This window comes from Mytilus galloprovincialis, chromosome 5 (assembly GCF_965363235.1).
Source record: "Mytilus galloprovincialis chromosome 5, xbMytGall1.hap1.1, whole genome shotgun sequence".
In the NCBI taxonomy this organism is placed as follows: domain Eukaryota; kingdom Metazoa; phylum Mollusca; class Bivalvia; order Mytilida; family Mytilidae; genus Mytilus; species Mytilus galloprovincialis.
In genome coordinates, this window is record NC_134842.1 from 99,618,319 (window position 1) to 99,838,017 (window position 219,699).

The 219,699-nt window shown below is 31.9% G+C and overlaps 4 protein-coding genes and 4 long non-coding RNA genes across 8 annotated transcripts; all 8 read left to right on the forward strand.

The window, feature by feature from the left end:
- Positions 1-23,974: 23,974 nt before the first annotated feature.
- On the forward strand, positions 23,975-60,180 carry LOC143074228 (uncharacterized). Its single transcript, XM_076249777.1, has 30 exons — positions 23,975-24,062; positions 24,811-24,831; positions 25,985-26,086; positions 26,508-26,519; positions 29,755-29,847; positions 30,477-30,497; positions 32,031-32,129; positions 32,622-32,633; positions 34,108-34,200; positions 34,833-34,853; positions 36,199-36,291; positions 36,923-36,943; positions 38,309-38,401; positions 39,031-39,051; positions 40,397-40,489; positions 41,121-41,141; positions 44,964-45,062; positions 46,232-46,264; positions 46,817-46,909; positions 49,482-49,502; positions 51,492-51,584; positions 52,444-52,455; positions 52,982-53,074; positions 54,064-54,090; positions 54,765-54,863; positions 56,448-56,480; positions 57,430-57,528; positions 58,088-58,120; positions 58,867-58,949; positions 60,062-60,180. Exons 1-30 carry the CDS (start codon positions 24,020-24,022, stop codon positions 60,065-60,067), a joined length of 1,683 nt encoding a protein of 560 aa, XP_076105892.1. The 5' UTR covers positions 23,975-24,019; the 3' UTR covers positions 60,068-60,180.
- Positions 60,181-91,569: 31,389 nt separating this feature from the next.
- Positions 91,570-96,665, forward strand: LOC143074893 (metalloproteinase inhibitor 4-like). Its single transcript, XM_076250110.1, has 5 exons — positions 91,570-91,701; positions 92,753-92,865; positions 94,022-94,127; positions 95,178-95,326; positions 96,472-96,665. Exons 1-5 carry the CDS (start codon positions 91,581-91,583, stop codon positions 96,637-96,639), a joined length of 657 nt encoding a protein of 218 aa, XP_076106225.1. The 5' UTR covers positions 91,570-91,580; the 3' UTR covers positions 96,640-96,665.
- A 4,958-nt stretch (positions 96,666-101,623) lies between these two features.
- On the forward strand, positions 101,624-105,508 carry LOC143074894 (uncharacterized). The gene is made up of 5 exons (XM_076250111.1): positions 101,624-101,808; positions 102,970-103,079; positions 103,372-103,477; positions 103,666-103,814; positions 105,242-105,508. Exons 1-5 carry the CDS (start codon positions 101,685-101,687, stop codon positions 105,380-105,382), a joined length of 630 nt encoding a protein of 209 aa, XP_076106226.1. The 5' UTR covers positions 101,624-101,684; the 3' UTR covers positions 105,383-105,508.
- Positions 105,509-111,432: 5,924 nt separating this feature from the next.
- Positions 111,433-117,125, forward strand: LOC143074895 (uncharacterized). The gene is made up of 3 exons (XR_012978150.1): positions 111,433-111,524; positions 112,754-112,863; positions 117,041-117,125. It is a non-coding gene; the product is annotated as an uncharacterized LOC143074895 (long non-coding RNA).
- A 24,508-nt stretch (positions 117,126-141,633) lies between these two features.
- Positions 141,634-145,192, forward strand: LOC143074896 (uncharacterized). The gene is made up of 3 exons (XR_012978151.1): positions 141,634-141,762; positions 142,310-142,367; positions 143,827-145,192. It is a non-coding gene; the product is annotated as an uncharacterized LOC143074896 (long non-coding RNA).
- An 18,485-nt stretch (positions 145,193-163,677) lies between these two features.
- On the forward strand, positions 163,678-168,685 carry LOC143074897 (uncharacterized). Its single transcript, XR_012978152.1, has 2 exons — positions 163,678-164,121; positions 168,321-168,685. It is a non-coding gene; the product is annotated as an uncharacterized LOC143074897 (long non-coding RNA).
- Positions 168,686-175,474: 6,789 nt separating this feature from the next.
- On the forward strand, positions 175,475-181,089 carry LOC143074229 (uncharacterized). Its single transcript, XM_076249778.1, has 4 exons — positions 175,475-175,582; positions 176,693-176,795; positions 177,697-177,836; positions 180,889-181,089. Exons 1-4 carry the CDS (start codon positions 175,559-175,561, stop codon positions 181,087-181,089), a joined length of 468 nt encoding a protein of 155 aa, XP_076105893.1. The 5' UTR covers positions 175,475-175,558.
- Positions 181,090-186,802: 5,713 nt separating this feature from the next.
- LOC143076877 (uncharacterized) lies at positions 186,803-191,848 on the forward strand. Its single transcript, XR_012978820.1, has 3 exons — positions 186,803-186,926; positions 190,080-190,142; positions 191,203-191,848. It is a non-coding gene; the product is annotated as an uncharacterized LOC143076877 (long non-coding RNA).
- The last annotated feature ends 27,851 nt before the right edge of the window (positions 191,849-219,699 follow it).

Consider the following 219,699-nt stretch of genomic DNA (forward strand, 5'->3'; position numbering starts at 1 on the left):
GTATCATTCCCTACGACAAACTACTTGACGTATTTACGTTGGCCATTTTTTTTTATGAAACATAACAGGACCAAGTCTTTTAATTTGTCTATGAGGAATACTGGTGTTAAATTTAGAAAAGTCAAATGTTTTAATACTAATGCAAGATGCAAAAGTCTTTAGAATAAGTTTTTCTGTAACAGATCTTCAGAAATTTTATCCACATCTGATGCCCGCCGCATCTAGAATAAGTAGTAACTTTGAAGCCCGGCTTTGATTGCTGATAAAATTAATGTTAATACTTTAGAAAGATGTTTCTCGGAGCACTTGGGGCAATCGCATTCAAATTGTTTAGGTGTAATACCACCAAATCATGGTACGTCACATCCGGTTGTATACGAAAGTAGGTCTAAAAAAATATATATTCCCTTGAATTTGACCGTTGTAGGTAATTAATCCTGCATTTTATTGCAGTAAAACTATTTCTGTGTCATAAACATATGTCTTGGGTATTTCAAAACACCTTTATTTTTTATTTGTGATTTCTATACAATTTTTTGTAATCTTGAGGTTACATGGTGACTAAACCTTGTACACAGATAGAATAAGGGGAGAAATTTTATTGGTTAACTTTCAATGATGGTTACTTTATTATATGCAATGAAATGTTATGTGAATTTTTTTCTATAGAACTGGACAGGATAAAACTTTACTCATGTCAAGTATTTCTTCATCTGAAACAAAGATAAATTCTGCACAATTTTTTGAAAAGTGCAAATTTAACAAAGACTAATAGGGGAAAATCAATGGTGGTATTACACCTTTACTACAGTAGTGTTAGATTAATAACCTTTTATAATAAGTGTATTCAAAGAATCAATAAGTTACTGTAATCCAACTAATTTTAGCGACTTTCGCAAGTGGAAAAATAACGCGTTGATAAAAATGTTTAGTGATGAATAATGAATAATGAAATAGTTTATGTTTCAGTATTCAAGTTGAAATAATGCAATAGAAACCTAAAGGGCAAAATACGCGTGAAAATTAAGAAATAGCCAAAATGCAATATCTATTTTTGAATGTTCACGCGTATTTCGATTTTCAGGTCCTTCATTACTCCTCTAATATGCGTTGTGGAACATATTGACTATATACCTTTTGTTCCTCTATTAATAGGGTTTCGAATGAGGTATAAGGTATATATGTAATTAGGGGCTGAAGGGTCGCAGCAATCCATTCCATTATTCAAAATATCCATTCCATTATTCAAAATTGGCTATTTCTTAATTCTCATGCGTATTTTGGCATTTAGGTCCTCCATAACCCCTCTAATGGTCATTGTGGCACATATATTGTTATAACTATTTGTTCCTCTATTAAAAAGCTTTCAAATGGTGTATATAGTGTTCCTTAGTTATGGGCTGACGGGTCGCATAAGTTCATATTTCATTATTCAAAATAATATATATTTCATAATGTTCACCCGTATTTCGATTTTTATGTCATTCGTTACTCCTCTAATATGCGTTGCGGAACATATTGACTATACAACTTTTGTTCCTCTATTAATAAGCTTTCGAATGAGGTGTAAGGTATATCTGTAAGTAGGGGCTGAAGGGTCGCCGCAGTCCATTTCATTATTCCAAATATCCATTCCATTATTCAAAATTGGCTATTTCTTAATGTTCACGCGTATTTTGGCATTTAGGTCCTCCGTTACCCATGTAATGGTCATTGCGGCACAATTAATGGTCATGTTATATCTATAAAAATGGGACGAAGAACAGCAAAGGTAACGTGACAACAACAAAAGACAACGTTGAGTATTTTAATATTTATATATACGTTTTGGTATTCAAGTCGTCCATACATTGAACCAAGGAATTTCTGTTAAAAATAGTTAAGGAAATCCACTAGTTTATACTCCGAAACAAAATAAATGAATGCATTACGTTATTTATTTTAAAAAATGTTTTGAATTTGTAATGTTTTTCTGATATTAATTTGAATATTAAATTTTGTTAGGTAACATTAAAATGACGACTTCAGAAATACGGAATATAGTGTCACAGTAAAAAATATATTTTTATCTCTTTATTCACTTTTCAACTTGAATACTGAAACAGAAACTATTCATTATTCATTATTCATAACTTAACATTGAATTGTGAATAATGAACTATTTAATTATTCATTATTGAATTTTGAATAATGAAAAATGAATAATGGACGCACAATAGAAAATCGTTCAGTGGAAAAACTTGCAAGACCAAATTTGGAATTGTTTAAAAACGATGTCGTTTTGACTTCGCAAATAATCAGCAAGTATGTATAACTGTTTTGTAGTGCAATTCGGAAAAGCACTATTTTGAATGCAATAAATCGAAACTTTTAATAAATGACGTTGCAACTGAAATTCGACATTGAACATTCTCAGTGCAAGATGTTTGCCAAGTAGCCGTTGCATTTTTTTTATATGTACGAGGGTCTGGGTGGGGGAGGGGTTCCTTCGTTACATATGTTTTTTTACATTTTTTTAATTCTTTATTTTTTGCACACTATTGTGCACTTTTTGGCCATTATGCTCTATTTTGTAAATCCGATCCAGGGGTTATTATTCTAATTGAAATTGATCGTATTACTAAATTGACCTGAAATGATATGACCTGCGAGTGTTTTGCTCTTAAGTTTGGTTGTTTTGTGAATAGAGTTGCAGACCCTCATGTACGACATATTTCAAACATTGCATCAACACAAATACCTCAAATATTAACTGTTATTTTTTTTACATCGAAAGAAACACCATAATGTTACACACATATATTCAGTTTTATAGCGCAATATTTGTAAACTATATAAAAATAGGCATATATGTTTGCCAGTGAGACAACTATCCAACAGCATGATAGATCAAATGACGAAGTCATTAGATATAGCAATTATAGATGACTATACGACCCTCAACAATGTGATAGTCCACATTGAAATTGACCATTGTCAAGCTTAAGTCAGTATGAAGTGTCAAGAAAAATATGTGCAATTTTCATTATAGAAGGGGCCAGTCTGTATATCCCGTCTAGATTCATTTCAAATTTCACATTATGAGACAGAGAAACACTTTCAAAAGACACTGAGATTGCAGACTATAGCCTTCAACAAAACAAATGATTAAACACGACAAAGTGAACACAAATAAACGTCTTGAAGAGGGACGATCTTTCATTTCTTTATTCTGTAATTTTCTGTATAATGTGTTCTCTATTCATTATCTATTTTGCCCATTATTGTCCTTTTTTTTGTGCCTATTTCACTATTCTTTGGGTTTCTTTTTTCTTTAATTCTGCAGCTTTTGCCCATTTTCTCTGTTAAACCCAATCCAAATAATCTTATATAAGAGTTGATATTTCTACATAAGAAAATGCCTGTACCAAGTCAGGAATAAGATAAGATGAGATATATTTATTTCCAATTAAGGACCAACAAGAGGCATATATAGAATACAAGTATAAGGAAAAAGAATATGACACATGTTATCCATTCGTTTGATGTGCTTGAGGTTTTGATTTTGCCATTTCATTAGGGACTTTCCCTTTTGATTTTTCACTGGAGTTCGGTATTCTTGTTATTTTACTTTTTGCCACTGATTAACCTATTCACCATAGACCAATCGACAAGGACATACATTTTATCAACTATGAATGCATGGAAACTGCAACCGTATTGTAAGACCTTAAAAATGGCCGAAACCCATACTTAAGGCGGCTTTACCCAACCGATAACCTGCGACAGTATTACCGGTTTAACGGCATTCTATAAAGTGGAGTGACAAATCGGGAAAAGTCGCTTAGTTAAGGAGTTTAATCGACCGAAATACCTCACGGCTGACATTTCAGATGAAAATAGAATAAACATCATACTTTCATTTTAGCCCTGTCGTAGTGTTTTCCCACGATGCAGTTTTTTTTTTTTTTTTTTTGTAAAATCGCTTTCAAACACGGAAACGTTTATAATAAATTCCCGAAAAAAAGATATCATAAAAAAATATGAAAAGACAGTATATTCGGTTGAAAAGGACTTTACTCATCAGATCGTTTGAAATTTATTGATGGAATCTTTTTTATTCGTATTACTACTATATTACGTCTATATACCATTGAAATAATCTTTATATTTATACAAGATTTACACTTCGAGGATATACAAAACTTTTCTCTCGGGAACTTCTTTAGACAAACACACCTATTAAAACGTGAACCTAACTGCAAGCATTTAAATTTGGTATTTTATAAACAATAAGAGAAAACCAGGTGATTTGAACAGTACATCAGAGAAAGATTTACAATTTCCACGAGTTGAAATACGTTGACCACATCTAATTTTATTCATGTTATATTATCCATATACTAATATACTGAGTGAAAAACGGATAAGCAACATATATTTTTTATTTCTGATTTACAGAAATTAACTTTACTTTAAAACAATAACAATGCAAACACTACTGAAACAAAGAAAATAAACCATGAGCAGATGGGGATCCAGGGTTTGAAAAAAAAACACTAGTCAACACTTTTAAAGGAACACGTTTAACGTGTAAACTATATGCAATGTATGCATATATGTTGCTCCATATGGGAGCTGGGCACCCTGTACACCCCTAAACCTGCCTCTGATATGGTTACAAATTTACTAGACAAAAATTAAGATATACAAATATTTACACAATTTCAAAATTATTATTTTTTTTTATTTGAAATATATGTTGGAATTCAAAACATTTTTACGCAGTATATTTATCTATTGCAATTACAATTTTATTCTAATATTTAAATCTTGACATGACAGTTATTGCAATCTTTTCGGTGATTATATTAATTAAACTTTCGTAGTGTTTAATCAGATGGTTCACTTATATCAACATCGTCCTTTAAATCTGTTATAGTCGCGTAGTCCGTATAAAAAGGTCTGTGGGAAATTTGCACTTCTCAAACATTCCAAGAACGCCTTGTCGCAGTTGCAGTTTTTGTAGTCGCAAGAACCTGGATTATCTGCAAATGAATAAAAAGAAAAGAAAAAAAGAAACCAAACATATCATAGTCTTCTTATTGTATTTTCATATGTGTTTTTAAAAATTAGAAAATCAAATGAAGAGCTTCGACCTTCCCAAAATGATTATTTCTCAACAAAAGCATTTTTGCCGGAAATTGATAATTGTTGGATGGTTCTAGGGTAAAACATTTATTAAGATGATTATCAATAAAATAAGTAACCCTATATCTCCTTTTGCTCATCTATAAATTGTTTAATTTATTCAATTATAATAAAGAGGGTGGAATGAGACTACTTACTTGTACATTTGATTGACAAGCTGGTCCATTCGTAGCTGTAATCGTCCAGATGAATACCACTGCATCCATCCACATTATTCTGGTCATAGCATCGATCATGTATCATACAACATCTACAAATGAAGAAGATAAAAATATGTACCTAACATCACTGAGTTTTGCTGCATTTCGATTATGTAAAATATAAAGATTCTGTTGAATTTGGGCAGCGAACGAGTTCAAAAAATGCATCATAGTGTCGAGCAATTTATATTTTACAAAATCATATGATGAAAATATGATAATTTTATGATGGTGATCGGTTTGCATTTTTGTGCGTTTTCGTCATAGAAATGATATTGTTCTTTGTCTCACCAGCAAACCGGAAGAGGACTTGATATTATCTAGGTAAAACTTATCACTTTCGTTTTAAATATTATGACGTTGGTAATAAGTCCGGGTCTGTTTGTTTAAGGCCGGGTAAACGTATTTTCCGTCACAAAATCGTGATATGAATTTTACGAAAAGAATGAAGCAAGCGGAGGTAAGACCGATTTTAGTAAGTTTATTGCTTCCAGCAGTTTCCAGTTTGTGACAGGTCAGTTATGTAATCATACTTTTTTTTTCCGTTTCCGAATCTTTAAGAATATACCGAGTGCCAAAAGGATAAGCACACTGAAAATTTCTATATTTTGGATTTGGAAATTTTCCCAAATTCCACATTTGTAACAAAAAAAAGTCAGTTATGAATGTCCCTATTGGTATCTTCCATCTTTTTGTTTACTTGTGCGTACCAAAATATGTTCCGAAATCTCCTCTTAAATTTAAAAGGGCGGCTCACCTGTCAATGTTGTCTTGTGGTGTACCGCTTCCGCCTACTCCACACCAGCATCCATAGTCTCGAAGATAATTCGCAAAAGTATAACCCAAGTCAAACAAATGACCGATCTGATTGAACATATTCAGGAATGATCTTTTGGTTCTATCAGCACGCCCTTCAAAATGAAATGTACAGATATTAATAAACAGACATGGTCCGAAAACTAACAGTTGTTATATAAATAAATCTTACGGTGTAAAGCATTCAAAATCTCGCAAAATTGTTAGAACAATAAACACGATTAACGTGTAAAACAATGTAAGAAAGAAAGCATTTTTTTTTAATGATATGATGTCCCCGCTCAGACTTTGATATCGAAACACATGATAGTATTTTCGTGCGCACATCACGTGTCTCTTGATCAGGTATGACCATAAGCAAAAGTTAAGAAAGACAACATACAAAAATATGAAGAGGGCCTATAAATAGATCAGACTAAATCATCATACACGAAGGCTTGTGCGTTTTGGAACTGTAACCATAGCTTTTATAGAATAATTTACTGGCAATTATCAATCAAAATGTATCATTTTAATCATACCAATCCCTATAAAGACATGAGCTTTTATATATTTAATCCTGTTTGGCTGTTTTGTGACATTTTGTGAGCTGTATGCTTCCACACTCGTCTGGAATAATCCGAGGACTGCCGATGGCATTGTTCAATGGTAAACCAATAGATATCCATTTGATTTTTATTTTATTTTTGAAATACCACTATTAAAATCATATGACGCAATAGAGACAAAGATAAAAGTTTTTTTTTAAATATGCATAATTTAATTCCTTGCGACAGTCAATATTCAATGCTGTAGCTATTTTGCGAATATGTATATAAATAGATAAAAAGTAAAATATGTTTTGTTGTTATCGAATGCGTTACTGTGTAACTTAAGGGATATCAGCAAAAAATAAGTCTAGTTTTGTATATACGCATTGAATGAAAATATCGCCGAACGTTTTAATAGATATATGATGTGTAAAATACACCTAAAATATTCACAGGACTTATAGATTAATTGCGTACATTCATTGCGTAGAAACAAACTATCAATGTATGTTTTTCATTCCTGAATTGAAAGTTTCTAATCAAATCATGAAAAAAAAAAGAATAGAAAAGACCAAACAGTATATTTAAACGCATTGTGTTTGTGAAACAAATTACCGTTTGTCTATTTAGATCAGATATGAGGATCTGGAATGGGGTCCTCCATTTCTGTATTTTCTAATTTGTATGTCATTTTTCTGTATTCCTTATATTTCTGGTCATTTTACTCTATCGTTTATATGGTAGCATCCCATTATTCTATATTCTTTATTAGTATCATAGTATGCCTATTTTACTCTATCCTCTTTTTTTTGGGGGGGGGGCATTTTTCAGCAGTATTGACCCATTATTCTCTATTCTGGTAACCCAACCTAGTAGACCCTCAGTTTTGACAACATTAGTCATACATACCTACTGAAGCGATCAGTACCAAAACGCATAGTGAAACTCTGAAAACTAACCCTCCTCGAACATTCTGAAAAAAAATCTTGACAATTGTAAACTTTCATCTGATTTCAACACTATAATTCCTATAGTTCTATCGAATTAATTACTCCATTAATATCTTTAAATAAGTTTTAATAATAATATTATATTTCCGCATAATAGATTGCCTTTATTTCTTACTCCTTCCCCTAATCATCGACAAAGAATAAAGAAAGTAAATAATGCACACCAAACAAGGATTCTCAACGCAGTATGATTTGTTTCGTAATAAGGAAAAGAGGAAATGTTGAAAAGGGCAGGCTTTTAGCCTTTACACGACCTCCTAAAATACATCCCTTCAGATAAGTTTTTGCAATGAAAGACAGCATGAATGACCCCAAATAAAATATGTCATATTCCCTTTTTCGACAATCACCAGACGTGGTTGTGTATTTAACATCCTATATAATGCAACATACATTTAAATGCCAGACATGATTCCATTTCAAGTTTCCATATGTGTATAATTCATAACAGTCAAACTAATTTTCAAAAATTTTTACTGACTATCTATATTAATTTAATAATACTTACAAATTAAAATGTAGTTTTCAAACAACTACAATGACTATATTTTAGAAATAAGTTTATATTACTTACCATTGTGAAAATTTCAAATAAGCTGCGTTCGTGAAATCATATGTTTAAATCAGCAGTTCGTTTGTTACTTTATACAATACATCCAGGACATTCCTGCTTCCTGAATTTGTAATTTTTTTTCTACAATATATTTAATGTATTAATTTTTCTGTAGTGGATCCGTTTATGCACAAGTGGTATCCGTACATGTATATACATGTATGTTTTCCGTGTGATAAAGACATTTTAGTGTTTTCCTCCTGAGGAGATTTTCTAATTAACTGAAATAAGAAAATATAAATAATACCACTTACTCCTTCGATTTGAAATCGATGATTTATCATATTTTATTTTCTTATTTTCAAACTTGTTCAAGATTTTGATATTACTCTTAAATTGTATGTGTAGATTTTTTTTTAAATGTAACAAAAAAAACCTACTATTTTGAATCCGTTTAATTTATTATACATCTATATATTAATGTGGTATGTTTACTAATGAGACAAGTATCCACCAAAGTTCAAATGAAGTGAATTTAAGGAATTATAGACAACCGTACGGTCTTCGACAATAAGAAAAACCCATAATTTAAATTCTGCCATGAAAGGCCCCGATGTCTTTAATCTTTGCTACAATTCCCAGTGTCTAAGCTTCGTTAATGGTATTGGGATGGTGTATTTTTAAAACAGTGTTAAAATTATGAACGTCAAACTGCAATTTTGATGGGTTAAGACAAACTAGTTTTCTTAGTCAAACTTGTCTAAATTTGTTCTATCGGTAATGAAACTACATACTGTTAGTGTTCAGATATAATTTCTTACATATACAAATTAACGAGGTCTATCGCGGCAAAAATTGTACAGAAATATTTAACATTTGCCTTTTTTTATACACTGGATAATTATTTGAGGTTATGAATACATTATAAAGTCATTGAAGGATCTTTCAAGTATAATTTATTTAGGTTTTTAATGTTCAATAAGGTTTCAAACACTACTTTGGTTGATCCCATGAATGAAGCAAGTACATGGGAAATGGTTCCTGCCTCTTTACTCATTGAAAGAACATGCATCAAAAACTTTAACGATATGGCCATGTTCTGTGAAGTCTTCTTTTCTATGGTTTCTATGCAAACTCTTATTTTCATTTTTTCATTTTTTTTGTTGTAGTTATCGAAGCTTTCTTTGCCGCAAGACAGCTAGGCTAGTGACATTATTATTTCCCTTTTTATCTAATTAGGGAGTATCTCTTTGTGCTGTTATACGTTTCTAAGTGTTTGTTATGATTTTGCAATGAATTCTCCCCATTTGTTTCTAAATTTAAGATACTATTAAAATATTTCTTTTTATAAAGGTATTGATGAGGAGGCATTCATTTCAGTCTGTATTTCTGGAGTTTGTAATGTTTTTTCGTACATGTTTCACTCGTTATATAAACACAATTTTCAGCAACACTGTGCTATTTCGTGGCGATCAATTGTTATTTGCGGAGGAAGCTGGAGTGCCCAGAGAGAATCATCGACCTGCGACTGGATAACTAACAATCCGTAGTCAATTAATATTGGAATTGATATCACCTGCCATGTGTTGCAGTTGTTAATAAGGATTTTCCATCCATGGCGGATTGTTTGGTTATAACATCATGTAACAGTCATATATATAAATCCTACAAACTAGTGGAAGATGCTAGGGCAACCAATAACTTTATAATTTAAAAATAACAGACAACACAGAAATTACAGACGGCCCCAAGCCCCAAAAAAGATTAAATAGCGGTTATTAAGGTAGATAGGGTGCCTTCCTCCATCTTGGATTTTGAAATACCAGAAAACAATCGGTCTATATCTTTAATGAATTAAGTTTAAACATATTTTATTGTCTAAATATACAATAGGATTGGATACAAGTTATAACAACTTAAGAAAATCCTCTCCATATAAGTACAATATACAAATTTTCAAGATGACAGCAATTAAATATTTCAGTACAATATGAAAAATATATACAATTTTATATTATGTTTAAACAGTATAACAGTTGGATACGAGTACATTTTAAGATACAGCAATATTAATCAAAGAATCTTTTTGTATGGCGTATATAACTATGTACATTTCTGAAAAGGATTGTGTTTTGTTCGACAGTAATTTCGTCTGTTCCAAATAAAATATGTTCTATAGATATATCAGCTAAGTGTTGAATGTTTTTAAAGAGCTGATTTCTAAAGTTTATGTAGAGTGGACATTCTAAGAAAAAATGAATCGAATCTTCTAATGGACACCCACATTCACAACTGGGGTTGTGCAAATTTTGAGAGTAGTAGTTAATTCATGTGTAAGAATTTTCATTTCAATACAGAAAATGACATGTTTTATATAATTGTGGTTGTATTTTCCAAAAAAACAGAATACTTTTGTTTGATTTAATTTTTTCCAACTTTGCCACATAAGGGGAGGCAACTCAAATGTAAGGGCAGATAATTCAGATAAAGTTACTTTTACAATACAATGTGTTAGAAAATTACCTATTTTATTATGTAGTAAGAAAACGGGTCCCGTGACCCCATTTTTTCTTTTTCTTAATTGAAAGCATAATTTAAGAGCTATCTTCTCATATTTTATCTCAAAATTTTATGGTGTAGTTTTCGTTTTATGGCAGAAAATTGGGGTTTCCGTGCATAATCTATACAAAATCTGTCAATTTTGCACAACCTGTAGCGTAAAAATAAGCCCCGTGACCCATGCATTCTTTTATTTATTATTTTTTAAAAGGCATGATATAAACTACGTTTTGGCAAATTACTAAAAAAATCTATGGATTATAATTTAGACACCCCATCTACTTTTATTAACTAGTGGCATGTGTCGTGATAACGAATTTTATGTTAGCATGGGGTTATATAATTCTTTGTATAATTAGCGATTTCATGAAAGTTTAAACGATTTTGTCAGTGTACAAAATTCGGATCATCAGGGATCTTTTCAAAATAGTTTATTAGAAAAATAAAATTGGGAATGGAAATGGGAAATGTGTCATAGAGAGACATAAATTTAGGTATTGAGCTTTGCGTTAAATATAGACACATTTTGTTAAAATAAATTTGATTAACGGTATCCAAATCAAACTCTGAAAACCAGATAAATGACGAAGTTGAAAAGAATTTGACACTCAATTTTGTTGTTGTTGTTGTTATAATCATTGAATTCATGAAAACTGTCAGAATGCGTAATGTTCAAATACAGATTGAAGAAGTCTGATAAGTATTTTATTTTCTACATAATTATATTGATTAAAAAAGATTCTTAACGGCAATCGCAAGTATTACTGAGTTGCATTCAGGATTACAAATTAAATTGCAATAAAAATGTTAATCGTTTATATTTTTTCATAAATAATTATCCTTTTTTTATAAAGTTATATTAAAGTAAATAAAAATGCAGCAGATGATGCTTTAATTAATTCAACAAACGCTGATGACCTAGGGATGTATATTTGATTAAAAGTTGTAATGCATATTTTTCTCCCAGGCATGTAACAGCTGACGGTAGACATTTCAGCGAATATTGAACTATCGGCCACAAAGAACATAACTTGATATTTTAACTATGAACTGACTTTGACTAAAAAATATTTAATTTTAATGTTATAAAAAACAAAGGATATAGGCTATCCATCCATGACATAAAATCAGTAAACGCATAGGTAGGTGCGTAGCTACGTTTACGTCAAAACGCCCGGGCGTACACTTTGATAAAAAGATATTTTAATATAAAGAATATAAACAGAACTGGTAAAAGCAAATCCACAATGCAATTCTTTCTTCAATGGCTTGTAGTTTTGACTGAAAGTAACGAAAATTCCCCATTTCAACCAAATAGTATCAAATTATGTATTAAATTTTGTTCAATTTCTGTCAAAGTCTGAAATATGTGAATTCTAATCACTTTGCTTTTCTTTAAAGCAATTCATTATCTGCTGAAATTCGATGTGGTTTGCATTATTTTTCGAGCGTGTGACATTCGTGTCGCAAAAGCGAGACATAACGATTCTAAACGTCGGCTTCGTCAATGATACTAAAGTTCAGTATGGGGTAAAAAACATTACGGAAGTTGCACCGAAACTAATTGTGATCAAATGAGTATCCAGAGCATAATGGTGAAATAATGTGTATTCATAGATTGTCTTGAAACTTGACCAGTTCAAAAAAAAATATCGAAAGATTTTTTTTTTAAATCCTTTAAAGGACTGCGAGAGGTCGGATTCGGCTTTGGCGGAAAGTCAGTAATCTCAGGCGTGAACCAAGGTTTCACAGAACTAATAGTGCATTTTATCATTTCTGTTAAAATTGAGAACACATTTTAAAGTAACTGCTTTGGACATTTTCTCTAAAATCAATGACCATTAGATTCCAAATTAACTGACAATGAACGAATTAAACATAAAAAAGTTTTTTTTAAGAATGTTACTATTGATAGCAATAGTATCTCATTCTAAATACCCCCCCCCCTTCCCTTTTCGAACCTACAACCAGAAGGTGCTATGAAATGGACCCGCTAAGAATCCTCATAATTCTTCGCCAAGGTCCGGGCGTACACGTAAAAATGACCTAGCTACGCAGGCGCGGATCCAGAGGGGGGGGGGGGGTTCGGGGGGTTGGAACCCCCCCTTTTTTTTGGACGATCAATGCATTTGAATGGGGACATGTAATTGGAACCCCCCTTTGTCCTGGGTTAGGAACCCCCCCTTTTTAAAATGGCTGGATCCGCCCCTGCTACGCCACTGATAGCAACAACAAAAACAGACAAAAAACAAAGGAACAGCGTTTTTATTGCTGTTCGTCATTTTAAAATCACAGCGGGGCCTTCAACACAGAGCTTTAAAACTGTCACCTCACTTCAAGTGTTAGACGGCCCCCTGCACCGGTTTGAACGGAATTCTTCGCAAAAATAACTTGGATAGACTTTGTAAAACCTAACAACACCTAATCGGGCCCAGTCAAAAAAGAAAATACTCGAAAGTAGTACAATGTCATATTTAAATAAAAAATGTTCCTACGCATAGTTGTAAATCTTAAACTAGGTAGCATATTTTAGTCATTAATCAGATGATAGGTAAGTAACCCCCCCCCCCCCCTCAAAAAAAAAAAAAACCCAAAAAAACAAAAAAACAAAAAAACAAAAAAAAAACATCAAGTGTAGTACAATGTATAACGTGAATTTGAAATGTTTGAATAAGAGAAAACCCTCATACTTTTAAAAAACTTAAAAGTTTTAATCCCATTTTCGTGAAAATTTTCATTCCTTTGGTATTTAGGATAAAGCCTTACAGTGTAAAATTATAAACAAAATAAAGTCTAATATTCATATATCTTCTCCGTTTAATTTATGTTGAAATACAGCAAACAAGCTTGACAATGTGCTTTGTTTCAAGGTTTTGCCTTTTTTTTATGTTGATACAGGTATTTACATCCATATAAATTTATTATAAAATCAATCAACCCCCTACATACGCATATAGGAGATATTTGTAAAAATTACAGCTCGACATATACTATTGTACAACACACCTTTCTTTTATGAGAGATCGGATGTTGAAACATACATGTAGATTTGTATTCGTTTCTATTAATGTTTAGTTGCTGTCTCACAGATGTTTACCCATCATCTTTATTTGTTCAAAAGAATACTAGGAATCAATTAAAAACTAGACAAAGTGATGCTCCTAACTCAACTCTGAAGTTACTGTATTATAACAAAGTCTATGTGAGACTTTCTTTAAGATATGTTTGTGTCTAGGTGACACAAATGATGCCCTCGCATATGTAAAATTTTATTTTAAAAAAGCTTAAAGTTGAGCATGGGAGCACTTAGATTTATGGTTCACTGTAGGAAGACCTCTTATGCAAGTTTATACTCCAAAAATGACAAAGTTCAAGTATCTCTCAAAAAACAAAAACTAATAAAAATCAAAACCGTGACCACATACACACCTTCAATATATTTACAAACAGCCAACTAAGTGAAAACTTCTTAGCATTCAAACTGTAGGTTGGGTTATGCAGAAACATTATGCACCCCTTTTGCATGTACACAACCATGTATATACTTAAAAAATGACACAGTTCAACTATTTTCAAAAGAGCAAAAATTAATAATTATCAAAACCCTGACCACATACACATCTTCAATATATGGCAAACAGCCAGCAAAATGAATACTTCTTAGCATTCAAACTGTGGGCGGAGTTATCCAGAAACATAATGCAACCCTTTTGCATGTATATACTCCAAAAATGACAAAGTTAAACTATTCCCAAAAAATGCAAAAAATAATAAATATGAAAACCCTGACCACATGCACACCTTCGATATAACAATGTACAAACAACCAGCAAAGTGAAAATTTCCTTGTATTCGAAACTGTAGGAGAAGTTATGCGGAATAACTATTTACACATAATGGAACGGACGGACGGACAGGGGTAAAACAATATGCCCCGACTTTTAATTGCGGGTGCATAACAACAATAATTGGTACTTTATCTGTTTAATATTATATAACTATGGCAGGTAACCAGTTTTAGTTGCAAATAATGTCAAGTGATTAAAGGCGATCTTCTTATCAAGTTCTGGTGCTGAAAACCTTTGCCTCTGAGACGGTCGTTTACATGTTGATATAATGAGACATTTGAAAAAGGATCATATGTCGTAACCATTAGTTGAATGGTACATCAGATAAAATTCATTCTGTAATCCCTCTTATGAAACCTCCAGAGCCATGGGCTGTACAGCTATTTTCATAAGGAGGTTCCCAACCCAGGATAAAGGAGGGGGCAATAATATGTCCCCTTGCAAATGCATTGATGGTAATAAAAAGGGGTTTCCAACCCCAGTTACCCTCCCCGTGATCCGCCACTGCCTTCCCCAATCACTTCCACCACACAATACAATGAAATATTACTCGTACATTGACCAAACGACTTTCGTTAACCTTGAAACAACTACTGTAACATTTGCCTAGGATTATGACAACTGTTTAAATTTCTATTTTGGAAATAGAAAAAGGAAATGAAATAAACTGATAAGCTTTTTTTTTAATAGCTTAAAAGCATATTGAATAAATTACATACGAATAAATCATTTAAGGCGAGAAATTATGATTGTAGTAAAAGCTTCAGGAAATTTGTTATTCTAATTACGTTTTCCTCTGGTAATATGTTGCGATATGCTTAAACTGAATGTTCTGGTATAAAAGTATTGAAATTAAATCAGAAAATTACTCTAGAATTTTTCATTATCTGGAAAAGATGTCACGTGTTCTGTTTGCAGTAGCATTGGTCGTCCTCGTGTCTCAGGTAGGAAGTTTAATTTCAGGGAAAATGCATTCTTGGTATATTTTTCCCCAAAAAAACTTTACATAAAATCATGACTAGATATGATATAAAATTCATATACAAATCTTCCTAATTTTTTTATCATATGTTTTTGTTTAAACTGGGTATTTAATTCAAATACTGAAATGTATTTATATATGGGTTGGAAAACTTTCAAAGATAAAAAAAAAAAGAAGTCTACAGGAAAATTCATAATCAAGGCAAATTTTGTCATTTGTTTGGTTGTCGGGTTCATTACGTTTATTTTTAAATGGAATGTTTGTTTTCGTTTCTAAGAACACAACGAACTTCAATTAAAATAATCATTAAAACAAGAAAATTGTCGTTGCAATACATTTTCATTGACAGTTGTATAATTTTAAAAGCTTACTATTAGCCAGCCGTATGTCTACAAGTCTTGAGAAAACAATACATGTAGCTAAAGCCATAACTGAAGAAAAAATATATTGAGATCTTATGTATTAAAGTAATATATTCACACGTACACGTGTTACTGTTGTGCCTATAATTATCCTAACTTACAGGTGCTTGGGAAAAGTGCACTGGATTCAAGGTAAGACAATTTATTTATAATATCTTATTATATAGAAAACTATTATTTATCCTCAAATCAGCCAACAATTGCAGAAATAAATTTTTGCTTTATTTGTACTTGTATAATAAATTCATGTTACTATATGTGGATATTTCTTTTTGTGTAGTAGTTCATTTTGGAGTCCTCTTCGCGGTCTGCGTTTAAACTTTGTCGACTTCTTTGCAAAATTAGAAACAATAAATTCGATTTTAACAACTAAAGTTTCAAATGTCGGATAGAAATTGCAGGCTGTAAACAATACTCACTACGAAATAGGAGAAAAACTCGGCAAGCCTTGCTTTTCATCCTGATTCTAAAGCTCATACAAATAAATTTTATATTTTCCGACAATGTTCATAATTTTTATATTGTATACATATATTTAAAAAAAAAGTCACAACATTTTAAGAAACCGTTTCAGATAAGTTCACTCTAAAATCGCAATTAATGCTCGAATGTGTACCTACCATGAACAGCTAACTTATGCCGCTGGTGGAGCACCGAAGATAACCCAAATATTTAGGTGGAGTTCGTGTGACTCAGTTATAAGTGTTCTATGTAGTGTTTTAAAAACTTGTTTGTCTTCTTTCTTAGCCATGGCAATAATAGTTTCTTGTATTGGCTGAACACTTATGAATTTTAAATGCGTCTCTTTTTGAATAAAAAACAGAGAAAATCAACCTCATGTAAAATTTAGTGTTGATGGCAGATTACAATAACGGACAAGAAAAAAAAATGTTAACCTGGTGAAAAAAATCGCCATTGCAAAAAGTTATTTAAGAACTGATTTCATTTTGTGCCAAAGTGATACTGCAGTGATAATTTAAATTAAGATTTGAAAAGACAATTTATAAAATGTGAATTATTTAACATTATATCATCTCCTTTTCCAAAACTGGAAATATTTGCGATAAAATAAGACATCGATAACGTAAAGTTTTTTTTCCTAATAAAAAAGGTGGTGGCAACATGTTAACAACTCTTTTCTATTGTAACATACAACACAGTACATTTGCAACAAATGCAAAGTATCAATATATTTTATTTTATTACAAAACACATTGTGAGGACATTGTAGTTGGAAACAAATTAAACAGATGTGAATCGAAATTTTCAATCTCAATTAACAAAATATTTTATTTTTGATCAGAAATCGGATATAAAGATTGTGTTGACCATATATTTTAGGGTTGGAGTTCTCCCTTTTTGTGTCTACAAGTTTTTATAGCATGTTTCTACATTGTTTTGTTTTTGCCCATTATTCTCTATTCTATATTTTTTGTCCTAGTTTTCATTTTTCTTTTGCTTTGTGAATAGTTCTGCAGATTTGTTCCATTATTCTCCATTCTACAAATAGAAACCCCATCCAGATTTAATTACCACTCTTAGTCCAAAAGGTCATTACACTTGTCTACCGGTAACACCGCTTCCTTGTTTATCGTGATGCTGTCATATCTCGTTAAAACTTCTGTGTGTTCTCCCTTTATGCTGACTTCGTCAAAATTGTCTGGTCCCAAGTGTTGCTGGGGAATTAAAATATGCATGGTCTCTCTTGGTTTTCTTTCTGCCGTAGGTAAAATCCTTGCCAAAGTAGGCGTCCGTTTTGCTGTGTGAGATGTATAAGAACGCAGCCACGTCCGGTCTTAATGTACACTTTGTATTATAATGGAGTCTTTTGAAGAGAGAAAAAAGAGAATGTCGCGCTCTCTGCAAAAACGCTTTGAGGGGTCCGTAGGTGGCCTATTGCGACAATTTTGTCCCTATCCAATAAACCCTTATTTTCCAGTGGCAGTCCATATTTCATGAACTTCTTCAGGGACGAACACTATTACAAGACATCCTTATCATGCGTGAAATAATTTTGGTAAACAACAAGATTTCATCTTTTTAAAAGAAACTGTACAATTCCAATTCCTCAAAAAGTAACTAATTATAACTGTGAATCGAACGTTAAGTTTGCACCATGATAGCTTTTATGTGTAATTTATATACAAACTGTAGTTTATTTTTCAAAATTATATGTACATAGTTCAGGCCGTCGACTCTCTCGTTTGAATTTTAGAATCGTCATTTTATAGTTTCTCATCTGCGGAATCATGGTAATGGGTATTTCTCATTATTGACGGCCGCGCGGTGACCTATAGTTGTTAACTTCTACGTCATTTGGTCTCAAATTCTATACTGAGCGGAAAAGTGTGAAATAAAATTTTCCAATTTGTTGTGAAAAATTTATTTTTGTCCTAGAAATGAAATACACTGTAATATAAAAAAAGAAGATGTGGTATGATTGCCAATGAGACAACTATCAACAAAAGACCAAAATGACAGAGACATTAACAACTATAGGTCACCGTACGGCCTTCAATAATGAGCCAAGCCCATACCGCATAGTCAGCTATAAAAGGCCCCGATAAGACAATGTAAAACAATTCAAACGAGAAAACTAACGGCCTTATTTATGTAAAAAAAAATGAACGAAAATCAAATATGTAACACATAAGCAAACGACAACCACTGTAAGCTGGTTTACTGAAGTATATCTCCAATTTAGTGTTTGTGGTTACTTCATTATACATAAACTTACACCGGACTTATATTTTATAGCAACGGTCACTTCTATATTAATTATGTTTTTGTATTCTTTCAGCATAGAGAAGCGGGATGGTAAGATAGACTATATTAAGTTTACAAATAAAAAACAAACAAAAATGTAACAGAGGAAAACTAAATAAACATATCCTATTGAATAAAAAGCAAAGTGCAGGCTATTTGCCGAAGGATTAAGTAATCCCCCCCCCCAAAAAAAAAGACAAAAAAGAAATTGAAGATAAAAATGAAATTAAAAAGGTCACTCTTAAACATAGTCTCATTAGATCAACAGTATATGATGTTCAACAATATACAAGAGTAAACGTCAGTTCTAAATCGCTTGTAAACGAGTGAAGACAAGTTATTAAAATTCACATTTGAGCGAGATAAACATGACGAAGTTTAACTTTTTTAAAAGAATTTACTTGTTAAATGTTTATGTGCTGTAACAAGTGAGGAATCTCATCGGTCTTCGTCTTCATATACATCTGAATATGTTTCGTCATTAATGCACTTCATTGATGCTTCTAACATAGCCGTTGTTTGTTTTCCCTATACAATGCTAGACTAATTACACCTTTAGTATGAGCCTTTTAGTTGGTTATATTTTTGGGTGACCGTCTCAATTTAGAGCAACCATATTTAACCAATGAACTCCTCGTACATATACATCAACTTTATATTAACAAACCAAAATTAAAAGAAAAACTGAGGGAATCGTGTAAGGTAAAGCAAAGCAAGGGCGACTTGGTCGACAGCTAGGATAAGCTTATCCTGCTTTCACGCGGTGTGTGTTTTAGACACATAAAAATAAGTCTCTCATACATGTAACGTGTGATATAGACACTGTAATTGGTCAACTAATTTGTGATGGGGACAGAAAACTGGTGTAGTGTTGACTGACCCGTGTAATTTAAGATGGTGACAGGAAGAGCTAGATTTTCCTGCTGCGTTGAAGACTCATTAGTGGCCTACTTTACTGCTCTTTGGTAGTTTTGTTTTCTCTATGACACATCCCCGTTTCTATTCTCAATTCTTTTGTGTAGTGTCGATTTATGAAGCATTTCTTTATGGCCTTTCTGGATACGCCTTTTAAATATAGGAACTATTTCTTGTTTAGGTGGAATGGCTTGTGGTTTATGTGCTAGTAAATGCCCAGGAGGATATACAAAACCTGTGGATGAAATGGGATGTCTAAAGTGTGATGTTTGTATAAAAGATGGTTTGTACAACACTTTTGTTATAAACCCATCTAGTGACATTGTGTAATCACATATTATTTAAAAAAAAATCTTAAACCAAAACTTCACAGTAGATTTCATTTTTCGCTAATACCATAGCCCTCCCCCACCCCCCCACCCCCCCCCCCCCGCAACAACAAAAAAGGGAAGAGACAATAAAAAAGAACAACAAATGAATCACATAGCCTGTATTTATAAAAATCATAAAAATATGATGGTTTACTTGGCAATCAGTTTAATATGCATATTTCATCAAACTAAAACACACAATAAAAAGACGTGCACAGTCATTTCAACTACAAAAGGATATTAGCAACAAAAAGGATATATAATGGTATCATTTCTACAGGAATCTACTTATAGTTGTCACTTGATTCAATATATTTTATCGGACACCAGTTTGTTTTGTAACACGACTCCGATAGAAATATCAAATACAGTGAGTTATATCCCATTGACTTTTATTTCTATGGTTGTCGTAACAGTTTTAGGAATGATTTATGTTACGACTTTTAAAGATGGAACTAATTAATCAATATTAAAAAGTATTGAGTTAGAATTCAACAATAACATGATAGCCATGCAGATTTCTCCTGGTGCCATTTTTAAAAATTTTGTACCTTAACAGTAATCCATTTCGATAGTAAAATATCAAGGCTGCGTTTTTTTTTATATAAAATAAAGAGATAATTCCGATTATACGGTATATGAAACAGGACATCTATAGTTGTATCAATTCAATGATTGCTTATCTATTTATCTATCTAGTGAATTTACTCATAATTAAAATGACATTCATTGAAGAGAGGTAAGGTAATTTTCCCCAGGAAATTTACAGTGCCATTTTCCTGGTATTTCAAACAAGGGTATTTTCCCCATTGCATTTCACAAAAGTGTCAGTGTTTAAAATATGTGCCAGTGTTTGCTTAAATTAACACCATGAAATTTTTGGTATATTTTGTGTATCTTACTTAAATGAATTGAAGGATATTCATAACAAAAATCAAAATGATATTGGAAGTATGCTCCGAATTATATTTCAAAATCAACGGGTGTCCTTTAATTCAAAAGTAGATTCTGTTGCACTCTTTGATATTAAAATTACAGGATAATGTTTAACCAAAGGAGTAGGTCCGGTAAGGACCGTTTTTGGCCTCAAATTTCAGGTTCATCTGACGAAAGATTTTGACCACTTTTTAAACACTTAAGTGTCTATTTCATTTGAATCAATTAGTTTATGTGAGAAATTTTACTGATTCAGTTATTAAAAACGATCCGATTCAAGCTGTAATATGAAAAATCTACCAAATATGACGTACAATGTCACTTTTCAGATGGTTTATGTCAAAAATGAAAGTGGCCACATCCGTGTTCATCCTCAACCTTTATATATGTTATGTTTTATCATCAAATACAACTTATTTCAATATTAAGGAAGAACACGAATGCGGCCACTTTCGTTTTACACGAAAACCGTCTAAAAGTTATCTAAAATGCTTGAATTGTGAATATTTCATTAATTTAGCATGACTTAATGGTGCTAGTACCCGATATATGTGCATTGTATTGTCAAAATCAGCCCATATTATGTAGCAGAAGCATTCTACTGTTCAATAAATAACTAAAAGTTTACATTTCAACAAATTTGTAAAACTGCTATATTTTGGGGCCCAAAAGGGGTCTTACCGGACCTACTCCTTTGGTTTGTAACCTACATGAAGTGACTAAACTTCAGTAGAAATTTAATATAAATACTTGTAAATCCTATATATCTGAATTTGTTAGGTACAGAAGGGCACTATTCGTCTTGCCTGAACATCATGTCATGGTTATAATCTTTTAATACGGTTTATATGTTTTTATTTCAGTTAAAAGAGATGGTAAGTTAACGTTTCTTGTTTATAAATTAGCAAACACAGAACATGCTGTCTACTTTGACAAATGTTATAAGTTGCATAGTGTAATAGTGACCTAATACGATATATTTGGGGTCTGTAACTTCTATATAGGATGAGAGCGAAGCTCGAGTCCCCATATGGACTATACTGACCTCATATATATCGTATTAGGTCACTATAACATTTTATAACGAATTTATCTTACCGACTATTTTAACATGATAATTTCGACTAATGGCATATCAATGTGACCAAGTCTTCAGTTTCGTTAATATTAAGAACATACTTCCATTGGTCTATACAAAAACAAATGCCAACATTAACAACTTGTTAGTTTTAAATGTGTTTTATGAATTTATTTCAATCGTTCATCACCAATTTCTTCGTCTGTTGAAACCTTTACGAATTTCCTCAACAGCGTGTTGTTTTTATAAAGGGACGTAAAACACTACTAACCGTGTATTGAAATAATCCCTGCATACTAACCTAATATGGAACCCTACTAACCTAATATGGAATATACACGGTCTCCACGCGGTTGCTTTTAACCAATCATATTCCTAGAAATATATAAAAGGTAAGATAAATTAATATATATGTTATGCATATCATATGAGTCTGAATGGGGAGGATGTTATGTAGTTAATAAAAATTGAAATGAACCATTTCAAAGTGTATATTTTCCAGACCGTATGAGTATTTGGACCGTACGCGTACTTTTTCAAAATACTCATACGGTCGGACCGTACGCGTACGGTCTGACTTATATTAAGAAGGTGGTCAAGTTTATTAGATACAAATGCATATAACTGATCAACAGAACTTAACTCTCAAATTAATATCAAATAGTTCAATTTAAATGAAATAAAAACGTATATTTTAACTTTTTAAAAAATTCACACTAATTGTAATTTAAAATCTGTTAATCTCTTGTATTTAGCATGTCGATCTGTACTACAGTAATTTTGATCACTGAAATTGAAGATATCAAAGTAAACATAATGTGGGAGGACAATTTTTTTTAGAATATTTAGCAACTTTACAAAAAAAAAAAATGCAAATGCAAAGGAACATGCATGAACTGCAAACATGATTAAGTAAAAAAAAATACGTAACTTGTGTCACCTTGGGCGAGAGTACCAACATAGGATTCATATATACAATGAAATAAATATTTAATTTCATATGTTTGTTTGTTCGTTTTATCCATCTAACTGTAATCATAACAGTTTGTAAAACTTAAAATAAAGATTGTGATAAATGTTTGTTTATATTTAACCCATATGACCCAATAACATGTATAATCAGCTCGTACTGGACCATACGCGTATACTCATACGGTCCGACCGTACGCGTATGGTCGGACCATATGAGTATACGTATACGGTCCGGACCGTACGCGTACGGTCCAAATACTCATATGGTCTGGAACATATATATTCAAAACTATTAAAAAAACTGTTCACAACATATAATTCATACTCGGTTAACGTATCTACCAAAAATGAATCAAAATCCCTGTCAGTAAAGCGTGGAGACAAAAAAATCTATTTTAATCAGATTTAATATTAACAATTCATTACGCTTACCGGTTCTATCAGAAAATTTGTCCAAGTAGAACATCATTTAAAATATAAACCTGAAATGAATTTGAATAGATTGCACACCAATTCAGTAATTATGTTCAGTATCCGAAGTTTGCCGACTGAAGAAAATAAAATTATAGATGTCGTACCAACACCATGTTCTTTGATGCGACCAGTTGGTAAAGTATGTTGTGGATTCCTAAAATATGTTAAAACAGTCACATTTCCTTTATATCTAAACTCATATACTAGCACCTGTGTTTCGATCAGTAAACCACAATATGTTTTCTTGGTCAAGATGAAATTTATTTTAAATAAGAAAACAGTATGTGAAGTTTGCAGTAGTTATCAAGCAGATGAATGTAGAATCACTTCGTATTATATTATTGTAGTAGGATGTCCTGATTGTTATCTTGATTGTGGGGCGGGAGCTTCTCCCAAAATGGAAGGTGGATGTCCAAGTTGCACAGAATGCGTCAAAGATGGTAAGTCTTTGTGGAATATAATAATAAAAAACATTTCAAACACGATATCACATGAGGGCTATTGCACACAAGGGTCACTAAAAATGATTGCCAGATTTTGCTCAAATACTTGTATATTAAAGCTTCATTTGCGTCAAAGATGGTAAGTCTTTGCGAAGTATAATAAAAAAACAGAAGAATTTCAAGCATTTCCACCGGGGTTATCTTTTCCTGGTCATTTCAAACAAGGACATTTGTGAAACGGTATTCAATGTTAGTTTAAATTAACAGCATATGGCAACTTAATTTTGGTTATTTTGTAAAAATTTAAATTAAACTTCTCATAAAATGTATTTTTTTCGTGAGGAGAAATAGTATTCATTTGGTAGTAATATTACTATTATATTTCAATGAAGATAGAAATATCATTCGAACCAAAAGTTGCAAAAATATGTACAATTTGTAATATTGTAATTGATATTGATAGCGCTGACCAATTTTATACTCTATGGATATGTGAATGATTATTGTAAATTCGTTAATGTATGTCAGATATACTCTTTCGTGTTGATATTCCTGAATGGTGGTAAATTATTTTATAGAAAATATGGAGTGTGGGTGTAATGTATTTTATATTTTATATGTTTGCATATAGTCCATGATATCTGAATTTGTAAACTGAAGGAAAATGTAGGAATTGACCTGGCTGCACACAATTTCAAGATTAGAATTTGCCAAATTAATGTGGTATACATTTTTATTTTTGCAGCGAAAAGAAATTCTCCTCCTGGTAAGCATAATTAATTATTCAAGTATTTAATAAATTACTAAGCATAGCAAATGATGTCTTTGAAATATACTATGATAACTAAATTTCTTATATATAGATTATATCACTGCATCGAGTGTGATACGATATTTGTCCACTCGAGACAGTTAAATTTAAAACGCGAGGCTCGCCGAGCGTTTTAAATATTTCGAATTAAACTGTCGAGAGTGGATAAGTATCGTATTACACGAGATTAGGTGGCGAAATCTCTAATGATTTTCAAACAATATACAGGTAAACTTATTCCTTCTTTTCTGTAAATAGATGTGTTCTTTTTATGTGACGTAATCAGGCATGGTCGCATTTTTTCATGCCGTCACAATAGGAACTTCAGAGGAAAGCAAGAAACATTCGACGTCATAATAGGATTAAGAACTGAGATCAAACGAACCACGCGTTGATTAAATGTTTTTATACAATAGGTGCAGAAAGAGATAAATTGACGAAGAAGTAGAGAAACATGTATATATATAAAGGCTGTTATATGTACATCTTCCTCGTGTTGTCGCATATAATGGTTGAGTCTACAAATATTCACCAACTTAATAGTACAAACGGAGACGTGCTTTAACTGCATCCAGTGTTGGACCACTACAATATTCTTTCTTTTGAAATACTACAAAGTTACTTGTCCTTTTTGTCTTAGAAATACACATACAATTCTTTCAAATATTACAAGTTTGTTGAATGTTTGTATCAAACCAAGGAAACAATTAGTGAAAAATAATTACCACAAAATTTTAACAGTTAAAACCTTTATCATGTTTATTTGGAATCAGGTGTAAGAAACGAATAAATTTAACATGCTATTTAATGATTTAAATAATACAAACTGTGCATTTTTAGGGGCCAGCTGATGACCACCTCCCTGTGCGGGATTTTCTCGCTGCGTTGAAGACCCAGTGGTGGCCTTCGGCTGATGTCTGATTTTTTGGGTCGGGTTGTTGTCTCTTTCATATACTCCCCACTTCGATTCTCAATTTTATATTTTAACAATAGTGGTAAGTGATGTATGTGCCGGTCTGTTGAGGAATAAAGCTTAGTTTACGTCTACATATATAAGTAAGTCTCATATCCTTTAATTTATACCTGTTTAACCATACTTTATATTTAGCACCAATTTGTGCAAAATGCAGAAAGGGATGTCCAGCCGGCCAGAGAATCCGTGATTGTACACCTGCAGACGGTACAAATGTGGTTTGTGACTGCGTACCAGGTAAGTGACATTCACGGGGTTCATTCACATGCAGTCAGATTTATAAACTAGAACAGAAACTCTGTACTGAAACAAACATACAAGTAATATTATGTTTGTCCACAACAAATTCGACTTTGAAAAATTAACACAAAAAATTGCAGCAACATTCAAGGAAGGCACATGGCGCGAGACACTTAGAATGGTCATTTGTCGTCATCGAATATGGGAGTTTTTAATTGCTTTTTCTGTTGATTGATAGCGTTTGATTTTGTAGGTTTTCATGAACTGTCCCTTATATGAGTTTGCAATGAAGTTCAGACCCTGTTAAAAGTCATTTTCGCACATCATATAATAATTTGTAAGCTCGTAAAAATGAAGAATTGTCTGTAATTTAAAAACAAGAATCTGTGAATGCAGCTAAACTATTTTGTTTTTGCAGCAAAGAGAGCAGGTAAGCCTAAATTTATTATTCATGTCTTAAAGATTCTGGTTTGATTTACAAATTGCAATGTACAATAAGCTGCAAAAAAAAATCTTTGCAGTATGCGATTTTTACCTTGATTGATGCACGCCCGTGATGGAATATATTAGTTTAACGTAATATTGCGCCAATATATATCAAATATACATAACAACTAATGTTATAATTATATAATAGTTCTTGAAAAACTGGTCATTATCGTGATATATGGACTGCCCACAGGACAGTGGTATTGACTAAGATAGTGATAATGACTGAGCCGAAGGCGAGGTCATTATCGTTGTTGCAGTCAATACCACTGTCCTACGGGTAGTCCATATATCACGATAATGACCAGTTTTTGAAGAACTATTATGTTTATTACATTGAGAAATCATGTTTTCGAAAATTCGCATAATTTCGAAATGCCTAAAGCAAACTCGATTTGTTCTATTATTTTTATGGCAAAGAGTGAAGACAAGTCGTAGTAATACTGCCATTCATTTTAGTGCAATTTTTCAGTATATAAATACTTAATCAAGTTCTCTATAATTTTATAATTAACGAAAACATATAGTAAACAATTCAACAACTGAAATATAATATTGAAAACAGGAAAATGTTTTATTAAAGGAACATCTCTCTACTAAACAGAGAAACTACGCTCCACCGGTCATTAACAGAGAAACAACGCCCCAACGATCATTATCAGACGGAAACCACGCCCCAACGGTCATTATCAGACGAAAACCACGCCCCACCGGTCATTATCATGCAAAAGTTTGTTAACGACCGGTTTTCTGGTCCGTTTTTATTCTGTTAATGACCGATTGAATTTATTACTGAAGAATAATGAAAGTCATGTGGCCCCTTTTTATCCAATAATAGAAGTTTATTCTTAACAGATATAAAATTACACTTAATTTTGTGTTAAAGTTATATTCGTAGGCATTCATTTACTTATATTTAGTATCTGCATCAGTTAATTTTCAAACTGATCCACGCCTAGATAGATTGAATGTTGATTGTGGCTATTTTTAGACACTATATATAATATATTTGATTATGAGGGTCTGGATATGGAGCGCCGAAGGGTGACTTGAGGATAGAATTATGCTTATGCACGTATTCTTCTTACAAAAATTAGGCGTCCGTTTTGCTGTGCGGGTTGTACAAGTTCACAGCCATGTCCGATCAGAATGGGGACGTTTAATCCGTTTTCCCTGGCAGAGAGAGAGTGTTAAGCTCTCTGCACTACATAAACCCTTCTAACAACTATTTGAGTGGTCCGTAGGTTGCCTTTTGCAACGCAAACTGTCTATCCATTAAACCCTCATTGTCCAGTGACAATGTAAATTTCACCGACATTACTGCCGGACAGTCTCTATAAGATGACCTAAGTATTGTAATTATTGTTCATTATTCTAGTCCATAACATGCATGAAATATTTGCCACTGAATTTTTAGCAGCAAACAATCGAAAATCAATCTGGATAAGGATAAACTGATAAAAGATACACTGATTAAGATTTAACAAAGTATGACCCATGTTTCGTCTTCAAAAGACTTATAATTGGCTATCAATTAAAAGAGGGACGAAAGATACCAAAGGGACAGTCAAACTCATAAATCTAAAACAAACTGACAACGCCATGGCTAAAAATAAAAAAGACAAACAGAAAAACAATAGTACACACGACAAAACATAGAAAACTAAAGAATAAACAACACGAACCCCACCAAAAACTAGGGGTGATCTCAGGTGCTCCGGAAGGGTAAGCAGATCCTGCTCCACATGTGGCACCCGTCGTGTTGCTTAAGTGATTACAAATCCGGTAAATAGTCTAATTCGGTAGGTCATATTCATGAAAGGGGATTGTAGTTACGACGTAAGGAACATATCCGATATCATTTGTGAAACGGTTATTCCATAACGGTCAACCAACTCGTGATGGCGTCCGTAAAATTTACGAAGGGATGATTTCAACTTCACCATTTGGAACTCTTGGTTTAATAGCTTCCTTGTGAGCAGCAAACCTCTATCAAGAAAATCATGATAGGAAATGCAAGCACGGGAATATCGTATCAATTGGGAGATATATACCCCGTATGCAGGTGCTGCTGGAATGTTGCTACTTAGAAATGGAAAGTTCACAATTGGAAAGCTGAAATCATCTCTTTTGTCGTAAAGTTTTGTTTTCAACCGACCCTCATTGTCAATTTCTAGATGTAAGTCAAGATATGAAGCCGACTTAACTGTATCTGTAGTATCCTTTATCTCTAGTTCGATTGGATAGATGCGTTCCACATAGTCACCAAATTTTGAATTGTTTAGTGAAAGAACATCATCTATATAGCGGAAAGTAGAGTTAAAGGATATTGCTAACTTCTTATCTTTCTTCCTAAGAAGTTCCTGCATGAAGTCAGCCTCATAATAATAAAGAAACAAGTCGGCGAGTAGAGGGGCACAGTTTGTTCCCATTGGAATGCCGACAGTCTGTTGAAAAACACGTCCTCCGAACGTAACAAATATGTTGTCAATCAAGAAATCAAGCATCTTGATAATATCAGTTTCAGAGAATTTTTTGTTTGAATCAGAGTGATTCTTTACAAAGTAGGATTTATCCCTCCCTAAGACAAGATACTTGTATCTACGTTGGCCATTCTTTTTTATGAAGCAAAGTAATATCAACTCTTTCAATTTGTCTTTTAGTTTGGAATGTGGAATACTTGTGTACAGGGTAGAAAAGTCAAATGTTTTAATACTGTTAAATTAAAGTACGAATTTGAAGAGTATAGATTATCCAAAATTCCGAGAGATTTTGTGAAAGTTTGTAAGGCACTGGTAATATTAAAAATTTTATCAAAGTAGGACATCATTAAGATAAGAAATTTAAATGCATAAGAAATCAATTTTACCACCTCGTTGTTTTCAGGTTCGTTATCCGAAGTGTGCCAATAAAACAGCCTTATAGATTGTACACAAACCTCTATATCTTTTAAATGATTATTTGGTTCTGTAAATTATTTCATGGATTCCTTGAAATTGAGAACAGCAGACATATGTATTTGCTCTAAAGTAAACTCTTTATCTAGTAGGAAAACTTGCGGGAAACATTTTTCATTATCAATGAACAATTTGTTTCATGTTAACCACAGTATGTTAAAGTGTATAGTATTTAGCAAGGGAATGAATGCAGTATCCACTGTGTAATTTATGTTTTAGTTGCATGTGCTATGTGTCATCTGGATTGTGGGGAGGGATCCTCACCAAAAATGGTAAATGGATGTCCTAGTTGTACAGAATGCGTCAAAGATGGTAAGTCTTTTGCGAAGTATAATAATAAACAGAACCTTTTCAAGCATTTCCACCGGGGTTATCTTTTCTTTTAATTTCAAACAAGGTCATTTGTGAAAAAGAATTCAATGTTAGTTTAAATTAACAGCATATGACAATTACATTTGCGTAGGTACGATATTTTCAAAATTGACAACTTAAATTTTGGTAATTTTTGTAAAAATTAAAATCGAACTTCGAATAAAATTAATTTTTTGTTAGACGATAATAAATTTCATTTAGTAGTTATACTTCGAAATGTATTTCGGGAAAATGCAAATATCCTTCGAACCAAAATATATATATTTTTTGTTATATTGTAATTGATATTGAAAGCGCTGACCAATTTTGTATTCTATGGATAAAGGAATAATTATTGTGAATTCGTTAATGTTTCTCATTTATACGCCTTTGTGTTAAGATTCCTGAGTGGTTGTAAACCATTATATAGTAAATATAGGATTTGGGTGAAATGTATTTAATATGTTTGCATATAGTCCATGATATCAGAATTTGTAAACCGAAGGAAAAGGTAGGAATTGACATGGATTCACACAATTTTCAGATACGAATTTGACAAATTAATGTTGTTTACATTTTTATTTTTGCAGCCAAAAGAACTTCACCTCCTGGTAAGCATAATTAATAATTCATGTACATTTGTATTTAATAATTTATAACTGAGCACAGAAAATGATGGCTTTGAAAATGTACCATGATGATAATCAAATCGGTATACATGATTGGGAGGCTGTTGAATGTTTATCTACTGAGTATTGCGCATATTATGATTGAAAGTACACACTTATTAGTATCAAACCGAGACATCCTTTTACTGCCATATAGCTCTGGAACACTATAATATAATATCATTTCGTTTTAAATACTCCAAAGTTACGTGTCCTTTTTGTCTTATTAAAACACACATGTGCAAGTTTGTATCAAACCAATTGAGTTTATTTGTAAACAAATCACTATCAAAAGATTTTAAAACTTAAACCCTTCATTATGTTTATTTGTAAACAAGTGTAAGAAATAAATTAAGTTATTTAATGATAAAAATAATCAAAACTGTACAACATTATAACGCCTCACTATATTGTAAATACAGATACAAATGCATGCAAACATTATCCCTATGAAAATCATAATGAACATAATGAAAGTAAGATACGGGTTACGGATTAAAATGAGACATTATATACGATATGTAGGATACCGTTCAAATATGAAGCTGTATATTTAGACAATTTATAAAATTGCAGACAAAAAACATATAGATTGTATAGTAATAATAAAGGCTTTGTACTGATCATTTTGAAGTTATGTCATAGATCTGTTAAATGTAAGAACAGATGAGTTTTATTAAAAAAGGAAAGGTAAAACTTATTAGAGAAACAGATTTCACCACTATAACTCTCATGTTGTGATATTTTTCTACGCCGAACAGTTAAATTATAATCATTTAAAAAGCTCGACCAGACTCGCTCTTTAATATTAAAATTGAAATTCTCAATAAAAAAAATATCAAAACACAATTGATGTGATAACAAACCTCTATATACTCTTAAGTATTTCTCTTTTTTATAAATTATTTTAACAAAGGTGGTAATAGTGATCAACAGTACCAGGCTTATAATTCAAAACGCCAGACGCGCGTTTCTTCTAAATTAATGTAAGACTCATCAGTGACGCTCAGTTCAAAATATTATTAAAGCCAAACAAGTTTAAAGTTGAAGAGCAATGACCCAAAAATCAAAAAAGTTGTGTCGATTTCGACTAAGTTAATATATATAAAAAAGAAGAAGTGGTATGATTGCCAATGAGACAACTATCCACGAAAGATTAAAATGACACAGACATGCCTGGGATAATGAAATCCGTACTATTTGGAATATTTAATACTTTTGCAAACACAGTTAAGTGATGCATGTGAGTTTCGATCAATTTGTAAATTAAAGTTTATTTAACGTAAAAGATTACGGCTCATATCCATTAATTTATCAATAATTTTACAAAACTTTTTATATTTACCACATACATACAGACGTATGTATGATCTATATACGGCCTTTAAAATCACGGTTATGAGGCTCATATCTCGATTTTGATTTACTCTCATTTAAATATGCATATCAATCATTTTTATCAAACTCTATTTTAAGCACCATGTAGAAAATGCAGAAAGGGATGTCCGGCTGGACAGAAAATTCGGGATTGTACACCCGCAGACGGTACAAATGTGGTTTGTGACTGCGTACCAGGTAGGCGTACATTTATTGTGTTCATTCACACGTAGTCAGAATCCTTACCTAGAGCAGTCACTTTGGACTGTAGCAAGCAAACAGGAAATGTAATGTTTGTCTTCAACAATTTCGAATTTGAAAAATTAACACAAAAAAAGGCAGCAACATCAAAGAAGGGCAGATGGCGAAAAAACGATCATTTAATCGTTTATAGCATGTGTCTTTATCCGTCTATGCGTCCTAAATATATTAATTCTCAGAAACAGCTTGACATTAACCTCTCTCTCCTAGAATGATCTTTTGTCCTCTTCGAATATAGGAGTTGTTTATAGCTTTTTCTGTTGATTGATAGCATTTGATTTTGTAGGTTTTCATGGACTACACATTTATGAATTTGCTGTTTTGAATATGAAAATTTGCTCAAGCTCGTAAAAATCGAGAGTGACTTGTCCGTGATTTAGAAATAATAATGTGTTAAGGAAGCTATTTTTTTTTTTTTTTTTTTTGCAGCAAAAAGAGATGGTAAGCCAAAATATTTTATTGATGTCTTAAAAAAGTTTGCAAAAAAATTAATTGTTGCATATCTTGCTAAACAATAAATGTGTATTTGTTTTTTAAACACACATACTAGTATCATATATCAATATAAACACTCAAGATTCTGGTTTTGATTTACAAATCGCATTGTACAATAAGCTGAAAAAAAATCTTGACAGCATCTGATACTAACATTGATTGCTGCACGGTGTGATGAATTTCATTAGTTTAGCGAAATATTGCGCCAATATATATCAAATATTCAAAACAACTGCTTTTATACTACATTGTGTTGTGTTAGAGTTATATTTTTAGGCATTTATTTGATTAAATCTAGTAACTGCATCAGTTAATTTTCAAACTGATCTTCCCTTAGATCAGTAGAGTAAATGTTAATTGTTACTATTTTTAGACAATATATATAATATTATACAATTATAGTCTTTGTATGAGGTCGATACAAGGATATATTGTCCTGAAAGAAAGAATACTGAGAACGAAGTCCGAGGTCAATATACTTATTTGGGTCGATATATCCTGTATTAACCTAATACAAAGGCTATAATTATTAATTTCTGACCATATTTGTATCAAAATACTAGTAGTCATTTGATTTTGTTGGAATTTTATAGATATCATATTGTCTCCTAGACAATAACACCATATTAGTTGTTAATTCATTTCTTTTTTTTTTTGTTTTTTTTTTTTTTGTTATTTGTTTACATCCTATGTATATGAAGATTTTTGTTCTTCAAATAATCGATCAAAGATATTTTTTATATAACTTTTAACATTATCGCGAAATTCATTACATGAAGTCACAAAGCAGATCGGTAATTAGATATTCTAAAAGTAACCGTGCAATATGCTTTTTGCTGTCTGCCGTTTATTTTGTCTACCTTCGAAAATACAGTTTAACATGTGAATATCTTTGAACGTATCAAATAAGTTAAAATATACGACTTGATAATATATTTAATTGTGAGGGTCAAAGGGTGACTCGGGGATAGAGTTATGGTCTTCTTCCTACCGGCAAAAGAGGGACGTTCGTTCGGCTGTGCGGGTTTTTAACAAGTTCACAGCCGTGTTCGACCAGAATTGGGACGTTTAATCCCTTTTTTTCCTGGTACATGCGGGAGAGAAAATCATTTTACGAGCTCGTTGTTTTTTTTATGTTCGTTATCTGAAGTTTGCAAATGAAAACATCGTTATAGATTGTGTACAAACCTCTAGATCTTTTAAGCGATTACTTTGTAAATTATATGGAATCCTTTAATTTGAGAACTGCAGACATATGTATTTGCTTTATAAGTTAACTCTTAATCTAGTAGGACAACTTGCGGGAAATCTTTTTTCTTATTCGATGAGCAATTTGTTTCATGCAAAACACAGTATGTTAAAGTATGCAGTATTCAGAAAGGGAACAAATGCAGTATCCACTGTCTAATTTATGTTTTAGTTGCATGTGCTCTGTGCCATCTGGATTGTGGGGAGGGATCATCACCAAAAATGGTAAATGGATGTCCAAGTTGTACAGAATGCGTCAAAGATGGTAAGTCATTGCGAGGTATAATTATAAATAGAATGATTACAAGCATTTCCACCGGGTTTATCTTTTCCTGTTTATTCAAATAAGGGAATTTTGAAAAGGTATTTAATGTTAGTCAAATTAACAGCATATGACATTCGTCATTTTCGTATTACGATATTTGCTAAATTGACAACTCAAATTTTTGTAGTTTTTGTAAAAAGTTTAATTTAACTACACATAAAATGTACGTTTTTTTTTAGGAGAAATCAAATCTATGTGGTAGATAAATTACATATTGTATTTCGGGAAGATACACATATCATTTGAACCAAAATTTTACCAACATATATACAATTTAAGATATTGTAATTGTTATTGATAGCGCTAACCAATTTGTATTTTTTCGACATTGGAATAATTATGTTGAATTGAATAATGTATTTCTTTTATACTTCTTTGTATTTAAATTCCAAAATACTGGTAAACCATTGTTAGAATATACGAAATTTGTTTGGAATGCTTTTTATATATTTGCACACTGTCCATGATATCAGAATTCTTAAACGGACGGAAAAGGTAGGAATTCAGCGGGGTGTACATAATTTTAACTTTAGAATATGCCAAATAAATGTGGTTTAATTTTTATTTTGCAGCGAAAAGAACTTCACCACCTGGTAAGCTTTACTAACTATTCATATATATATACAGGAAATTACTAAGAATACCAGATTCAGCCTTTGAAAATAAACCATCATGATTAAGTTTGTTATACATTAACATGTATGCATATTATGAGGGTCAAGATTGGGAGGCTGTTATATGTACATATATCTCTTGTTGTCGCATACATGGTTGAGACTACAAAAAACACAAACTTTTTAGTACCAAACGAGCACGTGCATCGACTGCCTCAAGCTCTGGACCACTACAATATTCTATTTTTTGAAATACTCCAAAGTTACGTATCTTTTTTGTCATAGAACTACACATGCACACCTTTCAAATATTACCAATTTGATGTATGCTTGTATTACACCAAGGAAACAATTGATGAACACTACTTTTTTAAAGTTAAAACCTTTATCGTGTTTATATAGAATCGGGTGTAAACAACGAATATATTTAATAAGCCGTTTAACGCTGTTAGTAACCCACTCTATGAATACTTTTACATTAGTGGTAAATAATTAAATAAATGGGGACGTTTAATCCCTTTTTTCCTGGTACATGCGGTAGAGAGAAAGTGTAACGCTATCTAAAATCCAGAAACCCTTGTAACAATTATTTGAGTGGTCATTATGTGGCCTTTTGCAACGCAGACTGTCTATAATTTAAATTCTCATTTTCTAGTGATAGTATTCATTTCACCGACCTTGAAGTCGGACGGTCTTCATTACAGGACCTACGTATTGTAAACTGAACGTTTAGCAGCAAAAAAAGAATCAATCAATCTGGAAAAAGATTACCTAATTACAGAGAAAAAGATTACCTAATTAAAATTACCTAGATTAATTGTTTTAAAGTAAATTTTAAAATCTTCAAAACACTTATAATTGGTTAAAATGGTCAATTAAACTACGATTTTAAAGAATATGGATGATCCCAGATTCCGAGAGAATTTGTAAAAGTTTGTAAGGCATTGGTTATATCAGAAAATGTTTTCAAAGTAGCACAGTATTCAGATAAGACATTTAAATGCATAAGAAATAATTTTACGAACTCGCGGTTTTTTTATTTTCGTTATCTGAAGTTTGCAAATGAAAACATCGTTATAGATTGTGTACAAACCTCTAGATCTTTTAGGCGATTACTTTGTAAATTATATAGAATCCTTTAATTTGAGAACTGCAGACATATGTATTTGCTTTATAAGTTAACTCTTAATCTAGTAGGACAACTTGCGGGAAACCTTTTTCTTATTCGATGAGCAATTTGTTTCATGCAAAACACAGTATGTTAAAGTATTTAGTATTCAGAAAGGGAAAAAATGCAGTATCCACTGTGTAATTTATGTTTTAGTTGCATGTGCTCTGTGCCATCTGGATTGTGGGGAGGGATCATCACCAAAAATGGTAAATGGATGTCCAAGTTGTACAGAATGCGTCAAAGATGGTAAGTCGTTGCGAGGTGTAATTATAAATAGAATGATTACAAGCATTTTCACCGGGTTTATCTTTTCCTGTTTATTCAAATAAGGGAATTTTGAAAAGGTATTTAATGTTAGTCAAATTAACAGCATATGACATTCGTCATTTTCGTATTACGATATTTGCAAAATTGACAACTCAAATTTTGGTAGTTTTTGTAAAAATTTTAATTTAACTACACATAAAATGTAGGTTTTCTTTTTGGAGAAATCAAATCTTTGTGGTAGATAAATTACGTATTGTATTTCGGGAAGATACAAATATAATTTGAACCAAACTTTTACCAACATATATACAATTTAAGATATTGTAATTGTTATTGATAGCGCTAACCAATTTGTATTTTATGGACATTGGAATAATAATGTTGAATTGAATAATGTATTTCTTTTACACTTCTTTGTATTTAAATTCCAAAATACTGGTAAACCATTTTTAGAATATACGAAATTTGTTTGGAATGCTTTTTATATGTTTGCACACCGTCCATGATATCAGAATTCTTAAACGGAAGGAAAAGGTAGTAATTCAGTGGGGTGTACACAATTTTAACTTTAGAATATGCCAAATAAATGTGGTTTAATTCTTATTTGCAGCGAAAAGAACTTCACCACCTGGTAAGTTTTACTACCTATTCATATATGTATATATATATATATATATATATATATATATATATATATATATATACAGGAAATTACTAAGATTACCAAATTCAGCCTTTGAAAATATACCATCATGAGTAAATTTGTTATACATGTACATGTATACATATTATGAGGGTCAAGATTGGGAGGCTGTTATATGTACATATATCTCTTGTTGTCGCATACATGGTTGAGACTACAAAAAACACAAACTTTTTAGTACCAAACGAGGACGTGCGTCGACTGCCTCCAGCTCTGGACCACTACAATATTCTCTTTTTTGAAATACTCCAAAGTTATGTATCCTTTTTGTCATAGAACTACACATGCACACCTTTCAAATATTACCAATTTGATGTATGCTTGTATTACACCAAGGAAACAATTGATGAACACTACTTTTTAAAAGTTAAAACCTTTATCGTGTTTATATAGAATCGGGTGTAAACAACGAATAAATTCAATAAGCCGTTTAACGATTTTAGTAACCCAAACTATGAATACTTTTACATTAGTGGTAAATAATTAAATAAATGGGGACGTTTAATCCCTTTTTCCTGGTACATGCGGTAGAGAGAAAGTGTAACGCCATCTAAAATCCAGAAACCCTTGTAACAACAATTTGAGTGGTCATTATGTGGCCTTTTGCAACGCAGACTGTCTATAATTTAAATCCTCATTTTCTAGTGATAGTATGCATTTCACTGACATTGAAGTCGGACGGTCTTCATTATAGGACCTACGTATTGTAAACTGAACGTTTAGCAGCAAAACATCAATCAATCTGGAAAAAGATGACCTAATTAAAGATACCTAGATTATTTGTTTTAAAATAAGACCCGTGTTTCATCTTCAAAACACTTATAATTTGTTAAAATGGTCAATTAAACTACGATTTTAAAGAATATGGATGATTCCAGATTCCGAGAGAATTTGTGAAAGTTTGTAAGGCATTGGTTATATCAGGAAATGTTTTCAAAGTAGGACAGTATTCAGATTAGACATTTAAATGCATAACAAATCATTTTACGAACTCGTTGTTTTTTTTTATTTTCGTTATCTGAAGTTTGCAAATGAAAACATCGTTATAGATTGTGTACAAACCTCTAGATCTTTTAAGCGATTGCTTTGTAAATTACATGGAATCCTTTAATTTGAGAACTACAGACATATGTATTTGCTTTATAAGTTAACTCTTAATCTAGTAGGACAACTTGCGGGAAACCTTTTTCTTATTCGATGAGCAATTTGTTTCATGCAAAACACAGTATGTTAAAGTATTTAGTATTCAGAAAGGAAAAAAATGCAGTATCCACTGTGTATTTTATGTTTTAGTTGCATGTGCTCTGTGCTATCTGGATTGTGGGGAGGGATCATCACCAAAAATGGTAAATGGATGTCCAAGTTGTACAGAATGCGTCAAAGATGGTAAGTCATTGCGAGGTATAATTATAAATAGAATGATTACAAGCATTTTCACCGGGTTTATTTTCCTGTTTATTCAAATAAGAAAATTTTGAAAAGGTATTTAATGTTAGTCAAATTAACAGCATATGACATTCGTCATTTTCGTATCACGATATTTGCAAAATTGACAACTCAAATTTTTGTAGTTTTTGTAAAAATTTAATTTAACTACACATAAAATGTACGTTTTCTTTTTGGAGAAATCAAATCTATGTGGTAGATAAATTACGTAATGCATTTCGGGAAGATACAAATATCATTTGAACCAAACTTTTACCAAAATATATACAATTTAAGATATTGTAATTGTTATTGATAGCGCTAACCAATTTGTATTTTATCAACATTGGAATAATAATGTTGAATTGAATAATGTATTTCTTTTATACTTCTTTATATTTAAATTCCAAAATACTGGTACACCATTTTTAGAATATACGAAATTTGTTTGGAATGCTTTTTATATGTTTGCACACCGTCCATGATATCAGAATTCTTAAACGGAAGGAAAAGATAGGAATTCAGCGGGGTGTACACAATTTTATCTTTAGAATATGCCAAATAAATGTGGTTTAATTTTTATTTTGCAGCAAAAAGAACTTCACCACCTGGTAAGTTTTACTAACTATTCATATATATATATACAGGATATTACTAAGAATACCAAATTCAGCCTTTGAAAATATACCATCATGATTAAATTTGTTATACATGTACATGTATACATATTATGAGGGTCAAGATTGGGAGGCTGTTATATGTACATATATCTCTTGTTGTCGCGCACATGGTTGAGACTACAAAAAAGACAAACTGTTTAATACCAAACGAGGACGTGTGTCGACTGACTCCAGCTCTGGACTACTACAATATTCTCTTTTTTGAAATACTCCAAAGTTACGTATCCATTTTGTCATAGAACTACACATGCACACCTTTCAAATATTACCAATTTGATGTATGCTTGTATTACACCAAGGAAACAATTGATGAACACTACTTTTTAAAAGTTAAAACCTTTATCCTGTTTATATAGAATCGGGTGTAAGCAACGAATAAATTTGATCAGCCGTTGAACGCTGTTAGTAACCCACTCTATGAATACTTTTACATTAGTGGTAAATAATACAATAAATGGGGACGTTTAATCCCTTTTTTCCTGGTACATGCGGTAGAGAGAAAGTGTAACGCTATCTAAAATACAGAAACCATTGTAACAACTATTTGAGTGGTCAGTATGTGGCCTTTTCCAACGCAGACTGTCTATAATTTAAATCCTCATTTTCTAGTGATAGTATGCATTTCAACGACCTTGAAGTCGGACGGTCTTCATTACAGGACCTACGTATTGTAAACTGAACGTTTAGCAGCAAAAAATCAATCAATCTGGAAAAAGATTACCTAATTAAAGAGAAAAAGATTACCTAATTAAAGATACCTAGATTATTTGTTTTTAAGTAAGACCCGTGTTTCCTTCAAAACACTTATAATTTGTTAAAATGGTCAATTAAACTACGATTTTAAAGAATATGGATAATCCCAGATTTCTAGAGAATTTATGAAAGTTTTTAAGGCATTGGTTATATCAGAAAATGTTATCAAAGTAGGAGAGTATTCAGATTAGACATTTAAATGCATAAGAAATCATTTAACGAGCTCGTTTTTTTTTTTAATTTCGTTATCTGAAGTTTGCAAATGAAAACATCGTTATAGATTGTGTACAAACCTCTAAATCTTTTAAGCGATAACTTTGTAAATTTTATGGAATCCTTTAATTTGAGAACTGCAGACATATGTATTTGCTTTATAAGTTAACTATTAGTCTATTAAGACAACTTGCGGGAAACCTTTTTCTTATTCGAAGAGCAATTTATTTCATGCAAAACACAGTATGTTAAAGTATGCAGTATTCAGAAAGGGAAAAATGCAGTATCCACTGTGTAATTTATGTTTTAGTTGCATGTGTTCTGTGCCATGTAGATTGTGGGGAGGGATCATCACCAAAAATGGTAAATGGATGTCCAAGTTGTACAGAATGCGTCAAAGATGGTAAGTCATTGCGAGGTATAATTATAAATAGAATGATTACAAGCATTTTCACCGGGTTTATATTTTCCTGTTTATTCAAATAAGAAAATTTTGAAAAGGTATTTAATGTTAGTCAAATTAACAGCATATGACATTCGTCATTTTCGTATTACGATATTTGCAAAATTGACAACTCAAATTTTGGTAGTTTTTGTAAAAATTTTAATTTAACTACACATAAAATGTACGTTTTCTTTTTGGTGAAATCTAATCTATGTGGTAGATAAATTACGTATTGTATTTCGGGAAGATACACATATCATTTGAACCAAACTTTTACCAAAATATATACAATTTAAGATATTGTAATAGTTATTAATAGCGCTAACCAATTTGTATTTTATGGACATTGGAATAATAATGTTGAATTGAATAATGTATTTCTTTTATACTTCTTTGTATTCAAATTCCAAAATACTGGTAAACCAATTTAGAATATACGAAATTTGTTTGGAATGTTTTTTATATGTTTGCACACCGTCCATGCTATCAGAATTCTTAAACGGAAGGAAAAGGTAGGAATTCAGCGGGGTGTACACAATTTTAACTTGAGAATATGCCAAATAAATGTGGTTTAATTTTTATTTTGCAGCGAAAAGAACTTCACCACCTGGTAAGTTTTACTAACTATTCATATATATATATACAGGAAATTACTAAGAATACCAAATGTAGCTTTTGAAAATATACCATCATGATTAAATTTGTTATACATGTACATGTATACATATTATGAGGGTCAAGATTGGGAGGCTGTTATATGTACATATATCTCTTGTTGTCGCATACATGGTTGAGACTACAAAAACACAAACCAATAAATACCAAACGAGGACGTGTGTCGACTGACTCCAGCTCTGGACCACTACAATATTCTCTTTTTTTTAAAATACTTCAAAGTAACGTATCCTTTTTGTCATAGAACTACACATGCACACCTTTCAAATATTACCAATTTGATGTATGCTTGTATTACACCAAGGAAACAATTGATGAACACTACTTTTTGAAAGTTAAAACCTTTATCGTGTTTATATAGAATCGGGTGTAAACAACGAATAAATTTAATAAGCCGTTTAACGATGTTGGTAACCAAACTATGAATACTTTTACATTAGTGGTAAATAATTAAATAAATGGGGACGTTTAATCCCTTTTTCCTGGTACATGCGGGAGAGAAAAAGTGTAACGCTATCTTAAATACAGAAACCCTTGTAACAACTATTTGAGTGGTCATTATGTGGCCTTTTGCAACGCAGACTGTCTATAATTTAAATCCTCATTTCACCGACCTTGAAGTCGGACGGTCTTCATTACAGGACCTACGTATTGTAAACTGAACGTTTAGCAGCAAAAAATCAATCAATCTGGAAAAAGATTACCTAAGAAAAGAGAAAAATATTAACTAATTAAAGATACCTAAATTATTTGTTTTAAAGTAAGACCCGTGTTTCATCTTCAAAACACTTATAATTTGTTAAAATGGTCAATTAACTACGATTTTAAAGAATATGGATGATCCCAGATTCCGAGAGAATTTGTGAAAGTTTGTAAGGCATTGGTTATATCAGAAAATGTTTTCAAAGTAGGACAGTATTCAGATTAGACATTTAAATGCATAAGAAATCATTTTACGAACTCGTTGTTTTTTTATTTTCGTTTTCCGAAGATTGCAAATGAAAACATCGTTATAGATTATGTACAAACCTCTAGATCTTTTAAGCGATTACCTTTTAAATTATATGGAATCTTTTAATTTGAGAACTGTAGACATATGTATTTGCTTTATAAGTTAACTCTTAATCTAGTAGGACAACTTGCGGGAAACCTTTTTCTTATTCGATGAGCAATTTGTTTCATGCAAAACACAGTATGTTTCATGTAAAGTATTCAGTATTCAGAAAGTGAAAAATACAGTATCCACTGTGTAATTTATGTTTTAGTTGCATGTGTTCTGTGCCATCTGGATTGTGGGGAGGGATCATCACCAAAAATGGTAAATGGATGTCCAAGTTGTACAGAATGCGTCAAAGATGGTAAGTCATTGCGAGGTATAATTATAAATAGAATGATTACAAGCATTTTCACCGGGTTTATCTTTTCCTGTTTATTCAAATAAGGGAATTTTGAAAAGGTATTTAATGTTAGTCAAATTAACAGCATATGACATTCGTCATTTTTGTATTACGATATTTGCAAAATTGACAACTCAAATTTTGGTAGTTTTTGTAAAAATGTTTAATTTAACTACACATAAAATGTACTTTTTTTAGGAGAAATCAAATCTATGTGGTAGATAAATTACGTATTGTATTTCGGAAAGATACACATATCATTTGAACCAAACTTTTACCAACATATATACAATTTAAGATATTGTAATTGTTATTGATAGCGCTAACCAATTTGTATTTTATCGACATTGGAATAATTATGTTGAATTGAATAATGTATTTCTTTTCTTTTATTTTATTATGGTTTAATTTTATTTTGCAGCAAAAAGAACATCACCACCTGGTAAGCTTAACTAACTATTCATATATATATATATACAGGAACGTACTAAGAATACCAAATTCAGCCTTTGAAAATATACCATCATGATTAAATTTATTATACATGTACATGTATACATATTATGAGGGTCAAGATTGGGAGGCTGTTATATGTACATATATATCTAGTTGTCGCATACATGGTTGAGACTACAAAAAACACAAACTTTTTAATACCAAACGAGGACGTGCGTCGACTGCCTCAAGCACTGGACCACTACAATATTCTATTTTTTGAAATGCGCCAAAGTTATGTATCCTTTTTGTCATAGAACTACACATGCACACCTTTCAAACATTACCAATTTGATGTATGCTTGTATTACACCAAGGAAACAATTGATGAACACTACTTTTTAAAAGTTAAAACCTTTATTGTGTTTTTATAGAATCGGGTGTAAGCAACGAATAAAGGAGTAGGTTCAGTAAGACCCCTTTTTGGCCCCAAAATATAGCAGTTTTACAAAATTGTTAAAATGTAAACCTTTAGTTATTTATTGGACAGTAGAATGCTTCTGCTACATAAATATGGGCTGTTTTTGACAATACAATGCACATATATCCGGTACTTGCACCATTACGTCATGCTAAATTACTGAAATCCTCATAATTTTAGCATTTTAGTTAAATTTTAGACGGTTTTCGTGTAAAACGAAAGTGTTCATTCATAATATTGAAATGTAAGTTGTATTTTATGATAATACATAACATATATAAAGGTTGAGGATGAACACGTTTGCGGCAACTTTCTTTTTTACCAAAAACCATCTGAAAAGTGACATTTTTCGGCATAGTAGGTAGATTTTTCATATTTGAGCTTGAATCGGATCGATTTTAATGACTAAATCTGCTAAAATCTTTCACATAAACTAATTAATTCAAATAAAATAGACACTTAAGTGTTTAAAAAGTGGTGAAAATCTTTCGTCAGATGAACCTGAAATTTGAGGCCAAAATCGGTCCTTACCGGACCTACTCCTTTAATAAGCTGTTAAACAATGTTAGTAACCCAAACTATGAATACTTTTGCATTAGTGGTAAATAATTACATTAGATGTATGTTTCATCATAATACGTAATTTTGATTGGTTAACAGCAATCTCGCATCATTCTAAAATTAACGAAATGAATTATAACTGTGATGATAACACACATTTCCAGAATAAAGTGCACAGAAAAAAAAATTAATAAAAAACCTTGCCAGTAATCAATTTTCATGATAATGGCGAAAAGTGTATCTATAAGTATTGAATGCTTCTTTCGGTTATTTCTTAGCGTTGTAAACGCGTTGACCGTGAGCACATTTTTAAAATGAAGCACTGCCGCGCTTTAATCAAAATGTACTTCGTTCAATGCTTTTACACCTGGTGGAGATTTATTTCCCCGAGGGTATCACCAACCCAGTAGTCATCACTTTTTGTGCTGACATGAATTATCATTGATATGGTTATATTTATAAATTAACTGTTTACAAAATTTAGAGTGTTTGAAAAGCTAAGGCTTTTCTACCTCAGGCATATATTACCTTAGCTGTATTTGGCAAAACATTTAGGAATTTTGGTCCTTAATGCTCTTCTTCATCGTACTTTATTTTGCCTTTTCAACATTTTTTGGGTTCGAGCGTCACTGATGAGTCTTTTGTAGACGAAACGCGCGTCTAGGGTGTACGTCAGTGCCGATCAATTTGAGAAATAAAGCACATTTTATGTCTTCATATAATTGAGGCTCATATCCTTTCATTTATAAATAATTTTACCATACTTTATAATTAGCACTAATATGCACAAAATAAAGAAAGGGATTGAAACCAGATTATTTCTCGTAATAATAAGGACACATATACATTTAAATATCAATATTTGTACCTCACTTACTTCTAGCACCATGTAGAAAATGCAGAAAAGGATGTCCAGCTGGACAGAGAATCAGGGATTGTACACCTGCAGACGGTTCAAATGTGGTGTGTGATTGCGTACCAGGTAAACGTCCATTCATGGGGTTTATTCACATGCAGTCAGATTTATTAACTAGAATAGTAATTTAGTACAGAAATTAACATACAAGTAATGCAATGTTTGTCCCCCACAAATTCGAATTTGTAAAAATGAGCACAAATATGACTACCACATTTAAGGAAGGCAGATGGCGCGAAATGACCCACGCCTCGTCTATGGCCATGGTATTTATCTGTCCACCCGTTCTAAAGATATAAATTCTCAGAAACAGTTGGATATAAATCTGTTATACTGAGAAGGATCAGTTGTTGTTATATTCTCTTTACCGTTCTGTATCGTCCATTTCATTCGACATTTAAACAATAGCATTATAATTTAAAACATTTTATTTATTATAAAATGACACCTAATGAAAGAAATTCATCTTTATCAACTTAACCAAAAATTTTTTTTGGGTAGTTGATTATATTGTGTATAGGGACCTTGAATGTCTTTTTGAGTATTGTGACAATAATATTTGCGATAATTTTACAAAAAGCTTTTTTGAATACGTGATGTTTATGTTAACTATCGTGTGTTGTTTTCATACAGTACCACTTTTTTTCGACAATTTTACGGGAGTTATATGACTTTTCCCATTTGCGAGAGTATTATAACAACAAACCCTTGTGAAAGCAACTTCTTTATGAGACTGTATAACAAAAACATATTTTGCTCATGTTTTATATACTAGTATAATTTGCAATTATGTTTTGTTGACCATATTATACCTATGCATTGATCTAACTTTTTTTAAGCGAGTGAAGAGGCTTTATTTTAGTTGTTATTATAGTTGTGTATCAATGTCACTCTGTAAACACAACTATTCTGAAAACATTTGAATAAACTTATTCGGACAATTGGTAATTATGGTGTATTTCAGAAACAAGCTTTTATTCTGGGTTTATATTGTAAATGTTCAATTATTTGCTAAATAGTTTCACAAACTTGATTTCAAGTTATAACTAAAACAGAAGAGTTCTAATTGACTGCCAGCAGCCATGACACTGTGTTCAAGGAGTACAGGAATTGACCACCCGCTTAATTACACACCCTTTTTATCGAATGATTGAATTTGTTTCAGCACATATTTTGTAATATTTGACAAAAGTTGTTTTCAATATTCAGATTTTTTAAATTCTTTTCTTTTCCAGATGAAGGCAAAAGAAACAACTTGGTTGAACGAGGTAAGGTTCAGAAACTAGGTTATATGTTTTGATTCACACTAGTTTTGTGTATCCTGCACATATCAACGTATAACTTGTTTGTCAACAGATTGATTGTTAGATTAAATGTTGGTGTTTATACGCCACTTTTGGGCCATCATGGCCGCCAGTTGTTATGGGTGCAGAGAGACAGAGTGTACAGAGAAAACCGCCGACCTTCAATATGAAAACTAACAATCCTAGTCAATTAAGAGTGGAGTCGAGTGCACACACACGGTCGGAGTTCAAACCCACAACCTCAGTGTTGACTACTGGCTTGTGATTACAGTAGTAGAACTACTTAGATAACTTGGCCACCGAGGCCCCTTTTTGTCAACGTAGGCAGGGATTTATATTAGAGGACAATATCCGAGAGAAGGCGAGAAGGAAACTTAGTGTTTCAAATTATGGTTTTAATAATAAAGCACAAAACCAAAAAGTCCTAAAAATACAAAAACACGAACCCCACAAAGAATATTCCAGTAGTCATTATGAAGATGACTGAAGTATCCATTTTGTGTTGTATGTTTGTAGATGTATGTGCTAATTGCCATCTGGATTGTGGGGAAGGATCCTCACCAAAAATAGTAAATGGATGTCCAAGTTGTACAAAATGCGTCAAAAATGGTAAGTCTTTGTGAAATATAATAATAAAAATAGTTCCAACCCAACTTTACACTAAGGTAAATTTTTCAGGTCTTTACACACAAGGAAAAACATAATTGTCAGAAGTTTCTGAAATAACTGCATATTACAGTTGCATGGACTTTGTTTGAGCTTTTCAAAATATTAAAGCGTATTTATCATGTTTATACATGTTATAGACATTTACCAAAAGAAATACTATTCCTACATTTATCGTAAAATTTGGCTTTTAATTTTTTGATATTTTCCAAGAACGAATTATTCTGGATGAAAACATGGAAAAGTGAATATTGATTGACAAAATGCTCAATAATACTGTATACTGTGTTATAGAAAAAAAGATTTCCTGCAACATATTCAACATGTTAAATTCAAACTTTTGACCCACAAAACAATTCAACTTGCAATATTGATTAGAACTGTTTGCGACGACTATGCATAGCTTATACTGTTTGATTCTATTTTGGATAGGCGTTTGAGTTATTGCTAGTAAAAAAAAATTTGTTTTTTTAAATTGTTGGATTGTTTTCTACATGTTCTAGTAACCGCAGTTCACAGGAAATTTATACTATGCATTCGAACAGGTATATGGCAGTTGTTTATCGCTTGTTCTGTTCATTGATGGCGTTTGCTTTTGCAGGTTTTCATAAATTTCCCCTTTATCAATTTACAATGGAGTTCAGTCCCTTTTAAATTCCTTTTTCGCACATGATATAAGAATTTGTTAAATCTAAAAAAAAATGATGAGTGACTTGTCTATAATTCAGAGAACAGCATAAAAGTATGTTAATGTTAAAAATGATTTATTTTTGCAGCAAAAAGAGCATATTTTATGTATGTCTTTAAAAAAGTTAACAAGTAAAGAACATTTGGTATACCTTGAAAAACAATATATATCTGTGCGTTTTTTAAGCACAAACATTATTTATAAATATAAACGCCTAGCATTCTGGTTTTAATTTAATATAGCAATGTACAATACGCTGCAAAACATTCTTTACAAATTCCGATTTTTACTTTGATTGCTGCCAGCGCGTGATGAAGCTTATAAGTTTAACTGTTGATTGTTTCTATTTTTTGAGACTATATATAATATATTTAATTATGATAGTCAAAGGGTGACTCGGAGATAGAATTATGGTCACTGTAGGTCTTCTTCCTACCGGCAAAAGTGGGGCGTTCGTTCGGCTGTGCGGGTTGAATAAGTTCACAGCCGTGTTCAACCAGAATGGGAACGTTAAATCCCTTTTTCCTGGTACATGTGGTAGAAAGAGAGTGTAACGCTTTATAAAATAGAGAAACCCTTGTAACACCTATTTGAATGGTCATTAGGCGGCCTTTTGCAACGCAGACTGTCTATCATTTAAACCCTCATTTTCCAGTGATAATATACATTTAACCGACCTCGAAGTCGAACGGTCTTTATTAAAGGACCTACGTATTGTAATGTATTGTTAATTATTGTCATTCCACACAAAAGCCATTTTTGAAAATTTGGTCAGTGTTGGATTTAAATAACAGTATATGCCAGTTTTATATTTATAATTTCCTTTTTATTAATATTTTTACAAATAGCTGGTGATGGCTCAAACTAAAAGTCATAAAAAATGCGTGGAAATTTTAATGTTATCGAAATTATTGAATCAATGCATGCATATATACTTAACTTTTTATATTGATCAAACATCTATAAAGTATAATCAACACATGCTATTTCATTCACTGGTTGATAATTGCAAGCTTATTAACTTTCGAGTTTGTTGCAAAAGTTTACCGGATCGTTATATTGATAAACAACAAAAACAGAGCACGTACAAAACGTGACAGATAAAAGAATTGAAAGAGCGTTGACATTTGTTGTAATATTTTTCATGCGTTTCAATTGAAAAATATGCTTTTCCATAACAGTTATTAAATGATTTGTTGTATTGAAATTGTTCTTTAAGAATCTATTTTTACTATTTACCTTCAAGAGCACGATTGCTTACATTCTTTAATCACGGTTTTTCCTTCGCACTTGCGCTGAGAGGTGTCCGAAGTTATAACGAGAGGTCTCGTAATAAAGGTCCTTGCATACGAAAAAATATCGGAGAATTTGTATTTTGGAAGTGAATTATTCTATATCAGTACATTAAGATGAAGATTTTGATAATGTAACGAATTTCTTTTTATACTCTTTTAACAGAGAAAAACCTAGCCATTCAAGTTTATAAATCCTATTCAACTTTTTTTTTTAATTTGAAATTTCATATTACTTAAAGTAATAGTGGGTTTGGTGAAAATGTCAGTATATACTAAGAATCAATTGAAGATTATTCCGGAGGAAAAGTAGATTGTTTTGGAATTTGATATTTAAGTTCCAGTATATTGTTCAACCATTTGAAGACTACAACCAAGTGACAGTAAATTAAGGGAAATATATGTTTTATATTTATTGCATGTAGTCACTGATATCAGATATGCCCTTAACGGTTGGAAAAGGTAGAAATAAACGTACCTTACACAATTTAAAGGTTGGAATATGTTGATGCAGTTACAATTTTTATTTTTGCAGCGAAAAGAATTCCTCCTCCTGGTAAGTATTTTAGTGTGTATTTAACATTTTTCATGAATTAGTAAGCAAAAAAAATCTTTTCTATCTTGTAAAATATATCATATATTTGTTATTTGTTTATAGATATCATGGTGATCTGGATTGTGAGGCTGTTATATTGTTATATGTACATCTACATCTATTATGTAGTCTCGCACATACTGATTGCGATTACAAATATACTTAATTTAGTAGTATTGAACCGCGACGTGCTTATTCGCCAGGAATATTCATACTTGGTTAATATAATAAGCCAACCAGTCTGGAATGTACTTATTCCATATTTGCCTATTAGATATCATAAAAAGTTTAATAGTTAAGTTTATTATTTTTTTATAGGTGTTATACAACCAAATCATAGTACGTTAAATCCGGTTGCATACGAACAGAGGGTCGAAAAAAAATATTCCGTTAAATTTGACAGCTGTAGGAAGTTAATTCTACATTTCATTGCAGTAAAAAATGTCTCAATCATAAACCTATATCTTTGGTGTTTCAAAGCACCATTCTTTTTTTATTTGGTGTTTCTTTAGAACATTTGTGTGAACTTGAGGTTACATGGTTACTCAAGCTTGTACACAGAAAAAAGGGATGCACATTTGATTGGTTAACTCCCAATGATGGTTATTATCTTATATGCAATGAAATGTTATGTGAAATTTTGTCTGTGGTATTGGACAGGATAAAACTTTACTCCTATCAAGTATTTCTTTATTTATGACAAAGATTAATTCTGCACATTTTTTGGAAAAGTGCTAATTTAAGAAAGACTAATCGGAAGGGGGGGGGGGGTTGTTTGTTGGTATTACACTTTAACTTACCTTTCAATTAATAAATGTTTTGAATCCTGCTTATATCGAACTAAGGATATCAATTTCGATCAATAACTACGGTATCAGCTGTTTATTGTCGTAATGATAGACACCTTCAAAACTAGGATAATGGAACAGCTGGTCTTAACAAAAGTCTTTTTGAAAAGGGTTCACCATAGTTTGTAGACAAGTTTACAGGTTTATGTTTATCATGCTCTTCCCTCAACTCACGGATAAGATAGTTCAAACCCCGTATTTTATCGTCGACAGATTTTCTTGGAGATCGGATATCTTCGTTATTTTCCGTTGTGTAAACCCTACGCCGATGTGACTGAAGGTTGGAGTGCCTAATAAAATAATAACCAAAACAAGAAAGTATAACGTGGTGTTGCCTGATCCTTGTAAGCACTGTGTACTTGCTATGTAGAAGATATCGTATAAATTTGCGGTTACATCACTTCAAGTTGGTCTTTTAATCTTTTAAGAGATCAGTTGATAATTTGTTATATAGATTTCGCAATTACAAAAAGTGCACACATATTCATCTTCCTTATCTGCAATCCGTCGAGTGAAGGACAGTTCGTGGTTCTGTTGTGCTGTTTTTGTGTGCTGGCCTATGTTGTTTTACGTGTTCGTTTTTATTCTGTGGTTAGCATATCGAAATGTACTATTGTATTGTTTATTTGTGTATTTCTCTGTCCTGAATATTCTTGCATTTATTTTTAGTGTACTCCTGTCATGGAATGTTGTCACTTTAATGTTAGCCACAACACCAGGTTCAACCCACCTAACCATTTGTTTATTAAAATGTCCTGTATCAAGTCAGGAAAATGGCAATTGCTATCTTATAATTCATTTCTGTATGTGTTGCATTGTCGATTGTTTTTTTTTTGCACTTCAGCGTTTCTGTTGTTTCGTTGATTTCCTCGTATAGTTGATGTGTTTACCTCAGTTTTAGTTTGTAACCCGAATTTGTTTTCTCTCAATCGATTTATAACTGTCGAACAGCGGTATACTAATGTTGCATTTATTTATAAACTTATAGCTTTGCTTTAATATGAAGTATACATAATTTATTCAATATATAATACAATATGTACAAATGTGTAACAGACACCACACAGATGAGTAGTATCAATTTTGTATTTTATTATTGTAGTACCATGTCTTCTGTGCCTTCTGCATTGTGAAGAAGGGTCGTCTCCACAAATAGTAAATGGATGTCCAAGCTGCTCAGTATGCGTGCCAGATGGTTAGTATTTGTGATACATGATTATAAACTATAACACATATTTTTCGAAGGAAGTGAGGTACAGATATTATGAAAAACAATTAGTACAGTGTTGGTTATATAAATCGCATACTTGTAATGCACGGATGGTCGTGATTTTTATTGTCGAGTTTTTCTGATTTCAAAATGTAGGTTAGCTATTTCACTTATTACGTAATGAAAGTTGCATAGTACTAAAGGATAAAGGCATTCTTTTCACACTAGAACCATTCCCCTATGGCATTTCACAAAACTTGATTTTTTTTAAAAGTTTGTCAGTTCTTTTTCTTAGCTAACAGTATATGCCAGCTTTGTATGCTAAGACTATTAACGATATTATGGCGTATTAACTCATATTCTACAACAATTTAAAACTCCTATAGCATTTGTATAGCCTGTGATATGGCCCGAAACAGATTTTATCTAAAAATTAAATTTATCATCTTATTCTATAAATTCGAAAATAGTGTCTGGTATCTGAATTTGTTTAACGGTAAGGGAAGGTAGAAATTGACCTGTCTGTACACAATTTATTTTGGGAACAGGATAATGCATTTTTATAATTTTTTGCAACGACAAGAACTTCTCCTCGTAAACATAAATGTTTTCTTTGTGTATATAGTGAATCAGTAAGCCAGGCAAATGTTATATATCTTGTCAAACAAACCATTATATTTGTTTTACATGTATATACATTTGCGGGTCTGACTGGAAAGATACCTGGTAGATACTTGTTTAAATGCTTAATTTAAAAATTTGTCAACGGTAGTGAAGGGTACGATGAGTTTGGAAATGATTTCATGGTAATAATCTGTTATGATGTATATTTTCATTTTTGCAGTTAAAAGAGATGGTAAGCATAAATATGTCATTTATGTATCTTAACACTAGCACAAAACGTAATGACACTGTTCGTTTCCCTAAGTTTGTCGAAGAATACCATAGATTTTGTAATGAAGTATTGGTCTTTGAAGCGACCAGGTGGTAAAAAGTGAAATGACAAAAATACTGAACTCCGCGGAAAATTCAAAACGGAAAGATCCTAATCAAATGGCAAAATCAAAAGCTCAAACACATCAAACAAAAGGATAACAACTGTCTTATTCCTGACTTGGAACCGGGATTTTGTATCAAAATATATCATGGATTCCTTAAATATGAGAACATAGGACATATTTATTTATGTATATTTTAACTCATAAACTACATTTAGTTCAGCATGTTCAGATTCTATCATTAATAATTTATGTAGGTATTTAAACACTGTTTTGATATTTTACATTTATATAATGATTCTGACTATGAATACTGTATGTACATTCTTACCATTGTCATCAGACTGATGACTGAAGTATTCATTTTGTATCTTGTAATTTTAGTAGGATGTGTTGCTTGTTTTCTGGAATGTGGAGCAGGATCTTCACCAAAAATGGAAGGTGGATGCCCTAGCTGCACAGAATGCGTAAAAGATGGTAAATTTGTAGAACTATTTTTATAAACTGAGGCACATATTCAAAATATAAATCGTTTCGGACTAATAAGTTTCAACATTATAGCGTTTTTCTGAAAGGTATTGAAAGTCAAAAGATGGCCTACAACTTCATTTTTAGAAGATTATTTATGTCAGATGCTAATACATATTTCCTTCTTGATTTCAAAAACTCTACAGTTCCATGAGTCGGGTTTTGTCTTTTTAAATAACATAATTAACACACTGCTGGATACTATTTTATTATATGGACATGCGTAAATATTTGGTACTTCGTGAAAATATTACAAATTTAAATATCTGTTTTCTAGTATTCTGTTTGTATGGCAATAATTGCAAGTATATATTGTTAGTACAATCATATATCCGATAAAATAGAGAATGGAAATGAGGAATATGTATAAAGAAGCAATCCGACCAAAGAGCAAAAACAGCCGAAGGCCACCAATGAGACTTTTGGTTTTCCGTAGTTCCATTTGAAAGGAACAAGTACTGGCGTTAAGGATATGAATCAGTATACAGAAATTGAACAAAGTAAAAAAGACAAAACATGTCAAACGCTATATATTCTTCAAGAACTCCACACATTACGTTAACTACAAAACCACAGGAGGACAAACACAAAATACAGGGTACATCAGGGTAGCGACTGACGCCAAGCCTTATAGTAGAACAGGGCAGAAATATGACATACGTTTCTGTGAAAACACTCTGTTTTAATTGACATGTTTGCAATTGTGTTCTCCAGAATATCTGAATTGTCAATGTATGCAGTGAAATATGTTTAGTTAATGAGTAAATTAATTAACTTAATGAGACACTTATTTATGTATTCACATATCCTATCTTCTTTCAAATGCATAGGAATGTTAATGTCTGTTCACAAAACTATGATATGTCACCATATTTAATTACAATGTATAGAATCAATATTTCTTTTTAAAATATAGATGGTTTTGTTTCTTTTTGCAGGTAAAAGAGACGGTCTCTTTGAACGAGGTAGGTATGAAGTCATGGTAGTGGGTTTCACAAATTCATGTTAATTACAAACTCAACGGTACCGACCCAATGTCATTAAAAGAAGGGAGTAGCAGCACAACCTCGCAAGGAAAAATGGCGTACATGTAATGAGATCAACAAACGCAAAACAAACAATATCGGAGATAGCCCAAACCGAAATATAAGTCGTATAGTTTGCTAAAGCACATCCGTATCTAAGTTATAGTAGACGATCCTGAATGTTAAATATAACCCTCATTAGCATTATAGATTCCTACCTGATAAAAAAAATAAAGTAAGAATGCAATCTTTAACAATTATACGCCTAAACTAAAAAATAACACGCAATAATAGAAACAAAACAGCAGTCTTCAAAAGACAAAAAAACATGAACTTCCAAACATAATGGTGATTATAGATATATGGAAGCGTGTGGAAGCGTATTCCACGGGGATAAGTTGCATTCCGAAATGTCTGAAGTGAAGAAAAGACGAGAGAATATTTTGAATTCAATTATCTATTCATTTGTCAAGTGTTATATCGCTTATAGGTATCACATACTCATGCATCATTGCTACCAAAATGTACAAAATAAGTTTCCTCATATTTCTCGTCTCAACTAAAGTCTCATTTAGATTTGCATATCAATAACATTTAACAAATTTGATTTTTAGCACCATGTAAAAAATGCAGAAGGGCATGCCCAGCTGGCCAGAGAATCCGTGATTGTACACCTGAAGACGGTTCAAATGTGGTTTGTGACTGCGTACCAAGTAAGTGCAGATTCATGGGGTTCATTCATAGGGCATACGATTTCTCAACCAGACTATGGACTTTCAAATGAAAACATGTGATGTAATGTATCCCCCCAAAATTCAAATCTGAAAAATGAGCACGAACACGGCTACCATATCCAAGGATGTCAGCAGGCGCACAAGGGTTCCATTTATTCTTAATGATAATGATCTTAATTCTTCAATCCGACCGAAACATATCAATTCGCAAAAACAGTCGTTCACTTATAGAAGAAATATATGTATTCATATTGTCTTAAACGTCCTAATCGTCCGCTTTATTCGAGAGAAAAAAATCGGAAGTAATAGAACTCTTTCTTACCATTTTGTTCTATTATTGAATTTGACATTTTATATAAGAAATTCCTCTTTAACTATTTTACCAAAAACACGCATGCAGTAAAGTTGCCTTTTTGGTTGATAGGACCTTAAATATCTGAAAATAACATTTAATTGACTGTTGATTGCTTGACACCTCGTGGGATATTCCCAACGAGAACAAACGAACAACAAATACGATAATTAGGTCCGATATTAGAAGACAACTTGATTTGAGGTCTAGAAAATGTCGACTGCCGCGACAATATTTGGGTATATTGGACAAGGAGAGACATTAAACCTTGCAACAGGCCACATAAAGACCTTTCAATGAGTTGTTGCAATGGTTCTTAACATGTAGAGAGCGTGACAATGTCTCAACAAAAGTCATGGGATTTAAAGTCAACATTCTGACCAGACATGGCTTCGTTTTTATTTCATCTCGCACAGCCGAAAGGACGACACACTTCGATCGGAAGAAGACCAGTAGTGACCATGTTTTTATTTTCAAGTCACCGTTTGGCATCAGAAATTATTGTTAACATATCTCATCTGCTATAGTTTTACATAAACTCTTCTTGAATACTTGATGCTTATATTTACCGAAGTGTTTGTTTTATATAAAATACCACTATTTTTAATCGACATTGGTACGAGAGTTTTGTGACCTTGACCATTTGCGGAAGGATTATATAAACAACCACTTGTTTAAAAAATCTTTTTTTGTGACTGTATACAAAAACGTTCTCGTCTTCTTGTATATTATATATTACGTTTTGCTAGCATGTGTTGATATGACTTTTTTGACGAGACTCGAAGGACTTTTGTTTTGATTAGGAATTGTACTGGTGTCACCTAGTAAGCACAAGTCCTCTCAGAAAACTGGCTTGTTTGCAATCATGGTAGTGGGCCAGAATATACCGCCTCCAAATTGCACATTTTCTAACAGTTGTTCACCATAGTTTATTTCAAAAACAAGCACAAGCTTTAATTCAGCATATTTTCTGTAGATGTGTCTTTGTATATTACATAGTTCCATTAACTTGATTTTGAATCAATACTGAAACACAGACAAAGGATTTTGAACCGACTGCCAACCGATCGATGAATACACGAATTGCACACACACTTAACTACACGTCTGTTTTATCGAATATTTGAATTTTCTTCTGAACATGTTTAGGAATATTTGACAAAATGTTTTTATTCAATATTCATATTTTTTTAAATTCATTTTCTATTCAGTTGAAGGAAAAAGAAACAACTTGGTTGAACGAGGTAAGGTTCAGAATCAGATGATTTAAAATTAAGTTCATTCATACTAGATTATTCTTCCATGCAGATATCTTTGTACCATTTTTTTGTAAATGGTGAGAGAGATCTATATTGAAAGGAAAATGTCCGAACGGAAGCGAGAAGGTATTTTAGTTCTTCAAACTATAATTCCACTATCCCGTTCCCTTTTCACGAATGTGACCTACTGAATTTGTTTTGTTCACGCAGAATTATCTATATTATTAAAATTGACGCGACTGTCATGCAAGTGAGAGGTTAAGCGCTGTAAAACCAGTTTCAATCCACACTTTTCTACATTTGAAAATGCCTGTACCAAGTCAGGAATATGACAGTTGTTGTCCATTCGTTTTTGATGTGTTTTGTTATTTGATTTTTCCATGTGATTAGGGACTTTCCGATTGAATTTTCCTCGGAGTTCAGTATTTTTGTGGTTTACTTTATTCATATATTATGCAAATAACGATCCGGCAGCAGTCCTAAAAAATCCAAAACACAAATCGCGACAAAAATGTCCGATGAACATGGGTTAGTGAAGGGTATTCTCCGGTGATAAGTTGCAATATGAAATGTCCGAAGTGAATACAAGACGACGGAGCTTATAGTTTAAATACGAGCAAACTTTGAATATATGTTATCTATTTCTGTTTTAGTCTGTCAAATCTTAAAACATTTACAAGAATAACAAAACAATGCATGGTTGCCAACAATGTACAAAAAAGCTGTTTAATGAAAAAAGTATCAATCATATCTAAACATTAGGAGTTAAGTGTGAAAAACAAATATTTGGTAATGTGATTAAAAACTATTTAACCATATAGTTAAGTTATGTTGTTAGTGACAATCATTATGAAACATAATGCTCATTTTCCCTCTCTAATACAGGCAAATAAACATTTATAAATCAATGATATTTACCAAACTTCATTTTTAGCACCATGTAGGAAATGTAGAAAAGGATGCCCACCTGGTCAAAGAATCCGAGATTGTACACCTGAAGACGGTTCAAATGTGGTTTGTGACTGCGTACCAGGTGAGCGTTTATTTATGGATTTCATTTACACAGTATCAGATCCTTAAGCTAGAACACGGACACCGGATTGAAATAATTAAACAAGTAATGTAATCCCCTCTCCCTTGCACATTTGAAATTTCAAAGGGGGTCTCACATTTAAAGGAGCCAGAAGGCGTGATCATTTTCCATTCCTTGTCTTTGATAGTGGTCTCCATCTGTTCTTTCGGCCGAACACTATCATTATCAGAGGAAGTTTAAAATCAACCTTCCATATTAAAAAGAATCATTGTCGTCATAATGCATTTAACCTTCTATATTTGTTGACTATAATACGGGAGTATCACGACAAGTTATTTGGATGGAGGGTTGTCTCATTGGCACTCACACCACATATTCCTATATCTATCTAACTTTATGTTTTGTTTTCATATCACAACCGTATTAACAAAATTTCTCTTATTCTTTTTTATCGAAGGTTCCCATGCTTTGAAGGATAATTTGCTGAGCCAGAAAGTAGATAATATTGTTTTGTCAATTTGATTCTGCATTTATTTTAAAAATTTCTTTTCTATTTCAGTCGCAGGCAATAGAAACAATTTGTTTAAACGAGGTAAAATTTTGAATCTATGTTGTATATTTTGTTGAATTGAACACATTCACAATGGAATCATGTGTAATACAGATTTCACCAAATCAATTTTGTTTACGAAGTTAGGGGATGAATATTCAAAGAACAATTGATTAACGAGGCATTTCGCAGAAGCGGGTAAAGGAATTAAATTTAGAAAATAATGATTTAAATAATGTTGACACTTTTCCCCAAATTCGCTTCAAATATATACCTTTTTGAAGGTCAGTATTAAATTGCCTTGTGTTGTAATCGGTTTACGATATCGTCCGCAAACTGAAGGACATTTTACGGAAAAAAGGTTTACAACATAATCAAATACAAAATAATAAGTACATGTAACAACAATGAAACAAAATATATGTTTGGAACACTCGTCGTGTTAAATGCGACAAAAGAAACTCTCAAGTCGATAAATGCAAGAAAGGAACGACCGATGTATACAAAAACAAAATGATTACATTAAACGACACATATGATTAGTTAAAACAAAAATGTATGAACATGAAGGTTTTGCTAGCAACTTATATAGGCATAGGCAAATCATGGTAGACCATAATGATATTAGAAACGAATATCAGAATTAAAGTGATGTTTTCAATTTCAAAATCGTAACATCATAAATACATTTGTTAAAATTACTTTCATTCCCTTGGTGATATTCATGTAATCAAAACTTTAATTAAATGGTATAAATCCATATTTAAACTTTTGTAATATATCTTCAGCACCATGTAAGCAATGTAGAAGAGGATGCCCACCTGGAAAGAAGCTACCCGACTGTCCACGAACAGACTGCGTATGCGTACCGGTACGTGTTTCACCTATTATTTTAATTTTATAACTTGATTTTCTGTAATGCATTCATAGCAAACTGTTATCCCTTTAACGCACACGCACGCGCTCTTTTTCGACATCATTCAAAACCCTCCGATCATATTTCCCATTTTGATTTGTCTATTTTAATAACTAACGATATTTGAATATTTGCTAATCAGTGGACTAATTTCGTCTTTATCCTGATTTTGGTTGGTTTCGATAATTTCTGACAAAGAACCTTATGAATGAGAGTTAGATTCAGGTTAAGCATGCGAAAGATTTAGGGATAATATTATTCATTGAACCGTTATATAATATAAGTGTCGCGGCTGGTCATGTATATTTTCTACTTGTCGTAGCTACTGTCCACAATCCTACCTCTATTGTACCTGGACCTTTTAAACTGTTTCGCTTCATCATTTATAACTTTTGGTATCTCCCACACATTTTATATAAGAACACATTTAATAAGAAAACACAATTCAGAAACATGACAAAAGGATGTAGTAGAGTGTTTTAACACACTTTCTCATATTCCTTACGACATGAAAATTCAGTTTAACATATTTTGCAGATTCAATTAAGTTATATTTACAATAAACATCCAATATGATATGTGATGAGTTTATCATGTGTAATAGAACACTATAAATGCTACATGTGATCATACCTGTTAGTATACTTTTATACGTCGGTTTGTTTATATTTATACGGATAAGAACTGTTTAAGACTGTAACCCTATCGACATTACACAATTAGATGTATAGAGGTCAGCATTTGATATTCGATAATATAAAAATCCTGTTTATCCTACTTAAGAAATTGGAAGTCCGCAGGAATTTCAAGCATTTTTTTGGGGTGAATTTTGTTTAATGACGTTTTTTTTTATATTCACAGGCAATGTTTAAGATGAATAAGTTGATCATAAATGTGTGGGATCAATCATCATGACCATAATAAAATAGATTTACGTGAAAGGTCCATTGCAATCTTACAAGTTATGCTTAACTAAACGTTGTGGAAGACGTATATCTGAACGCCACAGTTTGAAATGAGGAGTCTGACATTTTTTAAATGAATTAAAAGCTTTTGTTCTTTTACAGGTATAGATGTGGAACTTATTAGACGATCCTGATTGATGACTTGCCAGTATGTCATAAAAAAGAAATACAACATTTAAAGCCAACATTTTAGAGATACAAAATAAAATCTAGATATGTTACTATTGTCATTATTTTTTTTGAATTTAAAAAAATGTTCCAATATATACTGCTTCTATAACCGGATTGATATCTTCTTTGTTATTTTTTTTTATTTGAATGCATGCTTCTTTTACATCTAATGTTCATTTGATAATACCAACATGATCTGTGTGTTGGAGTTTTTCATCAACAACACATTAGTAGTAATTAAAAAATAGAATGATCGAAGCCGTCTGTAGGCATATTCAAAACAAGATGTGGTATGATTGCCAAAAAGACAACTCTCCAAAAGAGACCAAATGACACAGAAATGAACAACTATAGCAAAGCCCATACCGAATAGTATGGTATAATTGGCCCCGACATGACAAATGTAAAACAATGCAAACAAGAAGACTACAAACAATGTTGATGTATAACAAATTGTACGCCTCTCCTTTGTTCTTTCCTTATTTGATACTGTTATGTGTCAGAATTTGTGCATCTACATGTAAAAGAAAGAAGACCAAAGAAACAAGATTATTTAATTTTACATTCAAGTATTCAACTGATATTCCGTCTATTAACAATAATAACGTTATCTATATGCAAAAGTGAATACATTTAATGGAGTATTTCTTTCCATTTCGTGGATACCAATTTCCTTGGATTGAGGAAAAAACTTATATTTTCGTTGATATGATACCGTTGATTTGCAAATGTCTACAAACAAACCAAATATTATATGATAAAGTATGTTTGGAAGATACAAATATTTTACTTGGTTAAACATTCAAATTCGTCGTTCACCTGAACACACGAGTTCCAAGAAAATTGGTATGCATCGACAAATAATTAATCCACAGTATACAGCTTCAAACATAAACTTCTTATAATATAACTACAGTATTCATCAAGTACAAGCTGTACGATTTAAATTTTGAACTCCTTGTTTCTCCTTGAACAGAAATATTCCAACTAGACCCACGAATCAAATATACCTCTCTTAACTAACAGGGTAGCAAGAGCTTGCAGCTGTAAATCATACTTTTCGAAATCTCATCGGTGCATATCAAGCGGCGAAAAGCAAACATCAATCATGTCTCAATTGTTTCACTTATATTTATGCATGTTAAAGGATTCTAAGAAGAGAAGGTTCAGCAAAAAGCCCTTTTTGGCCCCAACATATAGCAGTTTTACAAAATTGTAAAAATGTAATCTTTTAGCTAGTTACTGGAAAGTAGAATACTTCTGCTTAAAGGAGTATGGGCTGTTTTTAACAATACAATCCACATATATCGGATACTAGCATCATTAAGTCATGCTTATAAATTACTGAAATCTTCACAATTTTAGCATTTTAGTTAAATTTTAGACGGTTTCCGTCTTAAATAAAAGTGCCCGCATCCGTGTTCATTCATAATATTGAAATGTATGTTGTATTTGATGATAATACAAAACATATATAAAGGTTGAGGATGAACACGGATGTGGCCAATTTCATTTTTGACAAAAACAATCTGAAAAATTACGTTTTTCGGCATATTTGATAAATTTTTCATATTTAAGCTTTAATCGGAGCGTTTTTAATGACTCAATCAGTTAAAATCTTTCACATAAACTAATTGAATCAATTGAAATAGACACTTAAGTGTTTAAAAAGTGTCCAAAATCTTTCGTTTGATGGACCTGAAATTTGAGGCCAAAATCGGCCCTTACCGGACCTACTCCTTTGCATATAAAACTGCCAATAGTTTCCTCCTTTTTGAAAAAAAAACCTGCGTTTTAATGTTAAATTAACACGATGATTGTCCCTATCGAAAACCCTTATGCTTATAAGCGATAGAAAAATGACATTGAACGTGAATGAGTTTAGATTCACGAGGACTTTGACTTCTGATTAGTGAATTACATTTCAAGGAATTTTTATACATCGAGTCTCTAAGCGGTGATGAAGTACTTGTAATTGATATTATGAAGAAGAAATTTAATCGATTTTTTAAAAGATAAAGAGTATCAAGGGAAAACTTAAAACGATATTTTATAGATAAAGGGTGTCAAGGGCAATTTTTAAACCTAGGTAAAACATCACATAAATAAGTAATAGTATGAACCAGAGGTCAATGTTTTCTCTTTTAACTACAGTGTAACCTGTGTAATCCGACACACTTAGAAAAAAATGTCAGAATGAGTAGGGTGTCAGAAAAACGGAGGATTTTATCTGCAAGGATATGCATCGTTAGCGACCATGACAGTACTAGTGTGTCAGTGAAATCGGGATGTTGGAAAACTCAGGTGTTGGATTAGGCAGGTTACACTGTATTGGTAAAACCGTTATAGGAAAATCAATCTGGATATTTAAAAGACATCAATGAATAATAAGGAAATATTATTAATGAGGAAATATGACACATATAAAACGAATAGATCTAGGTAGGACACAGAACCAAAATTAAGAAACACAACAGTATACATGGACATTTACAAAGATATAAAAATGGAGAAATTTCTACCTGTACTTAGCCTATTAATATGTTCGATAGCTTTGAATGAAACTGACAACACTACATTATCTAACATTTTTGAGAAGGAAACAAACAGTACAACATTATCGTACATGTTTAAGAAGAAAATAAACAACAATGTACCATTTAACATCAATAATACGGAAAGAGACAACACTACACTGTATAACATGTCTAAGAAGGAAATGAACAATTCTACTTTATCTAACATGTTTAGGACGGAAGGAGACAGCACTACAGACTGCAACATGTCTAAGAAGCAAACAGACAAATTTGCATCACGTAGCATGTTTGAGAAGGAAGAAGACAACACTACATCATTTAAAATGTTCGAGAAACAAACAGACAACAATACAGTATTTAACATGTTCGAGAAACAAACAGACAACAATACAACATTTAACATATTCGAGAAGGAAGTAAAAAACACCACATTATCGAACATGTTTGAGACGGAAACAGAAAAATATACATCTATTAACACGTTTCAAAAGGTAACAGACAACACTACATTATATATATATCTAACATGTTTGAGAAGGAAGCAGACGACTCTATATCATTAAAAAACGAAACATTTTCTTATCTGTCGAACGACTCGATTAGATATATATCAGGTAAGAAATCAGACGAAACGTTACTTCAATGGTATTACATCGTACAAGATCGGTATTGCTTTTAGTAAATTATTAGTCCTCAATGATATCTTCAGATATGTAGTCAGAACTTCGATACTGACACGAACGATATTAGATCGTCCTCAAATTTGTCCCTCATTACATTTTAAAGTTGAATTTATTTATTGTGTTATTCAAATGGTTCGATTCTTATCCTACATCATGTTCATGTCCATGCTTTTTCAAGTTTCGGCATTGACTGCTTCGAATTAAGGGTAATCCAGCAAAAAGAAATCTCGCACGCTTTGAAATTTTTAAGTTTTATTCCATTTATTGTATATGTATGACATACATGTCATTAGATAGCTAATCATTTATAAAGCAAACAAGTTAACTCGAACCAAAACTTACAATTCATTTTGTACATAACAATAGACGAATCCGATATTCCCCGTCTTTTACTGACCAACACCTGAGACGTCAAACTAAGTAATAAAATGTGTCATGTATCATCAATTTATAGTCCAGGCTAATTGAAAACAATTGATTGCCTCATACTAACTGTAAAATATGTAGTGATTTTCTCGGAGTAGTGATCTACTGTTTTGACAACTGTGTACAAATCACATTGATTGACACCCCAATACAAAAATACAACTACAATGAATCCTTGAACGACCATCACACAGAGAAGAATTTGTACATTCTGTGTCTTTATGTGAAATATATAAATTATCACTGAATTTCAATTAAAAAAAATAAGACTACCAGTTTTTGAAAATCTTATTTTCTTTTAATCAAATATGCTTTTGTTTTTAATTATAAAACATTCACAGACCATAGTATCCAAGAGCATGTACAAAGACAATATTGATTAAACTAAGGTATACTTTGGATGTTTTACCCAATGAATAGATAATATAAGCTGTATTTGGCGAAACCGTCCGGCGTATTGGTTTAACAATGATTTTCAAATTCGTATGTACTTTTGTCTTTTAAAACGTTTTGATTTTTGATCGAGATTTTCTTGTGGGAAGTTGGAATATATTATAAAATATAAAAATGTTGTATTAATTTAAAATGAATCTAATTTTTATTACGTTATCTTAGTGTTGAATGTTCTTTATACATTCGTGAATTGCTTTGAACAGAATTTTGATTATAAATAAAAGAACCTTCTGAGTCTAAAATTATACTGTAAATTGTAAAAATATTGGAATTAACCGTCGCCACGATATAGTTTTGTTTTGCGCTCAGGCGGTGAAAAGCAAACATCAATCATACCTTATTTGTTAAACTTATTTTATTGCATGCAAAAGGATTCTAAAATTTGCATATACCAATACCAATAGTTTCCTCCTTTTTGAAAAAAAAAAACAGGCGCTCTAATGATAAAGTAACACAATGAATGTCCCTATCGAAAACCCTTATGCTTATAATCTATAGAAAAAGGACATTGAAAGTAAAAGAGTTTAAATTCACGAGGACTTTGACTTCTGTTTAGTGAATTACATTTCAAGGATTGCTTGTACATCGATTCTCTCAGCGGTGATGAAATACTTGTAATTGAATTTATGGAGAAAAAACTCTAAATAAAGGCAACAGTAGTATACCGCTGTTCAAAACTCATAAATCCAGGGACAAAAAACCAAAATCGGGGTAACAAACTAAAACCGAGGGAAACGCATTACACATAAGAGGAGAACAACGACATAACACCGAAACGTAACACACACAGAAACGGACCAAGCATCAGACAAAACACCACGAGAATAACAAATATAACAAGAAACCCAACTCATGAATTTGGGATAGACAAGTACCGTGCCACGTCTGATCTCAATATCTTAAAAATAAGAGAAAACACAAACGACTCAACGTTAAAATGCAACACACACAGAAACGAACAATAATATAACAATGGCCATCTTCCTGACTTGGTACAGGACACTTTTAAAGGGGAATACAAGTGGTGGGTTGAACATGGTTTTGTGGCATGCCAAACCTCGCACTTTAATGGCAAAGTTAAATATAACATTGAAATGACAACATAATATTACAGGACTACAATACAAATAAATAGGAGAACATATTAGACAAAGAAAAACATGATTAATAGATAACAAAAAGCATCAGGTATAAAATTCAATACGCCAAAAACGTGCCTTGTCCACACAGGACTTACAAGTGACGCCCAGATATAAAAGATCGAAAGTGAAAAAAGTACAAAGTTGTACAGCACTGGAGATAAAAAGTTGAAAAGGTTTCGCCAAATACGGCATTGTTTTTATGCCCGGGATAAGAACATTCTTATTATATCTAAACGATCTTTTAAAGATAAAGGGTGTCAAGGGAAATTTTAAAACCTAGGTAAAACATTTCATAAATACTACGTAATAGTTTGAACTAGAGGTCAATAATTTCTCCTTCAACCACAGTGTAACCAGTGTTATCCAACACACTTGGGGACCTGCACAAAATGTCAGAATAGGTAGAGTGTCGGAATACTAAGGTGTTTTCTCTGCAAGGATATTGATAGTTTGGGACCATGACAATATGTCAGGGAAGTCGGGAAGTTGAACAACTAAGGTGTTGGATTAGGCAGGTTACACTGTATTGGTAAAACCGTTATATGATTAATCAATCTGAATATTTTAAAAACATAAATAAATAATAAGGAAATATGACTCTTATAAAACGGAGAGATCGAGGAAGGACACAGAACCAACCTTAAAGACAACAATATACATGGATATTTACAAAGATATAAAAATGGAGAAATTTCTACCTTTACTTAGCCATCATTTGATATGTTAGGGAAACAAACAGACAAAAATACATTTTATAACATAATTGAGACGAAAACAGACAAATATACATCTTTAACACTTATCAAAAGGTAACAGGCAACACTACATTATCTAACATGTTTGAGAAGGAAGCAAACAACTCGATATCATTAAAGAACGAAACATTTTCTTATCCGTCGAACGACTCGATTAGATATATATCAGGTAAGAAATTAGACGAAGAGGGACGAAAGATACCAAAGGGACAGTCAAACTCATAAATCTAAAACAAACTGACAACGCCATGGCTAAAAATGAAAAAGACAAACAGAAAAACAATAGTACACATGACACAACATAGAAAACTAAAGAATAAACAACACGAACCCCACCAAATGTTACTTCAATGGCATTACATTGAACAAGATCGGTATTGCTTTAAGTAAATTATTAGTCCTCAATGCTGTCTTCAGATATGTAGTCAGAACTTCGATACTGACACTAACGATATTAGATCGTCCTGATAGTTGTCCCTTTGTTCATTTTAAAGTTGAATTTATTTATTAAGCTGTTCAAATATTTCGATTCTTAACCTACATCATGTACATGTCCTTGGTTTTTCAAGTTTAGGCATTGACTGTTTCGAATTAAGGTTAATCCAGCAAAAGAATCTCGCACGCTTTGAAATTATTAAGTTTCATTCTATTTTTTTTTATGTGTATGACATACATGTCATTTAGATAGCTAATCATTTAGAAAGCAAACAAGTTAACCTGAACCAAAACTTACAATTCATTTTGAACATAGCAATAGAAGAATCCAATATTCCCCGTCTTGTACTGACCATCACGTGAGACGTCAAACTAAGTAATAAAATGTGTCATGAAGCATCAATATATAGTCCAGGCTAATTGAAAACAATTGATTGCCTCATACTAACTGTAAAATCTGCAGTGATTTTCTCGGAGAAGCGATTTACTGTTTTGACAACTGTGTGCAAAAAGTAAAATCACAAAAATACTGAACTCAGAGGAAAATCAATTCGGACAGTCCATAATCACATGGCAAAATCAAATAACAAAACGCATCAAAAATGAATGGACAAGAACTGTCATATTCCTGACTTGGTACAGGCATTTTCAAATGTAGAAAATGGTGGATTGAACCAATCAAATCACATGGATTGAAATCACATGGATTGGGTATCAAATCACATGGATTGACACCCCAATACAAAAATACAACTACAATGAATCCTTGAACGACCATCACACAGAGAAGAATTTGTACATTCTGTGTCTTTATGTGAAATATATAAATTATCACTGAATTTCAATTAAAAAAAATAAGACCACCAGTTTTTGAAAATCTTATATTCCTTTAATCAAATACGTCGTTTTTTTAATTATAAAACATTCACAGATTATAATATCCAAGAGGATATTCAAAGAATTTCTTGATTAAACTAAGGTAAACTTTGGATGTTTTACCCCAGGAATAGATAATATAAGCTGTATTTGGCGAAACCGTCCGGAATATTAGTTTTACAATGCTTTTCAAATTCGTATGTACTTTTGTTTTTTTAAACTTTTTGATTTTTGATCCAAACGTTACTATAAAGGATATTCTACACGAAAAAAAATCATCTGATCCTTTAGTTGTAAAAGACTAGTGATACCATACTGTATGCAAGTCTTAGATATATATTACATAATTGTTATTGCGATACTCTTGTTAGAAACATTTTGCTAATATTATGTCTAAATATGTAGTATACAATATAATATAATTAATTCGTATATTTTAACAAATTTGATTCGTTTAGGGATAGTCACATATTAAACTATATTTTCGAAGGTAGAGAGAAAATGGCGGATAGGAAAATGCATATTGCACAGCAAAAAGCATATTGCACGGTTATTTTTATAATATCTCAAAACCGATATACTTTGTGACGTCATGTAATGAATTTCAGGATATTGTTAAACGTTTTGAAACAAATGATATCTGTGATCAATTATGTAACGAAAAAAATCTTCAAATAATTAAATTTTAAACAAAAAAAAAAGTAAATGAAATAACAACTAATATGTTGATATTATCATGGAGCAAATATAATATTTATAAAATTCCAACAAAATCAAATAACGATTTTAATACAAATATGGTCGGAAATTAATAATATAACAAATAAAGCCTTTGTATGAGGTCAATACAGGATATATCGACCCAAAGAAGTATATCGACCTCGGACTTCGTCCTCAGTCAATATACGCCTTTCATGTCAATATATCCTTGTATCGATCTCATACAAAGGCTTTATTTGTATAGTATCAAACATGTTATACAAGTATATGTTCTTAATTCCAGAATATGGAAATGAGACAACTTGTGAATTTACAAATCTAGAGGAGAATATCAAACCATCTACTTTTGAAATTATATATCCTCTGCATAAGTCAAAGGACATGTTCGTAATAATATTTGACGACTCAAATTTGATTACCATTGAAATAGGTAAAAAAGATTCTCGAAGTTTACATAAATTGGCAGATTTTTATCGTCGATGGATAACTGTCAAAAATATTCAAAAACTGTTCCATATTGTTACAAAGAATATTGTATATCGAAAGCTATTCTGCAATCCGTTAGAAACATACAACATCAGTTACATTGCAAATACAGTAATTCCGTACTTTTCCGATATAGGAATATATTTTACTGACCATTCAACCTATTGCACAAGACAGTTCAAAAGTGTCGTTGAAACAAAGAACAATTTTCTAAATAATAATGATATCAGCCTCTTCCTAAGAAAACGAACTTTTTGTTGGAAATATTTGTACTTCACAAATCAAGTGATCACAAAATTGTCTTCGAGAAGCTTGAACTCAGATAGAAACATTTTATTCCATTGGATTAATTTGCCATCATATTCAACCGAAATATCACTTTTTGTTACAAACAAGCAGCATTCATGTATAGACCAGTTTATTTCATACAGTCATCTGGACTGATTCGGTGAAAAAACAATGGAAGGAGACTATCTCTTGATTAATTATATTATAGAATTTAACTCTGCAAACAACTGTTTAGAAATTTGGCATGGGTGCCTTAACGGTAATGTAATGTTTGATATACCAAACAGAAAAATAGCATATGCACAAGTAGTTCTAGCAGCTGAAGTTATAGTAGTAAACGCTTTTGCTCTATATCTATTCATTCAAAAAAAACAACAGAACTCCAGTGACGATCGTTTTATCAGCCTTAGCTGTATCTGACACTATAACTGCAATATTTATGGTTCTTCCCGTTTTTATTGTATATCAACATAATTACCATCATATTAGAAACACAGATAACACCCTGGTTATTTACATGTTTACATATCCACAATGCGCTGTATATGGCACTGTCTTAGATTTAAAATATTTGTTCCACTTTATTTCTGTTCTAATTACTTTGCTGGTGTGTCTACAGAAAACAATAGCTGTGTCATTTCCCATTTGGAGCAGACGGTATCTTAGTATTAAGATGAGCACTTTAACATGTTTGTTTATTCTAATTTTTAGCATCACTCTGTTTAGTCCTATAATCAAACTTGTTTTCCATTTTGAGGAAGTTGCAGGCAGTTGTTGTAAAAATTCTAAATATGCAGATTATTTTTTAAATACTTATATGTATATCTATCTAGTAGTTAACCTCTTGACATGTATAGCATGTGCAATCGTAGTTGTATGTACTATTTACATATCATGCAAATTGACAATCTTAAGAAGCAGTTTGCCATGGACTGATAATGCTTTTGTTCTGAAAAGGAACCGAATTTCAACAATTATAGTAGTTCTAATCTGCATAATTTTTGTGCTATCTGAATTAGCATACATTATTATGATTATAAGTTTCTTATTGTATTTTTATGTTCCTCAAAGTGAACTTTATAATCAATTGCTATATTCGATGCGACCAATTGTAGAAATTATTTTGATTATTGGGTTTTCTTTGAACTTTGTAGTTTATATTGTTATGAGTAGGAAATTACGACAACAGGTGATGATAGGCTTAAGAAAAATTACAAGATGTTGAGGACATGTTTTGTATAAATATTGAAGGTTTGATAGAACGTGTTTACTTTGATTTTCTATGTATATATTTTTTGTGTTTTACAAATACCTTGAACTATTGTAGAATCTTATTATATTTTATTCAAGAACCAAGTTATAATAATCTTGATGTAATAGCGGTTTATATTTGAAATAACAATTATTTTAAATGTCATTAGTGAATATGTAAGATACAACTTTTTTTAATATAGACTCACAGAATAAAAATAAACAAACACCATGGTATCGATACGTTTGCATATATGTTATAATGTGTTTTGTTATTTGTTTGTTTAAAATATTTAGCTTAAAGAATATAGAACTATTTAAAATAAAATTTCAATTTTGAAGATGAAGTCTTCCAATTCTATCTGTGTCTGGCATGAATCCTCATCACGTAGAGACTGGCGTCCGGTGTCGTCCGTAGTTCTTCATTTTGTTTTTAACAAAAACTGTTCTCCTCGGACCAAACTTAGCCACACTCATCAACTTGGAATGCAGTTTATAATAAAAAAAAGTATCTAGTTACCCCATTCGAAAGGATATACCTGGCTTTGAAAGAACACAAATGGTAAAATACGTGCTTTTTCAATTTTATTAAAAGTGTTATACATATAAAGAGTATGAAAAGAGCAGAAATCTTCAGAGAAACTTGAAATAAAAAAAATTACCAGGAGACAAGATATACAACTCGTCAAATAGCCGAAATTGTCAGACGACTTCCTAATTGAGTTGTTATCCATTTTATGATGGTTTCATCATTGCGCTTTTGTTGAATACATGTACTTGCTACAAAGTGGCGACATACAAATTTATGTTGACAAAAAGAAACGGTAGAATAGGTACTGGTGTACACTGATTCAAATTTTCAAACACCCTGAAACGACCCGACACAAATATATAGCTATAAATTGCAACTTTTGTTAAGCGTCTTCAGACGCTCTAGAATGTATAGCAGTGAACAAAGTATAATACAAATACATAATTCCTAGGAATAACCTGTTAAATTTAGTAATCCATTACGTTAAAATTTAATTTTGGATGTAACGCGTCTTCGGATTATCTGACGTTGTTTTGTTTATCAGCCCATAGACATAATTTAGGCATGTGACCGTGACGTCATCAACGTTTTTCATGGTTTACTCCGGTTCAAAATGGAATTTTAAGTAATTATAAGTACATGTAATGACTGTATTTTTTCCCTGTCTATTCGAAATAACATACAAAATGTGGTGCACACAGTTAATTTACCTGAAACGTGCATTATTATTATTATTATTATTATTATTATTATTATTATTATTATTATTATTATTATTATTATTATTATTATTATTATTATTATTATGTGATTTCTTCATTCAGAGAAACTATCGCCCTCTGCTTATGTCCAAGTTGTACAAGTTATTGGTTCACACGTATATATAGAATTTTAATTTTGGAAACTTGAGGATTTTTGAGGTATATGTTTGTTAGAACAACACTAAACGTGATAATTGCAATCATATGCAAAAGTTTTATAACAGTCTGATGTCGCATAATCCCATTTATAAAGACATTTTCTACCACATGAAAGTAAATTCCCTCTACTTAGAATGCGTTTAAAAGCACATCTCTTTGTCTTTTTAAGATCCTATGATTCAGTCTGTATTCGTAAATGGATTCCACGCGAACAGTTTACCACAAGAGTAATATAATCCATTTAGATACGACAAGGCTTAAGGTTTCTGATGATTTAGCAACACTGTGCCTGAAATAAAATGGCATAAATCCGATTTTTCAACTGTTTGTACTAATGGAGGACGCATATATAACGTAAACTCTTGTTTTCTATTCAGACTGTAGCACCTATCCGCTAACATCTAGTCAATCTTTGCTACAGAAACAAAAAAGTCTGGCATTTAGGTGTATGTCTTATCTATACAAATAAATATTAATTTTATGTACTCGACTCACTTCTTTGTTTTAAGAATTTCAGTGTTATAAACATTTCAATTCCAAAAAAGCTTTTATATAGCTGTAGCGAGAAATTTGAATATATTCAAAAGTTTTTTTTATGGGTGCAAGAAGAAAACAATGCCATGATTTACCAGAAATTTTAATTATGAAATGTCATGAAAAATATTAGAGATTTTTTTGTAATATTTGAGAATAGGTTTCAGCAAGAAATACCTGATAGATACATAATTTAAAAATAAATCGAGATGTTGGTGAATTGTTCAAGAAATCGTTCTGCCATTAAGTTAATTGTGTAATTTCAAAATGCTGTATCGGATAATAGAGTAACATAAGCATACCGTCAGAAAAACGCAGCTCAACAAGAATATATATAAAACCATCAATTTAGAATAAAAAAGGCTGTGATATAATTGCCAATGTGACTACTATCCACTGAAGACCAACACGAAGTAAAAGTCAGAAATTATAGGTCACCATTGAAACATTTGAATTAAATGTATTGAATTTATCTGTATTCAGAAGAAGAATTTTAAATCAAATACCATGTATGACTATTTATATTGAATCACAGCTTAAACAAATTGTTCCTTTTTTAAAAAACAGAAAATAAAATACATTCTCAAATATAATAAGTCGGTTACAGTTAAATAGTTTAATTTCTTAATCCCCTCTACTGAATCTATTTGTAAATAAGACATTTTTACATAATTTGATTTTTTATTTTATTTTGCAGAACAGTTTCTTATTTTTTTTGCTTTTGCTTAATTTGTAAACTTTTAAAATTAGTTTCCACCGCTGTATTCGCTTACTTAGGTAGAATAAAGCAAACATCAATCAATCAATCAACCAATAAAATGTTATTATGTTTTGTCGATTTTACTCTTTCCAAATTCTTAATTTTGATATAAAACCAGTTTTACCTGAGCAAAAACTCATTTCTTTTTGATACAAATGTAACTTATAAACGAGAATGGAGTCTGTATATATCATATATAAGTCATTATAGTCCTTCCTTACGCCTATATAACCCAACTCCGTCGCTCCATATTTCTCGTATCGATACTTACTGCATGTGTCTAATTTAAGAGGGACGAAAGATACCAGAGGGACAGTGAAACTCATATATCGAACATAAACTGAAAACGCCATGGCTAAAAATGAAAAAGACAAACAGACAAACAATAGTACACATGACACAACATAGAAAACTAAAGAATAAGCAACACGAACCCCACAAAAAACTAGGGGTAATATCAGGTGTTCCGGAAGGGTAAGCAGATCCTGCTCCACATATGGCAGTCGTCGTGTTTCTTATGTGATAAAAAATCCGGTAAATAGTCTAATTCGGGAGGTCCCATTCATGAAAGGGAAATGATACAAACTATTATAAAATCAGCATGACCCTCTCTCTCCGTTTTATTTATAGACAGCTTTCTTTCTCTTCATTTTAGTTACAGCAATTCGATTGGCAAATCAGGGTAAGCAAGTTCTATCAAGGGCATCGAATGTTTCAGGAGCGATAAAATTTTAAATATCGAAATTATATATATATATTGAGTAAAATTTTTAAACGATCTTTTATAAATAAAATATATCATTTAGCATATTTTTCCATTACAACACTTTAATAGACCGTGGTTTAACTTGTTGCTAGGCCAATTTTACTCTAGCCCTCAATCTCAGTTATATGAAAGGTGACATCTAGAGGCATATTTGTCTGAAATTATTATCTCATTACAATTAAGCCAGCATATCTTGCATATCACCATATTTTTTTTTAATGCACTATTAGTATATTATAAGTTACATGGTGTGTTAGTGACCTAATATGGGATATATGGGGTCAGTAAATTCCATATGGGTTGGGAGCGAAATTATTTATATTGAAGAAATAATTAATGGGGGCTTGAATATATCGTGATTTTACCCTGAGCGCTAGCGAGGGGTAAAATATCGACATTAAGGTACAACCCGTGGTAAAATCACGATATATTTAAGACCCAATGAACTATACCGATTCTAATAGGACAAATACGGCAATTCTTTTGGATCGAAGCGTTCTAGCTGGAGGCAAATATTTGCCGTTCTCATTAATAAACGCACTATTAAATATTGTCCTTGGAGAAGATTACCTTAGCCGTATTTGGTAGAGCATTTCTTTTGGAATTTTGGGTCCTCAATGCCTTTCAACTTTTTACTTGTTTGGCTTTATACCTATTTTGATTTGAGCATCACTGATAATTTGTATGTGGACGAAACATGCGCCGGGGGTATTAAATCATAATCCTGGTACCTTTGATAAATATGCCAACGATAACAACTTGTTAGCTCTATTACATGTATTATTTTTTGTGAAATTATTTCAACCTTTTATCATCATTTTTTTCGTCTGTTAAATCCTTTTTGTTTTTTCCTCAACAACGTGTTGTTTTTATAAAGAGTTGTGACATAATTACCTATTTTAGGTATTTTTGACATATAGCTCTTCAACGATTTTCGGTACTTATCTATCTTCGGATTTCAAATGTTTGGCTTTGAGCGTTCCTGATGTATGTAAATCCAGAAAAGCGCTCCGGACGCAAGAAATTATTAAACGTGTTGTTTTCAATTTTTCACATCACTGGGTCGATACCTCTGCTGGTGGACCATCAGTCCCCGAGGGTATCACCAGCTCAGTAGTCAGTGCTTTTGTACTGACAAGATTTAACAAACTATTCTAAAATTGTCCGTTAATAAATTTTGAAACTAATATGAAACTAAGGTTTCAACTCCCTCAGCATGCTCAGGCAAAGTTGGCTTTAGATGAATTTGGCTATTTTAGGTATTTTTGACATAAAGCTCTTCAACGATTTTCGGTACTTATCTATCTTCGGATTTCAAATGTTTAGCTTTCAGCTTTCCTGATGAAGGTAAATCCAGAAAAGCGCTCCGGACGTAAGAAATTATTCATCGTGTTGTTTTCAATTTTTCACATCACTGGGTCAATACCTCTGCTGGTGGACTACATGACGTATCAGTCTCCGAGGGTATCATCAGCTCAGTAGTCAGTGCTTTGGTACTGGGTCTGACTTGATTTTGCAAACTGTACTAAAATTGTCAGTTAATAAATTTTGAATTTTAATATGAAACTAAGGTTTCAACACCCTAAGGGCAAAGTTGGCTTTAAATGAATTTGGCTATTTATTTTAGGTATTTTTGACATATAGCTCTTCAGCAATTTTCGGTACTTATCTTCGGTTTTTAAATGTTTAACTTTGAGCTTTCCTGAGTAAGGTAAACCCAGAAAAACGCTTTGGACGCAAGAAATTATTAAACGTGTTGTTTTCAATTTTTGTATTGTTTTGAAAGGGAAGTAACTTTTTTCTAACCGCATATGGTTGCTAACCTTATATGGTAACTCACCATGTATTTTTAGAACACCCTATTTCAAGTATACACGTGTAAGCCATTAATCAATCATATCCCTATACATCTATTGGAGGTAAAATTATTTTGTATACATCAAACTTAAAACCCTCACCCGCTAATACATATTTCCTCTTTTTAACTTTGCTTTGTGAAGCTTAGTGTTTTTCGTAGAATATTTTATCGGCTGATTTTACAGTTTGTATTTTTTGCTGTGTTAAGAAAACGCTCGTTTGTCATTTTTTATTTCTGAAATATCCAAATAAAAGGTCGAAGATAGATAACTATATTTTAATATTTCAGTATCGACTAAAACAAAAGTTCAACATCGATTGAAAGAATATTTCATTATTGACTGAAACATTACTATAACTCTGATTGAAAGAATATCTAGAGACTAACTAGTTAAATCAGTGAGGACATCTGCGTGCATTTATAATGTATGAATGCGGAGTTAATATATCATTCACATTTATCGCGAAATTTTACACCTGCAATACGGTATTTACATTCAAGTCATCCTCAGTGATAGTATAGTGCATGTCGTATTTGAATGTCTTGTTAAATGACCTGCTAATTTTTAAAATTTTATATAGCAGATTTTGTATCAACTCTTCATCTTAGTCACTATGCAAGTTATAGTTAAAGTACGCCCTTCAACTCGAATCTTTGGCTTACACCGAACAGAATGCTACACAGGGACGGAAAAAAACTTAATCTCTAACTATTCAAACAGCAGTGTGAAATACTGTGATTGGTTGCTCATTGTCTTTGAAGCATCACAGAAGGATATTTTGCCACCCTTATTTTGGACATTTGATTTAAAGAGGTTAATGTTGCTCATGTGCCTACATTTTGGCATTTATCAAGAGGTCTTTTAGATTTTCACTATAGCTGTAAACATACATAATGTGTATTCATAAAAGGGAATAATGCAAAGACACGCTTTTCCGTGAAATCATATCAGTACATCTTTTCCATTCGATTTTAGAGGATATTAATCTTTGTCTTAATTCGTTGACCGGAGTGTTCGTGTCTTTCATATCTTTAGAGATAAAACAACGTATTGTGTGTCCATCTGGTGCATTCAAACACGTCTAAAGACAATGTGACTAAGCAATTGTCCAAGCTTATTTTATTTGTTATGTATATTCTACTTAGTCTTTGTTATTAATATGCTTTCTAATTCATATTTCATTATTGCTATCGCCATGTGACCTTTGACTTTTGAAAGAATATACTTGAACACACGTGGCATGTATTGCTTGGTCGTTATATATTTTTTCATTGTTTGCAATTATCATTCGTATAAATAACAAAAACTCTAAGAAATTTCCATCTACAGTTTGAATTGTCAGTATGTTGTGTTTACTGTATGTGTCGAGTGGCTTGTTCTTTTTTTCATTTCTTGTGTTAAAAAATGTCACTGGTTGCATGACGTCTTTCGAGCATCCTCAACGGAAATTTTGTCGCAGTAGTTTTGGTAAGTTAGAACGAAAGTATAATATATGTCAGAGACACAATCAATTTGAATGAATTTTAAAATAAACGAACGCTTTGATTCATATTTCATGTATTTCTTTACAATAAATCGTGTACATTCCAAATTTTTCAATAAAAGTATGATTATAACGACGATTTCGGTTTGAATTATTTAAAGAATCATTCAATTGGAGTTGATAGCACAAATAACCCAAACATGAAAATGTTATATATTTATTTTGATTGTTTCAAACGAGTTACAAATGCATGATTAAACATAATGATGACACAGTTGATACAATTGTAAATTAGTATTCAATAAAAAAAGGTATACAAATTATGCAATTATCATGAGTATAAAGCTTTATAAGTAATCCTTACTTTCAACTTTATATATAATTATTGATTCAAATCCGAGTGTAAGTTTTGTTTAATATCCAATTTAGCACTTGTATCACTTTATTTTATATACATTTTGTAGTTTCTAAAAGTAGAAGTATACCACTGTAGAAAAAAAAATGTAACAGCATGTCTTGCAATTAAGAGAATTAAGCCAATAACATATTATGAAGTTGAGATGAAAAACACCAAACATTGTGATATTGTCAAATTATTCCTTAAAATAATAAGTTTTAAGATGATAAGTACTATATTCTTAGAAAAGGTGAAGAATTTTTGTTTTCGTTTATATATTTATAGATTATCGTTAATCATCTCAACGTCCCGGCTCAAGCGAGAAAGGCAATCGAGTTGAGATGACCAATGATAATATGTTTATCGCTATTTAACATATGACGACGTTGTCAATTTCATGTCAATTTCGTTAGCAACGCCACGTGTCTGCTTAGTTTCTAGCGATACTTGTCCATCTCAAGCAATTAGCATGATATGAAATATTATCACAAAAAGAGATCGACGGAAAATGCATAAAAAAGCGATAAATCGTATTATAGGTAATTATGGACTTATTATTGACAACCTTAGCGAAGATAAGTGTATTGTTTTTCAATTAAAAGGATCTTTTAAGATGTTTATGTGGGTCTATAGTATACATCAAATCAAGAATGGAAAAGGTAAAAATGTCAATGATACAACAACCCGACCAAATAGAAGGCAATTCCTAAAGGTAACCATTTGGTCTTCAACCCAGCTAAAAATCCCTCACCCAGATGATGGAGGCAGCTGGCCCCTAACAAATTGTTTACTAAGTTATTAAAAATGAACCTCACACTTAACTCCAGAACATATGAATGAACTTATTTAAAAAAATATATACAAGTCTTACAGAGACAAGAGTTTTAATTTATATAATACCCAATGTCAAGGTAACGTTTCCAAAGATTTGACATTGTATATGAATATGGCAAATTCTTAATTTACCCCTCAGGCTTAAAAAGTCATTCTTAAAAGAGATGTTTTACTAATTTAAAAGTGAAAAAGTTAAAACGGAGCCACAAATAACAACAGAAAAAAGCATCAGACTCAACATCTCGCGATAGAACAGTTTTATCGTGTTTTACTCAGTAAATAATAATGCTACCACTTTTATTTTGTATTAAACAAACAATCAGAGTGACAAGCAGAAGAAATTATTTAAAGGGTTCTAAGCACTTTACATAAGTACTTAAGCAAACACAATAAACAAATATATTGATCACTCGTAAAATTGTGTGTTTATATCATCATGTAAATACTTCCCTTTTCTAGTTATCCATGCGATGGTAAACAGTGTCAATAAAATAGACGGACCACCTGACGATGCAGGGACAGATAATCTTGCTGTGTATAAATACGATATACTTGTCATGAAGAAGTTGAAGGTAAACTTTAAAGTGAATGTGTTGACTTTTTACAGCACTTGGCTAAATAGTTATCAAAGGTACAAGGATTATAAGTTAATACGCCGACGCGCGTTTCGTCTACATAAGACTCATCAGTGACGCTCAGATCAAAACAGTTAAAAAGCCGAACAAGTACAAAGTTGAAGAGCATTGAGGACCTAAAATTTAAAAAAAAGGTGACAAATACGGCGAAGGTAATCTACTCTTGGGATAAGAAAATCCTTAATTTTTCCAATAATTCAAAGTTTTGTAAACAGGAAATTTATAAAAAATGACCATATAATTGATATTCATGTCAAGAGCGAAGTTCTGACTACTGGGCTGGTGATACCCTCGGAGGCGAAACGTCCACCAGCAGTGGCATCGACCCAGTAGTGTAAATAGTTATCAAAGGTACCAGTATTATAATTTAATACGCCGACGCGCGTTTCTTCAATATAAGACTCACCAGTAACGCTCAATCAAAACAGTTAACAAGCAAAACAAAGTACAAAGTTGAAGAACATTGAGGACCTTATTGTAATCTATGTCACTGTATATTGGGATTATTGTCTCACCGACAAAAACCAGTAATATCTTTTATAAATTACTGCATATACTCTTAAGGTAATAACTTTAAAGACTATTTTATTTCACAGGGACCTTTCCAGATGAGGTCAGACAAGGAGGTAATAGTTGAGACGACAGGGAATCGTGACCTCTGTTCTCTCAACCTCACTGTTGGAGAAGAATATGTTTTATCAGGTATTTGGGTGTGTTTATGTAGTTATGGCTATTGTTGCGTGATTGATATGTATAATATAACATGTATAACCCGCCTGATAAGTTTGTTGGCCAATTAGTCGAATGTCTTCATAAATTATTTGTATGGTTTTAATATTGCATCGTGTGGACTGATAAGTCTTCCTCCTGACTATTATACCTTTTCAACAATTGTCTACACCTACAGCTGACACCGACTACGGCATTTAAAATGTAAGTGGTCGTCTCAATATATATATTATAACAAAAGTACAATTATGGAAAGAATACAACAGCTATTTTCCTAAGTTTTGTAGGTATACAAGTAAAATAACAAAAATACCGAATATCAAAGAAAATTTTGAACGGAAAGACACTAAAAAAAAAAGCAAAATTAAAAGCTTAAACACATCAAACGATTAAATAACAACTGTCATATTCCTGTCTTAGTACAGCATTCATTTATGTAAAAAAAACCGGTAGATTTTATATAGTCATGTTCAATTTACAAATCAATTCATTTTCATATATGTCATATTTGTGTTTTATCAAGTCATTTTTATATATGTCCTATTTGTTTTTTATCAAGTCATTTTATATCTATCATTTTTACGAGTATATTGAGATATATGATAACTAACCAAACAAAAGCCGCTGCAATTCTATTTGTGGATCTTCAGATCATCAAAAACTAAGTCGATATTTATCAATTTTGGACTTTTGACTAAGTCAATATAATATGAAGAGGTTGACTAAAAAATATCCTTAACTTGTATTTTCCATACTTGTATGCATATAATGCATTAGGAAAATAGCGTTCAATATTCTTTCTGTGTATATTTAAATTGTAATTTGCAAGTATTTTGCGTTTAATTGTAAATTATCAACGAAATTGATTTTATGGCTTGAGTCGGTACGGCGTAAGTGAGAAAAACAATCGAGTTGAGATGACCAATGATATTTGGTGTATCGCTATTTTACATTTGACGACGTTGTTAATTTCTTTGACAACCGGCACGTCGCCTTTACGTTTCTATTTTTTTCATATTATTCAAATATGCTAAGAAAGGAAATTATCTGTCATTAAAATCAAACAAAAAAAAGGGAAAACTAAAAATATCAATATATTATTCTAATATGACGTGCTTCTTTCGCTTTGTAAACAACACCGTGTGCAAATTTTCTATATATCTATGCTAAGCGCAGACTCAGAGATATACATAATAATGGATGTGACAATATACCTCCAACGTAAATACACATGTATTCGATTTTATTGTATTAGAAATTGTAATAAAACAAAAGACAAAAGAACTTTTATTTTTATTCGGATACATAATAAAAAGACTTAAGATATTGCAACTAGTTGTGTTTATTTCCTAAAATAAGCTGTATTTTGTGCAAAGTCAATTTCTCCACAATCAGGGGTTCGTTAAGGGAAGAAAATAAGCTTGATATTTATGTTACGATTTTATGTCACGAAAATAAAAACTATTTTGTAACCATCGAAGTTCGTGTAATATTGTATTAAAACGGAATTCTGAGGTAGGTTTTATTTTATTTTCTATTCTATTGCATTATTTGCATATTAACTGATTTTTCGAGTCAACATTGCAGCTCCTTCGTTACGAAATATCAATTTTGGATTTGACGGTATCTTATGAGAAAGCAGGTAAATTAAAAATCGCAAATATTTGGTTTGACAATTAAGCATATTTTTTCATGCGGTTATTAACGAACTAAACAGTACAATCTAAAGATTTATGAGAATATTTGAGCTTTATCTAAGAAGGAGTAAAAAAGAGCAGCTACACACACGGCATACCCACCCTCGCTTCTGTATTTGAATGAACTTATTTGTCCTATTAGAATCAATATAATTCATGGAAGCCTTATATTTGTTTGAAATTTACACATGGCCTGGGCCGTGATATTCGAATTTTATTCTGAATTTGAACATGTTGAACATCTTCATAGCTTGTTTACCAGCATAACATATAACCTTCTCAGTATAACATTACTAAAAATAGATATATTACGATTTATGATTTAATGATCTATTAGGCAACAACTGTTATTGATATGAACAAACATTAAAAAACGTATAGCTTTCATCAGTGGTCAAAATCAAATGTGGTTAGAAAGTGTTTAAGGTCCAAAGATGACCAAATGTGCAAAAAAAAAAAAAAAAATGCCTGATTACTGCAAAAGCAATTAACGAATACATATAAGGACAAACAGTTAGTATCGGGAACCACCGATTAATATCATTCGTTTTGTGGGTGTCTTTATGTAGTGGCTATTGTTGCGTGATTGTTATGTATAATATAACCCGCCTGATACGTTTGTTGTCCAATTAGTCGAATGTCTTCATAAATTATTTGGATGGTTTTAATATTGCATCATGTGGACTGATAAGTCTTCCTTCTGACTATTATACATTTTCAACAATTGTCTACACCTACAGCTGACAACGACTACGGCATTTAAAATGTAAGTGGTCGTCTCAAAAGTAGTAAAAGAGGGACGAAAGATACCAGAGGGACAGTCAAACTCATAAATCGAAAATAAACTGACAACTTTATGGCTATAAATGAAAAAGACAAACAGACAAACAATAAAACACATGACACAACATAGAAAACTAAACAAATAAACAACACAAACCCCACCAAAAACTAGGGGTGATCGCAGGTGCTCCGGACGGGTAAGTAGATCCTGATAGTAATGGTTGTATATAATTGACATTGATCAATAATTGAATTGAAAAGGAAAATACAACACGTTGCTTTTTTTTTATCACAGCGATATTATTTTATTTTTGAATTGAAAATGAATGAGAGTCTGTATGGGGTTAACAGAATAGACATAAATAGACGAATACTATAGAATCACGCACAAAAATAGAAAAGAGAAAAGAGCCAGATGGTCCCGTTGGAATTCTCGATCTGTAACTTTGTTACTATGGGGACGATGAAATGTATTTACTTGTTATATTAAATTTAAATCGAGAAATGAGCTGAGGTTTTTTAGCAAGCGAAGCAAGCTTCCGGCATTGAAAACTTGTACAACTGGATATCAATAATCGTTTTATCGGAGATGCAATAGTTTCAGATTAGAATAGATTCTGTTTTTAACTTGACGGTCAAATGCTTTGTTTTTAAATAATAAGTATTATTTGAAAATGGCGAAACCACAGATAGTCAACAAAAGCTGTTTGCAAAATATTCGTTTTATTGATATCGTTAAAATAGAATATGAAGTACATATGTACTTCAATGTATATTTCTGATACATGCATGTTATACATGGATGATTTTTTATCTTTAATACGACCCGTCTATTTCTCCTGTAAACTGTATGTGTCAATAGTCGGTGTCGAGAGTTGTTGAAAAGGTTTACTATATTGTAAACAAAGACACTAGATTTTCACCATGGTTCAGCTCATTGAAATTTAGATATTAATATGTCATTAAGTTATTGTGTAGATATTTTTCAGTGCTATATCATATGTAATTGAGAGCCATCAATCAGTGAACGTGTCAAATATTTTGATTAGGACTCAAAACTATAGCTGGTGGATTTCGAAGCCTTTCATCAGATATTGTCTATAATATGAAATACCTTGCGACAAGGCCGTTGATCCGGAACTACTTATTAGGGAGGGGAAGAGAAACATATAAAAGAAACTGTAATCGAGGATGTACGGTGAGTAAACGAATTAAACTCGAATTTCCATTCAACATAATCAAATTACTAGTCTTGGAAAGTTTAAAAACCATTTTTGACTGAGAAGGATTACTTTTTTTTTAATTGTGACTAAGCGTCACATGACACCCACATGGTGACAAAAGTGCCGTTTGATAATATATCAATTAAAATCACATTCTGACTTTGAAAAAAGTAAAATCACAAAAATACTTAGTTATTATTGATGATTTTTATTCGGTTGTTGCAGTTTTATCAATTTGTAATGGTCAGATAAGACTTCAATAAAAAAAACCTACAAAACGATATAAAAAAGAAGATGTGATATGATTGCCAATGAGACAACAAAACAGAAATTAACAACTATAGGTCACTGTTCGGCCTTTAATAATGAGCAAATCCCATACTGCATAGTCAGCTATAAAAGGCCCCGAAATGACAACGTCTAACAATTGAAACGAGAAAACTGACAGCCTTATTTATGTACAAAAAATGAACGAAAAACAAATGTGCAACACACAAACAAACGACAACCACTGAATTACAGGCTTTGTTTAACATAATGGAGAACAATGGACAAACCAAACACATACATACATGTAATAAGGAATAGGGAATCATTGGCAGCCTATTTAAAAGAATAAATAGGTAAGAAAAAACAACCATATGGTATACAGAAGTCACCTAAATGAGAGGAATTGATATAAACGAAGACGCATACCTTGCATGGTTCTTTCATTAATATTTGAATGCTAGCTTTAAAAATATATAGTACACCCGTTAACTGAAATGTTGCCTTGTATATTTTCAGGATATTAGCTCAGGATCTAGTTATTGCAAGACGCCAGATATGAATGGTCAAGCAGCGATCGTTGCATTACACTGTTTCTTAAACAATGCAATCTGTAAAAGGAGAAACCGTCAATGTCAGTGGTACAATGCAGACAGTTGTTAAATTAGTGTCCAAGCAGTTCCTTAAACAATTAAAAATAATGTACGATATTTGTTGATTGAATTTAAAAAGTTAAGCAAACAATCAAGTTGAATTTCTTGTTGTAAACAGAAGCATCATAAATATTTATAAACACATAATGATTTCACCTCACTCCAAGTTACACATTCTGCCTAATATACAAATCATAAAGAAAAACTTATATGCCACGGTGTATGATGAGTAAACGTTTTGTAATTGATTTTTCTGCACCAGATGCAAATGATGCACATTTCAGCAAATAATGTCTCTTCAGTGATGTTCGAAGTCAAACATTTTTGAAAATAAAAAGCTTATACAAAAATACGAAGAACTATACACCAAAAAGGACAACAAAGTATAGCCAAAGACATGTTAGGAATCAGAGCATGAGACAGATAACAGAGAACAGATAGGATATTTGTTTAATCATTTTATTGATATGGAAGAATATAAATACACAGAATTTCTACAACCGCCCAATGGCAGAATCAAAACTGATTGTATGTGTAATCATATTCTTCAACATCATAAAAATGGCAAATAAATAAATAGAACTTTTATGATTCATAGAAAATAGAGGCAACAGTAGTATACCGCTGTTCGAATATTCTAAATCGATTAAGAGAAAACGAATCTGGGTAACAAACTAAAACTAAGGGGAACACATCAATTGCAAGAGAACTACGACACAACAGGAACACAGCACTCAAATGTAACACAAAAAAAAACGAACTGTCATATAACAATGGGCATTTTCCTGAATTTGTAACGGAAATGTTCAGAAACAAAATGGTGGGTTTATCCTGGTTGTGTGGCTATCCAAACCTCGCACTTTGATGGCAATGTTAAATATTACTATAAAATGAACCATAACATACAGTACAATATATGTATTAACAATAAAATAGAGAATACTCAAAACAATTGCTGGAATGTGTTTGGATACTATTGATCTTGAGTCGTCAGCTGTTACCCACAAACAATAGGTAAAATTGATTTAACACTATGTTGAATAAAGAATATGATTTCTTTATTTATTTTAATTCTAAATAATCATTATACATCATAAGCAACACGACGGGTGCCACATGTGGAGCAGAATCTGCTTACCCTTCCGGAGCACCTGAGATCACCCCTAGTTTTTGGAGGGGTTCATGTTGTTTATTTTTTAGTTTTCTATGTTGTGTCATACAATGTCATATGTACTATTGTTTTTCTGTTTATCTTTTTTTCATTTTTTAGTCATGGCGTTGTCAGTTTGTTTTAGATTTATGAGTTTGACTGTCCCTTTGGTATCTTTCGTCCCTCTTTTATAGCCTGAGATATTCATGATATAAAAAACACGAAAATCCCTTGAAGGTTATGATAGTTATCATTATAAATATAAAGATGTGTAATCTTAAGAGTGCGAGGAAAGTCGTTCACGCATTGTCAAAAAGGCAATTTTACGTATACAGTGTTTTGTTAAAATTATCAATGAACAGATATTTAAACAGAAAGACATTTTAACCAAATTTTCGTAAAACGTAAAATTTCAAAATAACCAAAAAATCTAAGAAACATTCTAAACGAAAAGTCCCTATGCAAAGTGGAAAATTAAAAGCTCAATGGATTACAAATGTACTGGTCCTGATTTGTCCAAACAGACATGCTGTGTGTATATACGTTTGGTATCAACATTTGCTCTAGTTACTAAATACTAATAAAACAAATTGCAAATGTAGGTTATTTAGTCAAGAATGTTCAATCCCAAAATCGAATCGCAGTCCACTCATATATTTCTTGAAGGTCAAAGTTAGTCATACAACATATCAGTAAAATACATAAACTGATGTAAAACAAAATATGCTCAACATAGAATGACCTTCAAACAGGAACAACCTTGGGTAATGTAATACAAATCATCACCAATACCGAAATTTAATATTTGATAACTATTTACACCACTCGGTCGATTCCACTGCTGGTGGACGTTTTGTCCCCGAGGGTTTCACCAGCCCAGTAGTCAACACTTCGGTGTTGACATGAATATCAATAATGTGGTCATTTTAATAAATTTCCTGTTTACAAAACTTTGAATTTTTGGAAAAACTAAGGATTTTCTTATCCCCGGCATAGATTACCTTAGCATTATTTGGCACAACTTTTTGGAATTTTGGATCCCAATGCTCTTCAACTTTTTACTTGTTTGGCTTTATAAATGTTTTGATATGAGCGTCACTGATGAGTCTTATGTAGACGAAACGTGCGTCTGGCGTACTAAATTAGAATCCTGGTACCTTTGATAACTAATACACATTTCGATCCTGACTAAATGATAATAGAATAAAATCTACATTGATCTATGTCCAGTCAAATATATCAATGATATATGTCTTTATTGTTATTACCATTCCATGTCCTATAACTTAATGTGTTAGCCACTAACTGAAGGGTAATCAAGCTGACCATACTGATCTATCATAAAGCACAGTGCTAGTACAGAAGGAGTAAACACGTTTAGTTCTTCTGATTGTATATACAATACAAATACAAAGTTTATTATTGTCAATTATGACGCCCGATAAGTTTAGCAGTACAATTAAGTTCAATGTCATACAAGTAATTACATATTGATTACATTGATTATTTAACAATTAAACAAGGTCAAGTCTTTGTCAACCAAAATTTTCTGCAGAAATAATGTACATAGTTTTACAATATAATATAGATGGACAAACTACCGGTGGCTTAACAGTATCTAGAATTGATTTTCTCTATTTGAATAAAGTACACAATAATAAACTTACTTTCTTAATTATAACATTACCTCAGATGACATTAACCATATTAATTTTGATTTATTTTGGAGGTTTTTAACAGGACACTGAAGAAGAAAATGAATTTCATTTTCTATCTTCCTCTCGAAGCCCCACATATCTGCCTTTTTCAATTTCTAATTTATGTGCACTGACTCGGAACTTAGTGAGCAGTCGCCTTTCATCCTCATCCTCATTTAAAATTAATAAGTATTTTTCCATATACATATTTTTTTTAAATAATCTGTAAGTTCTTAGTTTATTATTACCATGCTGTTTATTTTGTTTATCATTGTAAAGTTCAGATTTCCAAATACAAGAATATATCTGTTTTAATTTCCGGTAAATTAGTGATTTTAAATCCATATATGATATCTGTTAAAACATGCAGTTTAGTAAATGTCGATTTTTTTTGGTGTCCAACTTTGAACACACAATCATGTAAATATAATTCATTTATTAGCAATATACAAGTTTTTTAATATCTGTTTTCTTATTTTTTTAACCTCTGCAATCATTTTCACCGCAATAATGGTATTTCTATTTCAACTGCATCTGTATTTGTTATTGTATTTTCCATATACCAAAAACACTTTTTTCATTTATCTTGTGATTTGGTTTGTCTATATATCTACATGTAAAACATTTGACTATTATGAATGTAAAGCAACAGTTTTATGTGGTTAAATCTATTTCAACATTAATTGTGCAATATCTGATCATGTGATGTTGTATTGACATTATAAATGTTATTACAGGTTTAATGACACGAAGCTCCTGTCTTTATTAGTGATGTGGTTTATGTCACCCATTATCTGTACATGCACAACATCATCTAGATCCTGCTTGGTAACTTTCGTACATACTTCTAGTAGGTACATGTTTATACGAATTTTTGTTAAATCGTTCAATGTAGTTGTTTGTGGTTTTGTTTAGGTTTTGACATATTTTGTGATTTCTAAACGTATCTAGCTACCCTAATTATATTATATAGATATAGGATGATGTGGTATAGATACCAATAAGACAACTCTCCATTCAAGTAATAATTTATCAAAGTAAACCATTGTAGGTCAAGGTACAAGATGGAGCCTTGGCTCACACCGAACCACAAGCTATATGTTTATTTATTGTATTCAATTGCTTCAACACTGATTATTATTCCATCCACAGTAATAACTTTCAGAATGTTGTACTTATAGTTTTTGTCAAGTTTGCTGTTGATAGTTTTATTGCATGTGTTGACTAGTGTGTTTCGTTGCTCACCGTCTTTAGGGCATCCTCAAAGGGCATATTGTAACAGGTATTTTGGTAAGATTACTATAATATGTATGTGTGTTATTTAGTTATTATTCAGCATACGGTGAAAATACTCTTCAGTTATTATCAAGAGTTAGAAAAATCTGTTGTCGTATTTACTCTATTTGTCAAGTGGTTGTCCAATTTTCATTTCGTGTATCAAATAGTGTGTCTGATTACTCACTGTCTTCAGAGCATCCTCAAAGGAAATGTTGTTGCAGTTATATTGATAAATTCTTACTAAAGTAAACATATGAAAGAAACAATATCACGTGCACCACTATAATTGTTCACACAAAGAGCAAGAGGACTTATACTTTATTTATCTGACAATGTGATTTTATCAATACAGGTCGCGAAAAAACGTATACTGTATAGTTAGCGTATATAGGCCCCGATATGAAAAATGTGAAACAATTCAAGAGATTAAGATAACGACCTAATATATATCAAAACAATTTCCATATATGACAGACATGAACCAATGGTAACCACTAAAACTACAGTTTTACTTGGCACTGACACGAACATAATGTGGAACATGATTATGAATATGTATTTTGACTAAATTGGCAATCAATGTTTCTTGAGCTACATTTGGTCAAAATCAACACAATTTGGTTATCTTTTACCGAACTATGTATTGGGTTTGCTTAGTTTACTAGTGATTATCAACGATTTATAAGAAAAGATGGATACATTTATTTTTTTTTTTGCAGATTTTCGTTATTTTTGTTTTATCTGGAATCAAAGAACTCAACGGGGGAAAAGGGGGAAAAAACGACACTTTTTTTCGTAAAAATGTCTGAATTCATTCACATATTGTTTAAATTCTGAAAAATCCAGTCTTCACATTTTGAGTAGACACTTGCCTACTGTTTAAGAAATAATTCATGGGGGCTTGAATATATCGTGATTTTACCACGGGTTGGCCCTTTATGACAAATATTTTACCCCTGAGCGATAGCGAGGGGTAAAATATCGGCATAAAGGGACAACCCGTGGTAAAATCTAGATATATTCAAGCCCCCATGAATTATTTCGATTCTGATAGGACACATACGGCAATTCTTTTGGATCGAAGCGCTCTAGGTGTAGGCAAATATTTGCCGTTCCCATAAATAAACGCACTAATAAACTAGCGTAAAAGAACGGAGCAAACTGCATTAGTGACATGCTTAAACTATTTAAAATAATGTATTTAGACAGTTTTGGATGAATTTGAATGATAATTTATTTATATGTCTTATATGATGTACAATAAAGGGCTTTCGCCACATTTTAGCATCATTTGTGTATGTTTCCTTGTGATGATTTTCGGATTCACAAGCGTGTATTTTCCCGTAAAATGCTTACATTCTAACGTCATTGTTCTATGACGTCGGGTATCTCATTCATAAAAAAGCATATGACGTGGGAGTACAATCGGAACAGCACTGGCAATATATTCATATTTTACCACGGGTGTGTACTCAAAGCGTTTGAAGGACGTCATGTTAGAATGAAGAATAAACCACGCCATTTATATATATTTTGATAACGGTCTCACTCTTCTGTGTTTTGTATCACGGTTATACATGACAGCATAAGTAATGATCATTTTTTTCATTATTGCACCGTTTATGCAATTTTTTTACTAGTTGTTGATATCAAAAGCCCTGGTGTAACAATTTAAAAAAAAATAAAAAATACGTTGTTAAATATACGAGCAAATTGAAAAAAATAATGACCAAACTGGCAGCCACACGTTAATTATTATTCCAAAATTTTACTTTCATAAATGATTTTTATATTTCACAGTGACTAGCTTTTTGATAACAGCGGGAATATACTTTTGTACAAGAACAATATAAAAACAGCCATTGTTGCAAATACCTGTTAGCCAATTTCAAACGTCTGCCTCCATTAAATGTGAACCAGGAAATATAAATATCCGTCGAAAAGGGTTCGTGACATGAATCCGAATGCCTGTTGTGGTAGCAAAGTATTTTTTTTTTCTTGTTTTCTATGAAAAAAAGAGATGAGTTATTATTGCCAATGAGACGTTTTTTCCAAGTACAGTTGATGTATTCGTTTATAGTCAACCGTTTGGCCTTCAACAATGAGAACTATCCATACGGTATAGTCGGTTATAACAGGCCCTGACACAAACATTTTGAAACAATATTCGTTTTTAACAGTGTTGATGAACTTGTCAGTCAAAATTCTACAATGGAAAAAAAATATATAAATAGATAAATAAATGAATAAATAAGTAGAAATAGGACGAAGAAAAACTCGTCCCGATTCCAAATCATCCCAGACCAAATCTTCCTACAATAATCTGCTCACCATCAATTGTTTACAAAATGATTCCACTATAATGACTACTGACATGATATAAAAGGAGTTTATTTCTACCCTCTACCCTTAGACATACAAACTCACCAACTAAGGAAAAGAATTCAAGTATTCGTTAAAATGCACGTGCATGTAAATAGTAACAATGTAAGATAATGTTTATTAGGATGTTGTTACATCATTTAATGAAGTCCTTGTTCTGATTTTAGTCCAATATTCACTGTTGTTTATTGTATTTTAGTCCAATATTCACTGTTGTTTATTGTATTTTAGTCCAATATTCACTGTTGTTTATTGTATTTTAGTCCAATAATCACTGTTGTTTATTGTATTTTAGTCCAATATTTACTGTTGTTTATTGTGTCTGAACAAATTTATTTACACTACATAAAATTGATAAATATATAGGGTTTTCGATTATTTCATCTTATTTAAATACGTCGTCTACATTAAACATACACTGTATTGATTCAGGGGAAGGAAGCATTTTGTCAGTGAATACATTTCCATAATCGTTTTCGTTTGATTTACAAATATATTCATCCAATATTTATTCATTAATGAAACAATGTAAATGAGCGTTCGTGTCTCTGTAAAGATAAATAACTTATCTGTTTGACCATATGGTACATTCAAACACGTTTAATGACAATATGCATCAACAATTATCCGGACTATTTTTTCCATTTATATTTTATCTTATTTTTTTTATTACTGCTATCTTTAAGTGACAGCTGATGTCCACATTACGTTACACGCGGGGGTTTTATTGTTTTGTCGTTATTTATTGTATTCATTCATATAATAGAGTCAACATAGGTCAATATACAGCATTTAACATCTACAGTTAGAAAATTTAGCATGTTGTTTGTACTGTATTTTTCAAGTTGGCTCCTTTTTTCATTTCATATGTTGAATAGTGTTTTGGGGTGCTCACCGTCTTTCGAACATCCTCAAAGAATATTTTGTCGAAGTTCATTTGGTAAGTATACATATATAAGAAACACATTTAGTTGATAAGAGTTATTAAATAAATAAGCCGTACTAACACACTGTCATTAATTTGTACTTGTAGCTGGTAAAATGTTTGTGATGACGTATATATACAAAAATAAAAATTCAAATACTTTTTGCAAAGATCAGCCTGAACATAAACTCTCCTTTTTAAAGTTTGTTTGTAACATGCATATAACAAACGTAAGATTAAAAATAAAAACGATGACACAATTGAATAAATAATGCACCTTTTGTTGGTTTCAAATAATAAATAACTTAAAGTCTGAAATATATCTCCAATTTGCATCTATATCTGTTAACCGATAAGAATTTTAAGGAAAATTCATTTTTCAATTGTCCCAATAAACCAATATCTGACCAAGAAGCATTGATATACAAGATGAGTACCAGGTGAGAAATGCACATAGTGTTTCAAGGTGTTTGTCATTTTTCTTTTCATATGAATAATAATCAGTTGAGCCTACACATGTGTTTAAGCTAGTAAATCTGTATGAATGATCACCTTCAATTATATAATTAAAAAAAGATTACTCTTACAAAACTTGATTTTTTCGAAAAACTAAGGATTTTCTTATCCCAGGAATAAATAACCTTAGCCGTATTTGGCACAACGATTTGTAACTTTTGATCCTCAATGCTCTTCAACTTTGTACATGTTTGGCTTTATAAATATTTTGAAATGAGCGTCACTGATCAGTCTTAAGACGACAAAACGCGCGTTTGGCATACTAAATTATAATCCTGGTAAATTTGTGTACCTTTGATAACTATTTACTTATATAAGTACAATACAAAATAGTAATGTGTTAAACATTACTTGTTTTTGCTATTTTGAAAGCTACTTGTTTAAGTAAACCCCCTGACTCATTTCTATGATTATTATTATTATCATAAAAAGCATTAACACATTTCCATTTGATAGAATGTTGCTACAAAATATTGAATATTTACATTTTGGACACTAGAATATTTTTTTTCAATGTATATGATGTAAATATTGAATTCTTTTGTTTCAGTAATAAGGGGGACGGTGAAAAGTGTCGTTAAAATAGATGGACCACCTGAAGATGCAGGGGCAGATAATCTGGCTGTGTATAAATATCGAATACTTAGTAATAGGAAATTGAAGGTAAAGTAAACATTTCAAGGTATGGTATGATTGTCAAAGAGCCAACTCTCCAACAGATGTAACTCAACAAATGTTGGCATAATTTGTCGTTTTAGAATAGTAAATGAAATACGCATTATTTCACTGTTCTTATTACAAACATAAAAAAGTGAACTCATTGATAGAAATGATAGATTTAACCGATCAAAAAGTTTTAGTGTTCCTTTTTAGAAATATAACCCTGAAAGCAAGAAGTGTTGTAATATTGAAAATGCATGTGTCGATCTGTTTTGGTAAATTTCTGAAGAATAAATAAAAATATTCAAGAATAATTGTGTCATAGTTTGGCTTTTGATTTATATTCAATAAAATCTTTCTTGCCCAATTGAAATTTTACAAAAAATCAACAAAATTAAACAATTCAATTTTGTATCTTTCTCCGATTTTAATTTCACGCTATGCAAGTGTATCTATACTGGTAACATTTCCAAGTTATGTCAATTAGACGGAAATAAAAACAGAAATATCATATCTTGAAACCAGTACGTAAATAAAACAAATAATCTATGAAAATGATATATTTCCCCAAAGGAGGCGTGGTGTTTGAAACCTACATAGACGCCAATACTGTTTTGCAGTTAATTAAAACATTAAAAAAGGCCAACTTTCATTATTTTTAATTGAAAGTACATAACGTTTAGTAATAGAAAATGTGTTTGTGTTAAGGTACAATTACTTTTGCACGTTAGATTGGAAACAAAGCTCAAACTCGTCTATAAAAGATCTTTTAACTTTATGTTTGTTATGAAAAAATAACAGAGAAAAAAATCCAGCCTATTTGTCTTTTATATTTAGCCTATCGAAACCTGCGCTTTAAGTTTCCATGGCCTCTATTTGTTGAAATCTCTTGATCTTCATTTTATCCTAGTTAGCGTGTGAGTGAAAAGGCTTTATCATAAGAAAGAGAAACGAGCACAAACATATTTTCTCTTTATTGTATGTTGTTTTTAATAACCATTATTAACCTGACACATTTTTATCTTGAAACAATAAATATTATTCGGGTCAAGCCTTGACATTTTCTGAATTAACTGCTATAAAATGTGTGCGATTTATTCAAATCAAATGCTACATATACTTTTAAGGTAATATCACTCGTGAGTATTACATTTTACAGGGCCCTGCACAGATGAAGACAGGCAACGAGGTTATAGTTGAGACATCGGGGAATGGCGCACTCTGTTCACTTAGACTGACTGTTGGAGAGGAATATGTCTTATCAGGTATTTGTAGATTGCTACACTTAACTTGTGAAATAGAAGTTCGAGTTCTAAACATGCTAGATGGACTACATTTTGAATCTCTCTCATTTACGGGTGCGACATGTAGAGCAGGCTCTGCTCACCCTTCTGGATCACCTAAGATCCCCCCATGTTTTATGGGACACATTAAAAAAAAAGAAAATAAAAAATTTCATATCAAACATCTTATCTCAATGTTTATATCAATGACGCTTTGTGATTCATTGAATTTGAAAAGATATTTTTCAAGAACAATCGATATCAAATTCATTTTTGTTGGTGACAATATTTAGTTTTTATCAAATCAGCTTATTTGCTTTACTTAATGTTTAAGTTTGATATCAAGACAATTAACGAATGAAAAACAGCGACATGTATGTACTATGAGCATGATGAGTCTGAGACAAGTCTGGCAATGTCTAGCAATTCATTCAACCTTCAAATAACTGTTCATTGTTCATTTGTTCTATATGTAAGACGATCCTCATTGAAATAACTAAAGTTGGCGTAATTACATATATACAAACACGTATTTTTATAGAAAACACTAGGAACTAATATAAAAAAGAAGATGTGGTATGATTGCTAATGAGACAACTATCCACAAAAGACCAAAATAACACAAACATTAACAACTATATGTCACCGTACGGCCTTCAACAATGAGCAAAGCTCATACCGCATAGTCAGCTATAAAAGGCCCCGATAAGACAATGTAAAACAATTCAAACAAGAAAACAAACGACCTTATTTATGTAAAAAATGAACGAAAAACAAACATGTAAAATGGGGCTTTTAATGAGTGGTTTTAGATAAAACCACTCAATCATAGCCCCATACGAATACATAATATAAAAAAAACCAATAAGAACTAACTCAATAACGGCTCGAAAAGTATGGAACTCCCTTTTAATTAGAATAGGTCTCTTTATTTATTATTAACAAATTGTAATTAAGAGACTTTACATCATTCATTATAAGTGGTTTGTCGAGTAGAAATCAGTCAATACATTTTTCAATTATTTTAATTAGGCGTTAAAACTGCAGCAGGAGAGTATCGAAGCCTTTCCTCAGATATTGTATATAAGATCAAAGACCTTGAGAATCTCCCATTGGTTCGGGATTATTTGTTAGGAACTGATAGAAATACGTATAAAAGAAACTGTAACCGTGGGTGCACAGTAAGTATACTACTCTGGTGGATTCATTTTTTTTGGGTACCTATTTTCGTTAATTAAGGAAAACTTACATATTCGTGGATATTTCATTTCGTGGTTTTGCATAAGTCTTCATACAAGGCTTTAGCAAATTTGTCATTGTATATATGAACATTTAATTTCGACCTACGAAATCCACGAAAACTGGTTTCCAACGAAAATTAAGGAATCAACAGTACTTGAAAGTAGTTTGCCGATTCAACGTGGTTCGTTAACTCATGGCTCGATTTTTATCTAATGAGGGGGTTAGTTTTAAAAAAAACACCCATTAATAGCCCCATTGCTTTCTATGTTAAATTCTGTAATTTCAAGCATAAATGGCTATTTGTCTTAAGTACAATTGCAGTGGCAGTTATTTCATATTAAAATTGTACCTAGTCCTGACTTGTCCTGAAAAAAATCGACATATCTCTAATTGCATATTAGAAGATACTGGTTCCTGAAAACTTGATAGAACAAAAAAACCCAGGATATTCTGATCTGAACAACAGGCCAAATAAGCCCTCTTGTTAAAATTTATATACTTCTTTTTTATTCAAACAAAATTATCAACAAGGGTTCTACAAGGTTCTAAAGTCCCCAAGCTTTCATATAAGGCTATCATTAAATATTTTATAGTGGTGTGTGTGTGTGTTTCTTAGAAGTTAGGTTTAAGTGCGGTGTTTTTAAAACGCTATACGTTTTGTGTCATTGACTAAGGTTTTAGCTGTATGTTTTCGACGTATGAGATTGAATCTCCATTGGTGTGTTCTATCTTGTGTTTGCATTTTTATTTGTTGGTATTGGTGTTTTTTAACTTTCTAAATATACGCGTATTGATTTAGAAAAGACAGAGCAATACCTCAGAAAACTTGAATGCACCTCTCACTTATAACAAATAGTTTGAGAGAGATATGGGAGATAAATTTAAAGTAGATATAAGAAAGTTACTGGCATCTAAAGTACGAAGAATATGTTACAATTTGCAAATGTATTGATATATATTGACGAACAAATTAAAGATTAAATGAATTCCGTGGTACCTTTATAACATAATTGATTAACTAATTTCAATGAATGGAAGAACACCTTTTAATTGAACTAAACTTGTTATTTTTGGTATTTTTCAGGATATCAGCACACAATCAAGCTACTGTAAGACGCCAAATATTGCTGATCTATTCACTTTCTTTGTTATAAAATGTTACTCGGACCACGCAATCTGTAAAAAGAGAAACAGAAAATGCAGTTGGTTCAACGATAACAGTTGTAAACTAAGTGTCATGCCAATTCCGTAAACACATGAACAATACTTGAATAAATGTTATCAAACTAACATTATCTGAATTTTTCATTAAAAAGGTATCAGGCTTATCAGCTGCATCTAGTTTTAAACAACTTATCTATGTTGTGTCATGTGTAATATTGTTTGTCTTTTTGTCTTTTTCATTTTTAGCCATGGTGTTGTCAGTTGTTTTAGATTTATGAGTTTGACTGTCCCTTTGGTATCTTTCGTCCCATTTTTATCAGTATATGTAATCCCAGTTGAATTTGTCTTTCTGTAGTGTTTTAAAAAAAAGTACAGGAAAATGATTGCTTGAATAAAGAATTCGATGATACGTTTAGTGTCTGAAGATGGGTTTTCATACGCTGTTTCCAAAACAGTTTAGTTATTCAGTTGTGTTATACCTATCGTTTATAGTTTAAGAACAAATGCACTTAGCATCTTAAGATCAAAATATAAAAGACAGTCTCGACCTTTGACCTTGACCTTAATTTTTTGGTAATTACCGAAAATGTTGAGAATAATGTTAATGTCGAGATAGTTTTTAGGTACGGACGGAAGAAACCAAGTATAATAGTGCTAGGGAATACGACTTTCACTTCTTCGTTTTGAGGTACACCTAGAGCTCTTCGATCCAAAAGAAATACCTAATTGTCCTCTTAGAATCGAAATAATTCATTGGGGCATGAATATATCGTAATTTTACAACGTGTTGTCCTTTTATGCCGATATTTTACCACTAGCTATCGCTCAGGGAAAAATATTGGTCATAAATTGCAAACCCGTGATAAAATCATGATATATTAAAACCCCCATGAACATGATGAATTATTTTTTAATTGTTCATTTAAAAAAAATGGTATTCGAACAATAAGGAATATCACTTTCATTTAAGGAAACAAAAAGTAAAAACACAAAATACTGAAATCCGAGGAAAATTCAAAATGGAAATTCAAAATCAAAAGACAAAATCAAAAGTCCAAACACATGAAACGAATGCATAACAACTGTCGTATTCCTGACTTGGTACAGGCATTTTCTAATGTAGAAAATGGTGGATTGAACCTGGTTTTATAGCTTGCTAAACCTCTCACTTATATGACAGTCGCATTTAATTCCATTACATTGTCAAAGTTGCGTGAACAAAACAAACATAATCAAAGAGTAAAATTGTCGAAAATAAGGGTACAGCAGTCAATATTGTGTTATCATCCCAACATGCTTAATCACTTTAAAAACAACAAATATAACGAAGCACAAAAAGGCATACATCAAATTTAACAACATCATTTTGCTTATCTTATACGATTTCAATTATCTATGTAAAGTCTACCCGTAAAGCATGGAAGGTTTTCACTACTTGTATAAATTTGCGCGTTTGAAATTCGCAAAGGTAGACATCAAATAATTTTGTCGTTCAAAGTATGACGGCATACATAAATGCAGAGTCTCGTAAAGTAGATATAACAATAAACGGACTTAACAGTAAAAGTAATAATCATATATAAAATAATTGTGTGGTTTAAAGTATGACGGGATACATAAGTACAGACTCAAGTCAAATGTATATCATAAAAATCAGACTTAACAGAAAAAGTAGTATTAATGAATACAATAGTTTTGTCATTCAAAGTATGAAAAGATCCATATGTAAAAGTAATATTAATAATTCAAATGCAACAACGTTTGAAACGTTCATTTTGATTAGATAACGTCACTTATTTACATGGCATCAATTGAGAATTGATGATATGGGACTTACGCGCAAGCTCAGACGGAATATAACAGATTTTAAATACATGTTTTAACGTTGTTTTCTGACAGTTTCATTAGAAGGGAGATAACAATATTGTATTTTAAGCTCCGACGGCATCAATAAACGCGTCGCCAGTAAACTTAATTTGCGACCATCAAATCCCCAATTGATGCCGTCGGAGCTTAAAATACAATACAGTTATCTGCTAAATGAAATAATTTTGTCGTTCAAAGTATGATGTTTTACATAAGCACAGAGTCACGTCACAATAAAAGTAAAATTAATTAAGACACATAAAAGAATGCTATAACACGTTATTAAGATGATAACCAACATGACCAACGTCAGTACGCACAATCTATACTTCAAGACTATCTTGTATTATTTGTGAAGTTGATACGGAATGTTTATCAGCAAGTTCTTGGTACCTTCCGATGAACTTTTTTAAACAAAGGACGACACGTTCTTTGGCATACCCCTGGTTTATCAACTTTCTGCTCAGACACTGGTGACGTTTTACAAAGTCTGAATAGGAGCTGCAAGCTCTTGAATACCGAATAAGTTAGGAAATGTATATTCCATATGCAAGTGAAGTTGGCATATTACTACTAAGGTGGGCGAAATTGATGATTTCAAAATTAAAATCGTCTCGTTTGTCATTGATTCTGGTACTGAGATGACTGTGTATGTCAAATTCGAGGTATAAGTATACAAATGAGGCGGAGGAAGCCGTGCCTGTTGCCTCTTTACTTTCTAGTTATGGTGGGTATATTAATGGAACCCAATCAGAAAAATACGAATTGTTAATGGAAAGAACATCATCAATATATCTGAAAGTGAAATGATATATAGTTATAAATAATCTTTACATAAAAAATGACTCAGCAACCATCAATAGATTGTTAACAGTCCGAATAAGGCAACATGTTGCACTGGTTCATTTAAATCTATTAAAACAAGATTAGGAGGGGATGACCAAAAAGACAAAATAAAGAAAATGATATTTGACAATTCAAGATCATGTATACCTTTTGTACTTTCAATGTGTGTGGTAAATATATTGTATCATTTATTTCGAAAACAAAAGATAAAATAACGATCATATGATGTATTCGCTTCTCTTCGTTTAAAAGGAACCAGCATTTTTGTCTTGAATATAACGAGTGTTTAAAATAAATAAAATACGATTTCGTCTCCGTTACAAGATTTAATGCATCAACAAGAAAAAACAGTGTTTGGTAAATTACTCCTTCATATTAAAACATGTTAAAAATGATCGTTTATACAGGATGAATTTCAGAAGTGAACAGATTAGTGTTTTTGGCTAATTTCTAACATCGGACTAGGACTTTTTCAATTTAAGTTTGCATGTGCATATTGATATGTGTTTCTTTATTCTGCATTGGCTAGAGGGAAAGGTGAAGGGTTAATATCTCACAAAACATGTTAACTTCACAGCCTTTTTTCTCATGTCCGAAGTCAGGGGCATCTGGCTTTTGTTAGTATTGTAATTCTGTTTTTAATTTTAATTCATTTATATGTTTTTTAGTTTAATTTAAATTACATTAAGTGATTTTAACCCTGCGTTGAAAACCAACTGGTGGGATTCGGCGTTTACCTGCTATATGGTCAGGTTGTTTTCTCTTTAAAATATTCCCCATTTTTATTCTCAAATTATATCCTCTGCGTTTATGCATATATCTGGCGACAATTTCCCAAGCCACAAAACTGCCTAGATAGGAGTTACGGAAGAGGATTAGAAACTGTAACTTTCACATCACGTTTATTCAAACATATGTTTATAAAGTGGACAAAGTACTACATCTTATATATTTCCCTTTAACTTGATGGTGCGAGTGCTGCCTTTTTGCGGTATTAGCTTGCACTTTTTTAAATCTATAATGTTCTCTCTTAAAACGGGTCAACCATTTATCGGCCTTTTCCGACAGACTTTTATCATTTCTAAAGAACAATACTCACAAATTTTGTCAAGGGAGAGCCGAAAATGTATTCCCAGAATTTATCACACATAACGGGGAGCGAATCAGGAACCTTTGTGTTTTAAGTGTGATACGCTATTCACTATACCGTGGCTTTCCGATCGCCTAAAGTAGGATAGACATAATAGATATAATAATGATAATTAAAATAACAAATTTAATAATGTTTTCAAAATTTCGATTTGATTATATGTAAACTGATCCCAAATATCGATCGCAATTGGTATACTGGGGAAATGAATTAATATAAGAGAACTATGCGGGAAATAAAACAGTAACGAAAAAGTTCTTCGTTTTATATTGTTTTGAATTTGTTTATATTGAACAAATACATATATATATATACTAAGGGTACTTTTTCAAAAAATGAGGGTACTTTTTATATGGCCTTCCAAATACCGTTTCGATCCCTAACATCACTGAAGAGACATTTATAGTCGAAATCCGGATCTGGTGTACTAAAAAAATATTGACACCTTATGTTTGTGGCATGACATCGTGGCAACAAGTAGAAAACAAATTCTGTTTAGTATTAAATTTATATTAAGATCCATTTTGTTACATCTTGTGATCAATTTTATTTGGCAATCGCCAATGGCAGTCATCAAGGTTAAAGAACATCAGTTGTTCGACCTGTTAGTTAAATGCGTTTTGTTTAAATATACTTTTTCACTTTTTTTGGTCTTTTGGAAAATGTTGTTTTTGCAGTTTTTAGACCCTTCTACAACGAATTTTGTTTTATATGCACACGTATAAAAATTGCGGTTTTTATCCAACGCAATCATAGGTTTGAACGTAGTTTTCAATTAAGACTCGTTTAAATATATATATATATATATATATATGAGGGTACTTTCATTGTCAGCACGATTTAATAACAACATTTTCGTATTATAACATCTTATATCAGTACCGTTGTGCAAATCTTTAGACTGATATATATATATATATATATATATATATATATATATATATATATATATATATATATATATATATATATATATGATCATGATGATATAATTGGTCTTTGCTTATGTTTTTGTTCACGCCCCACATACATTAATTTTACAATTACATCTTTCAAGGTGGTTTTAATATGTTAAACTGTTCGTTACATAACACCAGGTGTTTAATTTGTAAGAGGACTGGTGTTCCATAATTTATTGTAGATCATGTTTGTAGTTTGATCGCATAATGAAATGTTTTTGTGACCTCTTAACAATTAATTATTACACTATATTTGTCAGAAGTAGTCTAACTTCGCTAAAACATAGTTCATAAACAGTTAGACAATTCATAATGTCGTATTTACAGTTTTTGTCCGGTGGATTGTTGCTTCTTTCATACCTTGTTTTGAGTGGTGTATTTGGTTGCTCGCCGTCTCTTGAGCATCCACAAGTAAAATTTTGTCACAGTTATTTTGGTAAGTAAATTACATCTTTTATATATATTACAAAGTTTTTTAATCGAAAAGTGATAGTAAGTTAAGTAATTTGTTCTGTTAATGAATTTCCGTAAATCAATTTGTTCTATCCATCGTATATTTTGCATAACCATTGTGTTAACTGCATAATTAATAAATTCAAGATAGCGTTGTCGTGATTCATGCTAGAAAAAAAAACAAGTGCGGCCACCAGTAACGTACTACGTGAACTGAGGGTTAATTTGTTTTTGTACTTTTCAGGATATTTGTATCAATTTTTGGTGTGTATTCTGAGTGTCAGAGTACAGCATATGTGTTTTTTCTTCGTATATTCATTTGTCATCGCAGTTGATTTTCCATCCTCCGTAAAAAGAATTAATCTATTGAATTAATTTACCTTTTTTTCCCATAACGAATATAATTAAACTAATTAAAACACGATCTTAAAAAGACTACACTCAATCAACCTAAAAATATATTACTACAATTTGGAAATTGGAATGGCGTTCATTATCACATGACTAGAATATATTTGTTAAGGAGCCAGCTGAAGGACGCCTCCGGTGTGGGATTGAAGACCTGTTGGTGACCTTCTGCTGTTCTTTTTTTTATGGTCGGGTTGTTGTCTCTTTGACACATTCCCCATTTCCATTCTCAATTTTACTTACATTGCCTAAAACATATGAACAACTTTTCTGGCTGCATTTTTTATGTATCACCTTATACATGTTATACGTGCTACTGTTTTGTAGTGCCTTATTTATGTTTGGAATAAACAAGGATCTTCCGATAAAGTACCAACATCTTTTTTTTTAAATGTGTAGCTTTGTGAGAAGTATACATGCAAAGCTTCGTTCAAATGAGTATACACATATATTAACACACCCATAACACAGACTTAGAAGCACATGTACATGTACTAAAGAAGACGCATTTGAAGATATCATACGATACAAATAACAATCTATTCTCGGAAATATAAATAAGAATTGATCCGGATGTTATATACGACAATCTTTCATGTATCAATAACATTTTGCTTTGTTATCTATTACCATGATAACCACGGTAAAAATAAAATAAAATAGCTTTCCACTACCCGTTATAATTATAAAACTGTGTTTATATATATCATGTAAAAAAATATGTTTATTTTTTCAGTGATACATGGGACGGTAAAAAGTGTCATGAAGATAAAAGGACCACCTGGAGATGTTAGTGATAACTTCGCTGTGTATGAATATAGTATGCAAGTCATCCACAAATTAAAGGTAAAATAGCAAAGTATATATCTTACTTAAAAAACAAATTTCGGTATTATTTACCAATTCAGAATCGGACAGATTATCTGTTTTATTTTGTTAGTACTCCAAGATGGAGTTAATGTCATGTCATCAACAAATTATCGATTGTTCAGAACGTTTTAGTGAACGCATTTTGAAATAGTATGGTAATACTTTGTATTCCCTTACTGCGAAATGTTTTGCAACGAACTGTTTGTAAATTAATTTTGATTATTACAACATATAAGGTTATACCATTCAAGAGTATTTAATATTACAGGGACCTGCCAACATCAAGGAAGGCAAAGAGGTTATAGTTGAAACATCTGGGAATGGTGGCCTCTGTTTCATTAGCCTTACAATTGGAGAAGAATATGTCTTATCAGGTAATCGGACATATCTTATATATTAAAATATTATACACCATAAAATAAAAAAAAGATGATTATAACACAACAACAACAAAAAACACCAACAATGCATTGGAAATTAAATACAGTACATGTAACTTTCAAATGTACCGCTGTTTGTTAAGAATCATTCACCTACTAATTCTATTATTTATTTAAATTAGGATTTAAAACTGACACTGAGGGATTACGAAGCCTTTCTTCAAATATTGTCTATAATGTCAAAGATCTTACGACAATGCCTTTGGTTCGGGACTACCTGTTAGGGACTGGAATGAACACATATAAACGAAACTGTGATCGTAAATGCACGGTAGGTATTATATTTGATATTATAAACTAGTTCAACAAAAATATCATAAGTCCTCTATATTGCCTTTACAAAGCACATGCGATTATCCCAATTTAAATTTGTGTTCGGTTTGCTCCGCATTTTGTTAAATTTATTTTTGCTGTGGTTTTTTTTCTGTGCATCTTTTGTTTTTTCGTTGTGATTAATTTTTCTATGAACAGTGTGGAATATTCATTAGTTTTTGACTACTGCGTTAAATTACTAAGTATCCTGTTATTTCTCGTCTCCCTTTTGCATCCGATATTTTTTGTGTGCAGTGTTTATTGTTATTGCGTATTGGCAAACATACAAATTAGCTTTTTTTAATTTTTAAAGGGCAATACCGAAAATCACAAACGTTCCTCACTTATGAAATGACATAGTTTAGACGATATCGGGAAATTCATAAAAAAATCACAGAAATAATTCTACAATACAAAAGAAAACCCCGTCCATTTCCTAGCTCTTTTATTTGTAAAAAAATTTTTGACCAGAAACCATTATTTTGACATGCTAAGCTATATTTAACATGTTAAAAAACAAAAGTAACTTATACAGTCATTTTCAGTTGTTCCGACTACTGTCAAACTTTTGTCAAATTAGTGCTTTTAAGAAATTTCAATTTTACAATACAAATATGAAGATGAGGTGTTATTGCATGCCAAGGAGACAATTCTTCACAAGAAAACACATAACACAGAACTTAACAACTATAGGTACTGTTCGTTCTTCATCAATGAGCAAAGTCCATACCACATAGTCAGTTAAACAAACATAAACTGCCCCGAATGACAAATGTAAAACATTGCAGACTAGAAAAAATAGGCCTAATCTATGAAAAAAAAAAATAACGAACACATTTTTGTATCACAAAATCAAACAGTTACCACTGCACTACAGGCTCTCGACTGGGGATAGGCATATTCTTACAGAATGCGATGGGGTTAACCATGTTAACAGCTCACAACCCTCCCTTTACCTGTCACAATAACGTAACAGCACAACATTTGAACGAACTACAAAATTCAGTGGAAAAAGGCTCAACTCAACAGATGAATACAAATAGAAATACATCTACAAAACATATTTGTCAATTAGGACTTTGTTTAGGTCTTAACTTATCAGTAGATGTCAATGACTCGTATCATCAATACAACACTGAATGGACTTCATAGTATTCAATTTAACACAGTGAGTAAGCTAGACTGTAAATATTTAAAGGGTTCATAGATTTATTAAGCAGACTTTTCTGAGAATGTCAAATTACAATCACAGAAAACAGTTAATTTCCGACATGTACTATACTATGTTTAATAATAGGACTGGAGTTTAGATGTATGCATGTCATTCGCCGTGGGGAATATCTGAACTTGAATGTATAACACAATAATGCATGTTTTTTTTTATAGGATTTCGGCACACAATCGGCTTACTGCAAGATTCCAGATACAACTTTTCATTGCTACTCGACAAATGCGATCTGCAGAGAGAGATATGGTAAATGCAAGTGGTTCAATGCGGAAAGCTGCAGTGCACCAGCAGCTCCTTAGAAATACTCGATAACAGTAATCCAACATTTGTTGTTAAATGAGTGAAAAAAAGTCGTTGGACACAAATCAGTTGATTGTTTTTGTAAACCATTACTTATACACTTATTAAAACCAGATTTTACTGCATTTCAAATTTTTATTAGTCTTACACTTGTAGAATTTTTGTAGTTTATTGTGAAAAAAACTGATATCACGAGTTAATGTTTTCAAATGTAAATAGATATAATTGCGTCTGGTCGCATTGATGGCTATTTCTGTAACCGTTAAATTAAAAAAAAGAAAGATTTTATCCTCCTAACTTGTTTCTGACGTCATCGTGTATTGGTCAATTAATAATCATATCCAATGATAGCGGTCATCACATGACTTTTATATAAGCTTTGGATTTCAAATATTTTGGCCGCAAGCATCACTGAAGAGACATGTAGGGCTGAAATGCGCATCTGGAGCAAGAAAATTGGTACCGTTAATTTTATTACAGTTTTTACAAGTTCTGTGTAGATGTAGGTAACAATTTTCGATTCTTAACTAATGTATTTTATACTGTTATTTTATATCAGTAACATAACAACTTCTAATGGATGGTACCCGATGTAGACTATTCTAGTTTTGAATGTTTTAATCATCACACGAGTAATCAGTTAATTTCACAAAGTTCGCATACAAACAGTTACATGCATCGTTATCGAACGAAACTATGACTCGAATAGTTGCAAATCAAAATGACAATCGCACAACAAGGACATTGAAACCTTATTATTCTGGTGTTCAATTATACCACTCTGATATTAAATATATCATCTGTATATGAATATGCATATATTGTACATGCATGAAATTGCTTGCAAAGTACTTCTGCCTGACACATTGTGATAAGTAGGATTGAAATACCGTAAATTAGGTTATTTTGGTTGAATTTTTACTTTGGTTCTGTTGGTGCTCCAACGAAAGTTCCAAAATTAAACACACGAACATAAAGCAAACACTAAATATTGAAACTACAAAATCGCATACCGATACGATTGTAGGAAATATTTGTTTCGACCTATTTTCGTATTCAACTAGATGTGACGTACCATGATTTGGTGGTATTACACCTATATCGACAAAGGAGACTTCACCATTAAAGGTAATGGATTGATATACATGTATTGCGTGGCAGGGATATATTCTACACCTTCTGCATGTTTTTGTAACATAAATAAAGGCAACAGTAGTATGCCGCTGTTAAAAACTCATAAATCCATGGACAAAAATCAAAATCGGGGTTACAAACTAAGACTGAAGGAGACGCATTAAATAAAAGAGGAGAATAACGACACAACATCAAAATGTAACACACACAGACACGGAATAAGCATTAGATTGATTGATTGTTGGTTGCTTAAATTCCAGTGGCAAATATTTCATGCATATTGAGGACGAGAACAAGTTAACTATTAATACAATAGGTAGGTCTTGAATTAAAAGAGGCCATATGGGAATGATGGTCGTGGAAATATTGACTGCCACTGGACAATGAGAATATATTGTATACGGACAGAAATTTAGCATTGCAACAGGCCACCTACGGGCCCTCAAAGAGTTGTAGCAAGGGTTCTTAACGTGCAAAGAGCGTGGCACTCTCTTTACACGAGACATCGGATTTATCGTCCCCATTGTGACCAGACGTAACTGCGAACTAAATACATACCGCACAGTCAAACAGACGCCCCACTTCGGCAAGCGTTTTACCGCCGGTCGGGAGAAGACCAATTGACCATATTTCTATTCCCTAGTCACCCCGACTAAGCATTATACAAAATCCTATTAGAAAAACAAATATAACATAAAAAACAAATACATGAATTCGGGATAGATAAGTACCGTGACACGTCTCATAGTAATGTGAATTCACACTAAAAATATTGTTTTCTCAGATACATAATTTACTTTAACATATTATTGCATCTTCGCAGTAAACCAATTGCAGATACAATCGTTTCTTTTCTTAATAAATCACTATACGTGAAGGTGTAGTGAGTATGCTTTCATTGCGATTCAGCAACTCTAGTTGTTCGTCCCCACTTGGTGTATGTCATTCTTCCAGTTCGTGCTCACGTTGTGTTGCTCATACTACCAGCCAATCCGCTCGTGGTGTTTGCCATACTACCAGTTCGTTTGCAGTTCATTCTGCCATACTTTTTTATATTGGTCTTATGCATTATGGTAATAGGGAAGAATACACGAACAATAATAGAGATTGTTTATACTGTCCTAAAATGTATTTTCATGATATTGTGGTATGTTCAATATAAAATAAGTTAGATAGATCTGCGATTTTTTTTTCAAGATACTGGCTGTGAACAAATGATGAAAGGTGTTTGATTTCCATATTCTGTGGTATTTCACATGTTTGTTAACAATAAAAATCTATGCTACTCAAGGAAGAAACCGATTTCATTGAGCTGCATTTTCTTTGAAACCATAGAAAATCGAAAATATTTGTGATATTGCGTATAAATTTATATTTGAAACAATCCCTTTTACTACGAAAACGCACAATTTTGAGAATATAACTAAATCGGAGACTATTACCGATCCATTTGTCATACACCTTCCTGCGTGCTCAGTCTAAATTAATCAGGCGAAATGAAATTTGTTTCAACTCTTGCCTAATAATACTGCCAGTGCGGGGGCATCTTATATTCATGGATTATCATGGGTCGGTTAAATGATCCATTGGAATTTCAACCAAAGATAAAGAACTGCATCTTCCATCACTGTATTGGACACCGAAACTACATAAGCGTCCTAACAAACAACGGTATATTGCTGGGTCTTCCAAGTACTCAACCAAACCTCTTTCTTAACTATTAATATCTATTTTACTCTGCAAACAAAACCGAGCTTCACAATTGAGTCCTTCTTCTTGCCGACTTATTTCTATTTCTTATTATGAGGCTGAATCCACACATGAACTTCTTAGTAAGACAGATAAGAAGTAAGCATTATCATCTAACTTTCCGCTATATAGATGATGTTATCTCACTAAATTATTCAAAATTTGGTGACTACAGTGAACGGATATATCCAATCAAACTATATCTAAAGGATACAGCAGATACAGTTAAGTCGGCCTAATATATTGACTTGCATCTAGATATTGACAATGACGCTCGGTTGCAAACAAAGCTTTACGACAAAAGAGATGATTTCAGCTTTCCAATTGTCAATTGTGAACCTTCCATTTCTAGGTAGCAACATTCCAGAAGCACCTGCATACGGGGTGTACATTTCCCAATTGCTACGACATTACCGTGGTTGTATTTCCTATAATGATATTTTTTATAGAGGATGGTTTCTCACAAGGCAGCTATTATACCAAGTGTTCCAAATGAAGAAGATGAAATCATCCCTGGGTAAATTTTACGAACGCCATCACGAATTGGTTGACCGTTATGGAATAACTGTTTCACAGATGCTATCGGATATGGTCCTTACGTCGTAACTACAATCCATTTCCCTTTCATGAATAAGACCCACCGAATTAGTCTATTTACCAGATTTATTAAACGATTTATTTCTTCAAGTATTTAATTAAACAAAGCAACATAACTTGAAGTTGAAGAACATAAATAAACTCAAACTGAACTCGTCTTTTCGTATTGACGATTGATTTTTTTTCAACATTGTCAGATGATATACATTCTCTGATTTCGCTTCCAGGTACCTAATCATATGAGTTGTTTATTTGACTTCTTTTATAAAATAAACACCTTTTGCCAACTCACTTGTATTGCTAATATATGTATAGTTTATGTTATAGATAATGCATATTTTAAGGTTTTTCTTGACGTAGAACACACCGAGGGGTGACAGGATTGATCAAATGAAAGACCGACCGGAGGGAGGTCTTTCTCTGAACAATCCTGACACTCCGAGGTGTGTTCTACGACAAGAAAAACCTTAAAATATGCATTATCTGACTTATATACCGTCAAAAAATATTATTTTTTATAAAGATTTGTAAAATTAAGTATCCTTTTTTTACCGACAACACTAAAGTGGGATATTCCTTTCTAATGCGTTCAGGTGTAATACGCCCTGTGGCTCATTTAAAATGTGAAATAAAACTCACTAAATAATTTAGATATAAACCTTTGAAAAATTGTTATCCATGCACAATAAAAATATTACTGTAACTGCATGAAGTAAGACACAAATGTATTGTTACCATCCGATAACGGTGTATGACAAATACAAGACACATTGTATGTTATTTATTGTATCACTTAGCTTACGGAAAAAGGGGAGGGGTAAGTGTTTTTTTTTTCTCGTTTTGTTATGTTATTTCTATCGCGGAAAAGTTGTTATTTATTTAACCATTTCACTTGAATCGATGAAAAATTCAGAAAGATTGTCTTTCGAACAGCAATACGTTTTATTAAAAGATAATCAGGATAAAATAATATACCCTCCGCACCGACCCTTTCGTGTTATTCAATAGAATATAAGATTATTTTATTAGTTGATCATTTGATAGAGTAAAAGGTATACATAAATTTTAAAAAGTTACGAACTGACACGAAGACGAATATAAATACATGTACATGTAGGTCACAGTATGATTTCCTATTCAGTGTGTAGCGTTCTCAACATGCATGAAATATTTGCCACTGGACGTTAAGCAATCAACCTATTCAGTTTGACTCAATAAGATTTTCAAAATCTTACACACGAATATGTTAAATCTGGATTTATTTTATGAAAGTCTACATTAAAATTCATCTGACCTATATGATAATGTTTCTTTATAACTATTAAAGCGATAAATCAACAAAACTTCACGTTATTTGTTTCTAAAATTAAATTGCGGGTCTACAATGACGGTTTCTTTTACATCGATCATCGGTTGAACTTTAGAAAATAAATATCCAAATCGGCACCAAAAAACTATAAGACGAATAAAATATTGAAGTAAATCATAGATTGCATGTTAATCAAGGAAAATAATGACCTTACACAGGTCATTATGTTATGCCTTGGAGCATATACCATTGAAACATGGTATCGTCCGGGTTGATTCTGAAAAAGAACGACCTGACGTTCTGAAAGAAAATAACTCCATATAGGTATATAAAAATGTTTTTTATCATAAATATTAGATAACATTATTTTAAATTTTATTGGAAAACATGTGTTGAATTGTATTTTAAGTTTGTAGGGAACAAAACAAATTGGCATTCTAATTGGTCTATGTTAACATGGTTAATGTTTTCTATCACGTTCCATATTTATTATGCATTTTCATCCTTCCGGGTGGATTTTGTTTGTGTTAAAACAGTTGCTATACATAGTACCAGCTGTTAAATATTTTGGAGGATTTTTGTTACATTCTTCATCATGTTCATTGTAGATCCTGTTTGTAGTTTTATAACACTATGTCATGTTGCTCTTGCTGTTTTTTTTTATCAATTTATAGTGTATTGTATATTAACGTTAAAGGAAATGATAAAACCGGACATTCCTATTTGTCGTGTATATTTTCGTTCATATCTCATATTTATTTGTGCATGCACATCCTTCCGGGTGGCTTTTATTTGTTAACAGTTTAATAAATAGTACCAGGTGTTAAATGTTTGAAGGATTGTTGTTACATTCTTCATTGTAGATCCTGTCTGTAGTTTTATAACAGTATATCATGTTGCACTTGGCTATTTATAAACTAAATATTTCCCTACTTTTAACATTAACTATTAAATTTATGATCAACTATTGTTGTATTGTCTATAAACTGTGAAATAAAAGATTCATCCAGACATTCCTATTGGTCGTGTCTGTGTTCGTTCATGTCTCATATTAATTTTTGCATGTACATCCTTCCAGGTGGTTTTATTTTGATAATTTGTTTTAATACACAGTACTATATCATAGTCTTCGTGACTTCCTAACAACCAAATATTACACCTACTTATATATAAGGCACTCAGTTTTTTCAACACAAATACATATTTCGTCACAGTTAGAGAAATCATAATGACGTATTCACAGTTAATGTCTATTGGGATGTTGATTTTTTCTCTCTATATGTTGAGTAGTGTGTTTGGTTGCTATCCGTCTCAAGAGCATCCACAAGTAAAATTTTGTCGCAGTGATTTCGGTAAGCAGATCATTATATTTTTATATGTTATTTTTGTTTATCTATCAAATGATCTGTGAATTTTTACGCTGCAAACATGTATCATGGATGTAATATGAGGAAGGCGTTTTCTAGTTTCTGTTAACTTTTGTCTGTGTATACGTTCACTCCACTTTTAAACTCTCTCAATCTCAGCGGCAAATAATTTAGATAGAAACTGTGTGATATTGTTTACTGAACCATTCATGAATTTACTGACAATCATCTTTATGCTCACAATTATTTTACTTTTTCTTGCTGAATACACATAATACACCATAGTTGTTCAACTGGTCTTTGGTTGTTGGCACTACACTGTCTCATGAGAAAATAGATCGTATTGTTAGACCGAGACAAAAGACTATTCGATTGTCAGATAGATAATAGTCTTTCGTAGAATAGTTTGATGGCACTGTCCTGAAAGTTTCCACATCTTGTGTGTTAGTTTATATGTGATTTCAAGTTAGAGGTGCAGCCTCTGTTTTACAGTGTCATGTTATTCTATAAACTACATGATAGAAAGTGCGTTTAGATACACAGACTCTTACGTATTTGAAAATTCTTCACTCCTATTGTTCTCCCTATTTGAGTTTCTTGTTAAATATAAAGTGAAGTTAATATTTCAGAAGTATTTAACCCTGTTTGTCTATTCATATAAAGAACACCCGTGTTTAAACCATTCTCTGTTTTAGACTAGCTTGTTCAAGTCTATTGAGGTTCCCTGTGTATCTGTAAACACAGGTGGTGACAGCAAAGTAAAATGACCCGTTTGGCCAGTTTTTACAAATGAACTTATGCAAGAAATTAAATTTGCATCAGCTGGCATATACATAAGCCATTTACATTACTCTTTTTTTAGAAAATACAACAATTTTATCTATCAAGTAATTGTTATCATATATGATCATGATAATAAACGAGACGATTATAATTTTGAAATCATCAATGTCCTCCACCGAAAGGTACCAATACCTTGTTGATAAATATTCCGTATCATATACCTTATTATTTTAAAATATACAAAATGACTAATCATAATGTTACTTAAGAAATTCTCCAAAGTTTACAATGACATGTAGCAATTTGATCTATTACTACATGTACGAGAGTATAAAAAAAAGATATAGTAGTGTTTCACTGTTTCTTTTTAATCATAAAACTGTGTATGTATATATATATTTATTATGTAAGTACTATGTTTATTTGTTCAGTGATACACGGAACGGTGAAAAGTGTCACAAAGATAAATGGACCACCTGAAGATGTTAATGACAACGACGCCGTGTATAAATATAGTATATTTGTTATCAAGAAATTGAAGGTAAAACAGAAAATTATATGTGTTCACTTATCACAAGCTGTGTGTGTGATTCGATAATTCCTATGTGTTATTTCTTTTTCGAACACAAAATAAAATGAGATTGGTTGGTTTTCAATTGTTTGGAACATTTTGGTCCGTGTAACACTTATCAATTCAAAGTTTTAAAAAGTTTTGAAATTTTAGATTTTTGGAATTTTGATCAAAGTTTTAAAATATCGAACTTTCAAATTGTGTGTTTAAGTTTTGAAATTTTGAAATTTTAAGCAAATTATCAAAATATCAAAATTCTAAATATCGTTAATAAATTTTATAGTTTAGGAATTTGATCAAACTTTTAAAATACTAAACCTAACGTGAAATTTTGATAATTTCTTTGAAAGATATGGAACAAAAAGAGGGGTACCTGTAAAAAGCGAAACGCCAAAAAAGCAGAACGAAACAAAACAATATGAATTGAAAACATACTGATACTTAAAAGTTTATGTATGAAATAAAAACCACATAACAGACGGACAGCTGTAAGCGATGAAAAATGGATGACAAAATTAATATTTCTCAAAAGAAGAGAATTCATTTAAAACCCAGACGTACGCCTCTGATACTGACCATTTTACTTGCTGGTTTTTCTAGCACCCATATTTTAGGAGAAACAGGAGTAACAGTAAAAACTGATCAACTCGAAGTAGGTCAAAATGTATGATAAGGTTGCGCATGTATAAAAATTTCTACTGTACTCTAAGCAACAACAAGGCTCAATACTAGGTGTATTATCTCTTTTGATTTCATTTTTTTCTGTTTTCCTCTACAACTTCTTACTTTCTGCAATCATGTTGGCTACGGTAAAGAATGTATCATTTCATTTACACTATGAACGATCATCTTAAACGTTTTAATCTGTTCTTTGTAAGTTGTTGGCCCTAAATATTCAGCTTTGAGCGTTCCGTAAGAAGGTCGATCAAGAAATGCGATTCGGTCGTAACTTTCAACGTTATCGGTTTTCATTTTAATCGGTTATATGACGATCATAATTATATTGCCTTGTATCAATGATTTTAATTAATATTTTTTTTTGGTACGGTAGGGAAACTGAATGCATGGTGTCCCAATTAAGGTTGTGCTAGTCCACAATGTGGGAGGTTTTTAATATATATGTATATATCTTATTTTCGCTGAAATTAAGAGTACTAAGATCCAGTATAAGTTGATTGGAGCCAAGATACTGTTACAAGGTATCTACAAAAACTCATCCTTGATGGATACCAGGACTAAATTTTACCGATTTTTGCACCAGATGCGCGTTTCGTCTACAAACTTTTTAAGACTTATCACTGACACTGGAACCAAATTAAGTTAAAAAGGCAAATAAAGTCAAATCAAATTTAAATGCCAAATAAAGTAAACTTTTAAATCCAACTTATAGCTCTGTTTGTAAAAGTTGAAACCTTTCATATCGTATATATAAACGTATACCATAAACATTATTTTCACGAGCATTAATATTTATGTAATACTTGCCGCTGTACTACATTAAGCGCCCATCTAGCATTTATGTTTATGTAATAGTTGCCGCTGTACTACATTAAGCGCCCATCTATCCATTTTTAGGTGTCGGCATTTTGAAAGTCAAAAGTTTATATCAGCAATAAATGGTAATCTTCGGGGGAATTCAATAGTTAGATAGTCACTTTTTTGTACTTGACACTACCACTAGGGGCTTCGATAATGGTACATTAAAATATTCTGATCCACAACCTTAATAAAATTTTAGGATACTGTTTTCCCATGTGATGTCTAATATGTTTCATAAAAAAAACCAACTTCTTCTTTTCATTATTTATTTTGTAATTAAAAACGTTTTGATATATTTCGTGTTATTTATTTATAACTAAAAAGGATTCTTATCAGAGCCGTGTTTACATCAGTGTTTTCAGGTACTAGTACCCCTCTTTTCGCGCATTTTCTATTTTTGTTATTTTAATCAAAAATTTAAAAAATCAAACTTTCAAAAAGTGAAATAATCAAAATTGCACGTTAGTTATCATGGTTATCTTTGGTTACATCTTCTGACATCAGACTCGGACTTCTCTTGAACTGAATTTTAATGTGCGTATTGTTATGCGTTTACTTTTCTACATTGGTTAGAGGTATAGGGGGAGGGTTGAGATCTCACAAACATGTTTAACCCCGCCGCATTTTTGCGCCTGTCCCAAGTCAGGAGCCTCTGGCCTTTGTTACATGTAGTCTTGTATTATTTTAATTTAGTTTCTTGTGTACAATTTGGAAATTAGTATGGCGTTCATTATCACTGAACTAGTACATATTTGTTTAGGGGCCAGCTTAAGGACGCCTCCGGGTGCGGGAATTTCTCGCTACATTGAAGACCTGTTGGTGACCTTCTGCTGTTTTTTATTTGGTCGGGTTGTTGTCTCTTTGACACATTCCCCATTTCCATTCTCAATTTTATTATAGTTTTTTAAAAGTTTGATCAAATTTCTAAACTATCAAATTTATAAACGATATTAAGAATTTTGATATTTTTATAATTTGGTTAAAATTTCAAAATTTCAAAACTTTAACACAATTTGAAATTTTGATATTTTAAAACTTTGATCAAAATTCCAAAAATCTAAAAGTTCAAAACTTTCTAAAACTTTGAATTGATAAGTGTAATACGGGCCCGTTTTATTGATAGCTTTTTAAACATTCACGATGTAATGCTAATGTTTTAATTTTACGGCTATTTATCTTTACTTTTAAAATATGTCGATTCTTAAGTTTCTAACGAACAGTTTGTGGCATGAATCGGTTTAAGCTTTCATAAAAAAAACCGGTAAAGATAAGAAAAAAAATTGATGACCAACTTTACAAACATAGGAAGATCAAAACAAAGCTATCAAGAATAACAAAGCATAATTACTAATGATAACGTTTTTATCACAGTGTATTTTTATATTTGTCAAAAGTTTACATTGTAGATGTTACATTTTAAAATATTTCCGATTCATCAAAACACAACTTCTGATAAGACCCTATGAATGCCTCATGAAATTTTGCAGTCAAACCTGTGTGAATAAGCATCACAATCAAACATCACTATTGTCTTCTAAATTCAAGCAAGTATACAAATACATATAAACTAACACATTTTCTGTAGCTAAACTGTGTAGCACATACATGTACAGTGTGTTCATACATAACAATTGTTTTGTTAAAGTCTACATATATCAAAAATAATGTTCACAAATTGAAAATAATCGTATATGCGTTATATAAATATACTCTATCAGATGTTTTACAATATTTCTACACTCGAGACAGTTTACTTGTACTATTTAGCATGTATAAAGCGCGAGGCTTGCCGAACTTTTGAAATAATTCAAATTTAACTGGTGAGAGCTGCAAAAATTTGTATTACACGAGTTATAGTGATGGAAGCTGTTTTCCAATGATTTGGATCCTTCATTTCCAAAGATTTGCAGAAAGTTGTGTTCTTTATATGTGACCTCATCAGGCATGGTCGCCTTTATTTTTAGAAGTCCCAAAATGAAATTCAAATGAAACCACTTACTTTTGACCACTAATTTGCCGTGAACAGATATTTTCCTAGTGAAATAAGTACACAAATAAGTGAAATGAACGTTCTTGTCAAATAATAAAAACAGCTGCATGTCTTTGGTTTGATATCAATTGTAATCGACGTTTGGGGGCTCACTTTTGGAAAAATGCCCTCAAAGCTTACGGTTCTACAACGGCGATTTTTTCTGTATTCATCTATCGATCATTTGTAGTAATTTCCTTTATAAGATTTGTAAATATTGATGTTATTGTTAAAAACGTTTTATAAAATAATTTCGAATACTACGATCTTTGAATAATTAACGCGCGATTTGAAAATATTCAATACAACAATTGAAAATATGATACCTACCGAACTTAATCCATTCAATAGTGTGCGATTTATTTATTGTTCTGGTAAGGTTATTCAAAATGATTCAGACTTCACGATGTGAATAGACACTTTACTAGATTATAATAAAATAGGACATTTTCCTGAAGTCTTTGTGTACTTTGTAGTTTTGTGTACATCATAACGTTGACATTAACGTAAATATTCAAACTATTAAATACATGTTTATAACTATAAAGGGTGTTACTTTAAGAGTATTTAATATCGCAGGGACCTGCCAAGATCAAGGAAGGTAAAGACGTTATAGTTGAAACATCGGGGAATGGCGGCCTCTGTTCGCTTAGCCTGACTGTTGGAGAAGAATATGTCTTATCAGGTAAGCTGACATGTTGGATTTATTACAACACTTAAGTGTTCTAGAAGGAAATCGCTGTATTAAGACCTACTTTTAATATACACAAAACATGAAGACAAGATGCATGTAATGCAACAGACAAAAAACACTAACACAGGAGTCGAAATATGTAACCAAAAATTCCCCTGATTAGTGCAAAGAATAAGAGAAGATAAACCGCATGAAAACACGTTCGTAGTAAAAAGAAAGACATCACTGTCATTGATAAAAAAAAAATAACAAAAAATACATTGAGAAATAAAATACAGTCCATAAAAAAACAAATATAATAACATATGCGAATCAAAATTATGGATGTATGCAAATGATGGTGAAGGAAGAAGGTTCCTTTTCAATATTTTGTTCTATTGTGTTGTTCCTTGAAGGAACCATGTGGTTTGATAGTGGCTGATGGCTTTGTCACAGTCAAGAATACCACGATATGATTCTAATCTGTACTACAGCAACTATGCACTAATAAATGCACCACCTTTGGTAAATAGCCATAAACCACTGATTCTATCACATATTTTAATTAGGATTTAAAACTGCCACTGGTGGATTTCGAAGCCTTGCTTTAAATATAATTGTTTACAAGATCAAAGACCTTGACAAAAGGCCGTTTGTTCGGGACTACTTATTAGGGACTGGAATAAACACGTATAAAAGAAACTGTGATCGTGGTTGCAAGGTAAGTATTTGAATTCTATTTCTCTAGTTCAAAATGCATTTAGTTTACTATTCCGATCTTTATTGGCTAAGATTTAATATCCGGGGTCTCCTGCTTCCTATAACATGACAAAAAATGCAAACTGACCTGAAAGATATAGTCAACGGTACTGAAAGGGGCATTACACATTTACACCTAACACCATTAATTTATTCACAGTGTAAGTTGAGCTAGCATATTGCACATGTTTCAGATGTATCGCACATTGTATCCACGTTGCTTTGACAAAGCACTCGAAATAACGCTCATTTTTAAATAACGTTGGAATGTTAGAGTTGGAACATGCTGAATTGTATGCAGTGTTTTTTAGGCATTGTGTTTGTCTTTTTGTTCTAATTCGTTTATTTTTCTATGGCGTTTTCATTTGTTTTCGGCTAATGAATTGAAATACCCTGTAATATGGTTCGCCTCGCTTAATCAGTTGATGGGTTAAGTGTTCTCGTAATTCCACACGTTTAGACTAGATTTTTTACTTTAATTTTGAAAAAAGGCAGACCCAGAAACCCAAGCACACCTTGCTTGTAAGATTATTCAACCGGTCTTTACATATTAGACACACAGTTGGCTACTAAATTAGAGAGAATATAGAGAAATTTACAAAAATACAAACAGATATTGACTAAACAATATTTAAAGGAAAACCTTATCCATTTCCGGAACCTTTCGGTTTTGTCACAATTAAGATCCGAAACGGTTATTTTGATTGAAACTGCCCTTAAAAGGCAACACTAACTTATACAGTCATTCCCTTTTGCAGACAATTTTTCAGACACGCGTCTTCTTCTGCCGTTTAAGTACGTTTATAACAATGCAGTTGCTGTCAGTCCATTTCTAAACTGTTCAGTAGATCTTTGTACACGTTCATCAACATTATACTGAAAGGAATACATACATCTGTACAGCTCTGATGTGACTGCAATTGTGTTCATTGCACTTTAATCATCTCAGTAAAAATCGACTGCATGCCTAAACCTGACTATATAATGTATTGCTCAGACCATTCTGATGATGTCAAAATTACCATTTCAGACTTTAATATAACAAAGGTATGATATGATTGCCAATGAGACAACTCTCCATAAGAGACCAAAATGACACAGAAATTAACAACTATAGGTCACCGTGCGTCCTAAAAGAAGTTGATTACTTGTTTGTCAATATGATTCTAGTATCATGTATGGCGTCAGACGTGAAGAAAGATTAACCTAAAATGTATAACACACGTTTTTTTTCGCAGGATATCAGCACGCAATCTACATACTGCAAGATTCCAGATACGACTTCAACTACTCGGTATTGCTACTCGAATAATGCTATCTGTAGAGAGAGATATGGTAAATGCAAGTGGTACAATGCGGATAAGTGTACACTCAGTGCTTAATCAGCTCCTTCACCATAATTGATATACGTAATCAAACTCATATAAGCATACGAGTAAAAACGAAGACGTATCAAGTAAACCAGTTAAATCATTTTGTAAGCAGTTGATGGTTTAAAAGAAAATAATTTCTCTTCATTTAAAAATTTATTAGACCTACACTATTGTAAACGACAATAACTGACATGACCAATAAACGTTTCCCAATTTATTAGAAATGGTTATTTTTCTAACATTATCGTCACTCAAGAACTTCTCTTTCTCACAAAGAAAAAACTGTCATTTTCATTTGTTTCGAAATTTGGTCGCCATCCCATTTTGGCCAATCAATAATAAATGTCAATCTCACAAGGACATTCAACCCATATCCTTTGGGTGTAAATTTCTCTTACACTGATAAAATATTTAGTATCTGTGTTTTAAAGTGAATTCGTTCATGCATTTATACATAGCATTATTTGCAACGTATCTTTGTTTGATACATGGTGATACTGATCAGAAAAACGATTTCGGCCAAGTGTTAATAAATCTCATATCAGGTTAATTTCTTTCCTGATGAATGTTTCGTAGCCACTCCATTGCATCAATTACTGTCTACAAATTATTAAACATGGTAAAAAAAAACTGGCTGAACAGTTCTAACCCAGTCAATAACAAAAAGGATTATAATTTATCTGCACTGTATTCACAATTATATCTTAGCCAATCGATGTCACTTCGGTGATGATAACGGCCAAATTATTAGAAATTGCAAAATTTAATGTAAGTAAAGGATACTACAGATACAGTTAAGTCAGCTTCATATCTTGACTTACATATAGAAATTGACAATGAGGGTCGGTTGAAGACAAAACTTTATGACAAAAGAGATGATTTCAGCTTTCCAATTGTGAACTTTCCATTTCTAAGTAGCAACATTCCAGCAGCACCTGCATACGGGGTATATATCTCTCAATTGATACGATATTCCCGTGCTTGCATTTCCTATCATGATTTTTTTGATAGAGGGTTACTGCTCACAAGGAAGCTATTAAATCAAGAGTTCCAAATGGTAAAGTTGAAATCCTCCCTTCGTAAATTTTACGGACGCCATCACGAGTTGGTTGACCGTTATGGAATAACCATTTCACAAATGATATCGGATATGTTCCTCACGTCGTAACTACAATCCCCTTCCCTTTCATGAATTTGACCTACCGAATTAGACTATTTACCGGATTTGTAATCACATAAGCAACACGACGGGTGCAGCATGTGGAGCAGGATCTGCTTACCCTTCCGGAGCACCTGAGTCTTTAGTTTTCTATGTTGTGTCATGTGTACTATTGTTTTTCTGTTTGTCTTTTTCATTTTTAGCCATGGCGTTGTCAGTTTGTTTCAGATTTATGAGTTTGACTGTCCCTTTGGTATCTTTCGTCCCTCTTTTAAAGAACTATAATTTAAACATTCCTTACATCCAAAGTTGCACATACTAAAAAAGGAAACTCCATAAACGGAAACAGAAAAAAAGGAGATTATAGCATAAATTTATTTTCAAACTAAATTAATCATATACAATTCAATCAGTTGGAATTATTTAATTTATTTTTATAGACATAACTAGTTGCAAATGTATAAAGGATGTAAATGCCATGGTTCCTTCAACCGTGTGTTTCTTGTCACAAATAATGTTTTACCACTGTTCTGTAATTTTAAACATTTTTGGTATTGTTTGAGGTATTTCTTGATGTTGGGTCTTGCAATGATGAATGACTAAACAAAGGACATGTTAAGGACATGTTACCAGAAAAAAATACTTTTCTAAGACGATTTCAAATATCTATGTAGACAACGCTTACTAACCTTTACATGAGGAACAGAGAAGATTTCTTCCTGTTCGCTTTACCAATAGAGGAATTGATGGAATCAACATCAGCAACGTTTCACATCACAAGGAGGTAACATAAAAAAATCCTATCTATTTTCAAAATCAGTCTGTTCCTATTGTATCCTACAGTTACACCAAAACCATTGCACCCAAAATATGTAACTATAAACAAGCATTTCAGGACGCTGACTTAGAACAATACCTACAAAAAACCTCTAACATGTGACTGTTCCCACTCGCCTTACAATTACAACCCCTCTGGCCATGTTATTACTGGGGATCTAAACATATTTCAACATGAAAATCTCCGAAAAGTGATTTATCGTGCTCCTAAGTTTAGAGAACCCCAACACATCAATTGGAACCATAACTTCAAAATAATTATGGATTCCATTGAGAACTACGCCAGCGCATGGGCTAAACGAGAAGAAGTTCAACTGAACACTTTGTCAGAATGAGTCAAAGTAATCAGGTCTTTGATAAAATGTCGCATTCATAAGTTGAAAAACTGTGTGAATGATCGACCTACGTCCATTTTCAGTGACAAAGAGGCTGTAAAATGTCTATCATCTCTTCAAGATAAGTATGTTGTTGTTCCTGCGGACAAAGCTTCTAATAATATTGTCTTTATATGTAAATCGTATTACTACGAGTGTCTTGTAAAAGAATTAGGAATGAATGAGCACTCAGGTAATCCAACATACAAAAACATATCATTTGACAAGGATGAGATTTTGGCGAATCATCAGTCCTTCATGGCTTCTATGAACATTGCATTTAACAAATTGGAGGACTTACCTTGTTTGTATTGGATACCTAAAATTCCGTACAAACAACGGTACATTGCCGGCTCATCTGCTTGTTCTACTAAAGAATTGTCCATCAGATTGACTAAAATTCTGTCCGCAGTCAAAGAGGGTCTTCAGATATACTGTGAAACTGTTTACTCACGTAGTGGTATTAACCATATGTGGATTCTTAAAAACTCTAAAGAACTTCTGGATAATATTAAATCTCGGTCTTTTTCTAAAATTAGTTCTATTAAAACATTAATTATTCAACCTTGTATACAACCATTCCCCATGTGAAATTGAAAAACCGTCTAAAAGAAATAATCCACAATGCTTTTAATCATAAAATGGTAGCATACGCTTTAGATTTATCACTTTCGGATACCATAAGGCATATTTTGTTAATAAGGAACAAAAGGGTAAAGCATACTACACAGAGGAACAAGTGATCAGTATGCTGGAGTTTCTTATTGACAACATATATGTTGAATTTGGAGGTACACTTATTTATTATTATTTTTCTACATTGGTTAGAGGTATAGGGGGAGGGTTGAGATCTCACACACATGTTTAACCCCGCCGCATGTTTGCGCTTGTCCCAAGTCAGGAGCCTCTGGCATTTGTTAGTCTTGTATTATTTTAATTTTAGTTTCTTGTGTACAATTTGGAAATTAGTATGGCGTTCATTATCACTGAACTAGTATATATTTGTTTAGGGGCCAGCTGAAGGACGCCTCCGGGTGCAGGAATTTCTCGCTACATTGAAGACCTGTTGGTGACCTTCTGCTGTTGTTTTTTATTTGGTCGGGTTGTTGTCTCTTTGACACATTCCCCATTTCCATTCTCAATTTTATTATTCAACAAATTGTCGGCATTCAATGGGAACGAACTGTGCGCCTCTCTTTGCCGACCTCCTCTTATTTTCATATGAATCGGAGTTCCTTCAGACACTTGTCAAAAAAAAGAAGATCAAAGAAGCCAGGTTATTAAATGTCACTTTCAGATATATTGATGATGTTCTTTCCATTAACAATCCGAACTTTTCTGATTTGGTTCCACTAATATACCCACTAGAACTAGAAATTAAAGAGACCTTAGACACGGCTTCCTCCTCCTCATTTTTAGACTTATATCTCGAATTTGACACACACAGTCATCTCAGTACCAGAATCTATGACAAACGAGACGATTTTAATTTTGAAATTATCAATTCCCCCCACCTGAGTAGTAATATACGAAATTCACCTGCATATGGAATATACATTTCCCGACTTATTAGGTATTCTAGAGCTTGCAGCTCCTATTCAGACTTTGTAAAACGTCACCGGTGTCTGCGCAGAAAGTTGATGAACCAGGGGGAGGGCAAAGTGCGTCTCGTCCTTTTTCTAAAAAAAGTTCATCGGAAGATACCCAGAACTTGTTTATAAATATTCCGTATCAACTTCAGAAAAAATACAAGATGGTCTTGAAGTATAGATTTTGCGTACTGACGTTGGTAATAATCTTAATAACGTGTTATACTATTCCTTTATTTGTCTTTATTAATATTACTTGTACTGTTAAGTCAGTTTTTTTAGATATACTTTTGAAGTGACACTGTGGGTATGTAAAACATCATACTTTGAACGACAAAATTATTTCATTTATTTTATTACTTTTACTTATAGATCTTGACATACTATGAATGGACTATTTTATTCAATTTTACTACTTTTTCTGTTAAGTCTGTTTTTTATGATACACATTTGACGTGAAACTGCACTTATGTATCCCGTCATACTTTGAACCACACACTTATTTTATTTATTATTATTACTTTATGTTCAGTCTGGTTTTTTTGTTATATCCACTTTACGTAACTCTGCATGTATGTATGCCCTCATACTTTGAACGACAAAATTATTTTTATATCTACCTGTGCGAATTGCAATCGCGCAATTTTATACCAGTACTGGAAACCTTCTATCCTTTACGGGTAGACTTTACATAGATAAATTAAGTCGTATAAGAAAAGCAAAATGAGTATGTTAAATTTGAGGTATGCCTTTTTGTGTTTCTTCGTTACATTTGTTGTTTTTATAGTGATATTAAGATGATAACACAATATTGACTGCTGTACCCCTATTTTTGACCTTTTTACTCTGTGAGTATATGTGTTTTGTTCATGCATCGTTGACAATGTAATGGAATTTGATGCGACTGTCATACAAGTGAGAGGTTTAGCTAGCTATAAAACCAGGTTCAATCCACCATTTTCTACATTAGAAAATGCCTGTACCAAGTCAGGAATATGACAGTTGTTATCCATTCGTTTGATGTGTTTGGACTTTTGATTCTGCCTTTTGATTTTTGATTTTCCTTTTTGAATTTTCCTCGGAGTTCAGTATGTTTGTGTTTATACTTTTTACATTAAACATCAATTATTGTAAATGCATGATATCGAATGTCTGTGTGCGCAGTGAAATATCCACCACCTTCTTAAAGTTTAGGAATCCATTATTTCGCAAAATCGAATACATCAATAAAACAGAAATCCAACAACACACAACTGAACACAGTTTTAAACACCATTTTTTTCATTTGAAAAAAAAAGAAAATATTGTAAATTCGTGTATGATAGTCAACGAACTAGTTATGCATGTTTTGGTTAAAACCACTAACAAAGTTGTGTTATGACACTTATAATTACCTGAGGCCGAAATGAACCCAAAGTTAACAGTTTTTTTTAGTATATCGGAGGTTGTTATAGCATGTACCTTGAAATGGTCAGAAGAGGCCTTTGGAAGCAGTAATTAATGTGTTTATGAGAGAACTATTTACTATTTGACACTCTGTGGAGCTCACTGGCCTGCATGTTAAGTATTTACATCATACAATCACGTTATTAGGTAGTTGGTTGGCCTGTTCAAACGCAAATTGTTTGAAAGCTATAAATATTGTTTATTTTTTCAAGCGTAGTATGCAATTTTGTAGTTTATTTCGTTCATTCTTGTAATTTTCATAACTTGATATTCGAATAACTACAACTTTTATACATTTATTCAAATGAGAATCGAAATATTTTTTGTTATATGTTTTTCTTTCACACTTACTTTTACAATACAACAAAAGAGCGAACGACCATACAACAATTCCTATCTATTGTAGACTGCGGGCGATTTTCTTGTCCTTTTTTGCAAACAGTTATTAACAAGTATTTCCTTGGTATATTTGAGGAATAACAGATGGTTTAGTGATTTTCATTGTGATTTGTAAAAAAGATATTATATTATGGAAAAATTATTTGTGGCGTCTGTAAAAAGGCAATAGTAATATACGGCTGTTCAATAGTCACAAATTAATTGAAATTAAACAAATCCGGATAACACACTGAAATTTTTATATGTGGGAAATCTCAAAGAGAATTATCCGAGTTCATAAAAACAGAGTTCTGAAAGAGTTTCCTCAATTTTTTAATTACATTATGAAGCTTAATGTTTTCAATGAAAGATGAAAGGTAATGTGAATGCATTCAAACAATGCTGCTAATTCACTTATTTCTATATTTACAACATGTGCACATCAAAGTTTTCGCCTCAGTTCTAAATTTTCTGTCAAACATCCCATACACAAACGGGTTGACTATGTTATTCATAATCATCATTTGTTCAATAAAGTTGATAATAATCAGCTCATCTTTCGTTCTTTGGATCCAGAAACTGCGATTAAAAAACAGCGATAAGAGTACAGCTAACTGAGGAATATAACAAATAATAAATACTACGTTTATAACTATAATCATCAATGAAAAACGTTTAGCTGCAGCAATACGTTCTTTGGTTATTGGTGTATTTGTCGGCCGTCCAATGACATCAGAATAAGAAGACCTATTTTCAATGTCAAGTTCAGTTTTAGCTAATGCAATACTCACAGAATTGATGGTGGTAAAACTTGTGTCCGAGCTGTTTCTTGATGCCGACATATGTTCGTTTGTGGTTCTCATCCTCAAAACATTATTCACTACAGTGAACATTTTACTTGCAATTATCATTTGTCTTCCAATCAACAAATTTAAAATGATTAGCTCCAGCATAACACCAACAATGATAAAAGATCGATAGAATATAAATGTTCGATAGGTGTTCTGATTAATTGTCATTATGTTGATACCACACATATATCCTGTCACATTTAACTCAATGTTAGGAATGCGTAATTGTTCCCTTATGATAATAAACGGAGCAGACACGGTAAGAGACAAAACAAATATTACAAGCAGGGATATACGTCTCGTCTTCAGAGCAAGTTGCGGTCCAAATGGTCGACATACTTTCAAATAACGCTGCAGGGTTATGACTGCCAGAAGCAATGTTGACGAAAACCCAAACATGATGAATAAAACATCATAATCTGACAAGAAATTATATATGTAAATTTAACAGGCAGTAAATTTATCCATAGATCTAATGGTGCTTTCAAAATGCAGACACACATATCAACAAATGCTAAAATTGGTATAAAGTACTTGCCTTCAGTTTGTTTCAGTCTCAATTTATACACAACCAGCACTGTTAAATTCCCTACCAATCCCAGTATGAATATACAACGAGAAATACGTCATGTAGTATGTACTTTTTAACTTCTATCAAATTCCAATTTGTCAGTCTATCTTTTTCTGAATAGTTCATTTTATGCTCCAATCGAAATCAATTTATATATTAAGTTAGGTACTACTGTTTGTTAGTAAACACCTATAGTTGATATCTTGTATTTATAAAAGTCTTCATGTGTATTGTATTTTTTTTATATTAAAATATGAAAAAAGAAGTAAAAGTCACGGAATAGCTGCGATCAAATTGCAAAATTATAATAAATTAAGTAAATTCCCTGAGTCTAATTTATACATATATGTGTCACGTGATATAACTCAAACAAATACGTTGTTTATATCATTATTAACTTATCCATTATTTTGATATCAGACTAGTCGAACTCTTGACATTATTTTGTTTTATAAGCTATGTAAACATTTTAACTAATGCACTGTTACAGATTAATTAACTAAAAATGCTAATTTTTAAATCTCATCAAGGATACCATATCGACCCGCTCAAATGAATGACGTTTTCTAATCTATATCCTTGTCTTCTAAATTATTTTCTGAAGTTTTAGGGTTATTCAAAGCAAATTAATTATCTAAAATACATCAAAATTGGTATTTCTTTTGTTTACCTATTCTACCCGAACGTATTAACTTGGGAGTTTAAGAATATACAACCATTCATATCTAGATATATAAACCTTTCTGTGATATAACATATTCACACATTTTTAAAATCGTAGGAAGGTGAATAGCTATATTGATAATCCTTGTTTGATCAACAGTGGAAAGAACTGCATATATTACTGAATAATTTTAGCTTACTAATTAACATCAATATAAATCATAAAACAACCATATTATATTAAATTGTATAAAGAAAACGTATATGTACATTTGTTAAACAGAGTATCACCAGCCCAATTGTCAGTACTTTTGTGCTGACATGAATTATCATTAATACGGTCATATTCATAAATTAACCATGTTAACTGTTTAGAAAACTTTTGAATTTTTGAAATACTAAGGCTTTTCTCCCTCAGGAAAAGTCTATCTTAGCTGTATTTGGCAGAATAAAATTAACGGTACCAATGTTCGTGCACCAGATGCGCATTTCGACAATTCATGTCTAGGAATTTTGAATTGCTCCTCAAAAAGTAAAATTTAAAACTTGTTTGCATTCGACGATCATTTTTGTAGACGAAATGTGCGTCTGGCGTAAATACAAAATATAATCCTTGTATGTATCATGAGTTCATTGATTGTTTTTTAGATGTATTTCTAATTTTATCAATCTGATGAGTTAAGCCTTTTTCAACGGATTTATATAGTTCGTTCTTTTGTTGTACTGTCTCACCACCGTAGGGTATGGTTGGGATCCCGCTTAGATGTTTAACGCAGCCATATTCTGTATGTATCTGCCTGTCACAAGTCAGATACCTTTAATTCAGTGATTGCCATTCGTTAATGTGTTACATTACATATTTGGTTTATTCATTCACGGTTTTCTGTACATAAATTTAAGAAATGATTGATTCAAGCAATACTTTATTATAGTTTTAACATTGGTAGGCATGACATTCGTGAATATTTCCCCCCGAGCAATAGTGTTAAAACTACAATAAGAAAGCCAACAGTAGTATACCGCTGTTCGAAGTTTATAAATCCATTGAGAAAAAAAAATGGATTTCAAACTAAAACTGAGAGAAACATATTGAATACAAGAGCTACGACACAACAGAAACACAACATTAAAATTTAACACACATTGAAATACCATCAGACGCCAAAAAACTTAATACAACGTGTGCAACAACCCAGACACAGACACAATCATCTATTATTTTTAGTCAGCTTAGTAAAGGAACAAAAGAAAGGTCTACCTAGACACCAGACATAAAAGAGTCAACATCTACAATTGAAAAAAAGTTAGAAGAACTGTTAAATACACAAAACACCATTCTCTAAATGTTAAGAAGACAGAATGATGGGAATATCAGTGACATTCCTAATCTGACTAACAGTATACATGATCTATTAGACAACAATGAGCCAGATCAACAAAGTATAGTTAAATACATCATTGAGTATCCATCATCTGAAGAGACAAAACAGCATTCAGATTTAAATGATCAGACAGCAGTCTCGAGTGACATATTATCTTCACCAACTGAATCATCAGATGAAGAGACATTCTTGCTCCCCCCAATGACTAGACCTAGAAAGACTGCCACACAACCAGCACAATCAACAGCCTTTGGACCAGATGACATATTGTCTTCGAAGATACAAGCCATACAAACTTTAGCCTGTAAATCTGTGATACCAACTACAACACTATCCATGCAACCATCATCATCAGAGTCGATTGTATCAACTGACGTATCTCCTACCACAGTGTCAATTAGCCAGATGCAGTCTCTTACAGGAAAGTCAGCGCCACTTCCTACAACACTACTGCCACTTGTTGAAACACATCCAATTTCCATTTCCAATATGTCTAACATGTCTAACGGTAGACCTAGCAAAGAAGTATCATGGCGTAAAACAGAAACAATTACCAAATGCTTTAGTGGTGCACTGTTAGAAATTGTAAGTCCAGCTGATTTGCTACCGGCTCTTGCAGACACAGAGTTTCGAATTGAACTCGACAAAGTGCACACAACAATGACTGACTCTGTATCAGCAAGTAACTTTGGTTGGAACCTTGTAAAAATGTTATTTTCTCCACAAAAAAAATATTGGCAGAAACTTCTGGGGTAACAAAGGAAAATTCCATTGTCACCAAGACGTCGCCATGCTATAGAACATGCCATTATTGACACTTACGGCCAAGAGAATCTTCAAACCTGCATAACAGGTATAAACACTGGAGTCCGTAACTTCCGTTCAGAACGATAGAGTTACATGTTTCCAAAACTGTGAGATTGAAGATGTTGAAGTGACTGTGATTTACAATTGAATGTAACGCATACATATATATGTTTGAATCCCGGCGAGGAAAGAACCAAAAATTTGCGAAAGCAAATTTACAGATCTAACATTGTTGGGTTGATGTTTAGACGAGTTGTATATACATTATGTACACAGCCATGTATCACCATCATTGATGGCGATCCGATGGATACATCTGCTGTAGAGTTGTCACTGACTCAGACTTATAAATATAATTATTTTCTGTGACTGTATCTTACATTAATTTGTAGGATCCTTTACTTTAGATAATTTAGCTGATCTGTAACAATAACATCTTCATGCCTTATATATCATGTACTGTAGTACGCCGCTAGATTAAAACTGACGAGGAAAGGTAACACACGGCCAGCGAAAGCTCTATTTTTAGAGCCCAGGTGGTCGTGTGGTCTAGCGGGACGGCTGCAGTTGATGTTTAGACGATTTGTATATACATTATGTACACAGCCATGTATCACCATCATTGATGGCGATTCGATGGATACATCATATATATATATATACAACTCGTCTAAACATCAACCCAACAATGTTAGACCTGTAAATTTGCTTTCGCAAATTTTTTGTTCTTCCCTCGCCGGGATTCGAACCCATGCTACTGCGATATCGTGACACCAAATCGCCTGCACTGTAGCCGTCCTGCTATACCAAAAGACCACCTGGGCTTTATACAAATGAAGCTTTCGCTGGCCATATGTTATCTTTCCACGTCAGTTTTAATCTAGCGACGTACTACAGTACATGATATATAAGGCATGGAGATGTATATATATTATGTACATGAAAGTACAATGGTTATTTGTTCAGTGATACACGGCACGGTGAAAAGTTTCACGAAGATAAATGGACCACCCGAAGATGTTAATGACAACGACACCGTGTATAAATATAGAATACTTGTCAAGAAATTGAAGGTAAAACAGCAAATTATATGTGTTCACTTATCACAAGCTGTGTGTGTGATTCGAAAATTCCTATGTGTTATTTCTTTTTCGAACACAAAACAAAATGAGATTGGTTGGTTTTCAATTGTTTGGATATTGATAGCTTTCTAAATATTCACGATAAAATGCTAATGTTTTATTATTTTCTAATTAATTTGTCGATTCTTAAGTTTTCTAACGAACAGTTTTTTTTGTGGCATGAGTCGGTTTCATCTTTCAAATAAAAAACAGTAAAACAAAATAAGGATGGCAAAAAAAATGTACAAACATAGAAAGAACAAAACAAAGCTATCAAGAATAAACAAAGTTTAATTACAAGTGATAACGTTTTTATCACAGTGTACTGTTGTATTTGTCAAAAAATGGAAAACAACACGTTTAATAATTTATTGCGTCCGAAGCGCTTTTCTGAATTTACCTTCATCAGGAACGCTCAAAGCCAAACATTTGAAATCCAAAGATGTATAAGTACCGAAAATCGTTGAAGAGCTATATGTCAAAAATACCTAAAATAAATAGCCAAATTCGTCTAAAGCCAACTTTGCCTGAGGGAGTTGAAACCTTAGTTTCATAATAATTTCAAAAATTTATAAACCGACAATTTAAGTAAAGTTTGTTAAATCATGCCAGTATCGAAGCACGGACTACTGAGCTGATGATACCCTCGGGGACTGATAGTCCACCAGCAGCGGTATCGACCCAGTGATGTTTAAAATGGAAAACAACACGTTATATAATTTATTGCGTCTGAAGCGCTTTTCTAGATTTACCTTCATCAGGAACGCTCAAAACCAATCATTTGAAATCCAAACAAAACTTTACATTTTACATGTAACAGTTTTAAATATTTCCGATTCATAAAAACACAACTTCTGATAAGACCCTTTCATTGACTCAGGAAATTATGCAGTCAAAACTGTGCAAATAAGCATCACAACTGTCTTCAAAATTAAAGCAAACATACAAATACATACAACCTAACAAATTTTCTGTAGCTAAACTGTGTAGCACATACATGTACAGTGTGTGCATACATAACAGGTCTCTTTATTAAAGTCTACATATATCAATTATAATGTTCACAAATTGAAAATATTTGTATATGCGTTATATAAAAAGATTATAACAAGTGTTTTACCATATTTCTACACTCGGCACAGTTTGCTTGTACTATGTAGCATGTTCAAAGCGCGAGGCTTGACGAACTTTTTAAATAATTTAAATTTAACTGGTGAGAGCTGCGAAACTTCGTAAAACACGAGTTATAGTGATGGAAGCTGTTTTTCGAATGATTGGTATCCTTCATTTTCAAAGATTTGCTGAACGTTGTGTTCCTTATATATGAAATCATCAGACAGTGTCGACTTTTTTTCTACTTGAAGTCACAAAATGAAGTTCAGAAGAAACCACAAAATATTGACCACTCTTTTGCCGAGGACAGGTATGTCCTAGTGTGGAGAACTATTGTGAAATAAGCACGTACATGAGTGAAATCGACGTGCTTTTCAAACAATAAAAACACCGCCATGTATTTGGTTTGATATCAAATGTTATCAACGTTTGTGGAATACATTTTGACCAAATTCTCGCAAAGCTTAATGTTTTATAACGGCGAATTATTCCTATTTCAGCTATTGATATGTTGTGTTATAATTTTTTGTGTGAGAATTATCAATATTCATGTAAATGTTGAAAACTTTTTAAGAAATAATTCCGTTTAATATGATCTTTCATTCATCAACGATTTAAACATATGCAATATGAGAAGTTTAACAATGATACATCTCCTTAATAGTGGGCGATTTTATTTTTGGTTTGAATTCAAAATTATTTATACTTCACGATGTGAAAAAAACACTTTTCTATGTATTAACCAGGACGTCCTCCTGGTGTCTTTGTGTTATTTGTATTATTGTGTACATCATTACTTTATCATAAACGTATACATTGAAACTTTTATATACATAGCTATATAGGATTATATAAAGGTACCACCAATCAAGAGTGTATAATATCAAAAAAAGTAAAAGCACACAAATACTGAACTCCAATGAAAATTCAAGAAGGAAAGTCCCAAATCAAATGGCAAAATCAAAAGTTCAAACACATCAAACGAAGGATAACAGCTGTCATATTCCTGACTTGGTTCAGGCATTTTCTTATGTCACAGGGACTTGCCAAGATCAAGAAAGGTAAAGAGGTTATAGTCGAAACATCGGGGAATAGTGCACTCTATTCACTCAACCTGAATGTTGGAGATGAATATGTCTTATCAGGTAATCTGACAATTGTGATTTAATACAAAAAAAGTATTCCAGAAGGACTTTACTGTATTCAGACCTTCTTTTAATGTACATAAACTAAAAATGAAGGCAAGATGCAAACATTGCAACAGAAAAAATACCAACACAGGAGTCGAAATATGTAACCAAAAGCCCCTCTCATCACTGCAAAGAACGAGAAAAGATAAACTGCATGAAACACGTTTTCTTAGAAAAAAGAAAGATATAACTGTCATAGATAAAAAAAAAATAATACATTGATAATTTAAAAACAGTACATACAAAAACGATATTAGAACATGACCGAATCGAAATCAGGGATGTTTTCAAGTGCTGGTGAAGGGAAGAGGGTCCCTTTTTAAAATTTTGATCCATTGAGTTGTTTATTGAAGGTATAAATAGTTAAATAGTCGCTGTTGACTCTGTCACAGTAGAGATTACCACGTTTTTTTCAAATCTTTAATACAGCGACTATGCCCTTATACATGTTCCGCTGTTTGTAAATATCCACAAACCGCTGATTCTATCACATATTGTATATTAGGATGTAAAACTGCTACCGATTGGTTTCGAAGCCTTGCTTTAAATATCATTGTTTACAAGGTCAAAGACCTTAAAAAGAAGCCGCATATTCGGGACTACTCATTAGGGACTGGAATAAACACGTTTACAAGAACTGTGATCGTGGTTGCAAGGTAAGTGAAGATTGTATAGTTGATTATCTAGTTCACAGTGCATCTCGTTTACTACTCCGATATTAATTGGCTAAGATTTTTAGCTTTCTGACAAAATTGGTTAATCCGGGCACTCCTGCTTTCTTTAACATGCCGAAAAAAGCAATCTCAAAGATACAGTTTACGGTACTGAACGGGGCGTTACATATTAGCACACTATACCGTTAAAGAATTCACAGTATAAGTTAAGTTAATATAATGTGCTTAATTCAGATATATCACAAACATGTAGAGTTCACATTGCCTAAACATAGAACCTGCAATAACGCCCATTTTTAAATAACGTTAGAGTTGCTCCAAATTTCGAATTATATGCAGTGTTTTTGTCTTTTTGTTCTAATTCGGTTTTTTTTCTATGGCGTTTTCATTTGTCTTCGACTTATGAATTGAAATACCCTTTAATATAGGTCGCCTTGCTTTTTCAGTTGATGCGTTAAGTGTTCTCGTAATTCCCAACATTAACACTCGCTTTTTTATTTACTCTTTAATTTTGAAAAAGACAGACCCAGAAACCCAAGCGCACCTTGCTTGTAAAATGATTCAACAGGTCTCAACATATTAGAGACACAGTTGGTTGCTAAATCAACGAGAATATAGAGAAATTTACAAAAAAAAAAAACATACAGAAATTGACTAAACAATATTTAAAAGAAAACCTTATCCATTTTCGGAACCTTTTTGTTTAATCACATTAAGATCCGAAACGGTTATTTTGACTGGAACTGCTCTTAAAAGGCAACACTGACTTATACAGTCATTTCCTTTTGCAGACAATATTTCAGACACGCGTCTTCTTGTGTCAATTAAGTACTGTTATGACAATGTAGTTGCTGTCAGTCCATTTCTAGACTGTTTAGAGTAGACCTTTTTACACGTTCATATTAACATTATACTGAATGGAATACATACCACTGTACAATTCTAATTTGACTTCAAGCAAATTGTGTTCATTTCATTTAAATCACCTCAGTGAATAATCGACTGCATGCCTTTATCTGACTATATAATGTATTGCTCAGACCATTCTGATGATGTCAAAATTACCATTTCAGACTTAAATATAACAAAGGTATCGTATGATTGCCAATGATACAAATCTCCATAAGAGACCCAAAAGACAAATACATTAACAACTATAGGTCACCGTGCGTCCTGAAGCAAATTCGATTACTTGTTTGTCAATATGATGGGATTCTAGTATCATGTATGTCGTCAGAGGTGAAGAAAAATTAACCTAAAATGAATAACACATGCATATTTTTTTTTGCAGGATATCAGCACACAATCTACTTACTGCAAGATTCCAGACACGACTTCAACCACTCGGTATTGCTACTCCGACAATGCTATCTGTAGAGAAAGATATGGTAAATGCAAGTGGTACAATGAGGATAGTTGTACAATCAGTGCCCAATCAGCTCCTTAACCATTTTTGATTAACGTAATTAAACTCATATTAGCAGACGAGTAAAAGTGTAAACGTATCCAGTAAATCAGTTCAAATCATTGTATAAGCAATTGATGGTATAATAGAAAATAATGTCTCTTCATTTCAAATGTTACTGAAACCTACACTTTTGTACTTCTGGTTTAAACGAAAATAACTGACATGACGAATTAACGTTTCCCAATTTATTATATATGGTTATTTTTTTAACATTATCGTCACTCAAGAACTTGTCTTTCTCATTAAGAAAAAAACTGTCAGTTTCATTTGTTTCGAAATTTGGTCGCCCTCAAATTTTGGCCAATCAATAATAAATGACAATCTCACAAGGACATTCAAACCATATCCTGTGGGTGTAAATTTCTCCCACTCTGACATAATCATGATAATATGTAGTTACTGTCTTTAAAATGTGAATTCGAATGGTTGTTCATGCATATATCCATAGCTTTATTGAAACGTATTTTGTTTTGATACATGGCGATACTTATCCGAAAATTAAGAGTAAAAGAAAATCTCATATCAGGTGATTTTCTTTCCTGATGAATGTTTCGTAATCTCTCCATTGCATCAATTAATGTCTACGAATGATTAAACATAGTAAAAAATGGCTAAACAGTTTTAAACAGTCCTAAACCAGTCAATAACATAACGGTTTATAACTTTTCTGCAACGTATTCATAATTAGAATTTATCCAAACTATGTCACTTCGGTGATGATAACGGATAAAATAATAGATATTCAACAGCTTAATGTAAGTCAGAAACTATAATTTTAACATAACATCAAAAGTTTCACATTCTTAAAAGAAAAATCCATATATGGGAACAGCAAAAAAACCCGATAATTATAGCGAAAATATCTTTTCAATCTAAATTAATCATATGCAATTCAAACATTCGGAACTATCAACTATTACAATCTATTTTTATAGAAATGGCTAGTTTCAAATGTATAAAAGAGGGACGAAAGATACCAAAGGGACAGTCAAACTCATATATCTAAAACAAACTGACAACGACATGGCTAAAAATGAAAACGACAAACAGAAAAACAATAGTACACATGACACAACATAGAAAACTAAAGAATAAACAACACGAACCCCACAAAAAACTAGGGGTGATCTTAGGTGCTCCGGAAGGGGAAGCAGATCCTGCTCTACATGCGGCACCCGTAGCCTTGTCAAAAGTCGTCTGGCGCGAAAAGGACAATAACTCAATTTTAGAATTTAATATTTTTGAAGACGATCAACTTCCAGAATTTCATGATTTATAATCACGAGTTTTTCTTTGACTGTCGACGACAATACTTTTGCTGCATTATTTGACAATACGGTAAATTTAACAAGTTAGTATTATCACTGTATTATCCCGGTTTCAATATGTGCTAGCAGTGTTAGATACATATACCTGAATTTATTGTAATTTTGGCAAGAACAATTCATCGCTTCCCCTGACAACATGATTTTGTAAAATATCATTTATCGGCATCTCCAGGCGGCAATCTAGATGAATTTCCGGATGATCCTTACTACATCAGTGTAATTGTTATAAATTGCTAAATATAACCGGTTTTTTTTAATCAATGTTTGTTTACATTGTAAACAAATGTGAGTAACATTCTAGGTCGAGTTGTCGTTCGTAGTGTATAGTTTGTTCCAAACCATGGTTTGTTTCTGTTGCAAATAAACCACATGTTATCTTCAGTGTGTATGTGGTTTTATTTCTCTTTCTAATTAGTAACTGTTTATATAAACGAAATGGTTTAAAGTTATATCAATTTCCTGTTTACAAAATTTTTAATTTACCGAAAAACTAAGGATTTTCTTATCCCAGGCATAGATTATCTAGCCGTATTTGGCAAAACTTTTTGGAATTTTGGATCGTCAATGCTCTTCAACTTTTTACTTGTTTGGCTTTATGAATATTTTGATATGAGCGTCACTAATGAGTCTTATGTAGACGAAACGCGCGTCTGGCGTACTAAATTTTAATCCTCGTACCTATGATAACTATTTTTTTTAAATATATTTGGAAGACAGGATTATCATATTATTATTTTCCTTGTTTAAAAATAGAAATTGCGTGTTTCTATATTCAACGATTTACATAACACTTATTCAGTACATATTTGTTAAATTGAATAGATATTGTTTTGAATTCATGTGTTAAAGATATTTATCTATGTTCTAAAGTTTAATATTTGCATCGTTGCCTATCATTTATAACTCTGGTTGAAAAACTCAATTATTTTATATAAATTGTTTGAGAATATGTTGACTGTACTCACTCAACAACGTTATACAGGGCTGACTAGGTATAATGGTTGCTAACAACTCTTAGCCCTACCTAGGGAAGCTGTTTCCTGCAGATGTGTTCTTAATTTATGGAGTCATCCAGTGCTACATTTTTCTACTATTGGTCTACATAATACAAATTGTACTTTTTGAATTCATTATTTATTGTTTTCATTGTTATTCGATAGCGCTATTACATTCTCAATTCATCGACTTATTTATTGGTTGTCAAATTAGAACAAGCTGTGGTCTCAATCTCCTGCATAGTTGATCCTTCTACATACAAGACCCTACTCCCTTATTTCTTTTTTGACTCTCAGTAAATTGGTGGACAGGGAGCATTGCTGTCAGGAATAACTTATAGAACTTGGTTAAGCAAAATAAATATTTAGAGGATGTTTAAAAAAATAGACTATATAGTTTAGGAGCTACCCCTCGTGTAATATTAGTTACCTTGGTGTAATCAGGGGTGTACAGAATTGTACACCGTTGTTGAAAATTCATACACCCTGATTTGCAGCCGAATGGGTGTATGCATTTTCAACAACGGTGTAAAATTCCGTACACCCCTGATTACACCAAGATAACGAATTTATTTCTTTTGAACAATTTCTTTACTCATTTTGAAACCAGGATGTAAAATTGTAAAAAAGGTAATGAAAATTTTGCAGCGTAATATTTTTTTCAATTTCAGTGCTACTGCACATTGTCAAATACTTTTTTACTATATTTTTGGAAAATATTCGGACAATTTTTGTGTTCTTTTGAGTTAAAAAAAAAAAATCTAATTTTTTAATTTTTTTTTTGCATTTTCTCTTTTTTATTTTATTTCTTTATTTTGGCAAAAATTTATTTATCCCCGGGTGAACCAGGGTGGGGTGTAATTTACAACGGGGTAATTAACCAATCAGATTGCAGTATTTCTGCTGCATAAGAAATAACAATATTTATCTCTCCTGGGATTTAAACACACTGAGCTTGAGATTGAATTGTCTCCTTTTGACAACAGCCAGTACCAAAGCACGATTTCTTGTTTAGTGATTTTTTTATTGATTTACAATGGCTAAAAAAAAAGAGAAGGAACATACTTTCAATTTCGAGGTCTCACAAAAGCGTTTTCACCTATTATTCCAATTTTGCATTAAAAACCCAAATTTAGATGAAAAGGCTATATAAAGGATGCAGATGCCATGGTGCCTTCAACTGTGTTTTTTTTCTTTTTCACAAAATTAATAATGTTTACCACTATTCTGTGATCTTAATAGTTTTGGTTTTGTTTGAGGTATTTTTTATGCTGAGACTTGCAATGATGATTGACCAAAGAAAGGAAATGTTAAGGACACGTCACCAGAAAAATACTTTTCTCAGACGATTTCAAATATCTATATAGACAACGCTTACTTCCATCAGTTAATGTAAACAAATGCTATCGAATGTCTGTGTGCGCAGCGACATATCCACCATCTTCTTAAAGTTTTGAATCCATTATTCTGCAAGTTCTTATACATCAGTAACAAAGCAATCCAATAACACACAACTGAACAGCATGATCTTTTTTTTTATTTACTTTATTCGATTGTTAGTTTAAATATACACAACATTTTAGAAAAGGGTTGAGGGGATAACATAATCAACGGCATTATAATGCAGTATGCTAGCAAAAAAAATAGCAAATAGCGTTGGAAATTTCTTTAGCGCAGATCTAAAAACGTAAAATAAAAGCTGTGCAATACGGTTAATCCGAGTTAATGTGCAGTTCTCATCACAGTATATTTGCACTAGCATAATGTCATTATACAGGATTTAAGTCGAAGTCAGAGTCAGACTGCCAAACCACTATGTGATGAAGACAGAGTCGTACGTCAAGTCGATATTACTATGGTATCTGCTGTAACCGAACTGTTGACAAACACGATATACACTGAAATACAAGAGGCAGAATAAACTGTTAACACTGCCGAAGAAGCAAATAAAGTAATTAAACCCAGACAAATACACAGAAAATAACTATTGAAAACCATATCATCAGTAAAGAAGGTATGGTTTTGCTTTTCTTTCTATTTTTTGTTGTCTTCTTTTAGTTATCGCTTATTTGTATTTGTCTCCGAAAACTAGTAAACCTTACATACGGGATCAAGGATGTCTGTGGTAATATGTAAATATGGTTTGTGTCAAACTCTTTTGTTTTGCGATAAACATATAGAACCACCTAGAATTCGAACTCGATGACACTAGAGCATACACAAAATTAGGACATGTACAGTTTGAAAGCAAACATTCCTACGGATAGGTGTCAATATAAAACTATATAGAATATATATGTTAGTTATCACGGTATGACATGAAAGACGAAGGACTCGTGATCCTTGTTGAACAAACATCGACTGACAATTCTTAATAATACAAAAATGTATGTTTGAATCCTAAAATTGAGTAGTACATATTTGGATATTTTGCCTGTTTCTCAAATATGAAGTACCTTGTTTTGATGTATCTAAAGTTCCGATAACCAGTACCGTCTGGTGTTTAATATACGGTACATTAATCCCGCCCCCATATAATTGTATGAAATAAAACATAATGACATAGAAAGTAATGCGGGCCACGGACAGGTGGTGTGCCTTGGCCACGTCAGTATTATGTAATTCAGTGGTTGTGGTTTGTTGCTGTATAGGCATGAATAATATAATATGTTTTCACGAATAAACATCATCAGAAAAACTAGATGCAACACTATGTAGTAACACCCGAATACAAAGTGTTGGATCTAGTTTTTCTGATTATGTTGATTCGTGAAAACATATTAGTTTTTCGCTGCTGGAATGAATTACCATTAATATGGCCATGATGGTCATATATGTATTGATAACTGTTTAACAAGAGTAAATAGTTTTTAAGATCAAATACTCCATAATTGTAACACGTGCACTTGTACAGGTTGAAAATCGAGGGCCAGTAAATAAGACAATTTCATGATTACAAATAAAATCGTAGAATCATATTCATTAATTGAAGAATGCCAACATGTTCTTAATACTTAGGAAAATATGAGGATAGCTACACGTTTTTACATGTTATTTAGAGGCAATATTTTTAAAATCCATTGTTCAAATAAGTATAAAAGAGTGACTAAAGATACCAAAGGAACAGTCAAGCGCATACATCTAAAACAAACTGACAACGCCATGACTAAAAATGAAAAAGACAAACAGACAAACAATAGTACACATGACACAACATGGAAACCAAAGAATAAACAACACAAACCCGACCAAAAACCAGGGGTGATCTCAGGGGTGTATATAATACACATTGATGTGATGTTACATATCATACAGGCGAAATCATTTTGAAAGTAAGGCTTGCAAATTTTGTCCTACATTTTCTACATCTTACCGCCCAATATAATATGTATTTCTATACTTATTTCAGTAGGAAATAATCATATTCATAGCACTTATACTAAAGTTGGAACTGATGTAATTTTTTTTTTACACAGAACATGAAAGTGCTTTAATCAGGACCAAATGCTAGAACGTACAAAGTTTTGTTTTTAACAACTGTATCAACTGCGCTTTCAATTTTCAAGAACTTCGTAAAAGTCTTTCTTGGAATACATTTAGAGTCTTCATTAGGTTGGTGTTTTATAACATTTGTTTACATAATATAAAAGTATTTATAAATCATTGTAAACAAACATGCGTTCTTTACGGCAAATGAGGTACAAGAACTTATTGAAATTTTGAAAGAAAAAAAAAGGCATTTTGATTTTGCATTTTTCTGTTTTGTTATCACCGCATTTCTACAATTTGACACAACAGTTGAATAACTAATTTTTTACAACAATAAGATCATAAGAAAAATTAAAAGACAATTTTAAAAATGATGTACGAAACTCTACATGTTGTGAAATTAGAAATGATAGAATAAGTAGAAAATAAAAAAAAATACTCATAAGACACACATGTATGAAATACCTGTTTATACACTATACAGTTTATCATATAACACAAATTAACACAAAAAATGGACTTAAACAATGCAACACCAATACCGTATATTTTAAAACCCCAATAAAACAATAAAACAACTGTTTGTCTTTTTCATTTTTAGCCATGGCGTTGTCAGTTTGTTTAGATTTATGAGTTTGACTGTCCCTTTGGTATCGTTCGTCCCTCTTTTAAAACAATAACACAATTGACACGAGAAATACTTGCAAATGATCAGGATATTATCTGATATATACCAACATTTACAAATATGTACTGATTTTCTTACATTTCATCAAATACCTGAATTATGAATCTATCTAAGATCATCGATATATTTACAAACAACGTGTGTATAAGTTCTATATATATAGAAAAATCCATGGTGATGGATGATCGATTTACCTGTGGCATTTAAACTTACCTTACCTTTTGTATTCCACAATCTACTGACACCCAGGAAAATACATTACACATACTGTGTAGCAAAAAACTTCATTTAGGTATATTATATATACAACAATACCGTCATTTACTCGTGTATCACTGATTTGTATGCCCTTTTGAAAACATTGATATAGAAGGTAAGTAATACTTTTGCAGTATTTGCGATTCAAATCCAATAGGTAACATGTAGTTTTTCATTGTGTATGCATATATGTGTACGTTATCAAACTTAAGAGAACAAATAGTTTTGTATGGAGTGTCGTTTTTGTTTTTTTTCATGTTCAGACGCCTTGGTTTTATAATGGAATTTTGTAATTTTGGCATTCTTATTGTTTTGATTCATTTACGCATCACCGTTGAGTCTTATCAATATTTTTTTTAATTAATAGCAGTAATAAAGATTAATATTTCCTTATTTAAAGAAGAGACTAAGAATAAGTAAAATCATTATTTAATACTTTTGAGATGGTCAATGTTTTCTATTAATTTTGAACGCAAACACTATTTGAGGACGTACTATGTATGTGGTTATGGTCACATAAGGGAAGTCATATAATAAAATGGTATTAACTATTCCTTATGTTAAACCAAATGTATATCTACTAATACTATACATTATTATCTTCAAGTAATACATTTTATAAAGTAAAATCTATTCATACATTATTTCTTTTGGAATTTCAGGCAATGACATCTGTAGACTCAAGTGCAGCAGAAACAGTACCACCGACTGGTTGTAAAGGTGACGATCTCAGTTAATTTATCCCTATATAACTATTATACACAAAAATCTACGTAGTTAATTTCATACAATTGTTCAAGTCGCTGCAGTCAGTATTTTTCGAGGTTTGATTGCTTTCGGATTTTTTTCATTTTTCTTTTACATGTTTCTTGTTTATATTGTACACGAGGGGTTATAGAATTTCAAAAAAAAAAAGAAATATACTTTACAGAATTATTGATTGTAGTACTTACCATATTTGCATAATATTTTCGCTTGCCTTCATATCGTGCTTGAGGGGTTGAGTGATTGCGAGAGAGACAAATATAAAAGTGACAAATATCTGAACGATGAAGTTTAAGTTAATAACAGGTCCCCCATTAGTCATTAAATACAAAGATTTTCCTTCTCCCCGTGAACATTTATAACTTGTGCCCGAACTATTATATACGAGTATTAAGATGGTACAAAGTTGACAAGGGACAATTGCAACTGACTGTTTGATCATGCACGATAAATATCATGAAGATAAATTTAATAAAAGTGGACAGAAACACGACAATAGTCGTCGGTCTAGGGATAAGAACGTAAGGAATGTACAATTGTTATACGTTTTGTAAACATTTTGTATTATTTTCTAGTAGAGGTATTTAACGAATACAATACAACTACAGCTACGCAACAAGGTAACTCTTTACTTTAAATGTGCAATGCATACGTGTATCGTAATTCTTTTAGTCTCTATAACAACCTTATCAAGCATGCATTAGACTTCATATCGATTTTAAGTGCAAAAGGGGCTTGCCTGCAAATTTGAAAAATTAACCAAATTAGACCAATCGATCAGAGTATTACATAGAAAAAGGTAATGTTAACAGCAGATGTCATGCAAATGTAGTGTTTGAGGCTAAAAGGGCATGTTCATGTTTTTTGCTGTATAACATGCACCTCTTTATTTGGGTTATTGTCTATTTTACTCTATAATAGTTTCTATCCTCAATTGTATGAATGAAATTCTCCCACCAATCACTTTTTGAATTAATCCTGCTGACTGGTGTTTTCCTTTCTAAGCGGAGTCGAGTGATATGGAAAATAATTGCTAGACATTTAGGGGGCACTTTGTGTTGCTAATGATTTTGACAAGAACTTAACAACGTCGTCATAGGTAAAATAGCAATCAACAAATTATCAATTGGCCATCTCAACTAGATTGCTTTTCTCACTTTGCCAGCGTAAGCGAGAAAATCAGTCCCGTTGAGATGATCAACAATAATCTATGATTATCTGTCAGTGAATATATGTTTGAAAATCTCGTAATAAAGACATTTCGACAATTTAAAACCTTATTATTAATTCCTTTAAATTATTTTGAGAACGTTTGGTTATGGAACTTCGAAATATTTTAACTTATACTGCTAAACGATATATGAAGGAGGTCAACAATTGCCTGATTACATCTCCTTTATCTATGATATTTCAGAAATTACTACTGCAGCAGTGGAAAACTACACACAAGCTCAGATTCCTGTAAATAACTTTCCTTCTGCAGTTACTTTGCGAAGACAAATAACTTTCGAATGCCATGACAACGACTACTTTGAAATTATAGACTGTGCATTCGTTGGCTTAAATGTAGTATTTCCTGATTACATCAATGACAGGCTAATTATTAGTATGGTAGAAAGTAATGATATCCGTTATTTGGGTATAGACTACCGACCAAGATACATAACAGGTGTAAACAATAACACCGTGGCAGTAGGATGTACACGATACCAAGTCATACAAATAATAGATATATCAAATGACACTGTTGTACGAACAATTCCAACCAGTGGTGAATGCTATGGAATATCATGCAGCGAAGATACATTATATGTTGATGCCAGTGATATAGTAGTGATGGATCTTATGGGTCACGTATTGCGCACATTTCCAAATCCTGGTATTGATCTCGGTTATTTGACAGTAGACGGAGACCGGTTTTTCTTTTGTGACGGATTTGTGCTATTTTGTTGTGATTTAAGTGGTAATGTTAAATGGGAATTTGACAAGGAAGGCTATAAGGATATTTACGGCATGGCAACAGATTCGAAGGGAAATGTTTATTTAGCTAATGCTGACAGTGATAGAATTGTGGTTATTTCCCCTGATGGCACACTTCATAGGGATATACTGACAAGTTTTGACTCACTTGAATCACCAATATCACTTGACTTTGACAAAAAGGAAAACAGATTGGTAGTTCGTACCACTGGTAATGCGAGTGCTTTTATATTTGATGTTGAATATAAGAGCTGATTTGATGTTGAATATAAGAGCTGATTTGATGTTGAATATAAGAGCTGATTTGATGTTGCATATACGAGCTGATTTGATGTTGAACAAAAATATATCATCAACTAATGTAAGGTCATCGACAATAATTGTTTATTAATCATTTTGGGTCCTTTACGTTTTCTGCAATATTTCACTTTGATGTATCATACCAAGCTAACACAAATTGACAACATGATCAAAACCCTTTAAAAATTTAAAAAAAAGATTAATCTGATACAATTTTTAATTTGTTGAACAATGTTGTATATAAAATGTATTAATTGAAAGTGAAACCATGTTTCATATGAATTTTAACTGATACATTTCAGCAAATTTTACGAATGAAAAATACATATTTTAACGAGGCTTCTGTTGAAACAACAAAAAAGGGAATGCTTGAAGAAATCTGTTATCATTTGTTATTTATTTTTCTAGTACATTTTTGTTTCTGGTGAGACATAGTTGCCTGATCCAAATTATGATGCCAATTTTCTGTTTGAACAAAACAAACAAAACAAAGATAATACCGGGCCATTAAAATAAAATTTTGATAAATAATATAATGTTGCGTTTTCAACATCAAATATGTATCAACCCAAAACGCCAATAGAATGTCGGGAGCACTAATGGAGGAATTATATAAGTTGAAGGTTACACGGATTGAGTCTCAGCTTTCAGTAGATGTTTTGTTTTTGTTAAAACGTGAGATGATATTAGGGTAAAAGTTTTGCTCAAATGTTACGTCCATGCTTTTTCAATGGCGTGACGTCATAGAGTTTAGGGGTTTGATAAACAAAGAAACCTATCAGACAGTCGTTACGTTTTACAAAATCTGAGTAGACACTGCAAGCTTTCCATTGGAATGCTGACGATTTGTTGAAAAAGTCTACCTCCAAATTCAACTAATATGCGTCAAAATGAAACTCCAGCATACTGATCACTTGTTCCTGTGTTAAACATAATTTATATTTATGTCACTATAAACATACATAAAAAGTAAAATCACAAAAGTACTGAACTTAGAGGAAAATCAATTCGGAAAGTCCATAATCACATGGCAAAATCAAATAATAAAACGCAGGAAAACCGAATGGACAAGAACTGTCATATTCCTTACTTAGGACAGGCATTTTCAAATGTAGAAAAAAGTTGATTTAACCTAGTTCTATAGTGCTAATCCTTTCACTTTAATGACAGTCTCATCAAATTTCGTAATATTTACATTGATGCGTTAAATATACAGACACCATAGATAAAATAGTCAAAATATGGGTACATCAGTCTTCATCGTATAACTATTTTAAAAGGAACAATTTAACAGAACACAAAAACATCTACTATCTACGAACATATTGATTGATTTGAGTGTCTGACGTCAGAATTTTTTTTATACGTCACAACAAATTGTCGTTCAATGTGCATACAAAAAATTTTGAAATTTACATAGGCAATGTTAGCATACAGGGTTAAAAAATCAACAGTATGTAAGAATAAAATTCAGAAATAGACCGAGATTCAAATTAGTTCAAAAGTGTTATATAGAATTTATATGAATCCAAAAAAAGTTAATTCCACTACGCGATTACATGATTTTAACGTTGGAGGTTCAACGTATATAGTAATTCATAATAGAAATATATCATAATGAAATATAATAGAACAATATCATACTGATGGAATGTTTTAAAGTACAGAGTCACGTTATAAGAACAAACAAAAAAATACAAAAATTCGCATATACAAAACAAACCACCAAAAATGAAAGCCAATACAAACACATTGACAAGATGTATAAGTACCGAACCACGTCAAACAGATATCACATAAAACCATTCAACAGTAAAAGTAATAGTATTAATAGAACAAAGAAAAATGAAAGAACAATAAAACACGTTGTTAAGATGATAGATAACATCAGTTCTCAGAATCTATACATCAGGACCATCGTGTATTATTTGAGAAGTTGATACGGAATATTTATCTCCCTCATGCAAAGGTCTGATTCCTTTCACGGATTTGGCTATACTTTTTGGACCTTTTGGATTATAATAGCTCTTCATCTTTTATATAAGCTTTATTTATATTTTGGCCACGAGCATCACTGAAGAGACATGTATTGTCGAAATGCGCATCTGGTGCAAGAAAATTGGTACCGTTAATGTAATTACTACCACTGGGTCGATGCCTCTGCTGGTGGACTATAAGTCTCCGATGGTATTACCACCCCAGTAGCCAGTACTTCGGTACTGGCATGAAAATACGGATTTTTGTGTTATTAGGATTTGCTGTTACAAAATGATAGAATTTATCATAAATTAAGGAATGTATCTTCCTCATGCAAAGCTCTGATTCCTTTCACGGATTTGGCTATACTTTTTGGACCTTTTGGATTATAGCTCTTCATCTTTTATATAAGCTTTGGATTTCGAATATTTTGGCCACGAGCATCACTGAAGAGACATGTATTGTCGAAATGCGCATCTGGTGCAAGAAAATATGTACCGTTAATTTAATTATCAACAAGGTCTTGGTACCTTCCGATGATTTTTTTTTTAAAAAGGACAAGACGTTCTTTGACATACCCCTGGTTCATTACTTTTCTACTCAGACACTGATGACGTTTTACAAAGTCTGAGTAGGAGCTGCAAGCTCTTGAATATCGAATAAGTTAAATCTTATATTGCATTAAATGTTTTAAGGTTACATACAATTTCTTTTTGTAGTTCAACTATATTTTGTTAATATCAGTTAATGCAATTGACAACAAAGTTGATTTTTTTTTTTACTTGTTACCAAAAATAATATAAAGCACATTGACAAACACAAAATAATTGTCATGCTGTTGATAAATTCAGTTTATGTCGGACTTTCTCAGAATCTGTGATTCTAATATGTGTTATTCTCCAAAATATACATTGTGTGCAATACATTTAGAAATTTCTGCCGATGATCCAATCAAAACCCGTGCAGCCTCTTTTTGAGAACATATTAGTGTTTAATGTAATCAATATTAGCGCTTTTTAACGAAAATATGTACAAAAAGATAACCTTTGATTTCATTTAAGATAGAACTTCTCCTGTCAGTAAATATACCGTCCCAAAATCCGTAGCTTTCGACAGTTTCAACCAAAAAAGGTCTTAAAGCCCATTCCTATCAAGAATTTAACATTTAGGTCTCCAAATGGCCAGAGTGTACTATCTGGCTACACAAACATGTTTTAATGGCGGCTTATGAATTCGTAGCAGGTAACGCTTACAATATCGACCTACCCTGTCTCACTTCTTTTTGTCTAATGAGATTTCCCTTTCTTTATTACACCCAATGAATAGTTTATTCCTTATTTACCGATTTCTTACTTTATGTAACATGAACTCAGTACATTCGATTTCATAAAAAAAAGATTGTTCAACTGCATTAACGAAAATAATACAAAAGGAAAAAAGGAAAAACATTGTCTTTTTTACAGTTAAGAAGTACAATGTGGCTTTTATGGTACTAATTGACTACCAGCACTAGTATGGTCTTTTGTACATTTAATGGTATACTTAAAATGTCAGCTAACCAGGCTAAAGTAGTGTATTGAACTGAAATTACTGTCACTTGAAGCCACTGTGTAGATTTCACATACTAGAAGAAAATGCTCCTTGAAAAAATAAGAAATTACTAAAAATGTGTAACAATTAAAAAAGGTATGTTTTCTGTACTACAACATAGAACAAACATAAATATGACAGACACTTATGAAAAACAACCATACGAAATCATCTGGATTAGGACAGTCAATTGAAAAAATGATTGCGTTAAAATAGCACTAACAACATTTATATTTGAACACGTATGTAGAGACAGATTAGGATTGTTAACCTACTCATCACATATGTCGTTAATTCATACTGCACCAACGAAGTGATTTTGATTTGATTTATGGTATTTTAACGCTTTTTTTAAGGCACCGCATTTTGTGGCAATCAGTTTTTATTAGTGGACGAAGCCGGAATGCCCGGAAAAGTCCACAGACCTTAGTTAAGAAAACTGACAGTCCTAGTATAGATACAAAAAGAAACAAACTTGTTTGTTCGTCTTGAAACGGCCTTGATGATCAACGACCGTATAAGCACAAGACATACTTTGGATAACATACCGATCCAAATCAATAGTAATTAAAAAAAAATGACTGATTCATTTTCAACAATGGCACATCAACTATCAAGTACAAAATGAGGTAATTAAACGAGTATCATAAACGGAGAAGGTACCTGCACAATTTGTTAAGAATTGTTCTGTCTAGCGTTTTGTAGATGATATATTAGGATAAATGTATTTAACATTATTTGTACTATATTAGTACATTACTGAAATTGTAGATTATACTGATGTTTAGTTTCATTAGTCGATTAAAAAAGAAAAATCCAGGTTCATGTTACGATAAATACTGATGGAGTAAACTAGGGATAGATGAATATCTATTTGCTTTCAAGGATATGATCAAGTATATCTTAGACGGCAAAACAGGTTCAATTCACTAGTTTTACTGTTTGATATATACGCCGATCAAATTTAAATGCTTTCTCGTAACACTGAAAACCTATCTCTTTATCAACTGATATAGCATAACATATTCAAAAAGAGAGGCGAAAGATACCACAGGGACATTAAAACTCATAAGTAGAAAATAAACTGACAACACAATGACTGAAGAATGGAAAAGACCGACCTACTAACAATATTATACAATACACAACATATAAAACTTAAGACAGCGAACCAAACGAAACACCAGGGTTGATCTCAGTTGGTTCGGGAGGGTAATCAGATCTTGCTCGATATGTGACATCTATGGTGTCAAGATATAAACGAATCACTCTGAAGATTTTATTGCTTGTAGGTATATATTATCTACTGCCTGCTATTTTTCAGTATTACAAATGATTAATGTAATGAATAATACGCAGGTCAGAATCTTGATTTACATAAAGTAAAGTTCAATATTTCATTACTATCTCAAGTTTCACGTTTGTTGGCCTCTAATTTTGATTTTCGTTTTTCTGCTGTACTAGATAAAATACCATCACATAACAGTGCTTCCGTATAACACTGATAGGCTTTATCTCTAGCACCGGATATCTCATAGCATACTCCAAGTATTGTTATTGAACAAGAAAAAAGATTACCCTGAATTAAATACTGTTCCTTCACTGTTAAATATAAATCATGTAAAGCGTGTTCTTTATTATAAATATCACCAAGATGATGATAGCATAGAAATCTAAGGCAGTGAGACATTACAACAGACGGTATTATCGTGAATTGGTCTTCCACTTCCAGCTTAAGTTCTTTTGGTATTAACGAAGAGTATTTCAAGTACATGACATTGTTTATAACGGCTATTTTCATTCGGTCGATAAATGTCACTTCAGAATGTACATTGTGTTTGTAATAATTCACATGTAATTTACAGATATGTCCGTAACCTATACACACCATATCAGGTGAACATCTTGATAGTACATAATCCGTTATTTTGAGTGTAACGTTGAAGTTTCCTGTAACATAATAGAACGACGCGTATAACAACCAACCAGACACAGCATCTGTATTGATGCCGTCTTGATAATGTTGATGATAACATTTGCGTATGTTGTACGGTTTTACCATTGTATTCGGCGATGGTAGTAGTTGTGCTGCCAATTGTTTGATTTTAAAGTTATACAATTTACATAAACCAATTACAAATTCTGACGATTCGGACTTTATTAAAGATTCAGTCATTGCAAGTCCATTGTAATAAAATTCAATGTGTTCGGAACGAGACATCCCTTCAACAAACCTATAACATGTATAACGTAGAATGTCTAACATGATGAACGAAGACTCAAACTGGGTACCTAATAAACGGTGGTTTTGATTGTCAAACTGAAATAGATTCTGTATTAATCCATCAATCCCTCTACACTTAATACTCTCAAGTACACATATCAGTATCTTATTGTTACTGAAATTGATCTTCCCTAGGAACATATTGTGCTCAGGTATAAAATAGTTTGGACAGGTACAGGTGTTTACCCATGATATTAGTTTATCTAGACAGAGAGAAAAACAATGATGTAATTGAGATAATTGAAATTTGTCAATATCCACTTCTTCCGAAACCCAAAATACAGCCGTCTTTAAAAAGTAAGAACACAATAAATCTTTCACTTCATCTTGTGTGCTAACGATACGCTTTAACATTAATTTGAGTAGACCGTAACATAACAGTTGTGTGAAATTTAACGAATGAACAAGCATTTTCTCTGCCACAGAGAAAGACAATCTCCATAATAAGTCATTATCTGATGTAGTCTTAGGTCCTATAGGTACTAACAAACATCCGTTATCTATGATCCTGTCAATAACTAAATTAGGGGGCCATTGACATCGATGACGGGTTCCCCATGGTATTGCGTTTCGGGGAAGATATTTACTCCGTAGGCAATATGTAATATCGTAAATCTGTCTTTCGTCTGAAAAACATGGACCGTGTAAAAATATCGGCATACATTTTGTAAACGAAAACGAATGCCACATTTTACGAAGAAAGCGGTTAACAGATAAATATAACCCTTTACCACTAGACGACACAAAGAGGGATTCGTTTACGCTTTTACAACGGGCACACGGTGTTAAGAACGATTTTCCATCTTTGTCTGCTACCAATCTAAGTCTAGTAAATCCAGGATAATTGATGTCGTTCTCCATAACACATGTAGTACGATATATTGGGTGTTTAATCTTCTTTACATTATGTATTACATCGATGTCAATCATTTCGTACATTATATCGAAATCACTGCCAGGTAAGTCAAGTCCTTCTGACAGACTCCCACTTGCTATCCGCCTTTTTTGAGGCATAATTCCATTGTAGATCATATCCTGTATGATAAAAAGTCTTTGCCTTTTTCGTATATCTATTTCAGTACCAATTTCGTTTACTAGGCATTCGTAAAAGTATTTCTCCCTCCCTTCATTTTTGAGCCAAAGCAGTTGATCTATAAAATAATATATATATTTATTATACCTCAGTATGATTTTTCTATATAAAAAATAATGAAATAGTTGTGCTATTTCATTCCACAGACTATTTGTCAGTCAATAGTTTCAAAGACTATTACCCCAGTTAATAGTTTCATAATCATCTTTCCCGTACTTTTCATGCTTATTTTTCATTGGACAATAATGATGTCATTGACTATTTTGCTTGGCAACGTCATACCCATATATTGTAAACGGTATAAACTGTTTGTGTCGATTGACTTACAAGAAGCAATTGTAAAAGAGAGAAAATCTTCGCACGCATTTTTAAAGATCTAAAATATAGTACCTTGTTCATAATATGGGTTCTGAAGTAGTATTCTAAAAGTGAATATGCATTTGGTGTATCTTAGCTAAAATGTATTATATGCACGGAAAATTTAACACAAGTATTTCTAGACTAGTCTTGATTGCAATTAATGAAATATTTACAAATACAAGAAGAACTTTAAAAAACGTTTAGTTCATCTTGTGCATGTCAACGCATGTGACATAATTTTCATTTCTTTCAGATGATACTTGTACACTTTTAGAAAATTAGTTAATTTGGTATATAAAAACACTTTATGACTGTGTTTTCAGTATAATAAAACACCTAATGACTGGTTGTGCGGGTAATAGCAAGTGTGTTGTCCCTTCGCATACCAACTATTGCTCTCGGCTTTGCCTCGAGCAATAGTTGATATCTCAGGGACAACAAACTTGCTATTACCCTCACACCCAGTCAATAGGTGTATAGTATATACTTATCTATCATAAAACCAGTTAATGACGTTTGTTATCTGCATGAGATTTATTCCTAACAATATTTCTGATTAAAGCGTCAAAAAGGAGTGACATGAAGACAACATTGACGTCTAGTGTTTTATATTGTAAGACATGTGTGACATTTATCAACCATTGAAACAAAACTTATCATTTTGGAATTCCCTTTGGTGGTTTTCATAGGCGTATAACTGAATAGTTATCAAAGGTACCAGGATTATATGTTAGTACTAAAGACGCACGTTTTCGTCTATATAAGACTCATTAGTGACGCTTATATCAAAATATTTATTAAGCCGAACAAGTAAACAGTTGAAGAGCATTGAGGATAAAAAATTCCAAAAAGTTGTGCCAAAAACGACTAAGGTAATCTATGCCTGGGATAAGAAAATCCTTAGTTTTTTGAAAAATTTAAAGTTAAGTAAACTGGAAATTTGTAAAAATGACCACATTATTGATATTAATGTCAACACCGAAGTGTTGACTACTGAGCTGGTGATACCCTTTTATTCTAATTGGAATGACTGTTTTCTTTAGCATGTGGTTACGATTTACATCTTGGTATCTTTTCTCTTTGTAGAATGTTAATTCTAGTTGATGACATCAAAATCTAGTATGTGACTGTAATTGCCTATAGTTTTAGAAATTAACATTCCAAATAAAACTAACGGTACCAATTGTCTTGCACCAGATGCGCATTTCGACAATACATGTCTCTTCAGCGATGCTTGTGGTCAAAATATTTGAAATCCAAAGCTTAGATAAAAGATGAAGAGGTATAATCCAAAAGGTCCAAAAAGTATAGCCAAATCCGTGAAAGGAATCAGAGGTTTGCATGAGGGAGATACATTCCTTAATTTATAATAATTTATAATTTAATAACAGCAAATTTTAATAACACAACACATCCGTATTATCACGCCAGTACCTAAGTACTGGCTGCTGGGCTGGTAATACCCTCGGGAACTATTTGTCCACCAGCAGAGGCATTGACCAAGTGGTAGTAATACAATAGTAATTACCCGTATTGCAGTCTGTACAATTCTCTAAGAATTCCAGATATTCATTTGACGATTTATCAGGATATCTAAGGTTTGTGATGTATTGTTCGTGTATTTTCCTTCTATCTAAACAAGCTTTAAACATTCGTTCAAACTGACTGATTGTAAGTCCGAAAACATCATTTGAGATAATCATCCCTCCTTCTAACATGTCTAACGATTGGTAGAGTAATGGTGTATATCTACGATTTCCACGATATGGAAAACGTTTCACACCATATATATCCCAATAGGTGATTTTCCACATTCCAAATAAATTAGCATCTTCATTACTGACTTGGTCTGTGGAGTTTGCGTTCATGATGCCTGTAAGAAAAATTTTGTTATATATAATTCCGTAACACTTATTATGAAATACTTTCACAATTTCCTTAACTGTTAAAAATATCAAATGATATACATGTACTGAATATCAGTTATTATATAATCACTCCAGGTGTAAACTTCGGTTTTTGAATTTTAACAACAAGTATCAATGGTTCTAAAGTTGTTTCAACATGTATGTGTAATAGAATTCCATGACTTTAATTAACCACATTGTATCGACTAGTCAGATCTAGCGGTTTACATGTTGTCTCTAGTATATATGTATGTGTCTCATTTTTTGAAAAAAAATGTTTATAAAGTTAAAATTACTTTTTACCATTTTTTTTAAATTTTAATATAATTAATGAGATGTGAAATGGTTGCCTGCTACAAAAGTATCCATAGTTTTGTTGAATGTTATTTCTATTAACTACCGTCAACTTTGAGCAAAACCGTAGCGGTTAGAAAGCTATACAGGAATCCAACATGACAGAATAAGAATAAATTCAAACAAAAAAAAAACGCAACAAACAATAGTCTGATATTATAAGTGATGTCTACACGATTGTGATCGATTCCACTGATAGAGGACGTTTTGTTCCCGATAATAGTTCCATTCCAGTAGTAAGAAATGTTGCGTTGACATCAATTTAATTTCTGAACTTTACTAATTTTTTGAAACACTGATTTGTTTTCGTACCCACAGTATAGTTTTTGCCTTAGCCTTGACCCATTTTTTTTAATGCTCTTGTCCTTCTAACTATTTTGATTCGAGCGTGACTGCTGATTCTTTTGTAAATAAACTCATCATAGATACCAGGACTAACTTTAGTAAATACACCAGACGCGCGTTTTGTCTACCAAAGACTCATCAGGGATGATCGAATCCAAAAAAGTTAAAAAGGCCAAATAAAGTACGAAATTGAAGAGCATTGAGGACCAAAATTCCTAAAAGTTTTGCCAAATACAGCTAAGGTAATCTATGCCTGAGGTAGAAAAGCCTTAGTTTTTGAAAAAAAATGAAAAATTTGTAAACAGTAAATGAAACACGCGTCTGATGTAACACATTACTAGCCTAGTATATTTCATGCGTGTTTATGACAAGACAATATACAAGAATCAAAGATATCATATATAAACGACAACTACTGACTTCTAACTATTATTTCAGGACCAGCACATGCTGAATACGGCGGTATTAAATATGTTTGTTAGCGCTCAACCCTCGAGCTTATAAGGAAACATGTTATGACAGTACAACATAAGAACAAACTGTAAAAGCAGATGTAATTGGCATAACCAACCGCATCCGCACGAAACAGAAACAAAAACGCCTATCATACGACAAACATACTATTTTTGAGATACTCACAAGAAGAAATTAACGAGAAAATTACATCGTCGAGAATAAGTTAAACTGGAATCTCTCCTTATTCAACTACATAAAACAAATTTGAAAATGGTGAATTCAACCGCCACGATATAAGCTGGAAAGGGCAAAACGCGAAAAAAGTATTTACGAAAATAAGGTAGTTTATAGAAATGAAAAGTCAAATGCACCGATTAATACTTGTGGTTACTAAAAATTAGTTCAAACCAATAACAACTAATTGGTGAATGATATTCTCCAAGCCTTTAGCACTAATCAGTACATATCCAGCGGATTAAGGGTACAGACGGCACAAGCATGGCATGTGCAATGGCAAAATAAAACTTCAGGTAGTTAACTGATGTTTAAATCTCTAACATTGAATGAGAAGAGACGAATCAAGGTATTAAACATCCACTGAGCATGCTGAGAGAACTATTTCACTCCAAATGCAACGAGACCGTTTTTTCCGCCAGGATAAGCGTTTCCTGCTACGTTGTTTCATAAAATATTTATAACTTGCCTTTTTTCACTGAGTAGCTGGATATACTTTCCCTTGTTGCTTCTCAATATTACTTGACCAATTTAAAGTAGGAGTTTAAATAAACTAATACAAAGGAAAAAAAAGCTTCCTCATGAAAATATTATAAATACTTATGTTGAAGTTATCTGAGTTCATTCATCATAAAGGACGGATGGACGGTCACTTAAAAAAAGTGTTTCTCACTTTTATAAACAAAATTATAAGGAAATCGAAACACAACATTAGTGAATCATGATTCAACACCGTGTCCTAGTCTCAATTGTGAATGCATACCCCATGTTCATATGTTAACAAGTCGACTGCGTTATAAAATTTCTTATCGTTTGGTTTCTAGTGATATGTTTGCAAAAATGAATGTTTTATGTCAGACACTTATGTAGTAGTGAGTTTTCACATTTAAAATAAACTATCATCTCAAAGCACGGGAAACACGTGAAAAATGAGAAAAATAAATAGAGCCATTGCATACGTTTAATGCTGTCCATGAGTTCCTTTTTGTTATTCTTACTTTTCCTTAACTCTTGTTTAATGATTTGTTCTTTTCGAATTGCTTATTACTATTTACCTTCTAGTGCACGTTAGTTATCTAAGACACTTTTCTATTGATTATTAAAAGGGAAAAAAAAAAAATAATAGGGAAAAAACTTCCTTATACAAGGATGGAAAAACAATTGTTAAGAAAATATTCGATTGTGTTGGTATTAAGACAATGCAATCGAACATTTCACATTATAAGTGTTATACACTTGAATAAATGTCTTTTAACGGAAACCAAACCTTAGTTATCTTAGTTGGAAATCTAAATCAGTTTTGATTTAATACAACAGTTATCTTAGTTGGAAATCTAAATTTGTTTTCATTTAATACAACAGAACCCGGGGAAAATAAATATGAAATAAAGATATTTGTTGGCAATCTAAAAGAATTATTTCCCGCAAAATTTCCAATGGCTGATATCTCGAAAATGGGGTTGTTTATTCCTAAAATGTATTTTTGTGTTTTTTTTTTTTGTGTTTTTTTAAAGATTCATGTTTCTGCGGTTTTCACCTTCAAAAATGGAGTACATTATCTTTTTTATTATAAAAAATGTGCAAATCTTAATCTTATCTATTTTTGTAATTTACGTTTCAACAGTACGTTGAATATTTTACCGGTAGCAGAAGTACTCATTTCAAAACCTTCTTCGTACTAATATAACATGTATAAACCTGGATTATACCATTAAATGCACAGCCGTAAAAGTTCTATAGAATAAAACACATTTTTAAGAAAACAACATGCAATCTTGATATACATCATAGCTAAGCACTTCTGATAACAAAAAAAATAACGAGCTATTAAAGATCCATCAAATTTACATTTCAAATTTAAATTCAAATTTTCTATCCCAAATTCATGTATTTGGTTTTGATGTTATAATTGTTATTCTCATCGGATTTTGTCTAATGCTTAGTCCGTGTCTGTGTGTGTTACATTTTAAGGTTGTGTCGTTGTTCTCCTCTTATATTTTATGCGTTTCCCTCAGTTTTAGTTTGTTACCCATATTTTGTTTTTTGTCCATGGATTTTGAACAGCGGTATACTAATGGTAAAAAATCAAATTGTAAGAATGTAGCAGAAATCATACTCATGATTTAAGCATTGTTGCAATTCAACCCATTAGATAAAGATGCAAAATGGAATTTAATATGGTCAATTGGGAATTTCAAGTAATCGAAAGTACCAATTACCCCTTCAATGTATAACAACTGAGAGGAACATTCCTTTTGTATTGAAACCCCAATTTTGTTATTATCAGCCAATGTTTGTTATTATGTCACTGGTTTGTATAATCATATACATAATGTAATTACGTATATATATAAAAAAAATAATTTGTGGTAAAGCCATCACATAATGTTTTTTTCACGTCTGTTAATTCTCAAAATATATGTAATGAATTGCACATAACTAATCATTTTCGATCTTTTGAATGGTTAGCAATTAAAAATAACCAAGAACATATTATGTTAATCCTAAATGGGATAGCAGTTGTATTCATAGTAAATTTTGCTGCCAACCACAGAAAAAGAATTATTCTGAAGCTGATAAGCTATGCCAAGTGTATGGTTTCCGTTGTACTTTTTGTCTTAACAATATAAAACCGGGATAAGAATACATTTATTCTAAAGTAAAAACTTTAATCAGTGACTGAGGAACAAGCTTGTCTGATAATGTTAACTAAATTAGGTGTTCATTAGAAAAAAAAAACAGTATAATTTGATTTTTCCTCTTTTAAATTGGGTTCTGTTTTACAATATATACTTTAAAAAGTGTAACACTTTTAATAAAATATCGTTAAAGATGTGTTTTAGCTTCGTGAGAAGAAGTCCTCTCAGAAGATTCCAAATACTATTAGTGACATGAGTAAACATGTTTGCATCATTGATATGCTCTGGTCTAACATATGATACAGTTAATGGTTTTATTTGTAATCAAATTTATAAAGTGTCCTGACATTTTTTGTATTTCGTATCTTTAGAATTATCGCTTTCTAAGGCTTTTAATGTTATCAATTTCTATGAAAATAACTCATAGATACTAGGACCAAAATTTTATATTTACGCCAAACGCGCGTTTCGCCTACAAAAGAATGAAAAAAAATGTTTAAAGGCAAAATAAAGTACGAAATTGAAGAGCATTGAGGATCAATAGTTCCTAAAAGTTATGCCAGATACGGCTAAGGTAATCTATTTCTGAAGTAGAAAACCCTTAGTTTTTTTTCAAAATTCAAAGTTTTGTTTACAGTCAATTTATAATTATGAACATATCAATGATAACTCAAGTCCACACAGAAGTGCTGACTTATGGGCTGGTGATACCCTCGGGGAAATAAATCTCCATCATCATTTGTACCAGCACCAACATTTTATATTTACGCCAGACGCGGGTTTCGTCTAAAAAAAACTCATCAGTGACGCTCGGAGAAATAAATCTCCACCAACAGTGGCATCGACCCAGTGGTTGCAAATAACACATCATATAAACCAGGGCCAACAATTTCGCGTTTCGTCTACAAAAGTAAAAACTGCTTCTTTATAACAAATCTCTTGCATGTTACAATCATAAGTGTAAAGGACCTGTGTACATTTACAAACATATGCATATCCATTTTATCCTTGTTATATGGACTCTTTTGGATATTTTTCTCTTTTTCAACTTTTCCAAATGGTCCTATTTTAAATTACGTTTTACTTTTGATCTCTTGGTACTTACAATTTGTTTGCACAAGCAACATTTTAAAACAGTCATATTGTATACAAATTGAAATATTCACGAGTACATTCAACAGCAACCATTACACTTAGATTTGGCCGCATTATATTTCACCTTTTTAAATGATGACGTTTAGTACATCTTATATAGTCAGTAATACATTCCGAAAGGCACTAATCATACAGATGAATACGAGGCATCTATTTATTGACATAAAATAAAATTGTTGTAAATGTTTCTCAATATAAACAATATTGTTAAAATCATTAAATTATACATAAAATCAAAACAAGCTTGCAGCTTTAAATCCAGATTATTGGAAAGCGGAGAACATAGATATCACGAAATAAGGTAACCTTGATCGGAAGGACATGAGTTAAAAAGCAGTGATTATACCCTAGTAAAAACTAACGGCAACTGGATAGAAATTTGAATTTGAAGTGTTTTGATCAAAATGGACTTAATCCGGCTATTGGGAAGTTCCCCCGCATTTGAATCACTCAGTTTCGATTTCTGATTTGCATTTTTATACTTGTTATTTTTTTTAAGTGTTCCATTCACTGTTTTGTAGTAGTTTGAATACTTGTCTGCTCGTCATTTGTGTGTTTGAAATGGTGTTGTAGGATCCGTTTTGATTTGATTTTACCTTTGTTAACTTTGCCCAGTGTTATTGATCCTAGACTGTTCTCGATTATTGTATAATTTTTTCCAAAAGATTATTCTGGGGCACATACATACGTTTGTGTTTGCCTTCGTAATGGTACTGATAGGTTACGTGGTCTGTTTTATTATTCTATTATTTTGATTGTTCATTCAATCATTTTAAAGTAACATATCATTACTCATTGGAATATTCCTCAATTTGAAAAGAGTTACTCATAATAATGCAAATGATAATGATAGAATTATCAAATAGGAAGTTTTAAAATGTCATTGCATCTTCTCTATTTCCTTTCCGTAATTGTTGGGTACGTTCGAGATTTAAGAAAAAAAAAACATTTGGCACAACTATGGTTTTAACCATTGGCCTTTCGTGGTCAAAATTGATATGCTTCTCCAATAATATCGAGGTGATTTACGAAACGTCTACATTTGATATCAAAATTATATGGTTTGAAACAGTATCGTCTCAAGCAGAATAAAATCAACTTAACGTGTCAAACAAACACTGACCATTCAAAGATGCAATCCAAATATTAATCAGCTGCCGTTTTGGATAACACATGTTTTCTACCTTTCCTACTGTCGGCCGGCAAGAGTGTTGAGTATGACTCACGTCTTATTTTAAAGTATGACAATAATTATTTCGGATCATAACTTAAAATGTCAACCGGATATTTTATCATCCTGAAAACAGAATATATACTTCGTGCTCTGACCCAAAGGAATGATTCGTCCCTTTGCGCGTTAGTCCGTTCGTTTGTTCGTCCGTCGTTCGTTTGTCATTCTATCCCGCTTCAGGTTAAAGTGTTTGTTTAAAATTTTTGGCCAAGGTAGTTTTTCATGAAAGTGAAATCCAATCAACTTGAAAATTATAGTTTGGACCCTAATTCAAATATTCGAGTGGGACATCCGTTTACTTGGATACATTTTTGTTTACTTTTCGATTTTTGATATTTGAAATCCACTGATTTATCCATATAGTACCCTTAAAAACGTATGCCCGCTAATTATAGACTACACATTTCTTTACATAACTTTTAGGATATACATTGTAGTATAAAACGCCTTTTTAAAATCTAATTTTATAGTTTGTTTATATTTGTACACCTGCAAGTCGTAATTATCCTTTAGAATTATAGTTGCTGGTATTTAGTGCATAAGATATTATACACCAAAGAAACTACATTGATTTTAAAGATCAGTCAGGGGCGTTACTTAAACAAGTAACCTTTTTTAGTTACTTATATAGGTAATTTTTGTTTTTAAAAAATATAAATTACTTTATTTTTAATTTCAATAGAAGCAAGGACTAAATGTAGTTTTCATGAATTTTTACATCATTTTATATCATAAATTTAAGAATTTGCAAGATTTTAGAGGAGAATAGACATAAAGGGTTACTTTAAAAATAATGCCAAAAATGTTACTTGAATATCTTATTTTGTACATCTTTGAAAGAATCAGTAATAACACGTATTTAAGGAACATATGTAATTGTTTTGGGTTACAAGTTATAAATAACTTCAAGTCTTGGTTAAGTCACAAGTTTCTATCTATTTATATCTGTCTACCTTCAAGATTTTGAAGGAAAACGATATTTTAATAGTCCCAAGAGACCAACCTTTGACCAAGAAGCGTCGATATCAAAGATAAGTGCGTCAGAAAGGCAATTAGTGTTTGAGTAGGATTAGATTTTATATTTCATGGGAAAAATAACCAGAGGACTGTAAAATTTGTTAAAACTAGTAAAATTTGTATAATTGGCCACCTATACAAATAATATTTAGAAAAGTTACTTATATAAGTAATGTTTGAAATAGCCTCGTTTTCAACATTACTTATGTAAGTAATGTTAAAAGTTACTTGTTTGAGTAATGCCCCTGACTGATGATACAATGTGTCTTAAAATCGTATATGAACTATGCAATTATTCCGATAACTGTTCAAATATATATGGTTGACATAAACATTAACAATATTGACTCATCCCTTTAAAAATAACATAATTTAATTGTTCTGAGCAATCAGATAAATGGGTTTTCTTTTCTAAACTTTATAGAATACTATTAACACGGTATATTTGTTATGTGTTTACCAACTATTTGTTTTTCACTTATGCAAATGAATTAGCTTAATAACTGAAACAAAGGGATAAAGGGTAACAATATAAAAAAAAAACTTTGTGTTTTTATAGTTTTACCTTGAAAATAATCAAGTTTACAATTAATAATGTAACCATAACTGTTGACATTTTGTTTTCATTTAGGAATATAAAGGTTTCAGGTGAAGCTTTTAGGGATATTCCAAATACTATTAATTAGTATATTTACTTTTGTTGAAGTTCATGTTATCATATATTTATGATACCATGCGACTTCCTTTGTATCAGAATAACGATGATTTGATAGTTGTTAAGTTGAAATAAACATATGGATTAGAATTTAGAAAGATAATGTGATTCAAAAGAATTGTAGGTTTAGTTTTCAAAAATCACACAAAGTGTTTAGTTATCCATGCAATAAAAGATCACACACTCGCAGAGAAAGAAGTATCTTTATTCAGCAAGATTAATTAACGTGTAAACGAGAATTCACTGCGAAAATGCAAAATACTTTTCAACTTGGAGTTCTTTTTCGACTGGCCTTTTACCTTATTTTCATGCATTGCATAGGTAAGTTACTTTTACTTCTTGATAATATATAGTAGATTGAAAATTAGACGGTATTCTTAAAATATATAGCAATTGGAACGTGCCAAAGGTATAGTGTTATTTTCATTTTCGCTTTTATAAGAGTAAATTTCGTATTTACATGTCTCCAAAACGAAATAATCATGACCACAGATTTTAATGACAGATTTGGACAAAACAGAAGATATGTAAATTGCATTTTATTGATTAAAGAAAAAGAACTCCACATTAATAAGAAAAATGATTACCAGTTTTGAAACTTCATTTTTTTAAGAATCAATTTTCATTATTTAGTACATACAAAAGTGTAACCTATATTTTTTAATATAAAAAAGTAAGTTTTAAATATATTTCAGAAATTAATTATATAAATAACTTCCATATAAATAGTCGTATTAAGTAAAGGTATGATCCAAGAACATTTATTTTTGTTCGATTGTCATTATATAAATCACACATAGTTGAGAGGGTGATAGAGCAGTTACTCAGAAGCCAAGGTTGACAATGTGTTTCCGAAGGGTACAAACCTGCTCGATCACCTTCTCAGCTAAGTTTTATTTAATTTGTTATTAGGAATGTTTTATCATTATTGACTTTAACTGTTTAACTATGATGATCATGTCAAGTACATAACAACGTTACAGGTATGAGAAAAGCCAACAAAGGTGAAGCAAGATGTGTTTTTTTTATTGTAACAGTCTATGAAAGGTTCTGAACAAAAACGTAAAACTTGGGCATTGTCTTTAATTATTTGATGTAAATTCAATTCATTGTTCTTTAAACTATCATTTTTTATTGATGTGGACGAGAGGGTGACATTAAAAAAATGATTCCCGCTCAATCATGGGATAGAGTAAATTATCTCCATCGTATTAGCCAATCAAAATCTGGCATTTCAACGTGAAGTATAATAATACATTTTGATCTCTTCTTATGTAATCCATCGCAGGTGACACATAAAAGGAGTATCATTCATTGTTAATATTAAATACCAGCATATAATTATGTTTCTGAGACATTTTCAAAAATAAAACCCATAAATGATTTCTTACTGAAATTGATAAACATATAAGGATTAGAAATATTTCCCATCGTGTTTATTAGTTTAAATCATACATATACCAAATCAAAAACAATAAAAAATAATAAGTACAATTCACAAGATATTAAAACATACCCGGAAATTATTCCGTATATAAATATACATTGATAGTGTATAACATTATATGCATTATATATGTAAAATATAAAGATATTCAGATAATGACTTGGTTAATTTTCAGGGGCAAACATAATTATCCAAACGATTGATGAAACCAAAGATAATTTGAAGTTATCAGAAAATGGTGCGTTTTCAATGGCGGATTCCTCTCTGATATTTCAAGTCTACGGCTGTGATAATGCTTTTATCAAATTGCATGCGAGTTCAAGTTTGTTAGGTCCAAATTACAACATAATAATAGGTGGATGGGGTAATACACGATCACAAATATCGAAAACCGTGACCACTGAACAATTAGTTGACCTTTATTACTACAATCATCTTATGGATTGTTATAGTTTTCAGAACTTTTGGATCAGCTGGCAGAAGGGCATGATTAGAGTAGGCAGTGGTAATACACTAAACTATAATGTCTTTTTGCTTTACGACGACATGTGTTCATTTACCATTCAAGAAGTTGTGATCAGTACAGGATGGGGGACAACACTGTATTGGATATTCCATCCACAAGGTTTGTAATGATAAACGTTTCCGTATAGATGTTATATCTAAACAAGTTGGGGATAGTTGCATTTTTGTTATGGATATTGTTATCTGAAACGATAACCTTCAAAATAATATATGCGAAACGCTTCAATTTTTATGTAATCTTTTTCAAAAAGAGTACACCAAATTGTTACGATAAATAAACACGCACTCTTCAATCTCAACGGTATAAACTCACTTCCTGTTTGCTAGCACCAAGAGTGTAGGCTATAAACTCATTTTCTATATTTCTTAATTGGGGACGAGGGTATAAACTCACTTTCTGTTTGTTAGCACCACGAGTTAAAGGTAAAACTCACTTCCTATGTTCCTTGATCTGGGGACGAGGTTATAAACTCACTGTTCTTTCATCTTGAGTAAGGGGTTTAAAGTCAATCTACTTCAATCAAAGGAGAAATATTTAAAGTTTATTTTTGCATGATTAGAATAGATCATGATATTTGTTTCCAATTTCCTTTCAGCTCAATTAGAGTATCCAAAATTCTTTGAGGTCTTATGTCGTTCCAAAATATTTCTTGAAAGAAAATACTTACGATATCATTTCTATAACTAACTTCAGCTTGCATGTTTTGGTTTGCCCAGTTGACCTTCTATATTGCTAAACAAGGCAATACTAACAGTAACTGTAGTTTTCGTTTGAATCTACAGTTGGTCACCATGAAAATAATTTAAACATTCCATTAAAAGCGATAATATTATCCATGCTTATCGTCGTATGGACATGTGTTGGGTATATAAAAATCTACATGCAAACATTAGCATATCGTTTGTATAATTTGAACAGAAAATATTCTGAAAAGGTCCATTATCAACTTCAAAAACATTTTATCAAAATAAAATATGTCATTAAAGGTTTTGATTTTGTAAATATTGCTGGTATGTTTAACGACCATTCTGTTAAAGAACAAATTCCTAGATATTTTGAGAATACTGAGCTCCCTCTTATTTGTTATATTTACAAGAAATCTACCCGGAAATTTGTGTTAAATTTAAGCCAATTGTGTAAAGATGTTAATATCATTGAAAATACACCTACTTCATGTAATTGCAGTAATTCGGAATACATTTATGGACCCATTTCCCATGTTATAACAGGAGATCTTAACATCGTTCAAGACCGAGAGTTAAAATCATTCCTAAGTAAAAGACCTAAATATCGTCCCCCGTCAATTATTAATTGGAATTAGTGTCGTAATATCATCCACGACTCACTCCGTACTTACTGGTTAAATGTATAAAACGGGGAAAAGCTGACAAAAAATCTTTGGACTCTTTTTTTAATTCAGTAATGAACATAGTTGATACGTATTCAATATTTTAAAGAACATTTTACTCTTAACAATAACCACAATAAACCTATTTCTCGTATCAACCATAAACTAAAAGAACTAGCCTAGGAATTTGTTTTTGTCCCGGTCGATAAAGCTGCTAATAATATTACTATTGTTTGAGGTAAATTTTACATGATTTTCTTCCCTTTATACCACATTGCCTCACATTCTTATTAAGAAAAAATGCACACACCTTATTAAATGGGCATTTAAAAAGTCAGAATGTGAATATATATGTTCAAACTCTTTTAGGTCATTTTTTAGTAGCAATAAACAAAAAAAAACTATGTCAATTGGCCATGCTTTGATAATATATCTGCCCTTGAATTTTTACTAGATAACATTTTTGTTCGCTTTGGAGATTCTGTATATCGTCAGGTTATCGGTATTCCAATTGGGACTAACTGTGCACCACTTATTGCGGAACTGTTTTTGTATTGCTATGAGTTTCAATCTATGACAAAGATCAGCATAGAGACCCATCAAAGCAATATCTTATACACAAATTTAATAATACTTTTATATATTTGGATGATATTTCGGCTCTCAATTATGACGACTGCAGTATGTATACTAAAGAAATGTATCCTGTTGAACTTACTTTAAATAAAGCTTATACTAACAGTGATCACTGTCCTTTCCTCGATCTTGATATCTATATCATTTTTGCGTTCAGGCCTGGTTTGTCACTGAGTCGGGTGTGTCTATTTTCTGTGTTGGTCTTCAATGCATTATGTTTTATGGTTTTGTTTTCTTTAATTATTTAACGTCAGTTTGATCATGTAAATCTTTTATATTCATTTGATAAAATTTACCGTTTGCAATAGCATAAATTGTTCTATATAATAGGGATGTTTTTATTACAAGCAAAAAACCCTATATTATTATGTTGTCATTTTAATGTTACATTTAACAATGCCACCAAAGTGCGAGGTTTGGCATGCCACAAAACCAGGTTCAAATAAAGGCAACAGTAGTATACCGCTGTTCAAAACTCATAAATCCATGGACAAAAAACAAAATCGGGATAACAAACTAAAACCGAGGGAAACGCATTAAATATAAGAGGAGAACAACGACATAACACTAAAATGTAACACATATAGACAAAATCCCACGAGAATAACAAATATAACATATATATATATAACATCAAAACCAAATACAACCCACCATTTTTTTCTTTAAAAATGTCCTGTACCAAGTCAGGAAAATAGCCATTGTTATATCATAGCTCGTTTCTGTGTGTGTAACATTTTTACGTTGTGTTTCCGTTATGTCGTTTATTTTCTCCTATTTTTGAGTGTGACTTCACATTACTATCAAACTTGTCACGGTACTTTTCTATCCCAAATTCATGTATTTGGTTTTGATGTTATATTGGTTATTCTCATCGGATGTTGTCTAATGCTTAGTCTGTTGCTGTGTGTGTTACATTTTAATGTTGTGTCGTTGTTCTCCTCTGATATTTAATGCGTTTCCCTTTTTAGTTTATAACCCCAATTTTGTTTTTTGTCCATAGATTGATGAGTTTTGAACAGCGGTATACTACTGTTGCCTTTATTTATTCATTTTTGGAAAGCTAAATACTGAAATTTATGAATAAAGAGATAATTTCTCATTTCCTATCGTTAATTATCCATTTTAGATGGTGACGTTCCCTTGTCACCATCTTACGGTATTTATGTATCTCAACTTGTACGATTCGCTCGTACATGTAACAATGTTTAGATTTTAACGAGAGAAATTTATGTATTACTGAAAAATTATTACACCAGGGTTTTCGATATCACAAACTAGTAAAAACATTTAAATATAGCTCAACATACAGACTTCTTATACGTTCGGGTATTTCACATCCAATATTTTATGGAAATATTCTTTATAAAACACAACAATGTCAGTATTCACCTCAGAAACTAACAAAACCTTTGAATAGACTTATTGAGAAGGGATATAGTTACGATACTGTTGTCAGGTCATTAAAGATTGCATATTTTGCCGTTAATATTGATTCACTTATCGGGTCTTTGCATCGGAACTAAACACATTTAATCAAAAACCAGTTGTTGGCATGGCACGGGTTATGTTCTTCTCATATATCTTATACGGGTATGATACTAAACCCCTCACGGGGAGGATTGTGCCTACTATTCATATGATGACAACATAATTTTTATATCAGTTTAATTGACGTCTGGAGCTGGCATGTCAGTTAACTGCTAGTAGTCTGATGTTATTTATGTATTATTGTCATTTTGTTTATTTTCTTTGGTTACATCTTCTGATATCAGACTCGGACTTCTCTTGAACTGAATTTTGATATGTGTATTGTTATGCGTTTACTTTTCTGCATTGACTAGAGGTATAGGAGAGGGTTGCGATCTCACAAACATGTTTGACCCCGCCTCATTTTTGCGCCTGTCCCAAGTCAGGAGCCTCTGGCATTTGTTTGTCTTATATTACTTTATTTTAACTTTTAGTTTCTTGTGTACAATTTGGAGTTTAGTATGGCGTTCATTATCACTGAATTAGTATATATTTGTTTAGGGGCCAGCTGAAGGACGCCTCCAGGTACGTTGCATTGAAGACCTGTTGGTGACCTTCTGATGTTATCTGTTCTATGGTCGGATTGTTGTCTCTTTGACACATTCCCCATTTCCATTCTCAATTTTATTCAAAATTGATTATAGTTTATTCGCGAATATTGACTTGCTATGATATTTGAAAAATTGAAATTATCAGTAATATGAGAAAAAAACAACGCGATAAACTAAAATATTCAAATTATTCATATACTTGTATGACGTCTTTTCAATGTTTTATTTTGTAGCTTTAACAACACAAGCAACAAGCAGTTCTTATGACATGATAGACGCATCATTTGTAAAACTTTCTGATTGTCCAACGTTTGAAGTTATATCGACTATAAAAGAACTTGTGTCCACAATATGTGCTGTTAAATGTCGGATAATTGAGAACTGTAAGGGGTTTCAATACAACAAGGTGTCTGAAGTGTGTATATTGTTATCGGACACAGCCATTAATGGGACATTAACATCACTTTACAGATTGATTGAGTGATACCATTGTTGTTTCGTGTTTTGTTTTTTTCGCTTTTCATTTTTCCTTCGTTGATACAATTTGTTTTCAAATTGTAAACTTTTATTGATCCCACAGATACAAATTTACAAAGCTTGTACGAGTCCTTTTGTAAATTGCACAAAATCGTGTACTTTAGACTATGATTGCACCTTTGAAACACCAAACAAATGTCAATCATATTTTTTAACTGCCCCATATGTGGTGCGTTTCGTATACACACGAATCATATCAGTCTTTGAAAAAACTACATATTTACCTCGTCTAAAGACCGTAATTGTATAATAATTGATAAAAAAAACACAGATAAATAAATCATGCGCTACGCACTTTCTCGAACTATTATGATTCGATCATTCGTTGAATATTTTGCTACGTTTTGATTTTTGTATTAAGTACTAATATTCTATCATTATCTGAAAAATTATAATTTGAAATTCACAGTGAGTATAAAAAAGAAGATATGGTATGATTGCCAATGAGACAACTGTTCACAAGACTTAAATGACACAGACATTAACAACTATAGGTCAACGTACGGACATAACCAATGGGCAAAACCCATACCGCATAGTCAGCTATAAAAGACCCCGATAAGGCAATGTAAAACAATTCAAACGAGAAAAATAACGGCCTTATTTATATAAAGAATGATCGAAAAACAAAAATGTCTCATATAATGTGGCGAGGCCTTCAATATGCAGCAAAAACCTTCCTCACTGGAAGTTCAAAAGGGATATTTTATAAAAGTAACTTTTAACTGGTATAAAAAGGATTGTCATCAATAAATTTTAACAGTTATTTCATAGCAATGAAGTCTGATTCATGTTTACATAAACTACAAGTTGTTTGTTCGCCTTGATATACTGTGATTTTATGCTAGTTAAAACCTACAATATCATTTCGTTGCTATAAGACCATGATACTGTTATTCTATGCATTGTTCGTCAAGTGCTTTTTGTGCTTTCAATCGCGGGTCCCAAATCGCACAGTTTGATACATCATTTCATACGGCGCGTCTTTTAATTTTGGAATTTTGTTGTGAAAAAAACCTAATCTCTCAGACTATATCTTACTGTTGTTTCATCTTTTTTCACAATTGTATATTGTGGATCTTTGCATTTTATTCACTGCTATATTGAAATATTATGTCAGTGGATAATAATAAACAATGTTGCTGTTAGGTGCAATACCACAAATGAAGTTTCGTCGGTTTGTATTTTAAAATAGTGCATACTAACAAAATTACAGTCATTGGATGGTGTACCCCTCCTTTTACCCCATATTTCATTACACCATACACCTTGTACCATTACATCATACACGTCACACCTTTGAATCTTACAAGTTCTATAACACCATCCAAAATTACCCATAATGCAATTTAATTTCAAAGAAAGCGTGCAACTACATTCTCAGAAAACTACTACACTTGAAGTTGTGTGTTAACTAAGTCCTACGTATCATTGCAAAACAAGTTTCTTTATAAAAAAAAGTTGTTTTGATCCTGCAAATGACGACATCATTGTTTTTCTGTTGTCTTTCTTTGTAAACAATTTATGACAACTGAAAGCACCCGATTAATTTAGCGTCACAATTCCGACTATTAAGTTGAAATTTCCTTTGAATCAACCTGTTTTAATTGAAATTTTCTATCTGCAAAGAAACTGTATTTAACTTTGTCACAGGGATACCATAAGGGTTTTGATTTTATAAATATATATTTAGACTGTTTTTCTTTAAATGTCTGATTTTAAAAGATTAATAGGCTAACATATAGTATGCAATCTCACCACCTCTTCTACCCACTAATTAAATTCTCTTTTCAACTAAGTTATGTTGGAAACCTATGTTAAACATATCCTAATTCAAACAAATACTATGAATTCCTAAAGCTGTAAAAATCGCATCGCATTGGAAATGATGAAAATGTGAACAGATTATTTTTTGAATGTTTACTTTGCATTATCTGAATTTGGGAACACTTTTCGGAATTGTTGGTCCTCAATGCTTTGCAACTTCGTTCTTTATTTTGCCTTTTATACATTTCTTTTTATTCGAGCGTCATTCACGAGTCTTTGGTAGCCGAAACGTGCGTCTGGCGCTAATACAAAATTTTAATCCTGTTATCTTTGATAAGTTGATTCCCAACCGCTTGGTCAATGCCACTGCTGATGTAGATTTTATTTCCCAAGGATATTTCCTGCCAAGTAGGAAGAACTTCTGTGTTGCAATGAATGTTTTAGGCAAAATTTTAGGAATTGTTGGTTCTCAATGCACTTCAATTTCGCAGTTTATTTGGCAATTTTCACTTGGCAATTTTAACTTTTTGATTCGAGTTTCAGTGATTAGTCTGTGTAGACGAAACACACGGCTGCCGCAAATACAAAATTTCATACCTGGTATTTATGATGAGTTAATTTGCTGTTAAAACATAATGCTGGTTTTAAAATAGACTGAAGCGTTTGTATATATATATATGAATGTCAGTCAAAAATAGAAAGAATGAAGAGAAAAAAGTATACATGTTGTTTCAATATTGACATACAATTGACATCTGTTATAATTCGCTCAAATAAAGACACGAACAGAAGATACATCAATTTTATAATGTATTATTATGTGTTTAGAAAAATCCAGATAAGATCTTAAAAAATAAATCACAAACAGGTAGGACATGCATTTGTTATTTCATTTATGTTTCTTTGACATGTTTGGTGACATGTTTTATATTTAGAATAGGACAACTGTAACTATGCGCTATTTTTATTCAAAATGTTACTAATAATTTATTGGTAATTAAATGTTGAGGGTCCGATCCTCGATTGAGTCAAGCCAAAGTATTTAAAAGGTAGATTTGTCCTCAAGCATTGGGTCATTTGGAATATTAGCAAAGTCTACTCAGTAAAAGTAATGTTTCTGAACGGGTTTCAATGTGAGCTTATCGATTGTTACAGTCCGAAATAAGACGTTGACATCTATTTTAATGAGTGTGTCTAGTTCAAAGAAGAGTATATCTGAGTCGGTATAGTATAAACACGGTATATCTTAGTCGGCCTAGTATAAAGAATTCGAAGAGTGTATTTGTGTCGGTCTTATATTATACAAAAGAGATATCAAGTATATCGTTATAACATGGTTACGACCTTCAAAATCATGAACTAGTTACCGTTTGATATTAGACAGCCAGCGTTCAATTAATAATCGTCTTACATGGAAGTTTAAACTTTATTTGTACGATTTCGAAGCCTTTCAGACACACTTTTAGTTTTGTTTTGTTTTGAATACTGATCGATTTTATTTTTGTCATGATGCATTGTCTGTCTCGACTTCTGAGTTTGGATATCAATTGTGTGTTTGGTATCTGTCATCTGTTTAAAGAAGAACTGTAATCATGGTTGCAAAATATACGTATATGATTAACATGATTAAGAGGTCCACAATTACAGTATGAAATAATCAATTGTACACTTTGGAACTTAAACTAAAAAGAAGACTCCTGTCTTTAATGTTTTATGGCATGTGTTTACATGACGAGTTATAATAATTGAAATGTCATAATGAATAAAACTGAACCGTTCATGAAACTTAAATTTCATCGAAATATTACGAGTTTTACTCATCAGAAAACTTATATCGAAAAAGTAAAATCACAAAAAGAATAACCTTTGAGAACATTTCAAGACGGAAAGACCTTAATCAAATGTTAGTATCTTCAGCACTATAAAACAACTAAATATGTTTCAAGGAAGAACAAAAAGGTATATATTGACAAAGCTCAGTAGCAAAAATAAGGGACAAAAGTAAAAAAAAAAACATAGCACAATAACACAATGGCGGGATTTATAAGAACAGATCCACGTCATGTAACAAAGAATAACAAAGGATTGACGATATATGTTCATGTCTATGAATCAACTAGGCATACGATTTATATGTTTATGATATTCGCGCCACTCAATGTAAACATTTAAAAAGGGTATTGAGAAATAAATGCTTTACAGGACATACTGTTAACTTTTAAAAAGAACTATGTTATCCATAAAATAATATGAAATGGTCATTTTTTCTCAAATTTGTCATGCAATTAAACGGGTAAAGACGTCGAAACATCAGATTGTTTTTAATAAAGCACGTTTTACATGATTTTACAAACTTTACTAAAATTTTCCGTTTATATAATTTTGGAATTATTGTGAAACTTAGGTTTCAACTCCCTCAGGCAAAGTTGTCTTTCGATGAATTTGGCTATTTATCGGATGCAAGAAATTATTAAACGTGTGTTTTCATTTTTTATGAAACAGTATTAAACTGATACGAAATAAACCCAGTTGTACCACGATCGAGAGAAAATTTAAATGTTCGGCATCTCTGCGTATGCCTCAACCAAAGCATATAACAGTTAAGCGTAAGGTACATACAACAAATTATCAATGTGAGGAACAGTCAAACTAATAAATCGAAAATAAACTGACAACGCCATGGCTAAAAAGGAACAAGACAAACTGACAAATAATAGTACACAAGAAACAACATAGAAAGCCAACGACTGAGCAACACGAACCCCACCAAAAACTTGGGGTGATCTCATGTGCTCCGGAAGGGTAAGAATACTGAGAGTCATGTATCAACTTGCATTATTGTGTTCCTTTATCACCAGATAGTTTTCATTAGCGGATGTGTACAGTAGTAAAATAACGGACGTCTATGATAGAGCATAAATTCTTGATCATAGGGCAGGTTATCTTTATCAAAGGCAGGTTATCTTGATCATAGACAGGTTAACTTGATCATAGGCAGGTTATCTTTATCATAGGCAGGTTATCTTTATCATAGGCAGGTTATCTTGATCACAGGCAGGTTATCTTGATCATAGGCAGGTTATCTTGATCATAGGCAAGTTATCTTTATCATAGGCAGGTTATTTTGATATAAATTATTTTGCTCAATGTTTATTTTTCGGTGTAACGATTTGTGAAAACAATTTGTCTGAAATTAACACATATAGTTCACTGTGCCGATCCCAAGTCAGAAGCCTATAATTTACTGGTTGTGTTTATCTTTCATCAGTGATAATGTTTTTTTTTGGTATCTGCTGCATGCCATACGGTTTAACATACTATTTGTTTTGTTTCATGTCATAATAATTTTTGTCTAATTGAAATCATACGACAACCCTTTATTCTTAAGGACAAAGTATAAAAGGAAATTCAGAATAAAAAGTGCAAACAATACTAGCAGTTCACAGTTTTTTTTCAAGATTTATCATACATGTGTTTGGCAAATGCACATTGATGGCTACAGTATTAAGACTGTAACTTAAGAAAAGTTTGTTCTTGTGAAAAATTGTTAGTAGGGTTTTTAACAAAATAAGTTTGACGTTTAATTAGCAATATATACCCACTAGAACTGTAAAGGTGGTCACGACAGGTACAAGCAATATGAAACATTTGCTCCTGTTTTTTGGTTTCTTTAATGAAGACCGGTAAAACTTTTTAAATTTTTTTTACATTTGAACTTTTATTCAATAATTGCTTCTCTATTTTCAACTAGATTGAACACACATGGAATCTTGAAATGAAGAATACGTGACACCAGTCTTTATCAAATCAGTACATGAATCCTCAGTTATCCCATTCATCTAAAATCATCAAAGCACGCACATATTCACCTTTCACAAGATTTAAACTTGATCGTATATTGTCAAATTGAATGATATTGATTCTTTAGCCTTTAGTTTTGAAATATGTTTGGTAAATATAAACAGCTTAACAAGATTAACTGTCATGAATATGTACAACATCTGCCTTTTTGTTAAAAATAAATTAAAATCTAAGATTTATTACATCTTATTTGTTTTTTCCTACATATCATAATGTACAAAGTTCAACCATTGTACGTATACATCATATCTGGGAGAGACCCGTCAATATTACCAATATAATCCCATAATCTTATACAAAACAATTATTTCATGGATATAAAAATGAACAATTTCATGGTGTCAGTACATACTTGAGGGTGGTGAAACTACAGCTAGGATGAACCGTTTAATGTTATTGGTAAATACAGTCCTGCTTGTTATAACATGGACGGCAAACGGTGTACATGGATGTTCATGCTTCCCGCAACATCCACAGAGTCAGTTTTGTTCTGCTGATTTCGGTAAGTTACAGTTCATAATAAAATACATTTTATTGATGTTACATTGTCTTCAAAGAAATGTATAACACTTAATGTCAATTTACCACAAGCAAATGTCTTTATAAGATTTTTCTATAAGTTTTAATGAAGGACATTAGCCTTGAAACGTTATTACACATCCTTTGTAGAAATTATGGTTATTATACATGTAGCACCATCAACGGAGTTGGGGTGACATATTGCTATTCTACGTTTCTTTAATTCTTACTATGTCACCCGATCGACGATGTCGGATTAAATATTGCTGTTTCGTTGTTTAATAGTTATAATTATTATTCTAACCTAAGTTTTTTCGCAAAATTTCTCAAAGCTAATGGCCAATAAAAAAAAAACACCACCTGTAAATGTGCGGTTAAACCTGTTAGCCACAGTAACCATGAAAATAGCAAAAGAGTGAACGTATAGAATAATTTTTCAAAATAAGAAATTGAAATATACATACCTAGCATTTAACAATACACAACTTTCAATCAGAGACTGGATAATGTAGATGTTTGTTTGCTTTGGTTATGTTGGTTTATTATGATGAAAATTAGGAGATGTATAAATATATAAAGGAGATTGGCAATATGACAGTATGCCGCAGAGTTAAAATGACGTAAATCACACCGCAAACAACTTCAACCATGTAATTCTAGTATAAAAAATCCAATCACACATGTACACATTATTGTAGTGTTTTATGGAAAGGTGTTGAAGGAACAAGTAAAGAAAGGCCCACCTCATGAATTTTTTTATGATGATCAAACAGTGAGGAAATATACAATGCAAGTTTTGCATACAATGAAGGTAAACATATATTTTTTAGAACTAACAGCTAAGGCGACAATTTAGGTACGAGAAGTGAGTAGTACGAGGTAAACAAAATTTAAAAATCTAATAAAGAAATATATCAATAATTTGATATAGATAATCAAAACGTTTTTGAATGTAAATTTTGAAGATTTCACGTCAAAGAAAAATCGTGTGAAAAAATAGAGGTCGACAAGGACAGGTGCACTTCCAATACCATCGGAATGCCGACAATTTGTTGAAAAGTCTACTTTAAAATTCAACAAAAATATTGTCAATAAGATACTCCAGACAACTGATCACTTGTTCCTCTGTGTAATATCATGTATCTTCTTGCTCATTATTAACAACTTATGCCAAATGGTTTCACAAAGTTATTCATTTATAGCGTATGCTGCCAGTTTTATTATTCGATTTGTCATTTTCTCAAGGGGACGTGTACATATTTGAAAAATCAAAAGTGTCGATGCATGTGTAGAACTGATTTCAGAAAAAGATCGAGATTAAAAATTATCCAGAAGTTTTTTTTTTTAAATCCAAATTTACTATGCGAGTAAAAGATTTTACAATATTTATAAAGACCGTCTTTCACTGCGATTAGAATGTTTGCCATTCTAATGAACAATGTTGTAGTCGAACATCCAGAAGCTCCGACAATGTAACATCGTTTCGTATGAGTTTTTTTAAGCTCATGTAGCCACGAAAAACAATACAAATCCTCCTATGTGTTGGTCAATTTATTTTCATTGAAGCCATAAAGGACTTATGACTTAAAAATATCATCTTTGTCAAATGATATGTTTTCGTATGTGGTATTACCTAGGTGATCACTTATTCCTAATTCGTTTACAAGACACTCGCATTACATACAAATACAATGATTAGTATTTGAAGCTTTGTCCGAAGGAACAACACCATATTTATCATGAAGAAATAATATACGATTTACCGCCTCTTTGTCTGGGGAAAAGTAGACATTTTGTGTTTAACAAAAGTACTTTTCTGTTGAAAGTCGAAGGTAAATATACTTGTATTTGAAATCTAATCGTTGTGTTGTTATAAGTTAAAACAGATTAACAATTATTCTGTATGTTTGTTCCAAAATAGGGCCTTCGTACCCGTGTTGATCGAGAAGTCGTTGTCCAGTCACCAGGGAGTGGTGCTCTGTGTGGAATGACTCTTCAAGTCGGCGAACAGTATGTTATTATGGGTAAGTATAGATAAAATAAAAAAATCATCATCGAGTTTTATCTATCTTTTGTCGACCACAAAGATCACTTGGATTAACTAACAACGTATTGGACTTCCATGTTACGAAAAGAATAAAGAATAAAGAATAGCAAACGAAGCATAAGGGACATTCAATCTCATAAGTCGAAAATAAAGTGTAAACGCCATGGCTTAAACAAAAAGCTAAAAAAATCAACAAATGAACAATAGTATTATTGTACACAAACCACACCATAGCAAACTAAAAACTGAGCAACATGAACCCCACCAAAACATGTGTGTCGTGATGAAGGTTATACTGCCTTTCCCCCGTAACACGAAATTATATTCTTGAATGAAATCTAGACACGAAAAGTACCATCGTGCATACGGAGGGCAGTATCTAATAAATTTCGTAGTACGACCACATCTCCGTTTTGACTTTTAATGGATATGTGTTAATGTGTGAAGGGCAAAAACGTTGTATATGTTTTATGATGTTTTTTCTACTGTGTTGTAACTCAGCGGCGGATTTAGAGGGGGTGGCAGGGGGCCCGGGCCCCTCTTTTAAGGAAAAAAATTGGTTGCTTATATAGGGAATCACTGAAGCGTGACTGGAGCGGGCCCCTCTTAGGCAGTAAGTGGGCCCCCACTTATGAAAATTTCTGGATCCACCACTGTAACTTTTTCATGCATTTGCAGATATAACTTTACTGACATTGAATATATGATAATATAGTATAGTAATTACAGATAGACCGCGTGGTTTATTTACATTCATTACATTTTCATAGTCAAAACTAGTAAATAAAGGTATGGATGTCCTTCATTTCTGCCTTTATTTTTTTCACTCATTATTATTAATCTTTAAAAATAAGACTACTTTCTGTTTTGTATTATAGGTCATAGAGATGGAAGGAAAAAGATGATAAGATCATGTGACTTTGTGAGGAAAGCAAGTAGTTTGTCATTTGAGGAAACGTTTTACCTATTTACCAAAGGTCCATATTCATACTTGAAAAACTGCAAAAATGGATGTGATGTAAGTTGTAGCCTGTTGGTTGAGAACGCCGCGTTACTGTGAAACACACCTAATTACCTATGTTAAACATTATGATTTCTTTAAAAATGTCCTGTACCAAGTCAGGAATATGGTCATTGTTATATTATAGTTCGTTTCTATGTGTGTTACAATTTAACGTTGCGTCGTTTGTTTTCTCTTATTTTTGAGTGTACATTGACATTGCGATAAGACGTGTCACGGTACTTGTCTATCCCCAATTCATGTATTTGGTTTTGATGTTATATTTGTTATTCTCGTGGGATTTTGTCTGATGCTTGGTCCGTTTCTGTGTGTGTTACATTGTAGTGTTGTGTCGTTGTTCTCCTCTTATATTTATGCGTTTCCCTTATTTTTAGTTTGTTACCCCGATTTTGTTTTTTGTTTATGGATTTATGCGTTTGAACAGCGGTATACTACTGTTGCCTTTATTTACCACATTTCTGCTTACCATGCTCACACATAATTACCACAGTGTAGATACTATTCTGTACGCTATCAGGAAGTCGCGATTTTCGAAGCGAGAACTTCTTGGATCACATTTTAAATTTGATGGGTATACTGAATTAAACGGTAAGTTGATCATCTGTACATTGCTTAATGATTAATTCAGCCGACATCGATATTCTCAAATGGTTTAGAATTAAATTCCGCACATTCATTATTCGTATCTTTGCCTTCATCAAGAGATTTTCAATTGCATCACTAAGAAAAATCAGTCGGCGAACCTAAAAACAATCTTTTTACCATCTTAGTGTACAAATTAACGTAAAAACCTGACTTAATTAACTAAATGAAGTATATTTCAAGTGGTGGTAAAAGTTTCAACCGGATCTTTGAAGCCAGAAATAAGAAAATTACACTTGTTTGAATTTCTCACTGTACGATCAGTCTCGCTTGTATATTTTAAAACTGTATGATCAGTCTTTATGTCACTGTATTCTAGTGATGATTTCAAAGTTATTTACGATACATTAGAAGGTGGCATTTTTCTAAATAACACAAATATATTTCAATACATTCACACCCTGAAAACTTATGAAACATGTTTTAGCTTGATAGGGTGTACTCGACTTACTACATTAAGTATAAGGATGTTTAAATGTTGCTAACACAAGAAGAAGGTTGGATGTATACTAGTATATAAGTTTCAGAAATGTCCTCCGTTATTCTTAAAATTGTACAAAAACACAGATTTAGTTGTTATATAAAAATGCATGTATTTACACACATTCGAGGCCGTACTGTATATGTCACAGTTTCTTCACTTTGTTTAAGATGTAGAGCTGTCTCTTTGACACTCAATTGTACACCACTTTGTCAAGCGAGGGGTTATAGTGATAAAGAAGTCCGTCTTTCCGTTCGTCCGTTGGACCGGTACAATATGTTTCGCCGGTTTTGTAAGCGCATCTTCTCATAAATCAGTTAATATACAATGGGGGTTCCGGCCATTTTTAAATGGAGAGGGGGTCCAATCCAGGAGAAAAGGGGATTCCAAATATATGTTCCCATACAAATGCATTGATAGTTAAAAAAGGCTTTCAAACTGCAGGATCCCCTGTATTTGAATCCGTCACTGATATAACTATAAATTAATCTTATTCGGTTTCCTTATCATAGATGATAATGACTGTATTGTGCACCGTTTATTTCGAATTTTAGTAAAAACCTTTTATGGGGTTATTTTATGTAAGATACGGACTTGAACATTGCATTATATGGGGGCACCCATCAGGTATTTCCAACACCTCCTAAACCAATCATTTAAGTTTTCTGAAATTGCTCCATTCTTACTCGACTAATGCATTATGGACCTTCTATTTCTGTAAACTTACCAAAATTATATCACATGAATTATCCCCCTGCGCAAAGCTGTCTTTATCCATTTTTTGTTATTTTAAAAGAGACAAGCTTGATTTATGTTATCATCAATTGGTCAACGGCTGACGGTGTAAATAATCTTTAAACATGTAATAGCTAAACAGTTAACTGTAACAATACACTATTACAAAGTCCACAAGCGAATCATGCATTACTTTTTAGGCATTTGATTTTAAATTAGACTGATTGAACAAAAATACAATTATTTTGTTGTCTACAAAATTCATCAGAAATATATTTGTATTGTCTGATGAAAGTAATTACATGCTATAGTTCCCTTGATAGTTCATAATATCACATATACACGTATATACCTTCAAATTGCTGTTGTTTTTTCTTCAAAATCACGACTGGTCATACAGTGAAAAAATCTGAAATCGCTTCTAGAATACAGTCAGTTCTAGACTGATCGTACAGTAATTTATTTTGGGATCCTCAAGGAAAACATATTTGTTATGGGAAATACAAATATTCTACTTAAATACGAAAAGAATATTGAAACAGTATATATTTAACTGTAAACTGATACAAATATTTGCAATAAAAGATTATTTGCTTTGTACTACGAGAGCAAAATTGTCCATCAATTTCACTTTTTTCTACCAAGTTGATGTGATGCACACGTATATTTTATATTCTTGTTACAGTTACTCATATTTATGATGCAATATATACCTAAAAGATGTTCAGAGTACTTTGTAGATATAGGAGTAAACAAATGATGAGAAAAGTTACCGTAGGCAAAACCGTCCTGTTAGCCAGTTGGAAATCATCGCTTCGAAAATCGCAACTTCCGGATAGCGTACAGAATAGTATCTACACTGTGATTACTATTACCGTAAATAAAAAACAATAAATTGTAATCACATATCATAAATAAATAAAATAAAAAATTGTGTTTTATATTGTCAAACAATTATGTTTGTTTTGTTGTCTTAATTGCAATTTATCTTATTGTATTTATACGCTGCTTTTTATTTTACTTTTTTTTTTTAAAGATGTGCTTTTGTTCATCCTATTAAGTTCATGATAGCAAGTATGTGATTACAAAAAAGTTTCAAGAATTGAAGCTCTCAAAGGTTGTATCGGAATAACTTATAATAACCTGATGTCAAAATACAATTTTAAACTATATCTTGATATTTTTTTCCAGGACATAAGCGATAGTTCCAGGGGATGCCACCTCTCACATGATAACTATGGTGCCCTTGAATGTTTGTCTGGTTCAGCATTATGCCGTAAGGAGAAAGGAGTCTGTAAATGGTATAATAGTGAGAAATGTCCAACAATAACAGTAAAGCCAATAATTCCAACAACACCACCATTTCGTCCACGACCAGTCATGCGCCGTTAGAAATAAAATCAATTAATACATAGTTTCAGTTTGTTAAATAAATCGTTATATTTGTAGCTAATTAAACATATCAGTTTACCGCTTTTTTTCGAAGGACCACCTTTGAAATTATAAATACAGGGTACCGTTGAACGCAATAGCAGCACATATATAAGACAATATAGTCTTCAACAAGACACAATTATCTAAAAAAAACATCCAAGTAGATATTTTTGAGTTTATTGTGATGTGAATAGATTAAAGAGAAACAATGATCAGAGTTAAATTATCCTAATAAGAAAAATAATACAAATAAGACACTTATATATTTGTTTAGGGGCCAGCTGAAGGACGCCTCCGGGTGCGGGAATTTCTCCCTACATTGAAGACCTGTTGGTGACCCTCTGCTGTTGTTTTTTATTTGGTCGGGTTGTTGTCTCTTTGACACATTCCCCATTTCCATTCTCAATTTTACGTGCACATATAAATATCACTCTCATTTCACTGCATGTTTAAGACGACCCCGAGCAGTTTCAGTATAATTTTATTCAAAAAGGTAACAAAACTGAAAAATCTAAAGAAAATTTAAACAGAAAGTCTGACCTTTAATGACAAAATCAAGCACCCGATCACATCAAACACAAGAACAACCAATGACATATTCTAAACTTAGTAAAGGCATTTTGCTATGGAGGAAATGGTTGGTTAAATCTGGTTTCATATACAAATTGAGGAGCACGCTGAAATTGCGAATTGAACAACATACCAATGATGTTATATCAATAAATTGAATATGACAATGAAATCAAGCATTTACTGTTGTTATAATTTAGCCCGACTATCACACTGAGTCACGAGAATAGAAAAATGAAGACAAATAATACGGAAAGACTGTCTTTGAAAAGATGGTACACGACACCTTTAATTCAGGAGGGAAGAAGTATAGAATTAAGACAACATAGTTCTTACACATAGGTGTATTGAACTAATCAGCAAACAAATGGTAATTTATGTTTGATATAAAAGGTATTGGACTGCTTAACCTTGTAGAATACCTTTTGACTGATAATTTTGAATAATAAAGAAATAAGTGTTATATAGAAATGAAGGCATGTATTGCCTCTTTCTCAGATATGACGTGCCGGGTATCGTTCGTTCTGGTAACTAGTTCTCTCTAAATCTACATACATTGTTTACTGGTTTCTTAATGTGTACGCTTTTGTTCTGTGTTGAAGGCGACATAGTCTGCGGTTTTCAACTGAAGATAATCCAAATACGATGTTCCTTTGCCAACTGTTTATTACTAATGTAAATATAATGTGTCATAATTTGATTTACTACATAACCTTCTCGTCTATTTCACCATACACTTAATTATATATGAACGGATCTAGATTTTCGACAACTATAAGACCAACAATACAACTATACAGAAGAGACCAAATGACACAGCAATTATCAGCTATAGGTCACCGTACATCTTGAACAATGAATATAACCAATATCGCATAGTCAACTGTGTACCTTTTTGAAAATGATAACAAATTGTGGTTTTGAAGTTTAGAAATCCAATACTAAACATTTGATTCATGTTAAGTTATATTTGATATTGCAACACGACGGGTGTGGAGCAAAATATGCTAACCCTACCAGTGCTCCTAAGAACACTTTAATATTTGTTGGGGTTGTGTTGCACAGTCGTCAGTTTTTCAACTTATGAATAAAAAAAATAATACTAAAACCTAAAATGAGAAAAAAATTGATAAATAATTAGAAAATAATGTCACAGTTTAGGTAGGTTATGATGTATAATGTTATGGTAAACGGCGGATTTTTGTTCAAGGTAATTGCTTTTTTTTTTACATTTTAAAAGTTTAGACCTTGCTATCACATTCGCGTCGATACAATATCGTGATTATCATACTTACTAGATATAGTTAAGGAAACACAATCTGAATTTTTACAAATTCGCGACGATTTATACCCGCGATAATTTTCTACTCGCGAAGGTCGCTAAGATAAATCGCTCGCAAAAATTAATTGGTTTACAGTAATACTGTAACTTTAATTATTTATCCCTTATTGAATTTATTCTGTATGTAAATATAAAAAATCGTTTTGTGTATGTTCACTTGTGTTACTATGTCTTTTGATTGAGTAACGTCATTTCAATTGAAATTTTATAGTGTGTCTTTCTATGTTGTGATGTTACACGATTATTTCAGAAAAAAAGGGTGAATGTTTGGTACCATTTAATCCCACTGCAATTGTTTTCGCCCGTCGTCCTAAGTCAGGAATCTGATGTTCAGTACTTGTCGTTTGTTTATGTGGTAAATAAGTTTTTCTCGTTTATCGTGTATTGAATAAATTAGACCATTATATCCAATTTGAGTGGTTGAACACTAGTAATTGATGGTACCCTTTATAGCTTGCTGTTCCGAATAAGCCAAACCAGAGTGTTGAAAACCGTACTCTGACCTATAATGGTTTTGTTATATAAGTTGTGACTTAGATGGAGAGTTGTTTATGTAACCCCCATACTCGACAGACACTTAGACTGTGGGTGATCAAATTGAAAAGTGCAGTGCTAAAATTTTATTTTACTGTAAGTTCTTCATTGTTCTTATCCATGCCGCATCAAATTTTCCAAATAGCAGAAAACATTAAGATATAACACAGAAGACATAACATAACATTTTTGACTTTTGACGCTAGGAGCGCCTGGACATGTAACAAGAGTAGTTTTAAGAAATTTAAAATTCTATTAACTAGTTAGATTGACCAAACGGATCAGTATGAATTATTGTCAATAGAACAATAAATATATGCTTGTCAATGAGACAACATTTTCTAGAGTTCAAATGGCATAGATATGAACCAATACACGACACTGAAAAGCCTTCAACAGAGAGAAAAACCAACACTGTAAAGTCATTACATGTAACCAGAAACAAATTGGTTATCTATGAAATAAGACTCAAGATTGGAACTATTATTTTGAGTCTGAGGTTATATCATTTGAAATCAAATTATAAACACCTCCTTAATTTTGGGTTTACATAACTCACAAAAACAACGAAAATTCCAAATTTCTAACAGTCTTCATTGACAAGTTAGTCATCAACTTAAAAAAAAAATCAAATACAATACGTGGTGATTGAACACAAATCAAATCAATGTGATATAAGTAGCATTTTAATACATCAATTTTGTAAAAATAAATGTATTTTTGAAATAGCAATTGAAACAAATCAAACATTAAAGTAAATAGAATCAAAACATATAGAACTTAATATACACAAATATAAAACAACTGGAAAACTAAATTTTTGTGTTTTAACAATCACTGTTCCAAAACTGATAGCAGATGTAGTTCCGGGACATCATAATCTAAGTTGTCTTACTCGCAAAGCTATTTTTTTATAAGATCTATTTGAAGTATGTTCTTCTCAAGTTCTTTTTCAAGAACTGCACATTGTAATGAATGCACATCTTTAGCTGTGTTCTTCTTCTTTGGTGCTGACTGTATGCTGTAAGAATGAAAGCACACTATTGAAAAAAAATGCTGCAAGTTAAGCCCTTTTTAACTGATTTTTATAATTTTTTTCTTTTGTTGTACTTTAACATCACTGCATGTCCCAGGTTACCAAAGATTGAGTGCTTACAACCATGTTTGAATGCGACAACAGCCTGTAGATTTGTGGTTTATATCTGTTATATGTATTTTTCGAAAACTTGTTTTGTTATGAATTAGACTGTTAGCTTGATAAATCATAGTTTTCATCGCAGGGTCTTTTACATCCGACTCGCATACAGCATTGTTTTTTTCTCTTTTCATTGTTGGCGAATGCAGTACTGTTTCCAATAATTCGTTATATCCACTTGATAAGAACGTTGGCAGATACAAGTCTCATTGTCAATTTATCGCATCACCTTATTGTTGATACTTGCATCTTTGATGAGATTATCTTTAAAGGCTATTTTAAGATCTGTGTTTAATTGTTTTAGAGAATTCTTATAATTTCAACTATTTATCTCTACATTTTACAAAGAACACAAATGGAAACGAATACATGTTGAGAATTTCTTGTTGTGAATTTGTAATAACATTACCTGCATGCACTTGAAAATCTTTTAGTCTGAGATTGGGAATATGCTAAACTATTTGGACCTAAACATTCAGCCTTTCTATCAGTTCCTTGAGAATCATCAGCCACTGGACAGGTCTGCTGATTATTCTGCAGGTTTGAGTGATGCCTATCTTCATCTTCTAAACATACAGATTCGTCTGCAATGGGCTTGGGGGTAGCTGTGCATGGAGAGTGGATTCCATTTGTAACAGGATTTGCTTCTTAAAGTAAAGAAAAAGAAATATAAATTATTGTAAATACTTTCAGTTAAAAAATAAATCTGAGATACTGACAATATCCCAAACGTTTTATGTGTTGCATGATATGTAATAATTTTGTGTTTAATATATTTTTACATATACTTAGGCTGTATTGAATTTTCTGTAAAACAAAACATATAACCAAACATTATATAAAATGGATAAATCATATTAGTTCCAATTTGCTTAATTTTCAACTTGTAGTTGTATAAGACATAAGCATTTGAATTATGACTTTGATGTGTGATTATTTTATGAAAAGGGGACACAATGCGTTTTGCTTGTCTGTTTAGTTGTTGTTTTTGCTTTAGTTTGAGGAGGTTTCTATGTAAAACCCCATTTTAAAGTAGTACTGGATTGAGTTTTTTTATAATTGTTAAAGTAGAAGTACAAGGAGGAATAACTCAAAATTTACAAGAAGTAAGAAACAGGATATGACCTTTTATCTACGATGTAAGCAATGAATCAGTTCTTATCTGCACAAAACACATGACAATTTAAATATTTCCTATATAGTAAGTAGCTGTTTATATTAGGGATGTCAAAAGAACTGAAATTTAATCATGTTAATACTCGCATACTCGGTCATGATACTCGAGTACTCGCGAGTACTCGTATGAATCTTAAACGTCTATTGAAAAGCTTAGATTTTAAGAGAGATGCAGCGTTTTTGTTATTACCTTTCATAAACATTTTAACGGAAGACAAACATACTACAAAACTTTGCAGAGCTTGATCCTCTGTGTTTGTGCCAATTAAATAATGAATTACCGACCGCCGTTTCTACATATAACTTACCATAATAGTAATTATTGTTTTCGTATGTGTTCATGAACCAAGTTCAAATAAAATCAAAAATATTTGCATGTAAGGTCCGATAAAGTAGACATACATATGTATCATTTGTTCCTGAGGAGTTGGTACTTTTTATAATACGACTTCTCCATTAATTTGTCAACAGCAATATTTGACTTCAAATGACTTGTGCTTGTTCGTGTTGATTAGTCTTACTTTTTCTTTTTTTAATTTTATTCAACAACAAATTGCACTTTCTGTTGTTAACAATATACCTCACTAATCCGGCATACAAGTGAAGAGTCCCTGTTTGTTAATACCAGAAATCCAGGGTTGTTTTCAGGTAAGCATCAATATCTTAAATAAACATTAGTCTTATCATATAATCTAACCGCTATGTTGTAAAACTATCAGCATGAAATAATAAACAAGTAAATATCAGCGAGACTTATTTGATTACCTATATATATATTAATAGAAAAGAATACTATATATATATCATCTAGCAATAAATGACTTTTGAGTATAGTTTCCGGAAATTTTCCATATTTTCTCCGTTAACGTGTGCGTTGTTTTCCTATCAAATAACTTCCTGGTTTGAAACAAAATTGTCACACCGGTTTATATGACTTTAAAAATAGAAACAAACAGAAGTGATGTAGCATTTTAACAGGTATGTCTAAATCAAAATGTATCAGTAGTGTAAAGAAGATCAAGAGTAAAAACTTGTTTCTTTTTAAAATCTTCTTTTTGTAGCGGTAAATTGATTTAAATAGCCTCATTATTATTCGTAACATGTGGCGGTGAACGGTTAAATTTATATTACTTCATCAGTTCCTGATGTGTAATTTGTAAAATTTATATCTTTAATTAACTTATTCATTCATTTATTTTGCTAGATCATATATTTCTCAAACATAGAAATTATTTCAATAATTTGACAGTTTTTTGTAGAAAACAATTGCATTGTGTAGTCTTACGTTTTACCTGTAATTTGTAACTGTACATACATTCTGCATTAAATACAGCATACACATTTATAGCTTCTGTTTTCTGTTCAGACATGTAGTAAGCTTTATATATACAAAACATTATTAATGTAATCAAATAATTTATTTCATAATATTGTTCATCATTAATTTTATAACCAAATACTAGATTTTTTCAATTTAAGAATATTATTATCAATATTCAGTTTTCCAAAAAGATTATTAATTTTACTAAAGAAGTCATCAAGCAAATGACATTTCAGAAACATATGATCATAATCTTCAGTGGTATTGCAATAATTACAATTTGAAGTATTGCAGATATTCCACTGTTTTAATAAAGTTTTATAAGGTAGAATAAAGTGTAACAATTTCCAACGAAACACTTTATACTTATTTTCTTTCAAATAATGATGAACAAATTTTAATATATTACATGCTGAACTCTTAATATACTCAATATTTAACACTGTTTTTCTTCGGTTAAAACCAACAGGAATTTTAATCTCATTCTGAATAAATATATTATAAATTGTTTTTTGTTTCTAAATTTTCTAATGTTTCTGTATAATTACAATTTCTCTTAATATATAAAACATAATCTGTTTTTACTTGAGTTTTCTTTGAATTTTCTTGTCTTAAAATGTTTAGCCATTCTGTTGGCAAAGCTTTCTTCAATTGAGAAAATTCTGACAACCAATTACATTTAATATTGAGCTTTTGTAAAATATATTTCTCCAATATGTTACCATTTTCATCTATAATGTCATTTACATATATGATTTTGCTATTTATCCAGTTTTGAAATAAAAGGCTTTTTTTTTTAATCTTGATAAATTGATTTCCCCAAATTACTTGTTGTCGAAAAGTTCTAAAGTTTTCTGGTTGCTCTCTTTTTTTGTTTTTTACCCATGCTTTTACTACTTTCAAATAAAATTCTGGCAGTTTATTTAAACCAGGAATTGAGTGAATACCATCAATGTTCATATGAAAGATAAGGCAGTTCTTGCCAAATTTATTGAAATAAAATAATGGTATTACTTTCCAGTTGGCAAAATCTCCATATATTAATCTTTTAATCCACCCAATTTTTAAAGATTCTATGTATTTATCTATGTCAATCATTTTTAATCCACCATCTAGCAATGTATAGCTTAATACATTACGTTTAACTTTTTCTGTTTTGCTTTTCCATAAGAATTGAAATACAAGTTTTTAAAATTTATCAATATATTCTTTTTCTATGTGGGAAACAGATGCTAAAAAAGTAATATTGGGTAGAATCAGTGATTTGATAACTGTTATTTTTCCCAACAGTGTTAGATTTCTTTTCTCCCAGTTTTTAATTATCTTCTCAGATTTTTCTATTTGTTTTTCAGCATTGAGCTTTTGACAAACCTTTTTATTACAACCAAAAAAAAAATCCTAAACATTTTACTGGTTTGTTTGTAAAGTTGATGTTTTCATATTTTTCTTTACAATGTTTGTGTTTTCCTAACCATATGCCTTCTGTTTTTGATCTGTTTAATTTAAGCCCTGATAATGTGCCAAAGATTTCAATCATATTTAAAACTTTTGAAATGTCTTTTTGTGTTTTTAGAAAAAGTGTTGTATCGTCTGCAAGTTGGCTGATTTTTAATGAATGTGTTTTCCCATCTATCTTAATTTCAAAGCCTTTAATGTTATGGTCTTGCCTTATGTTACAGGCTAATATCTCTACTGCAATGACAAAAATTAATGCACTGCACGGACATCCTTGTCGTATTCCGCGTTGAATGTTTATGGGGTCAGATATCCATCAATTATTTATTACTGAGCTTTTTATATCTGTATATAAAGTTTTAATCCATTTAAGCATAGAATTTTGAAATCCAAATTTTTTTAAAGCTGAAAACATCAAATCCCATTCTAAAGAGTCGAATGCTTTAGAGAAATCTAAAAAAAGTAGTGCCCCCTCTATGTTAAATCTTTCTGCATAATCAATTATATCTTGGATTTGTCTAATATTATAACTTATATATCTATTTTTAACCTAGCCATTTTGATCTTTATGTATAATATTTGGTAATATAATTTTAATGCGTTGAGCCAATGAATATGCAATTAATTTTGTATCAATATTTAATAAAGTTATGGGTCTATAATTATTTAAGCGAAGTGGATAATTCTTTTTATGTATAAGAGAAATAACTCCTAGTTTTTGAGATCTTGTTAACTCCCCTTTTTGATACGAATAATTAAATGTAGATACAGCAAATTCTTTTAAATCATCCCAAAAAGTCCTATAGAACTCAACACTAAGTCCATCAATTCCAGGTGATTTGTTAAGTTTCATCTTGAATAATGAATTAGTACATTCTTCAATGGTTAAAGTACCTTCCATTATCTCACTTTCTTGTTTATTTAATTTATGATCAATATTTATATCATTAATATATTTATCTATGGATTTTACATTTGGACTTGTACTATTATAAATATTTTGATAGAAATCTTTTTCTATTTGTAAAATTTTAGAAGATTCTGTATGTATAACTCCTTTATCATCTTTTAAAGCGGTTATAGTCTTTCTAGTCTGTCTAGCTTTTTCTAATCCCAAAACAAATTTAGTATTTTTCTCTCCTTCTTCTACCCATTTAATCCTTGACCTTATTTGAGCTCCTTTCCTTTTTATTTCATAAATTTTTCTTAGTTTACATTCATTATAAATTAATTCTTCTTGAAAATGTTTAATGACATCATCTTTACAGTTTCTGTTTATATTTTCATTTAGTTTTTTAATCTTATTTTCCAATATGTGTATTTCACTTTTATTTTTATTTGCATTTCTTTTACAGTATGCAACGGTATGTTCTCGAACTTCAATTTTGAACAGATCCCATTGATGGCCTATGTTATCAGTAAGTTTTGTTTTATTTTTATATTTCATGATAAGACCTTTTATTATATTTTTATACTCTATATTATCTAAGATACTATTATTAATTTTGAAATAACCTTTCCCTTTTGATTGTGATCTCCCTTTTACCTTTAAAGATATAGCTTGGTGATCTGTATGAGAAATAAGTGCAGGTCTTATATCTGCTGAATATATATGTGACCTTATTTCTGGACAAACAAGAAAGTAGTCTATGCGTGAAGCTTCATTTATCTTATTTTTCCGTCTCCATGTAAATTGTATATTGTTTCTATGTATAACTCTCCAAATATCTATCAATTTATGTGTTTTGATAAACCCTTTAAAGCTGTTGACTGGTTTTTGTTTTCTTTTATTATTTCTGTTGTTTTTTTTTTTTTTGCTGTCAATATTAGATAGTGTATCATTCATATCTCCCCCAACTATGACCATACCTAAACTGTTTTTCTGTATCATGTCATTTACTTTTTTGAAGAAAACATTCCTATTTTTAGGAAGATTTGGTGCATAAATATTAACTAGAGTGTATATACTTTCTGAAATTTCTATGTTAATCAAAATTATTCGCCCCTCCTCATCCTGGAATTGATCAATTAATTGATAATCAGTGTGATCACTAATAAAAATTGATACCCCTCTTGATTGTGAATTTCCATAACTGTGATATGTATCACCTTTGAATTCATTTTTAAAATTTTTCTCTAATGTAGAAGTAAAATGACTCTCTTGTACAAATAAAATATTACAATGTTGATACTTCATCCACATATGAAGCCTTTGTCTTTTATCTTTTGAACCAAGACCTTGACAGTTTAATGAACATATATGTATTGTTTCACTCATTGTTTACCAAAAATATCTAATTGAAAAAAAGTAAAGTTTTCTTATATATAATATAACCATCATTTGTTTACAACATGTTATACAGTTAGTATTAACATAACATTGTCAATAGTGTTTACAATAGTATTATAAATAATTATTTCAACATTTAAAGTATGATAACTACATTGTTTACTTTTTATTTCATTGTCTATTTTCAGACCGCATATGGCCTTGACATTCCTCAGACACTGACCCAATTTCGTATTAGCAAATTGAAGTGGTATGTCTGAATACCAGATGTTATTAGAAGAAAAGTTAAACAATTTCAGTGATGGTTTTGTGATATACCATATTCCAAATGTACTATTGTTGGATTTACCTGTGAATGTTAAAAAAACGTGGATGGCTATAAATTCAGTGTCATATTCTAAAAATAGATTTGGATTTTCCTTTTCTATACATTGCAAACAAGTGTGAAAAATATTACCACTCTGGATTATAAACGTGGCATATATGGCTGATGGATTTTTTTTCACATGGAGAAAAAATTGTTGGATATAGATATTTCTTGCAATTTTAATATCAATGATGTGGTTTTTACCAAATATACATTCAAATTCCAATGTTCTATTTATAGCGTACCATACTAACAAGTGATTGTTTGAAACATAAACATTGTTTATGATAAACATATATTTGACATTCAAATAGTCATTATCTTTTGAAAGTATGCAATCTTGCATTGCATCACAATCATTTTTTTGTTTTTTTTTTTAATTATTAAAATAAAAATAATAAATTCTATGTACATATATTTATATTTGAACATTGTACTGTTTTAATTATTAAACAATTGCATTGTAATGGATTTACATATTGTACTGGCCCTACGATTTAAATGTCTTTTGTGCAGGACCTGTACGTTCTTGATACTCTTCTGTAGGGGTTGTTGCATTTCTCTTATCAGTTTTATTTTTTGGAGTTTGGTTCGAACCTTGGAAATATTGGCTTATATCTCCTTGTGTTTTCTTTTGATTATTAGTCAGTTTTGTTTTCTTCTTTCTTTTCTGCGAACCATCTATTGGAGTGTTGGTGGTTTTAGCTTCCGATCCTGAGTCATGATTGTACATGTACGTATTGTCGTTGTCTGCACTTTTGTTGGTAGAAGTGTCAGTTTGATCATTACTGAGTGGAGCTATAAGTGATTCTGTTTGACTGTCATTGGGAATTGGTTGCAGTATTGATTGTGATATCTGCACAGAGTCTTCTGTTTCCGATTTATCCTCATCTGAATTGTCGTCTTCTGTGTCGTCACTTTCAATTAGGTGCGAATTACACTCTGCTTGTCTGTGTCCTTGTTTGTTACAATGAAGACAAACCCAGTCATTTGGACACTGCTTTTTCTGTGTTTTGTTTTTGCACTATCTTGTGTCTGTTTGTTTGATTATGTTTTTTTTTAAGTGTTGATCCGTGTACAAACGCCGTTAACATGATCAGTTTCGTAGGGTTCACCGCAGGTCACTTTGATTTTGTTCTTGTTTAGAAATATGATCTGGTCAACATATTTCAGACAAAAGTTCTATTTTGTGTTACGAGTAGTGCACATGAAAACATTCCATCGGAAGGAAAGGACGTTGATAGTACTACTATAACAAATAGTATCCTCAGGATAAACATATTTATGATGTTAATAAGTTTTATTTAGTATTACGAAGGGGATATTTCAACGGAATTAAAGTGAATGGAAATGTGAAGAGAAATATCTCAAGATGTATATCAGGCAAACAAGTATTCGAGTACTAAAACTTTACTTGACTACTCGGCCTTCCGAGCGAGTACCCGAGTACTCGAAAACTCGGCCTTCCGAGCGAGTACCCGAGTACTCGAGTACTCGTTGCCATCCCTAGTTTATATTCATTTGAAGTTTTACTTCACTGTAAACCAGTGTTTGCTTCTTAAGTCATACCGGTATCTATGTATACATTTATATTTCGATGATGCAAAGGACAAAAAAGTGGCAAAAGCAAAACAACTCAATGCGGAAAATATTTTTCCCAGTCAAAAAAAGGTTAACAATAGTTATATAATATTTTAACGATACCCACATGTAAAGAGCGTTTAATTTCACTAAGTGTATGATTTAATTTTGTATGTACCAGTAACGATCAACGAAGCAAAAGTATAATAAGTAGGGTAGAATGACAAATATTTGAAGAACATTTTAAAGTCAACGATATTTGAATCGAAGAAATATCATGAATATTAATATGTTTGTTCATACATTTATGTTTGTTTGAAGATGTGGTGTGAGTGCAAATCAGACAACACTCAATCCAAGTAACTTTGTAAAAGAAAACCATTATAGTGCAAGGTACGGCCTTCAACACGGAGCCTTGGCTCACACTGAGTACGATGATCACGAACTGGAAAACGTATATACACGTTTCTTGATAAAAGAGTACATATAAATTATGACTAGACTTAAACGTCCATGGCTATAAGAGGTTGTTGAAAAGAATAAAATCAAGGGCGAATTACCTAAATCAGCGAAGGTCGCGCGATATGATTTTAACATTAGTACCCAATAAACAAATTTTAAATATGCATTGTAGTTTTCCTATATATTTACTAAAGAGACACCACGACCACGTAAGTCAATTCTTCTCGTGTACCGTATTAAACGACATTGTAAAAACAAATTAATGATAATTTATTAACACGCCCCACCTTTTTCAGTATGTTGCTATCACCAGAATAGGTACCAGACAGGCGTTAAGACTACAAAATACTCATCATCATCATATCAAAACAGTTAGACATCTAAACAAGTATAAAGTTGAAGATCACTAAGGACCAATCATTTACAAAAAATGTTCCAAATATGTCTATGACTTGGATAAGAAAATTCTTATTATTTACAATTGTTGAAAAACTCATTGATCAAATGACTATCAAATTGATATTCATGTCAACAATGAAGTGCTAACTACTGTGCTAGTGATATTCGTCTACCAGCAGTGGAATCGACACAGTAGTGCATAGAGTAAATCAAAGGTACCGGTCTTAAAATTTTAACCGCTAGACGCGCGATTCCAGACACATTTAATATTGTTGACCTCTCTAAAATTCATCTTGGTCGGAATTAAGTTTTCCTCCTGTTTTATCAAAATATAACTTTGTCTGATGTTTTTATATTCATATTTTTTCATTTTGCCATGGTGTGCGCCAACCTATTTTGAAAGTAGACGTAATTCAATGCTACATTGGGTCGAGAGTTTTAAACATCAAGCTATTTCAAACAAATATTAAGAGTATGTTTTCTGTTATTTTGTTGTTACATCTAAATCTAAGATGAGGTGAGGGTTCAGATCTGACGCACATGGTTAACCCCGCACTATAATATATATGTGAAATTCCAAATCAGAAGCCGGTTTTGATGTATTTGGTTTTGATGTTATATTTGTTATTCTCATAGGATTTTGTCTAATGCTTAGTCCGTTTCTTTGTGTGTTACATTGTAATGCTGTGTCGTTGTTCTCCTCTTATATTTAATGCGTTTCCCTCAGTTTTTGTTTGTTACACCGATTTTTTTTTGTCAATGGATTTATGAGTTTTGAACAGCGGTATACTACTGTTGCACTTATTTGAGTGGTTTGACTTATAGCTGTTTACTGTCATATTTGTGTTGGGGTATTGCTTTGTGAAATAGTTTGCCGATCGATTTTTCTTTAATTCTAGTCATTTTTCGGAATTGTATTGATGACTATACGGTATTAATTTCAATGCTTCGTATATAAATGACGTATGGTAACACTAGTTGTTAAACTACATATAAATTTTATAATGTGCATAGTTTGCAACGCAATCATAATCCAAATCATTTTTCAAACGGACAAAAATAAAACAGTTCACATGTTCCAGGGAAAAAAAGAAAAAAAAAAGAATTGTTTACTTTACCAACCGTTAAAACACAATTCAAAAGTATATCAAAAGAAGAATACCCGTATTAGTCAAATTTACATTAATGGCTAAAGTATGACGACTGCAACTAGAAACATTTTTTTTCAATAGGATATGACTAGAATGATCTACGAACAGTTTGTATTTAATTAGTGTTTGTCATTACACAAACTTAGTTGGACTTTTGCTGTATATTCCCTAAATAATGACTCTGTATAACCCTAGGACATTAAAACAGTTATGATATATTATATAGCAATGCGATTCATAAGCGCGGTTTTGTGTGTTAAGTTTAAGAATATCGTTCAAAAAATTTATTGTACTTTCAAATTTTAACTGTAATACAATTGTGGTTCTTCCTCTGTTGGAAAGTAATCAAAAACAATTACGTACTGGAACTTGAAATACAGAATCTGTGACATCAATATAAATCCAATCATTATATTCAGTTATCGTATACATGTAAAATTATACCAAGTATAAGCACACCTATTCTTTTTACATGTTTCACAAGATTTAAAGTTAATCGTTTATTGTCAAATTGAATACTATTTTGAAATTTATGTGATAAATATAAACATGATAAATTAACAAAGATTAATTGTCATCAACATGTCCAACATCTGATTATTTGTTAAAAATAAAATAAAATCTAAGATTTATTACATCTTATTCTTTCCTTTTATACATCACGATGTTAAAAGTTCAACCATTGTACACATAAATCATAACTAGGAGTGACCACTCAATAATGGCAATATAATCCTTTAATACTATACAAAACAATGATTTCATTGATATAAAATGGAACAATTTCATAGTGTCAGTACTTACTTCCGAGTGGTGAAACAACAGTTAGGATGAACCGTTTATTGTTATTGGTAAATGCCGTCTTAATTGTTATAACATGGACGGCAAACAGTGCACATGGATGTTCATGCTTACCGCAACATCCACAAAGTCAGTTTTGTTCTGCAGATTTCGGTAAGTTACATTAAATGAAATATATTCTATTGATATTATATTGTCTTCATAATTACATTTAAAATCAAATACCCACTAGAAAATAAATTTGATCCGAATTTTAAGAATGATATACCCTTTGTCATGACTCTGCTTTTGTCCATGAAACATCATTGCGCATCCCATGTAGAAATCATTGTTATAATATATTATAGTGCTATATATAGACTGTCACGATGGCTTTTTTGTCCACATTGTTGGAAGTTATTTCCGATTACTCGTCGAAGTACTTAATATTATGTTATTTTAATTAATTTTATCTATCAAAAAGTAAAATCACAGAAATACCGAACTTAGAGGAAGATCAACTCGGAAAGTTCATAATCACATGGCAAAATCAAATAACAAAACGCATCAAAAACGAATGGACAAGAACTGTCATATTCCTGACTTGGTACAGACATTTTCAAATGTAGAAAATGGTAGGTTAAACCTGGTTTCATAGCGCTAACCCTCTCACTTTGATGACAGTCTCATCAAATTCCGTTATATTTACATTGATGCGTTAACTAAACAGACACAATACATAAAATAGTCAAAATATGGGTACATCAGTCATCATCGTATAACAATTGTAAAAGGAACAATTAAACAGAACACAAAAAAACATCTATCTACAAACACATTCATTGAGTTGCGTGTCTGACGTCAGAAAATTTCATACGTCACATAGATTTGTCGTTCAATGTTCATACAAACAATTTACATAGGCAATGTTAGCATATAGGGTTAAAAAATCAAAAGTATTTAAGAATAAATTTCAGAAATAGACCGAGATTGAATATAGTCCAAAAGTTATATATAGAATTTACAAGAATCCACAAATAGTTAATTCCACTACGCGATTGAATGATTTTGACGTTTATGGTTCAACGTATTTTGTAATTCATAATAGAAATATATCATAATGACATGAAATAGAACAATATCATACAGACGGGATCTTTTAAAATACAGAGTCAGGTTATAAGAACCAAAGAAAAACAAAAAGTCGCATATACAAAACACACCACCAAAAAATGAAAGACAATACCAACACATTGACGAGATGTATAAGTACCGAGACACGTCAAACGGATATCACATAAAACCATTCAACAGTAAAAGTAAGATTAATAATAGAACAAAGACAAATGAAAGAACTATAAAACACGTTGTTAAGATGATAAACAACATCAGTACGCAGAATCTATACATCAAGACCATCGTGTATTATTTGTGAAGTTGATACGAATATTTATCAACAAGGTCTTGGTATCTTCCGATGAACTTTTTTAGAAGAAAAAGGACGAGACGTTCTTTGACATACCCCTGGTTCATCAACTTTCTACGCTGACACTGATGACGTTTCAAAAAGTCTGAGTAGAAGCTGCAAACTCTTGAATATCGAATAAGTTGGGACATATATATCCCATATGCAGGTGAAGTTGGTATATTGCTACAAAGTTTGGGAAATAATTAATTTCAAAATAAAATCGACTCGTTTGTCATAGATTCTGGTACTGAGATGACTGTGTAAGTCAAATTCGAGATATAAGTCTAAAAATGAGGCGGGGGAAGCCGTGTCTGTTGTTTCTTTAATCTCTAGTTCTGGGGAATATATCAAAGGAACCCAATCAGAAAAGTTCGGATTGTTTATGGAAAGAACATCATCAATATATCTGAAAGTGAAATTAAATAATTTGGCTACTTTGATCCTCTTGTTTTTGACAAGTGTTTTGAGGAACTCCGATTCATAGGAAATAAGAAGAGGTCGGCAAGAAGAGGTGCACAGTTTGTTCCCAAAGGAATTCCGACAATTTGTTGGAAAAGTCTACCTCCAAACTCAACAAATATGTTGTGGATAAGAAACTCTAGCATACTGACCACTTGTTCTTCTGTGTAGCATGTTTTACCTATTTGTTTGTCACTATTAACGAAATATGTCTTATGAAACCCCAAAGTAATAAATTTATAGCGTATGCTACCATTTTTATGTTGAAAGGCATTGTGGATTTTTTCTTTAAGGCGAATTTTCAATTTCAATGGGGAATGGTGGTATACAGGGTTGAAAAATCAAAAGTTTTTGATAGAACTAATTTCCGAAAAAGATCGAGATTTAAAATTGTCTAGAAGTTCTTTAGAATTTTTATGAATCCACATATGGTTAATACCACTACGCGAGTAAACAGTTTCACAGTGTTTCTGAAGACCCTCTTTCACTGCGGACAGAATTTTAGTCAAACTAATGGACAATTCTTTAGTGGAACATGAAGATAAGCCAGCAATATACTGTTGTTTCTACGGAATTTAGCAAATGAAAGGTAGCTGATAAAAATAAATCTGACAAGTTAACTGTTTTTACTCTTGAATCGTCTGCGTTCTGATGATTGATAAACGGAAATAAAATAGTTATAAGAATCAAAAGTCTGTTTCAAGACGTTTTTAAACACTGAACACCATTTTAAACTTTATCTATGATACGAAGTTAAACAATGCTAAACATGTGATACAAAGGTATGTTATATACATGTATCGGTACGCCCAAAGTAAAGAATGCTTAAGCATGACAAATTTAAAACCGGAAATGAACGTCTCGTAATAGAAAATGGGCCAAACTTTTTTTTTTTCGTATTGTAAACAAATGTATTGTCCCTGTCCGATAAATAATATTGAATATGGACCTATATCGAGAGGGCAGCGTCATCAGTATTCCATATGCTGAATTATCAGTAATAGGGCAAATTTGCTCAGTTCATGTCAAACTAAATATTTTCGCTATTTTAGGAAATTTTCTTTAATCTACTGATAATGTCCTTGCTCAGCACATAAGAGTGATTTGAACAATCATCGTTAGGAACTAAAGACGCACGTGGCCGTTGTCAATGACATAAAATACATCGTCATAGGTAAAATATAAATAAAAGATTATCATTGGTTTTCTCAACTTGATTGCTTTTCTCACTTTCGACGTACCGACTCCACCGAGAACAATCAATCTCGTTAAAAGACCAAACTGTAATTTAGAATCAGTGTATCTTGTTTCTTAAATAACAAGAAGATTAGAAGAATACAGATTACAATTTGAGTAAGATAACTTTCGAAAATAAAAAGATTTGTATAGATCTTGTGAATTGCCCTTTACGCAGCTTTCCACCAGAAGTTATGTTAAAGATACAGTGCGTTCGCTACGGTCAATTGTTGTGATACTAAGGGGATTTGCTATGATTATCAATAGGACAATACAGTAAATGGATGCGAATCCAGGTCACCACGCGCTAACCTTCAATAATAAGCAAATACATGATAGTCAATGAAAAGGACGGCATGATTACATTTGATATAATACATACGAGACAGCTATTGGTTTTAATATACCTAATCAAATCAGATATTTATACATTTATTTCAGTGTTCTATGGTAAAGTGATGAGGGAACAAGTCAAGGAAGCACCTGATGATCCTTATGAAAATGAAATTGTTAGGAAATATACAATGCAAATTTTGCATACAATGAAGGTAACTATCTATTTTTAGAAATAAACAATTGCGGCAACAATTTAGATTATACCAGTTTGAAGTACGACGAAAACAAAAAGTTGATAATCTAGATATTTAGAAATGAATTGATTCAGATGATCAAAACTTTGGCAATACATTTAATCAGGATCTGGAGCAACTTATATCATCTCCAATTTTTGTTTGGGTTCGTGTTGCACAGTCTTTAGTGTTCTATGTTGTTTTTTTATGTGCTATTATTTGTCTGTTTGACTTTTGCATGTTTAGCCATGGTGTTGTCAGTTTATTTTCAATTTATGAGTTTGACTTTCTTACGGTATCTGTCGCCCCCCTTTTATAAAGTTTGATATAAAAACATTTAGAACTTATGATAAGAGGTTAGTTTTGAATGCCTCTTTGGTTTCCCAAAAGCAAGTCACTAACTTTGCCCTATTCAATCAATGATTAATCAAGTGGTAAAATGCCATAAATATCCAAGACGACATGAGCTGATCAGTTTTTGGAATTTGGTTCATTTTCTGGAACCAATATTTAATAATACAAGTTGTCATTAGTCTGACACAACTACCACATGTATTATTTGTCTTTATGTATTAGTATGTTGAACACAATATGGTGCAATATGGGTGTGTTGGATTAACGAGGTTTTCTTGATAAACATAAATGAATCCCAGGTCTTGAAGTAGACATGTTTGTATTTGAAACTTGTTCCATTTATTCTTCAGCAAAAACAAAAGATTTTCCATTAACAATTACCTTTTTAGAACGGTTTAGTTCATGAAAAATGCGTATTTAGTTTAGGATTGATTTGTTTCTCTGCTTGCTGATTTACATGTGTGTGAATGTGATAATTGCAAACGTATCAGTGGAAATAGTAGAAAGGAGTAGGCCCGTTAAGACACCTTTTTGTCCCCAAAGTATAGCGTAATTATAACATGTGCTACATGTGGAGCAGGATCTCCTTACCCTTCCGGAGCACCTGAGATCATTCCAAGTTTTGGTGGGGTTCGTGTCACTAAGTGTCTAGTTAGGTCTTGTGCACTGTTTTTGTCTGTATGTCTGTATTTATTTTAGCCATGCCGTTGTCAGTTTATTTTCGATCTATGAGTTTGACTGTCCCTCTGATATCTTTCGCTCCTCTTTGAGATTGTTAATTTTAACCTATTTTTTTGAAAGTTACATGCAAGTGTTACATAAAAAGCGACTGTTATGTTATATAATAGTATAGATAATTATGCATTAAGTACGAGCATTATTATTTTATGCAGACAATGAAATCATGTGTGCTTTTCTTAAGACTTTTTTTTTGTCAAAATGGAAGTCGCCAAACGTGTGTTCATTCTTTATATTTAAATATATGTTATATGAAAATGCATTATATGTATAAATGTTCAGAGTAGACACAAATGCGGCCACTTTCATTTTAGACAAAAGTTATCTAAAAACGTTCGTGTTATGTTATATTTAATAGATTTTACATTATTAAGCTTGAACTTGAGCGTTTTAGTGATCAAGTCAGTCAGAACCGTTTACAATAACCAAATAAACTAGTATAAACCAAATAAGTAGATACTTAAAAGTGTTAAAACATGTCAACAATTTTTCATCCGATGTACTACGAATTTCCTGCCGAAATTAGCCATTACCAGACCTTCTCATTTTGAGTTAAACACAAAGGTACAAATTTAAAGTTTAGGTCAAAAGTAAAAAACACTTTTATTTAAAATAACATCGTTTTTTTGTCAAAAAACGAAATAACAGCTACACATATTCTGATTACATTTTTACAATAGGGCATTTCCGCTCGTGTTGACAGAGAAATAATTGTCCAGTCTACAGGGAATGATGGTATGTGTGGGATGTCCCTCTTAGTAGGCCAACAGTATGTTATTATGGGTAAGTACAACGGTCTACAGGGAATGATGGTATGTGTGGGATGTCCCTCTTAGTAGGCCAACAGTATGATGTTATGGGTAAGTACAACGGTCTACAGGGAATGATGGTATGTGTGGGATGTCCCTCTTAGTAGGCCAACAGTATGTTGTTATGGGTAAGTACAAAGGTCTACAGGACATGATGGTATATGTGGGATGTCCCTTCAAGTAGGCCAACAGTATGTTATTATTGGTAAGTACAGGGAATGATGGTATGTGTAGGATGTCCCTTCAAGTAGGTCAACAGTATGTTATTATGGGTAAGTACAGAGGTCTACAGGGAGTGATTGTATGTGTGGGATGTCCCGTCAAATAGGTCAACAGTATGTAATTATGGGTAAGTACAGGGAATGATGGTATGTGTGGATGTCCTTCAAGTAGAATAACAGTATGTACAGAGGAAAATATAGAAATAACTGCGAACTTTTATCGATCTGCTGTCGATCACATAGGTCATTCGGATAATTTAACATAGTTTTTGAACTTCTATATCACGGAAAGACCCATGATTATATGAAAGGCAAAATATACCAAATGGACATTCGATCTCGTAATTGTGAAATAAACTTACAAATAAATGACTAAAATAGAAAAAAGACACACAACAGTAGACAAAATACAACATAGAAAATATCAGACTGGTCGACAATATTTTTTACATTCTACCAACTGCATCAATTAGGAATTTTGGAAAGAAAAATATTAGTACGTATTTATAAATACTCCGTCTTTCCCCGGCACATGAATTATGTCTGTAGATCACGGCATGAAATAAATTATGTGCATATGAATGTGAAGAAAACTGAGTTCTACGTCGGTTGTAACTAGTGTATAATTGTTTCACATCACTTTGTTTACTTAGAATGTATACATTTATGTGAAAACTGTAAACGTATTGTACTTGATTTTATGGTGTTTTTCTATGGTGTCCCATATATTTGCTGTATTTCTTGTGTTACAACAAAAATAATACAATATAAAATAGTGCAGATAAAGACCGATTGGTGATATTTTATTTTCATTCAATCTAACATCATTCATAATAAATGAATTACCTTGAAGTTCATAACTGTATTATATGACTTATTCACTCCTTATAATTCATCTTAAAAAAATATTGTCTACTCTTTAATTACTTGAAAACTGTGTTCTGGACATTATTTTTTGTCTGTAATCCGTATATTTTAACCAACATTCTCTATTGTTAACAGTTAGTTTTTGTACATTAGCACATCATTTAAAGTATTTTATATTAGTTATCAAAGTTAAATAGCATTGATGACCCAAATTAAAATTCAATAAAGTACATTGTTTGTGCCTATTTTTCTGTTTGTTTTGCCCGTTATTCTCTGTTGTGTTAACTCCGTCCAAACCCTCATAAATCATAATACTGAATTCTATTGCAGGTCATAGAAGCGGAAGGAAGAAGACTTTTGGATTTTGTGATTTTGTAAAGACAACAAGTAGCTTATCATTTGAAGAAACGTTTTACTTGTTTACCACTGGTCCATATTCATACTCGAAAAACTGCAAAAATGGATGTGATGTAGGTTGTAGCTTTATTGTTTGACAATCAGTTAATTTGAAACACACCTGGTTAACTATTTTAAACATTATGATTTGTGTAACCTTAACGTCAAGCGACAAATCGTTCATACATGTTCAGGACGAACGTATTAACGACAAATATATAGGTCTTTCATTTTTGGCTCTACCAAAATGATCAGCTGGAAATTATTAATAAAACTTAAAATGTTTAAGGTACAAATGTATCTTTGATATGGACAGAAATTACCACACACAAGGACAAATCAAAGAGTTTTTTTTTACAATGGTCCTTTACTCTGGGAGCATAGCAATATTTTTATTATCCCAATTGATGCATTCATTTACAACAATGCTTATTTAATAGATAAGGATTTTGTTCATGAAAATAATGGCATATATGTATATCATGTATATAATTATTAAAATTAAAATACAATATCGAATTCAAGATTGTCACACGGTAAATCAATTCACATTCTTTGTCAAAAGAAAATGTTGATAATAACTATTTATATATTTTCAGGACATAAACAATAATTCTAGAGGATGCCACTTCTCAGATTCACGTCAACACTATGAATCCACTGATTGTTTGTCCAGGTCAGCGTTATGCCGTAAGGAGAAAGGAGTCTGCAAATGGTATAATGGTGAAAACTGTCAATCAGTAACAACGCGGACAACATCGCGGACAACACCGATATACCGTCCGCTACCAATCAAGAAAAGTTAGAAATAAATTTGATTGATACATGCAAATATTTTCAATTTGTTAAAAAAACTCTTTATACTTTTAGCTAACCTATGCATATCTTATCACTAATTAATACTTTAATATGGCATCACTCGACATAAAAAAGGCAATATAGTCTCTGTGTCTTTACTCTTTGATCGGGTTCTTGTCTCTTTGATACATTCCCTATTTTCATTCTCTGTATTACATTCATAACTGTGGCTTTCAAATAAAGATGCACACAAAGAGTTCTTCGTCGGTTGTAACTGGTGTATAATTGTTTCACATAACTTTTTTTTTACTTAGAATGTATACATTTATGTGATTGTGAAAACTGTAAACGTATTTTTCTTGATTTTATGGTGTTTTTCTATGGTGTCCCATGTACATGATCCGAAATTACCCATAATGCATTTAAATTTCAAATATTACGATTATTATTATTGTTTATGTTTAACATTCGAAAAAATAAAATCAAAAGAACTTCATTTTTAACCAATGAAATGTCGTACACCATCATTCACACCATTCCCTATCGCACGCTACACAATCACACCATTCCTCAAACACCATTACACCATTCCCCTTACACCATACACCACAGCACCATACACCATACACCACAGCACCATACACCACAGCACCATACACCTTACACCATTGCACCATATGCCATACGCCATTACACCGTACACGTTTTTTTGGGGGGGAAGTTTACACCATCCTAGGGCTGTAACCTGGTTATTAAAAGACACTGACATGTTAGGCGCATTTCGGCAAATACACTATTAAGTAAATACCTTTTCATTTGACGTACACAGAACATTTTGCATTCATATATTTTTTTTATTTAAAAGTGTAGACCATGTGGACACTTCATAATTTACTTAAATCAAACTTACAAAAACACCTTAATAAAAGCAAGTTATACAAATAGTTTATTTTTGTATATTGTTGTCAAAATAATATAATTATATGCGATTGCCATACAATTGAAAGGTTAAGCTAGATATAAAACGAGGTTTTTTTTACCATTTTCTAGATGAAAGTTACTTGTAGTTACCAATGAGTCGGGTTTAATTATTTTTTTCTTTTACATTTTTGTATTTTGTTGAACTGTTATTGTAAGATTATATAGAACAACGTTGGTTTTCTAACTAAATTGGTAAATACTGAACTGTTGAAAAATGAACAAAGCCATGCATATGATAATGTTTCCCCTAATTTGATATGGATGATCTTTGGAGTCCGTTATTTTTGCTAATTTACATTTTATAAAATACGTTTGTCACTGAAGATTTTTTTGTGAATTTGAACAAGATTAAAATATGATTTGAGAGTTTTTCAATCTTACTTAACAGTTATTTAGAGTACTAGGCTTATTTTTTGATACGCTAAACGCACGTTTCGTCTTAATAAAAACTCTATAGTGACTCTTAGATCAAAATAGTTAGAAAGCCATACAAGTATAAAGTTTAAGAGCATAAAGAACTTAAAATTCCCAATAAATGTGACAAATATGGCTAAGTTACATGTAATCTATGCTTAGTATTTCAAATAATTCATACTTTTGATAAGTACATTTGTCAAAATGACCATATAGCTGATACGCATGTCAACACCAAGGTCATGACTAGCGGGCTGGTGATACCCTCGCCGTCGGGGACTACCAGCAATGGCATCCCGAATTAAAACATCACAATAAGTTTTGTTTTACCTACACAACAAGTAAATTCGCAGAACTAAGTTTGACATGTGTATGAAATAATAGTGATGCAATGTACCGTTTTGCAATAATAGATTAAAGATCGCATAATTAGCCTTCAATCATGCTGCTCTTGTGTCCAGTCGCACAATTCAATATTTACAATGATTTCAAGTTTCGGAATTTTGGATCCTTAATGCTCTTCAACTTCGTACTTATTTGGCTTAATAAATATATTGATATGAGCGTCACTGATGAGTCTTATGTAGACGAAACGCGCGTCTGACGTTCTAAATTATAATCCTGGTACCTTTGATAACTGTTGGACATAATACATTCGTTGTATGATACAAAAAAAGGCTGGTATCCATATAGGTGTATGCAAAGAACGTTTAGTAAATATATAGTACATTTTCCTTTGAGTACTTGAATTCTAAAACTTGAGCTTAAGAGGCTTGAAATATATTGCTACTAAGCGTATCGTTTGGTAACGTTTCTATAATTTTATACATCTGTGGCTCTTAAAAGTTTGAGCGAACCTTTTTAAGGTACAGTTATATTTAGAAAAAAACGTACCGCAGATGCACGAAACTTACACTGTGTTATTTATTACAACATGTAATCAAAAAACAAATGTACCTCGTAAAGGCTACGATTATATTTGCAAAGGTCTCCTGTATGGGAAACAATGACTGTGGTTTGATCTTAAGCAGGAAACAGATTCTAGCAGTCAGTTCTAAAAACGTGTATTGTATTCATGTATCAGTCTGGTACCTTCATCATGTTCATACATTTTTACATACAGTTTTTGTAAATATGGCTTTGTTTTAAAAGTTCAAGTCATATAAAAGCCAAATTATGATAGATATGTAGTAACAGATAGTATTATAGTAATAATTTGAAGCAGACAATTTTAGCTTTTAAAGATAAATACAGTAAGATATAAACTTGAAACAGACGCATGTTTGGGTACTTTATATAAGCTCGAATGTTGTACCGGTTCACTACTAATCTTAAGATTCACAGTTTTCTGAAATGATTCAATTTGTTATCAGATAAAAGTAAATTCTCAAAATACTAAACTCCGACGAAAATGCAAAACGGAAAATCTCTAACCAAATGACAAAATCAAACAAACGAATGGATAACAACTGTCAAATTCCTGACTTGGTACAAGCATTTTCAAATGTAGAATATGGTGGATTGAACCTGTGGATTTAACCTCACTTGTATGACAGTCGCATCAAATTACGTTATATTTACAACAATGCGTGAACAAAACAGACATTCCCTTGTCACCATCTTACGGTGTTTATATATCTCATCTTGTACGATTCGCTCTTGTATGTAACAATGTTTTAGATTTTAACGAGAGAAATTTATGTATTACTGAAAAAAATTATAACACCAGTGTTTTCGATATCACAAACAAGTCAAACCAGTTACTAAATTTTATCAACGGTATAAGGACATCATTTGTAAATATAGCTCAGCATGCAGACTTCATACGTTCAGGTATTTCACATCCATTTTTTATTGAAATATTCTTTATAATGCACAAAAATGTCAGTATTCACCTCAGAAACTAACAAAACTTTTAAATAGACTTATTAAGAAGGGATATAGTTACGATACTGTTGTCAGGTCATTAAAGATTGCATATTTTGGCGTTTATTTTGATTCACTTATACATGTTATAGGGTCTGTGCATCGGAAATAAACACAATTATTATAAAACAAGTTGTTGGCATGACACGGGTTATGTTCTTCTCATATATGTTATGATGGTAGGATACTACACCCCTAACGGGAAGGGTTGTGCCTGATATTCATATGATGAAATCATAATCTTTCAATCAGTTTAATTGAAGTCTGGAGCTGGCATGTCAGTTGACTGCTAGTAGTCTGTTGTTATTTATGTATTATTGTCCTTTTGTTTATTTTCTTTGGTTACATCTTCTGACATCAGACTCGGACTTCTCTTGAACTGAATTTTACATGTGCGTATTGTTATGCGTTTACTTTTCTACATTGGCTAGAGGTATAGGGGGGGGGGGGGGTTGTGATCTCATCAACATGTTTAACCCCGCCGCATGTTTGCGCCTGTTCCAAGTCAGGAGCCTCTGGCCTTTGTAAGTCTTGTATTATTTTAACAATGTTTAATTTTAGTTTCTTGTGTACAATTTGGAAATTAGTATGGCGTTCGTTATCACTGAACTAGTATATATGTGTTGATGGGCCAGCTGAAGGACGCCTCCGGGTGCGGGAATTTCTCGCTTCATTGAAGACCTGTTGGTGACCTTCTGTTGTTGTTTTCTTTTTCTTTGACACATTCCCCATTTCCATTCTCAAGTTTATACTAGGTAAAATATTCAAAATATGGGTACATCAGTCATCACTGTGTCACAATCTCTAGACAGCTAATATTTAACAAAACAACACAAACAGCATTTATCAAATTAAAAAAAAAAACACATTCATTGCTTCGCCTGTTTGACAAATAAAAAAATAAAAAAATCACCTAGGAAGAAATGTTATCGATCAATATATATTCAAAAAGAAATCACATATGGAATGGTGGTTTACAGAGATGAAAAATCAAAAGTTATGTTAGAATATATTTCAAAAACCGACCGAGATTTAAAATTATCCAGAAGAACCTTAGAATTTTTAGAAATCCAAATATGGTTAAAACTACTACGCGAGTCAACTAATTTTGTCGTTTGTCGTTCAAAGTATTTTCATAATTTTTTTAATAGAACAACAACATAATGACATATACTAGAGGAGGGACGAAAGATACCAAAGGGACAGTCAAACTCATAAATCTACAACATACTGACAACGCCATGGCTAAAAATGAAAAAGACAAACAGAAAAACAATAGTACACATGACACAACATAGAAAACTAAAGAATAAACAACACGAACCCCACCAAAAAACTAGGGGTGATCTCGGGTGATCCGGAAGGGTAAGAACAACACCATTATTACGGGATCTTTTAAAGTACAAAGTCACGTTATCAGAACCAAAGAAACACAAAAAGTCGTACCAGAAAAAATGAAAGATAATACAAACACATTGACGGGATGTATATGTACCGAGCCACGTCAAATGGATATCACAGAAAACAGACCAAACAAAAAAGTAATATAAGTAATTGAACAAAGTAAAAAAAAAAAAGCTGACAAACAACGCCAATACGCAGAATCTATACATCAAGACCAGCATGTTTTATTTTTTAAGTCGATACGGAATATTTCTCAACAAGTTATTGGTACCTTCCGATCAACCTTTTTAAAAAAAAGGACGAGACTTTCTTTGACATACCCCTGGTTCATCAACTTTCTGCTCAGACACTGTTTTGTGCATTGTTTGCCGAAAATCACGCACATAAAGAAAGCTGACATTAATTAAATTCCTTAAAATATTGAAACAGGGTTGAGGTTTAAAATGTATTATGAAAGAAAAGCAAATGCAGTTATTTCTAGGAGGCGATGATTTTGACAAATTACTATTGTTGTGAGAAATAGTCATCAAAGGTACCAGAATTATAATTTAGTAAGTCAGACGCACGTTTCGTCTACACTACACAAGACTCATCAGTGACGCTCATATCAAAATATTTTAAAGCCAAACAAGTACAAAGTTGAAGAGAAAATGAGTTTATTATCAGATCTTTATCCCAAAAAGTGTAAGTTTAGGTGGCACTTTGTAAATACAACTATTACAAAAATCACATCTCCTTTGGGGAGATATATAATGTTCATAGATAAATTGATTTATTTACATACAAGTTCCCAAATATGATATCTCTGTTTCAACTCATAGGAATATAAATTGGGAATGCTTCCAGCATAATAAAATAAATAAAGCTGAAGCTTTCAATTCCACTTTTTTAAAAGGAACCATGGGGTAGTATAGAATTTAAATACAAGACTAATCTCTTAGATGTTTGTTTAAAATATGCCACACATCTTTTTTTTTTTTTGACATCTTTAACAATTGTTGTGCATGAACTTTCCTTTCTATTTTGAACTGGAAACATATTCTTCAGCTAGAGGGAACTGTTAAACCTGATTTTGTCATGACTTTCTATCAAAGGGGTCAGACAAAAATAAATAATTTCACAATTCATCGCTAGTTAATGTTCTTTTAAACAGTAAACAGTAACTCGTTTGACTGTCCCTTTGGTATCTTTCGTTCCTCTTTTATACATTTTTTTTAGAAAAGGTCTTAAGTCATATTCAGTTGTGTATTTAATGATCTTTCAAAACGCAACTGACAATTATTTTGTCTTCTTCTGAAGATTGCATAGCACAATTAAATATATATGCAATACATATATAACATTACATGGATGCCTCACTCGCACTATAATTTTCTATGTTCAGTGGACCGTGACATTGGAATAAAAACTTTAATTTGGTATTAAACATTAGAAAGATAATACCAGAGGGAACATGTATACTAAGTTTCAAGTTGATTGGACTTCAACTTCATCAAAATCTACCTCTACGAAAACTTTATCCTAAAATGTGACAGACGGACGGAGAAAAGAACCGAAGGACGAATGAACAAACAAACGCACAGATCAGAAAACATTACGCCCCTCTTCTATCGTAGTTGAGACATACAAAATATTATCCTGTGGATTATAATTTGATTATTGTTAACTTGAAACATCCAGTGAAAAACATATCATGCACATTCAGAATACACTAAACAATAACATCATTCAGACATTGTTTCGACAAGGATTAAGGGCTTGAATTAACATTGTTACTAAAACAACGGGTAGGTTCACAAAGTTCAACTGATTGCAACAAATCTGGTAAGGACTCTGAATTATATTGCTGATAGTTTCTCAACGTACAAGGCGAAGTGAACTCTGTATGTTCTTAATGCGTAAAAATGAACGTCACCATTTTGAGTGGAAATGGCTACATATTTATGAATCTAACACGATCAGACTGACGCCTCTCTTTCAAAGTGGTTTTTCCTCTGAACTGACGAAGTCTATGTTTTTTTTATAAAATGGATTTTAATTTCAGGTGAATTTATATCTGGCTTTATAATATAGTTTAACTGATTTACATGGACATGTCGTACGGTTAAACTACATGCTAAAATACATATGAACACCAGAGATATTCGTTCTTCTAACAACACAACTATTGTATTGATTAGTACCTGTATACGTAAGTTTTTTAAACATCAAGTTGTCAAATGTTATAGTTGCCCTTTTTGTTTTAAATGTTGTATTTGTATTGCGTCATAGATATAATTTATTAATTCAGTGTATGGTTACTTTTTTTGTTAATAATTATTACGAGGTACTCCATTTCAATCGACATATTTGTAGTGTGTCATTCTAGGTTGTAATGTTATAACTATGTTTGTAACTTTGTAGTGTGTCATTCTAGGTTGTAATGTTATAACTATGTTTGTAACTTTGTAGTGTGTCATTCTAGGTTGTAATGTTATAACTATGTTTGTAACCTTGCCCTATGATTGTTCACTTTTTACAAATTGTGACTCGGATGAAGAGTAATCAAATCGGTACTCATACAATGTCATACTTTTATTAACTCTTTCTATATATTTATCTATGTAATTTCTAATACGTGGATATGTTTGTTATAGCATTCAAACCCCACTCTGTGTTATACATGTTATAACATTTTAGCGTTGGCGTTGTCAGTTTGTTTTAGATTTATGAGTTTGGCTGTCCCTTTGGTATCTTTTGTTCCTCTTTGTAAGAAAATCTAAATAAAAAACTGATAGCAGTACAACCAGTAACTTTACATTATATTAAAAAGCATCATATATGTTTTAGTAAATACACATTAATGACTACAGTAGGCTTCAACTAGAGAACAGTTGTTTCCCAATTGGGTATGAGCAGAGGAATTGTTATAAGGGTTGTTCAGTATGGATATAAGTGGAAATTTGCAATAAAAACCCTAAAACAACACAAATGGTTGTAATTGGTTCTCAAAATGTAATTCATAACGCGTTCTTTTGTGTTATGCTACATAGTACCGTTTGGACCTCTAAATGTACTTAAAGCTTTTAAAAAACTGTAATACAATTGTGTTTCTCTATGTTTTGAATTTAAACATTTTCAAACGGATTCGTGAAATAATGAAGAATATGTGACTTCAAAATTTATCCAATCAGTAAACTCAGTTATCGGATACATGTAAAAGTATATAAAGTCCGCACAGTATCTCCTTTCGCGATATTTAACGTTAATCTTATATTGTCAAATTGAATGCTATTGATTCTTTTAATTTTCCAATTTGAAATGTGTTTGGAATAAACATAAATAAACAGCTTAACAGAGATTAACTATAATGTACATGTACACCATATGCTTTTTTGTTTAGTATACAATAAAAAAGAATAGAATCTCAAATTTATTACATCTTATTCTTTCTTTTTACATATATATCATGAAGATGTTAAAAGTTCAACCATTGTACATGATGTACGTATAAAGCATATCTTGGAGGGACTAGTCAATAACGCCAACACGATCTTATAATCCAAAATACGTATTTTGTGGATATAAAAATCAAAAAAATTCATAGTGTCAGTACATACTTGAGGGTGGTGAAACTACAGCTAGGATGAACCGTTTAATGTTAATGGTAAATACAGTCCTGCTTGTTATAACATGGACGGCAAACGGTGCACATGGATGTTCATGCTTCCCGCAACATCCACAGAGTCAGTTTTGTTCTGCTGATTTCGGTAAGTTACATAAAATGATAGATTATATGCATGCTATATTGTCTTCTCAGAAATGTGTTACACTAAAAGTCACTTTACCACAAGAAACAAAAATTAAAATTTTAAAATTATCATGGTTTCTTACTGGATTTGGCCTTAAATCATTATTGCGCAACCTTTATATAAACTATGCTTATTATATCTTGCTTTGCGATGATTATATAAATAGCATTGAATAGCATAACTTTAGAAAATGAGAAATTGTGGTAAACTACTAAACAAAGAAAACTTTCCTCAGAGACTTAATGAAGTAAAAGTTTAATTTATATGGTCTATTATGATGAAAAACGAGATCTACACATGTAGTATTATTGTGAAAAAGACAGTATGCCCCACAATAAAAATTACGTGAATTCACGTCACACCGCATTCATCCTCAACAATGAGCATGCATTTTATAGTCATTAAAAAGTCAGACATGATAAAACGCGCTTCAATTCAAACAAGACAAACCATCGGCTTACAATGACAAAATCCAACCACACATGTTCACTCTCCTTTCAGTTTTCTATGGTAAAGTACTGAAGGAACAAGTCAAGAAAGGCTCACCTGGTGATGTTTATGATAATGAAACAGTGAGGAAATATACAATGCAAGTATTGCATAAAATTAAGGTAAATATATATTTGTTTAAAACAAAACGAAGTGACAATAAATACAAGAGTAGTGTGCAGTACGACAAACACTAATGTTGAACTGCCTTATATACATGAAGATATACTTGCCACAAAAAGAAACGACACCAAGATTTTATAAAAAAAATATCTATTTTATTTTTCAACGATGTTATTTTAGTTTTGTATTTGATGGAACAATAACATATAAGCATAAAAACTTAACAAAGATAACAGATCACAATTGATTTTCCTTATTGCACGGACTGTTTGAAGATGTCGTTGTCGAAACTAAAAATTGAAGAGTTAATATCGCGTATGGTCACCTCTTGCGTTGATAACAGCAGTCAATCTCCGACGCATTGATCCAATTAATGCTGAGTAAATGCTTGTGGATTGTTATTCCACTCTTCCTCTAAGTCGGCTCGTAGCTGGTTGACTGACTCTTGTGGCTGATGACGTCTGTGTACACGTTTGTCAAGTACATCCCATAAATGTGCAATGGGTAATAGATCTGGCGATAAAGCTAGCCATGGAAGAATGTCAATGCTATTATGTCCAAGATATTGTATGATTACACGTTCACCAAGCATTGTCCTGTTAGAAAGTATGCCGATTTCCATGCCTTAAAGTGAATGGTGGTACAATTTGAGAGAAAATGTCATCACGATAACGAACTCCAGTTAGGCATCCATTAATGAACGTCACGTCAGTTCGTCCACAATGCGTGATTCTTGCCCAAACTATCACACAACCAACACCAAAGCGATTACATTCATGCACACACGCGTCTGTATAACGTTCATTTTGACGTCTGTACACTCTCATTCTGCCATCACTTTTACGTAAGTGAAATCTTGACTCATCACTAACGATGACGTTTTGCCACCTAACACGGTTCCAATACAAACGTGCATTTGCAAAACGCAGGCGTGTATTTCGATGACGCTGTTTTAGAATGACTCTTTCAACTGGACGTGGTGAACGCAAACCAGCCTCTCTTAGCCTAGTACGTACAGTTTGGGCGGATATCCTTGGATAATGCATTCCAGGTGTTTGTCTGCGGTAATTGTACATTTTGTAGCTGGCAAAAACCGATCCCTGAGATGAGTGAATCTTATTATCCGGTCTTGGCGTAACGTTGTTTCTCTTGGACATCCACTACGTCGTCTGTCATTTGAGGATCCAGTCTGTCTTAAACGACTCATTCATCTTGTTATGGTCAATTTAGAAACACCAAAGTTGTTTGCGACGTCAATATGGCGCATACCTGCTTGTACCATTCTCATTGCTCTATCACGCTCATTTTGACGTACACGAGGCATATGAAAACGGCTTTGAGGATGTCACCTTCAATCATCTTTTGTTTACCTTTTTTGACCGGATACTTAATTACCCTCATTTAAGTGAAAACCCTTGTTTGGACGACATAAATATGGTTTCGCTCAGATTTAAAAAAAATACGCTAAAATGACGTTATTTTCCGGTAAAACAAAAACAAAAGTGCAGTAACCTACAGCCTTATGACTCTTTTCAAACATATAGCTAGTCGCAATAAATATTTGTTTGTTAATAAAAATTATTATGTAAAAAGGTTGGGTATCGTTTCTTTTTCGGCTAGTATATATAGAAAAACAATTGATTGAAATGACAAAAATGTTTTCAAATGTAAATTAGGAAAATTTCACTCGTCATAGACAAAACTGCGTTTTTTTCTTGTGGGTGTATTTATTTATAAGGAATCACAGACTGGACATAGAAAATCTAAATTTGGCTTGACACTTTTTTCAAAGTTCGAATTTTGACATTCTATGACTTAAAATGTCTACTTTTCATTAACTTTTCAAATCTCCAAATGTTGACTTTTACTTCAAGTTGTGACTTTAAAACCGAGATACATTTATTTTGACTTTTCTAAGTATTGCATACTTCATGTTAGTTCTTAAAGTACCCAAACACAGTTATAATAGTTGTAGAAGGATGAGACATGGGATCAAATTATGAAAGTCTCATCAACACATTTTCTGATATAGATTACACTGTTGATTTCCAGGTTTTAATTGTTTTACACTTGTAATTGTTGGACCCTTGAAAGGAGCTTGCTGTAAGCCGTGAGCCGAACCTCCGTGTTGAAGAACGTACTTTGATCTAAAATGGTTTACTTTTAAAAATTGCGACTTGCTGTGGCGGATCCAGAAGTTGAGTTCTGGGGCTAGAACCCTTTTTAGACGATCAATGTATTTGAATGGGGGTACATGTTTTTTTCCCCCCTCGTTTAATGCTAGGTTGAGACCCTACTCCCACCCTTTTCAAATGGCTAGATCCACCCGTTCCTTGGATAGAGAGTTGTATCATTCTTATTATATCTATGAAAATTAACATAAAAGTTGTTTTACACATTCCATGTTTTAGTTTTCACAACATTTGGTTTCCAAAAAGCCAGTCACTGCATTTGCCTTGTTTAAATAATGTTAAATCAACTGGTAAATGTGTCATACATATTTAGGACGACTAATGAGCTGCTCAGTTTTGTAGTTTTGAAATGGTGGTTCTTTTCTTATAATACAACACTTAACCCTTGCATATATGAATAAGTCTTATTATTGACTTTTCTTCTAAAATTTGCCTCGGAGTTCTGAATTTTTATTTTATTTAACTTTTATTTTTATTAATACAAATATGGTGCAATATACAAATTCGTGTGTTTGAATTACGTGGTTGTCTAAGTATAGATATCTGAAGTCCAGTCTTGAAGAAAATTTGTATGTTCCATTCATTCTTCCGTCCAAAAAAATAGATATATAATAACCTCTTTACAATTGTTTGTTTTCAAGTATAAAGTCGAAAGTATACACAAGTTTATTAGTTTTTGAAATCACATGGAGTTTTTTTTAAGTGAACAGATTAGCAACTATTTTGTTTTCTTCAATAATAGGGCCTTTACACAAGTGTTGACAGAGACGTAGTTGTCCAGTCTCCAGGGAATAGTGCTTTGTGTGGGATGACACTTCAAGTCGGCCAACAGTATGTTATCATGGGTAGGTAAAGAGAAATATAGAAACCACTGCGAGCTTTTATTGATATGTTGTTGATCAAAAGGGTCATTCGGATAATCATAGTTTTTGAACTTTTATTTCACGGATATACCCTAGGTTAAATAAACGCAAAATATACCAAAAAAACCCCATAGAAACTCATAAGTTGACATATGAAGTGACAACGCTATGGTTTAACAAGTCCTGTTCTTTAGACTGATACATTTTTTTAAGCATCCTATCATTCTCTACTCTGTATTATTTTTTTACCATTTTACCAAATTCATGTATTTGGTTTTGATGTTATATTGGTTATTCTCATCGGATTTTGTCTAATGCTTAGTCCGTTGCTGTATGTGTTACATTTTAATGTTGTGTCGTTGTTTTCCTCTTATATTTAATGCGTTTCCCTCAGTTTTAGTTTGTTATCCCTATTTTGTTTTTTGTCAATAGATTTACGAGTTTTGAACTGCAGTATACTACTGTTGAATTTATTTCTCGAAAAGTTGATTACCACTATTCTCTATTCTGAAAATCCAATCTGCAACTTCATAATTTGTGATACTCATGTATTATAGGTCATAGAGATGGAAGGAAGAAGATGATTAGATCATGTGACTTTGTGAAGAGGACAAGTAGTTTGTCATTTGAGCAAATGTTTTACATTTTTACCACTGGTCCATATTCATACTTGAAAAACTGCAAAAATGGATGCAATGTAAGTTTCAGGTGTTTTTTTGACAACAAGTAATTTAGAATACACATTTAGCTATATTCTAATCAATTTTGTTTGCTTGAAGTACAGAAGCAAAACATGTACGCTTGTTATGGCGAAAGCATCACTTATAAACACAAGAAAACGATCATTCAATCGTAGTGCGAGTGGTAAGATCAGCAGGAAATGATTAAATACATTTAGATATTAAGATGCAAATGAGTATGAGATATGCACAGAAATCAACACTTGCGACGGACCATTAACAGACCCCTAAAAGAGTTTGTGTGAAACTCTCTCTAAAAAACATTTGATGAGAGGTGTCTTAAAATTGATACACAAATCTACAAAAAAGCATGTACAGACGAAAGACCAATTGTTTAATAACAAAGTAAAAGAATAATTTCATAAATAGTAAATTGCATGAAAATACATTATCTTCACAAGGAACATTGAATCACATTCCATGTCATGTGTTTATTTCCCATGAGCTGAAAGGCGAAGTTGATAAACTGTGCACACCTGTAATATGAGCCCATAATCCTATGAGGCCTAAAAAGGAAACAGTTACTTAAGGTGGTACCCAACACATTCACTAAAATTAATTTGGCTCGTTTAATTCTCATAAAATTTTGACAAAGTATCTACTTTGACCCTCTGACAAAAATATAAAAGTTTCTAAAAATTTGAACCAATCATATTAAAAAAAATTTACACTGGTTATATAGCAGTTTGATAAACACTAATTTTGATCATTGAGATGCTTAATATTCCCTTAAGATCACAACGTTATTAAAACGTTTTGCTGATTTTACAGAGTTATCTTCCTGTAGTGTTAGGTACATGTACCACCTTAAACATGAATACCCTGATTTCAATTTTAACTTTTTATTCTTATCTTTATTTGTCTTTATATGAGACAAAACCTCAACTATCCGGTCAATGAAACATTGAAACTAGTTAAACTAGGATAGCCGTGATATACCATTCCAGCTTAATATATATTTACATCTGAAATAAATGAGATATAGCATCACACAAACATACATCAATAGGTCAATCTAATTTCTAATAAAAGACGGGTTCAATAAAATTCAATTTAAGCTCGAAGCTTCCTTCAATTCACAAATAAACATGCTAATTAAAAACAAATTCTCAACAACAGCTGTTAATAACGTCATTTTTATGTTAAACGTTTTCACAAAGGAGATAGAAAACTGGCATGTAAAAAAGATGTTTGTGTAACAAACTAGACACAAACAATTATGGGTGAGGGTTTGCGGCCAAAGTTGATTATGTCAAAGATGTTAGAGTTATGGAACAAATTGGACCATAAAAGAGGGACGGAAGATACCAAAGAGACAGTCAAACACATAATTATAAAACAGACTGACAACGCCATGGCTAAAGATGAAAAAGACAAACAAACAACAGCACACATGACACAACATAGAAAACTAAAGAATAAACAACACGAACCCCACCAAAAAACTAGGGGTGATCACAGGTGCATAACTCACGCCATAACACATGTTTTATTCATTAAGTGATCACTTCTCCGTTATTCATCATGTTTATATCACATTGGAATATATATCCCACACCGACTTTAAACCATAACTATTACATCTATATTTTATTGATTTACAAAATGTAATGCAGTTCTGCCTTCCATGTTTACATATACATGATATAATCACTTTAACATTTTAAAAAGGCAAACTGTTACATTGTACCACATAATATAAATATATACATAAAATAACATCTGTGTTGTCTTTTGACATATAAGTATGTTTGTTTTTTTTGTATGCATTGCTTTATATCTAAAGTGTATTTATATGTGTTTTTTTTCTATTTCAAAATGTGTTTGTTCACTAATTATGTTTGTTGAATACTGTCTTGTATTATTTTTATTTGTGGTTAAAAAAAAGTTTATAACTTTATATTTTTTTCCAGGACATAAGCGATAGTTCAAGAGGATGCCACTTCTCACATGACAACTATTTTGCCATTGATTGTTTGTCTGTGTCAGCTTTATGTCGTAAGGAGAAAAACGTCTGTAAATGGTATAATGATGAACACTGTCCATCAATAACATTTCTGCCAAACAATCCAACAACAACCACCGCGACCAGTCATACGTAGAATAAATTCAATTGATAGATGAAATGGTTTTGGTTTGTTAAACAAATCTTTATAGATATAGTACGATGAGGTATGAGTGCCAATGAGACAACTCTCCATCAAGTAACAATTTATAAAGTAAACCTTTATAGGTCAAAGTACGGCCTTCAACACGGAGCTTTGGCTCACACCGAACAGCAAGATATAAAGAGCTCCAAAAAATAGTAGACTAAGTGTAAAACCATTTAAACGGGTAAGCCAACGTTTAGATGGAACCATACATATCTGATTACTACTTGTATTTCCACATACCCATATTGGATTTCATGAATATGAGGTTTACTTTAATGTGACAGCAACATACAGTTAACCGTTTGTTAAACGGTAGTATATAGTTTCAAATAAAAGAGAAAAAAAAACAAACATCGAGTTATAATTCATTATAACTGATGACGTTTCTGACGTTGAATATGCACATGTATACATTTTGTACTTGGCAATTTAAATCCAATTTTGTATCCAAACCTTGAGTTACCTCTTAGTTTTCGAACCTTGATATGTAGACTTGAAATCACCGTGTTCATAATCGAAAAGAAAGGATATGGAATATATATTCATTGCACGAAACGAAAACAATTTAAGTGCTCTTCTTTGTCTAAAAAAAAGTAAAATTCCATAAATATGCTATTATAATGTAGCCTGACTATCACACTGAGTAGGGTGAAAAACACAGCAAACATTGTAACAACTACGGGATATATTAATAGGAAATACCGTATAATCAGGAGAAATCATTCGGGTAGGCTGTAAAAAATGATACCACGACCAACTTATACCAGCCGTGTAAGAGAAAAGACCACCTCCTCACTTCCGAAGGAAAGTGGTACACATTTAAAACGAAACAGTTCCTGCGTATAGGTGAAAATATTAAACTATGCAGACAATAAATTGGCAATTTATATTTCAAATGAAAGGTACTGGACTGCATAACATTGTAGAATACCTTTTGACTGATATATTTGAATT

Coding starts and splice junctions, on each gene's coding strand:
- LOC143074893 (XM_076250110.1), top strand. CDS start 91,581: ATGTTGTTTGTACTGTATTTTTCAAGTTGGCTCCTTTTTTCATTTCAT. Junction 91,702..92,752: donor ATTTTGTCGAAGTTCATTTG/GTAAGTATACAT, acceptor CTTTTGTTTCAG/TAATAAGGGGGACGGTGAAA. Junction 92,866..94,021: donor TTAGTAATAGGAAATTGAAG/GTAAAGTAAACA, acceptor TACATTTTACAG/GGCCCTGCACAGATGAAGAC.
- LOC143074229 (XM_076249778.1), top strand. CDS start 175,559: ATGCAAGTTTTGCATACAATGAAG. Junction 175,583..176,692: donor AAGTTTTGCATACAATGAAG/GTAAACATATAT, acceptor GTTCCAAAATAG/GGCCTTCGTACCCGTGTTGA. Junction 177,837..180,888: donor ACTGCAAAAATGGATGTGAT/GTAAGTTGTAGC, acceptor ATTTTTTTCCAG/GACATAAGCGATAGTTCCAG.
- LOC143074894 (XM_076250111.1), top strand. CDS start 101,685: ATGTCGTATTTACAGTTTTTGTCCGGTGGATTGTTGCTTCTTTCATAC. Junction 101,809..102,969: donor ATTTTGTCACAGTTATTTTG/GTAAGTAAATTA, acceptor TTATTTTTTCAG/TGATACATGGGACGGTAAAA. Junction 103,478..103,665: donor AGAAGAATATGTCTTATCAG/GTAATCGGACAT, acceptor TATTTAAATTAG/GATTTAAAACTGACACTGAG.
- LOC143074228 (XM_076249777.1), top strand. CDS start 24,020: ATGGAAGGTGGATGTCCAAGTTGCACAGAATGCGTCAAAGATG. Junction 46,910..49,481: donor TACAAAATGCGTCAAAAATG/GTAAGTCTTTGT, acceptor TTATTTTTGCAG/CGAAAAGAATTCCTCCTCCT. Junction 56,481..57,429: donor AAACAACTTGGTTGAACGAG/GTAAGGTTCAGA, acceptor CTTCATTTTTAG/CACCATGTAGGAAATGTAGA.